This window comes from Oryctolagus cuniculus, chromosome 10, assembly GCF_051225735.1.
Source record: "Oryctolagus cuniculus isolate XC-2025 breed Fujian yellow rabbit chromosome 10, ASM5122573v1, whole genome shotgun sequence".
NCBI lineage: Eukaryota > Metazoa > Chordata > Mammalia > Lagomorpha > Leporidae > Oryctolagus > Oryctolagus cuniculus.
In genome coordinates this window covers 27,720,910-27,972,767 of record NC_142876.1, presented here as the reverse complement: position 1 = coordinate 27,972,767, position 251,858 = coordinate 27,720,910, and the positions used below count along the sequence as shown (strand labels likewise).

Genomic DNA, 251,858 nt, shown 5'->3' with positions numbered 1-251,858 from the left:
CCACCCCTCTTCCAGCTCTGACACACCTGAGTCTGCTGAAAGTGACACGATCTCTTGTCCTTCTACTTCTGCTTGTGGATGTGGTTCCCTTACCTGGGTGTGCCCAAGCCAGCCTCATCTGCCCACACTTTTATTCATCCTACTAAGCCCAACCCAAATGTCAGAAGTCAATTTTGGGGCCGGCGCCGTGGCTCACTTGGTTAATCCTCCACCTGCGGTGCCCGCATCCCATATGGGCACCGGGTTCTAGTCCCGGTTGCTCCTCTTCCAGTCCAGCTCTCTGCTGTGGCCCGGGAAGGCAGTGGAGGATGGTCCAAGTGCTTGGGCCCTGCACCCGCATGGGAGACCAGGAGAAGCACCTGGCTCCTGGCTTTGGATTGGCACAGCTCCGGCTGTTGCAGCCACTTGGGGAGTGAACCAACGGAAGGAAGACCTTTCTCTCTTTCTTTCTCACTGTCTGTAACTCTACCTGTAGAATAAGTAAATTAAAAAAAAAAAAAAAGTGAATTTGAGCTTTTCTGAGTTTCCTGTCCAGAGTTAGCAATTTTTTTCTCTGAGTTCTATACAATAATTGTCATGCTAAAATTGAATTACTTGTTTTTTTCTCAAATTGCAAAAAAAAAATTAAAAATTTTAGAGTACTGAAAGTTGAGAAGTGTAGCAATAGATGAAAAAAGAGAGAAAACAGCTTGCCCATAATTCTGTCATAATACCACCATCCAGAGGAAACCACACAGTGCTATTGACTTCTAATCCTTTTACTCTCTGTACATAGTATACATTGTTCTACTGATTTTTCCCCCACTTAACATTATGCCATAAGCATGTTCCTGTTGTTGAAGACTTTTTATTATGGAAAATTTCAGACACGTGAAAAGTACAGAGAATTGCAAAATGAATTCCTATGTACCCATCATCGAAGTTCAACCTTGAACTCACAGCCAGCCTTGTCTTCTTGACATCTCTGCCATCCCCTGGTGCAGAATTATTTTGAGGCCAATCTCTATTACATCATTTCCAGTGTAGGTTTTCCAATATGTGTGTCTGAAGCAATGGCTTTCAGGTAGGGACAACTTGCCCCACCCCATCCCAGGGGACATATGGCAATGTCTAGAGACGTCTTGGCGGGGGGGGGGTTGCTGCCGAGCCCTAGTGGGTAGAGGTCAGGTGTTCTGCTAAACATCCTGCAATACAGGGCAGTCCCCCCGCCCCCAGCAGAGTTATCAAACCCCAAATACCAATAGTGCTGAGGTTGGGAACTACTTCTCTGAAAGACAAGGCGTCTATTCAACAACTTTTCATTGTAGTATTATGTACATACAGGAAAAGTGCAGATCAGAAGTGAACAACTCAATTAGTGTCCAGGAAGTGCACACGTAGAGATCAGGATACATTTCAGCATCTGCATTCCTGCGGCTTCTTGATGTCCCAGTCCAGGCACCCTCTACCCTGGGGGGTAACTGCTGTTCTGATTTATACTAGCACATTGTGCAATAAAGGGTTAATTCAGCAGGCCTGGGTGGTCCAACCCCTGCACATTCCAAAGAGAGATTGGGCCCTTGTCTGTCTCCTAGGAGATAACCTGGATGTCCTTGGAATATCCTGCCCAGCAAGAGTGTTTTTTCACACCTGGGGCCTTGGGTCATGCTGGATGGTTCATGCTAACAATGTAATTTATGGCGGGGGCTTGGACCCCACAGTATCAGCCTGACCTCTGGAGGAGCAGGCACCTGCAGGCCAGTGTGCAGGGAGGTCAGCCACACCTGTGTGATCACCTCCCAATTAAAGACAGGGACACAGGGCAGTTTCCCGGGTGTGTTATCAGGCATGGTTGCTGGGAGAAGTAAGTTCTGTCCCTCCCTCTCTGCTGGATGAGGACCCTGGTTGTCGGGGACCACACAGCATGTGACCTCTTAGTGGAAAGACAGGGCTAGACAGGCCAGACCAGATAGTACTGATAACGCAACCTTGTGTGACCTCATGCCTTAAGACCTTGTGACCTTTCCCCTACTTGCACAAGTATTGCAGCTACAAGATAAGCTCCCCCTCCTTCCCCTGCCCGACACCCTGCCTTTATGATATATAAGTGTATACTTGAAAAATAGTCGCAGCTTGATCGGCACCTGTCTTGCTGCCATCTTTGTGTCTCCTGTCCCTTTCATTTCTCCTTCTAGGTGCTTGGCCCCAGTTGCTGTCCCGCAGGACGGGACACCTGGTAGCTTGCGTCTGGTCTCTCATAGACTCTGCCGTGTGCACCTTTTCCCTTTGCTGAGTTTAGTCATCACAGTAAACCATGATCATGGGTATATCAGCTCAGCTGTGTTGTTGAATTCCTCTAGCAACTCACTGAAACTGAAGGTGGCTTTGGGAATCCCTAAACACACACGTTATTAGTTTTAAAGACCTCCTTTTTGCCACTTAAACATAATACGGTTATCACACCCAAAAAAAACCCAATAATTTCATGGTATTATCAAATAGCCAGCCAGTATTCAAATTTCCCTGACTCAGGTTTTTTTTTTAAACACTTGTTCTACTCAGTATTCAAATAAGGTCCCTACATTATAATTGGTTGACATGCTTTTAAGACAGCTTTAATCTGTAGGTTACCCCTCCATCTAACTTTTCCTGTTTTGCACATTGCTTGTTGAAGACAGTTTATTATTATTTTTTTAATTTAAAAAAATTTTTATTTGTTTGAAAGATAGTTTCAGAGAAAGGTAGAGACAGAGAGAGGTCTTCCATCTGCTGGTTCATACCCCAAATGACTGCAACAGCTGGAGCTGAACTGATCCAAAGCCAGGAGCCACGAGCTTCTTCTGGGTCTCCCACATGGATGCAGGGACCCAAGGACTTGGGCCATCCTCTGCTGCCTTCCCAGGTGCACCAGCAGGGAGCTGGATTGAAAATGGAGTAGCTGGGACTCGAACCGGCACCCATATGGGATGTAGTGCTGCAGACTGAGGCTTTAACCCACTGCGTCGCAGAGCTGCCCCAAAGGCAGTTCAGTAAAGTTTCCTGCAGTCTGGATTTTGTTGACTGCATTCCTGCGGTGATGTTTGACACATCCTTCAGTTTCCTTCATTTCCTGTTAGATCTAGAGACTTAATCAGATTCAGGTTGGGCTTTTTTTGGCAAATGCTTTCTTCATCATTTTTAACTGCCTTCTTATTCGGAGGGACGCATTTCCTGCCTTCTCCCCACCTTCCATGGCAGGAGCTGGAAAGGGAGCCCAAGTTCACTGGGAGCCAAGTCCATGCCCAGGTTGGGCCAACTGGACGCTCCCTCCAGGTCTCTAAATCTGGAATGGGTGGCACAAAGAAGCGGGTGAGGGCTGGGGGTGGCCGAGTGACCCTGCTGTGGTGGCAGATGCCATGTCTGGGACCCAGATCTCCGGCAGTATCCTGACCTCTCTCCCCGTGGCGTGATGGTGGCCATTGGTGAATTTTCCAGTCTCCCTCTCCTTGCCTGTTTTCCAACCCTTCTGCAGTCAGAGGCCGATGCTCACTGGTGTTTGCAACCAAGACCCCTGACAAGGTGATGGATTTTTTGCTCTATTTTTGTTTATAATTTCTGCTAGGTTTTGTCCAAAAATCTGTTTATCTGATGGCTGCAACTCAGAGATTCCATATTTTTCTGGAGTGGAAAGTGGTTAATTTTATACATAGTAGAATCTCAGTGTTCTAACTCAAAATGCTGTTGACAGTCAGCCGTAAGGAGATGATGGGAAATAACAGACAGTGGAAGGTGTACGTGTATGTGTCTATGTACACGAGGGTAAATGCTAGTGAGTACCAGAGTGTAGGACCAAGGACAATAGGATCTTAGAGAACTGGTGTTTGTAGGGTAGCCCATGCCATAGGTTGGTTGAATTCACCTCTTCTGAGTCAGAAGGCACTAGTTTAGTGAAGTTTAATGAAGGGGGGAGAAGAACCATTCCGGGCAAGGTGAGTGCAAAGGCCCTGGGGCATTTTGCTACGGAGAGTTTGGAATGCAGGATGTCCCGCGTTCATGCGGCCTGAGAAGTGCCTGTCCCTTATCAATTGTTGGATATTTTTAGAGTCCACTGGATGCCGCCTATGGCCAGCTGGCCCCAGGCAGTTAGGCTGTTGTGTCCTGGAGCCCTCCCAAAAGCAAAGGCCAGAGGAAAGGCCCTTGCACTCAGACACTCCTGTCCATAAAGTGCATACTGAGCTGAGCCACGCCCTGGGACGACTGCCTAGAGAGGCCAGCCAGGCCTGCATAGCTTAATAGTAATGGGAGCCCTGGGCAACAGTGGGATCCCTTAAGTCCTTTTCCTGGGGCTACCAGGAAATGAAAAACAAGCTGAATCAAAACTCCCTATGAAATGCCTGGCACAAAGCAGAGCACCACTAAATACTCGTTGACTCTGACTGGCAGTGGCCATTTGGGCGTCTCTGAAATCCACTTTTATTCTGAAATCATCGTGACGAATGCCTGTTTCACTCGACAATCTAGGTTTGGTGTGACAGGATTCCATTTTGATTTCAATTATTTAGAGATTGTCTTGTTCTACTCTCTTTGTACAAATGAGAAAGAAAGGAATTTGGCGAGAGTAGTCAAATGGTTAGTGTGTAACTGATTAGAACTCAAGTTGACCAGTTCAAAGCTGGGGCACCCCCTGTTGGAAGGAAACTATGGGGGTGCTCAAAAAGTTCATGGAAAATGAAATTCACAGATAAGCTTATTTTCACACACACACACACACACACACACATACTACTGAGATCCATGCAGAAAAGTAAATTCTTCCTCCCATCTCCCACCCACACCTCCCATAAAAGAGAAGAGTTTATCTGTGCTCCCAGAAGCAAGGTTGATGAAATTGTTCTTTTGGATCTCAGTTCAGAAGGTCCTGGTTTGGCCTAGGGCAGGAAATAAATATTGCAGGTGAAGTGGATATAAAAGAAAAGGCCCACAGACCTCATAACACAGCAGTACAACCTCTCGGGGCAGGCGGGTGTCACAGCTTTACAGAGCTGTCATCAAGGCAGGCCCTCAGTCTACTGCCAGTGACTCCACTGGGCGCGAGAGGGTATCCAGCAGGGTCGTGGTGTGGCTCACTGATGTCCTGGGATAAAGTCGCTGAAATAGAATTAGTCCAGGGGAGTCTTATCTCAGAGCTGCTAAAATGTTCTTTATTGCGTACATGACTTCCTTTTATTATATTTTCCTCCTACGCTGGTAGGAAGAATAATTTACAGAATGTTATGTGTCTGGGTTTGGTAACAGAAAAATGAGCCGCTGCTGTAAATTGAGTTGGGGAGAGAGAAAAGGCTTCGGAGCCGATCACTGGGGCAAGCCAGCAGGCTTCCAGGCGAAGCAGTCTTGCAGTCTAATTAGAGTGAGTTCCATAAATGCAACTTAAATTGAGCTGCCTTCTTGCAATGCTAACTTAGACTTCCTACCTCTTAGCCTTCAAGGTGACCAACTAGGAATTAGTAGATGAAAAAAAAAAAAAAGGCTTTCACCATTTTTGAATTAGCAAACGATTCAGTGAATGAATATCACTTGAAATCCTCTGAATGGAGGGTGCCTCCCGCTGGCGTCTGATGTACCCCAGCTCTTAACTGGTGGCTTTGTGCTATGAAGTAGTTAAAGGGCTGCCTTGGGCGCCTGACGTTTCAACAGACCTTGCAGGTGCAGGAGTATCTCTAGAAGAACAATAGCGCTCAGGCAGGGAGTCTTGCTCATTGTTGAAGAAATGCCATGGCAACATCTCCGAGAAGTCGTGAGTGGGCGGATGAGACCGTGCCAACCTCCAAGTTCACACCACGTGCGCTCTTGCGCTCTGCAGGGATCGCCTGCTGCTGTGAATCCTCACGTAACGGTATATACTTAGATAGCCTCACATCAGCTACCTGAAAGCGGCTTCCGATTGGTGCTTCAAGCTAAACACAAGGAGTGACACCAAATAAATTTATCCGTGAAGGGGAGAGAACTAGTCTGCCAGAAGCCGACGCTGTAAAAATGCGGCGAGCACAAACAGCGGTCTTTGCTGAGAGCTCTACAGGCATGCAACTTACGAGGGGGATCTAAACAACCCTGGCTTTAAGCAGCCAGAACTTTTGAGAGAGCTTTGAATTCTCTCTGCAGGGAGAACATTTACTAGTCCTTTCCCTATTCATTCAGCTTTGATTCCAGAAGACTCAGAGTAACTAAAATGTTCACAGTGGAATGACTTCAGTAGGTAGCATCAGCTGTGTTCCGAGGATTCATCCAATAGCCTTTACCTGTTCGGATGAAATGACCTTGAGCGGCTTCACTGAAGGTCAAGAAGAGGTTGGAGAAAAGAGGAAGGAAAGAGGGCAGGAATGGAGTCCACATTTACTGGTTTGCTTTGCCAGGCCGGCAAGTCTGATGTCTGTTTTACATGCACGCCTGCTTTATTCCACACATTAATTCCTTGAATAGTGGGAGAAGTGACTCCAGTTCCCTTGTTTCGCATATTCATTCAACAAATGCTTACCGTGCACTTATTATGCTCCAGGCACGAGGCCTGTCCCTGGACGTATAACATATGGCTCTTGCCTTCAGGGAGCTTACATGCCAGAGGGGATTTTACACTAATCAAGTGGTCACACAGTGGTCCTGAGTCATGGGAAGGGGAGGCAAATGTTAGCTCGGGAGTATTTAATGGTGCATCGGGAAAGTCTTCCTCAAAAAGTATAATTGAGCTGCGCTCCTTGCAATGAAGAGGAAACAACTAAATGAAGTGAGAAGAAAGCGTGATCCAGGCGGATGAAAGACAGGACATGTGCAGATGCCTGTGGCAGAAAGCTTGGCTGGTAGGAAGGAGTAAATGATGCTCAGTGCATGACTCTGTTCTTAGTTGAAACCATCAGATACAACTTCTGCCAATTGTTGCAGAAAGGGGAGTTATTAAAAGATCGGGTGGCTTACAGGGTACCTGGAGTACTGGAAAAGCAAGTCTAGTAATACTTTCCAAAAGAATTCCATGGACTTGTGCCGCGAAGGTTCCACTGACACTGGTATCAGGGATGCCACTGATGCTGGACACTGGGCATTGCTGCACCTGCTGGACATGGGACACAGCTACTCCTGTTGCCACGACCTTTGCAACAATGGATTCCTACTTCTTTGTCGTTGGTTGTTCAGTCACTATCCACCCAGGTGCGTCTGATGGACAGAACCTGGACACATGTCTTGTACGCTTGCCACAAAGCAGGCTTGGAAAGCAAATGGATAGTGGAAAGCACAGCTTTGAATGCTGCCTATCAGCAAGAGTTTTCTTCCGTGTTGACCGTAAGGCTCATTGTGTTATACCCCTGGTGCCTACGAAGCGTGCAGAGCGCTCTGAAAACACAGGTCCTCTAGGAAACTGCCCATCAGCTGGAGGGGGTCGTCCCTGGGACAGATGGAGGCCAGCGGGGATGGGAGCCCCCTCGTGACATTGATGTTGACTCAAGAACTGTTCTCGGGCCGGCGCCGCAGCTCACTAGGCTAATCCTCCGCCTTGCGGCACCGGCACACAGGGTTCTAGTCCCGGTCAGGGCGCCGGATTCTTTCCCGGTTGCCCCTCTTCCAGGCCAGCTCTCTGCTGTGGCCCGGGAATGCAGTGGAGGATGGCCCGAGTGCTTGGGCCCTGCACCCCATGGGAGACCAGGAGAAGCACCTGGCTCCTGCCATCGGATCAGCGCGGTGCGCCGGCCACAGTGCGCCGGCCGCGGCGGCCATTGGAGGGTGAACCAACGGCAAAAAGGAAGACCTTTCTCTCTGTCTCTCTCTCTCACTGTCCACTTTGCCTGTCAAAAAAAAAAAAAAAAAAAAAAAAGAACTGTTCTCATAGACTACACAGTTGGCCTTTCAAATCCTCCCATTCATTCAACTGCAGAGGGAAAATATTCAGGAAAAAGTGCATCTGTACTGAACGTGTACGAATTTCCTGTTCTTGTCATTGTTTCCTAAACAACGCGGAGGGGCCAGCCCTAGGATTTAGCAGGTACTGCTGCCACCTGTGACCACGGCATCCCTTTTGGGCGTTGGTTCATTTCCTGGCTGCTCCACTTCTGATCCAGCTCCCTGCTGGATGGGCCTGAGCAGGCTGTGGACAGGCACATGTGGCAAAGAACTAGGCTCCTACCTAGAGCCACGGGGGAACTGAGAGGCCTCCTGCCAGGAGCTGCGTGAGTGAATCATCTTGGAAGTGGATCCTCCAGCCCCAGTCAAGCCCCCGGATGATCACAGCCCCAATGGACACACTGATAACAGTTTTGTGAGAGACCCTGTGCCGCGACTACCCAGCTAAACCACTCCCGGATTTCTGACCTTCAAAAACTACGGGATACAGCTGATGTGATATCTGTTGTTTCAAGATGCCATGTTCTCAGATACTTTGTTTTGTAGCAACAGATAACTAATAATGTACGGTTATCTCTCCGTATCCATAGGGGTCTGGTTCAGGGACAACTCTTGCCTCAGATCCCCAAATCCACGGATGCTCAAGTCCCTTCTATCAGATGGAGTTGTGTTTGCATATGATCCATGCATACCCTCTTGTATACTTTAAATCATCTCAAGATCATTTATAATAATGATGATGATGATGATGATGATGTAAGTAGCTGTCATACTGCATTAGTTTTTTATTTACGTTTTTTTTTATCTTTTTATTTATATTTTTTTTTTGACAGGCAGAGTGGACAGTGAGAGAGAGAGAGAGACAGAGAAAGGTCTTCCTTTTCCGTTGGCTCACCCCCTAATGGCCACTCCGGCACACCGTGCCGATCCAAAGCCAGGAGCCAGGCACCCCTCCCGTTCTTCCATGTGGATGCAGGGCCCAAGGACCTGGGCTATCCTCCACTGCACTCCTGGGCCACAGCAGAGAGCTGGACTGGAAGAGGAGCAACCAGGACAGAATCCGGCGCCCCAACCGGGACTAGAACCCGGTGTGCCGGCACCACAAGGCAGAGGATTAGCCTATTGAGCCGCAGTGCCGGCTTTCTGCTGTCTTTTTAATAACCAAGTGTGTGATTCAAGAGCGATGCAGCTCGAGTTTCCACCGGCCCATCTTCCAGTAGGCCTAGTCGCTTCTTCCAGGAACGCAGTACTGACTCTGTTTTCATGCTTGGGTTCCCCAGGGTTTCTTGTTTCTTCCTGTCATGACAGCTCTTTGTCTGCAGCTCAGGAACCCCGGGCAGGATTTCGGCTGGTTGTAGACTATATCTCGGCCAGCTCTGCATTCAGGAACAGGGAGCTAATCTGGAATCGTGTGGGCGTCTCGCTAGAGCCACCGCGAGAGAGATGTAGGCTGAACTTCACCCATCATCTGACTGTTACAAGCCCCTTGTCTGATTGATAACCCCGTGAGGCACTGTGGGACCCTGGAAATTAGAGTTAACATGGAACCTGTGTCTTCTAGTCTCCAAGAACCTAGATAATTACCATCCCCAGCGTCCATGTGCCCTGCAGGTGGCAGGTGGCCATGGTTCCCTTGGGTTAGACGAAAAGGAATGTTGAGAGCACACGCTGGGGTGAGCCCAGGCTCCTTCCCTCGCTCTGACTCCCCACTCAAGGCACTCTGGCTGCATTCACTATGTCTTGAGTGGGACAGAATACTGTGTCCACCCATGTCCCCTCGGGTCTCTTTTGCCATGTCTGTGCACCCTCTCCTGGTTTCTGAATTCTGTTGCTTCTAATGTCCCACACTTGGTAGTTCTTTCAAAGCCTTGCCTTTCAACTCTTGGAGCCACTTTGGCTATGTGCTGAGGCTCCTAGTGATAACTGGGGCAAGAGTGTGAAAAACCCAGTTTTCTTGCCTCTAGCTGGCATGGACTCTGAGGCATAATTTAAACTCTGACGTGCCCTGTGGGACTGGGCTGAGAGGGGACTGGACCTGGAATTGTACCTTTGGTTGGCTTCCTTGCCTTTCCTATCATGTTTCCTCTTTCCTTACCAGTTAATCCTGGGAGCGCTTCCCTAGTGCATACCTTGCATAGAAATCCTCACTTCCAAAGAACCTGACCTGAGTCAGGCCCTACAGCTATCACAGTGCCGAGTCCGGCTTCTGTTCATCAGATTTCAGTTTTTTTGGTTTGTTTTATTGACCAAAAAGGAACTAAGTAGGCTGGTTGTTTATTTCATTTCCAAGAGTTCATGATCAAAGGCCATTGCCGAAGATTTCCTATAAGTCAATCACTCTATTTATTCACTCATCCTATTCAGTAACCTGCCCCACTGTACTTCCGGAAGTTAAATGCTGATCCTAGGCTTTATTCTCCTGGGACTGTGGCAGTGTCACTGAGGCCAGGAACCCCACTACTATTTCACTTCCACCACCAGCATCCTCACTTGATAGAGAAGAGCCCTTACTGTTACTGTTGGAGCTGATGGCGATGCTCTCGCCAGTGTCACCCTCGGGGTAGCTAAGGGAGCACCTTCAGGGTTCTGGAGTACACAGAGGACGGATGAGTGGGACACCCAGAGATAAATCCGCTTCGGCATCAGTGTCCCCATGGCATTGGGTTCTTTCCTGGACCAGGACTTTTGGTACCCCTCGGGAGCTTGTTAGAAATTCAGAACCTGTACTGTACCCCAGACCTTACTGAATCAGAATTTTAACAAGATTTCCATGCTACTCCTATGCACATTCAAGTTTTAAAGCAGCGCTAATGCCAACAAATTTCTGGCCTCTCAACATCCTTATGCTTAGGCCACCCCTGAGCCCAGGTATCAGTCAGCCAATTGAAAACACAACTAAAATAACTTCCAGCTGCTCAGCCAGCAGATCGAAGTCAGCGTTTCTCGGACACACAAGTGCCAGCAAACTCAGCCTGATGTAAAACTGTTTCTGCTTCCTTGGTCTAGACCCATATTCTGCAAGCTTTTGAAAATAAAAATGGGCAATGTCTTGCATATCCTCCTGGGTTGTCTTCTAATCACATCCAAGCCCTAAGCCTGGAGACTGAGGAACAGCAAGGCCATGGCACAGGAAGCAGCTCCTTGGCAAGACACCTGCCTCAGCCGTGTCATGGGATGGGCGTAATGTGAGTTGGTTTCTAAATACTAAGTCAACAAGAATCTTCACAAATAAAGGGTAATGGCCAAGTGCCCTAGGGCATTTGCATTGTCCACAAAGGAGGCTGAATGAATGTGGTCGCAACTGAGGACTCTGGGAGATGAGTCTCTTCCCTCTCCAACTTCATCTGCTGATCTTCCCAGCTCTACTCTCCAGCCTGGAGTATGCCTACCACGGACGACTCTCAGAGTGTGGTCAGGAGTGGGGGTGGGGAAGGGCATGTGGGTTAGCGTCCCCCTTCTGTTTTACCCAGTGACTGGTCAGATAATCCTAGACAACCAGAACTGTGACTTGTCCTAGAGCAGTCATCAGGGACTAAATGCTCTCTGCTGGGGAACTTGTAAGATGTTTGATCTACGAGACAAGGAACACTGGCTACTTTTCTGTATTTTCTTTATATTCTAATGTATACAGCAGTAATAGAGTTGTGAACCAATGAGGGTCTGGGTTGGTGTTTGCCAGAGCTGGGAAAAGAAAGGGTCGACCAGAAACCTAAAGGAGTAAAGACCAGGATTTGATGACACTGCAGTAGCTGAGGACAGCGAGACATGACAAGCCCTCGCCTTTTCCGCAGAGTGGACGACATCAGGGAAGGTGCATCCTGAGACTGATTCTCTGCAGGGCGCAGTACTGTGTCAACATTTCAGCTTAGCAGGAATAGTCAGGAGCAGTCAGCAGCAAGCGCCGCTCTCTACTCTCCTGGAGGAAGGCAAGCTCTGGCCTCAGTTCATCTGTACTTGGCTTGGGCTTCTCAGCCTGGGAGCATTTGAGGCCCCCTCCTCGTGCTCTGAGCTGGCTTGGCAGTGCTCACCTCTGAGTGGGCTCATCTTGTCCATCACTGCCACACATAAGACCCCTGGGGCTGTAGGCCTGCACACAGAGTACTGTAGATTCAACGAAGCCCGTCCACCATCCCACGTACTGGGTCAGGTGCCCAGTCCTGGGCACTGCACTGGGGGTGCTGCATGCGGCAGGCCTTTCATTTTACAAAATGCTTTCTGAAGCCTGGCCTACAAGAAGAGATTTCAAAAGACAAAACAATGAGATCCCCATCCCAGGTGTTGACGAAGCAAAGCCTCAGCCCGGAAGCAGCCACAGCTCTGTGAGCTGCCGCCCAAAGTGGAGGGCCTGGCCAGCAGTGCAGAGCAGCTGCCTTCCAAGGAGATTCTTGGACAGAAAGTCATAACTTATTCATGCATCATAGACACACACAGGCATTCAAGTCCCTTAAACACAGCAGGCTGATCACTTCAGTCAACAGCGAAGAGGTGCCATTTGCGGCCCCAGTTCTGTCGGCTGCTGGTCACAGGGAGAGCTCCCCAGTTCTGTCGGCTGCTGGTCACAGGGAGAGCTCCCCAGTTCTGTCGGCTGCTGGTCGCAGGGAGAGCTTCCCAGTTCTGTCGGCTGCTGGTCGCAGGGAGAGCTCCTGCAAGGAGGCAGCTGGTTGGCAAGTCCAGGCCCGTAGCCACCATGTCAGCACAGCAGACACCCTCAGCCACAGGAAAGACAGTGGGGCCCTGTCTGCGTTTTGCTTTCTCCGGAGTACTAAACCAGGAAGTCCGCGTATCTGAGCTGCACTTGACAGGGAAGGAGAGGTGCCAACTGCAAACAGCAGACCTGTTAGGGAAGGTGAAGTCCCAGCAAAACCATTAGCACATGAATGAACGTCCTGTCTGGTAGGAACAAAAGCCGGAACCTTTTACTGGGACCTAAATGACTTCAAATCACAGCCCCATACATCGGTAGGCACTCAGATGGAACAAAACACCCACAGTGAAGTGCAGAATGCCCAGAGCACATGGGAGAGGCAAGCAGGTCTTTGGTGAAAAGCCCTTGCATGCTATTATTGGTACAACACGTCTCATGTATTATTTGGGGTTGACTTGTTATCCCAATGTTTGTTAGGTAGAATTAAACGGCTAGAGGTCACTTTGTTCAATGCCTTTTTTTCTTTTAAAGATTTATTTATTTCTTTAACAAAGTTACAGAGAGGTAGACACACACACACACACACACACACACACACACACACACACAGAGAGAGAGAGCGAGCGAGCTTCCATCCACTAGTTCACTCCCCAAATGACTACAATGGCTTTGGCTGGGCCAGGCTGAAGCCAGGAGCCAGGAGCTTCCTCTGGGCCTCCTATATGTGTGCAGGGGCCAAACACCTGGGCCATCTTCCACTGCTTTCCTAGGTGCACCAGCAGGGAGCTGGATAGGAAGCGGTGCCCATATTGGATACTAGTGTCACAAGCGGCAGCTTTACCCACTATGCCACAATGCTGGCCCTTGTTCAGTGACTCTTACTGGGATTGATGGCCTCCTTCCCCCTCCCCAGTCTCCAGACATTTGGAAATATTTGGGGATGGTTTTGGTTTTCATAATGACTGGGGTGGGAGGCTTTGTAGCCAGCAACCAGAGCCCAGGTGTCCAGGGGCATCGACATCCTGCTATGTGAGTGAGACGGAGCCCCCGTCCCTAATTCCTGTGATGCAGACTTTATAAGGCTCCAGCCTCTCTCCCTTCACTTGCAGTTCCTCTGTCTTCCCTGTGGTGATTACAAATCAACTCCTTACTAAAGATTAACTCAGTAAATCACAGGAGTGCTGCAAGGATGAGGCTGGCCTGGCGGGACTCTAGACTGCAAGTCAAAATTCAGAGATTACCTCTGTGGCTAATGTCCCACCACTGGACTTCTGTTTTTAGATCTTTTGCAGGAATTTGAAGTCCTCATCATGCAGAGTGAAAGGCACCAGTCTACCAGTAGACCCCAGGTGGACCAGAGTTCACTTTGCCATCCCAGCGTCTTCAGAAAGACATGCTGGCCTCTCTCACTGGCCAATCCAAGGAAGGACAGGAGCACTGTGTTTGCATGGGCTGATCACGCCCTGGTCAACCCCAGCTTTAATCTAGGAGTTTGACCGCCCTTTACTCCTCAAGGAGTTTGGGAACTGAACGCTGGCCGACTTCTTGCTCTGTGCATTGCAACACAAGCTACTTTGTTCTGCCACCCTGCAATCAGTCATTGGCTTGCTGTGTGTTGGGCAGGTGGACCCAGTTTTAGGGATTCTATTACAACTCCTTCAACCAGGTTTGCAGATGTTCTAAAGCATGAGCAGTTCTCATAGGAAGAGGGTCCCAGTTAAAAAGGTCAGGAACACCACCTCTGAAGACACTGACTTAGACCATTGTGACATTTTCCATACGAGAAAACCAGGCTCCAGGATCTCGAGTCTTTTGTCCACCCAGGTTAGTGCCAGGCCTGGGTCCAGGACACCAAATTCCTAACTCCCACTTCAGGGTGTCCATGAAGGCTCCAGTGACCGAATTTCATGAAATTAAAGTTAGGCCTGAATCCGCCAAGTCTGAGCACTCCCAGGACAACAGGAGAGCATTCTAGATCAGGACTGCTGTGGGAAGAGGCTCTAAGCTTTGCCTTAAACTAAGCTTTGCTTTAACCACAGTGCCTCTCCGTGGAGATCCGCCTGCAGGGTGATCTTGGGGGGCAGGGCTACAGTGGAGGGCCTTTGCTTTTTCCCCAGGAGGAGACGCTGTAGTTCCTGGGCCACACCCTGGGCAAGGTGCTGTGCTCACAATAGACCCTGTCCCCTAATGGCAGAGCCTCTTGGCCCTCTGTAGAGGTAGAACTTTCTGGACTCTTCCCAAATGGATACCACATACAAATCATGAGGTTCATTCACAGCCAGCAGACTATGGGCATTTGATTTTTCACATGCATTTCTGTGAAAAGGCCCAATTATCGAAATGACCCAGGGATGTGAGGTGGTGTCGGTTTTTCAGATGAATCAGAGAAGAAAAGTTATGTGTGATGATTGCAGCAGCTTGAAATGCCTGGTGGGCTCTGAATTGCCTGGGCTTTGTGCTTCCTGTATTCTGTTCCTCTGTAATAATTTATGCTCACTTGGTTGCTTCTGGTGCTAGGAGATCGCGATCCCCTTCATGATGGAACTCGTGGTGTTAAACACTCACTGGGTTAAGCACATGGCAGCTTTTTATAGCATGAATCTATTCACTCAACAACCAAGTCTCTTTCCTCCTGCTGAGACACTCAGAGGCATGGGGAACCCTCCACTCTCTATTTATAAAAAGATTTATGTATTTTCACTTTACTTGAAAAAGGGACAGAGACAGACAGATATCTTCCATCTGCTGGTTTACTCCCCAGATGCCCACCTTGGTCAGGCTTGGGCCAGGCTTGAAGCCAAGAGTCAGGAGCTCCATCTGTGTCTCCCACACAGGCAGCAGGGACTCAAGTGCTGGCGCCATCACTTCTGCCTCCCAGGGTGCACATAAACAGGAAGCTGGACCAGCGGACTTGAACTAAACACGCCAATATGGGTTACGGGCATTCCAAGCAGCAACTTAACTGCTGAACTGAATGCTTATCTCTAGTTTTTTAAAGTTTTGAATAGGTGTGGAGTCACACAGGTGGAGTGAAGTCCTGCCCAGACCCCTCCCTGTGGGACCTCCAGGAAGTTACTGAATTTCTTAGGGCGTCGGTGTCTGTACAAGGAGCATCCCCCTGGTCCTTCCTTCATGAGGTTGTTGTGAACGTTCAATATGGAATGACAGGTGTGTCACTGTGCTATTTTCAAACACCAACAACTGGTCTCCCAGTTCTCTAGACACCAATTAGACATCTAGCATTTGATTCATTCCACTCCATTCCACCTGGACACTACCTGAAGTTAGTGTCAGACCTCACAGATTCAAGAGGTCAGCCTTACAAGACTGTCCCCACTGCAGACAGCGCTTCCAAGTCCAGGGTCACCTAACTTCCGACCAACCGGCTGCGTATCTGGGATTCCCATGAAGCCCCCTTCAGATTCGAACATTTGCTGGGAAGGCTCCCAGAGCTCAGGAAAATATTTATGTTTACTGGTTTATTATAAAGGATACAGCCAAGAGGGAGAGAGTCACAGAGCAAGATGGGGTGGGGGGGGAGGCACAGGGTTTGCCATGCTGTCCTCCCAGCTCCCAGAAGCACTCACCAACCTGGAAGCCCTAAAAATGTCCTCGTGCAAGAGTTCTGATGGAGCTCAGTCTGCGGCCCCACCTATTACCCCTTCCTAAGTTCAACTCAGAGTTCCTGCTCTTGCCTCACTTGGCGTTTCTGGGACCCCTCTCATCGCAGGCTGTCCGGAACTCCACCCAGAGTCACCTCCTGGGCACAGTCTCAGGTGTGACTGAAAGGGGCTTGTTATGAACAATAAAAGGCACTCCTATGGTGCAGGAAAGTCCAAGGGTTTAAGAGCTCTGTGCCAGCTACTGGGGACAAAGATCAAAGGTATTTCTTACAGCCCACAGTTGTACTTGGCACAGTCCCTGAAGTGCCATAAACTCAGTAAATGTCATCTTCGACATCCCCACCACTGCTGAGGTTAGCTAGCATGCAGATTCAAGATAGGAACTATAGCTTCCAATGAAAACAGGAGAGCAGCCAGAAAACCACACGGATTAGAACACTGAAACTCGACTGATTCCAAACAGAATGTGTTGGCCTGAAAGGCCGTACGGAGGGCAGCAGACTGGCTGGTGGCCTGGCTGGTGGCATCTGGTGGAGAGCTCGAAGAATTACTCTGTGGCTTGATTGTTTTACCTAAATAATCTAGAAAAGAGGGTGGGCCACACTTTATGTGCACCCGGAGGTGTATCACCCATAAAAGATAACTCAAAAACAACAAGAAGTTGAAAAACCCTTGTCTCCATGATGGCAAATAGAATAGGATTTGACGGAGAATGTGGAGGATTCCACTTCATATTTATCAGCCTGGGCTTCTGGATCCCCGACTTGATAGAAATACTTTCCAGGCAGGCCAGGATTTTAATTAAAATGGAGAAAAGACACACTGCACCCTCTGGAGGGATCCAAGTCTACAAGGCACACGTGGGGCGGGAGAAGCTGGTGAGAATTTGCAGGTGGCTGCGGTAGCCTCGCATGGATCCTGTGTAGTTGTAGGAGGCTTTAGAAATTGTTTAGTTTGGAACTACCACCTTGCAAGAAAAAAGACTGAAGTCTAGGGGAGGGCTGTGACTTGCCCACATCCCACGCAGCAAGTGAGTGACGCCATCCAGCTTGGCCCGCCTCCACCCAGCACGCCCCTCACTTTGGCCATTTTAAGAAACCTTGGATAAATTGGTGTCAACTCCCCCCATCTCTTGACGTTTTTCTATTTCCAGTCTTAAAAAAGATTTTTTTTTTTGAGATTCAGAGAAGTTTTGATATGCTCATCAGACTTTCCTGAGCTTTGTTAGGCTTTCAACATTTGTGGGTTGTGAAATGATCCTCCATCATAAGAAATAACATGATTTTTTTAGGCATGGGGATAGTGTGGCATTATCTATTATAATTGAGACCATTCAGTAACATGGACTCAGCAACTGAATTCTCAGAATTTAACCTAAAGAAATCTATCACACACACAAAAAAAGAAGAAATCTATCATAAACACTGACATAACATTTTTGACATTGACCTGTAATTGATTTAAGTGTCCTCATTATTCAAGGAGACCTCAGCGTTCCATGTCGTGTCAAGCCCCACAGGAGCCTCCAAACCAGGCTCCTGGGTGCTTTTCTTTACCCTGAAGGGACACACCAAGCTGGAGACAAGATAGCAGACTGGCCTGCCCTTCTGTGAAGCGGGGTAGTTCATGTGGCCCCACTGGGCCTCAGTTTCCCCATCAACAAAGAGGGAGTGGAGGGCAGGTGTTTGATAAGCCTCTGCTTGGGATACCACGTGCCATGCTGGAGTGCCCAGATCTGAGTCCGTGTTCTAGCTTCCCGTTCATGTGCCTGCTGGAAGGCAGCGGGTGACGACAAATTCTTGGGTCCCTGCCACCCAAGACTTGAATTGGTGCTGTGATATGGGATGTGGCTGTCCCAAGTGGTGAATTAACCTGCTGTGCCCCAACGTCTTCCCCTAAAGCTATGCTTTCCAAATGACTGTAAATTGAGTGCCTGAGACACACAGTGTTGGTTGTGGGGTTGTGATCTGTGGCCCTTTTGAAAATGCAGGCCCAGGGCTGTGGGCCTCTTGCCAGGTCTACCAGAAGTACAAATCTAAGTCTAGGAAACAAGACTCCATCAGTATCATCCTCATCAGGAAAGCTCACGGTGAGTTTGGGGTGATGAATATAGGTGAAGTCACAGCAAGGCTTCAAGTTGAATTCTATGAGATGGTTGGACCTCTTTTTTGTTTCAATAATTCACTTTTTTTTTTTTTTTTGGCAGTCAGAGTGGTCAGTGAGAAAGAGAGACAGAGAGAAAGGTCTTCCTTTGCCGTTGGTTCACCCTCCAATGGCTGCCGCGGCCGGTGCACTGCGGCCGGCGCACCGCGCTGATCCAATGGCAGGAGCCAGGTACTTATCCTGGTCTCCCATGGGGTGCAGGGCCCAAGCACCTGGGCCATCCTCCACTGCACTCCCTGGCCACAGCAGAGAGCTGGCCTGGAAGAGGGGCAACCGGGACAGAATCCAGCACCCCGACCGGGATTAGAACCCGGAGTGAGCCGCGGCGCCGGCTCAATAATTCACTTTTAAAAATACTGTTTAACATGAAGTGATTCCTAAACTCTAGCAGAACACTTGATTTTTCTCATCAGCATGTGTGAATCTTATTAGGCAATGTAAGTTTGAGCTTTAAGACTGAACAGAAATACAATTTTCCCTTTGGGGATATGTGTTAGTAACTTCTCATCCATGTGGAAACATCCTGCTGCCATTTGAAAGGAAAGTTTCCTAAAGGAAAGCATGATTTCCACTTTTAAGCATCTCAAGTCAAAGACAAAGGTCGATTTTCCTTATATATACAGAGCTTTCACTGGTAAGCAAGATAAAAATGAAAGTGCAGTAGAAAATTGGGAAAAGGACAAGAATAAAAAAGTACTGAAGAAATATAAATGAACAAAACACAAAATGAAAAGATACTTGATGCTAGTAATAAATTTAAAAATTTGAATCAAATTTAGAGGTGGCTGTTTTGTTTATATTGCTGTAAAAAACCCATTATGTTATTAAAAAAAGGGGGGCAGGGAACGGCGCTGTGGCTAGTTACAGATGTTTAGTGAGCTAAGCCTCCACCTGCAGGGGCCGGCATCCCATACAGGAACTGGTTCAAGTCCTGGCTGCTCCTCTTCTGATCCAGCTCCCTGCTAATGGCCTGAGAAAGCAGTGGAAGATGGCCCAAGTGCTTGGGCCCCTGAACCTGTGTGGAAGACCAGAAGAAGCTCCTGGCTTCTGGCTTTGGATTGGCCCAGCTCTGGCCATTGTGGCCATCTGGGGAGTGAACCAGCAGATGGAAGACCTGTCTTCTGTCTCTCCCTCTCTCTCTATAACTCTGCTTCTCAAATAAATCTTAAATAAATAAATGGACTGGAAATATGGGGAAAGACTTTCTCAAACTGTAGGAAGTATCAGTTGGATAGACTGTTTGGGGGCATGGGGACTGTGGGGTTATCGATTATAATGGAAAATGTTCATAGACATTGACTCAGCAAGTGACATCTAGGAATTTACCCTAAAGAAACATTCCACTGTCCAAACATGTATGAATAGGAAGCTTCCTGCCTCCGTATTTACCGGAGTGCAAAGTGCCGGACAACCAAGTCCACTGTCGGTTGTGACGCCAGCTTCCAGTTGGGGTACAAAAGAGACAGAGATTCTGGAGTCTAAAAATAATGGGTGGTTACAAAAGTGTCTTAGGCTTTGAGGCTGCTATAATGAGATATCATAGTGAGTAGCTTATAAACAACAGAAACTTATTTCTTGCAGTTTTACAGACAGAAGTCCAAGATGAAGGTGCTGGCAGATTCACTGTGTGGTGAGGATCCAATTTCTGGCTCATAAATGAAGCCCTCTCGCTGTGTCCTCACATGCTGGAAGGGGCAGGGTGTCTCTCTTAGGCCAGCACTAATCCCATCCTGGAGAGTTCGACCTTCCTCACCTAACCTTCCCCCAAAGATCCAAGCTGCAAATACACTCAACTGGAGCTTAAGATTTCAACATGAATTTGGGAGGGCTGCAAACATTCAGATCATAGCTCTTATTAATCTGTGGCCCCGTAACCCCTGATACCAAAGTACTCCAACTGGGTGGCCTGGTATAGGCAGAAATAGATAGCTGTATACAGCTGTTTAGTTACTTTTCCCTTGAGGTGAGACTAAGCCATAAAATACAAAATATTGAGGTTAGTGGTTGTCTAGGGCTAAGAAAGGGCATGTGGGGTGTTAAGGATTGAATGTTTGTGGCCCCTCAAAATTTGCACATTAAAATCCTGACCCCCACAAGGTCAGGTGGAATTACGAAGAATAGTTAGAGACACAACAGAGTCAATGTCACGTAGGACCCACTGTGCCGTGCTGGGGAGCTTAGAGTTAATATTCTGCAGGGTGGAGCTAGCTTCATTGAAGAGTCTCAACAAGGGGCTGTCAGGATGAGACGTGTGCTCTAGACCGCACATTCTGCATCGGCGATGATGAACTGGAGTGCCATAAATCCAGAGCTGGAAAGCTGCTGTATTTACATAGGTTAAAGATGATGCCAGCAGGACCTCAGTGCTTGTTAATTCCTGCTGCCGGGAGTCGTGGAGGCCAAGTGTCACGTACAACCCTGAAACAGGGATGTCATTGTCTCAGAATGCTCGGCTCCACTAATGAGTGGGGTCCGGAGTTAGTCCGGTTGCCAAGAGCTTTGCATGAGCGAGGGAGGTGAACTCAGTTCAGGCTTTCCTCCGGTCACGTTGCCTTTCCCTCATCTCCAGGACTGCGTGTGCCTGCTCCAGGCACCCCGAAGTTGGCCTGTCTTTGGCCGTCCACTGAGTGAGCAGCTGCCTGGGTTAGGCCAGCCCACGGTGGCGAAAAGGCCAACACTCTCTTCTTCACCTTTGCTTCTGGGCGTGGTTCCGTTCCTCACAAAAGTAACTCTGGCACCACCGATTCTGCCACCCACCCAACTCCAGACTCCCAGAGGAGAATGGCCAGTGCATGCTCCGTCTCTTCCAGGGTCCCTGAAAACAGGGCCCATGAGCCCAGCAATTTTTCCCACTGGTCCTGGGTGCAGCCTCAGTACTCTCTTCTGTACCGGACCCCAGACAGTCACTCGTAGGAATGTGGGTTGGCCGTCGAGATGAGAGCCATTTGTCATTCATGGATGGGGACCCCTGCCTCTAAGATGTCAGTACTACTCGTACTTAGTACTAAGTAGTACTAAGATATCAGTACTACTCATACTTAGTACTAAGTAGTACTAAGATGCCGGTACTACTCAGGCTGGCATCCACTTCACCGCCTTCCAGTAGTCTGGATGGTTGGCACGCCGCAGGCCACATCTGGCCTTGGACCCACCTGCTCCTGGCTACTCCTCCCGTCTCTTTTCAACTTGAGTGTCTAGAAGTCAAGCCCATCTGAGCCAGAGCATTTCTGAGAAATGAATTATGGAGGCAGTTCGTACTTCTGGGAATTTTAAAATCTCTGGAGACCCAATCGTGTCTTTGGCCAGCCAACATGGAGTGGAGGTCTGCTTGCCTTGTGGCCTCTTGGGCTCAGCCCTGGCCACAGAAAATTGGCCTAGATGACATCAGCTTGGTGCTGGAGGAGCCTGCTATCTTGTTGGAAAGATGCGACTTGGGGCCGTGAAATGAGCCTAACACTCTAAGCATCCTAAGCTAAATGGTAACTGACAAATAACAAAGGCATCCAAAACACACAGGAGAAAATATTTCTGGAGACAGCAAACAGGGCTCCACCCCCGGTTTATCACCCAGTCACTGGCAGTGGGCCCACAAACACCAGATGATGGGGAGGCAAAGCCGGGTGCTGCAGGATGAGCAGGCAGGAGGAGGCGGTGCCCTGCTGGCCTGGCTGGGCGCACAGAGCTTCCGTGATGCTGAGGCTGTGGGAGGCAGGCAGCAGTGGGCGGGCAACAGGTGCACCCGTCCCCAGGAACATTCATGTGGTTCCCTCGTCATCATCTGAACTTCAGCTCGTCTACACCCACAGAGCGCAGGCATCCCTGGGAGGCGGCAGGCGAAGGAGCGCTTTCCCGGGGAGGAGGAGGCTGGTGCGTGCTCTGCGAGGTTTTTTTTCTTGGTGGTGACTTCATAGCAGCGGGTGCACGTGGGCTACAAAAGTGGAGACAAATGAGAGGATGAGGCAATGAGGAGACAGCCCAGCTGCCCACATGGACAGACTTCCATCATCCCTGCACCGCCTGCTGGTGACTGCTGGGTGCTTCAGTGGGACTTCGTGGTGGGAGGGAGCCTGTCAGTGGATCACACGAACCCTAAGGGTTTGCCACTGACCAGCCTAGGCGAGGCCATCTGGGGATGAAAGAGATGGGTGCAAAAGCCCGAGGTGCATCATGCTATAGACAACCCCATGGCTCCATAATGTTTGTATGCCATGGTTAATTGGGCTGCTCTGAGTAGCGGGAAAGGTGAACGGACCCCCTCTTCATCCTGGGGACCCTCTCCTTCCCCAGCACCGAGGCTCCATTGTGCAAGCACGGAATGTCCTCAAGCCACACCCACTGCAGCCAACACACCCCGAGGCTTAGGTTCTCGCCTTCTTGCCTCACCCTGCGTTGCAGTTGTGTGCACACACCGAGCTTATGGTCACATCTAAGCGTCTTCAAACCAGCCCTTTCTTCAAATCCATCGATTCCCCACTTTGCTCCCAACCAGAGCCATGGTCGTCCCTTCCCTGCTCTGCTGAAATTGCTCCCTAATTGAGTCCCCGATTCTTGCCTTGCTCCATAAGTAAATCACATGGGATTTCCTTTTTTTTTACAGGCAGAGTTAGACAGTGAGAGAGAGAGACAGAGAGAAAGGTCTTCCTTCCGTTGGTTTAAACCCCCCCCCCCCCCAATGGCTGCTACGGCCGGCGTGCTGTGCCTATCCGAAGCCAGGAGTCAGGTGCTTCTCCTGGTCTCCCACGCGGGTGCAGGGCCCAAGTACTTGGGCCATCCTCCACTGCCCTCCCGGGCCACAGCAGAGCGCTGGACTGGAAGAGGAGCAACTGGGACAGAATCCGGCGCTGCAACTGGGACTAGAACCCGGAGTGCCGGCGCCACAGGCAGAGGATTAGCCTAGTGAGCATGGAGTCGGCCTGAATTTACTTTTCTCTTTTCAGAAAAGGTGATATGGGAGAAATACAACTGTCTGTGAAACTCTCCTGTTCAAACTCAAACTCCTGACCGCAGCTTTCAACCCTCTGCAGGACCTGGCCCAGGCACGCACGTGTCGGCACTGAAATGAACAAAGGTCTTCCTTCATTGCCAGTTCCCTGGCTGCCATGCCCACTCTATCTCATTAAAGCGAAGATACTATCAAGGAGAAGATGTACTGTTATTTTATATCCCACTCAGAAAACAAAAATGCCACTCCTTCTTGCTCAAGCCCCAGCCAAGTGGCATTATAATAGCAGAAATACTAAATTAAAAAAAAAAATACGTGCCTGGAATCAATAAAATGCAGCTGAAATGTCAGATTTCCCTCTTCTGTTATTGTACCTGTTCATTTGCCATCACAGCACTTATCACAGCTGTTAATAACATAATTGGAGCAAGCGTTTGAGATGCCTGCATCCCACATCAGACTGCCCAGGTCTGAGTCCCAGCTTCTCACCTGACTCCAGTTTCCCACCAACACCGCCCTGGGAGGCACTGGAAATGAATCAAGCAGTTGGGTCCCCGCCATGCATGTGCGAGACCTGCGTTGCATTCCAGCTCCTGGCTTCAGCCTGCCTGGCCCAGTCCTGGCTGTTGCGGGCATCTGAGGAGTGAATGACAGATGGGAACTCTCTCTTTTGTTCTCTCTCTGCCTCTCAAAGTTTATGTATTATATATATATATATATATATATTATTTATCATTTTATATATAACATATAGAGTTATATGTGTACCGTACTTCTAAGATCTGGCTATCAACCAAGGGTCCATGCTGTCAAGAATGTGCCTATCTTGTGTATGGACAGGCAGTGGCCACAGCAGTGCCTGGTCCACAGCAGACACCTCACCAGTGGCCATTATGTTAATGAGTGGAAAGAGCAGGGGCCCAGAAAGTGGGAGATCTGGACTCCGCCAACCGGGTGGCCCTGAGCCAATCAATCCACTTCCCTGGGCTCCTTTCCTGATTCACACAATGAGACGATTGAACCTGGCCATGTCCCAAGGCCCTTCCCAGCTCTAACATACAGGAACTAAGCGGAGAAACTGGTTCCACTTGTCTAGGCCCGATGGGGAAGGGTCTTCTTCCTACAAATGCCAGAAGAGTCGCACACGAGCTGTCTTTCAGCCACGTCATCACACTAGTCAATTTCTTCAGATCCCAAGAAATCGAAGAGGAAGGATTGCGGGGCGGCAGAAAAGGCCCCCTTGGCACTGGCTGGAGCTGCCCTGGGCTGTTCCCGCCTCCGCTCTGCAGCAGCTTCAGTAATAAACGAGGAGCTTTGGACACGGCAGGCAGGTGTCCAGTCTGCTCTGTGAGGCTGAAAGAAGACAGGGGTTCTGTAGAAGGAAGCTTCCGGACTCACTGCTGTGAAATGGAACTCCTACATAGCCTACTGCTTCAAACCTGTTCGGTGATGAATTATTCTGTAAAGCACCCCAGGCCTTCCTGATAAGAAAACTACTTGGTGGGTGGGGATGGGGGCAGGCAGCATCGTGGCAGAGCAGACTAAGCCACCTCTTGCTATGTCAGCATCCGGTATCGGAATGTCAGTTCCAGTCCTGGCTGCTCGGCTTCTGATTCAGCTTCCTGCTAGTGCGCCTGGGGAGATGACAGAGGATGGCCCAAGTACTTGGACCTCTGATACCCAGGCGAAAGGCCTGGATGGAGTTCACAGCTCCTAGCTTTGGCCTGGTCCAGCCCGGGGTTTTGGGAAGTGAATCAGTAGATGGAAGATCTCCCTCTCTCTCACTCGTTCACTCTTGCTCTCGCTCTCACTCTGGCTCCGCTCTTGCTCTCTCCCTCTACCTCTCTTTCCCTCTGTCATTGCTTCCTTCTCTGTTGCTCTGCCTTTCAAACAAATCAATCTCTCTTTTTTAAGATTTATTTTAAAGTCAGAGTTATACAGAGAGAAGAGAGGTAGAGAGAGAGAGAGGTCTTCCATCCTCTGGTTCACTCCCCAACTGGCTGCAATGGCCAGAGCTGCACTGATCCGAAGCCAGGAGCCAGGAGTTTCTTCTGGGTCTCCCACGCAAGTGCAGGGGCCCAAGGACGTGGGCCATCTTCCACTGCTTTCCCAGGCCATAGCAGAGAGCCAGATCAGAGGTGGAGCAGCGGGGACTTGAACCTGCGCCCCTATGGGATGCAGGCGCTGCAGGCGGTGACTTTACCCGATATGCCACAGCACCGGCCCTCAAATCAATCAATCTTTAAAAAAAAAAAAAAGCTACCTGTGGGGACAGGGCTTCCAAGGTCAATAAGAGACAGCGAACGAGTTTCAAACAGGGTATGCCGGCTTTTCTAAACAAGGCCAGTTAATAAACACTTCTGTAGTACAATGTCTACAGCAACTACTGAATTCTGCCATTGTGGCATGAAATAACATGTAACTCAAATGATGTGGCTGGATGCCAATCAATCTTTGTGGATAAAGACAAGGGGTGGAGCTGGATTTGGCCAGGGGGCTGTTATTTGTCAACCCCCCAGCCTGGGGCTCCGCATTCAGAGTTCTCTGGGATTATACCTTGACTTTGGGGCCACTCCTTACCTCACCTGATGGCAAATGTGCCCCCACCCCCACCCCGGCTCACCCCGAGCCACACCGCGCAACCCTGGCCTGGTGCGACTTCACAGCAGGGGACACAACACAGCTGCCTCCTGCTGTTCCCAGAATGCCTGTGCTTCATTCATTAACAATCCCAGTTCATGTCATATCTCCCCAGTAAGTGGGAAAATGTGTACTTTTTAGGAGGGAGGAAACAAAGAGGACCCATGAAACAAGCCACTTTCATTGGAAAAACCAGGAAAGAAGCATTTATGTATTAAGTTGCACTGCTTCTAAAGGTCAAGCCTGGAGAGACCCCCCCCCCCCCCGAGTAAGGCAGAGGCTCACTTTGTCCTGGAGGACCCTCTGCATGCCAGCAGCTCAGAGGTCCATGGGGGACATCTCCAGCTGTCCTGGCCTGCGCGGCTCTTGCCCCATCAGTCAAGCCATCGCTCTAACCTGAGCAGAGCAGGCAAGACACGGCATGTGCTTGGGGCACCGGCTTTGCTTTGCCCTGTGTTATCTGTGGGACCCCCTGTGTGCACGGGTCTGATGGGAATCTTGCTCCTGGGGTCTGTACCATCGAGCTGGAGTGACAAGCCATAAACATAGAAAAAGTTAAATAACTTAAGACCCAGAAAAATGCCCTTCCCCGCTTCCCTCTGCTCGCCTGCCAGGGAGCACACAGCGATGCTGAGCCACCCGAGAAAAGAGACAACGCAGTATAATATCCCCTGGTCCCTTTCGGTCCTGAGCCAGAGTAGCTTCCCTCTCTCCTTTCCTGCTGACAAACGCTGGTGCCTAAGGAACAGAGGCCATCCCGGTGCATCGCCAGACAGAACCGTCTCTCCCTGGCGCATGCCTTTAGTTACCTGACACACAGAAAGGGATTGGACATGAACTTTTTCCTTTAAAAAATAAAATGAAAATGCTGCTTTTCGGTGGCAGAAGAAGGACAGTGTAAGGATTTATGAGCCTTTGGCCACATTAAAGGGAAAGGGCAAATTCTTACCAGGAAACCATGGGTGTTTCGTTCCGTCATTCAACAAAGCAGGTGTCGCGCGTGTTCACACAGAGGCAGGCGCTGGGTGTTCCTGGGCCTGTGTGTGTCTGAGATGACAAAGACCTCCCCGGATGGGGAAACGTGAGAGTGTACCGTGCTGCTCTTGAAATGAAAACACAGGGCCAAGTCTGCACAAGGGCCGATGGGACTTCCTGGGTTTCGCCTGACATTTCTCGTTTTCCAGTTTAACCACGCGAAGGAACTGTCCAGCCTCCCCCTAAGGAAGCGACAGAACAGAAACGGCTGTGCAGCCAATTGCTCCAGGTCAGTTCCTGGGGAACTGGGTATGGCAGGTGTGTTCTGGTTCAGGGAGCAGTGGCTGCCAGCCCCGAGAATATTCCTGGGGACTGTTGTCCACAGAGGGAGCCTTGGTGACAAAGCAACCCACAGACGGAGGGAAGCGCTGAGGGGCTTCAAGACATGACCTAGTTCCATGCCCCCTGAGCTCTTGCACCAGTTCAGATCTCCCAGAGCCGGCACCGCCAGGCTGTGAGCACTGTGGGGACCCAGGGACTGGCCAAGGCCAGGGCTGGCCTGGAAGTGTCAGCGAGCACTCCTTCTGCTTCTGCACTCAGGACCTGACTCGCCCCCCTGCACCTGCCTCCTGGCTCCATAGCCTGCATCCTCATCTCCCAGCCTCTGGCCCCTTGTCTGCAAATCACTTCCCAGCTCTCCACAAACAACCCTGCTGGCCACTTCAGCTGCATTTGCTTCTTTCCGAATCTGGTAACTAGGGAACATGGCAGGGAGGGCAAACTCCAGCTTCCTTGATCACACAGCCTGTTCCACCTGTACCCTAGCTTGGCCTTATTAGCAGTCACTTTTCTGGGACACAGCTGCGACTAAGCCTTCTGGCAACCCTCAATTGCCACACTCAGAAGCAACCAGGAAAACCAGCTTGGAGTCCCTAAAAGTCGTGACCCCCAAAACATGCCACTAATTTAACCTTTCAATTTGGAAGCTGGTGAAATTACTCATTAGCAATCAAAATGATTATAATTCAAGGGTGGGTGTTTGGCATAGTGGCTACAATGCTGTTTGAGATGCCTGCATTTCATATGGGAGTTCAAGTCCTAGCTCCACTTCTGATTCCACCTTCTTGCTAATGCACACCCTGGGAGGCAGCAGAGATGGTTCAAGGGTGTGGGTCCCTGCCATCCACGTGGGAGGACTGGATTGAGTCCTGGTTTCAGCCAGCCCCAGCCCCAGCTGTTGTCTGCATTTGGAGAGTTAACCAAGGGATGGAAAGTCTCTGTTTTTCTGTCTCTGTTTCTCTGCTTTTCAAATAAATTACATAAGCAAGAAGAAAACATTAAAAGAGATGGTCATTTTCTGAAGAAAAATTGTAATTCAGATTTTTGTTTTATTAGTAAACATGATAAATTATTATTTTTTTTTTTTACAGACACAGAGAAGGAGAGAGACAGAGAGAGAGAGAGGTGTCTTCCATTTGCTGGTTCATTCTCCGAATGAACCAGAGCTGGGCTGATCTGAAGCCAGGAGCCACGAGCTTCTTCTAGGTCTCCCACGCAGGTGCAGGGGCCCAAGCACTTGAGTCATCTTCCACTGCTTTCCCAGGCCAGAGCAGAGAGCTGACATGGAATAGGAGTAGCCAGGATATGAACTGGTGCTCAAACGGGATGTGGGTGCTGCAGGTGGAGGCTTAACCTACAATGCCACAGCGCTAACCCCAATGTGGTAGAACTTTAAAAGCATCAGATATCACGGTGAAACCCCTAAATCTGGCTGGAGTCATGCTTTTGCCATTACATCTCAGGGGTCATGTTTTGCTGCATTTCCTAATAAGTTATTGCCACAGGGTGGCATTGTATTTGAAAGGTGACTGACTTCTTTAGCGCAGAGATTTAAGAAGATTCTCATCTAATGAGACAAACTCTGTTTTCTTCCTTTTCTGCTTTATTTTCACTTGTCATTTCAGAGGGATGGGACCTGATAAGGTGACCCCAGGACATGGTCTGCCTGGACCTAGTTCTTGCTGGTTTTGCACCCTGAATTCAGGCTCTCATATGTCTAAATGAATTTGACCCCAGCCTTGGCTGTTTCCCTGTCTTTGATATAACAACCACCAACTATATGTCAGCCCCCAGCTCCCTGGTTACTTTCCATTCCCACTCGTTGATGGATGTCCAATCTCTTTTCTCAGGTTTGCTTCAGGAGCCTGTCAACCCCTGTTCTGAGTGTAAATTAATGTTGGAATTCACTTTGAGGTATGAGTCCTTTCTGTTTTTAGAATAAGAGCTTTATGGTTGTAAAAATAACACATTGTCATTGCCATGAATCAAGTAATATGAAAGGATACCTAGAAAATTAGCTTCTGATCTTCTACTACCCAGAGAAATTCACTGTTACATTCTTGATAAACATGCTTTCAGCCATCTGCCTAGATGCATGTTCACAGATAAGTATGCATATGCAATTTTGCAAAACTAGAATTGTACCATACCAGCAGTGCCCTGCTGCCTTCAGTCATCCGTACGCCATTGTTGGGAGTGTTCTTCCCGGGTCTCCTCTTTGTCCTGCTGGGTGTGCTGAGAATGCAAAGCCATTTGTCAGGTTATGTTTATAGCGAGGGATGAGGCAATGTCTCCCTCTTGGACAAAGGGCAGGCTTGTTTACTGCTTACCATAAAACGATGGGTTCCCATCCTCATGGCACAACAGGCGGCATAAGTATCCGCGTGTTTGCTTTGGTTCCAGCGGAAAGTGTTGCCAACCCACTTGTGTGTGACATCCAACTCAGCCTACAGCATTGTCCCCCTTGGAACTGATGCAAACATGCTGATACTCACGCTGCTGTGGTGCCATAGCAATAAAACAATCATTGTCTCTGATCCAGCAGTCTTGTATCTTCTTCCAACATCCACAAAACAGCAAAATGACCATTATTAGCTTGTAATCAAGATAAAATCAAACCTTAGACCCAAGATGCCTTAGCAAGAAGCTGAATCAGAAACAGAGTAGCTGGAACTCAAGCCAGGCACTCCAATATGGGATGCGACATCCCAACCAGTGGCTAAACCCACTACACCACAATACCTGCCCCACAAAGCTTCCATTTGTATGTAATATGCAGTACAACTCTTAAACACAACCTTGTGAAGATATATTTCTATATAAAATCAACCCCTCAGATCAAGACATAGGATATTTTCTGTAGAATTTCCAGTAGCTCAGACTTTTCCTTTATGCCCTCTTCCTATCAATCTTCACCCCTCAAAAGGAGCCACTAACCCAACCTCCACCCCTACGGGATGGCTTTGCCTGCTTTTAGCTTCACACGAAGGGAAATGTGCAGTGAGGACTCCAGCAGTTCTCGCTCAGTGTTAGGTCTGTGAGGTTTTCCCACATTGCTGGATGCACTGGTTCATTCAGTACTGTTGATTTGTAGTATTTCCTTGGATAAATACATCAGAACTTATTTACCCACATTTCCTTTGATCAGTAATTGGGTTGGTTCTAGTTTGGGGTTATTGTAAATGTTATGGACAGTCTTTTAACATATAGATGTATGTACCCACTTATGTTGAATAACACATTATAAATTGAATTATTGGGTCATAGAGTTTATAATGTTCATTTAGCATACAAAAGTTTTTCCTAGCTGATGTCTCAGTTTCCATTCCCAAAGCAATGTATAGGAGTTCCAGTTGCTCTGTATTTTTGCCAATATTTATCAGTTCTTTTTCTTTTAGCCATTTTGGTAGAAGTTTCCCAGTTCTTTTTTTTTTTTTTTTCTTAAAGATTTATTTATTTTAAAGAGCAACAGAGAGGGGAAGAGACAGAGGCAGGGGTGGGGAGAGAGAGACAGAGTCAGAGAGATATTTTCCATCAGCTGGTTCATTCTCCAAATGGTTTGGGCCAGGCTAAAGCCAGGAGCCAGGAATTCCATGCAGGTCCTCCCATGTGGGTGGCAAGGACCCAAGTACTTGGACCATCATCTGCTGCTTCCCCAGCAGCTGGCTGGATTGGAAGTGGGGTAGCTGGGACTTGAACCTGATGTGCCACAACACTGACCCCTCCTAGCTCTCTTTTGACACAACCAACTTACTCTCTTTATTTTTTCATCTACCACAGGAGACTGCTCACACCTTTCTGAACTTTATTGGGTGTTTCCCTTGAGAGAATAGTGTGGAAGTGCTTTTGAAAGCTAGAAGCCATGCAAATAGTAAGTATCACATTAAGAAAAGAGACGTCTCTGATTGGTACACAGAGTGCAGGCTCTGTGCAGCTTGAGCCAGAGGAGAATTAACAGCCCACCTCTTCTCAGGCCGTTATTTTACTGAAGGAGCAGTAAAGTGAGATTTGCAGGGAAGAATTGTCTTGGCCAAGGCCATGTGGCTGACCCATGACAGAGGAGGAATTAGACCTATGTCTGGTGATGCCCAGTCTAATATTTCTTGTGTCTACATTGCTTTGCGAAAAGCTCAAAGAGTTCACTGGATGTCCCCAAGGGCTATCTTGGGGACAGTAGCAATTATGCTACCAAGATGGTAGTAGAAGGCAACCTACACCTTCATTCTAATGTTTGCCCATTCACATATTGTACACTTACTATGAGACGGTCCTTGTGCTGGGTGTCCTGGTTGAACCCACTGGACTTCTGACCTACGGGAACTGTGGGATAATAAATTTACGCCATTTGAAGATGCTAACTTTATGGTAACCCATTTCTGTAGCAATAGGAGATGAATATACTAATAATTCACTCTTGAAATTGAGAATGCAAATTCTGTCCCTTTCTTGGAAAATTCTAGATTCTTACATGGCAGTACTTCAAGAAGCTTATAAAAAATGGAATTAAAACATACATATACATTAATACCAAAACATTTTGAAATCCATGCATGGTTTTCATAGTAATACAAATTTCCGTGAACTTTCTGAAGATCCTCCTTTGCACATGGATTCCAAAAATTGCTGCACCAAAATCAACTTACTTTGTAACTCCACTTTCCTATGAAGTTTTTGAACTACCCTGTGCGTAGATGCCCCGTGGCCAAGATAGAACGGAGCAACTGTGTCATGGGAATACAGAAATGACAAGTAGGCAGCCTAGAGAGGATGAAGCCCTAAGAGAAAGAATATGAGAGTGAAAACAGAAGATCTTGAACTTGACACTTCAGCCCCCTGATTCCATAACTGAGCACTTACGGTCAAGTTAGCTAATGTACACAATCTCACTTTCCTCATTTGCAAAAGGAGATAGTAATTCCCCCCAGTGAAGGTAGTCGCGAGCTGCCTGGGCTTTTATTATCACCATTATCCATGGTCCATTGGGCGTCCACAAAGCTGGGTTGCAGGTGTGGCTTTCCACTCTTCAACCCAATGTCTGAAAGCGGCGTCCGGCGTCTCCTTTCCCCTCTCTTCCACATCCCGTCCTTCCGCCGCCCTCCTCACAGCTCTGCCTCCCCAGCCGCTCTGCCCTCCCACCCAGTCCACACCCTGGTCAGGCCTGAGTTTTTCCTCATCTGGGCCACCAGGGTGGTTTCTATCCACTCTCTTCCCTCAACCATGGAAACTTCCCAAGACTCAGTATCCTCATCTGTAACTTCCTGTGGTCGCCTCCTCAGGGCACAGAAAGAAGTGATGCGAACACCCTCTTTGAGCTGTAAAATATGGAGCAATGACTGTGGAACAGAATCCGGTTCCCAGAGACACGCTTACCCCCGGTTCAAGAAGCTCTGCATGCCCATTGCCCCACATCATGTGCACCTGTGCACCTCCGGCTAGCACGTTCACATCTTCAAAGAGCGTTTCTAAGCAGGTAACATCATGAGCTGCATGCAGATATTAAGTGAATGTGTATTCAAGATTTTATTGGTTCACGAATCAATAAGGGAAGCAGATGTCATAATCAGTTCAAAAGGGCAATTTAAAAAGCACCAATGGATAGGAGGGGAGGAATATTGAAATGAGTGTATTAGTGGAAGCGGAGCTAGCTTTGCCCACCATGGGGAAGGAAGTCCTCTGCGAGACAGGGCAGACTTCGCTTGTTTAAGAGCTGTCTTCCGTTGTTATCAGTTACCTATGATTTATCAAGAAGTGGAATAATTCCCATAGAATCAAACTCAGCTATCCCCAGCGGTGCCCTTTAGAGTCTAAGTAATACACAGGTTTTCACAGAAGCATATTTTTTTCCCTGCAATGCAATGCAAATGCTAACAAGCCCCAGCGCTGCCTCTCTCAGAGGGCAGCGACCAGAGCTGGGCACGAAAGTTGGAGCTTCTGCCTGCCCTGCTTCCTGCCTATCGTCGGGGAGGCAGAAGAGCCGGGCCGAGGAGGTTACAAACCCTCCCTGTGTCCAGCCAGTCGTGGATTTCCCTGCAAACCTATTTGAATTTCATGAGGCAAAGCGGATGTCCTGTGGGTTTATTAAAATCAGGTTTTAAGCAATAAGGACAAACCAAAGTCGGCAAAACCTACCAGGGATCCAAGCGTCTCAGCCAAGGGGGCCAGGGGCAGCTCTGTTCTCCCTCCTGCTGCGGCTCCCCGGTTTGGCTTCCACACACACTTGTTCTCTGTGGACGTGCCTACACCACAGGGGCCTGGGACCTGCCATGAATCTCTTTGCAGCGTCTTTTTCAGAGTTTTTTTTTTTTTTTTAAAAGCCCCGTTGTTTTCCCCAGCCTGGCCCGCGAGGGGCCAGGGGAGGCTCCCGCTCCTTCTCCGGAGCTGCTGTTTAATGAGATCCCAAGGGAGGTTTTAAGGGCTGCAAGGAGCCAGCTCTTCAGTTTAATTTAGGAGCCTGGCCCTTTTTATTTGATTTTATTTTATTTTTCCTTCTGGGTCTTGGGCAGCTGCAGGAGCTCCAGCAGAGGGGTTTAACTCATCTAACACCCCCGGGGCCTGTGCTGCAGCATTGCCATCTGTGGTGTGTGGGCAAGGCCTCGGGCAGGCTTGGGGACACGAGAATGCTATGGCCAGGGATGCTGAGTCGGTCTCTAAAAGAAGCCCATCTTGGGGCTGGCGCTGTGGCATGGTGGGTAAAGCCATTGCCTGTGACTGGCATCCCATATGGGTGCTGGTTCGTGTCCTGGCTGCTCCACTTTCAATCCAGCTCCCTGCTGATGGCCTGGGAAAAGCAGCAGAAGATGGCCCAAGTGCTTAGGCCCCTGCACCCACATGGGAGACCTGGAGGAAGCTCTGGCTCTTGGCTTCAGCCTGGCTCAGCCTTGGCTGTGGTGGCCATTTGGGGGAGTGAACCAGTGGATGGAAGATCTCTCTCTCTCCCCTCTCTAACTCTGACTTTCAAATAAATAAGTAAATCATATATATATATATATATATATATATATATATATATATACACACACACACACACACCCAGGATTCTTTTTCGAATGAAAGAGTGGAAAATAGATGTTGAGTGATCATTAGCCATCTTGACCGCACGTGGAAGCCAAAACAGAGTTCCTGCCCTTATGGTGCTTACTCTGTAATGGAGGAAGCAGACCTTCTTCAAACAATGAGAAAAACAACAGTAACATTGCACAGTGCAGGAAGTGAGGTGAGGAAACATTGCTCAGGGTCTTAGAAGCATGTAACTGAAGAATTCAGCTTACCCTTGTGGGAAGCCCTTCCGGAGCAGGTACAAAATGGAGCTGGAGAGGCGTCCGTGGTCAGCCACACAGGGCCCTGTCCACCTCAAGGCTTTGATCTTTATCCTAAAACAAAGAGTGGCCATTGAAGGGTTCAAACAGGATACAGAGTGACTTGTACCCTCCTATGTTAATGTTCTGAGAAGATTTACTTGGTAGCTCAGAGCAGAATGTAGAGCTGAGGGGTGTGAGTGGGAGGAAGGGGCAGCCACACATTAGCAGAGGGGTGACCGCTGAGGCCCAGGTCAGTTCAGAGTGGTCAGAGAACCCCCGTGCCAGCCCTTTGGGAAATCAGCAGTGGTCGGCGGGGTTGTGCTGTTTGTCGTGTCTTGTCCTACCCAAGTGGGGCTGAGGAAGGGCGACACCCACAGGGGAGAAAGGTCTGCCTGGAGTTGTGGAGGACTGCGTGCCACTCATCTCCCCAGGGACAGCACAGCCGGGCAGACATGGCTGGCCATCTACCTGACGGCCATCCCAGCGACCACAATAGCAGATACCTACCTCCAAGTATTTTAGAATGCAAGATAATTGGCTGGTGCCAATTATCAATAGGCTAATCCTCCGCCCTGTGGCGCTGGCACACCTGGTTCTAGTCCCGGTCGGGGCGCCAGATTCTGTCCCGGTTGCCCCTGTTCCCGGCCAGCTTTCTGCTGTGGCCCAGGAGGACAATGGAGGATGGCCCAAGTCCTTGGGCCCTGCACCCGTATGGGAGACCAGGAGAAGCTCCTGGCTCCTGGCTTCAGATCAGTGCGGTGCGCCAGCCGCAGCGCGCAGGCTGCGGCAGCCATTGGAGGGTGAACCAACAGCAAAAGGAAGACCTTTCTCTCTCTCTCTCTCTCTCTCTCTCTCTCTCTCTCTGTCCACTCTGCCTGTTAAAAAAAAAAACTTAAAAAAATGCAAGATAATCATATGCATCTGTTGCTTAAATCAATGTTACCCTAGATTTTTTCCTAGCAGCCAAAGGCATGCTGACTAACGCCTTCAGTAAATGTAGCATTGCACCCAGTGAACCAACTGTAGCTCAGTTCTGTAATTAAACTTGGGTGACCTTGGGCAAATCACTTCACCTCTCAGATTCCAGCTATTATTCCCCCTCAAAGTGGACTGGTAATGATAACATCTCATAAAGTATAAACTGAGAATAAACAAGATCATACACATGGACACATTTTGTGAGCTCAAAAGTACACTGCAAATGCAGGTCTAAAAGTTAGATATTAATATTTTAATAACTGAAAGTGGAGCCAGTTTTCTTATTGGCATTCTTCTCTTCAGTAAAGGAGGTAATATAAATGGCACGAACCCACATTCATTTTCCTCTTGGAGATTCAATAAAGCCATTTTTAGTTTGCTTGGTAAAAAAAAAAAAAAAACATAGTAAACATGCTAATCATTCCTAAATTAACTCTCATGCCAAGACAAAAAAAAATAAGGTTGCTTAGCACTGATGCAGAAGAACTAAAATATTCCATGAAATCAGGAAGGCCTGTATTTGCATGTTGATACTTCCAGTTAGTAGTTTTGTAACCATTGGTAAATTATTTTATCCTATATGTTATATGGAGGTGGTGAGGCCTCTCTTATTATACAGAGAGATTAAAAAGAAATGATTACAGATGCTCCAACTCTCCTTACACCTGGGCCCTCACGGTTTCCCACCCAACTCTTCACCCTTTTGTAGATAACCCCTCCATTGAAAGAGGGGTTTCTAATTTTTTTTATTTTATTTTATTATTATTATTATTTTTTTTGACAGGCAGAATGGACAGTGAGAGAGAGAGACAGAGAGAAAGGTCTTCCTTTGCTGCCGGCGCACCGTGCTGATCTGATGACAGGAGCCAGGTGCTTCTCCTGGTCTCCCATGGGGTGCAGGGCCCATCCTCCATTGCACTCCCTGGCCACAGCAGAGAGCTGGCCTGGAAGAGGGGCAACCGGGACAGAATCTGGCGCCCCGACTGGGACTAGAACCTGGTATGCCGGCGCCGCAAGGCGGAGGATTAGCCTAGTGAGCCACAGCACCAGCCATGTTTCTAATTCTGATTAAGGCCTTTGTCTGTCTGGGGCTTGGGGTATGGGTGGGCCACATTTCATTAGTGAATAGAGACACTACAAACCAACATGCGAATGCCTTGCGCTGTGCCAATCCGAAGCAAGGAGCCAGGTGCTTCCGCCTGGTCTCCCATGCGGGTGCAGGGCCCAAGCACTTGGGTCATCTTCCACTGCCCTCCTGGGCCACAGCAGAGAGCTGGACTGGAAGAGAGGCAACCAGGACAGAACCGATGCCCCATCCGGGACTAGAACCCAGGGTACCGGTGCCGCAGGCTGAGGATTAGCCTAGTGAGCCACGGCGCCGGCCCTCCTGACTTCTACAAGCTCACCCCCTTGAGTGTGGAGCGGACCTGCTGACTTCCATCCTTCCCTTTTTTTTTTTTTTTGGTTTTGTTTCCCCAAACACTTTTATTGACATATAAGCCATCTATTTAAGGAGTACAGTTCAATGGTTTTATTCAATACTATATTCAAAGATATGTGAAGGTCAACACTAGGACATACATGGCCATGACTCCCAGGGGAGGGAAGATTCCCACATCCCGCACCAGAGTGTCTGGGTGTCAGTCCCAGCTCCTGATTCTAGCTTCCTGCCGGTGAAGGTCCTGGAGGCTGATGGCTCAGTAACTGAGTTCCTTCCGCCAATGTAGGAGACTAGGATGAGATTCCGGCGTTAGCCCCTGCAAAGCAGATATCTGGGGAGTGGGTGGGAACTCTCTGTCTCCCAAATAAGTAAAAGTAAATATTTCTAAATGCATCATTTTCATCACTTCAGAAAGGAAATTCTATACACTTTTGCTGTCAACTTCCTATTGAAGCCATGAAGCAACCACCCATCTCGCTCTGTCTCTCCGTATTTGCCTATTCTAGGAATTTCTTGTAAACAAAATCATAAAATACAAGGTTTTTCGTGACAGGCTTCCTTCACTTGGCATAATGGTTTCAAGGTTCATCCACTCTGTAGCATGGACCAGTCCTTGGCTCCTTTTTTTATGACTGAATAACTTTCCATTGCATGGTAATATGTTTAGCTTATCCACTCATCAGTTTATGGACATCTAGGTTATTTCTGCCTTTTGATTATTATGAATAATGCTGCTACAAATATTCATGTATAAGATTTTGTGTCAACATATGTTTTCATTTCTCTTGTTTCTATACCTAGGAGTTGAATTTTTGAGTTGTATGGTAACTTTAAGTTTAATCTAGGGCCAGCACTGTGGCATAGTGGGTAAAGCAGCCGCCTGCAGTGCTGGCATGCCATGTGGGCACCCGTTTGAATCCCAGCTGCTCCACTTCCAATCCAGCTCTCTGCTGTGGCCTTGGGAAAGCAGTGGCAGCTGGTCCAAGTCCTTGGGGCTATGCACCTGCCTGGGAGACCCAGAGGAAGCTCCTGGCTCCTGGCTTCGGATTGCCGGCAGCTTAGTCTGTTGCAACCATCTGGGGAATGGGCCAGTGCATGGAAGACCTCTCCCTCTCTCTCTCTCTCTGCCTCTGCATCTCTGTAACTCTGCCTTTCAAATAAATAAATAAATCTTTTAAAAAAAAGTTTAGTCTTGTGAATAATTTCCAGACTGCTTTCCAAAGTGGTTGCAGGATTTTACATTCCTTCTGGCCATGTATGAGGGTTTCACAAACACCAGCTATTTCTGTTTTTTTGTTATTATTATAGGCACGTTAGTGGGTGTGAAGTGCTGTCTTGTGGTTTTTCTGTGCGGTGCCCCAATGATTAGTGATCTGAGCATCACCGTATGTGCTCATTGGTTCTTTGTATATCTTCTTTGGAGACATGTCCATTCAAATGTTTACCCATTTTCCAAACTGAGTTGCCTCTTTATCGCTGAGTTGTAAGTGTTCTGTACACCCTGGACGCAAGTCCCTCACCAGACACACAAGTTGCAAGGTCCCTCCACTAGCACATACGGCAACTCTGTGCAGATTGGAAAAAAGCCATTTGTTACTGAACAATTACAATAGTGATGCGTGTCTGAGACGCCACAGTGAACGGCTCCCTCATCTGCACAGTCCACATGTGTGCAACTGTGGGGGAGCAGGCGTGCTACGGAGGACTGCTTGGCTGGACCCCAGGGATTCTGGAGAGAAACGGATCGCGAGTGTTAACAGGAGGAAGGTGAGGAGAGCCTCTTTCCAGGTCTCCCCACCACGTGGGCTGACTCAGTGTCCCCCATACCTCTGGTGTGTCCAGACCATTGGGGTCCCCAGCCCACAAGCCACTTGAGGGCAGTGTCTCGCCGATGCAGCTGCAAGGGCTGCTGGCCCCTGGGACTCCTGAGGCCACCGAGCCCCTCAGAGGCTGGCACTGCTGTCAGGTGCTCCATTTTGTCTTTGGCCATGACCTACCCAGGCTGAGTCTGGCTCCCAGGCCTTTCAGCCTGGTGCCTCCAGGCTCTTGCCTTCCCTCATCAAAACAGCACCCTCAGGTCCTTTTCTCTGGTCCCTCTCCCTTGAACTTAGACTTACAACCTCTGCCCACAGACTGGCCACTCCCTCCAAGAACAGAAACAGGGACAGGTTGTCCGGCTGTCACTGCCCCAGTGTTCAAGTGTCACAGCCACTTGGGACATCCCATCACACCAATTCTGGGAAAGACACCTTTTTCTTCCAGGCAGGAAGACATCTCCTAATTTGTTGTGAATTGATTTTTAAAAATTTGAAATCTCCGAATTTTTATGATGCTGTACTGAAATACCTGAAGCTAAGTAACTTTATAAAGAAAAGAGAGTTTGGCTCAGCGTTCTGGAGGTCCCAGGTTAAGGGCAGCACCGGGCCCTGTGTCTGGTGATCAACTTCTTGTTGATCCCAAGGAAGCACAGGGCAGGGAAGGTGTATTTACTCTGTTCTTTCTCCTTCCTAGAAAAATCACCAGGATCTGCCTGGCGGCTCACTAGCCTAATCCTCCGCCTTGCGGCGCCGGCACACCAGGTTCTAGTCCCGGTCGGGGCGCCGGATTCTGTCCCGGTTGCCCCTCTTCCAGGCCAGCTCTCTGCTGTGGCCAGGGAGTGCAGCGGAGGATGGCCCAAGTGCTTGGGCCCTGCACCCCATGGGAGACCAGGAGAAGCACCTGGCTCCTGCCATTGGATCAGCGCGGTGCGCCGGCCACAGTGCGCCGGCCGCGGCGGCCATTGGAGGGTGAACCAAAGGAAAAAAGGAAGACCTTTCTCTCTGTCTCTCTCTCTCTCACTGTCCACTCTGCCTGTCAAAAAAAAAAAAAAAAAAAAAGTCACCAGGATCCAATCTTAGGGGTTCCACCCTTGATCACCTTATCTAATCTTACTCATCTCCCACAGGCCCCACCCCATAGATGCCACAGTTGGATTAAATCTCCTCCCTCTTAATGTGTTCAACCCTTGAACCCTTGGGAGACACTCAAACCAGGCCCTCCCCCGCCACTCATCTCGATCGGTACAAGAGGTGGATGTGGGTGAAGAGGCCGCCATCCCTGAGCAGTGTGCGTTTGAAGTGACGGTGCATGGGTGATGCTGACCCACACGTGTCTTTGTGCTCCGTGAGATCAGAGCGGAAGGAGGGCTGGCCTCTCCATTCTGGAAATCCCAGCACCCCTGGAGGAGGGCCGGGGTGGATCTTGGCACTAACAGTTTCTGGAACAACAAAAGGGAGCTTAGGAACCTGCCCTGGAGGGGTTGCTGTGCCAGGCACCAGAAGAAACCCAGCGTTCAGTGTTCAGGTAGGCAAATAGCTACATCTGGACAAATACCTGTGCCAGCTGCAGGGCTGACAATGCCCTGAGTTTCCCCCTAGACTTTCCAATGTATCCAACTCTTCCTCTTGAACTTTTCCAGGAGGCACTTGTTTCTTTTCTTACAATGCATCAACCCAATTACAAAATTAACATGCATTTAAAAAAAAATCAATGAAGGAGCCTGCACGGAGAGAGAGGGTAGAAGGAAAGGAAAGAAAACTGAATAGGGGTTGGGGGACCAGGGCTACAAGTGCCGCCTTTAACTATTTGGGTGCTGCCAAGCAAGGGAGGTTCACTGTGACACAATGTCTACACCATTAAAATAAGGGCTCAGTTGAGTTACACGTAGTTGAAGGCACCTTCCAATGCGAATGTTCTCCACAACAGGTCCCCTCCCCCTCCCCCTTTTCCATCCTCCCCTCTTTTCCCTCCTCTCCTCTTTCCCCTTGTCTCTTAAGTCTGTTGTTTTTATTCCCAGACCTTGACACAGGCTCCTTTCTTTTCATCACCAGGCGATTTGTGCCAGCAACTGTGATGCAAATAAAGTTAGACAGGATTTTGGTTCTGACTGAATAAGAATTGCTCCACTTGAATTTACAAAAAAAAAAAAAAAAAAAAGCACAACCCAGTCTCTCTAGACTGAGTCTATTCAAAGTTTCTTGGCTTCAGAATTTAAAGAACAAGCTGTTCTTGTGGGAGGTTAATTATACAATGTTGGGTCCACCTCCTTCCCCACCAGTGACCAACACAAAACGCATCCTCAGAGGAGAGTGCAAAGTCGGAGCTGTCTACCCAAGTGAGGACTTACTCTTCTGTGTCTAGGTCAGCAAACCCAAGTTTAAAATTTAAAACTTATTCTGAGGCCAAGTCTATCTAATAGGCACATTAACTGTTCTCAGAGACTGTCAGTATTTACACACACACATGCATAGACACACACACAGGGCTTTGATCGTTCTTGTCAAAACAGACTGGAGTTGCAACTGGGACTTTCTAAATGCTTATGGACGCCAGTGGCGGAGGTGGGCTGACAGAAGTGGGAGGAATAAGAAATGCCACAAAAACAGGAAGGCGTTTGAAGTTTCTACTTTAGGTCAGTAGGAGGATAAGATTCTGGGGCTTGAGATGGATGACATCCGGTGAACAAATGATGGGAATGAGACGTAGCTTCCCCTTGTGGCCATGTTTATGGAAGAGATGGAAAGACAGTGGAATCCACAGTCCTTGGTGCTCCTGGCTGCTGGGTTGAATCACATCCCAGGCAGTCGAGACTGTGGGATCATGAGACCAGCCAAAGCCAAGATATGCTGTCCTCATACAGGGAGGAGGAGGAGGAGGAGGAGGAGGAGGAGGAGGAGGAGGAGAATTAATGATCGTAACCCAGTGCACGCCGAGTCAATTCCAGATTATACAGGCAAATGCGCTTCGTGTTCATCCCCAGTACATTTCAGGAGGGATTATGTAATGGGCAGTTGATGGGTACTTAGAAAACAATGGCTGGGGCCAGGTAAAGCAATCACTTGCAATTCCAGCGCTCCATGCGGGCGCCGGTTCCTGTCCCAGCTGCTCCAGTTCTCATCCAGCTCCCTGCTAATGGCCTGGGAAAGCAATGAAGTATGGCCCAAGTGCTTGGGCCCCTGCTATCCACATGGGAGACTGAGAAGAAGCTTTGGCTCCTGGCTTCAGCCTGACCCAGCCCAAGACATTGCAGCCATCTGGAGAGTGAATCAGCAGATAGACGATCTCTCTGTCTCTCTCCTTCTCGCTCTATAAACTCTGACTTTCAAATAAATAAACCTTTTTTTTTTAAAAAAAAAAAAAACCAATGGCTATAAGAAGTCAACACTATTTCATTAAGAATAAATCAGGGAAATGTAATTCTAGATTTTTCTTCCCTCATAGATTTATTTAATTACAAAATGAAATGAATATGGTAGTTATACTTTATTTGGATTTTGGAGGAACACCTTAAATTGTTTCTATGATATTCTTGAAGACAAGATGGAGAAAGATGATCATACATAACAGTGGTTAGATTAAATTACAGATATTCATACCACTATGAGTATTCTTTTTTTTTTTTTTTTGACAGGCAGAGTGGACAGTGAGAGAGAGAGACAGAGAGAAAGGTCTTCCTTTGCCGTTGGTTCACCCTCCAATGGCCGGCGCACCACACTGATCCGATGGCAGGAGCCAGGTGCTTCTCCTGGTCTCCCATGGGGTGCAGGGCCCAAGCACTTGGGCCATCCTCCACTGCACTTCCTGGCCACAGCAGAGAGCTGGCCTGGAAGAGGGGCAACCGGGACAGAATCCGGCGCCCCGACCGGGACTAGAACCCGGTGTGCTGGCACTGCAAGGCGGAGGATTGGCCTAGTGAGCCGCGGCGCCGGCGAGTATTCTTAAATTCTTTAATATTTTTACTTCTTTATTTTCATTTTATTTGAAGGGCAGAGAGTCTGAGAGAGGTTTTCTATTCCTCTACTTCACTCCACAAATGCCCACAATAGCCAAGCCTGGGCCAGGTCAAAGCCAGGAGCCTGAACTCCATCCAGGAGTCCCACGTGGGTGGTAGGGACTCAAGTACTTGAGCCCTCACCTGCTGCCTCCCAGGATGCACATCAGCAGGAAGCGGGATCAGAAGCAGAGGAGACAAAACTCAAATCAGGCACTTTGATAGGGGATGCAGGTATCCCAAGGGTGACTGGGACCAGCTGCTGGACCAAACACCTGCCCCCTTAAGTACTTTTGACTAATAGACCACATGTCTGTATAGGAGGGATTCTTTTTAGCATACTAAAGAGTCTGCTTTTAGCTGTGTCCTAGCCATTATTATTTCTTTAATCAGTGATGTGTGTGAAAACTGAGATGTGAATGATGCAAGAACAGATTGGAATTTCAGATAAAAACCAAAAGGTTGGGAGCAGGTGTTTGGCCTAGAGGTTAAATGGCCAGTTGGGGTGCCAGCATCCCTTAACAGCGCCCCAGTTCCATTCCTGATTCCAGTTCCCTGATGATGTGTATCTAGGGATGCAACAGGTGATGGCTCCAGCAATTGGGTTCCTTCCAATGACATGGGAGACCTGGATTGAGTTCCTGGCCCCTGACTTTGATGTCCAGTCCAGGGCTGTTGTGGGAATTTGGGAGAATGAATCAGCAGATGCGAGCCCTGTCTCTCTCTCTCTCTTTATCACAAATAAAATAAAATAAATAAAATGTGTTGAAAGCTTAAAATTTAACAGGAATAAAGACCAATTACTCACCTTCTACATTTTTAAAAAACACAATATATTAGAAATTAAGTCCAAGAACCCATGAGACTGTCACGGGAGAAGGAAGAAAACTATAAAAGTCTACTCAAAATCATAAAGGAGGACATGATTAAAGGGAAAATAGAATTTGTTCTTACACAGGAAAACTCAGTGTTCTAAAGATGTCAAGTCTCCTTTTGGTAAGTAAATTCAGCTCATTCATATTTTAGGAGATCGCTGCTATGCTAGCGTTTCTTCTGTAGGCTGTTGGGTTAGGAAGGAGCTTGTGGGGCTTCCAGGGTTCCAGCAGTGTTCTATCGGTGCATCTAGATGATGGTGCCGGGCATTTGCCGAATAACAAGGCACCCTACTTCCCATTTGTTTTATTCCTTCCCAAGCACAGCCTCTCTCAGACAGTTTAACTTTGCCTATCTTTGAACTAAATATAAACAGAATTAAAAAAAAAAAGATCTTTTATGTTTGGCCTCTCTTTTTCAACTTTGTATTTACGATTCCTTTAGGCTGTAGGCATGGACTAGAGCTCATCTTTATTGCTGTCGAGCATTTCATTGTTTGCACACAATGCATTGTGTTGTCTGTGTCACTGTTGATGATTTTGGCTGCTCCTAGTTTTTTTTTTTTTTTTTTTAACTTTTATTTAATGAATATAAATTTCCAAAGTACGGCTTATGGATTACAATGGCTTCCCCCCATACCGTTCCTCCCACCCGCAACCCTCCCCTCTCCCACTCCCTCTCCCCTTCCATTCACATCAAGATTCATTTTCGATTCTCTTAATATACAGAAGATCAGTTTAGTATACATTAAGTAAACATTTCAACAGTTTGCTCCCACACAGAAACATAAAGTGAAAAATAATAGATGATTTTTTAAATGATGATGAAATCAGATCAGACCTATTGTCATGTTTAATCCCAGTGAGAGTCAAGTTGGGAATTGATAATTTCTTTTTTCTTTTCTTTTCTTTTTTTTTTTTTTTTCACAGAAGATCAGTTTAGTATACATTAAGTAAAGATTTCAACAGTTTGCACCCCCATAGAAACACAAACTGAAATATACTGTTTGAGTACTCGTTATAGCATTAAGCCTCAATGTACAGCACATTAAGGACAGAGATCCTACATGAGGAGTAAGTGCACAGTGACTCCTGTTGTTGACCTTACAAATTGACACTCCTGTTTATGGCATCAGTAATCTCCCTATGCTACAGTCATGAGTTTCCAAGGCTATGGAAGCCTTTTGAGTTCTCCAACTCTTATCTTGTTTAGACAAGGTCATAGTCAAAGTGGAGGTTCTCTCCTCCCTTCAGAGAAAGGTACCTCCTTCTTTGAAGACCTGTTCTTTCCACTGGGATCTCACTCACAGAGATCTTTCATTTAGGTGTGGTTTTTTTTTTGTTTGTTTGTTTGTTTGTTTTTGCCAGAGTGTCTTGGCTTTCCATGCCTGAAATACTCTCATGGGCTTTTCAGCCAGATCCGAATGCCTTTAGGGCTGATTCTGGGGCCAGAGTGCTGTTTAGGACATCTGCCATTCTATGAGTCTGCTGAGTATCTTGCTTCCCATGTTGGATCACTCTCCCCTTTATTTATTCTATCTGTTAGTATTAGCAGGTACTAGACTTGTTTATGTGCTCCCTGTGGGGAGCAACTCGGACTAGACTGTTACTGGAATTAAGACTTATTCTATGCATCTGCTTTCCCACAATATGGCGCTGAGAAGGGAGTAACAACTTCTACGCAGCTGCCTCTCGCCAACTTGAGTGATGACCTGCAGGAGCTGATCCTGCTCCTGATTGGAGGAGAGCAGCGTACTCAGCGTGTGGGTAGCAGAGTTGGGATTGGTGGAAGAGGACTATAAAGGAGGAGAGAGACAACAGGCACCAGGAACATCTATCTGAAGGAACACCTGTGCAGCTCCCAGAGAGCCGGCCGGTGGTGTGCCGCTCCCCCGCGGAAGTGGGGAAAGTGGCAGGGGGAACCGCCCTTCCACGGAGGTGGAAGGGTTGGTAGCCAACCTGGGAAGAACCAGCAGCAAACCCGGGAAGGGCCGAGCAGACGAAAGAACAGCGCAGGGTCCTGTGTCATTCCCCCACGAAGAGGGGGAGCGACATAATGGTGCCATGACTCGGATAGGAAACCTAGGCAGGGTTTAGTGTCGTTCCTCCATGAAGAGGGGGAGCGACACTCCCTTTGACTCTTAGTCCTTTCATTATGATCAATTGTGAACTGAAATTGATCACTTGGACTAGTGAGATGGCATTGGTACATGCCACCTTGATGGGATTGAATTGGAGTCCCCTGGTATGTTTCTAACTCTACCATTTGGGGAAAGTCAGCTTGACTGCTCCTAGTTTTTGAGTATTGAGAGACTGCTACGTGAACCTCCTTGTAGATGTGCTTTGGTACACACATACTCCAGTTTCTGTTGGGTATACAAAAGTACATATACCCAGGAGTAAAAATGTTCAGACACAGTATCTGAGAACCTTCAACCTGAGTAGGTAATCCCAAAATGTTTTTAACAGTGTCCTATGTATGTCTATCTCATGTTTGGTACAGGTAGATAGATGTATGCATGTATATATGTCCCCCAGCAAAAGTAAACTTCCTAGTTCCATAGCATTGCCAACTGTTGGTATTGTCAGACTTGAATTCTAGCTAATGTAGTAGTTATAAGTATCTTTAAAGTTGTCATAGGCAAACTTAAGTTTGCAACCTCAAAAACTCTAAAACGAATCACTATATTTATATATTTCCCAAGGACATGAAAACATACCAGTATTCTTTCACTTTCCTCTGCTCCCCTATAACTTTGAAACTTTAGACACACACACATACACACACACATGCATGGTTTTGTCATCCAGAATTTTAGGCTAATTGCTTTTTCAACAATACTTTTATAGGCAATGCTTATTATAGGTTTTATTCTCTTGCTTGTACACCATTACGTCTTCAGTTTCTTTACTTCTTCTGAATTCGTTTTCCTTCTTGATGGATAACCTTCCTTGGTAGTTCGTTCAGGGAAGGTCTGAGCGTGCCAACCTTTCTGAGTCTGGAAATACCTTTATTTCTTCGAAACAGTACAAAAGGTGTCATTTCATATCACTGTAGATTAATTATTTAACAAATCATTATTTAAAATTAGATCTGTACTTCATCCTGGACAGTAAAATAATTTTCAGATGGATCTAGGATTTAGGTGTAAATAATGAAACTGTCAAATGGACAGAAGAAAATATGGATGATTGTTTCTGCATAATCATGAGAAAAGTAATTGCTCCTTTTATATGACATAAAACCTCAAAATTCACCTTGTGAAGAAAAATATCATGATGCTAAAATAAGATGAAGAAATAATTTCAATGCCTATGTAAGGCAATCAGCTTATTTTCTTAACATTCTCATAGGTTTAAAGCCAATAATCAAAACACATCTATGGAGAAGTAGCTGAAGAATACCAATACCAAATCTACAAACAAAGGAGTACAAAATGTCAACTTTACTTAAAAATGCAAAATAAAAAAAGATGTCAATTTTCATCTACAGATGCACAATGAGTGTGGGCGTGAAGTAAGCATTGCATAAAGACAATTTTTTAACATCTTCTGGATGGATAATTTGTCAGTATCTATAAAAAGCTAAAGATTATGAGTTTTTAACTAAGTAATTAAAATGCCAGGAATTTAACCTAAGGATATATTTACACAGCTACACAAAGATGTGCAAGTTACTCAGTAAGAAATTCATAGTATATTCATAGGTAGAATGTCTCTGGCCATTGAGAATAATGCAGATTACCTATATGTCCCAAAATGAAAGGATGTTCACGAGATTTTATTAAGGAAAAAGAGAAAAATACCCAAAAAAAGATACAGCATGATCTCATTTGTTCAATATTATATATGCCTATGTCCACAGAAAATTTCTAGAGATAAAATTGAACTTCTGACAAGGGGAACAACTAAGAGAGTGGGGTTGGCAGGGGGGGTGGGGACCTTACACCTCTACTTTACTGTTTGAGCTGTTTCACCACGTATACTCATTTTTAAAAGGAAATTTCAGTTCATCAGAAGCTTAGTTCAGTTCTACTGTGTCATTTCCCCAAAAGTTTGTGTTCTGTTCTTTTTTAAATTTATTTATTTATTTATTGACAGGCAGAGTGGACAGTGAGAGAGAGAGAGAGACAGAGAGAAAGGTCTTCCTTTTGCTGTTGGTTCACCCTCCAATGGCCCCTGCGGCCAGCGCACTGTGGCCGGCGCACCGCGCTGATCCGATGGCAGGAGCCAGGTGCTTCTCCTGGTCTCCCGTGGTGTGCAGGGCCCAAGCACTTGGGCCATCCTCCACTGCACTCCCGGACCATAGCAGAGAGCTGGCCTGGAAGAGGGGCAACCGGGACAGAATCCGGCGCCCCGACCGGGACTAGAACCTGGTGTGCCGGCGCCGCAAGGCAGAGGATTAGCCTAGTGAGCCGCAGCGCGGCACTGGCTCTGTTCATTTCTACTATTAGACTACAGCATCCACAGAGGGGAAACCATCACACCCCCACAGGTGACACTCAGGGCAGATTGAAGAGCGCATAAAGGACTCCTTGACCACTGGCTGCCCCCTCCATGGCAGGACTGGCCTCAGGAGCAGGGCAGCTCCCACTCTTCCCACAGCTCCAAGACCTTACGTCAGGAGTGACAGAGAGGCCAGTGCCATGGCTCACTTGGCTAATCCTCCACCTGCGGCGCTGGCACCCTGGGTTCTAGTCCTGGTTGGGGTGCCAGATTCTGTCCCAGTTGCTTCTCCTCCAGTCCAGCTCTCTGCTGTTGCCCAGGAAGGCAGTGGAGGATGGTCCAAGTGCTTGGGCCCTGCACCCGCATGGGGGACCAAGAGGAAGCACCTGGCTCCTGGCTTTGGATCAGCGCAGCAGGCCGGCCGTAGTGGCCATTGGAGGGTGAACCAACGGCAAAAGGAAGACCTTTCTGTCTGTCTCTCTCTCTGTCTAACTCTGCCTGTCAAAAAAAAAAAAAAAAAAATAGAGTGACAGAGAAAGAAATCTATCGGGATGGGAGCCTAGACAATCCTTAAAACATGTTTCCACTCTGATTCTAAAATTTACAAAATTTAAATATGTAAAATTTATATGCCTATTAAAAACCTGGTTTCTCCAGGTTTTTAAAAATCTGGTTAACATTCAGAATTTGGGCACCATATCTATTCCAGAAGACTTCTGGAGTCATTTCAAAATGACACAGGAGCCAATTTCAAAGGGTTTTGGGATTCGGAGATCAAAAAGAAAAATAAGTGCAATGGATTCAAAGACATAAAACCATAAAATTCCACGAATTTATAATGATAGGAAAAATCAAAACCTCATCGCAGGATGCTAAATGTTATGGTTTGAGCAGGATTTGGCTCCTAAACTCATGCAGAGTTTAACTCCCAAGTCTATGTTAAAGGTGTTGGATTAAGAGTAGAGACTTCATGTCATTATGGTGTCTGGTAGGTGGGTATTGTGGGCAGGCTTTAGGTGAGTGGGGCTTTTTCTCGGAAGGGAGCTCTTGTGAGAGGCTTGATTACCAAGTCAAGTTTGGCCCAGCTATTTTTTCTATGCTTTCTGGCTCACATATTATGTGAGCTTTATCAGGTGCCTGAACTAATGGAGCCCCCCAATCTTGCACTGTGAACCTTCCAGCTATAAGCTGAAATAAATCTTTATAAAATGCTCCTATCAGGTATTTTAAAGTAATAAGAAGCTAATGAATATACCAGGATACCAGCTCATTACACTGAAACTTGGTAAATGCAAGATGTCGCTCCCCGTCTTCGTGGAGGAACGACACAGGACCCTGCGCTGTTCTTTTGTCTGCTCGGCCCTCCCCGGGTTTGCTGCTGGTTCTTCCCGGGTTGGCTACCGTCCCTCCCACCTCCGTGGAAGGGCGGTTCCCCCTGGCCACTTTCCCCACTTCCGCGGGGGAGCGGCACACCACCGGTCGGCTCTCTCGGGGGCTGCACAGGTGTTCCTTCAGATAGATGTTCTTGGTGCATGTTGTCTCTCTCCTCCTTTATAGTCCTCCTCCGCCAATCCCAACTCTGCTACCCACACGCCGAGTACGCTGCTCTCCTCCAATCAGGAGCAGGTCCTACAGTTTATTGGTTGAACTGGAGGCAGCTGTGTAGAAGCTGTTTCTCCCTTCTCAGCGCCATATTGTGGGAGAGCAGATGCATAGAATAAGTCTTAATTCCAGTAACTTAGTCTAGTCCGAGTTGCTCCCCACACAAGAGAAAGAATCAAGCGCGTCATTTGCCTTTTAGGATTTATCATGATTATCAGAGAGACTTAAGAGTTTAGGAGAGGGCCGGCGCTGTGGCATAGCGGGTAAAGCCGTCACTTGCAGTGCCAACATCCCATATGGGTGCCTGTTCGAGTCCTGGCTGCTCCACTTCCGATCCAGCTCTCTGCTATGGCCTGGGAAAGCAGTAAAAGATGGCCCACGTCCTTGGGCCCCTGCACCCGCATGGGAGACCCAGAAGAAGCTCCTGGCTCCTGGCTCCTGGCTCCTGGCTTCGGATCAGCACAGCTGCAGCCATTACGGCCAACTGGGAATGAACCAGTGGATGGAAGACCTCTCTCTCTCTCTCTGCTTCTCCTTCTCTCTCTGTGTAACTCTGACTTTCGAATTTTAAATAAATCTTTAAAAAAATAAAAGAGTTTAGGAGGAAAAGTCTCCTTTACAGAAGAATCATAGATCATCGTTGCAGGAGCAAGGGCAGCATTAGAAACATCACACTTTAAGAGCTTAACAAAATAGAGGATGTAGGCATTGCTCATCAGTGGTTACGAGAGCCGTGTGGCTGAAAGGCAGGTAGGAAGGCGCAGGACGGCTGAGGGTGGGGTTCACTTGAACCTGCTGTTCAACCTCAGCCTCACTAAGTGAGATGTGCCATCATTAAGAGTGCCCTGATACGGTGACAGGAAATACAGCACTTCAGGAAGCAGTCGTGCCTCTCCTCCACACTGAGCCTAAATGCAAGTTAAGTGCCAGCTTGTCCAGAGAAATACAGGAGATAGTGGAATGTGTTCAGCCAAAACACAAAACCAGTCAAGGCCTGGAAGTGGGAAATTCTAAGTTGTGCAAAAAAAAAAAAAAAGCACTGCTTTTATTTAAAAAATTAATTCATATACAAAGACAGAAAACTGCTGAGGATTAAAAGAGACTTAAGATACAACAGCAAACTGCAACGTCTGGACCTCGTTTGGAGGCTGAGCTGAACACTCCAACTGTGAAAGACATTTTAGTGACAATCAGAAATACTTGAACATGAACTCTTAGATGATGTTGAAGAAGTTTTACAGATTTTGTTGGTTATGAATAATTTTGTGACTTAAGTCTTTAAAATGTCTTCATCTCTTAGAGATTTGCATCTCTTATCAATGAATTATGATGTCTGATATTTACTTTAAAATAATCCATTAAAAATGGATGTGGAGAATGCATGAGAGGATAACAACGGGAAGCTAAAAACAGCGTACGTGGCGTGCCTACTGCTGCTCCCAGGAAGCGCTCAGCCATGCTTGGTCTTCCTCATAATAATCACGGGCATAAAAAAAGATTCTACCAATTTCTCCTGGCAAAGCTAATAGAAGACATTGAAGTTGCCAATACTGATAAGATTCTGTTAGTGTAAGCCTGAACTGGGAGAAACAGACTGCGTTAAGTCAGGGTTCTGAGTCTCAATTGAACATATTTACTTAATGTCTCAAATACTACATATAAATAAGTCCTTGGGCTGGGAATTAAAAAACTAAAAAAACTCTCCAGCTTGCAGATTAAATTTTTCTTTCCTTTTTTTCTTTTTCTTTTTTTAAATATTTATCTATTTATTCGAGAGGCATAGTTACAGAGAGAGGAAGAAACGGAGATCTTCCATCCACTGGTTCACTCCCTCGATGGCAGCAATGGCCAGGACTGGGCCAGGTGAGGAGCCAGGGACTTCTTTCAGGTCTCCCACATAGGTATAGGGACCCAACCACGTTTTTTGGACCGTCCTCTGTTGCTTTCCCATGTGCATTCGCGGGGAGCTGGATCAGAAGTGGAGCAGCCAGAACTGAAATTGGTGCCCATAAGGGATGCTGGCACTGCAGGTGGAGGTTTAGTCAGCTACACCACAACACCAGCCCCGGGTTTTATATTTCGAGTTGACAGTTCAGTCCTGGCATTTTCTGCTTAAATAATTCTTTCATTTTTCTTATTAATATTCTTACACTTGCACAACTCAGCTACAAAGAAAGAAATTTAACTAGAATTTTTCCAATTACCATTATAAGATAAAAAGCTCAGTATCTTGTGTGATAAATAGATATGGCATGTATTTTTTTCACTGTTTTGTACTCATTTCACACATACTTTCTCACTGTACAGTTAACCCAACTAACTTCTTTTTTTTTTGACAGGCAGAGTGGACAGTGAGAGAGAGAGACAGAGAGAAAAGTCTTCCTTTGCCGTTGGTTCACCCTCCAATGGCCGCCGCGGCTGGCGCGCTGCGGCCGGCGCACCGCGCTGATCCGATGGCAGGAGCCAGGAGCCAGGTGCTTTTCCTGGTCTCCCATGAGGTGCAGGGCCCAAGCACCTGGGCCATCCTCCACTGCACTCCCTGGCCACAGCAGAGGGCTGGCCTGGAAGAGGGGCAACCGGGACAGAATCCGGCGCCCCGACCGGGACTAGAACCCGGTGTGCCGGCACCGCTAGGCAGAGGATTAGCCTAGTGAGCTGCGGCGCCGGCCCCAACTAACTTCTAATCAGTCCCTAACTTGTTAGGAGCGTCCAGCACATCTGGAGAACGATTGGCCTTAAGAGAATAGAGAACCCCTGTACTCTCCACCCCTACCACCTCCACCCCTTCCTGCTCCTATGCAGGCTCTACACAGGTGAGAATGAGGAAACCACGGCGGACAACCCTGCGGTCCACAAGACACCTCCACAGGCCGTGTCTGGAATCATGCATGAGACTGACCACCACAGGGGCACTTAAGGTAAACGATAACTCCCAGATTTCTGAGTCTAAGCCTTTTTTTTTTTTTTTTGACAGGCAGTTATACAGTGAGAGAGAGACAGAGAGAAAGGTCTTCCTTCCATTGGTTCACCCCCCTAAAATGGCCGCTGCAACCAATCCAAAGCCAGGAGCCAGTCTGGCACCCCAACCGGGACTAGAACCCAGGGTGCCGGTGCTGTAGGCAGAGGGTTAGCCAAGTGAGCCGCAGCGCCGGCCGAGTCTAAGCCTTTCTGAAAGTCCTTGATATGTTGAGAATATAGTACAGTAGGTCTCCATAACTGAGGGTCACGTACCCACAGATTCAGCCAACTTTGGAGCAAAAATATTTGGGGGAAAATTGCATCTGTACTAAACATATACAGAATTTTTCTCATCATTCTTCCCTAAGCAATACAGTGTAGCAACTATTTGCATAGCATTTGCATCATGCTAGGTGTTATAAGTAATCTAGGGCCAGCGCCGCGGCTACTAGGCTAATCCTCCGCCTTGCAGTGCCGGTACCCTGGGTTCTAGTCACGGTCTGGGCGCCAGATTCTGTCCCGGTTGCCCCTCTTCCAGGCCAACTCTCTGCTGTGGCCCAGAAAGGCAGTGGAGGATGGCCCAAGTGCTTGGGCCCTGCACCCCATGGGAGACCAGGAGAAGCACCTGGCTCCTGCCATTGGATCAGCGTGGTGCACCGGCCTCGGCGGCCATTGGAGGGTGAACCAACGGCAAAGGAAGACCTTTCTCTCTGTCTCTCTCTCTCACTGTCCACTCTGCCTGTCAAATAAATAAATAAATAAATAAAATAAATAAGTAATCTAGAGAAGGTTTAAAGCATACGGCACACTGGTGGAATCTATGAGCATCCCGTGGATTTTGGTATCTAGGAGAGATCCTGGAACCAGCTTCCTGCCCCATGGTAAGGAAATGTTTCTCCAACTCACAGCTGCCTTCAGGGAGTGTGGATGCTGTGACAGCCAGAGGAATCGGGGTTTGCCAGTCTGGGGCTGGTGCGGTAGGTAACACGACCTATGTCAGCTGAGCCAAGATGGCTTTGGATATGGAGCTGGGGCTGGGTTAAGGAAGAAGAATTAAAGACAGGTGAAGTGCAAGTCTTAATACATAACTAAGAAGGACTTGGATGTCCTGGGGGTAGTCTGGTGTGGGGGGCTGTCGCTCCCCATCTTCGTGGAGGAACGACACAGGACCCTGCGCTGTTCTTTCATCTGCTCGGCCCTCCCCGGGTTTGCTGCTGGTTCTTCCCGGATTGGCTACTGTCCCTTCCACCTCCGTGGAAGGGCGGTTCCCCCTGGCACATTCCCCACTTCCGCGGGGGAGCGGCACACCGCCGGCCAGCTCTCTCGGGGGCTGCACAGGTGTTCCTTCAGATAGATGTTCCCCTTAGATGTTCCTGGTGCATGTTGTCTCTCTCCTCCTTTATAGTCCTCTTCCGCCAATCCCAACTCTGCTACCCACACGCCGAGTACACTGCTCTCCTCCAATCAGGAGCAGGTCCTGCTGTTTATTGGTTGAACTGGAGGCAGCTGTGTAGAAGCTGCTTCTCCTCTCCCAGCGCCATATTGTGAGAGAGCAGATGCATAGAATAAGTCTTAATTCCAGTAACTTAGTCTAGTCCGAGTTGCTCCCCACAGGGGGCAGGGGGAGGAGTAAGGTAAAGAGACCGAAGGTGAAAGAGGGAACCAGCTAGTGAAACCAAGACTAGGGCACCATACATAGAGGGAGGCTGGCCAGGGCAACATCCAGTAGCAGTGGCCAAAATGACCTTGACAAAGAGGGAGGTCCAACATGCAATTTAGAATTGAGTTCGTGTAGTATAAATACTTTTGTTTTCCCCCACACACTGCTAAGCAAAGGGCTTTCTAGTCCAACTGTCTATTACTTGTAGCTCTCTTGGTAAAAGAGGGGCCAGGGAAATCCAAGACACAGGTTAAGTTCTTTATCAGGGTGGGTGGACCCAGTATGGAAGAAGTGTAAAGTTCATGGACACAAGTAACTCATTAAAAGAAAGAAATTAGAGCCCCAGGTAACCAGAGAGCAGAGGCGTCTGGGGATTTGCGGGAATCTGGGGAAGAGCTTACTGTCCGGGCTGTGGAGTGGGTGACTGCGTAAACCTGCCCCAGCTCCTAAGAGGCAGGGCTGCTCAACCGATCGTGAATCACAGGATGCTGCTCTTAGGTTTGTTCTGAAACCATCACCCAACCTTCGGAGGAGTAATGTCCGATGCCCAGTGCTGAAGTTACAGTCCCGTTCCCTCCAATGTCCCTCTCAGTCTGTTTCCTTTGAGCCTAAACAGTTAGAATCAGGTCCGTCTCCCCTCACACTAAGGTGGTTCAGGCTTCATCGGCATTTTAGCTGGACTTCTGTGATTTATTTCTTGTGCAAATATTGGGTTTAAAACAAATGTTTGGAGGCAGGCATTTGGCCTAGCGATTCAGATGCCCAAGTCCCACGTCAGAATTCCTACGTTCAAGACCCACCCCAGGCTCCTGATTCCAGCTTCCTACTAAATGTGGACCCTGGAAGGCAGCAGGAATGGCTCAAGTCACTGGGTTTCTGCCAGCCACAGGGGAGGCCTGGATTGAGTTTCTATATCCCAGTGTCAGCCAGCCCAGCTCTTGCTGTCTTGGATACTGGGAGCAAATGGGAGTGTGCTCGCTCTCTCTCTCTCTCAATCTCTTCTTCTCAAATAAATAATTAAAAACAAAAAACCCTCAAGTGTCCTTATCAGTGCTGTAAACCATGACCACTGATATCAAGAGAGTTCAGTGTGCCCTGGCCTTCGCTCATCCCAGCCCAGGGGACTGGAGACCCAAATTCCTGTCTCGGTTCTGCCACTTAACTCTCAGAGTGACCTTGAGCCCTCAGTTTTCTTTTCTGCCAAATAGGTCAACAAACCTGCTCTGTTCACCTCCTAAGACTATGGAGAAGATTAAAAGATTAAACATCTATCAACAATCTTATTCAGAATACAGCAATAGGCAAATGCGGGTTAATAATTAGGCTGATGTTTTTAGACAGTGACGATAATGGCCTGTATTTCCTTTGTTAAGGGCTGTTTGATTTTGCAGTGTACCCAAGGAAAGAATGACTGAACCCTGAATGCTCTTTATTTCTCAATGGGAGAGCTGGCAACGGTCTCAACAAAGCTGGGAACCTCTTTAAACCTTCCTAGTAGTTCATTTCCCTTCAAGCATTCAAGTTGTCCAACAACCCAACTAACTTCCAATTTCTCTCCTACAAATAAACTCTGCACACAGAACTTCAGCCAAACCTACTTCATCAGTTACTACCCTGGGGCTGTTAATGTTGCAAAAAAAAAAAAAAAAAAGTATTTCCTTTTTCAATCAAGAATTTAACCTTTAGAGAGGGCCAGTCTTAGTCAATAGCCTCAGGATGGTGGCGCTTCAGTTGAGGAGGGAAACACCTTACTCAATAACATCTTCCAGCTAGCCTACTGGTGCACAGCCCCTGCTTGCCTTTCTCTGCTGTCAACACTCTTGTTGAATTCTCTTCCTTGCTCCATCAAAAGAAGCTGAAGAACCTCCAGGGCTCAACTCTGCAAATGTTTATCAGGCTTAAGTAACTGGGGCAGAGCCTTTTATGACAGGGTGGAGAAAGTCGCCACTGTGCCACAGTAGAATGCAAAGTAATTTCACAGTGAGCTCAGGCGCGCTCAGCTCCAGAGACACACAGTGGTTCCAAGTGGGCGGCCATTGTCACGGCTGTTGGCTTGACCACTGTTTCCCAGGCTCTCATTCCCGAGCACCTGACAGTTCCCGATGATGTAGGCCATGCTTGTCCCCAGGAAGCGAGAGCCTCGCTTTTCCTGCCTCCTTTATTATTTTTTTCTTAGACTCATTCTGTCCTAGGTTTAATCCTTTCTCTTCTTCTTTCCAGTCCTAACAAGACTGTAATGTATACATTTCCTGATCTTGATCATCTAAACACCGCCAGTCCAATTACAAATCAGACACCAGATCTGTTACACAAAGCCAGTCCGCCAGGGAGCAACGGGTTGCATGTCGGTTACTCTAAAAATGTATAGTTGGAGAAATGAGCTGTTGAGAGTAATTATAAGCCTCTTTTAAATAATAACTTTTTTATAAAATAATAACTATTCATTATAGAACTTGGCAACAAATATGAATAGCCTTAAAAATCCTTTTGCTGGAGGCGTGTGATTGTGCATTTAGCTATGCTGCCTAGATGTAGACAAAGGGTACCTTAGCCCAGAGCCCCTTGCTGTCCATGGGGGACCCACTGGGGAAAATGCAGAGAGGAGGCAAGGCACGGGAAGTCCCTTGTCCCTGTGAGGAGGGCTTTGGCTCCAAGCCCAAGATTAGAACTCCAGTACCTGCACTGGCTCACACGGAATGCTTTTTCTGAAAATAATTGGGCCTACATGGCCTTGGACCAATGCAGGCCGTGAGCTACAGCATCTGAGACTGCCAGTCCCAAACCCCAGGGAAATGACAGCCGGAGCCATAGAAAGTGATGAGCAAGGGGCCCTGGCCCGGCTGCAATGGAGTCGCTGCTCCAGGGAAGAAAGGAGGCAGAGTCGGTACAGTCCCCGGCCCTCAGGGACCCTGATCCTGACAGGTGCAGCATTCCCTTGAGTTCCTGGCAGTAAGGGAAGTGTGAGTGGGAAGGCGTGGGAAGACAAGGTCAAGGATTCTCCCAGAGACCCTCCCTTCATCTCTACCACCCCTCTTTCAGGAATTCTAAGGAAATAATCAGATATGTGTGAAAAGCTCTGGCAATCAAAATCATCAAGATGGTGTTATTCATGACATCTAAAATAATTTGGATGTTGAGTGCTGAATAAATGATGATAATTAGATTACGAGGCTTTTAAGAGCAGGCACTACATCCACGTTAGGGTCCACCACTCTGACAGCCGTTTTCTGATGCCAAGGCTATTTTCAAGGAGTTCACCTCATATTCTGCAATTTTTATCTTTCTGAACTTCACATGGTTAACCCAGTTTTTCCCATAAGCAAAGCAATGGGGGAAAGGACAGTGAAATACCTTTCATAGATCCAAAGAGTAGTGAAGAAGCCAAAAATAATACATTGGGAGCGGAGCAGAACTTTGGGGATAGTTTAGTCCACAACCCCTCACTGTACGGATAATCACCCTGAATCCCAGCAAGGGGAAATGACTTACCCAATAATGGTTAGAGTCGGAATTCTGTTTCTTTAACCTCTGCCACCCAACCTGGGGCTCCTTCTGCTGCCCCTGCCTTAGGCTTCAGCCCTGCACATTCTAGGAAGGACTGGATGAGGCCCTTCCTATTGACGAAATTGCTGATTGGAATTGGCGTCCTAATAGGGATGCTTTGTTTAACAAAGACAAATATAAGACATCCAGTAAAAATTTTTGAGAAATATTTATTTATTTGAAAGGCATATGAGAGAGAGAGAGAGACCTTCCATCTGTTGGTTTACTCCTCCATGCCCACTCTGGCCAGGTCTGGGCTAGGCTAAAGCCAGGAGCCTGGAACTCCATCCAGGTCTCCCATGTAGGTGACAGGGGCCCAAGCACTCAGGCCATCTTTCATTGTTTTCCCAGGCACACTAGCAGGAAGCAAGATCTGAAGAGAAGCACTGGGAACTGAAGCCAGTGCTCATATGGGATGAGCAAGCCATAGTGTAGCCTGCTGTGCCACATGCTACCCAGCCTACCCCGCCCAAGTAGAATGTGAATGTCAGATTAACAGTAAATAATTTTTTAGTGTTAGCATCTCTCATGTGTCACCTCTCAGATCCACAGGGGACTGGTTCCAGTGCCCCCAGTGGATGCCAATATCTGTAGTCACTCAGACCCTGCATAAGATGGCATAGGGGCCCATATTGTGGCGCAGCACGTTAAGCCATCGGTTGCAACATTGGCATCCCATATATGAACCGGTTTGGGTCCCCAGTGTTCCATTTCTGATCCAGTTCCCTGCTAATGTGCCTGCAAAGCAGCAAAAGATGGCCCAAGTACTTGGGCCCCTGCCACCCACATGGGAGACCAGCTTGAAGTTCCAGGCTCCTGGATTCAGCCTGGCCTAGCCCTGGCCATTGTGCTCATCTGGGGAGTGAACCAGCAGATGGAAGATCTCTCTGTCTCTGTCTCTCCTCTCTCTGCAATTCTGCCTTAACAAATACATATATAAATCTTTTAAAAATGGTATAGTGTTTGCATATAATCTGACTATATTCTCTTGTATAAGTCATTAGGTATCAAATGGCTTACACAGTGTGAAACTGTATATTTTTGTTAAATTGGTCAACCCTATATTCAAAAAAAGGATCATCCACACTGATTTCCTCACTTCTACAGGTAAGCAAACTGCTTAGGCAGAGAGAAGCTGTGATTTGCCTAAGAGTTTTCTGGTGACCAAGTTGGGACGACAGCTCAGACTCCCGGGGCCCTTCTAACACACAGTATTGCAGGTGCCTTCCCTCCTGGCATTAACATATCTCCTTGTAAATCTTTTATCCATGAACTTCCAGGCTCTTCTCACATGCAGTCAATTTTCCTTGGACACCTCTTTCAGGCTACAGTATTACTGGAAGGGCTTTCTTTGTTGCCAAAACAACATAAATCAATGGAGGATTCTTGGGAGATTTGAGAATAGCTAATCTCTGGTTCCAGCCTGCTTGGAGTCAGCCGGAGGCCTTATTAAGATGCAGATCCTTTCATACCCCTCAGAGTTTCCGATGCAGGAGGTCTGGGGTAGGGACCTACAGCTTGTTTCTAACAAGCTCCTGAGGCAGGCTGATGCTGCGGTCCAGACACCGCATTGGAGAACCACTGGCTTAGGGGATGCAAGCACTCCTGTTCTGCAGGAGGGCCCTGATTAAGCAAGAGGGAACAAACCCTTGGGTTGGCCTTGTAGGCAGTGGGTTAAGCTGCCCCCTGCAATGCTAGCATTCCATACTGGAGCTACTCCAGCGACTCCTCTTCAAATCCAGCTCCCTGTGAATGCTCCTGGAAAAACAGCAGACCATGGCTCAAGTACTTGGGTGCTTGCCACCCCCGTCCTGGCATAGCCCTGGCTGTTGTAGCCATCTGGGGAGTGAACCAGCGGATGGAAGCTATCTCTCTCTCTCCCCCCTCCCACCCCAATCTGTCACTCTTTCAAATTAAATAATAATAATAATAATAAAAGAGAAAAATCCTGTGTTCAGTAATGTTATGTCTCAGTTATAAAAATATCCATGTTCTCTGTGTTCCAAAAAAGTCTTTTTTTTTTTTTTTTGACAGGCAGAGTAGACAGTGAGAGAGAGAGACAGAGAGAAAGGTCTTCCTTCGCCGTTGGTTCACCCTCCAATGGCCGCCGCGGCCAGGCCAGTGCGCTGAGGCCGGCGCACCGCGCTGATCCGATGGCAGGAGCCAGGTGCTTCTCCTGGTCTCCCATGGGGTGCAGGGCCCAAGCACTTGGGCCATCCTCCACTGCACTCCCTGGCCACAGCAGAGAGTTGGCCTGGAAGAGGGGCAACCGGGACAGAATCTGGTGCCCCAACTGGGACTAGAAGCCTGTGTGCCGGCGCCGCAAGGCTGAGGATTAGCCTAGTGAGCCGCGGCACCGGCCCCAAAAAAGTCTTAAACAATTGTGCCGAGCTGGACCCATGGGATTGGGTGACAGCAATGAATTCAATGACTGAGGCACATTTAGCTAGGTGGCGGGGAGAGAGGGGAGGAACAACAATTAGTGTCAGGGAAGAGGAACCACGTGAGCAATTTGAAAATGCGCTGCAGCCAGAATGTTCTGTGGCCACTTCATACCTTTCATGTTTCTCCCCCAACAGCTCTTCACTGATGTAGCTAATTGCAGCTGAATGAGACATTTTGTTGAGATTATTAAGGCCAACGTGCACAGTTTGGAGGTCTTTGTTCGGTCACTTTGTGGGAACTCAGCGCCTATTTCTGGAGGCCCCAGTTCCATTTCCCACTCCCCATTCCCCCTGCTCCCAGCCGCTGCCTCCGCCTCCATTTCTCCCTGAACAATGACCGGCTTGTTACACCTCCCTTGGCTCCCAAAGGAAACCACCAAACTGAAGTTTCAAATCCACCCTTCTTGTCCTCATCTGCCTTCATCAGGGCCCTCTGCAGGTCTCAGGTCCACGGCCAAGAACTTGCGTCCCATGATGTCCCCTCGCCAAGCGTGCAATGACCTTTTGCTCTCCCACCTAACAGCATAGCTCAACAGCAAAAGGCTACGAAGGCTCAAACTTCATCTCCAAACTGACAGGGCTGAGGCAGCTCACCGCTCAGGGACCCCCGCGAGCCCATTTGCAAGGCCCTGAAGGCAGAGGCCCAGCCCCATGAAGTCAGGAGCTGAACACAAGGGAACGTAGTTCTCTGAATCCCAGGAAATGAGAATGGTACCTCACCTCCGTGCAAAGAGCGGTCAGATTGCAGATTGCAGCTGGGCACTCCCAGGCGTGGAAATGAGAATCAACTCCTTCAAGGATAGCAAGGTGGCTGGCAATTCAATATGGGCTCTGATTTCCTCTCTCTCTCTCTCTCTCTCTCTCTCTCTCTCTCTCTCTCTCTCTCTCTCTCATTCCCTGCAGGGAAGGTGGGAGCCTGGTGGAGGCCAAGCCTAAGGAATTGTAATACATTCCCAATAAAAAGGCCATGCTGAGAAACGGCACTGCCCTGCAGGCTCAGAGCAGGGAACTGGGAGGAGGGCTTGGCCCCTAGATTCCCTTGCTGCCACGTCTCAGAGCAGACACAAGTACATTCTTGGGGAGGGTTTGTGTTCTCTTCTAGAGGCAACTACTAGCTACTGGCCAGCTCGATCTGCAAGAATGAACTGCTTGGAGCAGAGAGGTTGGATGCAGAGCATTTAAAACAGAAAGCTGCCTGTGCTTCTGATCCAGACCCCGGAGAGCCAGCTATCAAAGGACTGGAAGGACCCAAGTGAAGTCAAGATGGCTTGACCAGTGGGCCGGAGGCCAGTCGGGGACAAGCCATGATCTGAGGGCTCTGTGAAGATTTCCGTTACCCAGCTCTCCTTCATTTATTGTTTGAACTCAGCTGTGGGGCCGGTGCTCTGGTGTAGTGGGTAAAGCCATCACCTGCAGTGCCAGCATTCCATATGGGCACTGGTTTGAGTCCTGGCTGCTCCACTTCCGATCCAGCTCTCTGCTGTGGCCTGGGGAAGCAGTGGAAGACGGCCCAAGTCCTTGGGCCCCTGCACCCATGGGGAAGAGTTGGAGAAAGCTCCTGGCTCCTGGCTTCAGATCGGCGCAGCTCTGGCCATTGTGGCCATTTGGGGAGTGAACCAGTGGATGGAAGGCCTCTCTCTCTCTCTCTCTCTCTCTCTCTCTCTCTCTCCCTCTGCCTCTCTGTAACCCTGCCTTTCAAATAAAATTAAATAAACAAACTCAGCTTCAATCTTTAGAATACAAAAGACCTGGAGAATTATGGCTCACTCTCTCTGGAGGGCACTCAGGTTTTGACCCTCTGGGAGCTCCCTCAATAGCTCTGAGATCTAACCCCTGCATCTTTTGTCTGGGGTCTTGCAGCCACCGACTTAGGGGCCAGATCCTTGCTGTCCCCATCCTAGTGCAGAAAGGGTTTGGGCTCAGGACCTAGGCATAGCCAGGAGCTGCCTTTTCCTGGGACCGCGGGCCCTGTCCTGGTGGTTTCCTGGATGCAAGGGCTGGCTTCTCACCACCAGCAGAAAAAGGACTGCTTGTTTTCTGACCACAGTCTGAGTCCTGCTGCCCCTCATTCCTCTACCCCTTGGGACTTCTGTGAGCTCCAACACGTGCCTTCTGCTCAAAGTCACCAAAATTGCTTTCTGTTGCTTGCAGCAAAGATGCTTGATGGAATCCCTAACTCCCAAGAATGAATGCACTTGTTAGACACTTGCCTCTGTTATTAGAGAGACAGGGAGTGAGACATTCACCAGTCTTGTTGAGAGGAGTGGCACAAGGCCATGAACTTGAGAGGTGAGGCTTGACCGTGAACTTTTCTTGGAGTTGTCTCAGCTATTAATGGGAAAGTAATCATTTATACTTTGGACCTTATACAGCATCTTTGCCATTTTCTTTCTTTCTTTCTTTCTTTCTTTCTTTCTTTCTTTCTTTCTTTCTTTCTTTCTTTCTTTCTTTCTTTCTTTCTTTTCTTTTTTTTTTTTTTTAACCAGGCAGAGTGGACAGTGAGAGAGACAGAAAGGTCTTCCTTTGCTGTTGGTTCACCCTCCAATGGCCGCCGTGGCCGGCGCGCTGCGGCTGGCGCACCTCACTGATCCGAAGGCAGGAGCCAGGTGCTTCTCCTGGTCTCCCATGGGGTGCAGGGCCCAAGCACTTGGGCCATCCTCCACTGCACTTCCTGGCCACAGCAGAGAGTTGGCCTGGAAGAGGGGCAACCGGGACAGAATCTGGCGCCCCGACTGGGACTAGAACCCGGTGTGCTGGCGCCGCAAGGCGGAGGATTAGCCTAGTGAGTCGCAGCGCCGGCCCTGCATACATTTTCTTGTTTGAGCCTCACAGCTACCCTGTAAGTTCGAAGAATTACATCCATTTTTTTTTTTTTTTTAATGAGGAAAGAGGCTCAGGAAGTTAAATATTTTCCCAGGATCCAGCTGCTATAAGAGATAGGACTTAGACCTGAATCAAGGTCTCCTGTCTCCCAGCCCTGGTGTGGTCCACACCAGACCACTGGAATGTGGAAGTGAGTATTTTAATACAGAAGATATAATAGGCTGGACCAGCGCCGTGGCTCACTTGGTTAATCCTCCACCTGCAGCACCAGCATCCCATATGGGCTCCGGGTTCTGGTCCCAGATGCTCCTCTTCCAGTCCAGCTCTCTGCTCTGGCCCGGGAGTGCAGTGGAGGATGGCCCAAGTGCTTGGGCCTTGCACCCGCTTGGGAGACCAGGAGGAAACACCTGACTCCTGGCTTCGGATTGGCACAGCGCACCAACCATTTTGGGGGTGAACCAACGGAAGGGAAACCTTTCTCTCTGTCTCTCTCTCACTGTTTATAACTCTACCTGCCAAATTAAAAAAAAAAAAAAAGATATAATAGGCAAGGTAAGAGAGTCAGTCCCTGGGTTTGCAATTAATGAAAAGGATCAGAATCAGGTCCTTGTATGAGGAACTAGGTGGAAGGCACTGTGGACAGACAGCAGGTGAATGAAAGAGGCAAGAAGGAAATGGAATAGCTTAGGATGGAAGAGAGACCACAGGGGACCTGAAGGCAAGGCGGGAAACCAAGAATAAAAATAATAGCAAATGTATCTGTGAAGGCATGCATAAAATGGGTACTTGCCATCATCCACAGACAATGGAATTGAAAGGTAAGTTTCCTTTGGTGTGAGAGAAATTTGAAATCTGTGCATAGTCTTTCCATAATATGTATTTTCAGGAATGTTTTGAAGACCCTTTGTGCATGGATTTTGCAATTTTTTCCCACAGAAATCAGCTTATTTTTAAATTCTGTTTTCCATGATCTTTTTGAAGGTACCCGAGAGTGAGTGTGTGCATTGAGCCAGAGGCACACTCTTCCAGGTGCTTTACCTGTTCCTACTTCCTAATCCTGCGAGGTAGGAAGTTACTGTTTTCCGGATAGGTAGGTATTTTTACTGTCAGCTTTACCAGTGTAGCAGCTAAAGCACAGAGAGGGCAGTTAGCTTGCCCAGCGTCACACTGCTCAGCACTGCTGCTAAGTAGCAGAGCCTGGACTTGGGCCTGTACAGCTCAGTTCCACTCCTGTGCACTGCTAGGCTACGCTGGTTCTTCTGATGGATAAGCCAGCTCAAGGAAGACATCGGAAGTGGAAAAAAGCCCACTGAGGCTTATGAGGCCTTATAAGGTGGAAATTGTGGAGGGAGACTGCCCTGGAAACCCGTAAACGGGGCCACTGTTGCGGGGCAGCAGGGTCGGCTGCTGCTCGGACGCCAGCATCCCGGGTTAGAGCGCTGGGTCGAGTCCCAGCTTCCTGCTAATGCACCGGGGAGGGCAGCAAAGGCTGGCCTAAGTACTTGAGTTCCTGCCACTCATGTGGGAGCCCAGCTGGAGCTCCAGCTTCCTGGCTTCAGCCTAGCCCAGACCTGGATTTTGCATTCATTTTGGGTGTGAACCAGCACGTGGAAGGTCCCTCTCTCTGTCTCTTCCTCTGTCCCCATTTCTTTGTCTTTCAAATTGGTTAATTAGCTAATCAAGTAATTGTTTTGAAAAACAACAAAAGGAAAGCTTAGCAGTGGGGGAGTAGAAGGATTTGCCTTTAACCTAGCCTTGGAGCAAACAAGTCCTAGTAGAGGAAGGGGCATGGATTTGGACCCTGCTCTGCCTCACATGTGATTCGCACCAATAATAAATTTTTATTCTTGGATTTCTCAACTAAATAATAGAGTCCATAATGCCTCTTAGTGAGAAATCCAATACAATTGTGATAATATTGGGCAAGCAGTAATTAAACAGAATGATTGCACTTCTACTCCTGGGCATGTTTAATTGTGTTTCACAGAAGTGTCAAGGAATTGAGTAATGGCGGATCAAATTTTGGATCTCTATCCAACCCAGAAAATTATTCTTCCCCAGAGAGATTTAAAACACTCATCTCTTTGCCATAATATGCAGAAAAATGCTGGCCCTGCAGAGAGGACGCAGCCAGCAAAGAACACAGAAGCACAAATCATCCACGTTCGACAACCAGAGAGGCGCTGCTTTGCGTATTACCAGAGCAGGCAGCCAGCATCTCCCAGAAGGTGTTGATGGGAACAGGCTTGGAGAAACCACTAGATAAAGGCTATAGCAGTGAGGCTTTTCCAGAGGGGGAGAGAACCAAAGAGAGAGAGAGAGGTGATGGGGAGATACATAGACGGGCGAGCAGCCATACTGGGGGAATTGGATCGCATGACTGTGGAGGCTGAGAAGTCCCAGGAGAGGCTATCTACAAGGGGAGCTGGCAGTCCAGCTCAGTCTAAGGCTCAAGGCCTCAGAACCAGGGATGTCAAAGGTGTGACTCTCATCCAAGCCCTTAACACAGTCAAGCTGACACCTAAAATCAGCCATCAGAAAGGCTGGCGGAGCTGGGAGGGATGTTTGCTCCATGTTTTGGTGACAACCTCACTGCGGAGGGCCCAGCTGAAGCCTGCAGTAGGTATTTCACTAGAACAGTGGAGGGAGAGAGAGAGAGAGAGACCCGGTTTGAGCTACAGAGAAGGGTCTCCAGGCTGACCCCAGAACATCATCTTGGCTACACTGATCAAGGCTTAGCAACAGTGCCTTCTGCGAAGGAGCTAGAAGGAAGAACTTAGGCTCTCTTCCTCAGTGCTCTGTAAATAGCCATATTGAAATTTTTATACTCATCTATCTATGCATAAATATATGGTCTTCACAGAGTATGGGTTCTGTCTTTTCTAAGTTAAGCATCACGTTGAAAAAGCCAGCCGGGAAGGTTATGTGTAACTCTCTAGACTTGATGTATCTTAGTCACCATTCTGTGTCTGGGGTGCATAAAACAGGCAGGTGGCACCCCTTAAAAACTCTATATTGGTAAGATTTATTTAATACTATTAGGAATGGTAAATGTTATATGCAAAGCACTTCAGGGAGTTTGTACCCTGGGCAAGCCATTTCCTAAGTGCCGGCTCTCAAAAGGTGATGGGATTTGAGTTGGTGGAGATTACAAAGGAAGCTTGGTCAGATCAACCGCAGGCAATCACACAGGCAATGCCTACTAATGAATGACAGGCTAGGGTGACCAGGGAGAGCCCGTGAAACCCACCCAGCAGCGTGTTTTGGTCATGAAGTCCAGGCAGAAGCTGCTGGAAAAGGAGTTTCCGGTGAAGAGAATGGGATACGTGGCTGCCTGCGTTCCGGCAGGGGCAGGAGATAAAATAAAACCTGAATAGAGTGTGAGCCACGTGGGAAAGCACATCCCTGGAAAGGTGACTAGAATGTGCTTCAGGCACGGTGGGCCGGGGTGGGCAGGAAATATCGGGAAGAGGCTTCCGGCAGGATCAGGAGTGTTCTGCGCCTCCGGTGTTCTCGCCAAGGCTGTGATGTGCAGGAGAATGACTTCCCTGGGTGAGGTGGGAGGAGCAGGGCGAGGACTCTCGGTAGATTTCACTGGAGGCTGACACCGTTTGGAAGCAGATGGTGCATCCCCGGCTGCAGGAAAGCCAGCGTGCACAGGAGACTGGATGACGTCATAGAGTGCACTCACTCTCTCTCTCTCTCTCTCTGTGATGTATGTTCTAACTGGATGTTTTGGGGGCTGGGGTAGACACTGGATTTTTACTTGGGAGTACCAGGGCCCAGACAAGTAGCCTTGGCTGAATAACGAAGACAGACAAACACATAGATCAGGAAGAAAAGGTGATGTGGCACAGAAGGGAACCTAGTGAAGGGAGCAGGGAGCCGAGGCTGTGGGAGGCAGGCAGGACAAGCAGCAAGGAGCAGGTGGCAGATGGCCTGGCTTTTGATAGAGGGGCAGGAAACTGGGCAAAGAAAAAAACATCATTCTGCTTGACATAACTCTATACACGGGAATCACCAGAGACCTTGTTAGACCTAGATTTCCAGGCTTGAACTTCAGAATTTCTGATTCAGTAGGTCTGGGATGTGGCCCGAGAATTTGTGTTTCTAGCCTATTCTACATGCAAATGATGCCGCCTGTCTGGGGACCACACTTTGAGAACCACTAGTCTAAAACAATGGCAAGGAGAAGGAGTTTGACGTTTCTATTTTGTAAACTTGGCACATCAGTGCCCTTCAGAAAGGCCAGAATTTGGTTTGGCCCAGGACAGGAACAAGCAAATATCACACGCCAGGATGATGTCAGGGGAAGGAAGGAGCCCAGGGACCCAACTCCAAACTAACTCAAGACACAGTGCGAGGAGGGTGGAGGTGGGGCAGGGAGGCCAGGAGCAGAGGGTCTGCTTGTGCATTTGGAATCGGGGACCCTGAACCCAAAGAGATGTCATGCAGCACCTTGGCATGGGTGTCTGAAGTACCATAGTAAGTTTCCATCTAAAACAACACAAACAAAACCTCAGGGCATCTCCCTCTGAACTTGTAAAGAATTCAATGAGAACAGATGGTCAGAGTCTACATTTTTGTCCACCCCCAGTTCTGCCTTGCACCAGCTGGCCCTGGAGGCTGGCACTGCTTCTATTTCCTGCCTCTCCCCGGCCCCCACATTGACAGCAATGATTTACACATAATCCCCTCTTTTAAATATTTAACGATTGTTAAATATTAATAGTTAATAGTGTTGAATTAAAGCAACATAGAGGAAGCTCTATGTCATATGGCAATCTGATTTTACACTATGTATTTTATGCACACACGCATGCAGGGCAGGTTCATGCATACAGAGCCGAATCTGAAGTTCTTGGCCCAGCTCTTAACACTGGGAGCTGGGGATCCTCTGGTTCTCTCGGGTTATTTGAGCCTCTGTCCATCCCCTGGAGATACCTGCCTGGTTTGTCTCACGGGCTTGCGTAGTGGGAGAACACATGAGTGAAAGGTGCCATTAAGCTCTTAGGAATGCTATGCAGTCGGTGAACTTCTTTAGATGGGACCTCTCTCCATGGCTCCCTCTGGTGTGTACTCTTCGCGGTTTAACTTTGATCCAACCATTGGATGACAAATGCGTAAGGCAGAGATACTCACGCCTTGTCTTTGAGAAAGGAAATCAACTCCTTTTAAAGCTCTTCAGGGAAATATTTAGCCTGTACGCAAGTTGAGATCAAGTCACAGCGCCCTTGATACCTGCAAATAAAATTAATAAACTCATAAAGGGGGTAGCAGGGCTCATGCAATGTTGACATCACCATCCAAGGGTAGATCTTGTTTTCAGAATGAAGCAAATAATTATTAACTCTTAAAAAGTTCAAAGTACAACTCTAGCTAAGCCACATCTTTCTCGTACTATAGATGTGCAGTTCATTTTTTGGATCAAAGTCCAGGACTTTATTAATGTTCAATTTTTTTTTTCTAAATATTTCCCGTTGAGAAATATGGGCTAGATACCAGGACAGCTAAGTTTGCAGATGACAGTTCCGGGACACAAGCAGGCCGGAGTGAGGGCCTTGTCTCCAGAACTTTACCGCCAGCTGGCCACCGTGCCGTTCATCAATGCTTTTGCATGGGTGCTCTTGAAGTCTCAGAGCCACACTTGGCAGAGACCCAGATGCCTCACCTGCTGTCTAATTCTATTTCGCAGCTCAGAAACCCTACTAAGGAAGGAAATGAGGCTAGGCTTTCTCGGCAGGGCTTATGCGCACGCCTGCCCTTACACTCAGTGCCCACTGAACCTCGGTGGGTGTCCAGCCTTCTGCCACTCCTGTTTTTCTCTGAGGTCCTCAGAAATGCAGCCTGAGCTGACCCATCTCATGCGTGGATCCACTCATCCCCCTGTGAAGCCGTCTACGCAAGCCGAGAGCTCAAAGCACTTGGACAAGTTCATCTCTCCCAGATCTGTTCTTCAGTCACCCTGACCACTGGGCCTCACCCACGCGTGCTCTGCACCCTGCATCCACGGCTTGTTCTCTTAATGGAGAAAAGGGAGGCACACAGAGAAGGAACTGAGGAGCCTATGTGCTTGATGTCATTTCTGGCACATCATCTTTAGCTTCAAACACCTCGTGGGAATAACTGCAGGATCCCTCACCGACACATGCTTTCATGACGTCAGACTTCGAGAGAACCCGAAAATTCTGGAAACCTGTGCTCAGTCTTCTCATAATTCACATTTCCATGAATTTTCCAAAGATCCCTTGTCCATTCTTCCAGGATCTGGTCTGTGCTCAGACTATGACTCCTGGGGCCGGCACTGTGGTACCATGGATTAAGCAGCTGCCTGCGATGCCAGCATCCCATATCAGAGTGCCTGTTCTAGTTCTGGCTTCTCTGCTTCTGATCCAGCTCCCTGTTTATGCACCTGGGAGAGCAGTGGATGAAGGCCCAAGTAACTCAGGTTCCTGCCACCCACGTGGGAGACGTGAGCGGAATTGCTGGCTCCTGGCTTTGGCCCACCAGTTCTGGCTGTTGTGGCCACTCAGGAAGTAATCCAGGGGGTGGAAGATCTCTCTCTGTGTTTTTGGGCCTCCCCCCGGTTGTCTCTCCCTCTCTCTTTGTCTCTCTGCCTTTCAGGTAAGTAAACAAATAAATCTTTGTGGGAGAAACAACAACAAAAAAAGATGACTCCTTGGGGACGTGTGCACCATTCCCACTCCCCCGGCCCCGCCCTGCTGCTGCGGTGAGGAGTACGGAGCTAGCAGCACACCTAGGCCTTGCTCCTTCTCTGGCCAGCTGCCAACTCATCTGTATCAGAGTATTGACTGATTACTCTGGTATTATCTGTGAGACCTAATTACACTTCATAGACGCAAGCCCACAATGATGTATGAACCTCCACCATACACACAGCACTCTGAGTGGCCCTGGGCTGCAGCACAAAACAGGACAGTCCCTGTCGCCATATGTGGTGGAATGAGAAGGCAATGCCAAGATGGCCGCCGGCAAGTGGGCATCAGTTACTCAGGAATGGCTTTGAAACCCAGCTGACAACAGAGCCTGCCTAGCAACAGGCTGTGATTGGATGGCTTTGGAAACCACAAGGCTTCGGAGCCTGCCTGGCAACAGGCTGTGATTGGTTAGGGCATAAACCACCCCTTGACCAGATTGGCTGCCTTGACTATTTAAGCTGCTGTACCAACTGAAATAAACGAGTCTGCGGGATGCTCGCCTCTGGCCCGCTTTCACCCGGCTCCCGGGGTCTGTGTGGTGACTCTGCGCCTCTTGCCCCCACCATGCTCCTCTTCTCAGGACAAATCCATCTCAACAGCTATGCCTCTCTCCTTTCACTGGGGGGTAGTGGCGGTGGTGTCAGACCCTGAGCAATGAAGCATGTCCATCGTGGCATGGTGTGCACTTAACACAGGAGTCACAGGCACTGAGGAAGTCTACACAGGGGGACACAATCCAACCTGGAGTGGCCAGGAAGGCTTCCTTTAGGAGATGACATTTCATCTGAGCTCTGACCGTGAGAAGAACCGGGTAAGTGCAGAAAGGAGAGGAGGCAGAGTGTTCTAGAAAAAGACAAGTGTGTATATGACTACCCCCAGGTAGAGACCAACAGAGAGGGTCTTCCATGGCTGGAGTGGAGCCAGTTGAGGGGGAGACTGGAGAGGTGGACCTTAAAGATTGCTCCATTGTGGGGCTGGCACTGTGGCATAGCAGGTAAAGCCGCCGTCTGCAGTGCCGGCATCCCCTGTGGGAGTCAGTTCAAGTCCCAGCTGCTCCACTTCCGATCCAGCTCTCTGCTATGGCCTGGGAAAGCAGTAGAAGGTGGCCCAAGTCCTTGGGCCCCTGTACCCATGTGGGAGACCTGAAGAAGCTCCTGGCTTCGGATCAGCATAGCTCCAGCTTTGCGGCCATTTGGGGAATGAACCAGCAGATGTAAGATCTCTCTCTCTATGCCTCTGCCTCTGCCTCTGTGTCTTTCAAATAAATAAATAACTCTTAAAAAAAAAAAAAAAGACTGTTCCATCGCTTGAGGGTTTTATTCTCAGAGCAATGGGAAGCCAATTAAAGGCTTTAAATAGGGGAGTGCAATCGATTTGCATTTTAAATCCACAAGTAGATAGAGGATGGAAACTAGACTGAGCAGGGTTAAGCGAGTGTGTAACTAGACCAGTGTGGGAAAAGCAGTGCAAAGATGGTGGCAAACTGAACGGAGGAGACGGCAGTGGGGAAGGGAGGAGGGCATGGCATGAACAGGATCTGGTGTCTGGGAGCAGCTCAAGATGGCCTGTGGATGTCCTGCCTGTGGATGTCCTGCCCAGACGTAAGGGCAGTGGGCAGAACAGAATGCGAAGAAGCTAGAGTGTGGTTTGGAAAGGTTGCATCTGAGGGATGTTGGAAACCTCCACGGACTTCAAGTGACAATCCAACTCCTGGCAAATGCCACCGCAGTTGACCTCCAATGATAAGCCAGCCTGCACAACAATTCACACAGACCTGGGATCACTGAGGTGTGTGTCTAAAGGCAAAAGAGGAATTGCTGGAGAAAGCTGCAAAATTATGTTGTTAAACTATACCACAGCAAAGCCCCAGCATACTGCTTAGAAATTCATTATCACTACTGTAGGATTCCAGAACACTTCAGCACTCTTAAAGCAAAACCTGCACCCATTAAGCAATCTCCCACCACTCCCCCTTCCCTCTACTTTCTTTCTTTCTTTCTTTCTTTTATTTATTTATTTATTTATTTATTGACAGGCAGAGTGGACAGTGAGAGAGAGAGAGAGACAGGGAGAAAGGTCTTCCTTTTTTCCGTTGGTTCACCCTCCAATGGCCGCTGCGGCCGGCGCACCACGCTGATCCGAAGCCAGGAGCCAGGTGCTTCTCCTGGTCTCCCATGCAGGTGCAGGGCCCAAGGACTTGGGCCATCTTCCACTGCCCTCCTGGGCCACAGCAGAGAGCTGGACTGGAAGAGGGGCAACCGGGACAGAATCTGGCACCCCGACCGGGACTAGAACCCCATGTGCCGGCGCCGCAGGTGGAGGATTAGCCTAGTGAGCGGCAGTGCCGGCCCCCTCTACTTTCTTACAACCACTCACCTGCTTTCTGTTTCTATGGATCTGCCTATTTCATATAAATGGAATCATGCGATATGTGGCTCAGTGGTTCACACAGCGTGATGTTTTCAAGGTTCGTCATGTATCTGTACTTCATTCCTTTTTTAAAGTTTGTTTATGTATTTATTTGAAAGGGAGAAAGAGAGAATAAGAGCAAGATCTTCTGTCTGCTGGTTCACTTCCCAAATGCCTGCACTAGCCAGAGCTAGGCCGGGCTGAATCCAGGGACCAGAAACTCCATCTAGGTCTCTCACATGGGTGACAGAGACCCAAATACTCTAGCCATTACCTGATGCCTCCCAGAGCACACATTAGCAGGAAGTTGGGTTGGAAACAGCAGTGGGTCTTGATCCTAGGCTTTCTGACATGGGATGCAGGTGTCTCAGGTAGTGGTTTGACCTCCTGTGCCACACTGCCCAGCCAATGAATTTCATTCCTTTCTAAGGTTGAAGAATATTTCATTGTATGGAAAGATCACATTTTGTTTGTGCATTTATCTGCTGGACATTTGCTTTGGTTCACTTTTTGGCTATTGTAAATAATGCAACCATGAACATTCTTGCGTAAGTGTTTGAGTATCTATTTTTTTTTTTAATTTTTTGCCAGGCAGAGTTAGACAGTGAAAGAGAGAGACACACAGAGAGAGAGAGAGTTATAGACAGTGAGAGAGAGACAGAGAGGAAGGTCTTCCTTCCTTTGTCTCACCCCCCAAATGGCCACTACAGCCAGCGCTGCGCCAATCCGAAGCCAGGAACCAGGTGCTTCCTCCTGGTCTCCCATACGGGTGCAGGGCCCAAGCACTTGGGCCATCCTCCACTGCACTCCCTGGCCACAGCAGAGAGCTGGCCTGGAAGAGGAGCAACCAGGACAGAATCTGGCGCCCCAACTGGGACTAGAACCCAGGGTGCCGGCGCCGCAAGGCGGAGGATTAGCCTAGTGAGCCGCGGCACCCACCTTGAGTATCTCTTTTCAGTTCTCTTGGGAGTATATCTGGGAGTGGAACTGCTAGATCATCTAGAAGTTCTGTGCTTAACTTCTTGAAGAACTGCCAGTTTCCCCCCACAGTTGGCTCCACTGGTTTGCGTTTCCGCTAGGGATGCGTTAGAGTTCCAGGGTCTGCACAGCCTCTTTGCTGTGGCTTGAGTGTGTCCACCGAAGTCCGTGGGCTGGCCATGGAATCCCCAGTGTGGCAGTGCTGAGAGCTGGCATCTTGAGGAGGTGCCTAGGTCACGAGGGCTCTGCCCTCATGGGGGGCGGGGCTTAGTGCTGCTGTCTAGAGAGTGGATTCCTGGAAGGACAAGTCCAGCGCCCTTCCCCATTGTCTCTGGTGCTGCTGTGGGGAAGGCGTGATCTTTTGAGGATCCCTACTCCTTCATCTTCACAGATGCCTTGCAGTGCGTCTTTACCCAAAAGATTTACAGACTTTGAGTGTTGGCAGGGTCTGTGGTGGTTGGTGAGAACTACGGAAGCAGAGAAATTAAATCTAAAGGGGATTCAAAAAGTTCGTGGGAGAATGGAATGAACAGGTGCGTAGAGGGCATTTGGCCTTCGAGGTTAAGATGCTGATTAAGAGGCCCACAGTCCACACTGGAGTGCTTGGGTTCAATTCCTAGCTCCGTCTCAAATCCAGTGTCCTGCCAGTGCAGACCCTAGGAGGCAGCAAGTGGTGCTTCCAGTACTGGGGTCTCTCAGTCACTCACATGCAAGACCTGGATTGAGTCCCTGACTCCCTGCTTTGGCCCTGACCATTGTGGGTGTTTGAGGAGTAAAACAGCAGTTGAAGGTTCTCTCTCTCTCTCTTTCTCTCTCTCTCTCTCTCTCTCTCTCTCTGTCTGCTTCTCAAATTTCAAAAAGATATTTGAGGGGGCAGGTGTTGTGTGCCATGGGTTGAACTGCCACTTGTGATGCCAGCATCCCATGTCAGAGCATCGGTCTGAGTCCCAGCTGCTCTGCTTCTGATCCGGCTTCCTGCTAATGCACCTGGGAAGGCAGTGGAGGATGGCCCGAGGGCTTCATCCCCTGCCACCCATGTGGGAGACACAGATGGAGTTTCTGGCTCCTGGATTCAGCCTGGCCAAGTCTTGGCTGTTGTGGCCATTTGGGTAGCGAACAAGTAAATGGAAGGTTCTTTTCTCTTTCTCTCTCTACCCCTTCCTTCTTTTCCTTTCTCTTTGTCATTCTGCCTTTCAAATAAATAAATAAATAAATGTTCTCTATAAAGCTGTTTGAATTTTTCACCAATTCTTTGAAGCCCCTAGTACTACTGCCATTAGCTTGCTTGAGGACTGGCAATGTTCCTGGGGTGTGGCTAGGGCGTGAAGATGGGTGGATCCAATGAGAACAGACGTAATGGCTGGGTTGAAGAAGGCAAAGGTAGGAAGGCCCAACTCTGATCGATGTTTCCTGTCATTTCTCCCTCTTGTTATGTACTTAAGAAAACAGTAACTGCAATCATTAAATGTTATGTGACTGTATGCTAGGCACTGTCTCGGGACAAAGAGAAGGCAAAGGACACCTGTGCCCATGGGAAATGTTTAATTTGCTCATCAAATGGCATTTATCTGCCTTAAACTGTCCTGGAGTCAGTGTCGGGGAGGTAGGGAGTGATTGACCTGGGGATTTGTCAGGACTTCTCTAGGCTTTGCAAAGATTACACCTGCACAGTTCAATACGGGAGCTACTAGCCACATGTGACTTTTTAAATTTAACTTAGATTAGTTAAAAGGAAGTAACATTGAACATTTGGTTTCTAGGTCATACCTGTGGCATCTGAAGTATCCAGTGGCTCCTTTTGTCCAGTGGCTACTGTCCTGAGCGGCAGGGCTGTCACCACGTCTGAAGGCTCTACTGAGTTTCAAATCTCCCTATGCATTTGCTGAATTAAGGTGTGCGTTACAGTTCAGATCTGTTTACTAAAAGGACTGTTTGATGTGTGCAGACAAATATATGGGACACCTATGTAGCCCCCATCACTGTCAGGATATACGTCTGCTACCCAAGCAAATTTTCTCCTGCCCTGTCCCAGTCACTCCTCCATGCACTCATCCCACCCCAGAGGGTCTGATTTCTGCCTCAACAAGTTGGCTACCTGGGAAAGAAGGCCAAGCTCGCAGGTGAGGGTTGATCTGGGGGGGGGTTCCAAGTACTTCAGCTGTGTGCTTGCATGTCCTGTAAACTCATCACTAAGCTTAGAAAGACAGGCCTATGTGGTTAAATGGAGAAAAACCTTTCCACTCACATCTCTGTGGAACACTGGGGCTATTTTGGTGCCCACAATGCGAGCACCCTCCGTCTCTCCCTCTAGCCTGCGTTCACATGCTTCCCATATATGGCAGGCTCCAGAGCTGGAGTGAGCAGAGCGCAGCTGCTGGCTCTGGCCTTGACCATCCACGGCACAAATGCCATCCCTGCTGACAGCCTCCGGAGCTCTGTCTGAGCAGACCTCGTGCAGCTGGGGAGCCCGCCTTCAGGGCACGGTGACACGGCTCCGCCTCCACCTCGTGGAGGTCTCTGCAGCCAAGTCCAGCTGCCGATGCCTAGGCCCACTGCGTTTTCATCTCTAATGACTGCAGATTCCATTTCTGGAAGTTCGACTGGTCTCAAATCTGCCTACACGTGTCCTGAACTGAGGTGTATGTTACGATTAAAAGTACATTTTTAAGAAAAGTACAACTTGATGTGTTTAGACAAATATATGGGACATCCACATAACCAACACAGAAATCAGGATATGCAACATTTCCGTCACCCAAGCCAATTTGCTCCTGTGCTTTCCCAGCTAACCTTCCATACCTCCAGCCCACATGAAAGTCTTATTTCTATCCCAATATGTCTAGAAAAAAAACATAGAATGTCTTCACCATCCTGAGTTAAGCAAAGATTGTTTAAGACAGAAATCACTAGCCATAAAAAAAGGGAGAAGCTCGTATAATGGAAACACAGCAGGATTCTTTTGTGTCTGCCTGTTTTCGCTCAGCATCAATTTTTGTAATTGATTCATGTTGTTTCTTTATAGTGTTTATTGGGGAGTTGTCTTCCATGGTGCGACTACCCACTGGATGATGGACATTTGAACTACTTGCAGTTGTTACACAGAATTATAAAAGGCCAGTTTTTTTTTTTTAAGATTTATTTTATTTGTTTGAAAGAGAGTTACAGAGAGAGGGAGGAAGAGAGAGAGAGAGATTGAGAGAGAGAGAGAGAGAGAGAGAGAGAGGGAGAGGTCTTCTATCCACTGATTCACTCCCCAAATGTATACAATGGCCAGAGCGGAGCCAATCTGAGGCCAGGAGCCAGGAGCTTCTCAGGGGTCTCCCACATGGATGCAGGGGCCCAAGGGCCTGGACCATCTTCCACTGCTTTCCCAGGCCATTTCCTTGGATCAGAAATGGAGCAGCTGGGACTCGAGCTAGCGCCAATATGGGATGCCGGCACTGCAGGCCGGGGTTTTAAGCCACTGCACCACAGTTTCGGCCCCTAGTGGCCAGTTTTGAACTGAGATACGGTACTGGACCCGGAAAGACAAGAACAAACTAAAATGGACTCAGATGGAAACTTGGAGGTGGAGGAAGCAGATAGATCCCAAAACAGAAATCTTGTGAAATCAGAAGATTCCAGTCTACTGGAGTCAGCATGATAAGCAGGCTCCCTGAGCTAGAACCTTGCAAATAAAAAGGAACCGGAGTCTGGCGACCTGCACTAAGCCATCAGCCCTTCTCTGTTGCTCTGTTGCCACCTGCAAACCCCACTGGCCTGCCATTGTCCAGTGGGAGCTGAGGCCAAATAAGGCTTGAGAGCCTCACATCGAGATCAAGGAAGTCCATCTACAAATGGTGACAACGAGGCCGTGTCCAAAGTTTCGGGAAACTGAGAGGTTGACCGAAAAGGAGGAATGCTTAACCTTAATCGTCTGCCCTAAGGCAAAGTGCAGATATGCCTCGATACAGACTTTAGGTGGGGTCTAAAAGCTTCCCCAGAGGCAGTGCACTGCAGCCTAACTGGATGGGGAAACAGACAGTGGTGAAACCACTTTCAAATAAGATAGACACAAGCTAGAGCCAATCAGGCTGCCAGGACCTCCCTCTGCTTTCTGCCCCTCACTTCCGTTTCTCTGGCTATAAGTATAACCTGCCCACATGGCGGGGTGGGGCATTCGGAGCTGTTTTTGCTCTGAACTGCTGCCTGATTCTAGAATAGCAAATAAAACCAATTAAGATCTGCAAAACTGGATTTGTTCTAATTTTGTCTTTTAACACAGTTTCTATTATGAATAAAACTTCTACGAACCTTCTTGCGCAAATCTTTTTGTGGACACATTTTCATTTCTCATGGAGCGGAACAGCTGAGTCATAGGGCAGGAGTCTGTTGAAAAGGGACTGGGATCCCAGTCTTTTTTCCGAGGTGCTTGTGTCGCATTCTCCTCCCAGAAACACGTGTGAGAATTCTAGTTGCCCGGCATCCTCACTCCCACTTGATATTGTGCATCTTTTTTTTTTTTTTAAAGATTTATTTATTTTACTTGAAAGTCACAGTTACACAGAGAGAGGAGAGGCAGAGAGAGAGAGAGAGAGAGAGAGAGAGAGAGAGAGAGAAAGGTCTTCCATTCTCTGGTTCACTCCCCACGTGGCAGAAACGGCCGGAGCTGAGCCAATCCAAAGCCAGGAGCCAGGAGCCAGGAGCTCCTTCCAGGTGTCCCACATGGGTGCAGGCACCAACCACTTGGGCCATCCTCTACTGCTTTCCTAGGCCATAGCAGGGAGCTGGATTGGAAGTGGAGCAGACAGGACTTGAACTGGCGTTCATGAGGGATGCTGGTGCTGCAGGCGAGGGCTTTAATTCGCTGCACCACAGGGCTGGCCCAACATTCTATATTTTTTTCTAGAAGCTTTAGAGTTTTAGAAAATCATCTCATTATTTTTTGTGTAAGATATAAATTATGTATCAAGATTAGTTCTTTAAATATAAATACTAATTAATTTAGCATCAACTATTTTTTTAGATATTCATTTTATTTATTTTTAAGTCACAGTTACAGAGAGAAAGGGAGAGTCAGAGAGAGGTTTTCCATCCACTGGTTCACTCCCTCAAACGGCTGCAATGGCCAGGGCTGGACCAGGCCCAAGCCAGGACCCTGGAACTCCACCTGGATCTCCCACGTGGGTGACAGGGAGCCAAACACTTGGGCCATCCTCCACTGCTTTCCCAGGGGCATTAATAGCGAGCTGGGTCAGAAGTGGAGCATCCCCACAAAAGTAGGGGGTTACTTTGTTTCCATAGGGGTATTCTTGGAAATCCAGGAAACCTACCCTCTTCTGCTCCTGGTTCTTTTTTCATTTAACATGATGTGGACCCATTTCCATGTGAGTAGAGGGAACTTGGCCTCATTCATTTCTAAAAGCTTACACCCTTGAACTTCACTGTAACTCTTCACCAGAGCCTTTGAGTGGACTTGGATATTGTCCTTTTTCTATCACAAACCAGGCTGCAATTGGGAAGCCATTTGGGAAGCATCCTCACATATGTGTGTAGCATTACCTTTAGATGAATCCCAGGAAGTAGAACTGTTGAGGGGGAAGCGTACTAGAGAACTTCAAAAAAGTCACGGGAGAAAATGGAATTCAAAGGTAATTTGACTTTTCCATGAACTTTGGGAAGCTTATGCCTATGGAATTTTGACAGAATCTGCGGCATTCTTCCTAGATTTCCTGGGTGATAGGAAAGTGCCTTTTCCCACAGTCCTGCCAACAAGGCCTGGAACATTCGGATCTCTCTCACATCCATAGACGATGAACGCTGTCTGAGCACCAGGGGCTCAAGGATCGTGTGGGAAGCGGGCCCACAACTTCAGGTGAACGAGTGTTTTATGAGGGGGTCTCCAGTCCTGCCCGAGCTGGGGGTGGTGTCCAGGAGAGACTCCCTTTAGCGGCGGCAACCAGCCCCACCCTCTGAGATGCGCCCGTGGGAACCATGGTCCGCTCCTTTCAACCAGCTGCCGAGACAGAGGGGCTGCGGAGTGAAAGCGAAAGGCGCCTCCCTGGATCCACACCTGTCCTTGCACGGGCCTGACCAGGACCTGCTACAACTCTCTTGTGGGCCCAGGAGAATGATAAAACACCCCCATCATTGCCTGAGGGCGGACAGGTGAAGTGGTAAACAGGGGATCGAGGACCTATGTCAAGTACCAGCACACTAAGCCATCTCTGGACAATCATGGGTTAGTGACCTTAAATCAGTATTTCTCCACGCAATTTTGCCCTTTTCCCAACCACCAGGAGTTGTGGAGTAGGACTTCCAAGGCAAAGGGGGACAAAGACATTTCCTGCTGCTCACTTTCAACTCCCAATTATTTTTTTAAAGATTTTTATTTATTTATTTGAGAGGCAGAGTTACAGACAGTGAGAGAGAGAGAGAGAGAGAAAGGTCTTCCTTCTGTTGGTTCACTCCCCAAATGGCTGTCACAGCCGGAGCTGCGCCAATCCGAAGCCAGGAGCCAGGAGCTTCTTCCTGGTCTCCCATGTGGGTGCAGGGGCCCAAGCACTTGGGCCATCTTCTACTGCTTTCCCAAGCCACAGCAGAGAGCTGGATTGGAAGATGAGCAGCTGGGACTAGAACCAGCACTCATGTGGGATCTGCAGAGGATTAACCTACTGCGCCACAGCACCCGCCCCTCAACTCCCAGTTATTTTTCCAAACCTCTGAGCTTGCAAGTACAGAGACCACGCGGGAAAATCCTCAGATCTCTTATTTCCATGCCCCTCAAACAAACCTCTCCCAGAAAGCACTGTTTAGGCTTTTTGTTGGCCCCTCATCTCACATTCCGATCTGCCATTCCCACCACCCGTGGCTGCACAGCCAACCCCTGATATTCCTGGGCTGCCCGGGCAGCTGCTGTCCACATGTGGTTTGCAGAGCTGGGGCAGTGCCCCCAGGACGGACCTGGTCCACGATCCATGCGCGTGAGCCCATGGGATCAGCCTCTGTGGCATTTCAAAGCCTTTTCCAGGATGCAGTTGAGACTTCCGCCATTTCTCTAACCCTGAGTTCCGGTGTTGCCCTACACAGAGCCTGTCCTAGAGCGAGACTCCCTTTGGCCGCTGTGACACGCCAAAGGAGCTCCTGCCTCCTTCTCTTTGTTCATGCTGCTGCCCCACCTGCACCTCAAATCTCATCATCTCTCCCTTCTGCCTGTTGGATGTCTGTGCGTCCCTCACTGTTGAGGTCAGCTGGCACCACCTCCACAAAACTCTCCCTGGCCCTCTGGTCCCAAACCATCGCCCCTCCTTCAACCACTAGCACTTTGGTTGGAGGCCTCACTTGCCACGTGTCTCCTTGGGACATTGCTGTTCTGCTCCAGATGTCTTACCTTTGGTCCCCTAGAGGCTTGCAAGCATCCTCGGGGTGAAAACCGTGGACCACAGATGGCTTTTCTATGTTCACCACCACATCTAGAATTTACCGTGTTCGTAGTAAGTATCCAGGAAACACGTGTTGGGTGTGGGAGGGACCAACAGGTGCTCCTCTGGCGGTGTGGTGACCATTACAGAGAGCAGACAAGGCCGTTGCTGCACATAACTTTCGAGTCCAAGAAAGGTTTCTATGTACTCTTTCCCCACCTACGAGTCCTTGGAATATGCCCGACTCAGTCATATTCAGGCAGATCCAGGGTCCATTCTCTCTTTCTCAGTAACCCACTGACCTATCCCCCTTTTGGCAATGGGAGCTCAAAGCCTGTGTGGCCTACCCGCTCTCAGGGGCTCTGGTCGCTCTCCCTGGTTTCTGCTCTCTGAGGTGCAGGACGCCAAGCTCCACAGAGGAACAGCCTTGCTCCCCAAACACACCTGCCCGTATCTTGTTCTTGGCTTGAAGCTTTTCCCACTGTAGACGTGATGTCTCATGGAGTAACAGGAATAGCAATGACCTGCGTGTGTGCAGCTTCTCATGGTTTGCCAACTGCGTATGCAGCCAGGGCCCCACCTATTCCAGGACTCGCCTCGTGAGGTACACACGGAAGGTTCTGTCAGGGGACGAGGCGGGGAGGCCTCCAGCCTTGGGCTCTGCCCTTCCTCCCGGGCCAACACTTCTTCCTTCTGGGGACGTCACACAAAGTCTGCCCACGTGTACCTGTACAAGGTTTGGATTTAAACAAAGAATAACTGACAGCCTCACTTGTTTGTAAGGAGAGCCAGAGAATGTTCTAGAATGAAGCCTATCCAGGGACAAGTGACCCTTGTATCACTGGGCCTTGGGAACCCAGATCACTGAAGCTAAGGAGTAAGAGCCCGGACCCGTGAGGAGACAGAGGGCAGCTGGGCGGGGAGCTTGCACCAGGTGTGTTGATGGAGCGATGTCTCCCAGGCTTCACCTGCAGTGCGTCCTCCGTGGCCGGGCTCTCGTGCCACTGCCACAGACACAAGAGCTGTTGCCTCTGTACTGTTAGTGAGGGGTCTTGCCTCTCCTCGCCCTGGTCTCCTATCACACAATGTGCGTTCAGTAGGTAGGAACGGTCGTAATGTTTTTGGTCCACATGACCTGAATCAGGGTGCTGTGCTGTCTTCTCCCTGTGACGTCTCTGGGCCAAGGGTCTTTGGGCCATGGGGGTGGGGGAGGGGCGGCTGCTCCCACTGGACTACCTTATTGGGATTCTCTCCTTGTAGTTTTGCAGGAGAGGAATCTGGCGCCCAGCAAAAGCAATAACCTGAATATACAAACGAGAGAATATACTTGGGACTAAACATCAAATTGCTTCCAAGATTTCTGGCAGTCTGATCTCAAAGGGAAACCGATTTGTTCTGATGACCTCATTTTTAGAAATTAAAAAGACCTGCTGTGTTTCGGGCCAGAGTCCTTCCAGTACCCATCTCATAGTCACTATTCTGCCTCTTTTCCTTCACAGCAAATTTCCTTGGTTTTCAAAAGGAAATTTTCCTGATTATAAAATAATAAATGCTAATTATGAAACATCAAAAACTATGCAATTTAATTTTTCCTGTAATGTTGATATTTTGCACATTTCCTTCCTGCCTTTCTCTTTGCATATAAATTATGTATAGCATGCATAACATAACCACACTTTTATAGGCTGCTGTTTTGTACTTGACACATTATAAACAGAATTCCACATCATTAAGAATATTCCAAAGTAGAGTGTGTATTGGCTGGAGCAATACTCCCTCATGAAAACATCCCACAATTTATTTAACAATTTCCTTGCTGTTTGATATTTACGTGGTTGCCCACATTTCTGTGTTGTACATAAAGCTGCAATCATCACCCTTGTACCTAAATCTTTGTCAGTCTCTGATGCTTTCATTTGCATAGATCCCTAGAAGTGAACAATCTAGGTCGAAGCTCAGCATTTCAAGGTGCTTGCCTCTGTCTGATGCACACGCAGTTCAGACCTCTGAGAAGAAACTGCCTGCATTAGGTGGCTCCACTCCCTTCCCCCTTTTCTCCTCAGCCCACTGAAGTCTGTAGCTTCTCCGAAATGACTCCCGTTGGGGTCCCTGCAGTCTCATTGGGTCTCCTCTGCAGCAGGTGTACTGTTAGCCCCGCCCTCTTCCTCAAAGCCCTAGTTCTTTGCTTTCTGGATCTTTGATGTTTCCTTCCTTCCTTCCTTCCTTCCTTCCTTCCTTCCTTCCTTCCTTCAAGAGACCCTCAAAGATAGATAGATAGATAGGTAGATAGATGATAGATAGATAGATAGATAGATAGATAGATAGATAGATAGACAGATGATAGATAGATGATGGGTAGGGTTCTCCCATTGGCTGATTTATTCTACACATTCCAGCAGTGGCAGAGGGGCTGACGTTGGGTGCTAAGAACTCTGCTACAGGTCTTCTACATGAGTGGCGGGAACCCAACTACTTGAGCCATCACGGGCTGCCTCCCAGGGTCTGCATGGGCAGGAAGCTGGAACCAGGAGCCAGGAGTGGGGCCGGAGCAGGAGTCCGAGCTGGAGCTGAGGATCAAACGCAGGTGGCTCAACTGCGGCATCAAATGCCTGTGCCACTTCAGTCACTCTTGTTGCTCCTCCTGGTTCCCTACCACCTCTCCCGGGCTCAGGGACGATTTTTGGCTACCAGTAACAGAAAGCTCTGCTAACAGGGATGCGTGAATAAAGATATTTTCATTATACGCACAAATATGGCGGACAGCTGCTAAATCTGTTTAATAGCTCACAGGTGCTGCACCTGGAATCTCTGAGATCCTCTCTGCTTTCTCTCCATGTTTTTTATTTGATCACAATGTAGCTGCCATAGCACCAGGCATCACATCCACAAAGAAAGAAGGAGCTTACCTTTCCCTCTTAGCAATCTCTCTATTCAGGAAGGAAGTTCTCTTTAGCAAACCCCTGTTGTGTTTCATCAGCCAAGCTTTGGACACATATCAGGCTCTAAGTTGATCCTGATTCATCCCTTGGAGGCCTTGGATGGTATTAACCTGAGATCAAAGAGCCTCACCTCACTACGTTGGCAAATGAGCGTTGTTTAGCAGAGAAAGGGGGAGAAAGGGTGTAGAGAACGACTTTCCAAGGACAACGGAGAGAACCGCTGCACGTGGGGCTTTTACAGTCCTTCCCTGGAGATGGGCATTGGACATCGGGCGCAACTGTTACGATGCCCCTGGGGTACCCACATTCCAGTTCCCCGTGTCTCCATTTGGATTCTTGTTCCACTCCAGACTCTGGCTTCTGGCTAAAGTGCACCCCGGGAGGCAGCAGGTGATGACTCAAGTGGTTCAGTGCCTGTCACCCCCGTGGGAAGCTCAGATTGAGTTCCAGGCTCCTGGCTTTGGCCTGGTGCCCCTGACTTGTTTGCATTGAAGGAGTGAACCAGTAGGTGGGGGTGCTCTCTCTCTCTCTCTCTCTCTCTGCCTCTCAAATAATAAGTAAAGAGATAGATTCCTTGGCCAGCCTCTTTCCGTCTGACTTGCTTCCTGGGGACATCAGCTGCAAACACAGATTCCCCTCCTGCCTGCCTCACTGTGACAGCTCAAGGCCTCTAGCGCCAGCCCTGGGCCCAGCCACCCTCCTGGCCTTTCCCTTGCAATCCCCCAGGCACCAGCCATCCCTCCCTGAGAAACTCACTCCCCTGTGATGATTGCTCCCAAACTTATCTCACCAGTATCACCTGGAACCACAGGAGCCGAGACCTGGACTTCTGCCTTGCCTTCCTCCTCCTCCTCCTCCTCCTCCTCCTCCTCCTCCTCCTCCAGGGACTGTGGGAGTGAGGCTGAGCAGCACCGGAATCTTGAGGACAGAGAACAGGGCTCATCTTGACGGGTTGGCTGGGATCCTCTAAGGCTGAGCCTAAGACAAAACTTGGCTGTTGCTGCTTTCTGGGAGGGGGGGGGGTGCAGTCAGAGAGGAGAGAGGAGAACCCTAAACTGTCTGATGTATTGCACTTCTACAAGCACATTGTAGCTTCATATGTCTTTTTTTTTTTTTTTAAGATTTATTTGATTTATTTGAAAGGCAGAGGCACTGGGAGCTGGTGGGGGGGTGGGGAGAAAGACAGAGAGACAGAGAGAGAGGTCATCCATTTGCTGGTTCACTCCTTAAATGGCCAGGGGTGGGCCAAGCCAAAGCAGGAGCCAGGAGCTACACTCGAGTTTCCCATGTGGGCTGCAGGACCCAAGCACTTGGATCACCTTCCACTGTTTTGCCAGGCACATTAGCAGGGAGCTGGGTCAGAAGTGGAGCAGCCAAGAACCAAACCAGCACCCATATGGGATGCCGGCATTGGAGGGGGTGGCTTTACCTGTTGCACCACAACTCCAGCCCCTCATAGAATTTTTAATATTGCAGATTGCCTCATATCCTGTTCTGTAACTTACAGGGTATAAATAGCCATAACAATCATAGATAGATTTTCTCTAAGAAAACAAAACGAAATTTGTAACAAGTGTTAACTGTTCATACATGGAGTCCAAATAGGACTTACGGTGGTGCAGAGAAGGATGGTCATTAGTCACTTCCGCTCAGACCCTGGCCCTTTCTGGAGCGGATGTGCTGGGACATGATTTCCTGACGCTGCGCGTTCAGCAGTTCACACGTTCCTGGAGAATCCAAGCACAATCCCACTGACTGACAGACGCACTGGAGCGTTGCATAAAGCACATGTTGACGGTGACCAGCGTGCAAGTGCGCACTCCTTGTAAGTTTACCAATCCTCACTTGGCCTAGCGGCTAAGACACCCACGCCACATCCCACAGTGGAGTGCCTGGGTTCAACTTCCCATGCCAGCTCTCAACCGCAGCTTCCTGCCAACGCAGACCCTGCAAGGCAGCTGCGATGGCTCCAGGAACTGGGTTCCTGCGGCCCACACGGGAGACCTGGATTGTGTTCCCAACTTCCGGCTGCAGCCCCGATGCAGCTGTAGCCACTGTGGGCAGCTGGGGAGTGAACCAGCAGATGGGCGCTCTTGTTTCTCTGTCTTCAAGTAAATAAGTTAGTTTAGAAAAATCCCCCAGGTCTTCCATTCCTTCCTAGTACACACATTTTCTGGCCTCTGTGCGGACACAGGTTTGTGCAAATTTCTTTTCCCGAAGTAATGGGTCTTCCAAAAAGATTTCAAGTCACTCTATGTTTGAATTAGTTGAATAAAATGTGTCTTCTGATCTTTGATAGTTGACTGACTGCCCTAGTGAAATAAACCCGAATTCATTACACTTTCACTGGAGATTTGCATGTGCATGTGTGTGTGTTATTTATATCAAAAGTATTAAAAACACATTTCTATTTACTCAGCCACAAATTTTTTTTTTTCCCACGAAAATTACTCACACAAGCTGGACGGATCATAAGAAATGCCATTACTACTGCAATTCTTGATACCAAGACGGAGCTGGCATGGCTGTGTGCTGGGGTCACAGAAATTAAGTTCTATAGTCATTTTAAAATGATTGTCTCCACAGAGCCAGAAACAGATTTATTTTCAGTTTTTTTTTTTTTTTTCAGCAAAAATTATCTCAGCACTTAGGTAAAAATTCTTAAAGGGCCCTGGAGGTCTTTTCAGTTCGTGTAAACAACAGCATGTGGTGCTGATTTGCAATTGTAGCCATGTATTTCTCACCCTGGCCTTGGGAGAGTGGGAGGTAGAAGACAGCAATCCAAGCCCACGTTCACTGAGCGTTTACGGCAGCGGTGAGTGGCTGCCTTCCATGTTTGTCAAACCCACATCCCTGTTTGGTGAAGCTGGAGTCGTGGTAACGACAACTTTGGGAGCAGGAAGAAGACAAATAGACTGAGTTTTAGAAAGTCAGACAACCGCGTCTTTGCCCAGAGGGATATGACTGTCGGCGTGTAAACACAGAACAGTGTTCCAAGCATGCAGCAAGCACTTAATCATTGACTGATGGGGGCAGGTATTAGATCCATTGTCTTCTAAGCTCCCTGCTAGCTTGGTTGGGTGTTTGTTTGCAAATCCAGAAAAATAATGTGTGCTTATGAATTGAGAGATGACATTCATGGAGCACTCAAGGGCTGGTTAGTTCCCTGAGACATCAACAGGACACAGGCAACAAGTTGAGGTCTGTAGGGGTATGGGCCATTCACCAAGCTACGAGGCACTTTTCTAAACATGACCATGGCTGGTAATGTGGACAAAAACTCAATTAGGGGAAGCCTCAACTATACTTTAATGACAGTGGGTTGTTTGTAGGAGAGAAACGGGCTAATTTAACAGGCCCAGGGATCAATAAAACCAACTCAGAGACGTGAAACCAAGGGGGACAGGGGAATCAGACCTCAGCAAATTCAAGTTTCTACACGGCCTAGGTGAGGGGAGAAGCAGACTAGTGGATCTCACACCTTTTGGCTCATGGCTACTAATTTCAGGGATGGACGTTTAGAAGACACTCACATTCCGCGTTTGGTGCTCCCTTCTGCTTCTGATCCCAGTTTCCTGCAAATGCATACCCTGCAGGCAGTGGTAGTGGCCTGAGTCGTTGGATTCCGTCTACCCGCATGGGAGACCTGGGTTGAATCCTTGACTGTGGACTGCAGGCTAGCCTGGCCCTGACTACTGTGGGCATCTGGGGAGTGAACCGGCAGATGAGCGCTCTCTGTCTCTCTCTCTGCCTCTCGATACAAAAATAAAAATTTTAAAAAGAGAAAACAGGAGCCAGTGTGGTGGCATAGCATCCCTTATGGGTGCCAGTTCAAGTCCCAGCTGCTTCACTTCTGATCCAGGTCCCTGCTAATGGCCTGGGAAAGCAGCAGAAGATGGCCCAACTCCTTGGGCCTCTGCATCCACGTGGGAGACTTGGATGAAGCTCCTGGCTCCTGGCTTTGGCCTGGCCCAGCCCTGGCCTTTGCAGCCATTTGGGAAGTGAACCAGTGGATGGAAGATTCTCAGATTCTGTCTCTCTCTGCTTCTCCTTCTCCCTCTGTAACTGCCTTTCGAATAAATAAGTAAATCTTTTAAAAGAGAAAACCTTTTAATGGCACGCCCTACAGTACATGCACACACACATCTCTACTTACACACAAACACAAACATCTGAAATTAAAATGTCATACTATTCTCACTTGTAATGAACTCTGATATTTTCTACTCTTTTCTCTGTTGCAAGAATGCTGGTCCAATCTGCCCAGTTGATTTCATGGCCCATGACAGGTTCTAATCTGTAGTCTGCAAAACACAGGACCGCCTGAGGTAAGCACCAGGGTAGGGAATATACAGCTCTGGTTTTGGTGCGGTCTTATCTGTCACAGGTTGAAAGAGGAGAATGCCAGGATGGTCCATGTCAGGCAAGAAACTCTGGGGACGTTAGCAGGCTGACAGGTCTGTCCTGCCTGGGGGAGTTAGGTGAGAGTCAAGGTCCGGCCCAGACGGCTGGCCACCTGTCACCTGGGTTGACTTGCCTTCAAGACATGGCAGAATGCCTGTGGAAACCTGGATTATCTTAAGCATTTGGGCCGGGGGCAGAAGCCTGGGGGAAGAGGAATGGTTTATTGGTTGGTGTCACTGAATGAGGCTGGTGACAAAGAATCCCGGAGAACCTGCCTTGTTGATGGTTACAGTCTTTGTAGACCTTACAGAAGAAGTAATTTACATAGTACAGGCTCAGCTGCTCCCAGGCTCAACTGTTCCCTGCCTAAAATGCTGACGGCTCTTCCCGGGACACTTAGGACAAAGGCCAAAATCCTTGCCATGGGTCATAAAGCCTTGCCCGTGTCCCGCCTCTCTCTCTGCTCTGCTCTGTCCTCGCTGCCCTGCAGCAGGGTGGGGGGGGGCTTTCAGGTGCCCCAGCTCCCCCCTAGCATTCCCCCTACCGCTGCCGCTGCCCCTTCCACAGCCAACTCGAGTTTCACTACTGCACGAAGCCTTCCTGGTTCCTTCAGGCGCTATCAGCCTCCTAGCTAGACCCTTCACACGAGGAAGACCCGCCATTCGTGTGCGCATGGACTCAAGCCACATAAGAGGGAGCTTCAGAAATTCGTGGACAAATGAAATCAAAACCCAACTTAAGTTTGGTGCATAAACGTTTGAAATCCGTGCATAGTTGTTATAATACACACTTCCAATGAACTTTTGGAGGGCTCCTCAGATCCGCCACCAGCCTGTTAGCACCATCGGAGTGGGGATTGTGCTTGATCAGAGAGAGAGAGAGAGAGAGAGAGAGAGGAAGGAAGGAAGGACGGACTACAATGAGTGCTTTAAATGTCTTCCCAGGAAATTATAAGAACTTTTTGTTGATAATTTAAAGATATTTCTTGGGGCCGGCACTGTGGCATAGTGGGTTAAGCCGCTGTCTGTGGAGCTGGTGTCCCATACGGGCACCTGTTAGAGTCCTGGCTGTTCCACTTCCAATCCAGCTCCCTGCTGGTGTGCCTGGGAGAGCAGTAGAGGATGTCCGGAATGCCTAGGCCCCTGCAGCCATGTGGGAGACCCAGATGAGGCTCCTGGCTCCTCCTGGCTCCTGGTTTCGGCCTGGCCCTGACTGTTGTAGCCACTTGTGGAGTGAACCAGCAGATGGAAGATCTCTGTTTCTCCCTGTCTCTCTGTAATTTTGACTTTCTTATAGCACCTTTTCATTGAAAATATTTTTTACGCCTTCTCTCTTCTTAATCAGGCTTGAGTTTATGAATTTTGTTGTGCTTTTCAAATAAAAAAGTTTTTGATTCTATTCATTATTCATACTGTTTGTAACTATGTTACAATATTCTCCTGTTCTAATAGGTTTTTCCAAAAAAGAGTTGAGTCTTCAGGTTTTTAGTTGTGCCTTCATAGCATCCAAAAATAAAGCCTTTCAACATTTCTTCCTTTTCAGTATTTCAACCGACTATTTCATGTTATGTCTTATTGCTTTACTGCAGCCTCTAAGACTACATTAACAATAGTGGCAATAGCAAGCCTCTCTCTCTCGTTCCTGAATTTGGTGGCAATGGCTGGCTGCAGTATGTCCCCACTGTGTGTGCTGCTTTGAGAACTCACATCCATCGTTCCCTGAAGGGAGGGAGATACAGGCTGGATGAAAACCACAAGCATCTTGGGAGCTAAGTGAACAACAACAACAAAAACAGAAAAGTGTTTCAAGAAGAAAGGAGGAGCTGTGTCAAACGCTGGGTTGGCCATGTAAGAGCAAGCCTGGGCACTGGGCATCAGATTTAAAACTTGTAGGGCACTGGTGACCTCGCCCAGAGTGGCCTCCGTGAGTGCTGATGCAACAGGTCAAAGAGGCAGTGGGAAGAGAGGGAGTGGAGATGCTGAGACGATGCAAGTTTTGTTTTGCTGGGTCTCGCTGCAGCGTCGGGGCAGCAGATGGAGAACAGGGGAGTCCAAGGAGTCCTTTTTGGTTTGCTTTTTATTTTTTTAAAGATGGGAGAAGTGAAATCGTATTTGAAAGCTTGCTTCTGTTTATGACTACTAGTGAGGAAAAACTGGTGGCCAAAGAGTGGGGAGAACTGGTAGAGAGATGGTCCTGAAGCTGCGAGTGGGATGTGGTAGGCACAAGCGGACAGTGGCCTCATAGGAGCAGAGAGGAGACAGGTGTCGGGTTGGGGCCATTGGAGTCAGCCCTGGTTTCCTGTTCTCAGCAGGCTCAAGCGTTTCCTAGGTGAGCCTGGTGACCACCAGGTCTGGAACCAGCAGGCAGGCACCAGAACCAGGCAGCACCTTGCTCTCGTCTCTTGTGGCTGAGGGTGGCAGAGTGGGCCCTCAGCTCCGGCCCTTTGGTCAGGCCCAGGCTGGGAGAGTAGCCGCAGACCTGTCTCGTCTTCCTGACAGGACATAAGAGAAAAGAGAGGAGAGAAAGGGGAGAGGAGGAGGGGTGTGTGTGAGAGAGAGAGAAGGAGAGAGAGAGAGAGGTGTCAAACGTACCACCCACGTGAGGGACAAGGGCCAGGTACAGTGTCCTTGGCCCTGATGTCAATGTCCCCTTGGAGCAGAAGGGGTGGGGCAGGAAAGCAATGTTTAATAATCGGTCACCTCCCCTCCTCCACCAAGATCTGAATCAAAATGGTAAAACCAACAAAACTGGTAGCTGCAGTTACACGAGATGGATTTGTTCAGTACAATGTTTTTTTGTTTGTTTGTTTGTTTTTTAATTTAACAGGCAGAGTTAGACAGTGAAAGAGAGAGACAGAGAGAAAGGTCTTCCATCTGCTGGTTCACCCCCCAAATGGCAGCCATGGCCGGCGCTGCATCGATCCGAAGCCAGGAGCCAGGTGCTTCCTCCTGGTCTCCCATGGGGTGCAGGGCCCAAGCACTTGGGCCATCCTCCACTGCCTTCTCGGGCCACAGCAGAGAGCTGGACTGGAAGAGGGGCAATCGGGACAGAATCTGGCGCCCATAAGGATGCCAGCGCTGCAGGCGAAGGATTAACCAAGTGAGCCACGGCACCAACCCCAGCACAATGTTTTCTAACATCAGATCTAAATACCCCAAGCAAGGTGGGCATGGTGCTTATGTGCTCAATGCGTGGCCCCCTCGCCCTGTCCCTGGGTCCTCCAGAGGCAGTGCAGGTGCTGCACCTCTGTCCCCACCACCGCACACAGCTGGGGGGCCCAGAGGCAGAGAGCCATGCTGCTACACACCCCCCACAAGTGAAAAAGGAAGCGCTAAAGCAGGGAGACCCCCTCAGCTATTTCCTGCTGAGTGACACCCACCTCCGCCAGCTGTACCTTTGAGTCTCCCCTAGGGAGTAAGAAGCAGGCCTGTCTCGTCTCCTGACAGCAGCACCCACAGGAGGAGGACACCCTATGGCACACACGTGACAGAGAGTGCCTAGCTAGACTCCCTGCTCGCATGCCTTCTCCGCCGGCGGGATTCGATAATGGACTCGGATATTAAAATGCGTATTTCATAGTCTCTTGTCCCACCATTTGGAGGAGGGCCATTCACTAGGCAGGGGCCATTCAGTCATGCTCATCGCACAGGGAAAATCCTGTTTTCCATTGCCAAATGGAAGGGAGAAGAGATTATCTCACGTGGCCAGGCCCAGGGGCTCCCAGGAGCAGTGTCCAGACCTGAGCTAAGTACCCAGCAGGGAGACTCCTCTACCCCCGTGTGGTCTCCGCACTGGGCCTCAGCAGCCCCTCCCTGTGCTACTGGTGGGCTCCCCACCACACACCAGCCCTTCTTGTGTCTTTTGCATAAAGTACGCATCCTAGGGGCCTCTTTCTCTTCCTGTTATAAAAATGAATAAATCAACGCCAAGCATTTCAGATTTATGCATATGCACTGACTTGGTAATACTTATTTGTAATGAAAATTAAGGGAGTAAACTGTTCCCAGTTGGGTGTGGGGAGGACACAGGGGAATGTCTGACCACAGAGCTGTGCACAGTAGCGGTCCCAGGCTCCCTCCTTAGCCCAGCCTGTGTCAGGCGACTGAAGCTCAGACAACCACAGTGCCTAACTTAGCAGGTAGACCTAATATAATATATCATCCGGCCCTACAGGAACCTGCACGCCTCTCTGTGTGCTATACACAGCTGTAATAATTACAGCCGACACTTATTCCCCCTCATAGGGGCGTCCCGGGGCTGACCACTGGATGCATTTTCCAAAAGGACCCACGATGTGTAATATCGATGGCTTTGGCCACGTGACAATCAGCATCGCTGTATGGATTCGCATTAATTCTTTCAATAATTATTGAGCTCCTCCCAAGAACCTGGGGTTGCACAGGCTCTGGGGACCACGCAGAACCAACCCCAGCGCACCACTGACCCTATGGCGGGTCAAAGTTCAGTTCCCACTGGGGATGCTTTGGGGCCGGCAGAAAGGAGGGCTCCTGGGCAGCCAAGGCCACTGGTGACCTCCCTACTGTCCTGTTCTTTCTCTGCCCAGCAAAGCAGGTTCTCGACGCTCCCAGGGGGACACACGCGTTCCAGCGAGGCATGTCCGCGGTGCGCACCGCTCTGGGCAGGCTGGAAGGCAGCACTCAAACACGAGTTATTCCCAAAGTTGTGGCTTCAGAGGCTTCTCCTGCTCCAGCTCTCAGATTGCTGGTTTCCTCCAGTTCGTTTTCCTGGGGTCGGGCCGGGCACAGGAGGCCAGAGGCACAGCCCAGGCAGCCTGCTCTGAGCAGGGGGGCGGGCTCGGATTCCGCACGTGCGCTGCGTGCCCCTCAACCTCGGCCATGCGCCCCCTCCCGCCGACGCGGGGCTCGGGGGCAGTCCGGTCCCCGCGGTCCCCTCTCCTCTACCCTCTGACCTCCGCTACGGACGCGCGGGGCTGACCCCGCGGCGAGGCCCGGGTTCAGAAGGACCCCGCTTCCTGCCTTCCTCCGCCCCACTGGACACAGCCTGGACAGAGCCCGAGGGCACCCCTCTCCCGGGGCAGGAGTGAGGACTCCGGGGAGCGGGAGCCCAGGCGGCAAGGCCGGGCAGCCCGGGACGCGGGCTCCGCGCAGGGGACGCGCGCGCCCGGCTGCCCAGGTGGGGCGGCCTCCGTCCGAGGCGCGGGGTCGGAGGAGGCCCGTCTACGCGGCGCGCGCCCGGCCTCGGAACAGCGCGGCTGAGCGGCCCGGAGGCTGCGGGAGGGCGGAGCGGGGCGCGCGCGGGCGGCGGCAGCCCCGGCCGCCCAGGGCCCGGCTCCCCCGCGCCGCCGCAGCAGGTGGGGGCCCGGCGGGCCGGGGGCGGGGCCCGGCTCGGGGCGGAGCCGCCGCGGCGCGGGCGGGGGACCCGGCCTGAGCCCGAGCGGGAGCCGCGAGCCGGGCTGTCGGGGCGCCCGCGGGAGCTCGCCGCGCGCCGGGGCTGGGACCGGCCAGGCCGAGCGCGCCGGCGCCGTGGCCGCAGACAAAGGCGCTGCTCGCGCCCGGGCCGCCGCGCTCCCGGGCTCTGATCGGTGAGTGGCTCCCCCTGCGCCTCTCGGAGTTCCGCGGGCTCCGGTGCAGCTGGGGGGCGAGGAAGCAATGATACTTCCCGCTCTCCCCGCACCCCCTGCCCACCTTACCCGTAAGCCCCCCAAGGCCAGGCACGCCCCAAACTGGCGAGTTTCCGAGCGGTGACCTCTTCCTCGGCGGACCGCGCGCGGGTGTCGTCCCCGGTCTCGGGTTTGCTTGGCAGGGTTGTCCGCTGGGCGCCCCCGGGGTGTGCCTCGGGGAGGAGGACTGCGGGGCTGGGTGCCGGGAGGAACCCCACCCCCGGGGGCAGAGCCGCGCGTTTGGGGGTCTCGGAGGGCAGATTCGGGTCTTCGTGGCGGGGTCTGCCCCAGTGCCCTGTCATCGCCCCCTCCAACCTTCTCCCAGCGACCCCCGCCCCCAACAGAGGCGCCCACTCCGGGGGTCCTGTGTCCCCTGGAGAGCGGAGAGGGAGTGGGCCCGGGCGCTTCCCCGGTGCGGTGCTGTGATCCCGAGCCCGAATGTGCGGGGCCGGCGGGCGGGCGGGGCAGGCAGCGGCGGGGCTGGAGCCCCCTGCACGCCCGGGCTGGCGCCCCCAGCCCCCTCCCCGCCGCTCTCCATCCGAGAAGCCTCCCGAAGCCTCGCGGCTCCTGCTTTTGTTCTACCGGCTACTCTCCGGAATCGAAGAAGCCTGGGTGGGCGGATGCCCCGGAAGGGGGCTGCGGTGGGAGTGCCAGGTGCGGCCCCGAAGTGATAATTGGAGGCGGCGGCCGTTTCCCGGTCCCGACCCGGGGGCGACCGGGGGGATCCCGGTCGCTGATCGATTCCCGGAGCGGGCAGCGGGTCCGCGGCGTCCCGAGTGAGCGCGGTGCCCTCCGCGGCCGCGCACTGTCACGCGCCTCTCCCGAGGTCTGGGAAGCGCTACCTTGAGACAAGAATTTCCATTCATGGATTTGTGCCTGGGACTTGATTAATGTCACCCGGCTCGGGTTCTCTAAGGAGCGGGTGTCCGCTACTCCTCCATTTGAGAGTCGTTTCCTGGGGACCTACTATGTGCAGGGCAGCTTAATTTGAAAGAGACTTCACCGAGCACCTGCTGTGGGCAAAGTGGATACTTACAAACTTTTCAGGTTCATCTATTAAGCACCTACTATGCGCAGCTGCTATGCCCTAACTTTCTCAATTTAACAGATACTGGTTGAGTACCTGCTGGGTTCAAGGCATTTGCAGTTTGTTGTGGCCGCTGGAGGGTCTCCAGTGTACTGGGGGGGGGGGGGGTGCCCGGGCTTATGAAAACAAGGGAGAGAGGACAGCGTGTCTCATCCTGGAGTCTTCAACTCCTTCCCCTTTAACCTTTGGGGGCTGCTTGTTGTGTGGCTAGAAGTGCTAGTCCCCTCCACCCCAAGGTTCCTTCTGTGTCTGAGGGTTTGCCAGACCAGAGCAGGCAGAAGAATGGCACGTCCTGTGCTGGAACCTCTTTCCCCTTGGGTTGCCTGTGAATATGTCAATGAAACTGACAGGGAAAAAGTTACTGTGCGTGGTGTATTTATTGCTCAACTTAAGTTTTTATAGGTATCCTATGTGTGTGTGTGTGTATATATATATATACACACATATATACATGTATATGTATATATGATGGTTCTTAAATCTATGTTATCTGGATAAATATGGATCAATATAAATGAGATGAAAAAATTCTGTATAGTGTCAATATTTATAATGATTCCTTTGTAACTATTTAAACATATATGTATATATGTATATATATGTATGTGTGTATATATATATATATATATATATATATATAGGGCATTGGGACATAAGGGGTAAAGCAAACACCAACAAACCCCAAAACAAAAATAACCAGATGGTTCCTGTATACAAAGCCTTGCTATCACAGGGAAGCAAGCCCAGGTTAACAAGGCACAGCTCTCACGTTCCAAGAGATGGGGACTGCATGGTGGGGACAGAAAGAAAGGAGGACAGAGAGCCGAGCCAGGAGTGAAGCGACGGGGCTGGGGAGAGGGAAGCGCTGAGACAGGCCCCGCTGGCTCTTCCTGCCCTAGCTCCAAACAGCACCAGGGGTGTTGGGCCGAGAATGCGTTTAAAATCCTGTCTCTGCCTCCAGGGGTGGGGACCTGGGGTTGGACGCGTGGTCTCAGGCTGCTTCCTGCTAAGGAATTTCATGACCTTGCTCCTCTGGCAATCTTGGCATCTTCCAGAGACACACTGCAATGCCTGCATTGGCCAGAAAATTGTGGCCCCTCTATCTGTTGGCAAGTGCTTGAGCACTTAGAATGCTGCATAGGTTGTGAGCAGGGGAACATGGCCAAGGCAGGTAGTCCTTGTCCAAAAGGAACAGTCAGAGTTCGTGAGATAAACTCATACATTGCCAACCTGGGCAGCATCTATGAGAAGCTAGGAACAGATTCCTCCTGGAATTGAACGTCAGAGAGAAACCTTCTGACCTCAGGGAACTGTGGTTTATCTTTTATCAAGCACTGGAGAACTCTCTTTGCCTTGCATGTTTATCTTTTCACCTTGGCCTCCAGCAATTCCTGGTAACAGCTTTACCCCAGCTGGGTACAATGATTTTTTTTTTCCTTCCTAAATTCTTACTGATCTCCCTTTTAAGCTCTCTTTAAACGACCTTATATTATTATTATTATTATTTTTGCTGTGACCTCAAAAACCCCCTCAGATCTTTTCTGGAAGTAGGCCCATTGTAAAAGACTAGAAGATATGGCCAGCATTAGATGAATGGACTTGGATGCCGGGTACTTGTTAATGAGAAAAACCCAGAGGCACCTTCAGGCATTCATGGAGAAAGCAAGGTGGCCTTGCAAGGTGAAATAGGATTCAGATGGCAGATGTGTGAGCAAAGGTGTCGAGCTCTCCAGGAATTTGGGGGACCTGGAAGTTTCCATTCACTCCACAGGCAAGTGTTGCCCGAAGGTTTCACGCGTGCGGGACGGTGCTGGGTGTCAGGTGGGGGAATCAGCAGCATGCCACAGCTGGCGAGGACCCTGTCGCCTGGTCCAGCTGCCGAGTGGCCCTGCATCCCTACCATTCTTTCGAGCATTCCTGGAGTGTTTTCACCTGGGCTGAACTTGACTGGCATCTTCTGCCAGGCCAAGAATGCAACTCCTTCTCCTCTCTGTGTCCTTCCCTCCCTGGAGGCTCTGGGAGAAGGGATCGGTAGAGGGGGTGACACTGGACGCCAGTGCCCCCCCACCCCGTCCCTCCTTGTCAGCTGTCCTTGCCTTCGCTCTGCCACTTCCGGCTGTTCAGCACCTTTCACTGAACGAACCCCGTCTCAGGGGAGTCAGTCTGCCCTCGGTTGCTTTCTGTTGCCTGTGACTGAAGGTCCCTGCTTTCTCTCTTCCAGGGGTCTTTGCTCTTTAAGCCTTGTTATGGCACGGAAGGCTGTGCCCACCATGAGAGAGAGAGAGGATATCAGACACAAGTGGGGGTTGGAGGTCAGAGGGGAGGCAAAGTGCCTTTCCTGGCGCCCCTGAAATGATGCCGGCACCTCCTTATGCAGCTGCTGTTGGCCAGGGTCCTCGCAGCCCCGTGATAGGAATGCAGAGCCTTCGTTGGCTTGGATCGTGGTGTGCGGGCTGATGGCAGACGGTAGCGCCCCGCGAGCCACCTTCCACCTGGCCTTCCCAGACTCCACGCGGAGGTTCGAAGGCTTCACATCCGCCAGAGGGAATCCTTGCTTCTTGCCTTTCCAGGCCATCATTCCAGGGCAAGTGTTGTCAACCTCATTGACCAGATGAGTCTCTGTTAGGGAGAGCACCCGGTGTATCCCAGGATGTTTGACAACATCCTTGCCCTCCTCCAATTAGATGCCAGTGGCACCTGCCTTCTCCTCTCTCCCTAAGGTGTGACAACCCAACAGGTCTCCAGACCTTGTCAAGTGTCGCCCCTGGGGAGCAAAGTCATCCCTGATTGAGAACCGCTAGACTTCGGCTGTAGCACATTGTATAACTAAGCCCACTTTTCTGCCAGATGCCTGATTCAATGAAGGTGATTTAAAAGATGTGTAGTTAACTTTGTGGAACTTTTTTTTTTTTTAATCTTTATTTATTTATTTATTTATTTATTTTTTGACAGGCAGAGTGGACAGTGAGAGAGACAGAGAGAAAGGTCTTCCTTTGCTGTTGGTTCACCCTCCAATGGCCGCCGCGGCCGGCGTGCTGCGGCCGGCGCACCGCGCTGATCCAATGGCAGGAGCCAGGTGCTTATCCTGGTCTCCCATGGGGTGCAGGGCCCAAGCACTTGGGCCATCCTCCACTGCACTCCCGGGCCATAGCAGAGAGCTGGCCTGGAAGAGGGGCAACCGGGACAGAATCCGGCGACCTGACAGGGACTAGAACCCGGTGTGCCGGCACTGCAAGGCGGAGGATTAGCCTAGTGAGCTGCGGCGCTGGCCGGAACTTTTCATATAAAAAATTTCAGCACGTGAAATACGTATCCTTTGCTGGACCACACATTCTAATCTGGTCATCATATCCAGGTCATCTTTGGAGGAAAATTATTTTAAAAAAATCTCAAATTCCTCCCCTAGTCCCTGGCTGACACATGGACCAAAAGTGTAGGTGGCAGACTTGGCCTTCTGTCACTCCCACAGGCTCATCCCCACCTGCTGCTGGGGGCTTTGTGGGGGGCTTTGAGTGGAAGTTGTGTTAGCTGCTGGTGAAAGATCATCTGAGAAAGGCCCTGGGGGTGACTGACACTGCGTCTACAAGCCTAGGAAACTCGGGACTTCCAGGAACTTTTCTCTTCCTCCCTCCTTCTCTTCCTTTTTATTTCATCACGGTTTCTTTGCTGTGCTCACTGGGAAGCTTGGTTCAAGTAACTCCATGTACTACTGCTCACAGGAGGCAGAGCAAGGCTGATCCATCTTGAGAGAGAAGCGTGAGTCACCGGCTGCTCTCCCTGCCCCTAACTTCTCCATCTGCTCCCAGCACGCCATCCTGGTCACAGGTGCAAAGCAGATCTCTCTCCCTACCTGGAAGAGGCCAATTCCTGAGGCTTTTCCCGATCAGACAGGTGACCTAGCAGAGAAAGCAGGTGCAGGAGTGGTATTTGGAGCCCCACTAGTCATCTGCACTTGACTTCTTCCTTCTCATCCATCCTGTCCTGCAAGGACCAAGGCTGGTGATGAAGGGGGCAGATGCTGTCTGGCCCAGCTGTTCGGGAGTGAAAGCATAGACTGTATTGTAGCTGATGAGGGTTTCTTGCACTCAGCCCAGGCCCTCGACATTGTCCTGTGGCAAGCAGGATTCTCACTGATGGCCAAAAAGCAGACTTTTTCATCCACAGCCACTCCTGGGGAGGCTGAACGACCTGGGGCAGACTCAGGCCTCAGGGCTTCCTTTCCTGGGGACTCTTCTTGACCCTGACCTTTCCAATAGGGTCCCTTGCAGACCTCGGAAGCCGTGTTTCCGCGGGTGTGGTTTCAGGGTCAGCAGCCAAGTGGATTTCCCCCTACCCTGCCCCAACTCTCCCAGATGCTTCCTGCCCCGCCCCCGCTGTCATGAAGCCAGAGTTTTAAGTGGGGGAAATGGTAGTTTTGAGCACCCTTCCCCTCGGGGCTATCCCCTCAGAAAAGCTCTGTCTGCCCAGGGCACCGCGGGTCCTCTCTCTCTCTCTCATCAGATGTGCAACCACTGGGAGAATGCAGCAGGTGTCTGGTCTTTGGGAAGGGCCTGGATTGGGGTGAGGTTGACTCCACCAACTTTTGTGTGGCCACTCCTTACTATGGAGCCTTTTGTGTACTTCCCAGTGATTTATCCAGCTGATTTTTGTTTTTGTTTTTGTTTTTTTTAAATGTTAACTTTACAGGATTACATGCAAAGGAAGCTATGTGTATATCTACGTGTAGTTTTATATGTATATATAAATATATATATAAAAGTTAGTCTTCCATATTGCTAGAAATAGAAAGCCTCCAATTAAATTTTAATAACCATCCATAAAGGAGAGAAATCTGCCATTGATCTCCTTGGAAGACATGATAATGACTTAATTAATTCTGAAGAGGCAGATCTTCTATTCTCCTGGAAAATGTGCCCCTTCTATGATAATTTTTGGAGGTAGAATGGCTGGAAAGTTCTACCAGCCATAAGAATTCATGAACCATGACGTGTGAAAACTCTGCAGCCTGAAATGATGTAAATTAATTCCTCCAGCATGAATCACTTTAAGTACAAGCCCAAATTTATTTATCAGCAACTCGGGCTCTTAGGCCAATTTTTCTAAAGAGGTGCTCGTGTAGTTATTTGAGATCCACCAGGGCCATTTTCCGTATTTCTTCTGTCAGATTTTCCATTTATTGCGATTTGAATTTTTTTTCCCAGCTGTTTAGAGACCGGCTTGTCTGCTAGGAAGAGGTAGTATGCTGCAATTTAATACCATGATGCGGGAGCCATGGGGAGCGCAAAGTGAGCTGAACGAACTCCTGTAGGGACCAAGAGGTTGTGCGTGCTGGGTTTTTTACCCAGTGCCCGGTACTTTTAAGAGGGGCTCAGAAAAGTAAAGTCTTAGAGCTCTCTCTGCAGGAAAACAAAACAACAAAACCAAAAAACTAAGAGACAGGGGAGTTCGGAAATCTGCAGCGATTTTTCTTGGAGGATAAGGGAGATGATGGGAGTCAATCGCTCAGGAAGAGGAGGTGAGAAACAGAACAAGAGGGAGACGAAGGTGGGCTGCCACGAGCTCTTCAGGCTGGAGAAAGGAAAATGGAAAATTGCTCGTGCGTTAGTGACTCTATGGTTCCGACACCTGCAGGTGGAGGAATCCAAGAGGGTTTTCAGGACCTGTCCATCGGCTGCGTAATAAAGCCAGCAACGTGTACGCCAGCCTTAGGGCCTACGGAGTGAGGAGGGGGCTCTGTACCGCGAGTGAGAACACGTCTGGTCAACAGCTAGGGTTTCACTGCGTTTGGCCACCTACGCCACCCGGAAATCACAGCGCAACCATGTCAGGGTTACGGGAGTGTCCAAAGAACCCGGAATGCCCAGCTTTTTAGTGCTAACGGTTTCTTATAAGCCCTTCCATGTCTTGTTTCCTACCAATGGCTTTTACTGAGCACCTATATGCGGACGCTAAAGTTGCCTTGCTCGTTAACCTGGGGGCTGTACCCTGGGCAGCACAGTAGACTCCTCAGAACAGCGCTGGGACACTTCGGACACCCAGACCATTGCACTGAAACCCACGGCCGCGATCCTGCTCACTGCCCCGCTCCGTTGTGTCTGCGGCGACCCGAGTGGCACATCTGCCTGTCACACTCTTGTCGTGCCGCACGTCGTCCCTTAGGGAAGAACTACCAGCCGCTGGCTGCCGCCAAATTCAGGTCCTCAGCCGTCGCTTGAGCCTTCCGTGAATTCTGTCCAGCCCAGCAAGTGCCTGCCCAGGGCCTTCCGGCCACAGCAGCTCAGGGCGAGAGCGCCCCTCCTCCCCCGGAGCCCTGCGCACCTGTTGCCTGGTTTCCTGTGTTCCCTGGGTGGTAGTGCTTTAGTCCTGGGGGAGTCTTCCTGCGTCTGGCCCCCCGGGGGAATGCAGGTGTTTTCAACCGTGGAGCGGCTCAGCCATCCTGGAAAAGGGGCCATGGCCAGGCAGCCCCTAACTCGGCGGAAGCTGAGTCGCCACTCCTGGGTTTTGAAGGTTTTAGGGCAGTGGGTCTAGAAGTTGAGTGTGCATCAAAGCCACCTGGAGCTTAACGCCAGATTGCCAGGGAAGTTCCGGTTTCTGACTCAGGAGGAGGTGTGGCCCAAGAATGCGCATTTCTTTATTTTTATTTATTTGAGAGGCAGAGGAAAGGAGGGGGAGAGAGAGAAAGAGAGAGAATCGCCTGTCTGCTGGATCACTCCCCAGCGCTCTACCGTGACCAGGACTGGGCCCGGATGAAGCCAGGAGCTGGGAACTCAATGCAGGTCTCCTTCATGAGTGGCAGGGACTCTGCTTGAGCCATCACAGCTGTCCCGCTGGGTCTGCACTGGCAGGCAGCTGGGGCGGGGCATTGAACCCAGGCACTCTGATACAGGATATGGGCACCCCAAGCCACGTCTTAATAGCTGGGCCAGAACCTGCCCCAGTACTTACAGTTCTAATACCTTCCCGGGTGGTGCTGACTTTGTTGGTCTGGGAACTACCTTTTGAGAAGTTTTAGGGGGATTGAAATGACCTCTCAGCCAGCTATTAGATGATTGGGTTGATTGTTTTAGATTATCCAGTGCCTACTACATCATAGGCATTGAGCTATAAGAGAAAGAGGAAGGTGTGGTTATTCCGAGATGCAGCTGTCTAGGGCCAGAGTGAGGGACCAGTGAAGAGCTGGCCACAGTACCGTTCCGTTGGTGCTCTGTAGAGGGCGCACTTGCGGCTTCCATGGAACACACCTGGGCAGGAGGAGTGTGGCTAGAGGCTTCCAGGAGTTTGCTGGGGGGAAGATGAGGGGCAGGACCCCAGGAGCAGCTTGGGCGAGGGTTAGAGAGAACACAGACAGGCCTTGCGTGGGGACTACCTGTGGCTAGGGTGAGCGGAGTAGCATTTGATGGGGGAGGGGGACCTTAGAGTAGACTGGCAGGTGGAGGCCCATCACGGGGCAGAGGCGCCTGGGCTGATCTGCAGGCTGCAGTGGTCGTGGAGAGCAGTCAGCAGGTGAGAAATGTGATCAGATTTGCTTGCTCACTGCCTACCAGCTGGAAGAGGGACTGGAGGGAAAACGCACCTGCGGGAGACACAGGACACGGTCACAGGAGCCCGCATGGGACACAATGAGGCCGCCAGGGACCTTGGCCTTGACTTCATCTCGTCCTTGCATCACCCTCTGCCTCTGCTCAGGACTTTAAACTTCTCAACTCCTGTGGTGCTCTTAGGGGAGCCGCAAGCACTCATTCCCTGCTTCCTCTACCCACATGCTGTTGCTAAAGGGAAGAGAAGTCGGGGGCAGCCTGGGGGCAGGTGAGCTTCAGCACAAGCAGCTGAGGGGCGTGTGAGGACGGGAGTGGGCCGGTCCCACCTCCTCCGCCTAGGTGAGGTGGGGAGGGACTGCCCTCTGCCCACTGCGTGGGCACCGGGGAGCTCCACGAGTTTGTTTATGGTGCACGTTTCCGCCTTCTGGGAACAGATTACAAGGTGCCCCCTGGCAACCACATTTCCCCACCATCAGGCCCGGTCCCCTTCATGTTTGGGGTGCACTCGGGGCAGCCTCAGGATGACTAGTGTGGGCAGTAGGGCTATCCCAGACAGGAAGACCCACCCTGTGACCCCCCACCCCAGTTGCAATCCAGTTGTGCATGGAGACAGTTAAGAAGGGAGCTACAGCAGACTGATGGCTGCGTAGGGACAAGTGCAGAAGGTGTTAGGGAGGGGACTGAGTTCTCATCTATCCCTGGCCCCCCGTAAAAGAAATCAACAATGATGGATCTCACTTGTGGTACTCCTCACTTCAGTCTGGTAATGAAAATTTGATTTGTGGTTTCCTCTCCTAGGGCTCTTCATCCCGCAGTAATTGATACGTCTCCAACAAGTGGCCCTTGAGGAAATCAATTCTGGCAGCCGTCATAGCACCCAGGGAGCCCACCTCCCCTGTGGCTGGCTCCCCTTCCTCCCCCAGGCTGTGGGGTTTCAGCGGTGGCTGGGTTAGGGGCTCGCTGTGAATCTGCAGCAGGGCTCACATGGAGGAGGTTGATGCCTGCATCAGCAAGCGGAGTCTCCAGGTTTCTAGGTCACCTTTGTCAGGTGCCTCTGCTGCTGCAGACCAACAAGGTAGATGTGGAGTAGGTGGCAGGATGGGGAGCTGGCAGCCGCCTCGGGTGGGAGGGCGGGCCGGAGCAGAAAGTGGAGGGGCGACCACTGTCCATGTTGGCCCTGGCCAAGGGGACCAGATGCGAATTGAAGGCCTTGCCCAGGGCCGTGCCACACGTCTTGCTAATGACATCCTCACTAGGATTCTCCTGCTAGAGGCTGCTGCAGGGAGACTGGCATCAAGCTTTGCTGGCTAAGGCACAGCTGCCTTTCTCCTGGATCCGTCTACTGTTTGTTTCTGAAAGAAACTTGCCCGAAGTGGGTATCGTCTTGGAATTCTGTTCCTTGGGTCATTTGATGGGGTTCTGCCTCCTCTCTCTCTTCCATGGTGTTTCCTGTCAGCCTGCTGTCCTGGAACAGCTCTGGAATAGAAACTGTCCTGTTCTCTAGTAAGGTTAGTTGTGCCAGTCCTTACCTCCTCAGGTGCTTTGTAAAACCTTACGGATGAGAACTCTAACCTATGACAGAACTCCTTTTATTCCCTTCCCTTGCTTCCCACAGTAGCTGTTGTGTCATTGGATGCTTGATGGGGCTGCCTGGACTTCTCTTGGCTCTGAGTCAACTCATTATCTCAGCACCTGCCTCTCCAGTGTCCATCAGCTAGAGCGCATGCCTGTCACCGTGTACGCACGCGGTAGGACTGCCTGATGCATTTGTTCATGCTGCAGATCTGGGAGCAAGGTAGGTCTCATAGTTTGCATTCATTCTAGGTCCTCTGAACAGCCTGCTGGTGCTGTCACTTTAGAACGTGGGCAAGCAGAAGGTCTTGGTTAGCTGCCCCTGCATAACGATTCCACAGTTCAGAAGCTTAGAACAGCAAGGATTTATTATCTTTCAGTTTCTCTGGGTCAGGAATTGGGAAGAAGTTCGCCTGGGTGGTTCTAGCTCAGGATTTCTCATGAGGTGGCGGTCAAGGGCAGCCTGGGGGCAGGTGTCGGCCATGGCTAGAGGTGTCTGAAGGTTTGTCTTATGCTGGAGGCTTCTCTCCTGAAGTCGTCAGCTGGCTGTTGGCTGGAGGCCTCCGTTCCTGTCTGTGCAGGCCTCTGTGTGGCACACCACATGGCAGCTGGCTTCCCCAGAGCCCAGTGACCCAAGAGAGAGCAACCAGGAAGTCGCTGTGCTGTGTGTGACCAGGCTCTGGAATTGTACACTGTCATTCTCATTTCCTTGTGTCCATTAGAAATGCGTCACGAGGGGCAGGTGCTGTGGTGCAGTGGGTTAAGCCGTCTCTCGTGATGCCTGTGTCCCATATCATATTGGCAGTTTGAGTTCTGTCTCCATTTGCCATCCAACTTCCTGCTAATGCATCTTGGGCAGCAGTAGATGATGGACCAAGTGCCTGGGCCCTGTCGCCCACGTGGGAGACCCAGATGGAGTTCCTGGCTCCTGGCTTCAGCCTGACCCACCCATGGCTATTGCATGTATTTGAGGACTGAACCAACAGATAGATCTATCTCTCCATCTCTCCATTCTTCTAAATATATATATATAAAATAGATGCTTGAAGGGTTCTGATATAATTGGTTAGGAATATGGTCCACAGCTAGACTGGCATTTAAAAACACTTCATGGGATTCTAGTGTTCAGTTCAGGCTGTGAACAGCTGGCTTAGATTTTATGTCAGTTGTCTTTCTATGGCCCTTGATAGCACTGTTCCTAATTTGCCACTGGACAGGTTCATCCAAAGCTGGGCCTTGAGGACGATTCCTGTCTTCCAATGTATTCTCTGCTAGGGAGGAGTGGGGCCTTTCTGTTTCTCGTCCCGCTCTCTCGCCCTCACTTCTAGCTCTGTGCGTGATAGTGGATTATAGATCACGTCTGGTTATTCCCACGGAGAAAGCCGAATGCTACCTGAAAGCCCCCTACAACGAGCAGAATTCTGTAATCTCGACTGCATTGCTATCCCAGATAGTGCCCCAGGGTGCGGTTCTCGTCTCCGTGTCTACCTTTGTGCATAAGCTGTCCTTGCTCAATACTGGGCTTGGTGAGAGGGTGTGACCGTTTCAGCAGTGGCCAATGTCATCGCTGGAAAACACGCAATTACTGTTACAATTACTGTAGTAACAGGAGCGCCTTACATCCGTTCATGAGAGACTTGGATGGAAGAATTTACAGTATTTGGTGTAAATGAAGCTTTAAAAAATCTCATTCATGACACTTGTTTTCTGTGTTGGGACATAATTTCTGAGCAAGTTTTAATTGACATTGGTTTGTCACGGCTGCCAGATTTGGCTAGATCAACTTAACTAAGAGACCTTCAGTAATTACCAGCTGTCATATTTTAAACAAATGTGCATAGCTAGCAGTTCTCTAAGAAATGCTGATTGTAGAGGGGGAGGGTTACTAAAAAATGAAAGTGGAAAATTACCTGCTTCTGCTTGATAAGAAAGCGGATCTGAAGACATCTGAGTTCTTGGGCTGAAGTGGTGAAAGCTGTTGGGTGTAGAGGCACTCCGCTGTGGCCTGCCCACGAGGCGCGTAAGCTGGGCAGGTGCACCCCTGAGTTCTAAGGCGACACGGAACTGATAGATACGTGTAGAGATACACAAAGGGTGAGGTGTTAGGGGCTTTGGCACCTGTGATTATGGCAACTGAGAAGGCCCACGACAGGTCATCTGCGGGCCGGAGACCGTGCAGTGCCGATAGCATGGCTCAAGTCAAGTCTGACGACCTCAGAACCAGGGAGGCTGTGGGTAGAATGCCCAGCCTGAGCCTGCAGACCTGTGTCCAGCCAGGGGGCTGCAGGTGTAAGTCCTGGAACCCAAGGCCAGAGTTGAACAGGACCCAGCGTTACCCTCTGTATGTGGTCTCCCAGCCAGTGTGTAGAGGCCAGGTCTCCTATTCTCCGATTCTCCGATTCTCGTGCTAACCTTGCTTGGAAGCACTCTCAAAGACACACCCGAAATCATTCTTTTCCAGATTTCTAAGTGTTCCTTAATCCAGTCACATTGACCCTGAAATTGACCATCATAGCAGGTAACTTAATTTAATTGAGCCTCAATGTCCTCACCTGTAAATACAAAGTAATAACAATAGAAGGTTTATGAGGAAGAAATAAGATAAACCACACAATACACTTGGAACACACCTGGACCATGGTAAGCGCTCAGCATAGTTTAGCCATTTTTATGGCCGTATTTATTTTTCTTTCTCCTTACTGAGTTACTTGCATAGAAAAGGGGGTTGCTTATCTACTGAACCATGTTGCCAAAACTTCATTCCAGGCGAGTACTTCCATATAGTTTTGAGAATAAATAACTCAATCTTCACTTTTTACTTCTTTTTTAGTTTTAGGATTTTGGGAGATGCTGATTTATATACCATTGCCATCTGGTGGTAACACCCTCAAATTGCAGGAATTTTTAATTAAATATTTATTTATTTATTTATTTATTTGAAAGTCAGAGTTACATAGAGGAGAGGCAGAGAGAGAGAGAGAGAGAGAGAGAGTCTTCCATCTACTGGTTCACTCCTCAATTGGCCGCAACAGCCAGAGCTTCACTGGTCTGAAGCCAGGAGCCAGGAGCTTCTTCTGGGTTTTCCCACGTGGGTTCAGGGGCCCAAGGACTTGGGCCATCCTCCACTGCTTTCCCAGGCCATAACAGAGAGCCGGATCAGAAGTGGAGCAGCCAGGTCTCGAACTGCTGCTCATATGGGATGCCGGCACTGCAGGTGGCGGCTTTACCTGTTATGTCACAGCGCCGGCCCCAGGATTGTTTTTTGAGAGATGAATAAACCCCTCAGAGTTTGCATTCTGGCAAAGTGAAATTATGAAATGACAGCTAATAAAAATTGCATCCTATTTTCTCAAAGTTCATTAAAATACTCTGTCTACAAGAAGTCTGTAGAGTTGGGTAGAGGTGTCTATAAAGAGAAATAGGCGGAAGAGATCATTGTGATCTGAATGTTTATGTCCACTCACAATTGATTTGTCACAACCTAAGAGGTGGGGCCTTTGGAAGGCGATTCAGTCCTGAGGACTCTGCCTTCCTGGCCGTGGTTTGCTCTCCATCGGAAAGGCTGCGAGGGCTCCTCTGTCCCTTCGGCCACGAGAGGCCACCGCTAGAAGGCGCCATCTATGAGGGTGCAGGCCCTCACCAGGCAGTGAATTTCCCAGCACTTTGAGCTTGCAGAACTGTGAGAAGTCAGTTTCTGTTGTTTACGAGTCAGCCAGGCTCATTTCGCCATCGCAGCCCGAACAGACTGAGATCAGAAGCCTTGCCCAAAGTCAGGGGTGAGCCTAAAGGCCAAGAGTTGGGACTGTAGCGTGGACCCCCGGGTCTCCACGGCCAGGGCCTGTCTGACGTTAGGGGTGGCCCACGTGCTTCCAGGGTCAATCAAGTGAAGTAGGAAGTAGGAACGTATTAAGGACTGTTTCGCTTCCCAAGACACCTGCCGAGCCAGATTGTAGCTGCTTACTACAAGGAAGGGTTTGGGATTCTCTCTGTAGGCGGTGACGACGTCACTTAGGTCAGGAGTGCTGTGTCCTTTCCGTGGTAAAACAAAGAGACGGTGCCATTTCGGTTACTTACTTCCATGCGGCGAACCAACCCAGTGTTGTCTAAAACAACACTGATGGGGTCACCTGGGGTCAATGAGTGACCACCTGGGGTCACTCATTCGGTGGCTCTCAACTGCTGGGAAGGTTGGCCTGGGCTGGGCCAGGCCAAAAGGTCTAAGCAGACTTTGCTTTTACATCTCACAGCTCCAAGCTGCTTCCGTTACCTCTCTGTCTGTCTTGGGCCCCTGGAAGTTCAAGTCCAAGACTAAGTGAGCCCATGTAGTCTCTGATGAGAGTAGCACTGCAGTGTGGACTGTGAGTGGAGGTAGGCTTATAGGGTGAGTCAGGGAGAGAGAGTGGCTGGCCCTGACTTGGGCTTTTATAACCGACCTCCCAGGAGAACCAGCTTTCAAGAGCATGCCTCCAGTGACCTAAGGCCCAGTAGGCCCACTCCTAGACTGTACCTAACGCCGTAACTGGATTAACTTTCCACCCTGTTAGTACCCTTAGTTTATGACATTGCAGCTGAAAGTCTTGCATGAGTTTGGGAGCCAAATTGTGATTGACCTGTAGCAGGAAGGAAGCCAGAAGTTGCTAGTTCCCTCATGACCTGGACTCAAAACTCCAAGAGTAAGCATCATTTCTACCACCTGACAGTCAGAACAAGTCACAAGACTGGCCCGGGCAGGGCCAAGGGACGCCACACCCTGATATGTGTGTGTGGGTCCATGGGAGTGTATGCCCATATGTACAGTGTCACAAGGAGCTGTCAGCATTGTTGGAAGTCTACCTGCCACAGTGACATTCCCGAGTGCTCTTTCTGGGAGGAACCCACTGGCTTCTGCTAGCTCGTTCCATCCGTAGATACAAACATGACTCTGTTAAAGCCACCAGGGATGCATGGGCATTTTTTAAAAATTAAGATTTTTTTAAAAAATTTATTTTACTTGAAAGAGTTAGAGAGGCAGATGCAGAGAGAGAGAGAGAGAGAGAAGAGCCTTCCATCTACATGTTCACTCCCCAAATGGCTGCAACGGCCAGAGCTGAGCCATTCCGAAGCCAGGAGCCAGGAGCTTCTTCTGGGTCTCCCACACAAGTGCAGGGGCCTGAGGGCTTGGGCCATCTTCTACTGCTTCCCCAGGTCATAGCAGAGAGCTGGATCGGAAGTGGAGCAGCCAGGACTTGAACCAGCGCCAGTATGGGATGCTGGCACTGTAGGCAGTGGCTTTACCCATTATGCCACAGTGCCTGCCCCTAAATAAATCTTTTTTAAAAAAACTCAGGAACAGCAAGTTCAACTCAAGATAAAAAGTGGTAGAGGAAGGGTCTTTGAGCATAGGAATTCTAGCTGGTGACAGTCCACGTTCCTATTTGGGTTGCCCGTAACTACAAGGACTCCTGATCTTGGTCCTAAAGATTACTTTATGCACCTAACCCAGCCTCAGTTCAGACTGGCATTTATGGATAGAGGAGAATTTGGGCAAATGACCGAAAGCATTAACCCAGTAGATGGTAGAAAGATACTACTTCCAAATGCATGATAATGGTGTGTTCAGAGCCTTGTGGACAGCCGAACTGTGATTCAGAGCTAAATAATCTAGTCAAATATGTACTTCTCCAATTGCCTGTGGCCAAAAAATGGCTCTCCCTTTTCAGCTTCAGTTCATCTATCCAAACAAATTCTTCCTAAGCAAGCTTTTGTTAGTTCATAATTGCCTTGAGAGAATTGGGTACAAGAGTTCAAATTGCAATTAACAGAGAATTCACAGCTGGGGCTTCCATTGTGCGTGTGGATGGTCCTCTCATCTGCGAATGTGCGTGGCCAATAGGTTTGTAGTGGAGGTGCATTATTATACCTAAATTCCATAGCTACTGCGTAAGATCACGCTAAGATCGCTGCCTTGCAAAAAAAGGAAACTGAGGCCCAAGCACGTTGAAGACTTCATCAGGGAATTACAAAGCCGGACCTGGGTTCCCTATTTCAGTGTTTCCCCCTCTTCCACGCTCTAGCCTGTCATGTACCTACCCTCACTCCAAGGCTGTGGTGTGGGAGAAGCAATTCTTGATACAAAAATCCTCTGTTAGTATCTTAATAAAGTCCTTGGCCATGAAATTAAAAGGCAAAGGTACTAGGATTTAACCTGACTTTCAGATAGTGGTGTAAAAGCTTACTACTTGCAGCAGTTGGAAGGAATACCGGGAAATGTGTTTTTACCCAAACTTGATAGTGACTTTCTCCTTGAAGGAGGATTTGAGCTCATTCAGTCCTGGACCTGAGCGTCATGTGGGAGAGGCATAAGGGCAGCACTTGTTCAGCAGCCAGACCACTTCTGTGAGCGCCTACTCTGATTAGAGCTGGTCAGGAGATGGACAGTTCCAGGCCCTATTAGCTGTCCTGGAGACATCGAGTCCGGCTCAGAGCACCAAATAAGTTAATGAGGAAACTTTCTCAATAGCAATTAATTGGCTTTGCTGCTGGGTTTCGACTAGAGCCGAGAAGTAAACACAGGCATATCATGAGTGGAATAATGACATTATACTGTATGGGAAAATTAGAGTGTGGACGAGCAGTTCTTTTGCACTTGGACTTCATCAAAGCTTCGGTGTGGGCTGTGCAGAGATGGGGGAGAAGGCACTCTGCTTTCCTGGGGGTAGTCTCAGTGCAACTTGTCACCCTTACATAATTACTAATGTCCCCATTCACTCTCATAAGTGTTCAGGCTGGGATGCTAAGTTATATGATCCCCCAAAGTACAGAGCTCAACATGGCATAGTTCTCATCCTGCACAAGACAGTAACATCTTCAGGGAGACAGCCATGCAAGCAGTATTTATTTTGTACTTTTCATGAACATGTACTTCTTGACACTGGAGGTTGAAATCAAGGCTTTTTCCCTGAGTAAGGTCTTTTTAACATGATCATGCATATTCAAATTCATATTGGCCTGTCTTCAGTGGGCTTTTTTTTTTTTAAGATTTATTTATTTATTTATTTATTTGAAAAGCAGTTACAGAGAAAGAGAGAGGTCTCTCCTCTGTGTGTTCACCCCCAGATGGCCATGATGTCTAGGGCTGGGCCGGGTTGAAACAGGAGCTCTTGCAGGTCTCCCATGTGGGTGACAGGGATCCAAGCACTTGGGCCATCTTCTGCTTCCCCAGGCACATTAGTACGGAGCTGGACCAGAAGTGGATGCAGCTAGGACTTGAACCTGTGCTCCGATAGGTGATGCTGACGTCCCAGGTGGCAGCTTGACCCCCTGAGCCACAACAGCAGCCCTTGGCTTTGGATTTAGTTGAACATGTAGAAAAGGGTGGTGGAGGGGAGGTCTCTGATTCTTCATGGGTGAAGCAGGAAAATCATCATCATCGTATTCACTGTATTTATAACAATGAATTGGTTCTTCTTGCGCATGGTGACCCTATTCAGTGGGAAAGTCTTGGGAAGTGGACGTACAGAGGTTTAGCAATGAATCCACAACCTAAGAGCATCACTGAGACTGAAGCCTGGTCCTCCCACCTTTGGCTTCTGTGTCCTTCTCTTCAGCCTGTCTCTTGAAGATGTTCCCGATAGGTGCTCTATCTGGCAGTGGACGTGGTGACTTAAGGTGTTTCTTGAGCACTTAGTTGTATTTGGGACCTAGTGAAATGGGTGAGGATGTAGCATGCTGACCAGGCAACAACACTGAACTTTGTTCCTCTAACGGGGGTGGGGAACCTTCCCTCTGCCAAAGTCCATTTGGATATTTATATCATCATTCATGGGCCATACAAAATTACCACCTCTAAAAACCAGCCTGCCATGCATTGATTGAATTTCAAGTTTTGCTTGCAATTGCTTTGGCAGGGCCACGCCAAATGATTTTGTGGGCCTTGCGTGGCCCACGGGCCAGACGTTCTCCACCCTTGCTCCAGAATGTGCATTGTTGCTAGTTTATTCTTCTCGTGTGGCCCAGGGACAGCCTCATAAAATCAGCCTTACATTGGTTAAGTGCATTTATGGTTTACAAAGCATTTTACAAGCAGTGTCTGCTTGTGGCATCTGTTTGATGCCTTGGATATAGGGGCACTGTGAAGGTCAAGGTCTGTCACCACTCTTTCCCCAACAGACGAGGAAAGAGGCTGAGAAAGATGGAGGGAGTTGCTCAAGGTCACAAAAAGGGTACACGGCAACGTGTGGCTAAAGGTCAGAACTTCTGATATCCGACCCTCTGGGGGCTCCCGAATCCTGAGCTCAAGGCGCGTTTGCTGCCTGGATCAAACTTGACCCTGAGGCCAGCGGGGCTCATGATGAGCACCTGGTGAGACGCTGAGATGATTCTCCTCTGGGAAGGGGGCCCAAGAATGGTCGGGAGCTGCTGCAGCGGTTAGAAGTGCAGCAGCCCTGTACATGGCCTAGGCGATTTTAATGGGCAAAAAGTCCTGGGAAGTTAATTAAGCACATTGAAAGGAGCCAAGTGAGCAGGAGGCAATTAGAGAAGGAATGGACGTGTTTTGAAGGCTTGCAGATCGAGCCTGTTCTAACAGTGCAACTGGAGAAACTCTGGAGCCACGGGGTTAGAGAAGATAAAGGCTGTAGGAGGGCTGAAGGCTGTGTCAAGTGGCTCTTCTAGGAGACCGTGCCTGATTCCTTAATTGGGGTGGGAGCTGCTTGAGGGGCAAGAGATTTTGCACAAATGAAAGTCCAGGAAGAATGGAGTTGGAGGAGAACCCCTCACCAACGCAGAATTAAAGACAGAGATGTTCACTTTCTCCAAGTTAGAACAAGGCCATTCCCCCTCGCCATGAGCCCTGATGGATCTAAATAAGAGAATCAAGGTCATTGGTTCAGACCAGCAGAAGCAACCAGTGGGTGTTGTGAGCAAATTAATCACAAGTCCTCTGCTTGCTGCCTGTCTTCTGTCTCTCCCTCTCTCTCTCTCTCTCACTGGCACTCTGTTTTAAGATGAACAGAATTCCTGTCTTCTTTCCTATCACTCTGTGCAACTGAAGGCACAAGCTGACTTAGATTTCCTTACACCATTGAGAAGCTTTTGTTTCCAAGCAGTATGGGAATTCATGGATGGAATAAAATGAGAGTGTACTGATGGATAAAGGGAGAAGCCTGTTGCTTTGATCAATACTTTTTTTTTAATTTGAAAAATAAACAAACAAACACAGAGAGCTCTTCCATTTGCTGGTTCACTTCCCAAGTGCTTGAAACACCTAGAGCCAGGCCAGGCCAAAGCCAGGAGCCAGGAACTCTATCCATGTCTCCCGGGAGGGTGATAGGCACCCAAGTACTTGAGCCATCATTGCTCCTCTAAGGGTGCACGTTAGCAGGAAGCTGGCATCAGAAGCAGAGCTGGGAGTTGAACTCAGGCACTCCAGCAAGGGCTGCAGGTGTTCTCATGGAGCATCATTTTTTAAAAAAAAAAGATTTATTTTCTTTATTTGAGAGTCACAGTTACCGAGACAGAGAGGGGTCTTCCATTTATTGGCCACAACAGCCAGGCTGGGCCAGGCTGAAACCAGGAGCTTCTTTTGGGTCTCCCATGTGGGTGCTGGGGCTTTCCCATCTTCTGCTGCTTTCCCAGGCACATTAGCAGGGAGCTGGATCAGAAGTGGAGCAGCCGGGACTCGAACCGGCACCCATATGGGATGCCAGTGTCACAGGCTGCGGCTTTACAGCTGTGCCCCCTCACATGGCATCTTAGCTGCTTCATCAGACGCCCACCCGAATCACAGGTTTTGAAGGCTTAGAATCACTGGCTCTTAGAGCTGCAGAAGGGAGGCTTAGAGGCTGTGGAGTCTCTTCTCAGTTACTGTAGAGACTTTTCTGCAGCCACCTGACTAGATGCAAGCCTGCTGGTTTGGAAACACTTTCAGGAAGCTCGAGTGTACCGTCTCAGGACATTTCCCTCTCCCCTTCGAAATTTTCTTACCTAGCACTGTGTACGTGGCAGCTCCCCATGCCACACAGGGTGTGAGTCCTCTACAGTGATTGGGTCATCCATCTCACACCACTTTGTCCCTGTTTCACAGAGGAAGAAACTGAGTCACAGAGAGGCTAAGTGACTAGCCACAGTCACACTGCTAGTGAGGGACAGGGAGAGAGCTGGAGCCCAGGCAGCCGGTCTCCCACGGTCTGTACATGTGACCACCGCCTCTGCTGCCTGTCTCGAGAGAGCTCTCTGCGATGAAGGTTTCTGCCCCTGATTTTGCATCATCGAAATGGACCTCTTACAGTTTCCACTCCACAGTCTTTCCCATGGTGATTCCCCAGGTGTTTTCAGACACCTGCCGCCTTCCTCTCCAGGTGGGAAGTCCTTGGCTCTCCCAGCAATTTCTCAAGTGACGTGATTTCCGTCCTCCTGGTGCTGCTGGCCTGGTGAAAAGCTCCTGGGATTTGCAGCTGTACCTGAGCTAGACTCCTGGGCTCTGTCTACTTGAGCAGACACTGCCCAATCTTTCTGAGCGGAGAGTTTTCCATGTGTTAAGTGGAACTAATCCTAAACCCTGAGGACACATAGCGTGAGCTCCATCAAGGGTAACTATTACTATTGTTGCAAGCGAGGGCATCTCTATCCATTCCCTCCAAATAGATCTGTAGATTCATGTAGTCCCCATCAAAACCCTTGGTAGGCTGACTGGCAGAGATTGATAAGATGACAATGTGAAGGATCTAAAATAGCAAAACAGTATTGAAAACGAAGTTGGAGGGCTCATACTCCCTGCTTTCAAGACTGACTCTCAAGCTACAGTAATAAAGACAGTATGATGCTGGCATAAAGATAGACAAAGAGATCAATGAAACAGGATAGGGAGCCTAGAAATAGACCCATTCTTACACAGTCAGTGGTCTTTGACAAAGATACAAAGTTGATTCAATAGGAAAAGTTTTTTTATCAGATGGGGCTGGAAAAAAATAAAGGACTCGCTATATGTAAATAAAACATGAGTGCAGCCTAACCCTATCAGATCAGATCATAGACTTAATGTAAAAGCTAAACCAAAACATCAAGAGAAAACATAGGGACGTATCTTCATGATTTTGGATTCCTCAGAGACGGGGACATGAAAAGCACTAGCCATAAAAGAAAAAAAAGGAGGAAAGGGCCTTTGGTGTAACAGCTAAGACAACACTGGGAAGCCCGCATCCCATGTGGGAGTGCCTAGGTTTGAGTCCCGACGCTGCCCGACTCCAGCTTCCTGCCATTGCAGACCCTGGGAGGCAGTGGTGATGGCTCAAGTAGTTGTTGGGTTTCTGTGATGTCCATGTTGGAGACATGGACTGAGCTCCAGGCTCCTGGCTTTGACCTGGCCCAGCGCTGGCTGTTGCAGGCATCTGGGAACTGAACCAGTAGATGGGAAATCTCTCTCTCTTTCTCTATTTCTCTCTGTCTCTGAAATAAATAAAAATTTAGGAAAAAGGAAAAGTTAGAATTTGTCAAAATCAAATATTTCTGATCAAGAAGATATATTATTAATGGAATAAATATGCAGTCCACAGACTAGAAGGAAATATTTATAGTAATATAAATAAATAAGCTTTAAGTTGAAATAGCTAAAGAACTTCTATAAGTTGATAATGAAAAATAACCCAGTGGAAGGATGAACAAAAGACTTGAACAGAATTTGATATCTGAATGGTCAGTAAGCAGACTAGCATCATTTGTCATAAGGGAGATGCAAATGGAAACCACGATAAGAATACCTCAGATCAGAAAGACTGGCAGTGCCAAATGTTGGCAAGGATGTAGAACGAGTGGAACACTTCTGCGGCACTGGTGGGAGTGTGAAGTGATACCGTCAACTTAGAGAACTGTTAGACAGTTCTTATAAAGTTAAACATGTATCTATCCAATGGCCCAGCTGGTTTACTCTCAATACACAAGAAAAATGAAAACATATGTTCATCAAAGGACTAATATGAGAGTGTTCCTAGCAGCTTACTCACACTAGTTCCAGATTGAAATCAATAGGGAGTGGATGAACTGTGGAATGATCATGGAAAATGGAAAAATAATCAACAATAGAAAGGAACAAAATACCTAACATGTACAACAGAATCTCAAAGACATAATAGTTAAGGGGGAAAGTCCAGAAGAAAAAGTGTTTCCCGAATGGTCCTATTTACGTGAAGTTCAACAACAGACGAAACCAATCCACAGAAGTAGGAATCAGAGCGGTGGTTGACTTGGCGAGGGTGGTTGGGCAGCGACTGGAAGATCGGAGGACACTTTCTGGGCTAATATAAAAATTCTTTATCTTGAATGCAACGGTGAACATATGGTGGGCACAGTCATCAAGACTCAAATCAGAAAGGTAGGGTTTTGGCCCAGAAGTTAAACTGCTGGTTAGGATGCCTGCAGCTACCACCAGAGTGCCTGGATTGGAGTCCCGGCTTCAGCTCCTGAGTCCAGCTTCCCGGGAAGCAGAAGTGATGGCTCAGGTAGTTGGGTTCCTGCCACCCATGTGAGAGACCTGGATTGAGTTCCTGGCTCCCAGCTTCAGCCACAGCCATTGGGGCATTTGGGGGTGAATCAGCAGATGGGAGTTCTCTGTACCTCTCTCTCTCTGTCTCTCTCTCTCAAATAATTATCTTTTTACATTTAAAATTGAACTTTTTAGATCTGGGAAATTTTATCTAAATGTTAAAAAAAAATAATAATTAAAAATGAAGACACTATGATTCAGAAAGTACAGTGGGACTGTTTTTCCCATGATTTGAGATTTCTTTTTTTTTGTTAAAGACTGTTTAATTTATTTATTTGAGAGGTAGAGTTACAGACAATGAGAGGGAGAGACAGAGATGTCCTCCTTCTGTTGGTTCACTCCCCAAATGGCCGCCACAGCCGGAGCTGTGCCGATCCGAAGCCAGGAGTCAGGACCTTCTTCTGGGTCTCCCACATTGGGGCAAGGGCCCAAGGTCTTGGGCCATCTTCTACTGCTTTCCCAGGCCATAGCAGAGAGCTGGATTGGAAGTGGAGCAATCGGGTCTCGAACCAGTGTCCATATGGGATGCCGGCACTTCAAGCTGGGGCGTTTACCCTCTGTGCCATAGTGCCGGCCCTGATTTGAGCTTTCTAATTCTATTCATGTGGACTGAGGTGATGTTCACTTTTTTTTTTTTTTTTTAAAGATTTGAAAGAGTTACAGGGAGAGAGAGAGGGAGGGAGATACAGACAGGGAGAAAGAGAGGTCTTCCACCTGCTGGTTCATTCCCCAAATGGCTGCAATGGCTGGGGCTGGGCCAGGCCAAAGCCAGGATCCAGGAGCTTCTTCTAGTTCTCTCACATGGGTGCAGGGCCTAAGCATGTGGGCCATATTCTGCTGCTTTCCCAGGTGCATTAGCAGGGAACTGGATTGGAAGTGCAGCAGCCGGGACTCAAACTGGCACCCATGTGGGATGTCGGCATCACAGGTGGTGGCCATACCTGCTACACAGCAACACCAGGCCTCACTGTGTTTACTTTTTCTTTTTTCTTTTTAAGGGTTTATTTATTTATTTATCTGAGAGGTAGAGTTACAGAGAGAGAAAGAGATAGACAGGCAGAGAAGTCTTCCATCCGCTGGTTCACTCTCCAAATGGCCAGAATGGCCGGAGCTGGGCCGATCTGAAGCCAGGAGCTAGGAACTTCTTCCGGGCCTCCCATGTTGATGTAGGGGCCCAAGCATCTGGCCTGTCCTCTAGTGCTTTCCCAGGTCATAGCAGAGAGGTGGATTGGAAATGGAGCAGTCGAGATATGAGCCGGCGCCCATATGGGATGCTGGCGCTGTGGGCGGAGGCTTAACCTACTACGCCACAGTGCCGGCCCGTATCTTTACTTTTTCTAAAAAGCTGTTTCATCACACTCTTGCTGTTTATTGTATGTAGAGCTAATAGTTGCTAAGTTTCTCTTTTTTGTGCATGCATTGCTACCCAGTGCTACTTTCAGCAACACCTCCTTTGTGTGCCTCACTGGCTCTATCAGCAGCCCGTGCTGTAAATGATGACAGCTTCCCCTTAAGTCGTACTCAGGGCCAAGAACTCTTCTGGGGCTCTCCACAGTTTCACTAATTTCACGCTCACAACCACTCCAGTGGATAGGTGCTACTAGTATCCCCATTTGATAGGTGGGCTGACTCGAGGCACAGCTGGGTTAAATGACTTGCCTAGGGTCACATGCCAGAAAGGGCTGGAGCTGGAATTCAAATCTTGGTAGGTCTGATGCCAACTTCTGTGCTCCTAACTACTAGGCTACATAGTCTTTGAGCCTGGTTTGCTTCTTCATGTTTTGCCTTGACCCTCATTGACCTGGGCTTTGATCCATCCCTGGTTAATCCTCTTCTGTACTCACGCCTGGGTCACTCCTGTAAGGAACTTCATACCCAGAGTACTTTGTGAATTCCTTCTGGAGGCTCTGGCGTGAGAACTTGTTTACGGAGGAGCAACTGTGAACGTTAGGGGAGAGGCTCTCATGAGCTCTAGACCTCGTCCCAGGCCTAGCCCTGGCCTCCATCTCTCCACACACCAAGATGCAAAGGATCCTTGGGATAGCGCCAATGAGCCATGAGGTCCAGGTTGCTGTTCTCCGTATCCGCCAAAACCAACATCCGTGCTGTGAAGTCAGGTGGAGGAAGCACCGCTTGGTAGCAATTCACACGTAAAAGGAGGAGGGATCTGGCAGGTGCCGTCAGCCACAGATCCACTAAGTGGCTAAAAACATGAACAAAACCTCGCACAAATCTCAGTCTGTGTTAACGGAAGTAGAATGTTCAAATCGTAGGACTAACGGCCCTACTGCTTTCACTAATTATAGAAGATCTTAATATGTTCAATTCATGTGTCTTTATTATTTCTAACATTTAGGTAGAACCTGCAGGATCTTAAATGTTCAGTTTAATGAGTCTGACAGTTGTGTGCACCCATATAACCATCATCCCAGTGCATGTACAAGAATGTTATTTCCACGTGCCCTGTTCCAGCGAGTTTCCATCCACCCCTGCAAAAGGCCCGTTTTGGTGGAAAAGTGGGGATCTTCTGGGCCAGACTGGGATTCTTGTTCACTCACCTGAGTCCTAGAGAATGGACTGGAGGCTGGAGACAGCTCCGTGCCAAAGCAGAACCAGAAACACTGAAAGCCGCGGTCCTGGCAGCCTGTCCTGGCAGGAGCGCCCCTGCCCCTGGAATCGTGACTGCCCTGCTTGCTTTGTTCCCAGGCCGCTGGCCCTCGGGAGTCCTGCTGGACTGAAGCAGAGGTTTCTGGATTCATGACCCAAAGAAGGGTGCTCCAGAGAATGTAATTCAAGAGAAAGTTCTCGGTGGTGAGTTTTAAGTCCCACTTAGACCCTTCCAATGATCTACGTTCTCATTGGCCTGTATCAACTTGGCCTTGGTAGCTACCTTTATGCTGCTTAACGTGGGACAGAGAGAAGACATGAGATGGTGCTAGACCAGGAGGCACCCAGAGAGCGCAGCCTGGAGTTAGATATGGGGGAGATGCCTGACAGCTGTGCTTGTTGGGGAAGCTGTATTTAGGTTGTCCCTGGGCTCCATCACCATTCAGCTCTGTATAGACAGTCAACTGCAAGCCCTCATCTACAAACTGGGCTTAATGCTTTTTCTCTGTCTCGTGAGTATGAGTCAGTTTAAATGAGATATTAAGAACTTAGAGCCCTGAAAATGTGACAGTAGCATGGGTTCAGGGAGCACTGTATGTTCAAGCCACTGAAGATGCTTGAAGGAGCTGGACCGGTGGTGGAGCAAAAACACTGAGGAGAGTTTGGGACCCTCAAACAACCTTCTCAGTTCTTCCATTCTTGAAAATTCAGCCTTATACATTTGCTCTGTTGGGTTTTAAAGCCTCCCAGGCCTCCAAGTCCCCATCCAACCACCCACACCTCAACGCTCCTCTCCTCCCAGCTAAAACCTGCAGCTTCAATGTTAAACATCAAGTGCATACCAAGCAGTGTGAAGGTTAGGAGTATGAATTAAAAATCACTCCTGCCCTCTAGGAATTACAGTGGGATCGCATCATGCCAGGAGAGGAATCCCAAGCAAGCTGTGCTCCTGTTTCTTCTACCAGCCCACACTGCTGTCTCCTGATCCGTCCTCCTGCTCTGTCTCGGTCTATGCTTTTTCTCACGTTAAGTAGCTAATTCCTGGACTCCCTCTCTGCAATGACCAATGTCCTGGTCCCGAAAAAAATCCTCCCATCAACTTCTAAGACAAGACAACAAATCACTAATTGCTGTAGCTTTGGGAGGAGTCACATGTTAACTTGATATTACTGTGCTTTCAGTTTAGGAGTGAATTTGTTTAAAAAAATAGCTGCACACTTTTATCTTCATGTAAGTGCCTTGGGCTTTTGTTTTTCTTTTTTTAACTAAAATCTACAGTTTGTTTGGATGTTACCAACTCTTCCATTAATAGCCGCTTTCTGTCCCAGCTGCCAGTCCGGAGCTCAGCGTGTCACCCCCCAGCCTCCTCTGGCCTGGGACAGTTTCCCAGTCCTTTTTTTTCTTTTTCCATGACCTTCACAGTCTCCAGGAATGCTGTAGACGGTGCCTGAATCTGGAGCTGTCTGATCTTTTTCTCATGATGAGATGGGGCTCATGGGTTCTGGGGAAGGACAGCACTCCTTGCCTGGTCCGGGTGCAGGAGGGCCACCTGCCTGGAGGTGCGCACCTGGGTCCCTCGGGGAGCTGTGGTCTCTGCCAGGTTTGCCCACTCTGAAGTTAGGCTCTTCCCCTTTGCATACTCTGTTCTTTGAAAACAAGTCACCACGTAGTATGAGCTTCACTTCACCTCCTGGCGTCCATTACCTGCGTGAGTGTGTCCTGAATGGATTTATGATTCAGCCTGTGTCTCTCAGTGCAAGTCAACCTCGTATTCCAGTTCACCCTCACTCTGTCCCTGGAGCACATTTAGTAATTCCAAGTAGAACTTGTAGCAGAATCTCACTCACTCTCTGTAGATAGAGGAGATTCTTGTTGGTCTTCACCTGACTTCTAAGCTGAGCTCTGCGTAGCCGGAGATGGAGGGCGGGGGGAGTGCCTAACCCATGGGGCCTGTGTTGGGGTGTTCTTCTAGAAGCTGATCTCAGCCGGAGTAACTTTGCACACAGCCTCTTTTGCTTGGTTTCCTGCTTCCCATGGCGGGGGTGGGGGGAGTCACTATCTGGAGTCATTTAATGTTGGTGAAAATAGCTTGGATTTTAGTCTATTGCAACCTCCAATGGAACAGCTTTCGCTAGGAAGTGCAAAGCAGATTATGATATGTAATTAGGTTAATAGCTGTATTCTCAAAAAACTGCCGTCTCTGTAGGCTTCAGTTCCCACTAGAGCAGCGTGTGCTTCAGGAGGAGCTGGATTGGTTCGATGTACCTCTGTGCCTTCCCCCAGCCTCGTGCTGCTTTGTGAGAATGGGCTGTGACTTAGCCTTTTCTCCCATGGTGACTGGCACGTGGCACCTGTAGATCTTGTTGGTCGTCTGAAGACGTAGAAGGAGAAAACAGCTCACACGCAGGCTCAGTTTCTCCTGTTCTCTCACTTCTGACGTCAGATGATTGGCAGGTGGGGGGTGAGGGGGTCCCCCCGCCACACCAAGCGAGCGGTCAGCTCTGCAGTGGACACCAGCTGGTGCCCTCGACTCTGGTTCCCACCTGCCTGTCTGGAGACTGCGACCCATCCCACGGGCTCAGGGTCCCAGCCCCTCCCTGCCTTAGATGCCAGTCGTGAGCCCCCGATTGTCTGCACCTGTGCTTTTGCCCAGCTGCCCACAAAGCTCTGCTCAGGTTCAACTAACTTGTTGGAGTGGTTTCCAGAACTCTGTTTATAACGTGACTAGTAACATCGCTGCTAAGTTGTAACATTAACACATCTATAACATAAACAGTAAACACATCCACCAGCTTATTCCAAAGGGTATTCCCAAGGATGGAGATGAAGGGCTGCACAGGGCCAGGCGTGTGGCAAGGGCACAGAACTCCTGGGCACGGCGTGTGTTCAGCCCTGTGGAAGCTCTCTGAACCCTGTGCTCTTGGATTTTCGGGTGACTCCCTTGCGTAGGTGTGACCCTAAGCGGCCAGGTGCAGAAACACAGCCCTGCCTTCTGTTCACAGCCTTCTGCGTTCCTTCCTCCTGGGTGATGGGGGTCTCCCGACATACTGGGTCTCTATGGCCTGCCTTAGAAAGGGGGTTCCACGCTAGGAACCTTGGATGAGACCCACCCAAATATTTATATCATCATATCACAAGTTGTCTGGCCAACACTTGTTCATGTCCTGCCTTCCATCCAAAAATAATCCCGAGTGGGCATTTCTTGGGGAACTTGCCCGCCTGTGGTTCTAGTCAAGGGCACTCGTCCAGCTTGCTCAGATGAGCTTGGGAAGGTGCACTTGGCTCCAAACCAGCCATGAGTCGAGCCTGCTGGCGCTTCAAGAAAGAGCTACACAGAGAAATGCGGTGGTTCCTGTGCCGGACAGTGTCATGCATAGCTGTGATGGTCCCAGCTGTAGGAACTGCCGCCTCCTGCCCGAGCCAGAAACCAGGAGGATCTCAGGGACACACCTGCGGTCTGTGCTACACCGTGGCTTCCAGTTTTGTGACAGTGAATGTGCTTCCTGTGTACGCTGGTTTACGATTCTCGTGATGTATACCCGCAGGCACCTGCCTGGTACAGGGTTCTCAGTAAGTATTTCTTTTATCGATTTCTCTTTGGAGGAAGAGATTAGCTAATTCACTTTGGGAAAGGAATTTCATCCGGATTAGAACATGTTATAGACTAGGCAGTTTTTATTCCTGTCCATTCCTTGTGCTTAAACATGTTCATTTAATGTTAGTTTAGATTTGGTGCTGTCCACAGTTTGAAGGTAGAAAGTCAAGAAGGCTGTTTCACTCTGGTGTGACAGTGACACTGCTGGGCCTCAGGGTGTGGTGTCGAAGGTGGCCTCCTGTGACGTCCACGCTCAGCCCTTCCTTTCCCTGCCACATCACTTTCTTCCCAGGTGGATCTGGAGGTGGGGCACGTCCCGTGAGCGCTCGAGCTTCACCCCAGTCTTCTGGGCAGATCCTGCTTTTTGCCTTGTGATCTTTTTATTTTTTATTTTTATTTTTTCGACAGGCAGAGTGGACAGTGAGAGAGAGAGACAGAGAGAAAGGTCTTCCTTTGCCGTTAGTTTACCCTCCAATGGCCGCCGCGGCCGGTGCACTGCGGCCGGCGCACCGCGCTGATCCGATGATGGCAGGAGCCAGGTACTTCTCCTGGTCTCCCATGAGGTGCAGGGCCCAAGCACTCGGGCCATCCTCCACCCCATTCCCTGGCTACAGCAGAGAACTGGCCTGGAAGAGGGGCAACCGGGACAGAATCCGGCGCCCCGACCGGGATTAGAACCCGGTGTGCCGGCGCCACAAGGCGGAGGATTAGCCTAGTGAGCCGCAGCGCCGGCCTGCCTTGTGATCTTGACCTTGACTGTTTTTTTCCTTTCCAACGCTCTGCCCGCTGGTCCCGTAGCTGTGCAAGGTCAGGGACGGGATTCCTCACTGTGCCCGTCTTTGGCTTGACCTGGGTCACCAGCGCCTTCTCCACTCACACCTGCTTTCCTCTGGAGGCCTTGTGGGGATACTTCTGTCCCCCTCCAGGGGACACTTGCCCTCGTTTGCCCTCCGTCCTAAGGAAAGGACCTGTAATTGAGGAATCTTAAACCTTAGCCCAGTCAGTGTGTTTCTTTTCCCTCTGGTCAACAGCCCAGTATTTCCTCACTGGTTCTAATCCATGGTCATGACTGTGCTTCCTAAATCACCTTTCTCGGTATAGAGGTCCCTAAAAAGTCCCTTTTGTCTCTAGATGAAATAATTGGAGAAATGCTGCAAATTTCCCAAAAGTCTCCATGCTCATGAGCATCTGTGGGTCCCAGCAGACCTGGATAAAGACAACTGTGGCACTTTTTCACCAAGAATGCCTGCCATCTCTGGAGCCCCGGCAAGCGCTTGTTGGTAGCCTGCTCTGTACACTGGGTGTGGTTGACCCTGCCTGGAGCCCCTCTGAGCTCGGATGTCCCTAGCCGCAGGTTTCCCCGCCCTGGAACCTCCTCTCTGGCTGTCTGGTGTGCCAGCCCTGCCCTCTGGAAACTAGCTCACCAAGGGACTGTGTGACATTGCAAAGTATTCTGCAAAAAGGGGCAGCAGGAATGTGGCACGGACTTCAGCCCATACCCTGGGAGCGAGTGTTTAGCGAGTGAAATGTCCCTGTTAGGAACCAACCTTGCAGAGAGGGTAACTCAGCATTGCAAGTATGTGGGAATACAGGGAGCACGTTATTTAGCATAGAACGTGTTAGAAATGGATTTTCATTGGTATAGCGAATGGTGTTCAAGATCAGTGGTTGGTTCAAAAGATTGTCCAAGCCACACCCCCTGCATGAACCATATATAAGAATCCCAAACCCACATGAGCCATTCCTTAGGTTGGCATGGGAGGGACTTGGAGGCCTGCTGCATGGAGGTCCCTCGGTGCCCAAGTCCACCCAGGCCTGGCCTGGGGTGTTATTGCAGCCTCTCAGGCTGTTGGGGGTTAGCTGAGGTGTCCAAGGCTAAGATGGGGACTTTCCTAACTCCAAGAATTGCTTGTGTGACAGTGTGCGCAGACCTGCTGATAAATACTAGACAGCTGACTAAGATTCCACTGTTTGAACGGTGTCGCAGCTGGCAGGGGCCACAGCGAGTTTCTAGACCATCCCGGCAGGCCAGTCCCACACAGTGTGTGACTACTGATCCTGGCTCCTTCACTTCTCAAGGTGATGCTGACCACGGCAAGGAGCCAGCAGCCTCCCCAGAGCTCCCCTGGCTCACCTGGCTTCTGCTGGCTTGGTGTGTCCTCTATCCCACAGGGAGGGGCAGCTGCATGGGGGCTGGGGTCACCACGACACTCCTTTAAGGAACACCCACAACTCCTCTTCCCCCGTAACCACCCCGAATTGAAGATCCCCATGCTAGGCAACCACGTGCCAGTTTCCTGCTGGGTCCTGCCCTCCTCCTCCTCCTCCTACCTCCCCACCTCCCAGTGCAGACACATTCTGGGGGTCCCACAAATGCCACACTGCCAACCTTCTAGAACCCCTAGAACTCCTCTGGAACCCCCTCCCTGCCTCCCTCTTATCAAAACTCAAGCTTGGCAAGCAGGCTTGGGAGCCTGGTGCAAAGTGGACACATTCAGGAACTTGTACAGCCTTCTCCTAGCCAAGGTAGGTGTCACCAAGACCGCCACCGGCGTTCACTCCGTTACTCTGTCGGATCCCTCGCACAGAGCTGTTTCCTGTTGACTTGCGTGGAGTTCTAACAGGCTTGAGCCGCCTCTCTGCTTCCGGGAGGGTCAGAAGCAGCAAAGCTGAAGTGGGCGTACTCAGAGTAGCAAGACGTGGCTGCCGGCAGTGAAGAGAGAGTCATAAGTACGAAGATCAGATTTTTTTTTTTAAAAATGTCTACATCTTGGCATCATGTAGGTACCAAAGAAAGACAAGCTCCATACCCAAGTAGTTTCAAATGGCGTCGTTGTTCGAGAAGTCCAAGGCTGGGGCTGGTGTCTGACATGGGACGTGGCATCGGGGGGAGGTGACTAAGGGGCTTTTTGCATGCTTTGTTAATGGGGTAAGAGATGAGGGTCTGCTTCAGAACTTGCAACGCGGTGGCCGGTGGCCGAGTGTTGCTGCCGAGTGTTGTTTGTGGGAGTGCTGGTGCAACCTTCCCCATTCCCAGACCCTGCTTGATACATGAGCCGGCACTTCGCGTGGTTACAGCCGTTACTAATTGTAAATACCCCCGGTGCAGGAGCCCAAATCTGACTCTTGGGAACAACTCACATGAGCACAAACAGAGCGGGGAGGATGACGGGTGTGGGAAGAAGCTCGGAGTTCCATTTGTGGCTTCTGCGCTTTGTAAAATTTGTCCCAGGAGCCCTTCTCGGCCACCCTGTCTTGCTCAGGTGGGAGCAGGCACATTCTGGAAGCGGGGACAGCACACTCGGGGCTGCAGAGACCGCGCTGGTCACTGCGTTCAGTGTTGCTGGGCTGTGCCTGGTGTGGCTGAGGACTTGGAGCGGGGGCTTCGTCCCACTGTGAGTAGCACGTGGCTCCACCAGGCCGCTGATGTGTCTTCTGCAGAGACACCTGAGCTGGTGGACAGGTGAGGGCTGAAAAGGGCTGAGACAGAGCCTTACATTCCTGAGCATGTTACCCCACGCAGGAGGAGGTGACGTAGGGGAGGGTGGGCATGACAGCCTGACGTCACTGCCATGGCTGCTGCCCCTTGACTCAGACGCCCTCAACCCTACAAGGCAGGTCCTTTATCTATACTGACGACATTGAGGCCCAGAGAAGTTGAGTGACTTACCCAGAGTCACACAGCGAACGAGAGAGAGAGCTAATGTTGCAGTCAGATCCATCTACCTGCCAACCAGCAGGTGAGCTCAGAGAACACGCCCTTCTCACAGCGCCACTGTGTCTTTGCACGGGAGAAAGAGCCACGAGAGGGTTCCTGGGGGCGCAGAGTCCTGCCTTGATGGAGGAACACCAAGGACAGAGACTCGGATCCGTCTGGATGGGGCCCTGCCGAGCTGCTGGTTCCGATACCGCTCCTGGGGGCGGCCCGACCGTTGGCAGCCGCATCTTCTTCCCCACGCCAGGGAGACGCCTCCTGTCCCTTTCCTGTGACCAGGTGTCCCCGCCCCCGGCCTCCCAGGGTCACCTCTATCTGGGCAAGTGGACTGCCAACTCCCTTAGGTGGGAAGCCCAGGTGTGAGGGCTGTCAGTGTCTCGGCGGCAGCAGAGCTGTCATTTCCCCCTGGGCACAGTGGCAGGAGGCAGAGAGGCGGAGGGCCAAGTCCAGGTCAGGCTCTGGAACCACAGGAAATTCTGGCTGGGGCAGAAGATGAGGACTTCCGTGCCTCCTGGGCCTACGGAGGGGAGAGAAGCCGGGGAGGAGCCAGCCGGGCTGGGAAGCAGGGGCACTGCAGGGGGACTGGAAGTGCCCTGGAGTCAGGCAGCCGGGGGTCAGCCTGCTTGCTGCTGGATCTGGGATCGGGACGTTTTCTTCACTTTTGAGGGAAATTGGACAGAAAGCAGCAAGGGAATCCTGCTGAGGAATAGTGGGGAGTATCACAGGACGGGTCAGAGAGGCCAGATGTGCGAGGGTCACAAGCGTTCACCCGAGGCGCTGAGGTTCTGTTTTTGGTGTTCATCAGTGTCAGGCGTGACCGCGTGGCGTCCTTAGCCCCAGGCAGAGGTCGGCGAATTTCTCTTTAAGGACGAGACAGTGGCTGTTCCCGGCTTAGGGGCCGTTCCGTCTCTGTCGCAACGCCGTAGCCCTGCTGTTGGGGCGTGGAAGCAGCGTGGACAGTCCCCAGAGAAGTTGGGGCAGCCGTGTATTCCAGCGAAGCTTTGCCTACGGGCAGCGTTTACTGACTGCTAGACCCATGCGTCCTGAGCTGAAGTGATGCTGGAGGGGAGAAACTCCAGTAACCTCTGCCGAATTCACCACCGCTGCCGAGACCCAGGAGGCACCAAGGGGAGCGAAGCCTCTGTCGGCCCTGGGACTGCGTGAGCCAGGTCCCTGCCTGTGTATATGGCACACAGAGCACGGATGAGACGTCAACCCAGTGTTTACCTGAGGTCGCTTCTCACCTTAGCACGACCTCTCTGCTGAATGACTCGACTCACCTTTGCCCACAAAGCATTACCACCCTCCTCCTGTGGTCCTAGCCCGCACAGCTACTGTTTATGACACACTTTTCTACGTGCCAGATAGAGGGTTTTACCCAGGAGGTTTCAAAGACTCCTTCCTATAACTGTACAGTTTTTTACAGAAAGGCAAAGTGGAATTTTGGAGGTGGAATTAACTTGCCTGCAGTTTCACAAATGGTTAAGTGGAGGAATTGGCACCCAGGTCTTAAGATTCTAAATCCTCGGGTCTTAACCTCTGTGTCTTACTGCAAGTGCAGCCCTTGGATTATTTTTTTGCTTTGATTCCTGCCCTCTTTGCTTCTTTGATCACTGTTCTTGGCTGTGCATGCTCTGTTGACATGATCTGCAGTGACCTGTCCCAGGGTGAGAATGGAGTCTCACTTCCAGAAAAGCGCTGGTCTGTGTAGTGGCGGCGGCAGGTAGAAATGTCAGGACTGGGCTGGGCTGGCAGCTCCGACACACAGTGAGGTGGCCGCAGCCGAGGTCTTTAGGAATTGCTCTCTGTCAGAGGCTGTGTACGCCCATCGGCCATCGCCAAGGTTTGTTGTCATCTTTTCGTGCTCAGCCGTGCTCTCGTGTTTCTTTGAAAGAAAAAAAAATATAATTCTTATTCCGGAACTGTCTTCAGAATTGTGTTACTCCCTCTTCCTGCCCTGGCGAAGCGCGGAATGAGCTCTGACTGTCATCTTTGGTGGATCTGCAGATAACTGACTGATCCTGACAGATTGACTTGACCTTGATCTTGACAGCCTAACTCTACCAGACCACGGGATACAAAGCCGAGTAATGAGTTCTTGTAACTTTCCCCAAAGCCACTATTGGAAATACAATATCCCTTACTTAAAGCCCCATTTAATTAATTTTTGTATTTAATATCATGGAAATTTTTCTTTCAATAAAATACCTTTCCCTAATCAAAAATAAGAATTGTGTACATGATTATATATCCCTTTCTACCTTGCCTTTTGAGAAATAGGATTTGTCTGACACTTGAAAATAGTAACCCTTTCAACTCAGGATCATGGTAGATTATCTTAACCTGTTGTCCCCCTTCTCTCCATCTGTGAGTTCAGATCTCTGTTTCCAACTTGGAAGTTTTAAATTGCCGAATGTTTTATTGTAGGTCACAGAAAACCCGTCTTGGGAATAGATAAAATGCCAATTATAACGCCTAACTTCACTTGGCCTTGTGATAACAAGGCAATGACCAGCGCAGGGTTGACTTAGAGCTACGGCTTCCTCGTTGTAGCTGGCTGATCTTGTTGCCTGTTATCTAAGAGGACGGTCCGTCTGAATTTGGGATACCTGGAAAGTACACATTCCCTTCCTTTCCCACAAAAGCACCTCTGGGGCCCTTGTCCATTGTACTCGTGAGCGAGAAGGGGCTTTGGCTCATTGGACTTGGTAAGCTTAGTGACCGGAGCAGACGCCTTCGATTCTGTACTCGCGTGCTAGCTACTGAGCGTTTGGTGGACTCTGCCGTGTTTGTCCTCTACCCTGTGAGAGGCATCGTATCATGGGGCTGGGAGACCAAGGCGCTTCTGGGTAGAGGGACTTCCTGGCACACAGAGTGAGGCAGAGGCAGAACCAAGATGTAAACCCACCGTTTGTGGCTGAGAGCCGCACTCACTCCTTCTGCTTCACCGTAATTGGCTTCTTGGTGACTGTCGCTCCCCCTCTTCGTGGAGGAACGACACAGGACCCTGCGCTGTTCTTTCTGTCTGCTCGGCCCTCCCCGGGTTTGCTGCTGGTTCTTCCCGGGTTGGCTACTATCCCTTCCACCTCCGTGGAAGGGCAGTTCCCCCTGGCCACATTCCCCACTTCCGCAGGGGAGCGGCACACCGCCGGCCGGCTTTCTCGGGGGGCTGCACAGGTGTTCCTTCAGCTAGATGTTCCCCATAGATGTTCCTTCTGCATGCCGTCTCTCTCCTCCTTTATAGTCCTCCTCCGCCAATCCTAACTCGGCTGCCCACACGCCGAGTACGCTGCTCTCCAATCAGGAGCAAGTCCTACAGTTTATTAGTTGAACTGGAGGCAGCTGTGCGGAAGCTGTTTACTTCTCTCCCAGCGCCATATTGTGGGAGAGCAGATGCATAGAATAAGTCTTAATTCCAGTAACTCAGTCTAGTCCGGGTTGCTCCCCACAGATCCCCCTTTCTTTTTATTTTTGGCGTTGATACGTGCCTGTCTTCGGTGTCCCGCAGCACACACTCTGCTCTACTTGCTAGAGTTGCCACAGGTTCTTACAATCAGGCAAACCGAATCCGGGTCCTCTCTTCGCCATGTTGTGAGGAGGTTTTTAGGCGCCGATGCATGCCTGTGTTCGGTGCCCTGCAGCGCATGCTCTGGTCGAGCCTGCAGGGGCTTACAAGCCCTATCAGGCAAACCGAATCCAAGCCTTCTCATTGCCTTTTTGTGGGGAGGCCTTACTGATGTTAATTCGTGCCTGTCTTCGGTGACCTGCGGCGCATAAGCTGCTAGCCGCCGCAGGTGCTCATCGTGCTCATCGCCTCACTTAATCAGGCAGACCGAATCCAAGCTCTCACATTGCAGTGTTGTAGGGAGGCCTTTCTATTTCTCTATTTCTCTATCTCCGGGCATTCCTATTTCTCCCATTTTACTTCTATCTTCCAGCATTCCTATTTCTCTCATCTTACTTCTAAACTTCTGTTTCTCTTATCCCCGCAGCTTCCCGCTGCCCGCCCCGAGGCTACTTCTCGGCAGCTTCCCGGCTGAGCCGCTTCAGCCCGCGCCTCTTTCATCTGCGCAGCTTCCCGGCTTTGCGCGGCTTGGCTTCGCGCGCTCCGCGGTCTCCACGCCTTCGCGTCTGCACCACGGCCTCGCGCCAGCCCCGTTCCTTATCTATTCACGCCCTGTGCTCTCTCTGCACGCGGCGGCTTCCGCGAGTAACACAGCGTAGCTTACGTGTCCGCCACTAGCATTCAATCTAAGTTCCCCGGGCTAGCCTGGCGAATTCAACCCAGCATACGTCTCCGCCCCACGGTTTGGCTTCCCGTCCTTTGCTCCCCGGGCTAATCAGACGGATCCCAATCTGGCTTACGTTTCAGCTTCTGGTTTCAACTTTTCGCCCCCTATTCCCGGGCTAACTTGAGAATCCCAAAGTGGCTTTCGTGTCCGCCTCGGCCTGCCCCCCGCGGCTTCAATTTCCCTAACACTTTTCTCTACCCGGTATGTTTCCCTAAGTTTTCTTCCAACAATATTCCTCCCTCATTTCTCCTGGCCTCTCCCCACAGTCCGCGTCCGAGTCTGTTTGTTCTAGCTTTCACTTTCGCTTTCGACCTTAGAGATTTCTCCCAGCTTCCCCCCGTAGTCCGTATCCGAGTCTATGCCTAGGCTTTCAATAGCTTCTTCCGGCTCCTTTTTCGTCCGGCTTTTCCCTAGGCTGTTTGCTAGTCTCTCTCTCCGATATTTTCCCTAGGCTGTTTGCTAGTTTCTCTCTCCGATATTTTCCCTAGTTCTTCCCGTTTCTTCCCTCCTAAGTTTCATATCCGTCCTAAGTTTCCTATCCGAGTCACGGCACCATTATGTCGCTCCCCCTCTTCGTGGAGGAACGACACAGGACCCTGCGCTGTTCTTTCTGTCTGCTCGGCCCTCCCCGGGTTTGCTGCTGGTTCTTCCCGGGTTGGCTACTATCCCTTCCACCTCCGTGGAAGGGCAGTTCCCCCTGGCCACATTCCCCACTTCCGCAGGGGAGCGGCACACCGCCGGCCGGCTTTTCTCGGGGGCTGCACAGGTGTTCCTTCAGCTAGATGTTCCCCATAGATGTTCCTTCTGCATGCCGTCTCTCTCCTCCTTTATAGTCCTCCTCCGCCAATCCTAACTCGGCTGCCCACACGCCGAGTACGCTGCTCTCCAATCAGGAGCAAGTCCTACAGTTTATTAGTTGAACTGGAGGCAGCTGTGCGGAAGCTGTTTACTTCTCTCCCAGCGCCATATTGTGGGAGAGCAGATGCATAGAATAAGTCTTAATTCCAGTAACTCAGTCTAGTCCGGGTTGCTCCCCACAGTGACAATGACGGCAAGGGTGGCAGTGGGGTCAGGTACCTTCTCTTCTGCACGCTAAGCACCCTTCCGAGCGCTCGGCGTGTGTCACTGCAGCACACTAGTGGACCCCTTTACAGAAGACAGGGGTGACCTGAGGGGAACAACCCAGACGCTGATGAACATGGATCGTCCACATACACAGAGGAGACACTCGGGGAATGAGCAGTCCTCCCAGAGCTGGCTGTGGCTGCCAGTTTGCATGGCATTTTCAACAAAGAGCAGTCAATTTTTAGACAAGCGGCAAGACAGTGTTAAAGGACTTTTTAAGTCTCGTGGGCAGGATCTTGGGGGGAAGGCAAATCGCTGGTAGGTTAAGAGGGAACTAGGAAAGCTTGTTAATGTGGACTCTGCTCTCACTCCCAGGCCAGGGAGGGTCCACAGTTGGCGTCAGTGGTTAATGGCTGTTCCCCAGGTAGAAGGGAGACAGGATACTTTTGTCTTTGGGAGTCCAAGTCTTGGTTTTAGACAGAGTGAGGACAAAGAACTCTCCTGCATCTGCGTCTTCCTGTCTTGATGCTTGGAGAAGGCATAGTCTAGTCTCCCACACCGGGTTCTGGTGCCATCTTTAGTTTACTGTTTGGAAACTGAGGCACAGCGAGGTTAATAACTTGACGGAGGTCCCATGGTAAATGGCGGAGGCAGGATTTGAATCTAGACAGGTGGGCTTTACGGTTTTGCGAGACCACTGTGCTGTACTCTCATTGTTTTGCTTCATAGCTGTGGAGGACGTACAGATAGGACATCAGGATTGGGGGTCATGAGGCCTGGATCCTGGTCCCAACTCTGCCACTGAGTGGCAGAGAGATCAGGTCACCTCCTTTCTGTACCAACCGGGACCAGGGTTAGAAAGAACTGCACCAGGTGTTTTAACAGAGTTTACTAGGGGAGTGGGTTAAACGGGCGTGGAGACCTGCAGAGGTACCACTGCAGGAAGCAGCTGCCACCCCATGGCCGAGGGAGCAATCGAAGGGGGCTTGGAACCGCGGCTCAGATTTCAGGGTAGGGACTGTCCCTCCGCTGACGTCCATGGCTCCAGTGCCTGGACGAGGGCCTCTCCGCACAGAAATTCTGAGAAGGGGCCCTGCCCAGGGCTGCTGGTGCCTCCGAGGCTGGTTCAGGAGGTGCAGGCAAACGGGATGCTAGAACCAAGTCCAATGTCAGGGTGAAGAGCCCTTGCCCCGTGATCCTGCAGGGAGAGCCCTCCTTGCAGGGCACTGTCCCTCTGGTGCCCCCTGTTGGCGGAAATGACAGGGAGCCAACTGTATGATCTGCGGAGTGGCTGACTTCCAGCTCAGCTGACCAGAGACTAGAAGGGGTGGTCAGAGCTGAGACCAGAGCTTCGTAGCTGGCATTTGTTTGTAATGAGAGGAGATCAATCTCACGGTGTATGGGGGGGTGAACGGTATCCCGTTTGCCTTCTTTCTGAGCAAAAATATAGCTTAGCAAGTTCATCTTCTAGTCCTCACTGCTCAGCGAGGTCTTGAGGCTGAAGCATATGCCCCTGCCCCTCACCCTGGTCTGTGCCAAGGACAGCTCTTGGTGGGGGGCACTCGTCATATATATGCCTGAGCTATTTAATTATCAGGTGTTTACAATTTTTATTTGTTTATTTGAAAGAAAGAGACAGACAGGGAGCGCTCCTGTCTGTTGGTTCACATCTGAATAACTACAACAGCCAGGACTGGGCCAGGGCTGAAGCTGAGAACTGGGAACTCAATTGAGGTCTCCCACATGGGTGGCAAGGACCCAAGTACTTGAGCCATTCTTGCTGTCTGCTGTGGTCCATGTGGGCAGGAAGCTGGAATCAGTGTGGAGCTGGGACTTGAACCCAGGCACTCTGATATGGGGTCCGAGCATCCACACCAGCATCTTAACCACAAGGCCAAACACCTGTCCTGATTAATAGGTGTGGATGCAGATGTAAATCATCTAATATTCATGGCTCACAGACTCAGCCCTGGCCCAGGGACTAGAATATGCATGCGGCTTGGCCACGAAGGAGCCAGCACTCTTATCATAGGGGTGAGCTGAACCCAACAAGCAGAGAGCAGTTTCTTGTATGAGGCAGTGCCTCTAATGTGGGACAGCCCAGCGTTTGAATTCAGGAATGGGAGAGTGATCACACCACTTAACAGCAGGAGATTTTCACGAGCAGGTCGTTTCTTATCAACCTCCAATGCACTGAGGTGGAGAAGGAATTTCTCCCAATCTCTATGTGCTTGGAAAAGCTATTTTGCCATCTCTGGAGGCTTCCAAGGCGGTGCTTGTGCGGTATCATCTTCTCATCACGAGCCCAGTGATGCACAACTTTCTACATGTTAAAGAAGGAATGTTGGAGATATCAAGAGAACATGCAGGGGCTGGCACTGTGGTGCAGTGGGCTAAGCCACCACTTGGGAAACCCACATCCCATACTGGAGTGCCAGTTTGAGTCTCCACTATTGCTCTCCTGATCCACTCCCTGCTAGTGCACCTGGGAAGGCAGCAGATGATGACCCAAGTGTTTGAGTTCTTGCCACCCACGTGGGAGACTTTGATGGAGGTCCTGGCTCTTGACTCCAGCCTGGCCCAGCTTTGGTTGTTGCAGGCATCTGGGGAGTGAACTAGAGATGTTTCTCTGAGTAGGCAGGAACTTTTTCAAGATCTCTGTCTCTCTCTCTCCCTCCAGGACATAAAATACGCACTGTGATAAACCAATGTTTCTTTTTTAACCCTCTGGTATAAATGAGCATGGCACATCCTGTGACTTGCTTCTAACCAGTGGAATATGGCAAAGGTGATGGGAGTTCGTTCCCTGGGCTGGGTTGCACGAGGTGGCAAAGACAGTGGGACTTCACTTCCCACGATCACATCGCATGATACAAGACCCTGTCTTAGCACACCGGCTGGAGTCTCTTGTTAGCCTTGAAAAAGCCTACAGCTGTGTGGGAGAGGGCCTGTGAAGAGGTTATGTGGCAGGAAACTGGGTGGCCGCCAGGACCCGTGTGGCCTCCAGCCGGTAGCCAGTAAGAAGCTGCCAGGAGATGAATTCTGCCACCAGCCCGAGTGGGCTTGGATTTTCCCCAGTCAAGCCTCCAGATGAACACGCAGGCCATCCGATGCCTTGCTCGCAGCCTGGTGGCCCTGAGCAGACGACACAGCTAAAGCACAGAACCGTGCTATTCTTAACGTGTGTTGCTCTCACTTGCTGAGTTTCTGGTCATTTGTTTCACAGTGATAGAGAAGTGATGCGTACACAGGACATTGCCTGTGTCCAACAAACCAATGACAGGTGCCTCCCCAGACACTCCAAGTCTGATGTTCCATGCAGAGGGTATAGAGCAGTGGCCAGGCAATTCCTTCAGTGACTGCATCCAGCATCTCACTTGTACAGTTGGCCACTCCGGCAAGTGAACAAGGGCTCTGCGTTGTTTAGGATGTGAGTTCAGTTGTCCTAAGAGAGACTCCGAGTCAGCCCATGTGCCCCTTTTGCAGTGCCCATGGCAAGAATGCAGATGCATGACATGCCATGTGTCCAGAGAACTGGAAGTTAGAAGTTACTGTTGAATATAACATATTCTAGTCTATTAACAAATATCATCATGACAAAATACATATAAAGCTATGGTCTCGATGTCACTGGAAGTTAGCAAAATAGTAAAGATAATGGAATTTAATTATTATGTATATTAGGCATTCTGATGGACAGTGTTTGGATATGTTATCATCTGGTATATTTTAAGATTAGGGTCCTTGCCATGTATTTAGACAAGAATTCTAAATATTGACTCAAATGAAGCAGACAACATGGTAAGGTTTAAGATTTATTTAGAGAGTGAGAGAAATCACAGGAGTGCTCTGAGAGCTTTCTTTAAGGGAGAGGGGGATCAGAAAGATGAACCAGGAGTTCTATACCAGGCAAAGGACAGACCAGGGGCCACACGCGGGAGTCCACAGGCCAGAGATGTGTGTGGCACGGGCAGAACCGGCCGCAAATACTGGCAGTGCGCAGGAGAACAGGGAGAACAGGGTGGGCCCTGGGTGCTCCACACCTGTTACTTACTTCCAAAAGGGGAGTGTTTTCATAGTCTGATTGGCAGGTGAGTGTATACAGGTAAGATCAGGTAGAGGGGGCAGGGGGACGCATGGTCTCCAGCTCATGAATCTAATCAATCTAATCCTATCTGCCTGATTGGCTTCCCATATCAGAGTATATAATTCATAAATTAAGTATCCCATCAAATGCCTTGCCTTCATTTCAGAATAACCACTAATTATGTTGTTTATCGTAGCTGGGATTCATTAACAGTAGGATCTAAAAAATCAAGTACGTACCAAATTTGAATATAGTGTCATCAAAATGTAAATTTAACGCAATAAATCAAAAATTATTTTACTTATCTGAAAGAGAGACAGAGAAGGATAACCAGGTGAAGACAGAGACCTCCCACCTGCTGGGAGACTGCTCCCCAAATACTCCCAGCAGCCAGGGCTCCTGCTGAAAGGAAGGTTTTTAAAAGCCTGGCTGGACAGAGCGGTACCTGGCCGAGGCGGTGTGGCACACATCGCTGGCCTGGGTTTTCAGTCCCAGCTCGTGCTAACATTTGTGGCCACACTGACTAAAGGGCTGGCTCCCTGTCTCTAAACTACAGCTTCTTTATTCAAGAGCGTCACAGTTATCTCCCTCTGGGAATTGCCTTGAGGTTTCAATGAGGTGATGTCTTTCAGAGGGCTTGACCTAGTCTGGCACAAAGGACAAGGGTAACATGGCAGTGGTTACTGTCGCTGCCACACCATGCACTTCATCGGAGGTTTCTGCTTTTGCTCCAAGACTTTGGGTTTCTGTGAATTTTTGTGCAAAGTGAAGGACCCTCCAAGGAAGCAATTATCGGTGGATTTTTCTCTTGGCTCTTAGGTTTTTTTTGCATCATTGCTCAAAATGAGGCCCACCGCAGTTAGCCCTTAAGTAAGATATAAGATTCTGTAATTTCAAAGGCATTATTGAAATAACTTTCTTTTTAAGCACGGAAAGCAATTTTGATCTTTTAAATCAAGGAGGAAAATGATTGCATTTTAATGCCACACATGGCAGGAAAATACAGTTCAGAGTCTAAAGCTCTTTAAATAGTTAAAGAGAAGGCTAAGCAGGATAACCCCACGGAATTACTGTTTGTCAAATGTGACTTTCCAGGGATTAAACCTGACTTTGATTTTAGCCCCCTGCTTATTCCAGTTTGTTAAACCCTTGACAAACTCCAGACTGTTCCACTGAGACATTTTCCTAGCAGGTCACGGGGCAGGGCGCTTGCAGAGTCCAGAAGCTGCTGAGCTGACGACAGCACTCCTCCTGGGTCGGTTGTTCATCCTAACAAGAGTCAAATGCAGGAAATGGGACAGACCTCTGATCCCTCCCACCCATGCTACGATTTGAAATCTTTTCGAGAACATTCCTGTTACATCTTTACTCTTAGAGCTGTTAAGACCTTAAGCCACGCCCATCCATCTTGTTCTCTATGTCTGCAGCTGCGAGGGTACTTCAAAAAGTTCATGGAGAATGGAATGAAACCGTAAGTCGATTTTGGTACAAAAGATTTCAGTCTTAGGGCCAGTGTGGTAGCACAGCAGGTTAAGCCACCTTCTGCAATGCCAACTTTCCATCCTGGAGTGCTGGTTCAATTCAATTCTCGGTAGTTCCGCTTCCAGTCCAGCTCCCTGCTAATGTACCCAGGAAAATGGCAGAGGATGGCCCACGTACTTGGGCCCTGCCACCCACATGGGAGATCCAGATGGAGTTCCAGGCTCCTAGCTTTGGCCTGGTCCAGACCTGGCTGTTGCAACCATTTTTGAGGAATGAACCAGCGGATGGAAGATCTCTCTCTCTCTCCCTCTTTCCCTCTTTCCCTCTCTCCCTCTCTCCCTCTCTCCCTCTCTCCCTCTCTCCCTCTCTCCCTCTCTCCCTCTCTCCCTCTCTCCCTCTCTCCCTCTCTCTGTGTGTCACTCTGTCTTTCAAATAAATGATTTTTTTTTTAAAAATTGGAATCTATGCATAGTTTTTTGTAATATGCATTTCCACGAACTTTATCAAGATTCCTTGTATGCATGGATTTCAAAAATGTTTGAACCTAAAAAGCCCTATCTTTTGATTCTGTCCATGAACTTTTAGAAGTACCCTCAAGTTCGGGGACAAAAGAAGAAATCCTTCATTGAAGTTGGCTTAGGGAGTGACTGACTCCTGCCGGGGCCGTGAGGGCTCCACCGTGGGAGGATTCTGGAAGGAGCGCCGGATGGAGAAGGCTGTGGCACTGGATCAACTCTGAGCATCCGTGCCGCGCTAAGGCTCTGGTCTCCTATGAACAAAAATATGGGGAAACCTCAACGTCCTCATGGGAAATGGAAGTGAAAAATTTTAGTTTGATGCAAAAGGTTTTATAGAACCATGCATAGTTTTCTTGTAATACGCATTGTCCATGACCTTTGGACGATCCCTGGTATCCACAGCTCAGTCTCATTTCTCCATCCACGCCGCTGTGTTGTGATGGCTTTAAAGCTAGCTTTGCCATAACCATGTAGATACGAACCTAAGGTCCTCCAAGCCCTCTGCCTTTGCCAGTGAAACACGGGAGTGTTTCAGATAAAGCTGGAGGTACCTGCTGCATCTTTTCCTTGTTCCTTCAGAATCCCCTTGGCCTTGGAGATGTTTGTGCTTTTAAAGTAGCTCTAAACCATATCAAGGGAAGATTCAAATCGGTTTCTATCTCTGGAGGTGTTAGAGACCATAAGCAAGCAGGCTCCCAGCCCGTAAGAAAGCATTTGCCATGCTGTGTGTGAGCCGGCTGTCCGTCACTGCAGCGGAACCTGAGAGGAGCCCCCGATGAAGGGAGACAGTTTATCTGACTTGCAGTTCTGGAGGTTCACAGTCCACGATCAGGCAGCCCTGGGGTTCGCTCAGGCATCTGGTGAGGCCAGAGGAACCATCACTTGGCGGAGCCAGGAAGCACGCTCCTCCATGTGGTCTCTTCAAGTAAAGCCATCGGGATTCAATCCCAGAGCTCCGAACAGGCCTCCTCATCCAATCCAGTCACTTCCCAAAGGCCCTGCTCTCAGACATTGGAATGGGATCCAGCCCTCACCCTGTTAGGACCATCCGTTCATGACCTTGGGGCTTAGCTGTCTGTCTGAGCTGGGGAGACAAATCCTGTTCAAGCCATAGTAATTGGTAAGAGCATGATTGTGGCAATGCAGTGGGCAGGTGTTGGAAGGGCTGGCTCAGGACTGGTAAGACCATGGCAAACCTAGCGAGAAAACACCGAGTCGCGGCCCTGTAGAATAACACTGTCTGAAAGAGTGCTGGGCACGCTGCCCCTTTGGGGGATGCAGGGCCTGGCTTGGGGACTGTCCTGGGCAAGTCTGACTCACTTGGTTAAAGTCATTACGTGTTACTGACACAAGCAGGTAAATGTAAACCTGATAGGTGGTGAAACGTTCGCCTTGATTAGGCTGTAGTCCCACAAAGAGAAAGCGGTCAGAAGGACCTCAGTGAACTCAAATGTCTGTAAACCAAGCATACCATGACCCAGTTAGCATTGCTAGCTCAAGGTGTAGGGACCTGGATCTCACACACTGACTACTCATGAGACCCTTCGTCAGAAAAAATAATCAGCCACAATTTGTGTTTCTTTGAGTCATTACAGTATTTACCCAGCATCTCAAAATTCAATTTAAACTAAACTGGACCTAGACACCCCTTGATTCGCCCACGGAGACAAACCAGTCTCACTGCTGACCGTGCCTTCCTTCCCCAGGCCGTGAGCACACTCGCCCTGCATGGACACCCGATGGGCCGTGTGCCTCCTCTTACCAAAGCTAAGCCAAAGAGGCTGGTGTTTCTCTCCTTCCACCCCTGCAGGCCTCTCTCCGGGCAGCGCTGGGGAGAGAGGAATTCCAGTCCATGGGAAGGCGGGAGCAAGCACGGATGCTGGACTGGGGGCAGGGATGGGGGCCCAGCTGCCAGCCATGGAACAGAAATGAGATGCCAGTTCTTCCAAGGAAATGCAGGCCGTGCAGCCTGGTTATTTGAGTTGGCAGCGACAGGCATGCACTTCGCTCTCGCTGTGGCCTGATCACTTGCTGAATATTTATTTGTCCCAAGGATTATTTAGTTATCCTCCGGAATCCGGGCTCTGGAGCCAACATGTGTCCTTTGGCGTGGGTCCCCAGTGGGGGAATGTGACTACTTCTCTCTTTGGAAGGGGCCTTACCGATCATCCAGTGTCCTAGTAGGAGAGCAAGACAGGACCCAGGAGGACAGCGGCTAAGACAGCGGCAGAGCTAAGACGACCACTTGGCTCTCGCTCCCAGCGTGGCCTTCTTTCCGGTGCTCCTGGGAGCGCAGTGTCACCTGGGGAACTTAGTTGCTTCCACCCCCCAGGGAAGGAAGAGATTGTCGGATATGATTACTTGTTTTTAAAAAGGACAGGACGAGGGCCGGTGTTGTGGCACAGCGGGTTAAGGCGCTGTGTGCGACACTAGCACCCATACTGGAGTGCCAGTTACAGTCTCCACTGCTCTGCTTCCAAGCCAGCTCCCTGCTAATGAGCCTGGGAAAGCTGCAGACGATGGCCCAAGTGCATAGGCCCCTGTGCCTGCGTAGGAAACCTGGATGGAGTTCCTGGCACAGCCAGGCCACGGCTGTTGTGGCCATCTGGGGAGTGAACCGGTAGATGGAATCTCTCTCTCTCTCTCCCCCTTCTTTCTCTTTTGAATAAATAAATACATAAATTTAAAGTATAGTACAGACTATGCTAGAATAACATTCACGTAACCATATGGAAAGAAAAAAGTCACCCATAGGCAGCCCCTGGTCACACCATCTTTCTACTTTCCCTTCTGTCTCTGGAGTGGTTATCCCTGTGTTTATGTAACTGTCAATCTAATACTGAGTTAGCCTCTTTCTATTTCTTCTCAGCCAAGTGGCCTCTTACTTGCTTGCCAGGAGACGAGGCCCTTGATGGCCATCAAAGAGGAGAGGTGGCACCTGATTCCCTCAGGCACTTGCTGCATTGCCCAGTGTTCCACATCCACTCGCGCCTGTGCCAGAGCCACGAACGGTCTGAGACTTGAGTCTTCTTTCTCTTCAGAGCTGGTGGTTAGCACAGACGAGACCTGAGTGTCAGGAAGGAGGGGTGACCCACGGGGAGCCGCGTTCTTAGTTACTAAAGGTGCAGGTGCCCCCAGGAGCAACAGAGACAAACCATCTGTTCTGGCCAAGGAGTGAGGGTTTGTCACTGATTCCCTTCCCAAATACCCACAACAGGCACGGCTGGGCTAGGCCAGAGCTGAGAGCCAGGAACTCAACCCAGGTCTCCCACATGAGTGGCAGGGGACCCAGCTGACTTGGCCATCACCGTCACCTTGCAGTGCCTGTATTTTAGCAGGAAGCTTGACTCGGGAGCAGAGTGGGGACTGAAGCCAGGGCACTGCAACACAGGGTGGGGCTTCCCCAGCCGTGCGTTAACCGCTGCATCAGACGCCTGCCAGAGCAAATGCCACCATCTAATGCCACCCGCCGGCACTTGCTGTCTTGTGCCCTGCATGGCACGAGGCACGGAGACACCCCCCACCCAGCCTCTGCCGGCTGGTGTTACCACTGTCTGGGGAGACAGGACACGTCCATCTCACCAGCCAACAGCCCTTGAGGGTCACTGGAATCTAAGCCAACCTTATCACAAGGAGTGGCAGGATGTCAGCCAACATTTGAGAGAGGGCGTGTATGTCACGTGGGCCACCCAGAGGGCCACCCCGGAGGCCTGGGTGTGATCCTGGGCACAAGGGATGCGGGAGAGGAGGCCTTGTGGGAAAGACTGAAATTATGCGAGAAGCAATAGTGAAGACACACTCAAGCCCGTGCGTCTCTGGCTAGACCTGAGCCTGGGGGCGGGGGCGCGGGGTGCAACCCCATCTCCCTTGGGGCCTTGCCCGGGCCCTTGCGCATCCGAGGTGGTGGCAGCTGTGGTTCCCTGGGGAGGTGAGAGGAGAGGGCGTTTGTTGGGTGTGAGGTGGGGGAAAGAGGAGAAAGGAGGCAGATGGGACGCGCCATGGGGCAGGGGTGCAGCCCCCAGGAGAGCCTCCCCCACCGCTTCAGCCTGCAGAGTTGTCCCTAACTGCAGGGCCTTTGTCCTTGCGTGCCAGTTTGTCCTGGGAGGCAGGCTGGCCCAGGAAGGGAGTGTGGTCCCTGGTGGCAGCCCAGCACTGGCAGCCCAGCACCGGCCGCCAGCCACTGGGGCTGGAGGCCTCCTCCCTCCCTCTCTCCCTCCTTCCCTCCTTCCTCCTCCCCCTCTTCTTCCTCCTCCCCTTCCTTCCCCACTGAGTATAAGCATCATTCATACTATCGGGCAGTGCCAGTGTGCCCAAGCCAATTCCCAAGTGTTGGGCACTCATGAATTAGTGATGTGTGCAGTCAGATACATGGCATCCTTGCAAGACTGTCCCCAGAAGAGTTTTATTGTTCCGAGACAGAACCCTTGGAGTAAGACAGTGACCTCCAGTGTATTCAACTGTGGGTTAATTCACAAGACAGCTAAGGAAACAAAGTAATTTGCAGTGTGCCTCCCTGCAGCTTTTTGGGCAATGCTGGTCAGCTGGAAGAGCTGGCGGGGCTCAGCAGGGGGCACTCAGCCCATCTGTTTTGTCAGAGATGGGGGTGAGGTCCCCCACCACAGTGGCTCCCGGGGCCGGAAGCCCCGAGCTCCGGGAGCCGGGGGAGGCAGCAGAGCTGTGAGCTCGGTGCAGCAGCCTGCATCCGGCTCCCAAGCCAGTCACCCTCCTCCCAGTCCCCGCCGTGTTCCGTGTGCTGTGCACGTGCACCTGCCCTCAGCCCCAGACGCACCATCATTTGCAGTCCCTCTTTGCTCCTCCTGTGCTCAGTCTCCATGGCGGGCCCATTAGCAAAGCTTCCCTGGTTCCACTTCTGGCAAGCATCTGGACCGTCTGTACCCCCCGCCCCCATCTGCCAGTGAAATCCCAGGCCCCCTGGTCCCCTCTGTGCCCTCCTCTGGTCTCCCTGTTCTCACTCCTGCCTCCCCTGATGGGTTCTTCACATTTCAGGAATCAGCCAGAGGGGACTTGGGAAGGTACAAACCAGATCCCATCACTCCCTGCTCGGAACACTTCACAGCTGGATGTAAGGCACTGGGGTCAGAGCCATGGCCCTCCTCCAGCTACCTCTTTGGCCCCTGCCCAACACTGCTCTTCCGGTCTCAGCCCCACAGGTCTCTTTCCTGAATATGCCAAGCTCTTGCCTGCCCCGGGACCTTTGCACTTGCTGTCTGTGCAGCCCAGGTTGCCCTTCCTCCAGCTGTGGCATGGGCGGCTCCTTCTCATCGTTCAGGTCTCAGGTCCAATGACATCTTCTCAGGGCAGCCTTCTGGCTAAAATAGCCTGGTGTCCCGGGGTCCTATCATCTACTCTTCCACCACCCTTCCCTGTTTACTTCCTTCACATCCCTTTCAGGATCTGACTTTGCACCTGTTTACTTGGTGTCTTCTCTCACGGCAGCGTGAGCCCCACCTGGGCAAGGACCTGGTTCCCAGTTCCCCATGGTGTCATGGGGACACCACAGGCCAGCAGTCCTTATTTGGTCAAGGAGCAAATGCCCTGAGAGTCGCCGGGCGAGGTGTGGCCTGCTGTGGAAATGGGAGCCGAATCTGGAAACACAAAAGCCTCCCTGTGACTGTCCCTGCCACCTTGCTAGAGATGTGCACGCAAGGTCATGCTCTGCAGCTGTTTTCTAGAAGCTTCTAGAAGCTTCCACTACATTAAGGAGCCAAACACAGCACATTGTCCTACGCTGCGTGACGGGGTCGTGCAGTCGTTTCATGACATGACATGACGTGACGTGGCTGTGCGGGCTGCACCTGGTGTAGCCACCCCCTCATTCATGGAAAGTGTTTCTAGTACATCCCCTACAGAACGGCACACACTGTAGGATCCCACCCTTGGAAAAGGCGAGGCAGGGTTACCAGAGCGGCCGCTGGGGCTCTCCCGGGTGTGACGCTTATTCTTGGTTTTCATTATCCATCAGGTCCTTTTCTGGGTCCCTTAAAAGGCTGCGATGGTTTGTGTTGCATCTGACATCCGTGGAACCCAAACTGGCTGACTTGCGCTTTCCAAGTACGGGGGCAGCAGGGAGAAGCTGAGGCCTGGAACTCAGCCAGCCGGGGGCTTTCCTGAGCCGCCCAGGGTGCCAGGGAGGGTGCTGGGGAGGCTGCGCGCCCTCAGGGACCGGGGCTGGCCCTGGAACACGCAGGCTGTGTCTCGGGCACTGCTGACCACTGTGACCCCGGTGTGGGGGGCCACGCCTTGGTGACGGGGTTCATGTGGCGAGATCTGCCCCTTCCTCGTTTGCCCCTGTGTTCTGTCTCCCCCCAGCCTTCAACATCCTTCCTAACCTGGGGGTTCCTTTCTAGCTTCCGCCCTCACGGACCCACAGGTGTCAAGAAGTGGCACCCAGTGAGCAGGTGCCACCGGCGCTCCTAGCATGGGCTGCCAGCCCCTGCCTCCCGGAGCGTCCACATTACTCGGATAGGAGTCCTCTTGGGGCGTCTACAGCATCAGGCATGGACACCAGGGTAGACTCGGGGCAGTAAGTGCCTGGATGAAAGCCAGGCTGGCTCCAGGGCTGGGGAGGTCTGGGGTGGCTCCAGTGTACAGTATACAACGCAAGGGACCCTCTCAAATGACGAGAAGAGATGCTGGCAGATTGCTAAGGCCCCTGCCGGGACTCTGGAAGAGGTTTTTCCAAGTGAGGAGCACCCAGCGTAAGCTTCCTTGGCTTCCTGGTGTGGTCGTCAGGGTTGTCCGGAGGCACAGACCATAATACATATGTTGACTGGTTCCGCTTTGGAGATATGTGTATATGCGTGTATCTGTATTGGTTCTCTATGTGTATATATTTCTATCTGCATAGGTGGTGTGTGTGTGTGTGTGTGTGTGTGTATTTCACTCGCATCATATATTGACATTTACTCTAAGGATTTAGGCCACATACTGTGGCAGGTGGCAAGTTCAAAGTCTGCAGGGTGGACAGAGCTGCCATGGCCGGGGACGCGTGACAGTGACGGTACACAGATATCTCTCCCGCGCCGGCGAAGGCATTCTTGTGTTCTGTTCAGGCTTCACCCGACTGCATGGAGCCCACCCACAGCGTGGACGATCTGCTTTCTTCAAAGCCCCGCAACTTAAATAGCCCCAGGCACCCTCACAGGACCATCCGGAGTGGTGTTTGAGCGTATCGCTGGGTGCTGTGGCCCAGCCAAGATGGCGCATAAAAGTAGCCGTGTCACCCAGCACCGGGCAGATCCACCTCTGTGTGTGAGGTCTGCAGAGGGGAGCAGTGCACGGGACAGCTGGTCAGAGAAGGCTTCTCGGGAGAGGTCCAGTGACCCAGCCTTGGTGGGCGGATTGGCCTGGTGGCACCTGCCATCCTGGCATAATAGGTTGAGAGGTCCTGGAGAACCTGCCCCGTGGCTGTCTCCCAACAGCCCCCCTGGAGTCTGGGAGGATTCTGGGATAGGGTAAGGGGTTGCAGCCTTTGGCCCAAGGGCTCCTTGAGGCTGTTGCCCCTTTGCTTTCCCGGGGGGGACCTGCTTTGCCTTTGTTCTGACCCTCTCCTCCCCACCCACCCCCCTTTCTTGTGGTCTCTGCGCTCCTTTGTCAAGGTTAAGCCTGGAGCCAGACAAGGAAGTCCCCTGGGCTGCAGCAGATGAGCCTCATTCCAGTCCTCAGAGGGGACCGCGGCCTCGGTCACGCGCCCACATCTCCGTGATGTGAAGGAGGCTTTGCCGCGCAGTCCCCGACCCTGCGCCAGTGTTAATCACCCTGCCGTGTCCTTCGTCACGCAGGTGTCGTTCCCAGGGGTGCTGGCCCCTGGCTGTCCACAGCCCCCATCAGTCTGCAAGACAAATGCGTGTTTTCACTGGGCCTTGGAACTAAAGCGGGGAGGGAGCGCCTGCCACTTCCAGGGTTGGGCCTCTCCAGCCACCTTGGCCGAGTGGCCTCCATTCCAGTATCTGTGTGTTTCCTCCGCTGGATCCTAACCTGACCCCCATCCAAGGGGAGGTTCTGAAAGCCAGAAGCTGATAACTGTCCTCTTGGGGGGCACAATGAACAGCGATGGCCCAGGGGGGCCATAAGCACACCTTAGTGGAGTGTCCCCTCCTTGCCACCACCAGCTGCTGGGTTGGCCTGGGCTCTGGAGGGAGGAGAGGCACCAGCTGCATTTCCCGCTCCCTGCAAGGTGCAGCCCTGAGGCCCTGATTTGGAACCAGAGCCAAAATGCCCATCGCTGGGTTCTCATCACACCAGGGTGCTGTGGAGCTGGTCCATTGCTGCGTTTAGTGCCTGCTCTGTCCAGCACGCTTCCTCCCAGCAACCCACCAGGGAGGGTGAGGCATGTGTTGCCCCATTTTACAGAGGGGAGGCCCGGGGCCCGACGTGCACGGATCCACTCTTCCGCAGCTGGGGAGATGGTATGGAGCGCGGGGTCTCGGTTAGCCATGAGCTTGAGTGGTATTTGCAGGCCACGCTGGAGATCTGGCTGGCTGGGGTCCTCTCCTGGTTTGCTGGAGCCTGAGGGGAGAGTCTGAGCCGGCTTTGATGACAGCAGCCTGTTCCCTGATGTGTGTGCCTCCCAGGGCCCGGGAGGGAGTAGGAGTCGGCATGAAACAGACTGGGAGAGGCGATCGGGGCGTTCTCTCCGAGCAGAGGAAACAGACTTAGTCACCAGGGAACCAGCTCCCACCCGGCCACCCCCAGCCATCTGTCCCCTGTGGTGACTCCCTCGGAGGCTGGGGCCGGGGGTGGCTCGGCTCCCACTGCAGCTCTCTGCAGATGCCAGTGGCAGCTAGCACAGCTAATTGGCAAAAAAAAAAAAAAAAAAACACAGCAAAAATAGTGAAAATCTGTGAATTAGTAAAACAGCCTTGAAGCAACCGCCAAAATGTGTACAAATCATGAATTAATTAGAAGTGTGAGGAATCCTATCGGGGTGGCTGTTTCCAAATCCTGCATCTGACGGCTTTGGGAGGCCAGGGGCTTGGCACGCCATGGGGAGCAGACATTCTTTCCACTGGATTCGGATCTCGCCTCCCTGGGGCCTGAGTGCCCTGGAAACTCTCTCAGCGTTTCCTTGGACCCTGCGAGACTCCAGCGCGGGCCTTCCGGGGGTCCTGGGCACCTGCAGCACTTTGTCCCATCAGCACCCTGTGGTTCAGTATCGAGCTGTAAGGTGCTGCACGCTGCTTGTGGGTGCTTGGTCTCATTTCATCTCACGATCACCAAATATTTTTATGTCCGTGTGCAGAGGAGGAAACCAAGGCCCAGAGCGTGATGTGATGTAAACCCAACCCCAATAGATCAGCTGCATAACTGAGCCTAGGACAAGAATCTCCCAACAGCCCTTCCAATCCCTCCGTCTTGTCCAGTCTTCCTCTGGACTCTGTGCACCTCTAGATATTTGCATATCACAGTTCTCATAGTGGACAGCCAGCCACAGCTCTGTCTGGTCATGTATTACACATAGATAAGATGATCAGCCCATTTGTTTGATCAATAAACTGAGGCTCGAGCACACGTAGTTATTTGTTGATTTTCATTTCATTTTATACCCAGATTGGTCTGTGGAGGAGAAGCGTGCCCGTTTTCCTTTGCCTTCTGGAAACACATCACTGAAAGAGATGTCAGGACTTGCCATTTGCCTGTCATAGAAAAGCAGAGACTACAGCAGCGTGCGTGTAGAGTTTTGTGGTTGGCTTTGCACTTTCCGACCTGGAGGTTCGCCCAAGATTAGGCGCTCACATCTGTTAACGGGGGAAGGCATCGCTGGGGGCTGAAATAAAGTGTGTTCAGCGTTAGGCATCCTGAGAGCAGAAAGCAGAGCAGGACCCAGAGAGACTGGGGGAACACGTGCTTGACGCGTGTTGTCAGTTCCCTGGCCACCATGGAGGGCACACGGCTGACAGCCGAGTGAGCAAACCACAGTGCGGTCAGGTCACACGCCTGCCCTGGCCCTGTAAGCGCCGTGGAAGTGTCTGTGTTCACTCGGGCTGGAAAGTTTTCTACAAAGCGGCTGTGACTTGCGCGGACTTGTCCCTAGTCCTCCAGATCGGGTGTGGACAAGGAGACGGGGCGTCAGGCAGGACGTGGTTTGTGGGGCTCAAGTACAAAATGAGGATGGGGGCTCCTTGTTCAAAAATTATTAAGAATTTCAAGAGGGCGACTGCAGAGCATCAGACGCAATGGGCTGTCCTTCCCGGCACGGATGGGGTGCTGCGTGACCCGGAGACTGGCCCACGGCGGAAGCCACCCAAGAAAGGGGGCTAGGAGCCTCCTCTGGGAGGTCAGAGGTGAAAGCCATTTCACTCATAGCCATGGGATCAGTCCGAGGCCCAGACTGTCCCTCGCCACAGGGATGCGGCAGTCAGCAAGCCAGGGCTACTGTGAAGCGAGAAGGTCAACTTGTGAATTAAGAATTTCTCCAAAGGGCCGGCGCTGTGGCTCACTAGGCTAATCCTCTGTCTTGTGGCACCGGCACACCGGGTTCTAGTCCCGGTTGCCCCTCTTCCAGACTAGCTCTCTGCTGTGGCCCGGGAAGGCAGTGGAGGATGGCCCAAGTACTTGGGCCCTGCACCCCATGGGAGACCAGGATAAGTACCTGGCTCCTGCCATCGGATCAGCGCAGTGCGCCAGCCGTGGTGGCCATTGGAGGGTGAACCAACGGCAAAGGAAAACCTTTCTCTCTGTCTCTCTCTCTCACTGTCCACTCTGCCTGTCAAAAAAAAAAAAAAAAAAAAAAGAATTTCTCCAAAGGATGAGTTTCTAGGTGTCAGGGAGCCTAGGGATCCCTCAAAGCCGGCCGGTGCTCTGTGGCCTCGTGCCCGGCCCGGGCCAGCCGGTGCTTTCTCTGTGCGGTCAGTTCGTTCTGCACCAGCGCCTGCCCGTTTGGTTTGCTATTCACCCTGACTCTGCCCTCTGTGATGGGAACTCTCCAGGTGTGGCCCCAGATGGACAATAATGTCCTTTGAGGGCAGAAGGCCGTCAGCCTTTGCAGTGTCCTTCCTGGGGAGGGTCTGCTGAAGGCATCATGGAGAAATTGAACAGACATCAAACCCAGTAGGATATCATACAGCAGCAAGAAAAATGTGCAGGGCGGCTGTGAGAACAGAGGCGTTGGAGAAAGCACAGCAGGACCTTGCAAGGTGCCGTGTGTGTGTGTGTGTGTGTGTGTGTGTGTAGGATGTTGGTTGTTGATGCTTCTAGCTGGGACCCCAGAGTGCCAGACCCACCAGGTATTGTAAGCTGCTGAGGGGAGAGAGGCAGTTCAGGGGGCCCTGGGTAGATGCAAGCAGAGGCCGTGTATTTTCCCAGGAGCCTTTGCGTGGCCAGGAGTGCTGCAGGGCGGGGCTCAGCTGCCCGGTCACTCTCAGCATTGCCAGGAGCCAGAAGCCCGCCTGAGGGTTGCAGAGCGCACGCGCCTGTGTTTCTTCTCTTCAATTGGAGAAGCCAAGTTTCTTGTCTTTGTTTGATTTCCACAGGATTAGATTTGCGAGGCTTTTCTTTGTGTTTTGTCAGACCTGTCATTCTAGGACCCAAACTCACGTGTCACCTTGTTTAATCACTGTCCCCAATTCTTCCTTTCCCTGCCTCTAGTACTTCCTCCACATGGTCTCTCGTGTTCTGTCCTGTTCTGGCTGTTAGCAGGATATTTGTGAATTACATAAACTCCTCTGGACTTTAGTCATTTCTTAAGGATAGAGACCAGGTCTGGTTTGATTTTTTTTATATGTATGCACCACTGTGCCTAGTACAAAATGACTTCAAAAGTTCATGGGCAATGGAAATAAAATAACTTTTGAAATCTGTGAATAGTTTCTTCATAGTACACATTTCCATGGAATTTCTGAAGTTCTCTTGTACCACTCCCAGAATGTCATAGCTTTTTAAAAATATTTTACTTATGTATTTATTTGAAAATCAGAAAGAGAGAGCGGAGGGTCTTTCATCTGCTGATTCACTCCCCAAAATGACCACAAGGGCCAGGTCAAAGCCAGGAGCCAGGAGCCTTCTCTGGGTCTCCCTGTTGGGTGCAGGGGCCCAAGCGCCTGGGCCATCCTCTGCTGCCTTCTCAGGCGCATCAGCAGGGCGCTGGATCAGAAGTGGAGCAGCTGTGGCTAGAACCGGCACCCGTATGGGCTGCCGGCACTGCAGGCAGCAGCTTTACCCAGTACGCCACAGCGCTGGCCTCTGCCACGGAGTGTTTATATTGTTGTTATCTGCTGGCCTGAGGGAGTGATTTAATGAAAGGCTCTTCAAGGGGTAAGGGTCCACATCTAATCCCTGGAGCAATACGGAAACGGTGCTCTCTGCCCTCACTCAGGCCCAATGTCTCAGGTGGCAGAGGGGGATCAGCTCAGCTCAGCTCTGCTCTCGCTGTAGCACGAGAGACCTGGGAGGGACACACAGAGTCCCTCTAGAGTCTAGGGGCTCCTCACAGGCTCTGGGGGGGTCGCTTCTGCTGGAAATTCTTGGGGAAGAGCCGTGGCCATCTGCCTGGAATGGTTGCCTGGAGACAGGGGCCTGCCGGCTCACCCAGCCACGGGAAGGCCCGGCCCCTGCAGGCAGAGCCGACTGAGGGAGCCCTGCGTCCTGCAGTGGTGAGCAGTCGGCGGGTCCTGGCTCAGAGAATGTTCCAGGGCATCTCTGGTATATGTGACAACACCACGGATCCGAGGGCTTGGCTCTTCCCAGGGGCCCCCCTTCACTGAGTACTGCTCCACCTCAGCCTCTGGGCTCTCTGCTGCCGGCTTAGTCTCGCTACCCACCCTGCTCTGCGGCCCCACGCCCAAGTGCCTTCCCATCAGCCGCGGGATAGGGTCTCCCCCTAAGGTCCGTGAGGGCCAGGGCTCCAACCGACAGCTCCTGACGACCTGGTCCAGGATGGAAGGCTACCTGAGGGTGGGTCTTGGTCATGGCCACTTCCGGCACTTGGGAGACGGCGGAGTTTTCTCTCAGCCGGCCGGTCCTGCTCCCTCAGGTAGGAAGCACGGTCCCCTGGGGCCAGGCCTTTCCTGTGGCATGTCCCTCTGCTTGTACTTAGCTGGAGGTGTTAGGAAGACCCAAGGAACACCATGGGGCACGTTTGAATAGGGGCGGGAACAGCGTCCAGGGGACTGCGGTTTTGTTGGAGGCTGAGGTTCCAGGTGTGTTTTTGTTCCAGGTCCATGCCTGTCCTCAGACAGAAATGCCTTTTTGTATCTCAGGGGCACCATTTCTCTCCTTTCCCAATGAGCTTAGTGGCCGTGGGCCACCCCTCCCACCCGCCTGTGGGTGTGTTCTGAGCACTGCTTGGCTGTGCTCCTGGCGGTGTAGGATGGGAGCGCCTGGCACAATGGTTCAAGAGTAGCCTGCCTGGCACGTGCAGCTGTTTCTAGCATGACTGGCAGGTGTATTTCCCCCTTTCTTTCTTTCCAGGAAAAGTGGGGAAGGTGTGCCCTCAGACTGGGTTCAAGTTCAAGGAATGCCCAGTCTGGTCCACGGTAGTGACTTGGAAAAGGTTTCAAACACAAGTAGCCTCCTGCCTCTCTGAAATTCCTTGATGTGGACTTTATTCTCGCCTCACACCAGCTTTGACTTCCATCTTTCACTAGAGCAGCGACTTTTGAAGAGTAGGGATCACCTGTCATCCGGTTTTTATTCCCCCATAGGCTGAGGAGACGCTTCCGTAGATCATGAAGGAATTTATGATCTGAGAAGCCAGGCTCAGTTCTGAATTACGGAGCAAGGGAGAAACTAGGAACCCTGGATTTTGAAGGATGAAAATAGATCGGTTGAATATCCAAATGATGCTATTCCCATGTGCCTTAGTATTTGTGCTCTGAGTTCCCAAGGCTGCCACTTCTGCGTCTTCCCCTTTTCCATGTGAGCAGGTGCAGGCCGCGCCAGGTCTGGCCCACCCCAGAGCTGTGGTTCTCAGCCCTAACTGTATGTGACAGTCACGGGGCGGGAGGCACTCGTGAGTCCTGATGCCCTGATGTCCTGAGATCTCCAGACTGACCCCTCTGGGGCGGGGATCCAGGCGTCAGTGTTTGTCCAACTGCCCAGGGGAGTCCAGGGTGCAGCCAGGTGACGTGTGAAGCTATCTGAGGGCCAGGGAACGTGTTTCGTGAGTCGTGTGAGCTCTAGGGCCTTGTGCAGCGCGTGGCACACGGTGGATTCTCAGTAGCTTTCAGTGCCTTCCCAGCAACATCTCCTTGTGGATGGCCAGCAACTTCAAACTGCGACTGTCAGTCCAAACCCAGAGCCTGTCCCTCATCCAGCCTTCCCTGGCCTGCTGGGTGCATCCCCGTCCATCCAGTAGCATGAGCCAGAAAGTTAGGACCTGTGTCTCGTGCCCCTCGCTGGCCTTCCCGGCTTCACTCTGCTTGGTGACCTCACATCCTGGATATCACTTCTGTCTGGGTCTTCATTTCTACCCACTCCGGCACCATCCAAACCCCAGGCAGTGTCCTCAATCCCCTGGACTTCCACGAAAGCTCTTGGGCCAGGCTGGCTGTGTGTGGCCCATGCATTCTTCACACCGTGGCCAGAATCATCCCTACAAAGTACAAATATGATCTTGTCATCTACCGATTAAAATGACCTCTGTGACTTTCTGTTGCTGTCAGAAGTCCAAACATTGCAGTTTCATAGTTCACTCTCCAAATGCCCACAATAGCCAGGACTGGGGCAGGCCACAGCCAGAAGCCAGGAACTCCATTTGAATCTCCCCCATTGGTGGCGGGGACCCAAGTACTTGGGTCATCATCTGCGGCCTCCCAGAGTGTGCATCGCAGGAAGCTGGATCAGAAGTAGAGACAGGACTCAGTCCCAGGCACTCCGACGTAGGATGCAGGTCTCCCAAGCAGCAGCTAATCCGGCTGCATCACATTGCTGGCCTCCTGTCTCTGAACAGCGACACCTGTCATACTGGATTGGGGCCACCCTAATGAGTTCCTTCTGCTTTAATTACTTCTTCAAAGGCCTTATCTCCAAATGTAGTCACACTCTGAGTTACTGAGGTCTACGACTTGAACAGATGAATTTGGGGAACGCAGTTCAGTCCGTAACAAGCGGGTTTTGTGCGCCTTTGTGTACTTCCTGTGTGTAAGGGGCCTGGCTGGGTAGAGCTGGCTTCTTCCTCTGTCTCTGCCAGTTCTAATTCATTCACGCCTCTGTTCCTGGGTGCTGGTGGGAGGGTACACTCTGCACGCAGTGTGCAAGGGAGCACTGGTTGGAGTCTGTGTGTCGGCACTTATTCTAGGGTGGAAGAAAATTTCTGCCGCATTTTAGGTCACTGATGGCATGCTTGCAGTCCTCGAGTTAAAGTTGGGGGCCTTGAAGTCTTAGGGAAATATTGAGATACATCACAGTCCTTCAAAGGCGCGTGGCTTAGTTATCCAAGGACGCTAGCTCTGCTTTTCAAATGTGAATTTATTCTTCCATCCGAGGAAGGCAGCTTCCCCTGCCCCTTGAAGCGGAACAGCTGACCCATCAGCCCTTGGAGAGAAGCAGGCATCTGCGGTGGCCAAGTGCTGCTGCCCCCTGCAGGTTCTCGTGTGTACTGCTGGCCTGACCCACCCTCCCTTGTGGGAAGCCGGCTCCTCTAGGTCACAGCAGGTTCGACATGGCAGCCTTCTGAGGGAAGAACTGGGACTCAGCCATGGTGGCATCACACTGCCATGTGCAGCTGCCGTGGCCAGGCGCTAAGCAAAGCTTTACCCCTCCCTGAGAAGGGGGCTTGGAGACCCCATGCTATAGAGGAGACTGAGCAAGCTAAACGACTTCCCTGGGGGGCCAGGCCAGAGAAGGGCAGAGCCAGCATTCCGGCCAGGGCTCCTGGGCCATCTGCAGACCCCACAGGGAAGCAAGGGCACACAGGGCTCCCACAGACACAGCCTGGGACCTCATGAAGTGACCAGATAGACAGGTGACAGCAGCGGCCTCCTAAGACAGGAAATGGCCTTGCTGCTCCTGGAATTGGAGCGAGAGAGGAAGGGCTCAGCGAGTCTATGGGAAGTGATTCCCATAAGGCCCAGGGCCAGTCCTGATGGCTGGGGCAGCAGAGCTCGGTCCACCCGAGCCAGTGAAGCTCTGAGCCAGGAAGCGGTTCTCTCCCTTCTGTGTGTAGTTTGCACCCTGAGGGCTCCGAGAGTCTGGTGTTGTGTTAAAGAAGGTAAGGAACTTGAGAGAGAGGTGTCTTCTCATTGTTGAGTCACTTGATTACAGTTTCTTTTTTTTTTGGTTGTAAAAGTATATGTGGTCCTTGCAAAAGATTTAGGAGAAAAACCAGGAGAAGTAGAAAGGAAAATAAATTCTGGGATCTGACACACACAGATAACCATCAAAATGTTAAGATGGCCCTTCCAGTCTGTCTATATGTTTTTTTTTTAAATATTAATTTTATTTATTTGAAAGACAGAGAGGAAGAGATCTTGCATCTGTTGGTTCACTCTGCAAATGGGCACAAGAGCCTTAGCAGGGAGCTGGATGGGAAGTGGGGCACCGGGACTCCAACCATTGCTCATGTGGGATGCCAACATCACAGGCAGGGCCTTAGTGTGCTGCACCACAATGCAGGCCCCTTCTATACAGGTTTTTTTTTTAATATTTATTTATTTTATCTGAAAGGCAGAGTTACAGAGAGACAGAGGCAGAGAGAGAAAGGTCTTCCATCTGCTGGTTCACTCTCTAAATGGCCGCATGCCTGGAGCTGTGCTGATCTGAAGCCAGGAGCCGGGAGTGTCTTCCGGGTCTCCCACATGGGTGCAGGGGCCCAAGCGGCCATCTTCCACTGCTTTCCCAGACCACATCAGAGAGCTGGATCGGAAGTGGAGCAGCCGGGACTTGAACCAGTGCCCACATGGAATGCTGGCACTGCAGGCGGTGGCTTTACCCCCTACACCACAGCTGCGGCCCTTCTATACAGTTTATAAGCCAACCAGAGAGCATACTGCTTTGTATCATTTAGTAGCATTTCATCACTAAGCTCTGAGTTGTGCACCTTTTCCAGTGTCTCTCATTGTGCTTTTTGAGTGTAACTCCTTCCCCCTAAAGGGAGGTACCTTATGTAATCCCTCCTTGTTGGACATTGGGAGAGATGAGAACATGTTTCCTTAATCAGCTCACCAGATAGGATATACCGTTGGAACTTCAGACTAGCAGAATGGGTGTCTACCTTGGGGAATCTGTGCTGTTTCTGTATTATTCACTGTCTTAATAACATCATGAATGCCACCCAGATTTCTGAACTGGTGTCAGGACCTGGTATTTATAGCCACCTGACAGTCCTTTGATAGAATTAGTTCAGCTGTGTCATAAACGTTTCCTTCCAGAAGTGAGCATTTGGAAAGGTGATTCCTCTTGGGAGTTGTGAGTCTAACCCAGTTTTGTTTATACCCTCCACGCACATACGTGGTCTTTGTAGATGCACATACGCCGCACACGTTGCAGGCCAGTGCCCTAAACAACCGCTCTGGGAGTGGCTGCCGAAGTCCATGTGACAGACGCCTTGGAAGGAAGCTGACGATGAGAGACGCAGTACAGTACCCCCGTGGAGTCCTTCCCAGAGGGGCCAGCCGGTCACACCAAGGAAACGTGGGCTTACACTTCCACTCTCATGGCTCTGGTTTCCAGGGCATTCTTCTGGTTCATATATATATAAAAAGAGAAGTTGTACGATGGCCTTGCCCAAGGCAGACATTGTAGCTGCTCTCACCCTTCTCTAGGCCTTATGCCCACACGCCTGCACATGCAGCCTCGTGCAAATGATATGGGTGTTCACGCAGCCATGTGATAATGATGTGGGTCTGCACAATGCAGCCAGGTGTTCATGGTGCACACACACGCAGCCAGGTGTTAGTGCCTTAGTCTGCTTTTCACTACTGTAGTAAAATGCCCAAGGAAAGCTACTTTATAAAAAATTTTTTTTTCGTTTTGGTTCATGGTTCTGGGGGGGGGGGGCAAGGTGTAGGGGCCTCGTCTGGTGATGGCCTCCCTGCAGGCAGCGTCCCAAGGTGGCACACGGTGTCACGAGAGGTGGTGTGGGCGTGGGGTCTGCATGGTTGCCTACACTCCTCTTGCGAAGCCACCAGGATTAGGTCAGGTGTGCGCTACCTGTGTAACCTTATCTAACACACATCGTGTCCTCAAGGCCCCGTGGCCAGATTACGTTTCCACCCTCTTAGTGTCTCCCAGTGGGAGTTCCAGTTCTGCACGTGGAGGCCTGGGGGACGCTCAAACAGTAGCCAGACTGTAGCGGTGCCTGAGCAGCCAGGGAAGGTGAGAAGGGATCCTGTAAAGACTCATGGAGTTGGAGCAACAGACGCTGGACGTCTCTACAAAAATAAGAACAAGGCTGGTGTCCTGTAGCAAGCAAAAGCTATTTGCAAATTCACACTTCAATATTGTTGTCTTCATTTTTTAAAACATTTTAATTATTTATTTGAGAGACAGAGAGAGGAAGAGAGAGAGAGAGAAATCTTCCATCCATTGGTCCGCTCCCCAAATGCCCACAAGAGCCAGGTCAGGGCCAGGTCAAAGCCAGGAGCCCAGGGTCTCTCACGTAGGTGTCAGGGACCCAACTGCTTGAACCACTACCTGCTACCTCCCTGGGTGCACGTTAGCAGGCAGCTGGGATAGGAAACAGAGTCAGGACTTGAACCCAGGCCCTCTGATACTGCACGTGGGCATTCTAAGCAGTCTTAACCACTACACCAGATGCCCACCCCGTGGCTTTTTCTCTTCTCTCTCACAAAACTCGCCCCTGTGGGTGTTTTCAATCTGCTAGTGCCAGAGATGGTGATTTGTCGATTTCAGCAGAACCACGTGAGCTGTCAGCTGAACAACAACAAAAGTTGCACGAGAAGTGCTGTTTGGGACCCACAAAAAGCCCCGTTCCTTGTTTTCCACGAGGTCACTGGAGACTGCCAAAGCCCCATCCCATATGGGGCTGGTCCTGTCATCAGGAGCCGCTGGTTCTCGCCTCACCTGTCACTCAGTCCCCAACAGACAGATCTCTCCACCTTTCTGGGGCCTCAGTTTTCTGACTGGCAAGAGGACTCCTGTGGTTTTCAACTTGAGTTTGAAAGATGCGACAGGGGCGGCGCTGTGGCGCAGTAGGTTAATCCTCCGCCTGCGGTGCCGGCCTCCCTGTGGGCACCGGCTGTAGTCCCGGCTGCTCCTCTTCCAATCCAGCTCTCTGCTGTGGCCTGGGAAAGCAGTAGAAGATGGCCCAAGACCTTGGGCCCCTGCACCTGTGTGGGAGACCTGGAGGAAGCTCCTGGCTCCTGACTCCTGGCTTTGGATCAGCACAGCTCCAGCCGTTGCGGACATTTGGGGAGTGAACCAGCAGACGGAAGACCTCTCTCTCGTCTCTCCCTCTCACTGTCTGGAACTCTACCTCTCAAATAAATAAATAAATAAATAATCTTTTTTTTTAAAAAAAAAGAAAGAAAGATCCATCAATATTCTCTAGATGTTTGGATTTTTTAAATTATATTTTTATCTCTTTAAAAAACTGTAACCAAAGAGCACATTCCAATGTGTTGTTCATCAGATTTTAACATACTGAAACCATCCATGTGCTGATTTGATTTTTAGCTGTTCTCAAAGTTTATTATTCTTTTTTCAACTAAAAATAACTTGAGATTGTCAATGTAGACTGTTTAAAAAAATAACCAAAAAGCTGCTACACCATTTGCCATAACTTATCTCTGAGGATCAGGATTTTCTTTTTTTTTTTTTTTTATTTTTTCTTTTTTTATTTTTTTGACAGAGTGGACAGTGAGAGAGAGAGAGACAGAGAGAAAGGTCTTCCTTTGCCGTTGGTTCACCCTCCAATGGCCGCCGCGGCTGGTGTGCTGCGGCCGGCGCACCGCGCTGATCCGATGGCAGGAGCCAGGAGCCAGGTGCTTTTCCTGGTCTCCCATGGGGTGCAGGGCCCAAGCACCTGGGCCATCCTCCACTGCACTCCCTGGCCACAGCAGAGGGCTGGCCTGGAAGAGGGGCAACCGGGACAGAATCCGGCGCCCCGACCGGGACTAGAACCCGGTGTGCCGGCGCCGCTAGGCGGAGGATTAGCCTAGTGAGCCGCGGCGCCGGCCAGGATTTTCTTAATAATACACAGTTGAGCAAAATTTAGAAATAAACTGGGAAGTGTTACATAACATTCAGGGTCAGCGTTCTCATTGGTTGTGTTTATAACTAAGTAGTTTAAACTTACACTAAAAATGGAGTAAATTTATATTAAATAGGGACCAGTGCTGTGGTGCAGTGGGTAAAGCCGCCACCTGCAGTGCCGGCATCCCTTAGGGACACTGGTTCAAGTCCCAGATGCTCCACTTCTGATCCAGCTCTCTGCTGTGGCCTGGGAAAGCAATGGAGGATGGCCCAAGTGTTTGGGTGTCTGTACCCACGTGGGAGACCTGGAAGAAGCTCCTGGCTCCTGGCTTCAGATTGGCTCAGCTGTGTCTGTTACAGCCATTTGGGGAGTGAACCAGCAGATGGAAGAACACTCTCTTTCTCCCTCCCTCCCTCTCCTCTCTCTGTATAACTCTGGCTTTCAAATAAATAAATAAATCTTTAAAAAATTTATATTAAATAGCCTAGGCCAGCATCTGCCTTGTAGGCGTTAAATAACTTAACATTTCTGCTTTATATATATCTGACATCTTGTAAGATTTTATTTTTTAAAAATGTATTCCACTATATTACATCTGAGAGTCCTTCAGGCCTGGCATTCCATGTACATTCTATATATGTATATACATTTCATCAAGTTTTATTTATTTATTTGAAAGAGGAATGGAGGGAGGGAAGGAGAGGGAGAGAGAGACAGAGAAAGAGATATCTTTCATCCAGTGGTTCACTCCCCAGATGCCCACAACAGCTGGGGCTGGGCCAGGCTGAAGCCAGGAGCCTGGAACCATTTCTAGGCCTCCCCGAGGGTGGCAGGGAGCCAACTACAAGGGCCATCAGCTGCTGCCTCCCAGGGTCCACAGGAGCAGGAAACTGGATCAGAAGTGGAGATGGGACTTGAAACCAGGGACTCTGGAATAGCACGTGGCTGTCTTCACTGCCAGGCCAAACACCTGCTCCTATATAAGCTATAATTTTACATGAGAAACAAAATACACTGTGGTCCTGATAAGCGTCATAATATATGCTGGTGACTATTAATGGTTTCAGGAAGAGGTGGGGGTGTAAGTAAAATTAAGTAATGATGCCTGTTGCAGAAGGGTGGGCGGTGTCCTAGTTAATGATGTTACTACTTATTTTTCCATTGTTTGGCTGCTGCTTGGTTGTCTGCTGAGACGTATCACTGTCTATGGGAGGAGAGGAGGTCTATTTGAAGACTCCGAAGGCTAAGCCTACAGTCCAGAGCTAAGGATTCCACCCCAGGGGACTTTAGGGAATAGGCTCTGGGCGATTGCTCAATTGATCATTCTAAATTAAATTACTGAGTGCCAACTCTAAATTTGCTTTAGAGACACTTTGCTGGTGCATGCATTTTTCCTTCCGTTCTTTAACTTATTTATGAAACATCCAGCTCAATGTATTTAGTGAAGAAAAAAAAAATCCAAGACGTTGCCTAAAAACTCCGGTGATTGGGACTGCGGAGAAGTTGTTGCAGGAGAGACTTTGCCCTGTGAGATGATCTCAAGGGAGTGTATGTCCAGCCCCTCTCTAGACTGGCACCCGTGGATGGGGCAGGTGGCCCTCCTTGGAGCCCCTTTGTTTTTGTTCAGTGGTGCTGAGCCATGAGATCTGACCTGGCACACATCTGAGCAGTTCAACACCCAGTGGTCCAAACCCAGATGGTCCCTTTGTGGTTAACCCCCTGCAGGGGTGTTGGTAGCCTCGGTCTTGAGCCTTCCAAATGGGACTAGAGGGTCTGGGGGAGCACCGTCACCCTCTTGTTGGCTGCCCTTATGTTCTGTACCCACCACGCCACCCAGCCTCCCTCCTCCAAGTCTCCTTGGCCAGTGGTTCTCAGAGTCCGGTCCCAGCACCACCTGGGAGCATGTTAGGAAGGCACACCCTCAGGTCTCACCAGCTCAGGTGGGCCCAGCCTAGCCCTGTGTGCCTTAACCAGTGCCCTCTGTGCATTAGCCAGTCCCTTGTGTGCCTTGACTAGTCCCCTTCGTGCATTAACCAGTCTCTTGTGTGCCTTGACTAGTCCTCCTGGTGATGCTGATGTGACCTCGAGTGTGAGTCCCGCTGCTGTAGGTCGTAGCTCACAGGGGCAGGGCAGGGTGGTGTCTGGGGCCTTCTCATTGATGTCACGACAACTGTGGGCAAGCCTGGCCTTGGACCCTAACTTCATTTGACTCTGGTTCCTAGCAGTCTTTTCTTACTTTCTAAAGTGGTGTGGGTGATCGTGCCGAAGCAGCAGGATTGGTGGCTGCCTGCACCCCTTCCATTGGCCTTAACGCCTGCACACGCCACAGAGGCAGCCACCAGGGCACTCTGATTGTCTACGACATTGAGAACAATGCCTCCTCTCGGCCGTGTGCCTCGTGAGAGCGGCTGGTGTGTAAGCCCAGCTTCATCTTCTTGCTGTGACCCTCAAATTTGGCTGCACATTGGATGCCCCTACTGCAGAAATTCTGAATCTTTGCCCAGGGCATAGCGCAGGCATCGGGATTTTTAAAAGTTTCCCAGGCATGCAGCCGAGTTGCAGGATCGCTGGATGAGAATGCCAAGGGCAACTGAGGAGGGGAGAGGAGAGGAATGGGCTGGGGCAAGAGGGAAAAGTCCGTCACAACAAGAGGTGTAGGTTTTCCTAAGCAAGTTCCCCAGCAGCTGGCAGAGGGCCCCCTCCCCTCCCCAGCAAGACTGAGCCAGGACATTCCCAACACCTGTCACACCGCACAGACAGCTACTGTCTTTGGAGCATCCTCCCCGCTTTGTCCTGATGACCATGAGTGGACAGTAAGTGGGGAACTCCTGGGTGTTTCTAACTTCAGTGCAAACATGCTTGTTTGTCAAAAAGCACAAAGGAGGAGACCTGCATGGTGGCTCAGTGGCTTAAGACTCTACTTGCGATGCCAGCATCCCATATTGGAGCGCTAGTTGGAGTCCCGGCTGCTCTGCTTCTGATCCGGCTCCCTGCTGATGTGCCTGGGAGGACAGGAGAAGAGGGGCCGGGTCCTTGGGCCCCTGTAATTCTCCTTCACACATTATCAGTCATCATCATCCTGCATTTGTGCCATTATTTGAGTCAGATATGCCCTTCCAGCCCCAACTCCAAGTTCTGTGGGTCCAGGGGCTTTGTCTTTTATTTGCCCCTGGATTCTGAGTGCCTGGTCCATGGTAACGTTCAGTAAATATCACACGAAAGCATTAAATACTAAATAAGCTGCACGTAAGTGCTTTGGACAATGGGAATTTGCTTTGCAAATGGTTTTCTCCTTCATTTTACTGCTATCCATCGGGCTACCAAACAACCAAAGAGCCATCCGTGGCAGCTGAGGCTTCCAGGAAGTCAGGCGAAACAGGTTGTAAGAATTAATTCACAGTGGCTCAGGAGCTACAGTGTGTGGAGGTGTGGCTGCTGCTGAGGACAGGAAATAAGAAGTGAGCCTAGGGTTGTAGTTTGTACCCAGCCTTGGTAAACAGCCCCTGCGCAGCAGCCTGAGTTTTTCATTGTGAGGATCCAAAAGCCCAGAGATGAAAAACAAAAAGTGGTGTCCAAGGGGATGGCCTGCGGTTGCCTGCTGGGCGTTTGGGTTTTTTTGGTTTGTTGTTTGTTTTGCCCAAGCTCGTTTTCCTGCTGTGTTGGTAGATGCCCTGCCTGTGTGCGATGCCCAAGGGAGGAGCAGTTACCAGGATTCTGGCAGCCAAAACCCACCTCTGGTCTGAGCTTCTTTCAGGGCCCTGACCTCTGTCTCACTCCTCTGGAGGCTACGCCCCTTTCTGCACCTCCCCTCAGCTCCCAGCTGAGCTCACCATGGCTGCTCCTTTGCACGGTTCCTAGGGGCTGTTCTTCGTAGTCTGGTATTCGAGGCGCAGCCATCTTCCGCTGCTATCACAAATTGCCCGAGGCTGGACACCCAGCCAAGAAAAGAGGTTTGCTTAGCTCGGTTTCGGAAGCTGAAAGCACAAGGTGTCTCCTGGAGAGGCCAGGTCCATGCTAGGCACCAGCCCTGCACGCCCTCGATGGAGCTGGGGCCACGGTCATGTCCTTCCTCCCCTCCCCGGGGCAGGCCTGGCTTCCAGCTCTCCTCTCCACACAGGGGGAGGGTTGCAGTTTGCAGTGCAGGCAGCCACTGCCCCATCGTCCTTAGGTGGCTTTTTTTTTTTTTTTTTTTGACAGGCAGAGTGGACAGTGAGAGAGAGACAGAGAGAAAGGTCTTCCTTTTTGCCGTTGGTTCACCCTCCAATGGCCACCGTGGCTGGCACGCTGCGGCCAGCGCACTGAGCTGATCCGAAGCCAGGAGCCAGGTGCTTCTCCTGGTCTCCCATGGGGTGCAGGGCCCAAGCACTTGGGCCATCCTCCACTGCACTCCCGGGCCATAGCAGAGAGCTGGCCTGGAAGAGGGGCAACTGGGACAGAATAGGTGGCTTTTTTCTTCCTGTGACAGAATCACTCAGTTGTTACTTTGCAGTGAGGTGGTCCCTGCTGTGCACAGCTCTTTGCCGGACAGATCAGGCCCCCCTTCCACTCTCAGTGGAACACAGCCCAGGAATCCAGAAGGTGAGCCTGAGCCCCCAGAAATGCCCACGCTGGCCTCTCTGCAGAGGGGGGGCTGGGGCACTCTGCAGGGCCTGGCCCTGCGTCTCTGGTGTCCTGGGAAGAGTCTTCTCCCCTGCTGGGTCTGGCGGTGGAGGGAGACCCGGTTCCTGCTGTAATGAGCACAAACTAAGCTGGCATTGATCTTACACCTGAAGGCCAGGGTGGTCACCCTTCTCCAAGTGGAACCAAAATCAGCTCAGAACACACGTGCCCACTGGCTGGAATCCCAGTGTCACTGTCAAGGTTCCTGTTCCTCACCTCCTTTATCGAAGAACTCAGGTGGCTCCATCTGTCCACCTCCCACACCCTAGTTCTGTTCTCCATCCTCTCGCCCACTCCTCTCCCAGGCAGTGGAGCCAGCTGTGCCCACCTTGGCATCTTCTCCCTGGGGGAGCTCAGCACTTTCATTCCTACTCCCCCAACCCGGGTCCGGCAGGGATGCCGCCATCTCCTGCCAGAGCAGGAGCAACTTAGAAGAGCAAGTGCATGGCTGTGCCTCTCCAACAGGTCACATCCCTGCCAGCTAAGCCACAGAGTCCTGAGTAGGTGGATCCAGCAGCCTCTCCACGAGGGAGGTGCTCACGGAGGAGAGCTGTGGGGGTGCTGGGCACCTGTCAGCAGAGGTCCCTAAGTGAGAGCAGAGCCCACAGCATCACCAGAGTGGACTTAGCCCCAGGGACAATTCTTGTAGATTCCTTCCCGGATGCCCCATCTCGGGCTAGATATCTCAGTGTGTGCTGCAGGAGACGGAGACAATGTAGCCAGGAGCCCTTCCCCCCACCCCCATCTCACCCCAACCACACCCATAACAAAGAGACTGAAAACTGGTGCAGTGGATGGTGGGCCAGCCCTAACCTGGTCCATGCCAAGGCTACTGTGTGCGGGGGGGGGGGGGGGGGCAGCCACATCCAAGGCATGAGATGGGGGCTCCTTTCCAGCCCCCTAAGCCCAGGGCGCATCGCAGGGGAAGCTGGTAATTCTCACATTGCTGAGTTGGCGGCTGTGACCGGTCCCTCCAACCTGGGCTTACTCTTGGAAGCGATTCATCTTGCAGTGCGTGGGCGCCTCTCCACGTGAGCAGGCAGCGCAGGGTGGTTAATCCCACTTCACTGAGATGAGGCTCCTCAGAGGAGCTGCAGCAGGCCTCCTGGCTCCTTGTCCTCAGCGGTGACAGCCCCGTGCAGCCCAGGGATGGTTGCTGTCGCCTGACCCATCAAAACTCCACTTCTGTCACTTGTGAGGAAAGACGCAGTTGTCAGGAGAGGAAACATTTTTTTTTTTCTGCCCTAGGAATGATTCTTTCGCCTCTGAGCATAGCCCCTGTGAAGGATTGGCCTCCATGGGAATAGCGAGAGGCAGCCACGCGCGTGTGTTCTCGCATAATGCACCAGCGAGATGGGTGGGAAGTCAGAACTCTGTGAAATTCAAAGATACACCCAGGCTTTGAATCAGTTAACGCTTGAGAGGTACTGGTTGCCATCCCTGGCGGGGAGGAAAGAAAGAAGCGAGTATTCCAGACCTGAATTTGTCAGCAGTGATCTGGGGTGCAGGCCTTTCTGGGATGCATTTGCTTGCTCAAGTATTATTGTTGCTTGTTGAGAATTAGGCATTGGGAATAGAGCAGTGCATGCAGTGTGGAGTCCCTGCCCTCCCTCGCGAGCTTCCTGTCAAACGTGGAAAACCAGCAACTACAGCTGACAGAGAAAGGGAGGAAAGTGACGTGGGAGTGGGGTCTCTGGGGACACAGGCAGGGCAGGTCAGTTAGTCTGGCGGGGCGGGGGGGGGGATGGGGGCACATGGGGGAGATATTAGGGAAGGCTTCGTGGAGGGAGGGGCGTTTGAACTTGCACCAGAAGGGGGTGGGTTTTCCCCACCAGAGGAGCAGCTCGTGCGCAGGCCAGAGGCCGGGGGGTGTGATGGTTTCAAAGCCCTGGAAGACATCCTGCGTGGCTGGCGAGGGGGTCAGAGCCTGAGACATTTAGAAAGGATGTCCACTGCCAAGATGACTTAAGGACCAAGGAACAGGGGAACTAGGGAAGGGAAAGCGAGCACCCGAGGAGGGGAGTGATGGGGGTGGGGGAGGGTGCTCTGTTAGAGGGGGCCCCATGGCAGGTGAGGGAGAGCCCCTGCGAGCGCACCCCAGGCCTGGCTTAGGAGCCGGCTCTCTCATTTCCAGCGTGTGACCTTGAGAAAGGCACTTCAACTCTGCAGAATGGCAGGAGGAGGGGGAGGAGGGCACCCACAGAGCACCACCTGTGCACCGGGCACAGGGCTGGGTTTCCTGGTTCAGCGAGAATTGTTACAACAGTCTCACAGAGTGACTGTGGAATGCAGGGTCAAGCTTGTTGACAGGTCTGTGACCACGCATGGCACCTAGTAGGCCCTCAGGAAGTGCCAGCCAGGTTGGACTGTGTGCCTGCAGGACCAGGTGGGCTCAGTCCCGGGAACAAGGTGTAGTAGTAGAAGCACAGGTGAGGGTCAAGGCCACGGGTACAGACATGCTGTGCCTGAGTGCAGCTCCAGGGGCTCTCTGTCTGGAGTGCCATTTCAGAAGGAATCTGATTTTCCTGGTGCATCAGAAAAGAGGTGGTGGTGGTAGAAGCTCAATGCCAGCCACAGGCACCAAGTGGGGCCATCGTTGTACATGGGACACCCCCCCCCCCCACTTTACCTTTTTTGGTCTGAATGCAAGATGAAGCTGAGTCCTGCTGGAATCTTGGAGCGTTGCTGCCCTAGGCTAACCCTGCAAGTAAGGGGTGAGGGGTCCCATGGATGAACCCCAAAATGTGGCCGCAAAGATCAGATCTGAACACCGAGCTGCTGGAAGGCTAAGGACTTTCTCCTTCCCACGATGGCTTATTAAAGGCAGGCTCATGAAGAGTGACCTCAGAGCTCAGCAGGGCAGCGTGGCCTGTGGGCAGCATTCAGCGGGTGCTCAAGCAAGTGCCGGGGGGACTCACAGTACAGCCTCTGCCTCTGAGAAGCTTGCCCCTGGCTGGATGGGCCTCCCCGCAGAACGCAGCCCAAACAAGGCCAGCTCCAGTCAGCCCTCACCCCCTGTAGACACTGAAGTCGTAATTGCACTGATTTAGATTTTGAAAGCGACAGCCTTGTTCTGCTACCCCAGGATAAAAGGAGAGGATGAGAAGCTGCCCCTGGAATCTGCCATGATTAGATGTTACAGAAGGTATCTGAAATCAGAAGGACTGACATCCTCCTGCACACACACCCCCTCTTGCCCACTGTGGACCAGTGCCTCTGGGCTGAGCAGGTGCCTCTGCGTGGCCTGCTGTTCCCGTGGCGACCCGCATCATCCATCACAGGCGGGGACCCAGCCTGTTCCTCCTTCCCCAGCTTTGCCCACGTGGGACTGGAGCTCTGAGGAGGCAGCCGGAATTTCTCTGTGTGCTATTTTAGTATTGTTGCGAAGCCTGGGAAGTCTTTGTTCTCCAGGCTGGTTATGTAAGGTTCCGTAGAAAATGCAGAGCACAGCCTGAAAGCTCCTGGAGTTTGTGATGTTCCCTCTGCTAACTTCTTTTCTGCCCACCCTCAGTTGTGTTCCTTTAGCTGCCCAAGAATATCAAGGCAGCAGGGGTCCCCTCCTGCTTCTTTCTGGATGGTGTCCCCACAGGCACATTCTTGGACAAATTGTGTAAGGGAAATACAGCCCAAGGTGGATGGCCCCACTGCCTTGCAGGGATGTGGGGATGCTGGCAGTCACTGCAGACTCACGCTTCCCAGGGGAGAGGGCTTCTGGGAGCTGGGCATCATGGCCTGGCCGGGGCTCCTCTGCTTAGGACATATCTACTGTAGACTGAGCTGTGCTGGGGTCAGGGGGTGTCCTGCTGGCTGGTGGGTCCTGGCTGGCCATGGCGCCCAGTCTGCAGGGAGCACAGACACAGGAAATGCAGCCCAAGGCTGGCATCCTGGTGGCAGCATCAGGAGCAGCCGGGGCGCAGGCACTGGGGTTTCCACAAGGAAAGGGGGACGTCACTGAGCCACGGCAGCCTGCTTGCCTCCAGGGTAGAGGGAGCAGCCCTCATTTCAGGAGCTGGGAGACCGGAAAGTGGTTTCTCCTTGTTCCTGGAGGGACCCTTGGTGCCCCAGGGTGAGGTCATCCCTGTGCCCGTGGTAAAGGTCAGAGCTTACAGAGCAATTCCTTCTTTGGTAAGGAAGTGTCTTCTGGTCATCATGGTTTTGGGGTGCCTTGTGGCATCTCCCCGAACTCCTGATCCCCCCTCCACTCACCCTGGAGAGATTTAAAGACTCTGGGCTCCTGAGACACCTTTCAAATGTTTCCATTTGGATTTCACTTCGTCACAACCAAAATCTCATGGCAAATGCACAGCCATTCCTGTGCTGACTGGTGTTTGTTTGTTTGTTCATTTATTGAGTCCCTGAGCTTTGTCAGACACTGGGCTGGACCCTGGGTCACAGCGGTGAGCATTGGGGGGTGGGTTCCTCCCGTCCCTGGTTCCACCTGGCTCTGGCATCTGATGAGCTCCTGGCCATGGAGGACTCAGGAGCCCAGACCCTAGGCGGACTTGACAAGGTCTCAGGCCAAGTTTGCTTCTCCTGTAGCTTGGAAATGTCAAGATCCAAGTCCTTCCTCTGTTATCTCCTGCTGTAAAACGCTCCAGCACTTAGCAGCTTAAAGCAACACTATCATCACACAGTTCTGTGGGTCAGGAATCCGAGCACAGCTTAATGGGTTGCCTCTGACCAAGGTTTCTCACGAGACCTCGGTCAGGCTGTTGACCAAAGCTGGGGCCCCCTCAAGGCTGAACTGGCGGACGACGAGCTTCCAGGCTCACTCACACGGCAGCTGGCAGGGGTCTCCTCGCTGGGTGCCCCATGATGCAGCAGCTGGCTTCCCCCAGAATCCAGCAAGAGACAGCGACCACCCAAGATGGAAGCTACTATCTTTTGATAACTGGTCGTTACTTCTGCCACTTTCTATTCCTTAGGACTAGGTCACTAGGTCCAGCACACACCTAAGCAGGGTGGACTCCACAGGCCCTGAGAACCAAGAAGCCAGGACCAGGTGTTTCTCCCACTGGCCTGGCTCCTTCTAACTTGCACCACACCTGCAGTAGCGACTCTGGAGATGGCCCCTGAATATCCGGGCATTGTTCCTGCAGCAGAGGTGGTGGTGGTGGTGGTTCCTCACTCCCAAATGAATCCAAGTTCCTTAAAGTCAGGAGCCGCCATGTGTTCTGTGCTCTTTATCTCCCATATAGACCAACCATGTGCCTAGCAAGTAAGAACATCTCAGCTCCAAGTGGGAAAAATTAACAACAGACCAAAGTGAACATGTTTTATGTAATTACAGGGCTTGACATCCCTCTTGGCAAGATGGCTAGAGTAGCTGCATATACAGTCAGCTTTTCAGAATGTCAGCAAGGCTGCACATGCACCTGCCGGCTCCAGAGTGTTGGCCTTGATTCCCAAGCTTGTCTCTACATGGTCTCAAGGTGGCGGTTCCAGCACCAACACCACTTGTCCCACACCTGCGTCCACACGCACAGGAAGTAGGGTTTCTTCTTGTGTGGGGAGAAAAAGTTTTCCTTGCAGCCCCCAGCATGCATTTCCTTAAGGCTTGTTGTCCATCCCAGATAAAGGATCTCCTCTAAACCAATCACTGCGAAAGAGGAACCTGATTACCACAGCTGGTTAAGTGGATGGGTTTGGGAGCGGTCATCGCTCTAGGACTTTTGGAAATGTGTGAGGCTGTCACAGGGAGTGGTATTGGCATTTAGTGGCCCAGAACCGGGGTTGTACAACTTTCAGCAATGGTACGAGGCACAGTCACCCGAAACGAGGAAAGAACTGCTTATCCCCAGGTACTGTGTGGTCACCTGGGTGAGCCTGGAAGCACCCCTTCTCCTGTGAGCCTTGCTGACTGCAGCCCTGGCCAGCAGCTTGAGTGAGGACTTGTGAGGTACTCGGGTCAGAGGACCCAGCTATTCTGCTCAAATGCCAGTACTGTCCCTGCTCGTGTAGCCCCATGGTTCTCAACTGGGGATAACGTGTGCCTCTCCCATAGGTGAGAGTTGTCTGCATTCGGAGACTCTCTGGGTTGTCACAGCTGGGGGCTGTTCCCAGCCAGGGTGCTCCTAAATACCCCCACTGTGTGATGGTGGTGGGGATGGTCCCCCCAGTTGAAAATATCTGGCTCAAAATGTTGATTACGCTGAGGCTTAGAGACCCTGGTTAGACCAGTTGTGAGTCATTCCTGGGCGGGGCTCAGCTGCTTGTTGGCCCAATTAGACCTGGTTTCTGCTGGTGAGGAGGAAGCAGTGATGGTCTTGGTGGATGGCCATGGGGCCAGCCACCATGGGTGCCCAGCAGGACCCCTGCGAGTTGGCTGGCTCATGTGTCGGCCAGTCCCTTGTCTGAGGTTCCCAGTTAGGCAAGTGGCCAAGGACTGGATGGAAGGCAGAGTTATGGTTGTTGGAACTTGAGTTAGTTTTCTCTCAATTTTTAATCTCACTTTAACTCTCTACTTCTCAGTTTCAATTTCTATAAAATGGGTTTGTTAACGGTGGCCTCCATACTGGGATTGAACATGAGCTGAAAGGGTGGCTGCCTCTTGCTTTAATGTGAGAAGTCCCATAAGATGTGTCTACTGCCATTGTTCCCTCACTAAGCCTGAGAAGTGGCACTGGGCCCAGCCGGCTCGTGGTGAGTTGTCCATGTGGGCTAGATCAGGTGTTACAGCGAGGAGAATGTGGCCATTAGGATTGGACTGACCTGCGTGGGCACGCAAGATTCTTTACCTGCCACAGGGTAGCCGTGTGCAAACCACGTCCCATCAGAGAATGGTATTAACCTTAGGGTTGTTGTGAGACCCCCATGGAACAATGCCAGGGCAGGCCCTCGCCAGATGGAGTTACCCCGTCCTCCGCCTGCCTCTGTCGCCTTTGCCTTCTCTCCTGCAGGTTTCTTTGGATGGGCTGAGGAGTGGGGCACTTCAGCAGTAGCATAGAGTCACAGGACCGGAAGGGACCTCTTGGCCAGTTTAGGTGGCTTTTGGACCTCAGAGAGTTGGGCCCTGAGGGCATAAAACCTGCAGTTTGATTTAGCCAGGCCTGGGGTAGCGTCCTGAGCCAGGGTGCTTCCGGGAGGCAGACAGGATTGGGGTCATGGCACCGTGAGGGTTAACAGGAAGACTAAAGCCAAGAGGAGGAGACAGTGCACGGTGCACAAAGATCCAGAGGGGGCTAAGGGGCCTCCTGGGAACACGCAAGGGTGCTCCATGGAATCTGGAGCCGGCGTCGACAAACGACTATGCCCGGGCCCAACCAGGCCCTCCACCTAAGGGTATTTTTGGACATAAGTTTTATGGACATGCAGCCACGCCTACTCATATCCGTGTTGCTGCGGCTGTTTTTGTGCCACAAAGACAGATCGAGCAGCTGTAGTAGAGGCCGTTACATCCTACAAAACTTGAAATGTTCATTTTCTGGCCCTCTATGGAGAAAGCGGGCTGATCCCTGGCGTGGGGGACTTCATCCACGGCGACGGCCGTGATGAGCATCACACGCCTTGGAGTGGGACCCTCCACTGTGAAATGAATGGCGCCACCTAGAACTGTGCAGTGCACAGCCTGTTCCACTCAACGTCAGCCCCGCCTGAGAAGAATGTCCTGCAGGGTTCTGTGCGTGTGTGTGTGTGTGTGTGTGCGTGCATGCGTGTGCACCCACGCGCTCGGGAGAGGGAGGGAAGCAGGATCCTGAAATGTCAGCACCTTGCGGGGGGCGAGAGTTCCTGCTGCAAGCCCACAGCGTGGGGTTTGGGGGAGGTGAGTCTAAATTTAGACTTTCCAAAGCCACTCTGTAATCCAGGGCCTCAGGAGTCCCCAGGAGGACAGCGGGCACCCTCACCCCCCGCCGTCCCCATCTTGTCTCTGGTTTGCCTCCACCTGTTAAAAGGCTGGATGGCCTTAAACAATTGCTGGAGACTCGGTGAGGAGTCTGTCAGGAACTGAAGCTCCACTGTGAGGGAGTCCTGGGGGTAGAAATTTCTATTCCTAGGCCGGCGCCGCGGCTCACTAGGCTAATCCTCCGCCTTGCGGCGCCGGCACACCGGGTTCTAGTCCCAGTCGGGGCGCCGGATTCTGTCCCGGTTGCCCCTCTTCCAGGCCAGCTCTCTGCTATGGCCCGGGAGTGCAGTGGAGGATGGCCCAAGTGCTTGGGCCCTGCACCCCATGGGAGACCAGGAGAAGCACCTGGCTCCTGCCATCGGATCAGCGCGGTGCACTGGCTGTGGCGGCCACTGGAGGGTGAACCAACAGCAAAAAGGAAGACCTTTCTCTCTGTCTCTCTCTCTCACTGTCCACTCTGCCTGTCAAAAAAAAAAAATTTCTGTTCCTGCATTGGATCTCAGTGCTTGCCACAGACACGTGCCAGCCCCAGCTGCCCATGTGGGAGTTCCCTGCATTCCTCTTGCTGGTGTCATCTGAGCACAGCTGTCACCTCACTGTCACTCTTCCCCAGGTCCCTGGGGAGGAAGTCACACCTGTGACTCAGAGCAGCTCCCAGCCACCACCTCATGGTGGTGCTTTGCCCAGACACGCGACCTTGTGCCACTCCTCTGCCTGGGTGGATGTGTCCAGATGCCCATCTGCCCCTCTCCAGGCCCCGATGGGCCCACACCTCTTGGTGTAACGTGCGAGAACTGAACCACTGGTCTGAAACGTCTTAGGTATAACTCAGTCCGCCTCTGGAGAAAGGTGCAACGTTTGCAGTCGAAACGATAGAGGAATTGGAGAAGGAAGAGTCTGGGAAAGACCAGCGTAACAGGAAACAGGAATGGGGACCGAGCAATGGACAGACTAGGGCTGCCTGGTCAGCATGTCGAAATTCTAAGAGGGGCAGCAGCTAAGCAGAAGGTGCTCCCAAGAGGGTTCAAGTTCAAGTTCAAGTGTGAGTGCTTAGGGCTTGTGGTGAAAAGGGCCCTGATCAGCAAGCCTGGGGGGAGGGGCGGCTGGCCCTCTGGGAACTGATTTTGCAGCCGCCATAATTCAGGTCTTTCCAGCCCACAGGGACTTTTCTTTGTGTGACTTTATGCCCCAGCCTTGTGAGACTGGGAGATGAGAGTGTAGAACAAGTTCAGTGTCAACCCAGGTTGGTATAGGGTAAATGTCCACGGCAGGATACACAGGAACCCCCGCGGGAGTTTGGGAAAGGGGGAAGTGTCGCCGAGCACGGGGACGGAAGCTGCACAAGGGAGCGGGGCGTCCTCCGGATTCCGAACGACCGCCAGCAGGGGAGCATTGCAAGCACCGCAGCAAGGCAGGGATAAAAAGATGACATTTAGGGGCCCGTGAGGAAGTGGAGTGGCTGGAATCGGGCCTGCCGCTGACGGGGACGGTGCCTGCCCTGGGAGAGGAAAGGGAGAGTTTTAAAAATAAATGAAGCACCTCTTAATTATTCACGGCTGATCTGCATTGCAGCAAGTCCTGCTTCTGGCTCCCTCGTGATGTCATCCTCCTGCCCGCTGCTCCTCGCTGTCTCCCTTCACAGCCCAGCAGGAGCTGGGGCGGGCAGAACACTTCGCATCCCTCTTCCTTGGGGAAACAACACAGGCCTCTCTCGGCTGTGCCCTTGTGAGCCAGGCCAGGCTTGCAGGTAGAGGGGGAAAGAAGCTCCGGTTTCATTGCTGACACCTGGCTCAGGCAGCGGGAGGCAGGGGAGAGAGCAGGGGGAGCTGTGGGCGCTCTGGGCTCTCCCGAGTTAGGTGCCCAGGTGGACTTCCGGGCACAGACCGTAGACTGTGCCTCAGTGGGTGGTCCCAGCACCAGCTGTGACTGGCCAGGCACCATCAGACGGAGTGAATGCTGTTTGTACATCTGCCTCAAATGTACATTGACCTCGTGGGAGCTGGAAGCACCAAGCCGGCACCCTCAGAGCCTTGGGGTGCACTGCCAAGTCCCCGTCTTCCAGTGCAGGTGCTCTCAGGCTCCTGAGGGTGGAGGGGCAGAGGCCATTACTACAGGGCAACTGGCCAGTCCCAGTCGTGACTGCTGGTCAAAGAGGGCACGCCGGGCCCCTGGGGAGGACCATGGACTTGTTTGGTAAGGGTGCTTCCCAGTCTGAACTCCTCTGTGGTTAGTTTGCTGCTGGCCCCTATGGTCCTACACAGAGTAGGAGGACTCCAAAAAGTCTGACAAGTGACCCGAGTAACAGGTGCCTCTTACTCTAATGTAAGGCAGTGCTGAACACTGGCAAAACGGGGACATGGCCTGAGCAGTTCCTATGTCCAGACTCTGGGCAAATGCCATTGGAGAAGATCTGATTATTGAGATCGGCCACATCCCCTCATTTGCCCCCTTGGTTTCAGAGCATTGAGGTCACCGTTGTTGGCAGAGTTGTGCAGGGTGCAGATAGCGCAGTGTCCCTGCAGGGGGCGCCCTGCAGTACGATGAGGATTTAGAAGCAGCCTTTGTGCTGGATGCCCTGTCCTTTCTCTGCGAGGCCGTGGACTTGATGGACTCACAAAGCCTGCCACTCTCTCAGGAGCTCTGATTGCGCCTTTACTTCAGGGGTCTGAACCCACACGGCTAAGTTTTGCAGTGTTTTCTCCCCAGTGGTACAATGCGTGTAATGTACGCCACCAGCCACCGGGCGGAGTGGGGGAGGGACCCACAGTCAGGACTGGGTTGCCCCGCTGATTTGAAGCACTAGATAGCTCCTCCTCACCAAAAAGAACACAAGGGGTCTTCAGCAAGTTTGTGAAAAAAGCATGATGAACAAACGATGCTCAGACTTCAAAAGTGTTTTGTGCCAAAATAAACTTCTCTTTTAATACCACTTTTCCAGAAACTTACTGAAGTACTTGCCTACAGTTTACCACGCCAGACCTAATGTGGTACTGGGATGTCTGTGTCTGATTTCTGGGAAAAAAATTTTTTTTTTTAATCCCTTTTAAATGGGTGGCAATGTGCAATTCTTCTAATCTGGCGTACGTGTTTCTGCCGCTTCTGTGGACGGCAAAAAGCTAGAGAAGTCCCAGTCCCCAGGCAGATTCTCTCTTCAGATGTCCAAAGAAGGCAGGAGAGGAGCCTGAGTGGAGAAACAAGATGATCGATCTTTTATTTTCTGTCTGCGACTAGTTTCTTTCTGCTCTCCGCTTTCCTAGCCAGTGCCGCTGCGTGTGCTTGGAGAAAATAACAAATTAATTTTGCGAAGGTCAGAAGGGGCAACCCCCCACCCACGGACTGCACGTGTTAGCCGTGGGGGAGCCGGCGTCGACATGAAAGGCGCACATCTGATGGTCTTATCGAATGAATCCATCTTTGCTCAAACACAGCAGGAGGGCTGCTGGGGCGGTGGGGCCGTGCAAAGCCCGGAATCCCCTGAGCAAGCAGTGTTTCAGCCGACTGGACAGATCAAATAACACTTGGGCTGGTGAACAAAAGACGCAAGTGGGAAGGTGTTAGAAGCTGGAGTGTGGAAATTTACCCAGTGTTGTTTCTTTGACAGGGAAGGAGCCTGGGTCTGAGAGATGCCACATTGCTGCGGCCTCTCTGGGTGCAGCGGAACTCAGTCTCCGCCGAGGCGGCGTGGATGAGGGGGTGGAAGACGATGCGGCCCAGAGCTGAAGGCTGCACGGGCTCCCGGCTGAGCGGCTGAGCTGCCCCTGAACTTGGAACGGCCGTCAGGTGCAGCGCTCATGAGAGGTGCACACCTTGCTCCAGCTTCCAGAAGATTCTTTCTACCAGCTCCCCTTGGATTCCAAAAGCCAATCCAGCTCACCGGGCTGACGGGACCCCTTCCTACCGCTTAGAACACCAAGGGAGACTGTGATACAACTGAGCTTTGAGCCATCTTAAGGAAAGAGACGCAGCTTAGCAAAGCTCTGCACTTGAGCCAGCAAGGGCCTCTGGTGACAAAGGACTCAAAGGGACGGTTTCTGCATCTTTTGCTTTGAGGTCCATTGGGATTTAAAAACAAAGTTTCCATTCCTCAGATAACGACACTATTTTTCTTCCTTTCTAAGATGCCCCATTTGAAAGAAGCATGAGCCATTCTAAGCTGCCCAGTAGCTTCAGGAAGCCCAGGCATTGGTGCACAGCCCTCCCGGTGCAGGTTGAGACAGCCTGAGTCCCGAGTGGAGCAGCTCCGTGAGGACAGAGGTCATCCCTGTCTGCAGAGAGCTGGTGGCGGTGACCTCGGCAGGAGCGGAAGCACCTCTCGGCCGTGGCAGCTGACAGGATGCAGCGTGCTGGGGAGCCCGCTAGCCAGCACTTGGCCTTTCCCGACTGCCCCTTCCTCGCGAGGGCAGCCCCACACCACTGACCCGACCATGGCCGAGAGGGGCGACTGCCTCGCCAGCGCCTATGGGTATGACCTCGGCGGGCGCTTCGTCGACTTCCAGCCCCTGGGCTTCGGCGTCAACGGGCTGGTGCTGTCGGCCGTGGACAGCCACACCTGCCGCAAGGTGGCGGTGAAGAAGATCGCCCTGAGCGACGCCCGCAGCATGAAGCACGCGCTCCGCGAGATCAAGATCATCCGGCGCCTGGACCACGACAACATCGTGAAGGTGTACGAGGTGCTGGGGCCCAAGGGCGCCGACCTGCAGGGCGAGCTGTTCAAGTGCAGCGTGGCCTACATCGTGCAGGAGTACATGGAGACCGACCTGGCGCGCCTGCTGGAGCAGGGCACGCTGAGCGAGGAGCACGCCAAGCTGTTCATGTACCAGCTGCTGCGCGGCCTCAAGTACATCCACTCGGCCAACGTGCTGCACAGGGACCTGAAGCCCGCCAACATCTTCATCAGCACCGAGGACCTCGTGCTCAAGATCGGCGATTTTGGCCTGGCGCGGATTGTCGATCAGCACTATTCCCACAAGGTACGTCCGCCGGGCTGGCTGCTACCCGCAGCACTCCGAGGCTCTGCCTGGCTCCGTGCTAACCAGGCGGCTCGGGCAGTGGCTGCAGGGTGTCGGAAAGATCACGGGGCCGGGAGGGGGGGTCTGGGTCTCCGTCTTGGCTCTGTCACGTGGCTATGGCCAATAGCTGCAGGATGTATATAGGTTGTAGAAGGCTGGACAGGACAATACCAAAAATCTCTCCTAGCTCCCAATCCCACGGCTTTAGAATTGTGTATTGGTGAGTTTGCCTCTAGCGTCCCCGTACCCTGGCTTCCACCCAACCATCTCGTCTCCCTGCTGTCTGTTCAGGACATCATGGGTAGGGGGGCTCCCGCCACAGTTTTCACCTCCTCATTCAATCAGGGCGGACCTATTCCATGTCCTTTCTCTCCGACATGGCTAGTGGGCTCTAATGGCCAATCTGATAAACTGTTGCTCACTGCGCATCATCCAGCAAATGGCTCAGCTTTCCTGGGTCCCACGATGCATCATGGGAAAATCTCAGTGTCAGGATGCTGTGGTTGAGATCCTCCATGGCAGATGGTGAGATGCTCCCCCAACCGGCTGTAGGAATCAGAGCCGGCCTGGCGACACCGGCAGAGGCATGTGTCACCCTCCAGGCCCCAGACCTCCTCCTTCCTGGTCCCCTGCTCTCTTCAGGAGCTGGGACCCTGTGACATTCTGTGCTTTTCCTTACCCCAGGTTCCTGCGACTTTAGGGGTGCCCTTGAGCCCCTTCAGCATGAGCACACCACCAGGCACCCCTCCACCAGCACAGCTGGCTAGTGTGTTGGTTTCCAGCCTCCTGCAGAAGCCTCTGTCCCTTGACATCTTTTATCGGGAGAAAAATCCCATAGGGAGCAGGTGTGCTGTGGGCTGTAATCAGCTGTGTGTGATTGGCGGGGGAGTAGTCGTGCCCTTGACCGTGCTTCAGCCTTCTCTCTGAAGCCCTCCCTCTGCTCCCACACTGCCCTGCAGGACAAGGCCACCATCTGCCTCCTGCCCCAGCAGTGAGAGGGCACTGAAGGCCGGGCTCCTGGTCCTACCCTCACTGGCTGGAACTCAGGCTCCCACCGACATCGCAGACCCAAATCAGCCTCACCGTCTCTGGCCCCTCAGTGCCATAGATGCCTTGGGCACCTCAGCCATGAACTTGCCGTCTGTCAAAGCTGACAGCCAGCTCTGTAGTCAGAAATGTCCTTGGTGAAATAAGGCAGACAAACAAACCAACACACAAAACCCAGTGTGCTTCTCTGCCTACGTAGTGCCCAGAGCTCTCTCTCCCTCCTCTTGCTTCTAAGGAGCAATGACTCAAAACGAGGAAACCAAAGGTTTTAACCCAAATCACCTCTAATTTGATAAAAGACCGAGACTCCACGACCCTGTTATATCCAGGATGCACAAAACCCATCTTCTCTGCTGGAATAAACCAGTGCATTTGGGAACCATAGTAAGATGAGAAGGAGTAAGTGGAGTGTTCCACGGGACGATCTCAGAACAGCACACAGCAGGCTCTCAGCTCAGAGAAGAGAAGCTGCACTGGTAATCTTAGGAGGTGGCGTGGTCTGAGCAAGAGTCAAGGCTACCGGGTGACGAGGCTGGGCCCCTCCTGACCATGCTGGCTTGCAGTGGGTGGTCACGGGCCCCCGTGTTCTCATGCCCCAGGAGCCTGGGTTTCTCTGGCCCTCTCTGCCTCCTGGCTGGTGGTGAAGAATCTAAATGGACCATGAATGTAAGATTCCCCCTGGCAGGACTGCACCCATTCACTTAGCAGGTGCTGAGCGCCCACCGAGCCCAGGCCGGTGCTGGGAGCCAGGGAGGGAGAGACTGACACCGCTTGTCCAAGGGCTGTGCTCGGGCTCGCCATCCTGTTGCTGCCACTCCCCGGCTGGACTTCGGTTTTCCCAGGCAGAGGAGCTTAGATGTTCTGACTCACTCTGGTGGGGAGCTCGTCAATCAGATCATTGTGGGAGATGAAAAAAATGACGCAGGGGCTGACGTCACGGCATAGCAGGTAAAACCTTGGACACCGGTTCTAGTCCCGGCGGCTCCACTTCCCATCCAGCTCCCTGCTAATGGCCTGGGAAAGCAGTGGAAATGCATGGGCCCCTGCACCCATGTGGAGACCTAGATGAAGCTCCTGGCTCCTGGCTTTGGCCTGGCCCAGCCCTGGTGGTTGTGGCCAGTTGGGGAGTGAAACAGTGGATGGACGATCTCTCTCTCTCCCTCACTGTAACTCTGTCAAACAAATAAGTAAATCTTTTTTTTTTTTTAAAGTGACAGGAGCCAGCAACAACCAAGTAGGTACTCCTGTCATGCCCCCACCCACCCCCCGCCTCGGTGCCCTGGAGTTGGGCAGGCACTACCCACCCTCACCCCGTTTCCTCCCTTACACACTTTTGCTTTTAGCTTCCTGCCTTCTCTTCCCCAGTGATGAGGGAAGGACTTATATTTGGTGCTTTTATTTATCCAATATCTATTTAAATAAGTTCTCAATTAACCCTTGTAACACTGTGAACATTTAGGGCGGTTGCTCCATTTGAAAACAGAGGACTGGATTTGTTAAGCTTACGCAGCTGACCATGCTGGGAGTGGGCGTGGGGCTCTAGAACTGGGGCTGCTCATGTCCTCCCAGAGGCTCTGTCCACATGCCGCCTCCTCCGGGAAGTCTTCCTGGATTCCAGTTTATTATTAATAATTCCCTTCTGTGAATTCTCATGTCACTTTTCCCCAGTCCTGTAGCCTGTGTATTCTAAGTCTGTCTTATGGGGGTTTGTGCCTGTTCTTTTTACTCCTCCAACTCAGAGTCCCTCGGCTCCTTGAGGGCTGTCTCTTATTTATCTTGGTGACTTTCATTCACCACCACAATGTATCCACACTTTGCCTCCAAATCACATTAGGATGTCCTGAAAATCAGCTAGCTCAGGGGTCCTCGGAGCGTGGGCCCAGACCACCTCACCTGGGAACTCATTAGACTTGTGGATGCCTGGCCTGAAGGTGGCACCGGCCACCTGCGCATGCACGACTTCCCAGGTGTTTCTGATGAGCCTGACCTTTTAAGAGCCAGCGATCGCTTGTTCCTGGAGGCCTGGAGCTGTGGTTTTCAACTTCAGCATGAAGGAGACCACTCAGAAGACCTTCTAGAAAAGTAGGTGTGTTTGAAGCAGGTGCCTTTACCTAGAAGGGGTAGTTAGTGGTGGCGAGGGATTGCAGGCCCAGTATGGCTTCCCCTGGCTTCGATCGCATCGTGTTGGAAATAGCGTGTGCCAGCGCAGCCTGGGTGCGGTGGAAAGCTACAAAAAACGGAACCTAAACCAAAAGGAGCTTTGGTTCTGTTTAGGTTTGATTGTAGCATTAGTCAGGTGGTAGGAATACCGATTTTGGAAAACATAATCTTCCCATTCTGGTGTAAGCTACTTCTCTCGATTCAACTTACAAACAAGAACACTGGTTTCACGGCCGAGTGCAATTGAGCGTTTGAGATCTCAGCAATTTACCGCAGCTGGAAGCCTTGTGGTGCAGTTCCAGGCCCCCAAGGAGGCAAAGACAGGGCCTTTGCATGGGAGCCCTGGCCGGCGGCGTTTACGCTGGTTCAAATCTGTTGACCACTTCCCCAGTCTACTGGCCCCTCTGCCTGGCTTTGGTGGTTACTGGGGCCAAGGTGACCCACAGAAAGCTCCCTTGGGGCCCCGGATTCCCTAGAAACTGAACACAGCGGGCAGGAATGCACCTTTCTGAGCCAGGCAGAGGGTCTTTGTGTGCCAACGGTCTGGGTGAGCTCCAGCTCGCTGCTGGTGAACCCCAGGTCACTGAGGGGGACCCCAGAACTGAGCTCGGGTCAGTGGTGCTGGTGCCGGGAGGGGGCCCACCACCCGCAGAGGCCGGGTTTCCTGAGGAAACGAGCCCCAGGAGGACATCTCACTGCGGGCACAGCTAGCGTGGAGGGCCACTTTCTTTCTCAGCCGCTAAGCGTGTTATTCCAAATCAGTGACGCTGAAAAGATTTATTTAAAAGACTATGAAATATCCCTTTTTAAAAGGGAAAAATATGACCCAGGGGATTAGAACGGAGGTCATACTCAAGAGTCAAGTGTTCCTGAACTTGCAGGTGGATTTGGGGAGCTCATTTTGTTGGCTTTCCCTACCCTTTTGCCACCTTCCCCTGGGCAGGACAGGGCCCCCAAGTGGGCTGCTCACTCTGTCCCTGGGCCTCCTGGGGTCCTCGGAGTGCCACTCCCAGGATGCCACAGCCCGGCTGCCCCGTGGAGCTCCGAGGGTGACAGAAATCTTAGCCAGCAGGCACGGCGGTGGCACCGTTCGTTCAGACAGGGAGCCAGCCAGAGTCCCACGCAGGGCCCTCGAGGCCCCTGCCTGCCAGGTTGACCCTTTCTTGCCATTATGAAGGTGATGAGCGAGGTGTCAGGGGCTTAGAGCACTGGCTGCCTTCCATTATCCCAACGGCCGGCCCGCTACGCCCGTGCACACCCGCCCTGCTCTGCTGCCTCCCTCGCCACATCAGGCTCCCCCTGCAGACCCGCCCCTGGATCTGGGTCTCTGCTGGAGGGGGCAGTTGATTAAACGGCCAAAGGGATCAGTAGCTCCCTGGTCAGAACCCTTACTGTCTGCAGCAGCCTGCTGGGTGCCCTGGCCCGCACGGCACCCTTAGCGTGGCTGGGGAGGGGCTAGCGTTTCACGTCCCGCATCTCCGTTTATCTGGAGAGCATCTTAATTGTCCCCTCGTTTGTGAAGCTTGTTCTCTCTGGATAGAAACTTGGGAGCTCGGGGTCTTCTCTTTCGATTCTTGAAAAATGCCATTGCTGTATTCTCGGTCCCCACTCCTTCCGGGGGCGGGGGGAGCTGGCTTTCATCCCTGTCATTGCTGCCTTCTCTGGGGTGTGTATTTTTTCTCTAGCCCCTTTCAAGATGTTCTCTTGATCTTCGATGTTCAGCAGCTTGATTAAGATGCAGCCTTATTTGAATTTATCCTATGGGAGCTTCACTGTACATCTTACATCTCTGAGTCCATTTTTTCCACCACATTTGGAACATTTGCACTAATTTTTTTTCCTGCCCTGCTTCTCTCTCCCCCATTCTGGACCCTGATTGTCTGCACGTGTCAGCCTGGCATTTTCTCCACAGTCTCTCATTTTTTTTCAGAGTGGATAATTGCTATGGTTCTGTCTTCAGCTTCTCTAATCCTTTCTTCTGCCATCTTTAATTTATTGTAGCTCATTTGGTGCATTTTTTTCTATGTTGGATAATACACTGTTCTGTTCTTGAATTACCATTTCTTTGTAGTTCTCATTTGTTTCCTGGGATTCCCCCTCTCTCTACTCATTGAGACCACATTTTCCTGACATCTCTGACCATAGCTATAATGCTTTGCCGTCTGTGTCAATTCCAACAACTGGGACACCTCAGGGTCTGTTTTCTGTTGAGCATTTATTTCTCTCACATTTTCCGCTCCTCCACATTTCTAGTGGATTTTACCTGTTTCCCAGCATTACAGTTAACACTTTAAAGGAGTCTGAATTCTGCTGTCTTCCTTTAGTGAGTGTCAAGTTTTGTGTTGGGTGAGTGAGGGGTTAATGTACCAGTGGTTCTCCTTGGTTTTAGGCTTCGACTGGGCATTCCAGGGTAGTCCTTACTTGAGAGCATGGTCTTTAACCCCATGGCCTGGTCCTTCTTTGGTCTTACCTCCAAACATGGAACATTAGCCAGGTGTTTCCTCTCTGTGGGGCTAGAACCCCAATGTTCTCCAGCCCCCTACTGTGCCTGATGTCACTGTTCTGCTCTTAGTTCCAAAACAGGTGCTTTTTGGCTAGATCTCAACAGAGACTCACTCTGCCATGTGCAGCCCAGCCCTTAGCCAGAGGTCTGTGGAAACCTCCCACATAAAAATTTCTGTATCCCTATCATAAAAACTCCTCCCTCACAGGGGTACCCAGGGAGAGTGCGGGAGCAGGGAACTCATCTGACACGCCTCTTTCCCTTCCTGGGCCTCCCACTCAGCCCATTGCCCAAGCCCTAAAAACCTCAGCTATGTATGTTCTGCCTACAAAGGATGGCAAATCCAGTACCAGTTACTCCATCGTGACCAGCAGTGGCCAGCCCTCACATTTAGGGATGCAATACTCTATGTGGTTCATTATTTCCTACTGCTGGATTATAATGTCATTGTTTCCCCATTTTATGGAGAGGGACACTGAGGCCAGGAGAGGAACTGGCCCGCTGTCCCCTGGGGGAAGTGCTGGTGGTTTTCTCATCCCTGCGTCTCTGCTGTTTGCTTAATGAATATTATCCCGTGCAGTGAGAGTGGCAGAGCCTGGGGGATGAGTGTTGGAAAATGTGCTCCTCACGCTTTGTACTTGAGATTTGCTGGTAAGACAGCTGCCTTTGAGAGAGAATCTTCCATCTTGGGGGGGGGAGGGACCCCCAACTTCCAGGCTTTGTTCCAGTCTCTCCATTTAAATACTCTGAAGTTTAACTGTCTTAAAAACAGATCTGCGGCCGGCGCCATGGCTCAATAGGCTAATCCTCCACCTGCGGCGCCGGCACACCAGGTTCTAGTCCCGGTCGGGGCTCCAGATTCTGTCCGGGTTGCCCCTCTTCCAGGCCAGCTCTCTGCTGTGGCCAGGGAGTGCAGTGGAGGATGGCCCAAGTGCTTGGGCCCTGCACCCCATGGGAGACCAGGAGAAGCACCTGGCTCCTGGCTTCAGATCAGTGTGGTGCGCCGGCCGCAGCGCATTGGCCGCAGTGGCCATTGAGGGGTGAACCAACGGAAAAGGAAGACTTTTCTCTCTGTCTCTCTCTCTCACTGTCCACTCTGCCTGTCAAAAAAAAAAAAAAAAAAAAAAAAAAAAAAAAACAGATCTGCCTTTGCTTATGCTGAAGAAGCACAATTAGAAGATTGAATCCAATCCTTTAAAAAATATTTCTAAACTCATTTGAAAGGTAGAATTAGAGAGATCTTCCATCTGCTGGTTCATTCCCCAAATGTCAGCAATGGCCGGGGCTGGGCCAGGCTGAAGCCAGGAGCCAGGAACTCCTTCCAGGTCTCTCACATGAGTAGCAGGCACCCAAGCACTTGGGTCATCTGCTGCTGCATTCCCAGGTGCATTAGCAGGGAGCTGGATGAGAAGTGGAGCAGCCAGGACTTGAACTGGCGCTCATATGGGATTCCAGCACCACAAGCAGTGGCCTAACCTGCTGAGCCATGAAGCTGGCTGAACTGTAGTTTCTTTACCCAGGCAGGCTTCGTTGTGGCAGGCTGTTGAGAAGACGCAGTGTAGGAATAGAAGGCACGGGGAGGACCATCTTGCTGTGGTTACCCCGAGCTTGCCACCTTCTAGATCAGCTGGGAGAGACCAGCCCTTGGCTCTAGCTTCATTGGCTGCCACCCCAGTCCTCTTGTGTTGTAACATCACTGATTTGTCACCACTCCCTGGAAAACACCATACCCAGTGACAGCTCTCTCCCACACACTGTTCCCTCTGCTCCCACAGAAACTCCTACATACCCTTGCAGATGTTCCTCAAATGTCCCACTTCTCGGAAGCTGCACCCCGCTCCCCAGGAGAGAGTTAATCGCACCTTCCTTTGGTTGCCCGTGGCTGTCTGTTTGCATGAGTCCCGGAGAGACCCGGTGCGGTCCTTAGGAACGAGTGTGTTTCTCATTCAGCTTTATATCCCTGGCATCTAGCGTGGTATCTGACCCCATAATACATGCTCATGAAATGCTTATTAACTAATGAACAAGCCAAGCCTCTGCCTTCCATTGAATCAGACATGGTCCTTAAGAGCACCCTAGGATAAAGCATAATTTCTCTCGCTTGGGGTACCTGTCAAATAGTTGAGATCATCCGTCCTGTTCTAACTCTCTCCAGGCTGAAACCCCCGTCTCTATGTAATTGTCCTTGGACACTGTTCCACGTGCCACTCCTCGTAGGAGCCTCATGGAGTAATAGGTTGCTTCCCATTGTATGGAGAGAGACAGAGGCCAGGAGAGGAACTGGCCCACTGGCACCCGGCTAGCAAGGGCAGAGCTGGTTTTAGCCCGGCGGGGGCTCCCGAGCGCCACTGCGGCGACAGCCACTTAGATGACAGCATTTCCAGAGTGCGCACCATCCTGACGTTCACCGCCCCTCCCCCCGCCAGCTGCTTTTTCAAATGTGAGTTGTGCAGCAGAGTCAGCGGGATGTGACACCCCTGCTCTCTAAATGACAGTGTCTCAGCATGGGCTTCCATGGGGCTGGGTGCCAGCCAACTTCTATTTGACACTTACATGGTGGATGCTTTAGCCCAAGAAATAGAACTCTCCTTGTTCTTACATCCAGTAGTTTAATCTTCTTGGCTTCAAGCAAATATCACAACGTTTTAAGGGTTTTTTTTTTTTTATCTTTGTTCAATCACATAATTGTATCCTTTTTTTTTTTAAGATTTATTTATTTATTTGAAAGAGTTACAGAGAGAGATAGAGACAGAGAGAGAGGTCTTCCATTGGCTGGTTCACTCCCCAGATGGCTGCAATGGCTGGAGCTGTGCCGACCTGAAGCCAGGAGCCAAGAGCTTCTTCTGAGTCTCCCACATGGGTGCAGGGGCCCAATGACCTGGGCCATCTTCTACTGCTACCCCAGGCCACAGCAGAGAGCTGGATCAGAAAAGGAGCAGCAGGGACTAGACCCAGTGCCCATATGGGATGCTGGCACTTCAGGCCAGGGCTTTAACCCACTATGCCACAGCCCCGGCCCCATAGTTGTATCCTTTTCAGCTTCATCATTTTTAGCCCTGTCTTCTAGGAGTCCGCCGTGTTGCTGATGATCTAATCTTGTTACCCAAAGGCCCAGCCTCGTGGCCACTGGACGCCTCCCTCCAGGTGGCACTAACCCCAGAGCTGGCATTCTCTGGGCATGGTTTCCCAAATGGTTATCAATTTACATAATCATGTAGTTGTCTGACTCTTATTCTTTATTGTCCTCAAGGATGCCCTATGTGACTTAGCTCAATGGCTTATTGAGATTCAGAGACACTGTCTTTAGAACCCTCTCATTCTACTTCAGTATAATTTGAAGCTTATTTAGAATAAAAAGGCCAAGTTTGGGCGGCATGACCAACTGTGACATTTTCATTCTTAGATACCTGGAACTCAGATGTTGGCCAACCTCACCACATTATGTAGAGAAAATCTGACATATGAACATTTAAATTTACAAAATCCTGTTGGAGGTTAGGACATGGTTAGGTAACCTATGGGTCATCCACTTAATAGAATGTCAAACAACGATTTCCAGTGTTGTTTTTAAGAGAGTCAGCAATACCATGGAAACGTTTTATGTAGTAATAATGAGATTAAGTAGCAAGATACTTAATTGTATAGGTGCATGATCCTAAGAGTTTAAAACAAGGAGAAAAGAACTACATAGAAAGAGAAGCGAGGATTCTAAAAAGTTAACGATGGTTGGACGATGCTGCCTTTTCCCCTCCCCTGCATTTATGCATCATTCCCAAACTAGAGCAGAATGCGCATGTGTGATTTGATCGCAATAACGTTTTCAGGTAGGAGGTCGGGGAAACTTGCTGTGAGAATAAATGTACCCAAAACACATTCATTGCAAAGAGAGCAGCTGCTGAGAGAGAAGGAGCAAGCGCCGCGGCACGTGGCCCGGGAGCGCCTGCAGACCGCCCTTGGCTGCCCTCTGCCGCCAGCTGCCCACCTGGTCCTGTATGAGTCTCACCTCCCACCCAGAGCAGCAGCCCTGTCTCGGCTGCTGTCCCCAAGGACACAGAGGACAGGCTCACCCAGGTGGGCCGGGACCCTGGGAGCCGGACAGTCCTCCTGGGGCCGGGGACAGGGGCTGACCTGTCCCGCATGCTCCTGATCCAGTTACTGAAGCTCCCCCAATGCTGGCTCCCACCCGCTCGATAACAGATTCCTCGTCATGGGGCTGTGTGAGCTGTGAGTCCAGCGATGCCAGGGATGTGTAGCCCTGTGCCAGGCAGCTAGGAGGCGCTCGGCAGTGGAGCTGCGTTTTACTGTGATTGTTAATCCCCATCGGAGGGAGCCTGGAGGTCTCAGACACTGAAATTCCACCTCTGCTAGAAGATTGCACTGGCGTGGTTGGCCACACTCAGCTCTTCTTCCAGGATACAAATTCATGGCAGAAGGGTGGGCCCAGGTCAGGAAACCTTTTCCTGATTGAATTTGTTAAAATAGATGGATTAGGAAGTACCGGGCTTGTGTGGGAGGAAGGGGGTTTTAATTCCAAAGAACAGAATAGTGGGAGCCTCTTTAAATCTTGCACTTGCAAATTGGCCAAAGCAAAAAGTAGCTCTACTGCTGGGAATGTATACAAGAAGTGATATTCAAAACAGTTAACCTTTGGGCTCAACCAATCAGAAAAGCCATTGGCAGTGGCCTGTCAGAGTGGACAGCAGCTGGGAGCACGCTTCGCCCCTACCAAGACTGGGGAGCAGGGCCTGGCTTCCCCGAGGGGTGCTCAGAGCGGTGCACCTGTGACTTCCACTCCCAGGTGTGCAGCACAGCAGCCCTGGCGAGTCGGGTTGGGAAGAGGCAGCGCCGGTCCCATGTTTTCATTCTGGCCTCATTCTCCTCTGGGATATCGTGTTTGCCTCGAGGGTCCATAACACACCTGGCACCATCTCTCTCATTTTCTGGGTGAAGACCGTGGGAAAGGGCGCGTACGCCTGGCTCAGCTTCGTGCACCGTGCAGTTCCTCCTATGGCTCCCAGAGGGCATGAACAGCAGATGTGCTGGAGTATGAAGACTTTAGGGCGTGGTCATGGAGGTGTTTGGCTGCCAGTATCTTCTACATAGAACTACAGCTATCTGCAGCAACCATGCATTCTCCCAGCAAGGAGCCTTTGTAAAACATAAACTTATCATTCCATTTTCCATGAACTTTTAAAAGATATTTATTTATTTTCAATTTATTTCAAAGTCAGACAGGCAGCAAGATCTTCCATTCTCGTGGTTCACTCCCCAAATGCACCCAACATCCAGGGCTGGGCCAAGCCTAAGCCAGGAACGGTGAACTCTGTGGGGCTCTTGCACGTGGGTGGCAGGGCCCAGGCACTTGAGCCGTCACGTGCTGCCTCCTAGATGCACATTAGCAGGAAGTAGGATCAGAAGTGGAGCGGGCACTTGAACCAGGTGTTCCTATGTGGGAGTACCTAAACTGCTATATTAAATACCTGCCTCACCACGCCCCCCACCTCCCGCCCCAGCCACAAGTGTAATAAAGCATTGTGACCTGCAGAATGCACCCCAGGTCTTCTGTGGGTGGATTTTCCCGTTTCCTATCCCTACGCCCTCTGTTAGGGAGCTGGAGCAGAGATTCTCATGAGACTCGGCACAGGAGGGGCTGCCGGCCTGGATTCATGGCCGGAGGAACTGGTGTGCAGAAAGGTGGTTTTCAGGGGCTTGTGACCTGGCTGCTCGGAGCCCAAGGCCAGGGGGACTGAGCTGGGGCCTTCTGTCCTCAAGCTGTTCCTGGTCACCAGCTGCCCTTCCAACCCTGACCACCACCACCAACGCACAAATGCAGAAGCTGGGGAGAGAGCAAGGACAGCCGAGTGTCCTTGTGGCTCAATAAAATGGGCACAACTCACGGCACCGCACCCTGCCGGGCTCCTCCGCTCCAGATCACTCTGGGCCTCTCGCCAGCCCTTTGAAGAGGTAGGCCAGAGCATCCTCACCTCACTTGGGGTCTAGGGAGCCCCTGGGGTCCAGAGTTCATCTAAGGCCCCACGGCTGAGGGGAGGCCGAGCTGGGCCAGAGCTGCCTCCAGGGACCTGGAGAAGTCGCTGATGCACCAGGCAGGGCCTGGACCTGGGGGGGCTCCTCCTGCCCCCCTCTCTGGTGAGAGGCCTCCTGAAAGGAGGGGTGCTGGCTTCTGCCTCTCTCAGGAGGACACCTGGAGAGCACAGCAGTTCGGGGACCCTGCCAGACCCCGCAGTGTGCAGGGGTGGAGCCAGGACAGACATCGTTGGCGCTGTGTCCCAGCCTCTCCCTCACTCGGTGGTACCTTGCAGTCTCCTGCCTTCTGGCACACACCCCCCACCCCGGCACTGCCCCCACCTCCACCCACCCCCCACCCTGCACTGCCACACTGCTCTCTCCTTCATCCCCCGCCCCGGAAACTCACTGAGAGCCCGGGCTTGCTTCTTAGGGACGGAGCTTGCCACCCAACCCGCACCACCGGCTGGAGTACTTCTGTCGGTAGGACAACTCTTCCTCACATCCACTTTATAGAGATAGAATGAACATACCATACAGTTCAGCCATGTGAAGTGTGCGATTCAGTGGCTTGGTGTAGTCAGAGTTACCAGAATTGATTTAAAATCATTTCATTCTCCACAAAGAAAATCACCCCCTTAGTTGCCACATCCCTCCCAAAGTCCCTCATGATCCCCAACCCTAGGCTACCACTAATCATCCATCCATCCATCCATCCATCCGTCCGTCCATCCAACTATCCATCCATCAATCCATCTGTCCATCCATCCATCTGTCCATCCATCCATCCGTCCATCCATCCTACCTTTCATCTATACATCCATCTATTCATCTACCCATTCATCTACCGTCTTTCCACCCACCCATCATCTCCCTTCCTATCACTCATCTCTTTACCCATCCTTCCTGTTCTGTGGGTTTCATATGCGCGTAGTCACATGGTATACTGCTGTTCTTTGTGGCTGGTTTCCTTTCCCTCAGTATGTTTTCACAGTTTACCCACATGGTAGAAGCAGGTATGAACACATCATTTCTTTTTATTGCCAAATAATATTCCATGGTATGGGTTTATCACATTTTTGTTTATGCATTTGTCAGTTGCAGGACATTCAGATTGCTTCTGCTTTTTGAGTAGTATGAGTAATAGTGCTGTGAACATTTATGTACAGACTTCTCTGTGAACAATGTTTTCACCTCTCGTGGGGGTGTACCTTGGAGTGGAATGCGTAGGTCACGTGTTCGAGGCTATACCAGGCTTTCCAAAGTGGCTGCACCATTTTACATTCCCACCAGCAATGAGTGAGGGTTCAATTTCTCCTCATCTACAGCAACACTTGCTTTCTCTTTTAGTTCTTTATTAATATTATTCTAACCATCCACGTGAGCGGGAAATGCTGTTTCATTGCGGTTTCATTTGCATCTTCCTGATGGCTACTGTGGAGCAAGCTTGCTTATATTTCTAGGCCACTTTTATGTCTTGACTGGGGAGCTGTATGCAGAACCTTTGCCCATTTTATTGAACCATTTGTTTTTTAATATTCCATTGTAAAAATGCCTTATATAATGTAAATACAAGTCCCTTATCAAACAAACAGTTTGCAAAAACCTTTCAACCCGGACTCTGTGGGTTGTCTTTTTCCTTTGTTGATATTGTCTTTCGAAGCACAAATGTTTTTCATTTTGCTGATATCTAGTTTATCTATTTTTCCTTTTGTGCTTTTGTTTGTATTGTCATACCTAAGAAACCATTACCTAATTCAAGATCAGGAAGATTTATGCCTGCTATTTCTTAAAGTTTTAAATTTAAGTTAAAGTAATAAGTTAAATGATTACAGTTTTAGCTCTTACATTTAGGTCTCCAAGCCATTTTTAGTTGATTTTTTCATGTATGGTGTGGGACAAGGGTCCAACTTCATTCTTGTATGTGTGGATATCTAGTGGCCCCAGAACCATTTGTTGAGAATACTGTTTTTGCCCTATTGAATTGTCTTGGAAACTTTGCAAATACATAAGTTAACTGTAAAGTTTAGGGTTCTTTTTGGACTTTCATTTTTGTCACATAGATCTATACGTTGCTTTTATGCTCATTCTATACTACCTTGATTACTGCAATTTTGCAGTAAGTTTTGTAATGAGGAAGTGTGAATGTTCCCACTTTGTTCTTTTTCAAGATTATTTTGTCTGTTCAGTCCATCAAGAAGAATGACGTGCTGAAACATGGTATAAGATGGATGACTCTGGAAACCATTATGCTAAGTAAGAGCCAGTCACCAAAAAGGCCACATGTTGCATGACTCCATTTGTGTGCAATGTCTGGAAAAGGCAAACCCATGGAGGCAGGTACCCGATGAGTGGACCTAGGGCTGGGAAGTGGGACGTGGCTGCTGATGGCCATAGGAATCTTGGTGTGACGAATGTGCTCTGGAATCAGGAGACAGTCAGGGTTGTACAGCCTTGTTCCTCTACTAAGCCACTAAGTGGCACCCTTGAAAGTGGGGAATTTCATGCATGCAAATTGTATCTAAGAATTTTTTTAAGAACTCAATCTGAATACCCTTAAATTTGCTGTGATGTTTGAGAAACCAGTATTACAGCTGTTTGGGGGAAATGGTTTGTCAGTCTCTTTAAAAGTTAAACAGGCAGACATCTGTCACACTGGCTAAGCCACTGCTAAGAATGCTCCCATCCACACCCCAGATCCGGGTGCCTGGGTCGGCGTCTCAGTTCCACTCTCTGTTCCAGCTTCTTGCTGATGCACACCCTGCAGGCAGCAGGTGATGGCTCAAGCAGTGAGACCCCTGCCCTCCTTGTGGGAGACTCAGATGGAGTTCCCAACTGCTGGTTTAAGCCTTGCCCAGCCCTAGCTGTTGCAGACATTTGGAGAGGGAACCAGCAGAGAGAAGCTCGCTCTCTCTGTGTCTCTCTGCCTTCCAAATAAACAAAAAATTTTTAAAAAAATAACAAATTGATAGGATGGGTATTTTCAGCCTATTGATTAAGATATTCACATCCCATATTGGAGTATTTGGGTTCTGGTTCTGGCTGTGACTCCCAATCCCAGCTTCCTGCTAATGCAGACTCTGCAAGGCAGCAGTCATGGCTCAAGTGCTCAGGTTCCTGACACCCACATGGGAGACCTGGATTTTTTTCCCCAGCTCCTGGATTCAGCATGGCTCGGCCCTGGCCACTGAAGGCATTTGAGGATTAAGCTAGCAGATGGAAGAGGCTCTCGCTTGCTCTCTCTCTCTCTCTCTCTCTTTCTCTCTCTCTGCCCTTCTTTTTCTCCTATACTTCTCTTTCTGCTTCTCAAAAATAAATAAATAAATAAAAGCTGTGCTTACATCAACCATATGGTCCAGACATTTCCTTTCTTTGTATTTACCCAAGAGAAATGAAAGCATATGTCTACACAAAGACTTGTATACACATGTTCATAGCAGCTTTGTTTTTCTTTTTCTTTTTTCTTTTTTAATTTTTTGACAGCCAGAGTGGACAGTGAAAGAGAGAGAGAGACAGAGAGAAAGGTCTTCCTTTTGCCGTTGGTTCACCCTCCAATGGCCACTGTGGCCGGCGTGCTGCGGCTGGCGCACTACACTGATCCGATGGCAGGAGCCAGGTCTCCCATGGGGTGCAGGACCCAAGCACGTGGGCCATCCTCCACTGCACTCCCTGGCCACAGCAGAGAGCTGGACTGGAAGAGGAGCAACCAGTACAGAATTCGGTGCCCCAACCTGGACTAGAACCCGGGGTGCCGGTGCCGCAGGCGGAGGATTAGCCTATTGAGCCACGGCGCCAGCCAACAAACTGCAGTTCTAAAACCATGATTAACACCAATTCATATGTGGACAGAGTGGACAGTGAGAGAGAGAGACAGAGAGAAAGGTCTTCCTTTGCCGTTGGTTCACCCTCCAAAGGCTGCCGCGGCCGGCACACCACGCTGATCCGATGGCAGGAGCCAGGTACTTATCCTGGTCTCCCATGGGGTGCAGGGCCCAAGTACTTGGGCCATCCTCCACTGCACTCCCTGGCCACAGCAGAGAGCTGGCCTGGAAGAGGGGCAACCGGCACAGAATCCGGCGCCCCGACCGGGACTAGAACCCGGTGTGCCGGCGCCACAAGGCGGAGGATTAGCCTAGTGAGCCGCGGCGCCGGCCATCTTTGTTTTTCATAGTCAATAGCTAGAAGCTCCCCAAATGCCATCAACAATCAAATGAACTAACTGGCCTTTCCATACAGTGGAATCATTACTCAGCAATAAAAGGGAAAGAACCACTTTTGATAGTAGGACTGAAACTCAAGATAATTGTGCTGAATGAAAGAGGCCAGACAATTAAATGAAGTAAAAACCAAATGATTCATTTATGTAAAATTCTAGAAAGTGCATTCTAATCTATAGTAACAGAAAAGAAGTTAGTGATTGCCTAAGGATGAGGAGCATGGGTTTTGGGGGTGACAGATACATTTATTATGTTGAGTGACAATGGTTCCAAAGATGTGTGAGTGTGTATGTGTGTGTGTGTGTCTCAAAACTTACCCAGATAATATAGTTGTTATATTTCAGTTATACCTCAATCAAGTTGTTTTAAAATAAAGATATTGGGGCAGGTACTTGGTACAATGGTTAAGATGCCACCAGGGACACTTGCATCACACATCAGAGGGCCTGGGTTCAAGTCCCCGCTCTGCTTCCCATTCCAGCTTCCTGCTAGTGTGTACCCTGGGAGCATCAGCTGATGGTTCAAGCAGCCTGGTGGGAAGCTAAGATTGAGTTCCTGGCTTCTGCCTTTGGCCTGACCCAGCATACGCTGCTGCAGGCATTTTGGAAGTGAACCAATGGATGAGCTTCTCTCTCTCTCTAATCAGTAGATATTTGAGTGCTAACTATGGCCTAGGTGTTAGAGACACAAGGCTGAATCAAAAGATTCTAGACAAAGTCCTGGCTTCCTGGAGTTTATATTTAAGTGGGAAGCCAACATAGGTCGGGTTTTCTTTAATGGTGAAGCACTTTCCCACACAGCTCTTCCAGCCCTGGATGGAGCAGTTTCCTACCTGACTGGCAGCACAGCTGGGAGCAGGGCCGTGCGTGGCTGGAGCCCACCACGGAGTGCACAGTGGTCAGACTGTCTTCTCTCTCTCTGGACAGCCTGAGCAGCAGGGAGTGGGCCACGCCTGGTGGTCCCTCTTGTCTGAGCACCACGGAGACCTGCTGAGCCAGAGGGAAGAGTGGGAAACTCGGGGACCATGGGATGACAGGGTAGGGGTCCTGGTGCTGGAGAGCCCACTGGCTAATGTTTTTGCTCCTAAAGGACTTGATCTGTGTCACCCCTCTTCTCCACTGACTGCCCCTAGCAGGGGCTCCCTTTTTGCTTAAATTCCTTTGAGTGGCTTCTGCAACGGAGAACTTTGCCCCCCCCCCCTCCCTTGGGAAACAGCGAGGGGAGAAGCTTCTTCCCGTCAGCCTCACACTTGTGGGTGGACTGACTCCGTTCTCCGAGCTATTGTCCTGGGAGTGCAGGCTGGAGGGATGGAGGGTCAGGTAATTCCAAAGCAGAGGACAGGTGGAGGCAGGCCTAGGAGATGCCCCAACAGGGGTCTCGAGAAGCCATTGGTGAGAAGGCACTGGGCTGAACCAAGGTAGGATGGGATCGCAGTGGGGGGGAAGTGAGGCCCAGGCAGAGCTGCAGCGACTGGGGCCAGAGAGCTGGGAGCAGTGTGATGCACCTGCCAGGCAGGTGTAGGAGACGTCTGCAAGCCGGATCCTGGCTCCCACACCTGCCTTTCCTCCATCTCCCTCTCTCTCCTTTCCCCCTTGAGTCTTCCCTCTCTTGAGCCTCTTGGCTCACAGATTCCATGAAGGACGGTCCACATCTGCTAGAAATAGCCGGTCCTGAAGAAGCCACACATTTGGAAACAAAGCCCCGGGCCTGCAGTTCAGGCACTCTGGTTTCCAACCTCCATTCTGCTCCCAACTCCCTGAGCCACCAGCAGCACCTCGCCCTGCCTGATGCCTTGGTTTCCCCTTCTGAAAGTAGGAACGGCAGCTGCCTCTCCTGTCCTCTAGGAGGCCAGAGGCAACAGTAGAAATTCAAGCAAGACAGGATCTTCTCAAAGCCCAAAAGAAAGACCAGTGGGCTGGTTGGCACCAGGGGCCTGGGTCCCAGCCCTACTACTCAGTGTCACCTGTTACACCCTCAAGCAAATCACCCCACCTGGGAGGCAGGACAGGCCCCTGCCCTGGACAAGGCTGCAGGTGAGACCAAGTTAAAGGACAAGGGGCGAGAACCTGCAGAGCTTGTGTGCCAGGCTCCATGACCCCAGGAAGCCAGGCCTGAGACACTTAGCCAGCAGGGACTCCTGTCCCATCATCTTCCCCCGCAGGCCACCTGGAGACCAAGGCCCTGGCTCCCAGATGTGAGGCTCCATGAGGTCCCAGCAGGCTTCACGCTGGAGCTCCTGGCCTCTGCCTACGTCCTCTGCCTTCTGGGGAGGCCAGCTGTTTCCTTCATACCTGACCGTGACCGGAGCAGCCAGGTGCAGAGCTTGTCCCCATGATGATCCAGCACCCTGGAGGCGTGCTGCTGTCTCGGTGATGCACAGTGAGTCTGGCCATGGAGCTCTGGAGTTTTCTGAAAAGATGCCATAGGATATCGATGGATGGGTGGGAACTCTGGGTTAACTGGAGCTGCTTGCTCTCAGAGGTGCCGACACGAGGCTGGGTGCCAACTCAGAAATCGGCTCGCTCAGCTGCCCAGAGAGCCCCCAAACAGTGCCTTGCCTGAGGAGGTGGCCAAGTCTGGATGTGGCCTGAGAACGGGGCAGAGCAAAGAACAGAGAAACCAAAGCAGCCTTGTAGGCAACTCTGTCCCTCTTTGGTTTTTAACTTCAGAGTCATTTGCAGTCGGAACACCTGGTCAACCAAGTGTTCCACACTTGGACCAATAGTCCTGTACAGTAATGAACGGAAATTCAGAAAGACCTAGAAGCAAGGAAGCCATTCAGTCATCAAAATTAAATTCTGTTCCCTGTGGACCATGTACCAAGGCAGGAAATTACATGGGGACATCTTAGAGAGATTTCCAGCAACAGAAGTTGAAACAAAAAGTCTTTTCCATGTAACCCTCACTTAGCCAGAACACCAGGACACTTCCGCAGAAGCACCACTGTTTTTCTACACCATTCGGCTTCCTTATGAACAACAGATTTTTTTTTTTTTTTTCTCAGATATGGCTCCTGGCTTAAGCAAACCAAATCTATCCAACTTTGAACTTGCTGGGTAGCTACATAAGGAGTATTTGTTTACATTACAAAACCACGATCCTATGACTGAAATAAGATTTGTCCCCCAAGTTCAAGCAGGAGTTTAATCCCCAAAGTCTTATGTAATTGATATTAAGAGGGGAGAAACTTAATCTGATTCTGGTACTGAGTTGGGGCCCTTGGGAGGTGGTTGGGCTGAGCTAAGGTTATTAGGGTGGAGCCCAAGGCCTGGTGGCTCCATAGGAGGGAGAGAGACCCCAGTTACAGACGCCTGTGCTCAGGCTCTGCCAGCGACGAGGGCAGCATCAGAGGAGGCCCTGCCCGTTACACCTCAGGATCTGTGAGGCAAATAAACCTCTTTTCTCTGTAAATGCAGCCTGCCTCAGGTATGTCATTATAGTAGCAAAAGCTAATTAATGCACACCACTTTTTTTTTTTTTTTTTTTTTTTTTGGCAAATAGGTGTCCCTCGGTGAGCATTTTAACATTTTAAGCAAATCAAGATTTTGTTTCACCCTAAGTGGGCCCCGGCAACACATGTGCTATGTGAAGTGAGACTCCATTGAAGTCTCTGTCGGTGGTTCAATTGCATAATTACACCCAAGCGAATCCTATTGGTTCCTTCAACTTGACTTTGATTGGAGAACAGGGAGGCAGAGTAGGGGGGCAGAGGTCCCAAATTCCGAGCAAGGAGACCAAGGAGGTGCAACCGGGTAGATCCGGCAGCTGCTCTGCCCTGGGCACTGCCGCTGGTCTTCTCTGCACAGCCCAGATGGGAGCAGCCACTGACGCTGTAAAGCAGCCTTACTGAGCCCGAAGTCACGCATCTTGCCATTCGCTCCTTAAGTTGTGCAGGTCTTGTGGCTTTTAGTGTATTCGGAGTTGGGCACCATTACCATCATCAGGTTGAGAATATTTCCACCCCCCCAAACGAATCACAGTGCCCATCAACAGCCACTCCCCAGCTCCCTCCACCCTAAGCCTCAGCCCCTAAGCAGTCGCTGATCTGTCTTCTCTAGATGCACCTAATCTGAACACTTGATATCGGTGGAAGGGTATCCCATTTGTCCTTTGGGGACCAGCTTTTCTTTAGTGTGCTGGTTTTAAGATTCACCCGTGCCGTAGCACGGAGGAGAACTTCGTTCCAAGCACTGCTCTATCACATGGACAGAGCGCAGTTTGCTTAGCGGGTCGCCTCCTGGTGGACACTTGGATTGCTCCCACTTCTGGCTGCTGCAAACGTTCATGGACAAGCTTGTGCGTGGAGATGGGTTTTCATTACTCTTCGATAGTCCCCTGGGACTGGACAGCTCTTTTCTCTTTTAATATAGAGCTGTTTTTAGAAGACCTTGCTGCAGTGTCTTTCATTCCCATGATCCTCTCCTCTAATAACTCTGTTCCTATAAGCACCTAGAGGGTGTGCAACAAATATCAATTAATTAGAGGGAGGAATTAAGTTCTTAGTTTTTAAATGACATTAATTTGACTTTTCATAATTGAACCCAACATAGCCCCCAAGTTTCTATTTTCCCTTCTAAATGCTCACAAGTGGTCCCTTCCTTCCACCCACCCATCCATCCACCCATCCATCCATTCTACACATATAGAGATGTGCCTGCTATTCAAGGTAGAATCCAGCGGGAGCAGAAGCAGACCTGGTCCCTGCTGTCCTGGAGCTCCCAGTGCACTGGTGGGGACCCAGAGAGGCAGCGCCTGCTTCAGAGGGCGGTCAGGGAGGGCCTCCCTGAAGTGGTGGCATTTAGGCCCCAACCTGCAGGGTGCAAGGGAGCTGTGAGACAGGAGGAGGCAGTGCCGGAGCAAGCCATGGGTGGCGTGGCCACAGGTCCAGAGCAAGGCAGGCAGGCACCAGAGGAGGGAGTGGGGGCCTTGATAGAGTTTGGACTTTAGTCCAAATGTGCTGGATGCCGTTGGAGTGTCAGGAAGGTCAATGACGTATGACAACTGCCATTCATCCAGCCCAAGTTCTGTAAGTCACTCAATCCACCTGCCTCCTCTTCTAGTTGGCCCCCCGTGACCCCGGGGTTGCTCAGCCTTCAGCACTCTGTGTGACTGGGGCCAGACGGTTCCTTGTGGTGGGAGCTGTCCTGTCCATTGGGGGAAGTTTGCAACGTCCCTGACCTCTGTCCACCAGAAGCCAGTAGCTCCAGTCCCAAGTTGTGACAACTAAAAATGCCGTTAGTCATTGCCGAATGTCCCTTGGGGCCCCACGTCACCTCCAGCTGTAAGCCACTGTGTTATCCAAAGATAGCTTGCCCACTTTGTGAGTCTCCTGTGACACGTGTAAGTTCCCAACTTGGTCTCTTTCTGCCACCCAGGAAGTCCCCAGGGCCTCCGTACACACCTGCAGGAGATGCCAGCTCAGGAAATGGAGGCGTCAGGCCCAGCTGAATCGACAGCTCCACGTGGAGGGGGCCATTCCTTACCTGGCTCCATCCCCAAGGGCGACCCACTGGGGCGGTCACTCACACAGGACGGCAGAGCCCAGGAGCAGCCCTCCGGGCCCTGGGCTCACTCAGGATCGGGGGGGTGCCCGTGTTGCCCCCAGAGTTCAGCCAGCTACGCCATCAGGGAGGGGCTTAACAGAGGGACTAGAGGCAGGGACGGATTCCAGGTCCTCCCAAGGCGAGGCTTGGATTTCCCATTCAGCGCCGTGAGCACTCACGAGGCACCTGCTCTCGGCCAGGCTGGGAAGACAGATGGCTAAGCCAGTCTCCTGCCTCAGGGTCAATGCCATGGGTGTTCTGCTGAAAGTAGTCAATGGCCAGTGACTGGCAGCTCTGCCTACTTTGCTGTGGGCCAGCTCTGGGCTAGGCTTTCTCTGCCACTCGGTCCCTACGCATGAGAAACTGCAGTCTGGTGGGGAAAGCAGCAGGGTGGCAAGCCTTGGGGAAATGGAGGCTTTTGAATGTCCTCGGTACAAAGAAAGAAGTGATGGATGTTTGAGGTGCTGGATGTGCGAGTCGCCCTAACTTGTGCACCACGTGCTGGAGGCAGGTGCTAAAGTCCCACACTGCACCCCTACGTTATTCGGCATCCACTGAAATTTTGTAATACCCTGAAAATGACGTGCAGACATGACATAGAGGTTGCATAAACTCTGCCGAGAGCCCAGGCTGGGCTGCATGGAAAGGAAGTGGGGCTCGTGGGGCAGGTGGGATATGGAGGCTTTGTGGGGTGGGGTGGTCTTCAGCCTTGCCCCAGGCTGGCCATGTCTGGGCTCCAGACCCTTCCCAAGAGCCCAAGAGCCCACGAGCAGTGAGCCCGTTTCCAGGGGCTGAAGCCAGAAGAGGTGGGCTGGGCTCTCAGAAAGTGCCTGCCTGCCTCCGATTCTAACGGAAGGGCAAGCAGAACAAGAGGCTCCCTGTAGAATCCCAAGACGGGCGGGAGGAGTCTGTGCACGAATCTCGCAGCAGGAGGTAGCCCGGCGCTCCCAGGACTTGAGGGGCTGCAGCCACAGCAGCTGGCACAGAGAGACCCCCACTGCCTGCAGTGCTTGTCTGTGTGCAGCGTTCCCTTTTCTGTTTTTTCTTTCTTTCTTTTTTTTTTTTTTTCTTTTTTGGACATGGGGGGTCTGGGAGAGTAGGTGTTACAGGGAATGAAACTGAGTTCAAAGTCACAGAAAATTCAAGTTGACAGAACGGCACGCATTTCCTGACCCTTTCCTCTTGGGCATCGTGTTTAAAAATCAGCTTCCCCTCTGTGGGACTCCGAAGTACTTACACAGAATAAAGGCTCTGATAAGTCCTGCAATAATTAAACCTGTCTAACTTGGAGTTCTCCGAATGTATTTGACATGAAACTGCTTCGCCAGGTAACATCTAATGATAACTAATAACACTCTGGGAGACTGAGCTAGTCCAACCCCTTATTATAAGTGCCGTCTTAGGACCTGAACCTGTGGGCCCCGGGAGTCTGGCCGCCCTTATTAGAAAGGGATCCTTGAGGCCCTGGGGCAGCACAGGAGGAGAGGGGGAGGCAGGCCTGGCCTTTCCCCTTCACCTGATCGAGAGCCCAGGTCGAGCCTTCGGAAGCGGGCACTTCCACCTGCCAGGGCTGGGCGAGGTCGCGGAGTGATTTGACCTTGCTTTTCTTCAGGACCTTTTCTTTGTCTTTCTTTCTATAGACTTGTTTATTTTATTTTATTTTTTTAAATATTCATTTATTTGAAAGGCAGAGTTACAGAGAGAGGTCTCCCATCCGCTGGTTCACTCCCCAGGTGGCCACAATGGCTGGAGCTGCGCCGATCCGAAGCCAGGAGCCAGGAACCTCCTCAGGGTCTCCCACACGGATGCGGGATCCCAAGCACTTGAGCCATCTTCTACTGCCTTCCTAGGCCATAGCAGAGAGCTGGATCGGAAGTGCAGCAGCCGGGACTAGAACTGGTGCCCATATGGGATGCCGGCACTGAGGCTGGGGCCACAGCGCCGGCCCTGTCCCCTACTCTTGTAGGTTCCAGGATGAGTTTCAATGCAAACCATACCAATTTCCTTCTCAGAAGAGCATCTTGCTGCCCACAGCCTGACGCAATGACCTGACATAGGCTGAAATATTGGAGAGGACCCAAACTCGTATCCAGACGAACAAGATATCCAGAACCAAAATTTACAGAGCTTTTAAATTTTTAAAGAGATGTTTAAAATTTAAAGAGATTTGAAACCGCCAAGAGATTCTGCCCCGTGCAGCCATTTAGCTCTTGTTATACTAATAGGAGAAGTCATCTGTAGCAGATGAAGTCAAACAGTGGGTTAAGATAAAGCACAATCGGGTCATTTCATCCTTGGGGAAAGAAGTCTGCTCGTGCATGCATTGAGGGAAGGGAGAGCAGGGGTAGCGATCCCCTTAGGGAGTAGGGCAGGGGTCCCCTGACAATTAAGGGGCGCCAGTCACTCTGAAAGTCACTGGCTGACCTCTGAAAAGTGGTCCCGTGCCACTTTCATCACTACAAAACCCAGATTCAACAATGCAAGGTTCCCTTCAAGACAGTAAAACGAGCGCTCCGGAGAGGAATCAGCCATGAAGGCTGAGCGTGTCCTGGGAAGAACAGGTGCTGGAGCTGGGGACAGAGCAGGAGTTGGCCCTCGCTGCAAGTGCAGACGGGCTTCATGGCCCACTGAGGTTTCATATTATTTTTTGATGGAAAAACAAAAGATCATGAAGGACTGGCCATTCGACTCGACAAAGCCTGGGGTGTGGCGTGTGAGAAGCCCCTGCACGAATCTGCACGAATCTGCACGGTCATGGAGATGCCCACATGGCATTCCGGGGCGGGGCTTGTCCACAAACATCCTCAACTCGGGGCACCCCGCAGAGGGACACACGGCCTGGGGGAAGTCCTTCGCAAAGTAGGTTTCCTTCATCCTCAGGTTTTACCCAAAGGTTTTTTTGTTTGTTTGTTTGTTTGTTTGTTTGTTTTGACAGGCAGAGTGGACAGTGAGAGAGAGAGACAGAGAGAAAGGTCTTCCTTTGCTGTTGGTTCACCCTCCAATGGCCGCCGCGGCGCACCATGCTGATCCAAAGGCAGGAGCCAGGTGCTTCTCCTGGTCTCCCATGGGGTGCAGGACACAAGCACTTGGGCCATCCTCCACTGCCTTCCCGGGCCACAGCAGAGAGCTGGACTGGAAGAGGGGCAACCGGGACAGAATCCGGTGCCCTGACCGGGACTAGAACCCTGTGTGCCGGCACCGCTAGACAGAGGATTAGCCTAGTGAGCCGCGGCGCTGGCCAGAAAGGTTTTAAGGAGGCTCTGGCCCAGTGTGGAGAGAGCAGCTCTGATGGTTTGTGCAGACAGTTAGTGTCTGCAGCCAGGACTGTGATAAGCTAAATCGCACTCTTGGTTCCTTTGCAGTCTCCCGGTCTCCCCTCCTCACACTCCTTCCCTCTCCTTCTTTCCCATCCTCCCTCACACCTGCCTTCTCACAAGAGAGATGGGGATAGCCATTTACACTTTAGTATGAACTGTAACTCAGGGACACATAGCTCCAAAATGCTTGCCTTTAAAGTTGGACTTCTGGTTGTGAGAGGGAAGGTTGAATTCCAGGACAAGGAATGTTCTGGAATCTGCTGGCAGTATGCTGCAGCCAACCTTCCTGGTTCTGCTCCAGAAATCGTCCAGCCTGTTGTCCGTGTGTAACATAAGCCTTGGGCATTCTGGCCCAGAGCTCTGCCTGGGGCCTCCCCCAGTCCTAGGGGGCCCCTCTGCCCCTCTGGAGGGAGTACGCCCTTGTTTTCCAGGCCAAGTGATGCATGCGAGATCTCTGGTACAGGCCACTGCACCCTTTGTAGGAGAGAATTTCAACATCCAGGGTGGAGCAGGGCCTTGGATTCACAGTTGAGAGCCCTATAGGATAATATTGGAATGGGCCAGACAAGCCCAGATCTTATTCCATAAGAAGGATGTGACCTGGGGCAAGCTATGTGTCCTCCCGGGGTTTTTTAAGGCTGTTCTGAGGACCAAGTGAGATCAAGAATGCAAAGGGTTTGCACAGTGTGTGCCGGGCTTGGGGGCGGGGAGGCAGCACTTGGGAGGCAACATGAGCTCTGGGGAGCTTGGATATCTTGGTGGGACACAAGCCAGCGACCAGCCACCACCTTTCAGTGCCGGCATCCCATATGGGTGCCGGTTGAGTCCCGGCTGCTCCACTTCCGATCCAGCTCTCTGCTATGGCCTGGGAAAGCAGTAGAAGATGGCCCAAGTCCTTGGGCCCCTGCACCTGCATGGGAGACCTGGAAGAAGCTCCTGGCTCCTGGCTTCAGATCGGCGCAGCTCCGACCATTGCACCCATTTGGGGAGTGAACCTTCTGATGGAAGACCTCTCTCTCTCTGTCCCTCTCTGCCTTTCAAATAAACAAATAAATCTGCAATGTATGTGTGTGTTTACTGTGTACTCCCAATGCTGTCTTTGCTGGAGCAGCCAAGAGTCAGAGCACCAGCACAAGTCCCGACAGGACTTGTCTTTCCCCTGGTGGGCTGAGTGTGAGCGTGTGCGGCGTGTGCGTGTGTGCGCATGCGTGTGGCTCGTGATCAGCCCAGGAGTCAGTCAGTTGCAGGAGCAGCGTGGCTTGTTCACGTGGACTGGAGAGGGAGAACCTGGTTAGGCAGGGTGATTATGCACGTGGGCAGGTGCGCCGATGCCAGCTGCTGGCAGTGGGGGTGAGTTCCCAGGACATGCTGGGGGGTCCCTGAGTGCGAAGAGGAGAGACTGGCACTTGAGAACTGGGTCTGTGGAGCCCTGCAGGGGTTCTCAGAGCGTGATCCCGGGACCCCCGCATCAGCCGCACCTGGGGGCTTGTTAGAATCTCTGCTCCCCCTTGAGGCCTACTGAATTAGAAACTGGGGGTGGGGCCTGCCATCTGAGTGTTAACAAGCCTTCCAGATGATTCTGAGGCATGACTGAATTTGAGAATTGCTGATGCAGAGCATAGCATAGCCGTTCAAACAAGACCTGGGTTTATTCACGACTTTAACACTTAGCTGGCCGTGTCAGCTTTACCTGCCTGTAAAGTCAGGACCAGAATACCTAATCTACCCCTGGGCAGCACGCGGATGGCATAGGGTGAGTTTTGTGTATTCTTTATAAGATTTATTTGTTTAGTTGAAAGGCAGAATTAGAGAGAGAAAGAGTCAAAGAGGTCTTCCATCTTCTGGTTCACTCCCCAAATGGCCACAACAACCCGGGCTGGACCAGGCCCAACCTAGGAGACAGCAGCTCCATCCGGGTCTCCTACGTGGGTGGCAGGGGCCCAAGTGCTCAAGTCCTCCTCCACCTCTTTCCCATGTGCTGTAGCAGGGATCAGCAGTGGAGCATCCAGGACTCGAACCGGCAGTCACATGGGACGCCAGTGTTGCAGGTGGCCACTTAACCCACTGTGCCCCCACACTTGCCCCCATGGGGTGAGACTTTATCTGCTTTGTTCACTGCTGTGTCCCAGCATCCTGCACCTGGAGCAGAGCAGAAGCTCAGTAGACACTGCTGTGCTAATACTTTGGTGGAAGTAGTCACTGAGATTCTTTCTGACAAGTATTAACATTAACAGGCACATCCCCAGTGCCTCGCCGTCACCGCTGTCGGTGATGGTGGTGATGGGGATGATCCGTTTCTCTTTGCCTTCTTGGCCTACTTCTGCGAGAGATCACCCACTTTCCCCATCGCTCTAGGAAATGCTAGACCACAGAGAGACTACAAACATCAGCTCCCGCAGCCGCACTCATCTCCACCCCTGCCCGTGAGAACGCCGGCTGAGGAATACATGAAGAAGCCCGGTCATGGCCGAGCCTTATTTCTTTTTTAAATTTCATTTTGCTTACTTGGGAGACAGAGAGCGCTCCCATCTGCTGGCTCGCTCCCCAGTGGCCCGCAGTGACTGGAGCTGGGCCAGGCTGATGCTGCTGAGGGCTGGAACCTCCATCGTGCTGTCCCTCGCGGGTGGCAGGGACCCAGCTGCTTGAGCCGTCCCACTGCCTGCCAGGTGCACACAGCAGGAAGTCGCACTAGACCAACTGCTCACTCCTAGACTGCATTTCTTGACTGTGCCCCAGATACTCCTGTTTATGCTAAATAAATCAGATCTGGCCTCCACCGAGTGGGCCAGCTGGGCTCTAGAACCAGAACAGAGAGCCCTCAATTATCCATGAACATAACGACAGGTGCAGCAGACACTGAGAAATTAAGAGACTACTAGGAACTCTGTGCTCATATGTGTTCATGTATTGAGTAAACATCTATTTATTAACCATACCTAAATAAATATATTTTATCAAACAGTTATGTGAAATCAATAAGTCACTAGAAAATATAATTCTATCAAGGTTGGCTGAAAAAGAAGTAGAATACTTGGGTAATGCCATCACTTTTTTTTTTTTTTTTTTTGACAGGCAGAGTTAGACAGTGAGAGAGAGAGAGACAAAGGTCTTCCTTCCATTGGTTCACCCCCCAAATGGCCACCACAGCCAGGGCGTAGCACTGATCCGAAGCCAGGAGCCAGGTGCTTGCTCCTGGTCTCCCATGTGGGTGCGTGGCCCAAGTACTTGGGCCATCCTCCACTGCCTTCCCGGGCCACAGCAGAGAGCTGGACTGGAAGAGGAGCAACCAGGACAGAGCTGGTGCCCCAACCGGGACTAGAATCCAGAGTGCCGGAGCCACAGGCGGAGAATTAGCCTAGTGAGCCACGGCGCTGGCCAATGCCATCACTCTTGAAGACACTGAACAGTATTTATTTTCTCAGAGCAAGCATTTGATGCAGCTGCTAAGCCACCACTTGGATGCCTGCATTCCATACTGGAGAGCAGGTTCCAACCCTGGCCACCCTGCTTCTGTTTCCAGCTTCCTGCTCATGCATCCTGGGAGGTAGCAGGTGATGGCTCAAGTCCTTAGGGCCCTGCCACCCACATGGGAGACCCCGGATAGAACTCCTGGCTTGTGATTTCAGCCTGGCTCAGCCCTGCCTGTTGTGAGCTTTTGGGGAGTGAGCCGGAGGATGCAATATTCTCTCGCTCCCTCTCCACTCCCCTGCTGTGACTTTCAAGTCGATGAAAATAAGCAAACATTTTAAAACAATAAAAACTGAAGCCAAGGATTCTGGGAGCAGGGGAAGGGCATCAGAGAGGGCCTTTTCTGGTGGCAGAAGTCCCAGCAATGTGTGTGCAGGGGGAGGAAGCAGCATGTGTGCAGGGGGAGGAAGCAGCGTGTGTGCAGGGGGAGGAAGGAAGAAGCCCCTTTCAGAGCCTCGCAGGCTCCCTCTGCAGCCACTGCCCGGGGAACCTCCCTGTCCTGAGGAACGACTCTGGTGACCAGCTTTCTGGACAATTTGCCCCACCATGGACGACTTCCAGGAAGCCTCCTAGAATAAGTGGAGATTCTGGCAAGATGCCGGCCTGACTTCCTGGTGTCTGTCCTCCTCTGGCCACTTTTACTTCCTGTCAGGGCCAGATTTTCCTCAGAGCTCTGGCCAGCCAAAGCCCCAGCAGGGATGCTAACTGTTCACAGTCATGGGTTCCTGTGGTATTCACAAAGAACCTGATTTGAAGAGCGATGTGTTAGGAAGTCATCTGTTGTCATTCGACTTTCCCTTGGCCATACTTCTGCCAACGTTAGATGGTGCAGGGCACTTGGGGGACCTCACTAAAGGGAGGTTGAGCTAGGGATAGATTTGGTTTGGGATTAGTGAGGTTTTGTTGCATGGTCTGCAGTTATTGCTGGCAGTTGTACAGTACGAGTAACTTCTAGGAATGCTCCCAAGGTCCACAGAATCAACTCATGGGCACGGGGTGATGACACAAAGAAACAGGGCCACTGCACAACTCATAGCATGTGATTACAACCAAGACATCATCGACAACCTGGATAATGAGCACCATCAATTCAAAGAAAGCAGATTACTCACCACTTGAACTGGAAATACCTCCCAAATCTTACAGCTCATCTACAAAAGAATACTCAACAGGATTTTTGTTACATTTGACAGTGGTCCTATACATTTATATATATATATATATATATATATTTTTTTTTTTTGACAGGCAGAGTTAGACAGTGAGAGAGAGAGAGAAAGAGAGAAAGGTCTTCCTTCCATTGGTTCACACCCCAGATGGCCGCTACGGCCGGTGCACTGTGCTGATCCGAAGCCAGGAGCCAGGCGCCTCCTCCTGGTCTCCCATGCGGGTGCAGGGCCCAAGCACTTGGGCCATCCTCCACTGCACTCCCGGGCCACAGCAGAGAGCTGGCCTGGAAGAGGAGCAACCGGGACAGAATCTGGTGCCCCAACCAGGACTAGAACCCCGGGTACCAGTGCTGCAGGCGGAGGATTAACCTAGTGAGCCATGGCGCCGGCCAGTCCTATACATTTATAAGGTATTACCACTAAATAGTTTTGAATGTGTAACTCCTAAAATATCCATGGTGCTGAAGCACCCACCGTATCAGAGGAAAGGCAGTTAACTTTTTCAATTATCTTCCAAAGACTGAGTTATCTTTAAATTCTCTGTGGAAAATTATATCACAAAATTATCATAGATGAGATAATCAAAAATTACACAGTACATCCACGTTTGCTGCCTGCATTTAGCCAAGCAGCTTAATTAGTCAAAATGTTGTTTTTATGAACTCTGTGATGTTTGTGGTATTTGCCAGCTTTTTATAATTTTTAAGTTACTGCAGTTATTTTTCTGATTCAGAATATTCACTTTCATACCCAATTTCGTGTTCATAATTTTGTACTTTGTACGAGTCCCTCCAAATATGGATGCCGTGGCCTCCCCTCTGTTTCCTTTTCTCACAGTGACTGCCTCATCTGCCCTCCCTCGTCCTGGTTTCATGATGGTCTTTGTAGTAGAACCAGTATACTCCCTGTCCAGGGCTGGAATGTAAGCTCCCTGAAGACAGTTTTTCAACTCTGAGAGCCAGGAGCAGAGACAGACCCATGGGACCCCTTAATGGATGCCTGCTAACAGAGTACCATAAAGAAGACTGGAGCAGGTGACCCATCTCCCGACATGGTGCACGTGCCAGGGCTATGGTTTGAACATCAGCTTGGGTCCTCCCATAGGCCGTGTGTGAAAGGCCTGGTACTATGAGGGCAGAAACATAATCCAGTTATAGCATTGACAGGTGGGGCCTTTGGGAAGTGGTTATATTTGGGTTCGGTTGTTAGTGTTCAGCCACTGTGGCTGAATCACGGAGGCTTTATAAGCAGAGACCTCAGAGACCTTCTTCCCATGCTCTACCTTAAGACCCTGCCAGCCGGAATGCTGTCACTTGATCTTAGACTGTGAACCTCCAAAACTGTGAGCTAAGGAAGCCTTTCTCTTTATTAAGTTAGCTTCTCTCTGTCACAGTGCTGGAAAACTAATACAGCTGGGGGTCTGCAGGTTTTCTAGGAAGAGCAGTGGGTGAATAATATGACCTGGACAGGCTGCCTGAGACACCAAGGTGAAGAAAGAGATCCCCCTCAAGGTCGGGGCAGACAGGGCTACCGAGCCAAGAGTTGATGTGGACTTGGACAGGAGGAGAGGGGACTAGAGTTGGACTTAAGGTCTTTCCACTGCCTTCCTCTCCGTCCCCACGCCCCTCCTCCATCCCCCAGGATCTGCACTTCTTCCCTGCCTGGGGGACAGGGCTAGGACATGCTCAGTGCTCTTCTTCCAGCAGGGCTGCCTCCCTCAGTTACCTGCACATCCCACTTTGCCCAGACTCCCTTTTCTAACCAAACGTCCCTGCATCTTTTCCTGGGAACCAGAGCCCCTGTGCAATGAGAAGGCAGCCACTCGCCTTCAGCTTCTTCTGCCTGCAGGCTCCAGAGACATCAAGCCCAGTGGATCTCTGTAATTTAGGGGCTGTCAGGATAAGTGGGGGAGGCAGTGTGAGCTTCCATTCACGCCGGAGCTGTGTTCAGCAGGTGCTGTAACGTTAGCCTTGCCAATAGAAGCCAGTGAGTTTAAGAAGTCAACATTTCCTCTCCCAGGTACCCTGTGGACGTGTTAGCAGGAGCCTTACCCAGCTTCGCCTATGGCCTATCCTGAAAAAGATGATCCACACAACCACCAGGTGCACAAAGCAAAAAGTGGAAATGTGGCCTAAGAGACTTGACAAGTGCCACACGTTCTAAATCTCCATCCAGAAGATTCTAAGACTTTACAGATATACTGGCTGGTTACTGCCAGTTAGCATCTTTGGGATGTGAACCCATTCCAGGAAAAGCTGCCTTAACTGAGAATAGCAGCTCTGTCAGTGAGAAGCTCCTGCACCAGGCAGGCGGCCAAGTTCAGAGGAGTAGGACTTCTCGGGCTCCTTCTCCCAAGTTCTGCGGGCAGCTTCTTCCTGCCTTCAAAGAGAGGGTTGCTGCTCAGCCAGGGTGCTCCTTCCTCTCCAGGCCCTGCCCTGGCCAAGCAGACCCCATGTGAGAGGGCTTCTGACAGCTTCAAGTAAGCTCTCTGGGGCCCGTGGTAGTCCCTGCCCAGAGCCATCTGCATAATTAAGCCACCGAAATCTGTCACGGCCTCTGGGCCCAGCTAAGTTCTGCCTGATCCTGCACCCAAGAAGAACAGCCAGATGATGACGTAGCTGTTCTGTGTGCTTCTCCGTCCACCGACTCCACCTGAGCTGCCCTCCACAGACGTTGTGGTTCATGCCCCAGAGCTTGCTGGGAAGGAGCCAGCCAGGGCCCGTTCCCTCTGTCCGAGCTCTACAGGCTGAATGGGGAGAATTCCAACCCTCTGGTGCAGGCTTCTGGGAGCAGCTGTGAGTGGCAGAGCAGACAGAGGAGGCTGGAATAGGACAGGAACTTTAGGGCCCTGATGGGGGGACTTCGTGATTTGGGTTTCCTACAGATCCGGGAAAGGACAGGTTGAGTTCCTCATTCAAAATGCTTGGGACCAGAAGTGTTTAGCATTTGGGATTTTTGTTTGTTTTTGGATTTGGATATTTGCATATACATCATGAAACATCTTGGGGATGGGACCCAACTCTTAAACATGGAATCTTTTCTCTTTCAAATACAACTATGCACACTGCCTGAAGGTGATTTTTGCAGTATTTTTAGTGAGCCTGTATTTTGACTGTGTGCCATCACATGAAGTCAGGTGTGGAATTTTCCACTTAACAGCATCATGTCAGTGCTCTGAAAGTTTTGGATTTTCGGAACAGGATCGCTCAACTGTAAAAGTGCCCAAATGGAAAGACTTTGTGATGATCCAGTGAGAAAAGACAGGGTGCCTGGGGTAGTACCTAGCACATATCAGCTGCCGCCAAACACTACTTGGATACGCGTTGCTCGGAAGTGCTTTTGTATTAGTATTTTCTTTCTCGTTGGGGTGGGGATGCACCATAAGGCCCCGAGTCTGACCTCAGTGTTGGTCTCAGGCAGGATTAGTGACCAGAAGGGCTCAGTTTTCCCTCTGTGGCCTCAGGATCATGTGAAGTAGAACCCACACCTGCACCTGGACTAGCAAAGAGGCTACCTTTGTCCTGTGATCACTAACAGCAATTCAACCTCACAGATTCCATGAGCATAGCAACCCTCCCTTTAACGTAAGGTTTCCATGCCATTCCACGAGCAGAGCTCCATGAGCCCCTACCCTGGCCAGGGCCCACTGCAGACACAGAGAGGAAAGAGCTGTCCCCAGCACACAGGGGCTCCTCCCTGCCTCCTCTCCTGGAGTTGTGAACTTGGAGGTGAGAGGGTCCTGGATGCTGCGTGGACCCAAAGGCTCGCCAGCTGCATCAGGCAGAAGGGAGGGGCCCGGGCTAATTCCCACAGATGTAAATGAAGGCAAGTATTTATCTCTGAGTTCTCAGGAGGTGAGCGGGGCTACCCCTGGCAAAATCCCCCTTGCAGAACCATGAGGGACCTGAGCAGGAGCCCCGCCAGGAGGGAGGAGGGGGGTAGAGTGCTGGTTTCCTCCGGGGGCTCACAGCTCACCCCCTCACCACCACATGGCCACACAGCCCACCCCATCCGCTCACTGGGATGCCTGACACCCTCCCTTACCCCGCTTATCAGAGAGGCCTTCCCAGACCAGCTCCCCCCCACCCCGTCTCCTTACCCTGCTTGATTTTCACTCCTTACACTTATCTGCACTGCACGTGCTATGCGTGTGTTTGTTCAGGTGTCTTTCCTGCTAAGATGTGCACCCTGCGAGTGCAGGGACTTTGTTTTGTTCACTGCCGGATCAAATCTCAGCTTTGCCAGTTATTAGCTAATTCGGCCTCGGTCACGTGATTCACCTCTCTAGACCTTTCCATGGGGTCATTTTGAGAATGAAGGGCGCTGTTAAGAAGGCAGCACTTGGCACAGTGCCCGGCACGTCCTAAGTTCTCAGTAAATGGTGGCTATTATTATGATTCATTATTCCCAGAAAATTGTTACTTCCCACAGATCAGTTGCCCAGGGATAGTCTCTGTGGCCACTCAAGGATTTGTCTCGGGCAGGCATTGTGGCGCTGCAGTTACGATGCTGCTTGGGACACCAACATCCCATACTAGGGTGCCTGGGTTCTAGTCCTGGCCCCGCTCCCAGTTTCAGCTTCCTGCTAAGGCACACTCGGGGAGGCAGCTCAGGTACTGCATGGCTCCTGGCTTCAGCCAGGCCCAGCCCCCAGCTGTTGTAGGCATTTGGGGAATAAACCAGCAGATGGAAGATTTCTCTCTCTCTCTCACTCTAATACATAAAATCCTTTTGTAAAAAGATTTATTTATTTATTTGAAAGAGTTACACAGAGAGAGAAGAAGCAGAGAAAGAGAGAGAGAGGTCTTCCATCCGTTGGTTCACTCCCCAGATGGCTGCAATGGCCGGAGCTATGCCGATCTGAAGCCAGGAGCCAGGAGCTTCTTCCCGGTCTCCCACATGGGTGCAGGGGCCCAAGGACTCGGGCCATCTTCTACTGCTTTCCCGGGCCATAGCAGAGAGCTGGACTGGAAGAGGAGCAGCCGGGTCTCAAACTGGCGCCCATATGGGATGCCAGCGCTTCAGGCCAGGGCGTTAACCCATTGCGCCACAGCGCCAGCCCCCAGTAAATAAAATCCTTTTTAAAAGGATTTATCTTGGCCGGCGCCGCGGCTCACTAGGCTAATCCTCCGCCTAGCGGCGCCGGCACACCGGGTTCTAGTCCCGGTCGGGGCGCCGGATTCTGTCCCGGTTGCCCCTCTTCCAGGCCAGCCCTCTGCTGTGGCCAGGGAGTGCAGTGGAGGATGGCCCAGGTGCTTGGGCCCTGCACCCCATGGGAGACCAGGAAAAGCACCTGGCTCCTGGCTCCTGCCATCGGATCAGCGCGGTGCGCCGGCCGCAGTGCGCCGGCCGCGGCGGCCATTGGAGGGTGAACCAACGGCAAAGGAAGACCTTTCTCTCTGTCTCTCTCTCTCACTGTCCACTCTGCCTGTCAAAAAAAAAAAAAAAAAAAAAAGGATTTATCTTGTCCTCAGTGCAGCTGGAAATACAAACCTGAACTAACTGAGACGCTGCTTACCTTACCAAAGCAGGTGCACTGAAAATCTCCAGGATCCTGGTTTTAATATGGTTACACACGGGGGTCACCTGGGGAGTTTAAAAACTTACTGACGCCTCCCCTCTCCCCCTCCCCCCAGCCCCCAGGTTCTGGTGTAACTGGCGTGGGGCTTGGCCTGAACAGCAGGTTGGTTTTTTTCCCTCCAGTTTCCCAGATGCTTCCCACCTGCAGCAGGTTTGTGCAGCACTGCTCCAAAGTGCCTCCAGATTTTCCCTTGAAAGACAAGAGGAACTCTATTTAAGGCCTGGCAGTGAATACATCTTCCTAAAAGGAGCCATTTGCTGGCAGACTGGCCCATTAAAAAGTCATCACTTCGGCCAGCAGGGCTCCTCACTTAGACCGCTGCTGGCTGCGGTCCTGCTGCTGCATCCCAGGGTGCTCAGGCCCCACGGAGGAGGACTTGGGGATCGCCAGCAGCCCAGTCAGAGAGGGAAACTGAGGCTGGAGCAGCCGAACCAAGCCTTCCCTCCACCCGCTGCTCTCACGAGCCCAGCCGCGGGCCCGGGTGTGAACGGTGGTGGAGAGCTGCGGGTTCTGGCCCGTCTCCAAACAAAATGCTGCGTCTCAGAGCTGTAACGGCATCCAGGGCTCATGACTGGAGTCCCGCGAGGATGATGCCCAAAGCTATTATCGGTGACAGTGAGCTCTGGTTGGATCACGAGACAACTGCACTCCAACTAAGTGCTTTTTAAAAAGCAGCTCAATTCTCTGCAATTCTCTGGCCCCCACTTTCCTGCTGTGTAAAAGTAAGGGGCAGTACATTACGCTAAGAGAAATGAGCTGGGCCCTAAAAGACAAGTCCTGTATGATTCCACTTGGCTGCGGTGCCTGGGGTGTGAAATCCCTAGAGGCGGGGGATGGAAGTGTGGGGTCCAGAGGCTTCGGAGCAAGGAGAATGGGGAACATTGCTGAATGGATGCATGCCAAGCTTCAGTTTTGCAAGGTGGGAGTTCTGGAGATGGTCCTGCGACACTGTGAATGTGCTAATTCCACGGAACTTGATGCTTAAAAATGGCTAAAGTGGATTGTATGGTATACATGTTTAACAGCAGTTGCATACATATTTTTAAAAAAACAATCATATCATAATTAAAAAAAAAATAAGTGGAAGTGACCTTTTGGAGTCTGGAGTGACCAAGACCGGGGTTTTTGGTCGATTTCCAGGGAAGCCTTAGAAGAAGGAGGTGGTGAATTTCACTAGGCAGGATCCGCCCAGCAGGTCGCGGAATGGGGGCGGGGCCCGCAGGTCAGCAGTTAGGGCTTCTCAGAAGCTCCCGGAAACGCGGTGCAGCGGCACTCTTCCCTCCGTGTTTATTTTGGCTGCATAAACGGAACGTGCAGGGGTGGGGGGGGGGGGTGGGAATCTGCGCACCGTTCTGCGCGCGCTGAGCTCTCGGATTGTGCCGCCGCCGATTTTCGTGGAAATGGTGTCACAGAATGGGGCTGGGGGCCGCGGTGAGTCTACCCTGCCGTGGTGCTGCTCCTGTCTAGCAGGTTTCCCATGGGCCTCACTGGCACAAACAGGAATGGCAGCCTCCGAGGTGGTTTCTGCGTAATGCTGGGCCCCTGGGAGGATGCCGTTTTCCTCAACGATCATTCGATGAGTGTCCCTAACACAAAGAAGGAGCCCGCTGTGATAGGCCAGGGTGCCGCTCGCGCCACAAGTCTTGCAGCCAGCAAGCAAGCCCAATTCTCGAGTCTTCGAGCAGGCCAGCTTTTCACCTGCTGGCGAGATCCTGCGGGCAGCATCAACATCTGCTTAGACCAAGACATGAAATCCCTGCTTAGCCAATAAGGGGCCCCAGGCGGTTTAAGTGCGCCCTAAAGTCTGAGAAACCACTTGTTAGAGCAGCCACGAGGGGCACACTGTTGGCACATCCCTCCATACTTGGCCCCCACTGCCCAGCCCTGACAGTTTGGAGGTCTCTTATGTGACTGCCAGTAGATCCAGGGAGCTCCCTCTGCACAGGCTGTGTGCCTGTGGGTAGGTTGTTCACCCTCTCTGGGCCTTGGTTTCCTCCCTGTGGCACGACCACAGTGAGAGCCCCTACTGCGGGGTGCTCACGAGGATGAAATGAATTAACCCAGATAAAGCAGTTAGAGCCGTTTGAGAAACTCAGTGACCCTCTGCTAGGGTTATCGGATCGTGGAGGTTTCTGTCTCGCACATTGGGCTCTCGCCCAGCCCCGGAGCTCAGAGAACAAGCTTAACCCCTCTTCCAGATGCCAACCTGGCCAGTGCCTGCAGGCAGCTCTCTGTGTTCACCAGGCTGCGCATGCGCCATCCCTCCCATTCGCTTTCCGCGGCACATCCACCAGAAGTCCTGGGAGCAGGAGTCCCAGCATCTGTGCCGCAGCCGCACTTTCGCCCTGGGGCGGGGTGTTTTACTTCTCCCCGGCCTGCTTTCTTCGGGGCTTAACCTGGTTTCTCCTCCATCAGCGGGAAGCACGTGTGCATCCCTGTCCCCTTCACAGGAAGCCCGGTGCCCAGGAGCCATCCTGATCCCATTAACCCCTTACACTCCAGAAGCGGCAGCCTCTGTGCCAGGAGGCGTGCAGGCCTGTGGCAGGTGGGGGCCCTGAGGCTGCCACCCAGCCCTTCAGCCCTTACCCTCCCACGGGGAAGAGAAGCAGGGACCCTGCCATGGGGTGCAGGCCTGAGAGGCGGGGTGCCCTCTGCAGGCTCTGCGGAAGCCCCTGATCTTCCTGCCCTCCCTCCTTCCCCACTGGGCTACCACGGGGCTTCTTGTCCCAGCTGGGATTCTCAAACTAGCAGGAGGTATAAGTGTTCCTGTGAGAGGATGGAGATTGGGGGACTCCGCCTGGGTGGCTACGGGCCAGGTGCACTTCACAGGCACCGGCCGGCATTCCGAGGCCGGGGGTCCTAGAGGACCACTGGCTTTCAGAACCAAGGCTGTTCTCCTCGGCTCCGCGCACGCAATGGTCTCTTTCCCCTGAGCCCGTCCTGCGTCTCCCCCCCCCCCCCCGCCCCACCTTCACTCACACTCGCTCCCGCCACCACCTGCGCTACCCCATCCATCGAGACCAGCTCAGGCCTGACCCCTGATCCTCTCCCTGCCTCTCCCTGGCTGCTCACTGTTCACTCTGTTCAGCCTGTCACACTGGGGAGGTTCCTTGGGGTGCAGGTTAATGATGACAGGCCCTGGAACTGGCCCCCTTGACCGCTTCCCAGGGATGGACCTGGGACAAGGCCGTTTACTGATGGGCGGGTTACCGCAGTCATCAGTGTGAGAAGCTACCGCAGGGTCAGGCACAGACGTTCACCACGATACGATGTCTCACTTCCGCCTTGACCGTGACACTGGTCCTCAGGTCACCATTTCATAGTACCGTCCCCTCTCCAGCCGCACAACATGCTCTTTGCGGACAGGCAGGGATGATCTTTATGACTTTCACATTTCCACACGGGGACCAACACACGCTGGGCTCCCAGGACACATTCCAGAATTTCTGATTGGGACGGTGGGACCGTCAGAGAGCTTCTGTCCTGGTCTGGAAGCAGGAGCAGCCTACACACATCCACTCAGTAGGAGGGATGAAGACAGCCCTTCCAGCCCTGTGCCCCCCACTCCTACACAGACACGCACGCACACACATGCATGCATGCGCGCACACACACACCACACACACACTCGCACACACGTAGAGCCGCAGTTGACTAAGCTTTTGTACTTGAAGCTTTCCATACCTGGGATCAGTGGGGCGCACTGTTCTTAAAGCAAGAAGGTTTGTTGCCTCATTGGCTTCTTCTCCACCTCTGACTCACAGACAGAGCAAACTCAGGGCAGATGCAGGCAGAACTGGCACCCACCCAGCATGTGCCTGCCAGAGCCGCAGGCGGGGGTCCACCCTCCTGGGGTGACTTTGATTTAGGCCATTCTGAATCCCCTGGGAGAGAGGCTGGCCTGAGGGCTGTTCCCTGCCCCCTCTGCACAGAGAACACCCAGAGCTTTCACCCTGGGGCTGCTGGGGGCCCCGGTCATGCTCATCATGGCCCAGCTGCTGTGAAATGGTTTCCCAAACCAAAGTCCAAGCCTCCCGTGGGCTCTCGGGGACTTTAAAGGAACAGCAAAATGGGCTGGCAGGAGCAAACATTGCAGAAGGCCCTGAGACCCCCCCTTGGAAGGATCTAGAAAGGAAGCCATGTCCAACTGCCTCCCAGGGGCACCAAGGTCGGGGTAGCAGGGAAAAGGCACCTTCTGGAAGGAACAACTCCAGGCTGGCCCTTGGGTGCCAAGCCGGGATCACAGAGAACGGAGGGAGCTTCATGTCTTCTCACACTGGCAATGACTTAGCTCGAGACCCCCGTGTTCAGACAGTGCCCATGTGCACTGCGCCTGTGCCTGCCGAAGCTCCCACCCCCTCCTCGGGCAGCCTGGACATGGGCACACCCTGCCCCGGAAGCCCAGGGCTGGGCCCTGAGGACATGTTATGTTCCCATCTCGTCTACATGTAGCTGGGGCCGTTCGCTCTGCAGGCTCAGGCAGAGAGGCCACTGGGAGACTTCTTTGATTGACTGATGTCAGAGTTCTTCTGATAAAATTGCACTCCACTCCTGTGTATCCTGCAAAGATGCTTTTCCTAGAAAAATCTGACTTTAGCGCCATCCACGCAACTGGAAACTCCTCTTTCGATTTCGGATCAGCAGTATCCTGAGGTGGGCTCCACTGCCTCTCCCAATGGGACCCTCAGGGCTCATTGCAGTTGACGGCAGGTGCCCCAGGCCCCCAGAGTCTGCCCCATAGGCCCAAGAATGCACCTCCCATTAATTCCCATCTCCTTCTCCCTGGACCTCTCTTGTCCCAGGGCTTGGACAAGACACTGCACCTCCCAGCTTCCCCTCTGCCCTGTGGCTGCTGAAACACACCAGAACATTCCCTTTCTATTGTTTAAAGAGTTGGCTGGAATCAGGCATTTGGCGCAGGTGACAGGTCACTGCTTGTAGATCCAGCGTCCTGCCGATGTGCACCCTGGGAGGCAGCGGGTGATGGCTCAAGAATCTGGGTTCCTGCCGTCCACATGGGAGACCCCTATGGAGTTCCTGGCTCCTGGTCCAGCCCCAGCTGTTGCGGACATTTGGGGCATGAACTAGCAGATAGAAGATCTGTGTGTGTGTGTGTGTGTGTGTGTGCCTGCCTTTCAGATAAAGGGGAAGAAAAGAGTGTGAGGGACAAAAAGCTACAGGGAAGCAGCCAGTGGCTAACATAAGGCCAGCTATTGCTCTGGTCCTCTTTCAAAGGCCAGGAGTCATTCATAAGGCCAGCTACTGCTCGGACCTCATTCAAAGGCCAGGACTCATCCATAAGGCCAGCTACTGCTCTGGGCCTCAATCTGGCCCAAGGCTGGCTTTGCCCATGTGGACATCTCTTGTTCACAGGGCAGGTGTTTCAGAAGGAAACTATGTCGCCATTTGCCTCCCATAAGTGACAGATGTTAATTCCAGAACATACTATTCATTTACATATCAGAAAACTAAATCCCCTCCCCTCTGGGTATTCTTGGCTTTACTGTCTCACCTCTGACTGGAAAATAAAGTCAGGCCATTATTTATAACACACCCACCCAGGAGGGAACATCCATAGTTTGGCTTGTTTCTGTCATTTTTAGTATCTGACTTAAATGCTAAACAAACAGCACTGCCTACAGCCTGGATGTGTCTCGGATGCACGATGGTAAGTGAAGGCAACCACTCCCGATTCTGTGCTGTCACTCCTGCCATACGACCTCGTCAAGCCAGAGGACAGAACACAGACGCTGCTGGGGCAAGAACACAGAGGAGCATGCTGGGATTGAGATGACGGAGTTGTTGCATATCTTGACTGTGATGAAGGAGCACAATCATATGCTTTTGTGAAAATGCATAGAACTGCACACTAAAAAAGGTGAATGACATTAATTACACCTCAATAAACCAAACAAAAAATAACTCCTAGGAGTAAGCATTCAGCGTAGCGGCTAAGACACCTGTGCCCCACATCAGAGTGTCTTGAGTTCAATTCCCAGCCCCAGCTCCTGACTCAAGCTTCTTGCTTATGGGAACCCTGGGAGACAACAACGATGGTTCAAGTGTTGGATTTCTGCCATCTACATGGGAAACCTTGATTGAGTTCCTGGCTCCTGGCTTCTACCTGGCCCAGCCCCAGCCAAAGCAACATTTGGGGAGTAAACCAGCAGATGGGAGAGCTCTCTCTCTTTCTCTCAAAATAAATAAATAAATTTTAAATAATAAATTCCTATAATAATTGCATTGGCCAATACTTTTTAGAACAAGACAAGGTATGAGACACTGTCATGTCAACTTGCACCCTTTAGCAAGTGGGTGTTGGGACTCTCCAGAAAGTCAAGTGTCAAAGATGAGCATGAGTGGGCCGTGCAGAAGGTGCCTCATTTTGAAGGGGGTGCAGGCCACCCAAGAAGTGCTTTGCTCCTTCATTTATTCATCAGGGTTTCCCGGAGGCAGACATGAGGCTGGATGATGGAAAGGTAGCTACACAACAATACAGAGCTGCTGCCCAGGAGGGTGATCAAGAAGAGAAGCAATGGGCCGGCGCCGCGGCTCACTAGGCTAATCCTCCGCCTTGCGGCGCCGGCACACCGGGTTCTAGTCCCGTCGGGGTGCCGGATTCTGTCCCGGTTGCCCCTCTTCCAGGCCAGCTCTCTGCTGTGGCCCGGGAGTGCAGTGGAGGATGGCCCAGGTGCTTGGGCCCTGCACCCCATGGGAGACCAGGAGAAGCACCTGGCTCCTGCCTTCGGATCAGCGCGATGTGCCGGCCGCAATGCGCCGGCCACGGCGGCCATTGGAGGGTGAACCAACGGCAAAAAGGAAGATCTTTCTCCCTGTCTCTCTCTCTCACTATCCACTCTGCCTGTCAAAAAAAAAGAGAGAGAGAGAAGCAATGAAACAAGAACAAAGCAGGGGAGCTCTGAGGGGAGGCCAGCCTCGCGTGTTAGCCACATAGGAGAACCCCCTCCCCAGGAAGGGATTTCTGAAAGTCCCCCAAGGAGGCGGGGAGAGAGCACCTTCTAATCGTGGCTGGACCACATAGGCTGGTTATGGGCACACGGCACACTGCAGTCATTCCAGCAAAGCGGTGTTATTTCTCATCCCCTCCTTCCTCCCACTAGTTTGAGGCACTATTTGAAGAAATAACAGGCCACCAAGGAGAGAGAATGGCTATCCTAATTTGGAGCTCTCAGAAGGCTTTAGATGCCCAGTAAGTCTTTGTTCAACAGGTGAAAAGATTTCAGATTACTGGGTCAAAAGCTCCTAAGTATTTGGGCCTCCTGATTTTTCATTTGCTTGAACTTGGGTCTGTGATATGTTTTCCACAGGGCAAAAGGAAAACTCAGATGGGAACTGAGAACTACAATAGCACGTAGCAAGATCATGCCGCTGTCTCTCGTTAGATCTCCTGGGTCTTGACTGTCTTACTTTAACTCCCCAAATGGGTCTGCCTTTAGAGAGTCTGTTCCAGGCAAGACAAATGGACATTCCTCAGATTTCACTGTTAGGCCAGCTTTCTGAATTATGTGGAAAACAATTTCTAAGTTGCCTGGGGAAGATGCCCTCTCTGTGCTAACACACCTATGTCACCACTGTGTGCTGTAGGGAGGGATTCCAGCCCGGACCACGAACCATTGAGCAGAGGCCAAAATCAGCCAGGACATTAATCCTCCTTTAGGGCACCATAACGAGCTCCCAGAATCCTCTTGGCCAACAAAAGCTGTGTCCACTTTGTCCTTTAGAGGAGCTACCCTGCACCCCCTTGGGAGGTGGCCTTGTCTGGTCCTAATAGGGGCTCGATGACTGTTATTGTAGCAGAATTCATTCTAATCGTCAGTATCAACTGGCTTGGTTTCAGATGCATGGCTTTTCTGAGTTTCAGTCCCTGGATAAGTGAAACGCCTGCGGCTCATCTGTTACGGCAGTAATGGACTTGAGCATAGTTACATCAATTTGGGGTGGGAGTTCATTGCCTTGAAAACATCGATACCTGGACGCCTTTCTACAAAGGAGAATCCCATAGGGCCTCCCAGGACCCTCCCACCAGAGCCTGTGAGCCCCACAGGCCAGGCTCAGTCCCTCTGAGCAGACTTCTGTGCAGTCATGTTCAAGAGCAATGGGAAAGGGAGCAAGAATGAAAGGGATCCTCCGGGGGGGGGGGGGGGACTACGGGAGGGGCCACTGGGAGGGGCCGGGAGGGAGGGCGTCTGCCGCGGCCTGATCACGGGGGCTGGGGGCTCTGTCTTCCAGGGTTATCTGTCAGAAGGGTTGGTCACAAAGTGGTACCGCTCCCCACGACTGCTCCTGTCCCCCAACAACTACACCAAAGCCATCGACATGTGGGCTGCGGGCTGCATCCTGGCTGAGATGCTCACGGGGAGGATGCTGTTCGCTGGTAAGTTCCTGACTGTGCCGCCCGCCCGCCCGCGCGCCCGCCTTCTCCCCTCGGGCCGCTCTAGGAGAAGGGGAAAATGGAGCGCAAAACACACGCAAATCACCACCACACCAGCTTGTGGCCAGAATCACTTCTGTGGCTCTTATGGCAGTGGTGGGAGGCGACTTACTGTAATAATCTCAGGCAAGAGCACCCCTGGAGCGCAGACCAGGGCGATCAAGGCAGCACTTTGCTATCTAAATGACGAGGTCCCGCCCCCCTCCAACATTCATAGGCTGAAAAATCTTAATCCCCAAGGTGATGATGATAGGAACAGGTGGGCCTTCAGGAAGCAGGTAGGTCATCAGGTGGAGCCCTCATAATTGGGGATGGTGCCCTAAGAGAACAGCCCGAGGGAGCTTGTTTGTCCTTTCCACCGTGTGAAGGCACAGCAAGAAGGGACAGGCCTCTCTCCAGATACCACGTCACCACGGCTGATAGCCTCCAGAACTTCATCTTGGACTTCCCAGCATCTAAAACAGAGAAATGACTGTTTGCTGTTCACAAACCTCCACTATGCGGTACCTTATCATAGCATCCCAGGTGGGCTAACACACACCTGTTCTAAGGCCTTGAGATTGACCAATGAAAAAACCCTGTTTTCAGCCCCTTCCTCCTCTGCCTCTAACTTGCTCCTACTTCTGGCTGGACGCCTCCCCATTGGAAATGAAAGAATAAAGCTCTTTCCTCACCTTAGCTGGTCTCCTCCCTAAGCCTGCATGTGCAGAGGGAAGGGGCACTGGGAAGGCGTAGGCCAGGCTGCCCACCACTTTAGTGCCTGCTGACTCGGTCCCTAGCAGACGGACCAGTGCTGAGGCACAGCGTGCTAAAGAATGGATAGAGTCTTGGAGATGACCAGATTTGACTCCTTCATTCTACCCTTGACAAAGCAGACCCAGAGATGGCGGGCAACCTGCCCAGGGTCACACAGCAAGTTAGAGGCAGAGCAAAGCCCAGCGCCTGAGTGCCGTGTCTCCCTGCGATGCCCTCTCAGGCCAGCGGGAGGCACTCTGGGGCTCCTGCACACCCCAGCCGCCCGCCCGCCCGGGGACGTGCACTCAGCGTGGACCGTCTGCCTCCGCAGGGGCTCACGAGCTGGAGCAGATGCAGCTCATCCTGGAGACCATCCCTGTGATCCGGGAGGAAGACAAGGACGAGCTGCTCAGGGTGATGCCTTCCTTCGTCAACAGCAGCTGGCAGGTGAAGAGGCCACTGCGCAAGCTGCTCCCGGACGTGGACAGCGAAGGTACCTGAGCCTGAGGCCGGGCCAGCGAGCGGGAGGCTGGGCCCTGGCTGCACCCTGGGGGCGAGGGGCGGAGCGCAGTCCTCTGAGGCAGAGGCAGCGGCTCCCTGGGCAGCAGTCACCTGCCCCGGGTACAGGCTGGGCATCCCTACTTGGGAAATCTGAAATCCAAAACGCTGCACACTCGGAACTGTGACGGACGCTCAAAAGCGTTCAGATGAGGGTTGCTTGACCAGGAAAACCCACGCAGAGATCTCAAAACCTGAACAATGGATCCCAAACCCAGAGCTCTTCTGGCCCCAGGCACTGCTCCAGCTGTTTCCAAATGGAGCACGCTGCACCTCTGCACTTGGCCCCGTAGCAGCCCCAGGGCAGACACTCATGGTCCCCCCCATCTTGCCTCCCCTGCCTTCTCTTTGTCCGTTGCTCACCTTCCTTCACTCCCCTCCCCGTTATTTTTCACACCAGGCAGATCTGGTGTGAAGAATACGAGTTTTCTCAGCTTGCGGGTCAGCCCCAGCCCCAGCAGTAGCCGCTGTGTGGCTCTGGGTCAGTTACTCAACCCCTCTGCGTCTCGGCTTCCGTAGCTGTGAAGTGACTACAGTAAAAGATCACTCATGGGGTTGGGGGGGTGGGGGTGCTGTGACAGTGAAGTAAAGGAGAACTGGAGACGCCCTGGGCCTAGGAGAGTTGCTCCATCAACCTTAGATGTCGCTGTCATCATGGGTCTCGGGTCTCCTGCCTGCCAGGACTCCCTGTGTATCACAGGAAAGGTTCAGCCGATTCTGAGAGAGACACAAAGTCCCAATGGTTTAGCCGAGATTCATTTATTATTTAGTATAAAAGAAGAAACGTCCCGACACGGTCACCCCAGGCCCTGGTTCTCCGCCCTGTGCTGCCAGCGTGGGGTGTTGGTCTGACCCCCAGGGAGGAAGGTGAGGATGGGGGGGGAGATCCCTTTGCCTTCAATGTCCTGAGCCAGAATGTGTCTCGCTCACTTCTACTCAAGCCCGATGGGCCGGAACCTCGTCACGTGCCCCCACCTGACTGCGTGGCGGCTGTGAAACGGGCATTGAGTCCTTGACACTTTGCGTCCCTCACTGGGAAAGAGGGGGACAGACATGAGATGCGGACCGGCTGCACCTGCCACACTCTTCCCCTCTCAGGAAGCCAGGAACTTGGACCAACAATGCCTTTGGCCGTGGCCCCCGTTCCATACACTGCCAGAGTCTGCCCATGGCGGGGGGGGGGGGTGGTATACAACAGCAGAGTAACACTCAGCCCATCCATACTGACGTGGTGTCCTGGGCTTCTGAGGAAATCCCGGCATGCACCGAGGGCCATGCTCGCTGCTCAGGAATTCTGGCTCAGGGCTGGGTCACCCGTTACCCCCCTCTCCCCTAAGCAGACACACACAGCCTCCCAGGGGCGACAGCTAAGAAGGGTGGGCCTGGTCCCAGAGGAGTCAGAATTGGTGCCTGAAAGCAGGCAAAGCTCCCCACCGTCGTCACCAACACCAGCCGATGTGGATGAACCCACCACGGCTGCAGAACTGTGCTGGGGATAGAGGCTCAAGGGTGCATGAGACGGCTCAGCTGGAAGACAGGGAAGACCTGGAAGCTGGCCTGGAGGAGGGGGTGAGGGCTCCTGGTTGGAGGAAGTGAAGCCGGAGAGGTGGGAGGGATGAGAGGCCCTTGAGCCTGGACTTGATCTTGCCGTTGAGCAGATGCTCATGGGAGCCAGGCAGGAGTCACCCTCCCGGTGTGGCATCTTGTCTGCCTCTGGCCTTGAAAAGTGACCCAGATGGGCTTCTGGTCTTGGGGTAATGAGGCCTCACTGAATTGAAATATCTGTGGGAGAAGGAGCCACAAACCCACCTACCCAAGAAGAGTCTCCGGTAGCCCTGGAATTCCGCCCCTCCCTACTGAGCACTCAAGAGCCAAGGACATGACACGGGAAGAGGCCATAAGGGGTCAGAGGCTACCAGGAATCAGTCTATAGGGGACAGCAGTGCTCAGGAGCCAAAATGCCCACCAGGTAGCAGGTGCAGGACCAGGGAGGCAGGCTGCAGGCCCCCACCAAAGGCACTTAGTGTGGAGCTGCTTTTATGACAAGAAATGCATACACTGCAAGTGGCAAATCTGCAAGGCCTGAGATGTAAAACAGATAAAAAAAAGAGTGCCCTGGATGGAGCAGGTGTGCAGGGTCCCGTCCATCTGCCTCTCCGTGCCCAGCGATGCTCCTGAGAATCCGCCCAGGAGCCCTGGGGGACTGGGCCGTGGGAAGGTGACCCGATGGACAGGAATCACCTTAAAGGCATCCGAGGGGCTTGAGCCCAGTGTGGCACATGCACTAAGGGGAAGCTGGTGCCTCTCGCAAAACCCCCTGCTGGCACAGCACCACCTGCCCTGGCCCTTCCAGCCTCTCCTGCAGTGAGGTGTGGCTGTGTGGTGGATAAGCTGGAATCAACCCACTAGCCGTTTCTTCATGGCCCATTTCTTATCCAGAGGGCGGAGAGGAGAGTCTCACCCAGGACACCTGCTGGGGGCTTTTTATCGATGAGTACAACAGGGATACTGCCTGCAGGGTTCGCAGCCACAAATCCCTCACTGCCTTGTCCAGTGTCAAGGATGGGGCAGAGGAAGAGCAGGAGGCCCACAGGGGTGCAGCCTGCCCAGGCCTGGGGATGGGCCCTGCCCTGGAGGGCCCCATGTTGCTATCCTGGAGGTTTGTGAGGTGGGTCCTCTCTGAGATCTGCAGCCTCAGACCCAGGAATGCCGTCTGTGTATCAGTGTTTGGGGCAACCAGTCACTGCCTTGCTTACCTAATCTCTCCATCTAGGGTTACCCAGCAGCATTGAGCCCTCCCTGGAGGCCAGTGACCTCCTGAATCCATTGATTTCCTGAATCACTGATGACTTTTCCCACACAGCTATCCAGGGCGGGCGTGAGGAGCAGGTTCAGCGTGCAGGCTGGGACCCACCAGGAGCCCTGGGAGGGGTGGGCAGCCTGGGCCTCAGCTCAGCTCTCTCTCTCCCTCTCTTCCTGGGCTGGAATCTGAGTAGCCAAGACAGAGTTCAAGCCTCCAGGCACTCCAGTGCTGAGAAGCAATACAAAGCTCTAGGCTAGACCTTGCACTGAGATATCCCAGGGCCAAGCTCACAGGAGCAAGGACTCCAGCACCCATATGCAAAGCTGACCTCCAGCCAGGGCACCCCACGACACTCACAGGCTGCTGAAACCCCGGTGCCCTCGCCTTGGCTGGCAACAGCTTCTGAGGGTGCTTCCCCCCAGCCCGGGTCCCCACTACTGAGATCTAGCCACTAAAGGGTTACTGCCTAGTGCAGCAGGGAGTCCCAGCCCTGCCCTTCAGTGTTTTGATTGTCTATACAGCCTGCCTGCCCTCATTTGTCAAACTTCCAGAGGCGACACAGGAGCTGTGGGCAGTGGAGGCCCTGTCCCTGCCCTCCCAGCCGTGTTCACCTTTTCCCTGCTTACACCCGGGACACCGGCTCCTCTACCCACCCCTGCAGCCCTTAGCCCTTGGCAGAGGGACGTGGCGAGGGACACCTTCCCACCTGTAAGGTAGTGGCTATCCCCCTATCCCAGACACCAGGTCACCACGCCACTGAGCCTCCTGTGCTTGCCAAAGGCAATAAATGACCCTCACCTTGCACTCTGCTCCCCACAGCCATCGACTTCCTGGAGAAGATCCTGACCTTCAACCCCATGGATCGCCTCACAGCCGAGATGGGGCTCCAGCACCCCTACATGAGCCCGTACTCGTGCCCCGAGGACGAGCCCACCTCGCAACACCCATTCCACATAGAGGACGAGATCGACGACATTGTGCTGATGGCCGCCAGCCAGAGCCAGCTCTCCAACTGGGACAGGTGCGGTGCCAGGGGCTTCCCGGGCTGTGTAGCCCACTGAGCGCATGTGGGGGTCAGGGGCTGCCCTTGGTGTGACACAGCAACCCCCAGCTTTGCTCACCACCCTGAGTCCACCGAACACAGGGTTGCAGACAACGTTGGGCAAGCATTTAGTGAGTACCTACGGTCAACACTCACTTCCAGCAGCCTGAGAACGTGCCTTGAAAAGTCAACTGACCCAACACAGGGCGAGAAAGCAATGCAGGACGTCTCCCGTTTCACATCATCTGCACCTTCTGAGGGTGGCAATAAGAGAGGCCCCCGACACATGAATCCATTGCTCAGAGAGGCTAAGAGATGGCTGTCACAACACACAGCTAACCCCTGGCCCGTGTGGGGCTCTCCCCGGTCTGCACCCATGTCACACACATCTGTACAACCAATCACAGGACTCTTTGCTGCTAAACAGCACTTGGCTCAGAGCCCTCAACCAGGGTCCCTGGAAGCCACCTCCCATGTGTGCAGGGTAGAGAATGCATTGTTACATGACCTCTGCCTGGACCCCAGATGGTCTCATGGATCCCCTTCCTGTCCGGTCATTCTCAGCTCAGGCACCTTAAAGTTTCGGCATCACCATCTACTAGTTCTGGGGATGCCGGCAGCAGCCCGGCTTGGAAAGAGTGGGCAGGGCTCGGTGCCTCACCAGGAGTCCCGTGGCTGTGAGAATGCGATGGCCGATTATGTAAGTGACAGATGAGCAGTTTCTCTTTTTTGGTCGTTTGACAGATGATGGGTTACAGCTGAAGGAGGCGTCCAGGGAGGGCCAGGCGACATTGCTATTTTTGGACAGGCTTCTTGTTGTTGTAAATGGTGGCTTTCAAGGGTCGTCGGCATACAGAGATTAATGAAGCCTCTCCAGGCCCGCCTTGGACTGTGCTCCTCGCAGCCCCTCCCCCTCCACCTGGGGTGCAGAGCCTTGGTTCCGCACGAGGCTTATGCCAGGAAAAGCGCTGCAGCACCTCTTTGGTCACCAGCCATCAACTCTGCCCACCCCTGTGCCTGGTGCCTCTCTGCTCCCAGCCTTTCTCATTGCACCTGCGTGAGGGAGCAGTCGGGGGGAGGCCACGGCACGGCCCTTGCTGCAGGCCCTGCTGCCATGCGCCGACTGCGTCACCCCAGGAAGGCCGGTGTCCTCACCTCCAAGCCAGGGGTGGTGACACAAGTCCTCAGGGTTGCTAGGAAGCCCACAGATCACGCTCTGTTCCGCCCTCAGCGGGTAGCCGCCAAGGGTTAGGGTCTTTTCAAGCTCCTCCTCCTGGGAATCCCTGCTATTGCAAGGCCACTCCCACAGGGAGGCGGTGTTCAGCTCTGCGAGAGGTTCCCCTCCCGATGGCGTCACCAGGAAGTGGGCAGCCCCGGCCCCCACCCCATGCCCGTCAAACCACACACGCAGCTGCCTGCTCTGCCCCTTCGCCTGTCCTTGGCTTACCTGTCTGTCCTGTGTGGGCACAGCCTCCTGCTGGCTGCCGCCTCCTCTGCACTCCCCGCCTCCCCCACGCCACGGCTCCGCACCAAGCACCTGGCACTGGAGGGGTGGGCTCAGTCAGAGCCGAAGGTCTGCCTGCCCATCTGCTGTTGGAGAGCTGACTTCTCCCTCCAGGGCTGTGGCGTGTCTGCAGGGGGCAGCGTTCCAAGGATCTCTGGGCTGTCCTGGGGGTGCCCTTCTGTAGCCCCACCTGCTGTGCTCCAATGTGGGGCGCTGCGGGGCACCCAAGTAGGGCAGGGGCTGTCAGCCCTGGCTGCACCTTTGCATCACCCGGGGAGGTTTTCATATCAGGCTGCCACAGGGCCCCACCTGAGACCTACTGAACCAGGCTTGGCAATGGGGGTGGGGCAGGCCTGGAATTTTCTTCTTCATTCCCCCCAGGGGAGTCTACTCTGAGCCAGGGTTGAGCAGCACTCCTTAGGGACTTGCCACTCCAAGTGTGGTCCAAGGGCCAGTGCCATCCTCATCAGCTGGGAGCCTGTTAGAAATGCAGACTCCGCACCACCTCCCATCTTCGAGACACCATCTGCATTTTAACAGGATCGCTCAAGGTCGGAAGGGCATGGCAGGTGCATTCATGGGGACAGGGACTTTGGCTCACGGCTGTGTCCAGTGGTGCGTAGATCAGCGAATCCCTAGCACACAGAAATATTTGGATGGTTTTGAGTGACTGCAAGGGGTAAGCCCAACAATAGGTCCCTCAAGGGCTAGGGGGGCTCAGGGGCAGAGGGGCTCGGGGGCTGGACCCCCTCCTGGAAGCCAGCTCCCGAGGTTCCAGTCACAGCTCTGTGTGTGCCTTGCAGATACCCGGTGAGCCTGTCCTCGGACCTGGAGTGGCGGCCCGACCGGTGCCAGGACGCGAGCGAGGTGCAGCGCGACCCGCGCGCGGGCTCGGCGCCGCTGGCCGAGGACGTGCAGGTGGACCCTCGCAAAGACTCGCAAAGCAGCTCCGAGCGCTTCCTGGAGCAGTCGCACTCGTCCATGGAGCGCGCCTTCGAGGCCGACTACGGGCGCTCGTGCGACTACAAGGTGGGCTCGCCGTCCTACTTGGACAAGCTGCTGTGGCGCGACAACAAGCCGCACCACTACTCGGAGCCCAAGCTCATCCTGGACCTGTCGCACTGGAAGCAGGCGGCCGGCGCGCCCCCGGCGGCGGCGGCGGCTGCAGGGGCAGCGGGCGCGGGGCCGCGCGAGGATGAGCCCGCCAGCCTCTTCCTGGAGATCGCGCAGTGGGTGCAGAGCACGCAGGCCGGCGGTGAGCGCGCCCCCGCCAGCCCCGAGCGCCGCCGCGCCGCCTCGCCCCCCGGCCGCCCCGCGCTCGGCGACGGCGGCGCCAGCCCGCAGTTCGACCTGGATGTGTTCATCTCGCGCGCGCTAAAGCTCTGCTCCAAGCCCGAGGACCTGCCGGACAACAAGCTGGGCGACCTCAACGGCGCGTGCATCCCTGAGCACCCTGGCGACCTCGTGCAGACAGAGGCCTTCTCCAAAGAACGGTGGTGAGGGCCGAGGGGTCTCGCGGCAAAGCCGGGCTCCCCCGCCTGCCCGCGCGCCCCTCGCTGCTGCCTTGGGGGGAGCAGAACACCTGTAGGATCCGAGGAGCCGAGGAATGTCCATTGCTTAAACTGCCTTAATAACGAGCCTTTAACCTCTGGGAGCGGGATTGGACAGGAGCCTGATGGGGGATGGGCCCCGGGCCGGCAGAGGGGAGGGGGTGCGTTTCGCAGGTGGTGGCGCGCAGGGAAGAAACTGGGCAGCAGTCTGCAGGCCCTGCCTGGGCCGCGCCATGCAGAGAAGTCTTGCAGGCCTTCTGCCCACTAGCCTCAACCGACAGCCGAGGCAGGACGAGGGGCCCCGACAAGCAAAATGACTCGCTGAAGATGGCAGGCCGGGTCGGTGGCAGCCAGTGGCTGGCCTCGATCGGAAAACCTGGGCCACGGTGTTTTCTTCCCTGTCCACTGTCCTCGGACCCGTCCCGTGTTCTTGGATTCAGAGCAGTGTTCCTTGAATTCCCAAACTGACGGGAAGCCCGTTTCTCTGCCCCTCACCAGCGTATTCCTCTCTGGCTCCCTGTGTGCTTCAATGCTCTCCTCCCGCCACCCCCCTCTCTTTGCCTTGTTCCTGTGTGGTCTGAACTGGTTGTTTCAGATCCCAGTGGTTTGGGGACCATTGCTATAGTCAGTCATTCTCCCAGGCTTGTGCACATGTCTACCCCAGCAATCACTCCCTATGCACTTTCCTGACACACACATGCACACGCAGCCCTCAGGCCCCAGTGCACGGCGTACACGGGTGAGTTTGAAGATAGCAGTGCCAGGAGCCCCTGTAGCCCACCCCTAGACCCCACTCCACCCCCACCCCTCGTAGCCACAGCTCCCCACCAAGCCTACCTCGGGACCTTATGCTCTTGGCGCGAAGTGTTCGCTTAGAGGAAAGCAGTGAGTGCCTGCCGTCGAGCAAACGTGTTAGAAGGTTTCTCTTGGAAACCATCACTCTTGGTTAATGCTGCCCTTGACTCTGATCGTCTTAGCCTTAGGGCGAGGAACGGGCCCTAAAGAAATGTGGCTGGAGAGCCAAGGAATCTAGAAAGATAGGAGGGTAGGAAAGAAGGGGTGCCGATCCAGGGCCCTCAGGGGTCAGGCACCAGCAGGGTGGACAAGGAAGGGACAGAAAGCAAGTTTGCTGCTTGTAGTTCAGTAGTTTAGGCCAGGATGAGGCTGGAGCACACAGGCAGGCCCTGTGCAGGAGCAAAAGGTGGTGACAATGCCAGCTCCCAGTTGGGCCCCCTGGAGCGCTCTGCCATCTCTGCTGCTGGTCCCCAGCACCCCCAAGATGCCCACAGGAAGCCTGCCCGGTCTGCAGGTAGAGGGCCCTCCAGGGCTGCTCCTAGGCCATGTTCACTCACATCCCAGCACCTTAAATATCTGATCAGCAAACTAGGGGTTGTACGTTGAAACCTGTGACACGTTAGGACTGATATTTAAAACAGAACTAATCACACTGACCTGTTTTTAAATAGAGAATATGTATATGTGAATTGTGTGGGGTTTGCTTGGGTTTTGGTTTTGTTATTTTAAAGAAAAGGAAATGCACACCACTCCTCATGTGCCATTTTGTCCTCAGAGGGCGGCTCTTGGTGAAGGAACCAGCTGCTGACCTTACCGGGAGTTCATATATAATTGTTATTACAGAGGAATTGTTATAATGACTCATGTTTTAAAAAAGAATCTATTACACATTGTTAAACTTGATCAGGATGGGCCAAATAAAGTTTTATTAGAACATAGAGTCATGTGTGCACTCTCTTGTTCATTGACGCATTGTCTGAGCCTATCTTTGATGCCATTGGGTTCATCGGAGTCAAGCTGACTTCCCCTGCGCCGTGAAAGCCGGTGTTTGGAGGGGTTGCAGTGGTGGGGGGAGCGCAGGGAGGGGGTCATCTGCACAGATTGCTGATCAGGAAGTAGCTCCAGAATCACCCGGTGAGGCCTGGTGTCCATGTCACGGATTTCAAACCATACCTTGGAGCCAGCTCCAAACCTTGCGACTGACCGGAGCTGGTCCTTCCCTCTCATCCCCAAAAGGGCCAACATCACAAGACGTCGGAACCCAACCATGCCAAAATTCCCGCCTGGGCCACATCCCACAGCCGCCTGAGAGTCTACCCATTTGCAACTGACCCCTTTGTAATGCCCGTGTCACCGTGACACCCTCACTTCATCCATTATTGGACAAATGCAGATATTCATGTAGACAATAGAGTGCCTTTTAAAAATCTTTTTCTGTTTGACTCCCTTGAAAGGCCTTTTGGCTACAGGAGCTTCCCGCTGCTGAAATGCACCTGAGCCAAGGGCTGCAGACTGTGCATCCAGATCCCATATTTCCCAGTGACAGCCGAGAGTGCAATAGCGCCCCCTTGCGTGCATTTCATGCCCCAGTTCTTGGTTACCCACGGACCACCACCACCTCAGACTGTTAAATGGAAAATTCCATAAGTGAAGAGGTCTCAAGTGCTACACTGCATGCCATTCTGAGCGCTCTATGAAGTCTGGCTGCGAATCATCCCTTGGCTCAGTGTATCCACGCTGTATGTGCCACCCACCAGCCCTTAGTCACTAGAAGCTGCTTCTGTTATCAGATGGGTCATCGGAGCAGCAAAGGGGTTTGTGTAGAACTGTTGGCAGTTCTAGGCATTCCCTGGGTGCTTGGAATGTGAAACTGGGGATGAGGGGGGTGGGACAACTCTATCTCCCTGAAAAGTGTGTGCAAAGGAGGAGAGAGGCTCTGAGCCAGGTCAGAGGCCTGGGGAAGACCTGAAGTCCAGTTGGAGGCCTGGGTTACTAGAAGGTGGGAAATGGGTCCTGCAGGTCAGGTGGGAGCTCCCAGGCCCGGGAGCCAGGCAGAGAAAGCTGTCCAGCTGCTCCCCAGCTCGGATTTCTCAGCCCTGCAGCCCTTCCTTCTTGCATGGAAACTTGTCCCAGGGCAGAGGGCTGCGGGTGCAGCTTCGGTGAGCAGGGCCCGAAGCAGTTAAGGTGCTCCTCTAAGTGGCCCGTGGCTTGCTTTCCATGTCTCCTAAACATCTACCTCGGTGTGTGTCACCGCTCCCGCTAATCCAACTCTGGGACCCGCAGTCCTGCCACGCTTGAGAAGTGTTAGTGTTGAGACAATGGGCTCTTTGCGTCACAGCCTGCTAATGTGACACTCACACAGCTCGTGTGTTCCTGCCTGATTTTAGGCCCACTCTGGTCTTTGAGATGGGAGTTTTGCCTCATTACAATTACGTCAAGAATCTCATTGAGATCACAGAAACCCTGCAGATTTTTGACAATGGAGATTCCAAAGTTCAAGTTCGTTTCCTCAGACACCTGTCTCTCTTGCCCTGCACATTCTCGACTACCCCGTGTAGGAACACTCCTGTGCCCTGATGATGTCCTCTGGTGCCGAGGCATGCAGGGGAGGGACAATGCGGCAGAGTTCTGAGTACAATCTGTGTCCAGGAAACCGAACACAACCCGCCAGCGGGCTGCACCTGTGGCCTACAACGGCTCTTTGGCAGAGCGCTCCAGCCGGGCAGCTCAGCTAAAGCCTGGGCCACTTTCCTCTCCCATAGTAGGGACTGCCTCTGTGTCTGCCCTGAAACCAGAAAGAGCCAGCTCCTGGTTGAAACCATACCCATCCCAAGGTCCCTGCCTTGGGGTCATCACGAGCGCCCCTCCCCTGCCAGGCCTGGCTGACAGGTGTGGAGCAGGCCGGCTTCATCACAGGAAAGACAGGGCGTGTGAGTGTCCCGCGTGTGGGTTACCAGCAAGGCCAGCTACTCGAGAGCTGTACCATGGCACGGAGCTGAGGGCCTCGGCGTTCTGAGGCCGAGGGAGCTCTCTGGTTGTGCAGCTGATGAGGCAAGGCGCAGCATAGAGAAGAAGTAAGATGAGCAGATGCAGGCGTCAGCAGCCAGGCTGAGCTCGTCCCAGCTCCAAGCCCTTGGAAGATGACCAGAGACCTGCAAAGCCAGGTTCCTGGGGGCCTGCACGTGGGAAAGAAGGGAGGAGTCTTTTTACAAAATGACTTTATTTGAGCGGCAGAGAGCTCCCAGCTTCTGGTTCACTCTCCGAATGCATGCAACAGCAAAGGCCAGGCCAGGCCACCGCCAGGAGCCAGGAACACATCCAGGCCTCCCACACCTGTGGCAGGATCCAGACCCCTGCAGCCCTCGCTGCTGCCTCCCAGGGGCTGCACTAGCAGGAAGCCGGATTTAGGGGCTGGAGCTGGGAGTTGAACACGAGCGCTCCAACATGGGATACAGGGGTCTTGACCCCTCCCTGCCAGACACCTACCTCTGAATCAGACTTGAAGTAAAGCAGACTGTGGGTGGTCCCTTCTGATCAACTCAAGGCCTAGACGAAGCAAATAAAGCAAAGTGAGACGGGTTCTGCCTGCAGGTGCCTCTGACCTGCGCTGCTGCGGCACGGGCTCTGCCCCGGTCTCCAGCCCGCTGGCCCACCCTGCAGGTTCTAGATCGGCCAGCCCCACAGTTCCTCCTTCTCTACCTGAGCTCATGCATGGCGAGGACCTGAGTGACACAGAGGGGCAGGGCTTGACGCGCGCCCCACCGTTGTCAACCCCACAACTTCAGGTGTGCGTGTTGCTTACCCCCATTTCACAGACAGGAAAACTGAAGAACAAACAAGAAAAAATAACTTATCCAAGGTCAGGAAACCTAGGCATGGGGCCGGTGCTGTGGCATAGTACGTTAAACCTCCCCTGCTGCGCTGGCATCCCATATGGGCATCAGTTCGAGTCCTGGCTTTTCCTCTTCTGATCCAGCTCTCTGCTAATGGCCTGGGAGGCAAAGAAGATGGCCCTAGTTCTTGGGCCCCTGCACCCACGTGGGAGACCCAGAAGAAGCTCCTGGCTTCAGATCAGTGCAGCTCCGGCTGTTGCAGCCATCTGGGGAGTGAACCCGCGGATGGAGGACCTCTCTCTTCTGTCTCTACCTCTCTCTGTAACTCTGTCTTTCAAAGATATAAAATAGATCTTTAAAAAAAATAAACAAGAGTATACCAATTGGAAGTAGCGGCTCTGGGATTTGAATCTAGTAACACTTTCAGTGTTATGTGTTTGCTGTCATTCCCACGTTACCCTACATCAAACAATGTGGAAAATTCAGTTCCCCATTAAACACAAAAACCAATTACTCACACACCACCCTCTGGAGAATTCGCCCAGCTCACACGCTCTCTCCCCCGCCCTCGGCCCCGCTGCACTGACCGCCTCACCCCACCTCTGTCCCCACCGCCCCCTCCTCACCCACGTGGGCGGCTCCTCCATTGTGTAGGAATTGGATTAACGCGCACAGTCGCCTGTGAGTCTTTGCCGTGGCTTGAACTGAAGACAGGACTCTCAGAAGTACTCAGAAAAAAGCTCCATCCCGACCAGAGCAGGTGGAAGCAAGCCGTAAGAAGCAAAGCTTGCTGGGGCGGGGGGCGGGGCTCAGGAGCCCACACTGCCTGCCACTGCCTGCCCTCGGGCTGGCCGCGCCTGGCCAGGACAGAGACAGCCAGTGGGGACTGGAGCAGCCCCTTCGGCCTAGCACACCCTACCTCTTCAGGAAGAAGGGCCACAGCTGTTTAGCCAAACTGGACCTCATTAAACTAATTACTTACCACTGGACAGCTCATCCAGCGCCCGAAAGGGGTTTTAACTAAATCAGAGGTGGTAGGGCAGAAAGAGACCATCTAGTGAATCCGAAGCCTCACCCTAGAGATAAGGCCACAGGCTCAGAGAGGAGAGGTGATGGCTACAAGGTCACACAGCAAGCGGGTGGCTCCTGGCTCCTCCCTTCCACGATACCTTATCTTGGGGCTAGAGGCATCCACTGTGGTTGGTTCCGCAGAAGCCAATCAACACCATCTCCTCTCATTTCTCTCCCCTCAGAGGCAGAAAAGAGTTGCTTTCTCCGCTTTCTTGGGAGCAGTCCACAGTCATGTGACTCAGGAAAATGAACTATAACGGGATGTTTCCTGAGAAGCTTCTCAACACTCAGATTGAAAGGGCAGTACCCTCTTCTTCCTGCTTTTTTAAAAAAGATTTATTTATTTGACAGGCAGAGTTACAAAGAGAGAGAGACAGAGACAGAGAGAGAGGTCTTCCATGTGCTGGGTCACTCCCCAAATGACTGCAATGGCCAGAGCTGGGTCAATCTGAAGCCAAGGAGCCAGGAGCTTCCTCCAGGTCTCCCATGTGGGTGCAGGGGCCCAAGGACTTGGGCCACCCTCCACTACCTTCCCAAGCCATAGCAGAGAGTTAGATGGGAAGAGGAGCAGCCAGGACATGAACCAGTGCCCATATGACATGCTGGCGCCGTAGGCAGAGGCTTAGCCTACTACGCCACAGCGCCTTCTTCCTGCTTTTCGGTGTTGCAATGCTGAGACTGCAGCAGCTATATTGGGACCATGAGGCAACAAGCCAAAGGATGAAACAACAAAACAACTGAGTGAAAAAGAAAGAGCTCAAGTCCATGAGAACCTCACTAAGCTGCCGGACCAGCCCTAGATCTTCCCTCGCTCACACGGTGCTGGGAAAGCCACAGACGTCCCTCTGGCTAAGCCAGTCGAAGCCACGAGCCTTCTTCTTCTTCTTTTTTTAAAGATTTTATTTATATATTTGAGAGGTAGAGTTACAGAGGGAGAAACAGAGAGAGAGAGAGAGAGAGAGAGAGAGAGAGAGAGAGGTCTTTCACCTGCTGGTTCACTCCCCAAATGGCCGCAACGGCCAGAACTGGGCTGATCCAAAGCCAGGAGCCGGCCGGCGCCGTGGCTCACTAGGCTAATCCTCCACCTAGCGGCGCCGGCACACCAGGTTCTAGTCCCGGTTGGGGCGCCGGATTCTGTCCCGGTTGCCCCTCTTCCAGGCCAGCTCTCTGCTGTGGCCAGAGAGTGCAGTGGAGAATGGCCCAGGTGCTTGGGCCCTGCACCCCATGGGAGACCAGGAGAAGCACCTGGCTCCTGGCTCCTGCCATCGGATCAGCGTGGTGTGCCGGCCGCAGCTCGCAGGCTGCGGTGGCCATTGGAGGATGAACCAACGGCAAAGGAAGACCTTTCTCTCTGTCTCTCTCTCTCACTGTCCACTCTGCCTGTCAAAAAAAAAAAAAAAAAAAAAAAAGGAGCCAGGAGCTTCTTCCGGGTCTCCCACGTGGGTGCAGTGGCCCAAGCATCTAGGCCATCTTCTAATGCTTTCCCAGGCCACAGCAGAGAGCTGGACTGGAAGAGGAGCACCCGGGACTAGAACCCGAGTCCATAGGGGATTTTCTTATACTGCAGCTGCCGGGAGCCGGGTGCACGGGGTTACTGCAGGCCCCTGACTCCTCCTCAGTCTTGTTCTGCTCCATTCCTGCACTTGCAGCCTGGAGCACGGTGTGCGGTCTGCTAGCATCCACCACCAGCGCCTGAGACACCTGCTGGCTCCAGGGCCCTATTTCCACCCAGCCTTGTGCTTTCCATCGCGCAAGGACACATGAGCAGAAGAGTCAGGCCGCAGGCTGTGTCTGTGCTCTCAGAGCCTCCACAGATGGCACATGTGGCCTGTCACCTCCCGCCACCAAGGGACACCACTGCCTGTGTTATTTAGTTTCTTCACCCTAGAGGCCTCTGGCCCACCCATTTCGTCTGCCTATTTTCTGAGACGGTAGCTGGACACTTAGCCCCTTTCAGCAACAGCCTCGTTTCCTCCTCCTGCAAGCCTCCCTCCCTGGCTTCTCTCTGCAGGGTCCCCCACCTGGGCACCTACTGGGAAGAGAAGGCATCCACGCAGACGCGCTCCCCCCACAAGTCCCGTTCCCTGGTGCTTTCCAGTCTCGCTTCCCCCTCCACCTGGGGCTCAGGGAAGTATCTCGCAAGGCAGGCACAGCCCAGGAACCTGTGGGGTCACACACTCTCGGCTCCCCAGCTCCTGCCGAGGGTGGGCTCTAGGGCAGGCAGCGCTTAGACCTGAGAACCACACAAAACGAGGAACAGGAGGCCTTTCCCTGCCTGCTTCTCTCACCAAATTCACCTGTCCTGCTTTTTACAACCCTAGTTTTGTGGGAGTTCCCAGTCCTCACTGTCCAATCCAGTTGCCGCTGGCCCCCTGTGACCACCGACCGCTGGAAATGTGGCTCCTTGGACTTGAGATGTGCAATTTAGGGAAGGGAGAACCTCTTCACCCTTCCAGACTATGAGCTCGGGCCCTAGACATTAAACTGACCGAAGGAAAACAAACGAGAGGAAAATTGAGTTTGTTAACATCTGCAGCTTGCATACATGTGGGAGAAATTCGATGAGGACCTGCATGGCATCTTAACAAAAAAAAAAAGAAAAATCATAAAATGGTTGAGGAGGAAAAGAGGTTTAGGCATTAACGGGGGGCGGCCTACGGGAAGGCAAACCCGCGGGGGAAGCTCACGGAAGGTAAGGGATGGCTGAGTAAGCTTTGCTGTGCAGTGTCCCCTTTGTTCTGACAAGAGTCTAGAAGTGGATCTGCCTACTTTTATGCAAGTGGAGGGAGGGCAGAGTCCGTTGGGTTTTTTTAGCATCTACTGCTTCTCAATTGTCTTCAGCTCAAAATAATATTCACTAGCAGATTCCAGGGGGCATAGCCTGGTCCCCTTCAGCTTCAAGTGTCAACTGCAGACCACAGGGGCAGGGGTTTAGCCTAGCAGGTGGAAGGCAGGGTTCCACGCTGCAGGACCTGGGTGTGGTGCCCAGCGCTGGCTCCCTAACCCAGCTTCCTACTCATTCAGGTCCTGGGAGACAGCAGTGAGGGCTCAAGTAGTTAGGGGTCCTGCGACTCCCGTGGAGACCTGGACTGGCCCTGCCCCAGCCCCCACCTTTGGGGAATGAGGCAGCAGATAGCAGCACTCCCTCTGACTGTATGATTCTCCAAGAAAAAAAAGGAAGGATGCTTATAAGACATAGAGAGTTGGCCGGTGCTGTGGCTCACTAGGTTAATCCTCCGCCTTGCGGCGCCCACACACCGGGTTCTAGTCCCGGTCGGGGCGCCGGATTCTGTCCCGGTTGCCCCTCTTCCAGGCCAGCTCTCTGCTGTGGCCAGGGAGTGCAGTGGAGGATGGCCCAAGTGCTTGGGCCCTGCACCCCATGGGAGACCAGGAGAAGTACCTGGCTCCTGCCATTGGATCAGCCGGTGTACTGGCCGCAGCGCACCGGCCGTGGCGGCCATTGGAGGGTGAACCAACGGCAAAAAAGGAAGACCTTTGTCTCTGTCTCTCTCTCTCACTGTCCATTCTGCCTGTCAAAAAAAAAAAAAAAAAAAAAAAGACATAGTAGCATCTCTCAATACCAGAGGGCACACAGCAGCGTGGGCCTCACCGGGAGCTACCCTTAGATCCCTAGGAAGCAAAGCACCAAGGTTCTTTTCTCCACGTCCTTGTGCGAAGAGTTTTATTATCTCATCTCTTGGTCCAACAGCTATCCTTTTCCTCGGAGCCCTGAACCAAATCTCCTTCTGCTTCATCTGAGTTTAGCAAAAATCAATCCTTAAAGTCACCAGAACAAGTGGAGAATCAAGATGACCAGATCACGGGTAATTTATTTTAGCTTCAGGGTGCCAGACATTGCCTCTGACATCTGAGTCCCCTGGCTCTCAGCTGTGATTTATTTATTAGACTTGACAATGAGACAGCCTGCCTCCTGCACGCAGAGGAAATCTCCCATCTGATTCTGAAAGTGGAGGAAGCTGCTTCCAAGGACGTCCACCGATTTAGTGGCAGGGAGAGGGGAGCTAGGGGTGCAGGGGAGCAGGCAAGCCTTGCCACGCTCATGAAGCGCATCTCTTGGCTTGCAAAATCGGGTCAAAAGGAATGGAAACCCCTCTGATAGCTTAAAATTAGGAAGATCTACATCTATGAAGAGTTGTAGAAATGACATTTCTTCCCTTAAATCCTAATGGGACCTGGCCCGACAGCCGGGGCTAGACCTCTTGGAAAGGTGCCAGATGTGTCCCCAAATAAGACGCTCAATGCTCTCACCGGGCCCCGCCACTCTAGCCTGTCCTGGGACTCCGCTCTCTTCCCACTGCAGTCATTCCACTGAGCTCTCATGGAAGGAGAAACTCGCCAGCCAGAGCTGCCCCACCCCCACTCCGAGCAGGCTGCAGGGAAAGGGGTGGCGGGGGGGGGGGGCAGTCCTAGGGGCAGGAAAAGCATGAGCCTGCAACACGATCTCCCTTCAAAGGCAGAGACGGTGCAAACCAGGTGGAAGAATCGCTGGTCCCTTGACAAAGGAGCGAGAAGTTGAACTAGACTGAGAATTGTTAGTGGGGAGGACTGGAATGGAGGTACTGCAAGGTGTCCAGCGCTGAACAAATCTTCCCAGTCAATCAATATACAGGCTTTCATTGGGATTCCACTCCAGAGCGAGGTTCCCTGGTCCAAACAGGGGACCACGCTTCAGAGGTTGGGAGGGCTCCTTTTATAGATACAGGGCATGGGGGTTAAAGGTTGAAGTAGGTCTGATCCTCATTGGTGCCTTTAGGCACCCGCGGGAACCTTGACAAGGACTTTTCGTTACCGGAAGTGCGGGTAACTTCCATTCCTGGAAGTGTAGGCCTTCTCTCCGTGCCGTTCCCAAAGCTACCAGGTTCTTGTCTTCCCACGAGGAAGGAATTTCAAACGTGAGACAGAGTGGTGGTACGCAAGGTGGCCAGGGTTAGTGAGGTGGGCATCTGTCAGAACGATGGAGTGCAACAATGGGCGAGTGCCCGATCACTCAGACTGGGGTGAGCCAGGGTAAAAAGCGTAGTGGAGAGCATACACTTGATGGCCCGCGGGCATCAGCAAAGAGCTGAGAGCTGACAGCACTGTTTGCATTCAGCCCGGGGCTTAGAAGGGATGGAGTCTAGTTCTTCCCACTGTTTCTCCCCCTGATTTCTTCTGGACAAAGGGTTTGCTGGGTGTGAAATAGGTAAAATTCCTCCCAAGGTTTTTGTGACCCAGTGTTGTCAGACTGAGCAGCCCATTTGGCACTGAGCAAGGAAGGCTCTCCCGGGGTGCTTTCCCGGTGGGGGGGGGGAGTAGGCTGTGGCCACCCATAAAGTTACCGCAGCACCGGGCAGGAGTGGAATACTGGGCTGCTTCCAAGGCTTGCTGCCCTGCGAGGCTGCTGCATTCGCTGCCCTTTCACACCCCCAAGCTGATTTGCATCTGTCTAGGATCAGAATGCTGGGGAAAGGCCCTCTGGGAACAGGGCATCTGAGGTCCCTCCCAAAGGAGACAGAGCCGGGCCAGGCCAGGAAGCCCCACCCAAAGACAGACCCCTACCGTAGCCAGCCAAGCGATTGCTTTCCATTGCGTCTGACTTCAGACTGCAAACCTCACGCGTACTGCTGGGCTTCTCCGTGCCTCCACAGCCACCCTTTGTGCCAGTAAACTCTGCTGGACTGCATGGTCTCGAGTTTTCTTTAACACCTGATACTACAGAACTTCCAGCCCTGGCCAATTCCTTTCTGCGGAAATGCCTGAGGTCACCCGGGGACACCTTGCTGTGCACCTCCCTCTCTGAGCCACGCTGGCCGCAGAGGCCAGAGCACCTGATGTCCAGGGGGCAGTGCCGTGGCCGCAGCGGCTGCAGGGAAGTAATGGGGCAGCCGGGAGCTCTTATGAATTAGAGAACTCCAGCCATTTTACCCTTCCTGCCTCTTCCTCTGCTTTCATGCTCTCTTCCCTTAGACAAAGGGAGCCCACGGGAGGGGCTCCGTCCCCCAGGCTAATGGACTCCAGGCAGGGCCCTGCGCTTGGGGCTGCAGGCAAGCCCAGGCCTGCCTCCCACTCTAGGGCTTGCATCAGAGACCCCGCTGTGCAAGTGAGAAGCAACCACTGGCCTCCTCTAGAAAGCCGCGACTTAGAAGAGGAAGAGTTAAGGGATTAAGCTCTTCAAAGCCATAGCTGTGGAAGCGTTGCAAGCTGGAGCCTGGCTGTGTGGGCCATTATCCTGCAGCCCGCCAGCTGTGCCCCTGCCCACCCCATGCTCCACGCACAGCAGCTCAGCTTGCAAAAGACAGGAGTCCGATGTCTGTGGCCAGAACAGATCTGAGCAGGGCATCCCTGGGCCGTCAGCACCTCTGCTTGCCTGCAGGGAGAACCTTCCAGTTGCTTCGTGCAATTGCTCTTTTCCTTTCTCCCTCCCTCACACCTCTCTGCTGGTGGCCAGTGGCCAAAAATCAATCCCCTCAGTGTCTTCCCATGGCTTGGTCTCACATCTCTCCAGGCCAGCCTGGGGGAGGCTTTGTGTTTGCACGGAGCAGTAGGGTGACAAATCAGCCACCCGTCTCCACAGCCTGGAGTCCAGGGAATTGGTTCTGGGTGCCTGGGGAGGGCTGGAGAGGGTTCAGCTGGGCTGCCGCTGGAAATCAGGCACCCACTTGGTCCTGGCAAGTGGCCATCACCCCGTCTGTGTGACCAGCCTCGTGTCAGATGCGGTCAGCTTTCCCAAGGAGAGATGGTGGCTCACACCCCCTGGCTTAGCGACTGGTTCCCCACAGGGTAAAGGACCAGGGAGGGTCACATGGGGACATTAGCATGTGCCAGGAACAGCATCAGAATCCAGGACCCTGCAGGGACTGCCCGGTGAGGGATCTGGGTGTCAGGTCAGTGTCTCCTCTTCTCCCTAGGGAGGTTACCACCTGTCATGGGCCAGGCTCTTCCACCTCTGGGGCCCCTGATTCACAGAGGGAATTGAAATCGGAAAAGACCGGCCGGCGCCGTGGCTCACTAGGCTAATCCTCCGCCTAGCAGCGCCGGCACACCGGGTTCTAGTCCCGGTCGGGGCGCCGGATTCTGTCCCGGTTGCCCCTCTTCCAGGCCAGCTCTCTGCTGTGGCCAGAGAGTGCAGTGGAGGATGGCCCAGAGACCAGGAAAAGCACCTGGCTCCTGGCTCCTGCCATCGGATCAGCGCGGTGCGCCGGCCACAGTGCGCCGGCCGCGGCAGCCATTGGAGGGTGAACCAAGGGCAAAGGAAGACCTTTCTCTCTGTCTCTCTCTTTCACTGTCCACTCTGCCTGTCAAAAAAATAAAAATAAAAATGAAATCGGAAAAGACCCCCTAAAATTTACACTAAAATGTGGTCTCTTGAAGTTCCCTAGAAGTGCTATCTGGGGTGCCACATGCGCTACCGGAATTTGGGGTGCCTTACGATTTCACCACGGGTTTATTACTAAATCCCCGATATTAATAAGCCCAAGAGGGTTCTTGCCTAATATTTAGAGAATTCTAGATATCGGCACAGATAAACGAGGCAGCATGGTACGTTTTAAGCTTTTATTTAGTAAGAAAGGTGCATAAGAGAGTGAGAGCTTTATTTAGGGGAGAGAGGTGAATAGGGGTTCATACCAAGCACCAGGAACCAGCCACATGGAAGAGCATCTAGGCCAGGAAGCCTAGAGCACATGGCCCGAAGGCCATATGCCCTGGAGGCGCGGGGCTACCGCAAGCCCTGTCCTGGCAAGAGGCCAGGGAAGAAGAGCCGGGCCGGGCACACTGTGCCCTAGGCTTTTAACCCACTCCAAAGGGGAGTGGTTAATTAACCTGATTGGCTGGTGGGCACCCCGGTGTGGCCAGGTATGGGAATGAGGCCACACAGGGGCGTGGCAAAGGCATCAGGTAGGAGCATGAGATCACACAGGGGAGTAGTCTTCCGGTTCACAAATCTGATCAATTTTAACCTGTATGCCTGCCTACTTCAGGATGGTGTTGTGTGGACCCCAACCCTGGACTGCAGGCAAGAGGGGCGGCTTCAGCTCCCCACTGAACCTCCACAGCCACCACGCTCCTCTGACGCGGCCTTTGCTCTTGCCTGGAAGTCCGACGCTCGTTTTTAAAGTTTCTGGACCTGCAGCACCGGGGGTGTGATGGGTCCCAACCAAGTGATGAGCTATGCAGCAGTCCCATTGGGAGACCCAGCAAAACTCCCTCACCAGAGGCCTTGTGTCCACTTCGGTGCCTCCAGTCCAGGGAGGCGCTGATGATGGGTAGCTTTGGGATCCGCAAGGAGGGAAGGCCTACACTTCCGGGAATGGAGAGGCCTACTTCCGGGGAAGAAAGTCCTTGTCAAGGTCCCTGCTGGTGCCTAAAGGTCAACCAATGAGGATCAGACCCACCTCAACCTTTAATCCCCATGCCCTGAATCTATAAAAGGAGCTCTCCCAATCTCTGACGTGCGACTTCCCCAGCCCCCGCTGTGTTGCTCTGTTGGGACTGGAGAACCTCGCCCGGGAATGGAACCCCAATAAAAGCCTGTGAATTAATCGATTCGTCTGCCTGGGAAGATTTGTTACATGCCAGACACCTTGCAATGATCATTCCTGCACGGGACTACTGTAAACAGAAAGGAGTTTCTGTTTGCCTGGCTGATTTTTATTTTGCATTACTATCTATAAATTCACTTCAAAGCTGAATTTGTATGTGCTCTTTGGGGGCTGAGAAAATGGGCAGAGATGGGGCCAGCGCTGTGGCATGGTGGGTTTAACCTCCACTTGTGACTGCGGCATCCCATATGGGCTCCCGTTCGAGTCCCAGCTGCTCCACTTCCCATCCAGCTCCGTGCTAATGTGCCTGGAAAGCAGTGGAAGATGGCCCAAGTCCCTGAGCCCTGCATCCACGTGGAAGATCCAGAAGAAGCTCCTGGCTCCTGGCTCCTGGCTCCTGGCTCCTGGCTCCTGGCTTTGGCCTGGCCCAGCCCTGGCCATTGTGGCCATTTTGAGAGTGAACCAGCAGATGGAAGATCTCTCTCTCTCCCCTCCTCCTCCTCTCTCTGTCACTCTGCCTTTCAAATAAATTAAAAAATGAGATAGAAAATGTGCTCTTCTAAGTCAAAACCAACTGTAAAATCAGAAAAGGGAAGTGGGGTGTCCCCAGAGGAAAGTGGGGGGACTGGGAAAGGGCTCCCACTGCAGACAGGAGGTCTGACAGCTGCAAGCAGGGTCCACCACGTGGGAACACCCTACTGAGAAGGCACCCCAGGAGGGAGCGGCATCGGAAGCCACTGCAGCTTTGCAAGGGAAGCCCCTTGCCCACCAGCACCTCAGACCCTGAGCATCCCCCACCTTCCTGTGAGCCCCCTCTCCTGAAGAAACAACGGCCATGACCACTGCTCAAGGCACCCCCAGCCTCCACCCCTGCTGTGGCCCTAACCAGTCCCCTGGGAGGTGAGAGAAAGAATGTCAACTATGAGGGAAAGTGGAGCAATTTTAATTAGGGCCTTGAAATGCAAACCCTAGAACGTGGCCAGAGGGACGGGGCGGGGGACGACTATGGTTTCAAGCCATGGAAGGAGTTGGGTCATTTCTGGATACTCCTAGAAGGAGCTGGAAAATCCCCCACTGAGCTGATGTCAGTGGGAGGGCCCTGTTCTCGGGGCAGAGCCACAAAGTGGCCTCTACACAGCAGAGAAGGCAGAAGGGCAGAGAGGGAGGCTCAGAGACTGCCCCACTGGAGAGGCTGGGACCGAGAGGGGCCCATGCGCAGGACAGCCCAGGCTTGGAAGCAAGGGCTGGGCGTTCAGGCCCTGAGATGTACACTGGCTGTGACGAGCTGTGAGGGCAGGCATTGTGGTGAAGTGGGTTAAACCGCCCATGGGATGCCCACATCCCATATCGAAGTGCCTGGGATGGAGTCCCAACCAGCTGTTAATGGGGAAGGAGGGAGAGAGAGAGAGAGAGAGTGAGAGAGGTCTTCTATCTGCTAGTTCATCCTCAGACTGCAATAGCTGGCCCGGGCCAGGCTGAAGCCGGGTTTCCCACGTGGGTGGTAGAAGACCAAGCACTTGGGCCACCTTCTGCTGCCTCACAGACACATTAGCAGAGAGCTGGACTGGAAGTGGAGCAGCCGGGACTTGAACTGGTGCTCATAGGGGACAGCTCAATGCACTGCACCACAAGCTGGCCCCCATAAGTGAAGCTGAAGGCTTCCTTAAGAAGGAGGAGTTAAGGTGGATGGGCACCTGGTGGAGGCTCCCACAAAAGGAAGCTCCCTTGGATACTTCTCCATGGCAACAAGAGCCCCAGGCTGGAGCCACACTGTCATGAAGGGGGGCGGGGCAGGCCCAGCGCTTGCAGCTGGGGACACAGCACTGAACACACTCCCGCCCTACAGGAACTCATCAGAAACTGCCCCCCTCCCCATGCCTGCTTCTGGGCCCCAGGCATCGCCAGCCCCGTTCTGCACCTGGGGCCGCTGATGCTGCCCATCTGGGAAGCAGCCAACCCCCAGTGAGAGCCAATGCCTGCTGATGGACTGACCAGGAAGTACAGGAGTATCGGGAGGGCGGGCAAGACAGGCAGGGGTCAGCAAGGACATGGAGGAGACACAGCTGGGCTAGCAGGAGTCTCCTGTCATGTCAACTGACCCCCAGTACAGTGGGAGGTGGCAGCCATCCATCTCCCCAACCTCCCCCTCCCCCTCCCCCAAGGCCTCCAGCTGGCTGAATTCAGACCTAGCCAGACTCCCATGTGGGTTCACGCACAAAGTCGCCCCACCCCCACAGGGCGGAGCAGGAAGTTCGCTGTTAGAGACCCGCCCCTGGAGGAGATAGACACCTGTCAAAGGCCTGTGGTTGTGACCCAGAGATTTCAGCCCGGCTCCCGGTCACTGCAGCTCAGGGTTAATGAGTTGGAGGAAGGAGAAAGTGTCTAAGGGCCCTGGGAAGGAGAGACGGTGGCCCCAGGAGGGATGAAGAGGGAGCAGAGACGGGGCTCACCCCGGAAGACAGGCGTGCAGGGGGGCAGGGAGGGGAAGGGGAGGACCAGGCGCAGCACGGAGACTTAGGCCTGGAACAATGACATCATGCTTTCCACTTCCCTCCTCTGGCACGAGCTACCCAGGCGGGGGGGCTGCTTTCCTGTGAGTGATCCTGTTTCCCCATTTGCTTTTATCTGTCCTTACCCCTGCGAGCTATTGGTCCTATTGAGTGTCTCCAAGGACCCACTCCCCACAGGCTCCCTCGGTGACAGTCTGCCCCACCGGAGGCCTCCAGTACAGACACATGCAGAGCGCCCCCACCCCCACCCGAGCGGGGCTTTCACGCACGCAGCGGAAGCCTGCACTGGTCAGCTCTCCCTTCTGCAGCCTGGTCCCTGCTCCACCCCGCACTGTCGGGCCAGAAGTGTCCACTCCAGCCTCCAGCGTCCTGTCTGCTTTTGCTTCCTGCAGACGGGAGCCAAACTTCCATCAGAAGCCGGGGAGAAAGCCGGGGACAGGAACAGACGGAGTTGAGGAGAAAAGAGATGCTACGCTCCTAGCAGCTGCGCTTCAGTGCAGCCACAGTGTGCATTGGATCCCTGGGCCTCCTTGTCCCGGCTGCGAGGGACAATGAGAAATGAGGATACGTGGAGGCCAGGACAAGGGTTGGCCTCAAACGGTTCCCTGCGCTCAGGACTTCCGCCAGGCGCTCCGTTCCCGTGCCTCCGTTTTGTGACCTGCAAATCCAGGACACTGAAAACTCAGTCCGTGTATTCCCTCACTGAACAGTCAGGGAGTGGGGGGCTGTTGGATCCCAGGGACTGGGCTGGCAGCTGGGGAGACGTGGGTGTGACAGCCCCAGAGTGACAGCTGCAGCTGCAGCGCCCCCGCTGGTGAGAGGCAGGACATGCAGAGTGGGCGTGCACTTGCGACTACAGTACAGCCCGATGGGGAAGTTCCAGATGAGGGCTCCCCAGGCAGCAGGTGCAACTGGTCCATGGCTGGGCCTGATTAGAGAGCCAGACCCCAGGCAGCCCTGGGGCTGGTCAGGAAGGGGCTTGAGCCCTGTCATTCAAGCATCAGGAGAGCCCCTACCCCGCGAAACTAAAATACTCTGGTGCCAGGAAAGGCGAGGGAAGGGGGCGGGGTACAGTGCTTGGCCAGCTGCCTCCCCAGCCTCGGACTTCCTGGCACTGGCCACGTTCTTGGCCTTGCGCCAGTGTCCTGGCAGGGGGGTCTACGGGCTGCTCTGCTCCTGCACATTTTGCATGGGCGTTGTAAGCACCCAGCCCCTTGTAATGAACCCTTTTCTGCTGACAAGAGCCACAGTAGCTTCTGATACCTGCAACAGAACCTACCAGGTCCAGGCCCCTCACGCCTGCTCAGAGATCGCCTGTCAGCCTTCTCATCCATTCTCTGAGCTACCCGAAGCCATGCAGCAAATTCCTTTCGCTTTGCCAGAAATGGATTTCTGTCGTTTGCAACCAAAGAAGGCCAACTGATACGAAAGTGGAAGCTGCCGATGAAGTGGGTGGCTCATGTCGATTCCCCTCTGGAAGAACGCATGTTGTCAAGGAACAAAGTGGATGCAATAGTGACGTACATGGGACTGCAAGGTTATCTTAGTCTTCAGGGGTGACTCTGTTGTACAGAAAAGAAAACTCAGGTGTTACTTTAGTATTTAAAGTCATTATTCCCGTTTATTACAGAAACAAATTCCTAACCCGAACTCTAAATTTTTAATTCAATTAGCCTAGAAATATTCTATTTCCAAATCTTGCAAATTTCCACAATAATTTTTTTGAGATTTATCTGATTTATCTGAAAGGCAACATTACAAAGAAAGAGGAAGGGAGAGAGAGAATGAGACAAAGAGATCGTCCATCTGCTGGTTCACTCCCCAAATGACCACCAAGGTCAGGGCTGGGCCAGGCCAAGGCCAGGAGCCTGGAACTCCATCTGGGTCTCCCATGTAGGTATCAGGGACCCAAGCACTTAGCCCTCCTCTGCTGCTTTCCCAGGTGCATTTGTGGGGAGCTGGATCACAAATGGAGCAGCTGGGACCCCAGCTGGTGATTTTATGGGATTCCAGTGTCGTGGGCAGTGGCTTAGCCTGCTGTATCACAACACTGGCCCTTCCACAGTAATTTTTAAGGAGCCTTTTGGAAATTAAATTCCTTTGAATTTTCTAACTGTACTTACCAATCCAACATACTCAATTTCCTCTTAAAAGTAATTCACTTGTCCGGGTAACCAATTTCCCCAAGTACTTTAATAAATCTAATAAATCAGGTATATAAATAAGATGATGAGCTTATGTGCCAATGCTATATGCAGAATAAGAGTCTTTTGTAGGTTTTAGCTTAAAATCTAAATCATTTGTTCAGAACTTCAGCCAAACCCTCCAAATATTTTTGGCTCCTGAACATGTCTCACCTGAGCACCTCTCAGCCCACCTGTTGCTGGAACTCCCAGCATTGCACAGGTGAGACAGGGCAGCATCTTGTGTCCTCCACCTCTGTTGCTTTCTGCCTTTGTCTTGCTTCTCAGACACCACGGCAAAAGGACCGCTGGGGGACAGCTCTGCATTCACACAGGCACAGGTAAGGGATTTTGACACTTTGTGGGGAAAATCCAAGCAGAGAAAGCCAGCAGCCGACGGCTGTCTTTTACCCTTCCGTGGGTAGACAAAGTTGAGGTGCCCTTCACGCGATTCCCCAGAGGTGCCCGGGGGGCGGTGCCTCTGTTGCGCCAACTCAGTTGCACACCCAGCTTTCCTGATTCCCTGATCAGAACACGGTACCTGCCCACCAGCTTCATCCCAGCTCCGCTGTCTAAGGGGATAGCAAGCAGATTCTAACGTGCACAAATTATTTGGCTAAGACAAACACCAAGCTGCATAACTTATTCCCAGTTTTTATGCACTAGTAATGCTAGGGGTTTGATGTCTTCATAACCTCTGTTCTCAGTTTGAAATCACCCCCAGGGTTCAAAGACCCACCATAGCTGCCATGGCAAAGTACCACACCTGGTGGCTTAAACCATTGAGACCTCTCTCTCAGCTCATCAGGGCCCTGCTTCCTCTAGGACCCTGGCTAGAATGCAACAGCTTACGGGGGTGGCCGCCATCCTAGGCTTCATTGGCTGGCACCTGCATCAATCAATCATTTAACCCAATCCCTGCCTCCATCTTCACATGGGCTCCTCCCTCCTTGCGTCCATCATCTTCCCTCTGGGGATGTGTGTATTCAAATTCCCCCTGCTCACCAGAACTCCGCTCCTGTTGGATTAGGGCCGAGACCTTAAGGACCTCATCTTACTGGTTATCTGCAAAGATCCTGTTTCCAAATAAGGCCACGTTCTGAGGGACTGGGAATTAGGACTCAATTTACCTTTCTGTGGAGACCCGATTCACTAGAACAATTTTGCAATTTATAAATCCGAAAGAGGGCTTCCAGGCAAACTTCCAGGTTTCCTGTCTCGGTTGGCCATTTCGCAAACTGCCCAGAGGTCCTGGCAGGACATGGGATCAGAAGCTGTGGGTCTCCAGGACAAGGGGAGGCAGAGCCATCTTCACAGCCTCCATGCCAGTGGGGACCGAAGGCCGTGGCTTCTAGATGGGACTCTGGAGACGGAGAGCAGAAACACGTGTTCTTTAGGGAAGGGGCAGGATCTCCAAAATCTAATTAGCAATTGATCAGGAGGAATCCAGAGAAAATAGAGCAGTCCAAAGCCAGGAGCCTAGAACTCCAATCGAGTCTCCACGTAGCCAGCAATTAAGGAGCCTGCGAACCCAGACCCATCAGCCGGGAGCTGGATCAGAAGCAGAGCTGTCAGGGCCGGACTTGAATTGGAGCTCCCACGTGGATGCTGGCGTGGCAAGATGGCACTTACCCTGCTGCACCACAACACCTGCCACACCACGTGGTGTTTTCAAATTCAGCCTGGCTGTAGCCAGTGTGACTTTCAGGTTGGACAGACGGCCAAAGTCCAGAAGCTTCAACATGCCCTTAGCGTCGGGATCAGCTTCCACGGCCTCCTGATCTCAGGCTGAGGTTCTCTCTCCTCCTCTGCAGCTCCGTGGAGATGCCCGTCACGGGGCCCCTCCGAGTTCGATTCAGCAGATGAGTGAGGAGCTTCCTGCTGGGGGTCCCCCAGCCCCTGGCGCTGTGGAAGCCGTTGCACAGGTGTGTGGAGCTTGTCTCAGTGATGACCTGCATGTTTTCTGGTTTTTTGTTTGCTTGTTTGTTTTTCTTTTTGTTTTTCATGTTTTGGTGCAAACGTGGCCCATGTTGAGGTCCTGAGTCAAAGAGGGACACCCTGATTCTCATCAGAGCTGAAAGTCTGTCTAGTAGAGAGCTTTGCTGTGATACTGAAAGTTCCATTCGTAGGGTTCCAAGGAATTCTGTTTATGAAGCCACATTGGTGAGAATACTTATTGTGAGAAACGATGTTTGTTCACTGGAGTCCTCAGCCACATTTGCCATGGGAAGTTGATGCTTCCCAACCCTGCTGGTGACAGATTAACTCACTATGACATCATTTGGCTCAAATGAACTCAACTTTTATAAAAGGACAGAACCAGTTTCATTAACATTAGGAACATAGATAAAGGGGGTATTTCTTCTCGCACTCTGTATGTATCGGGAAAGTCACTCTGATGGATTTAACCTCAAGCACGATTTGACAGGGTGATCTTTATGACTAAGTTGCTTGAATTCGGGTTACCCTTCACCTCATTCTCAAATCTATGATCACATAGCCAGCCCGCAGCCAGGCTGGAAGCCGCCTAATGGGGTCTGACTTCTATTGACTTGGTCTCACTATGAATTCTGTTCATAGTCTCCCTCCAAGCCAGGAATTCTTCTGAATCCATCAAAAGACTCTACTTGATTTGTCTCCCCAAATTGGGATATCTGATTAGACTTCAGCTAAACAGTCATAACAGTCATGACTTCTTTTTTTTTTTTTTTTTTTTTTTTTTTTTTTTTTGACAGGCAGAGTGGACAGTGAGAGAGAGAGACAGAGAAAGGTCTTCCTTCTGTTGGTTCACCCCCCAGATGGCTGCTATGGCCAGAACGCTGCAATGATCTGAAGCCAGGAATCAGGTGCTTCTCCTGGTCTCCCATGGGGTGCAGGGCCCAAGGACCTGGGCCATCCTCCACTGCCCTCCTGGGCCACAGCAGAGAGCTGGACTGGAAGAGGAGCAACTGGGACAGAATCCAGCGCCCCAACCAGGACTAGAACCTGGGGTACCGGCACCACAGGTGGAGGATTAGCCTAGTGAGCCATGGCGCTGGCCCAGTCATGACTTCTAAGGTCATAGGTACCACAGAAGAAAGATCAGAGGCACAAAGAAATATCAGATGGACACTCACTTCCACTGTTTCCACAAAAATTTTCTAGGTAAGAATAAGACAAATATCGAGAAGGCTGATACTTAAAATGAGCCATTAAAATCCTTTCAAGAAAAGCAGTGGGTGGTTGGCAAACACCATGCATTCTTGCTTTATTTATATTCACAGGAATCTATAGTAAATTATATCAAAATAAGTGATAATTAATGCACCAGCATGTTCCACGCTGTGAGAACACTTTGCACCCATGGCTTCTCTCTGGGAAGCAATGAAGCGAAGAAGCAACTCTCTGTGTCCTATCCTAGCTGAGCTGTGTGCAGATGATCGCTTAGTGTGAATTATCTGGGCTGTCCCAGGAAAGGTGCCCAGTCACTGTTTTATTCTTCAATAGCAAAATACCTGTTGGTTTCTGACATGAGTCCAAGTGAGTAAATGATTGAACAAGGGGGGAAAAAGTGAGCACCTCCAAGGCCCAGAGAGATAAACCCGGGAGATGCCCATGGCCGGAAACAAGAGGGAGAGCTGAGCGAGAAACCGTCCATAAAGACCAATGACCCACCTTGACCTCCTTGTAAACAAATGCGAGCAGATGAGAGTGCAGGAGAGTGCAGGGGAGCTGCTGCCGCCCTCTGGACAGTTCCTGGGGCAGCTGGGTCAGTCTTCCGCTCATCTTTTCCCATCCTGCTTTGCCAGTGCATGGAGCCCAAGCCTTTCCCTGCAAGGGCTGTTAGGAGGCCAAGGATCTCCATCAGGAGCTTCCTGGGGCTCCAGGCTTGGCTGTGGCAGCCACATTTTTGAATCAACCCTGGAGCACCTATCCTGTGTCATTAGTTCTGGAGACTTAGAGTACCTGGGCTTCCTCCCCCAAACCAATGAGAGTCAATTACTTCCCATTATGGAGCACAGCTCTCAGGTTATCCAAGGTCCCGGTCCTGGGGGCCACTCTTGACCCAACAGCTCCACCACTGCCCCCTCCTGTCACATCCTAATTCTGAAAACTCCCCCGCTCTCTGGAGTCCACTGCTCCTGACAGCTGGGCACGGCCCAGGGCAGGTGCATTTCCCAGGGCCGGGGGGGACTCCTTCGCATACTTGTGAGGCCCCATGGGGTTTACGAGATGGCTCACGTTCTCTGCAGGAGAACTCATGCACATTCCTGTGGCCTACAAATGTCTGCACTGTGTGATAACATTCAGGTCACTCCTGGCTCTAGTTCTCCCCAAGGAATCTCGTTCTACTCAAAGGACAGCTCAAGTTTTTGAAACAGGACGAGTTTTCATCCTCTGCATCATGGGAAACACCCCCAAAAGTCATGGGATTGAGTTACAACCTAACCACACTCGGGCATGGCCACAATGTGGAGGAGCCCTGGCTCCATCTCCCTCCAGACTGTCTGGGCCCTGAAACCTTCTTCTAAACCACACTTCATGACTGTAAATGCCCTCAGCAGTAGCTCCATGACCAACCACTAACCACTCATCAACCAGGGGCAGGTGAGGACCAGGGAACCCAAGCGGCAATGTGGCTTGATGAGTCACTTGATGGACATGTTGACAACATCTTATAAAAATAACTTCTAATTCATGGAGCTACAGTCTTAATAACAATATAGCCAACAGTCATCATCTATTTCCTGTGTCTAACATAGTTCCAAAGCTTTCTCTTGGGTAAGCAACTGTAGACATAATCTATTGACTTCCTGTCACGCTGTATAAAAATTTGAGATTTTATAAAACATCCTTTCTGCTCCTTCCATTCCAATGAAGTTTTGATTTTAATAAAGTCCGTATTTAGAATCGATTACTCTGATTATATTTGTTGCTGAGCTAAGTAGTGCTGTGTGGTTACATCTCTTTTTTTTTAAATTAACTTACTTAATTTATTTATTTGAAAGAGAGAGAGAGATCTCCTGTCATCTGGTTCATTCCCCAAATGCCTACAATAGCCAGGATTGGACCAGGCTAAAGCCCAGAGCCTGGAACACAATGACCCAAGTACTTGAACATCACCTGCTGCCTCCCAGGGTGCACGTTCCCCAGAAGCCGGAGTCAGAAGCAGAGCCACTTGAACCCAAGCACAGCAATGTGGGGTGCGGGCACCTCGAGATGTCTTAACAACTGTGCCAACTGCTTACTCCCATTTCCTTTCTTATATTTTGTTTTTCCTGGAGTTAATCACTGGCTATTAACATTCAATCATTATCTTAAATCTATGCCTTTCATTTTTCCCACAGCCTCCCCCAGCTCTGGGAGACAGAACCTGCATAGTATCAACCAGCCAGGTAATCTGCCAGTTCCCTTTGCCCCTGGGGGACCCTTCCCAGCACACCCCCCATACCCCACATCCCGGCTCCTCTTTGAGCCAGAATGCCTGCCTCCCTAGGGCCTCGGCACCACGGCCGTCCGCACCTCCACACTTTCCTCTTGCCGGAGTTGGAGCCCAGTTTCTGGGGTTTGCATCTGCTTTCTTTGGCTTGCTAGCATATAACATCTACATCCTTCCAGATCAAGAGCGTGAGGCCGTGTGTCGGTCAGCAGTGGACAGGGATAGCTTAGCAACGTCAGCACTAAAGCTTTGTTTCTTGCTCCACAACGTGATCACTGGGGGTCACCAGGTGGAAGCAAAGTCCCATGACCCCTCACTGCAGATTCCAGCTGATGGAAGATCACCTTCTCAAACATCATGGGTCACTGAGGCAGACAGGACAGCACCACACTGTTTCCACATGGAGGCGTCGCGCATCACTTCTGCTCATATGTGATATGACCACACCAGCTCCAACGAGAAACAGAAGTTTCTAGAAGGGAAGTAGAAATAGTTGCTGAATAGAACAAATGATGACTGCAAGAGGTTAATTTTGAAAAGTTGTTTGCATGTCCCACAATGTGTTGATTGTACTCAATTAATGTCTGGGAATAGAACAGAAG

General features: G+C 51.6%; 1 protein-coding gene and 1 long non-coding RNA gene across 5 annotated transcripts; one reads left to right on the top strand and one right to left on the bottom strand.

Annotated features, from left to right (window-relative positions):
* Window positions 1-93,259: 93,259 nt before the first annotated feature.
* On the top strand, window positions 93,260-228,640 carry MAPK4 (mitogen-activated protein kinase 4). 4 transcript variants are annotated; one of them, XM_051851942.3, is made up of 7 exons: window positions 93,260-93,455; window positions 103,777-103,953; window positions 173,825-175,193; window positions 218,512-218,656; window positions 219,780-219,941; window positions 223,629-223,830; window positions 226,159-228,640. In XM_051851942.3, exons 3-7 carry the CDS (start codon window positions 174,648-174,650, stop codon window positions 226,853-226,855), a joined length of 1,752 nt encoding a protein of 583 aa, XP_051707902.3. In that variant the 5' UTR covers window positions 93,260-93,455; window positions 103,777-103,953; window positions 173,825-174,647; the 3' UTR covers window positions 226,856-228,640. The 4 variants fall into 4 exon arrangements, with proteins under 4 accessions (XP_051707902.3, XP_051707901.3, XP_051707900.3 ...); XM_051851941.3 differs by having other exon boundaries at window positions 103,774-103,953; XM_089305130.1 differs by lacking the exon at window positions 93,260-93,455 and adding an exon at window positions 103,007-103,233 and having other exon boundaries at window positions 103,774-103,953.
* LOC149123716 (uncharacterized) lies at window positions 228,640-232,675 on the bottom strand. The gene is made up of 3 exons (XR_016214023.1): window positions 232,160-232,675; window positions 231,187-231,246; window positions 228,640-230,876 (listed from the first exon to the last, which is right to left on the bottom strand). It is a non-coding gene; the product is annotated as an uncharacterized LOC149123716 (long non-coding RNA).
* Between the last annotated feature and the right edge of the window lie 19,183 nt (window positions 232,676-251,858).

Coding starts and splice junctions, on each gene's coding strand:
- MAPK4 (XM_051851940.3), top strand. CDS start 174,648: ATGGCCGAGAGGGGCGACTGCCTCGCCAGCGCCTATGGGTATGACCTC. Junction 219,942..223,628: donor CCCGGACGTGGACAGCGAAG/GTACCTGAGCCT, acceptor TGCTCCCCACAG/CCATCGACTTCCTGGAGAAG. Junction 223,831..226,158: donor CAGCTCTCCAACTGGGACAG/GTGCGGTGCCAG, acceptor TGTGCCTTGCAG/ATACCCGGTGAGCCTGTCCT.